The sequence below is a fragment of the Rhinichthys klamathensis genome, unplaced genomic scaffold (genome assembly GCF_029890125.1).
Source record: "Rhinichthys klamathensis goyatoka isolate OS25496 unplaced genomic scaffold, OSU_Roscu_1.1 h1tg000076l_1, whole genome shotgun sequence".
Taxonomy (NCBI): domain Eukaryota; kingdom Metazoa; phylum Chordata; class Actinopteri; order Cypriniformes; family Leuciscidae; genus Rhinichthys; species Rhinichthys klamathensis.
Window position 1 is genome coordinate 1781903 of NW_026606618.1, and position 288358 is coordinate 2070260.

Genomic DNA, 288358 nt, shown 5'->3' on the forward strand with positions numbered 1-288358 from the left:
CTCCGACGTTGGATCCGGAACCTTTTTTATTGGATCCGGCACCTCCTGTGTCACTATGGCAAATTAATAATTACTGTTTGTGTAAGGTTCAATGTTGTTATCTGTCTTGTTAGTCTTTATTCCCCATTGAAGTTCCACAAAAATCTTGTGTTTGCAGTTTCGATGCGTTTTTGAGGTGAATTTTCAGGGTAAAGTGGGTCGCACACCGGACGAGAAGCGCAGCGCCACGTCTTTAAAATTCGAACACATTATTCTCTATGTACACACACCGGCAGCGCCATTCGGCATTGTTAATGTAAAAACTGTCTGACTTCACCCTGTGCTGCATCTGCATGCAATATACATTTAGTTTTACATTCATTTACAGAAATCAGTTGCTTGAATGAAAATTTCTGATGTTATCAGATTTTCAGGTGAGATTCTCAATTCATTCAGTTAACGGACACTCTGAGGTGAAGTGTTCAGAGTCTGCAGACTAGCAACGATTGTACAGTACAATCATAACATAATACAGACATTATCTTAATTCCATAATGTCCTTAAACATAACAATATTACTGGCCATAAACTGAGAAAGTGCGCGTCTGATGTGCGATACCTCGAGTTGTCCTAGACGCAACGCGGCGCTTCTCGTCCGGTGTGCGACCCCCTTGCTGTCTATGGGGGTTCAGAAAGCTCTCGGATTTAATCAGAAGTATCTTCATTTGTGTTCCGAAGATGAACGAAGGTCTTACGGGTTTGGAAAAACATGAGGGTGAGTAATAATGACAGACTTTTCATTTTTGGGTGAACTATTCCTTTAACGAATGCCAAACCTTACCCAACCACTAAATCTACCCTTAATGATGCTATTAGCTCCACCCAAACACTGGTCTGAGACTGCTGGCCTGGCACTAGCATTAGGGCTGATATGGCTTTCGTAATGACTCTCTTTCAATTAAACAAAGCACAAGAGCAGTGGGCTGAAAAAGTGATTGCTCCCACTTAAAAGAGATTTGCTTGGCATACATCACTGTTTGCGGTCCATAAATGTCATACAGATTAAAATCAAGGTCACGTCTGTACAAAAATAATATTTCCAATGGCTATGATTTATGTGATCTGGGTGTCATGATGGTTGTGTGGGGTTAATTAGCAACAGGGATGAGCCTTCAACTACACTCATCTAGGATGTGTAATTAAGTCTCTCGTTTAAGTGCAAATGACTATTCAATCTCAGTTTTAAACTTCAATCTCATATTCAGTGATGACCGAAATGAAATCTTTTTTTTAAATACTTTTAACCTAGACGCTTTTAAACCTAAGAGGCATATGAATTTACAAAATGAATGTCCAGACATACAGTATTTATAGGGAATTTATTCAGCCTGGGATTTTTTTATGGGGTTTACAATGTTACACGGAGGCATCACAATAGCAGGACTTGAAAAGGACATTCTGAATTATTCATAACTGCGCTCTTGACCCTGTACTTTTCGGTGACCTATTACAAAATTGTGCAGTCATTTATTGCTGCCAAAAATCTCCACACATACATATCAAAACACGATCGGGCAATTACTCCCTCGTCAAGGGCTTCGGGCTGTTTAAAATGCTCTCTGTGCACCGCAAAACCACGACACACTGTGCTGGAGGAAGGGCAATATATATTACAAGAGCCCATTAAAAATGTCCAACTTTTTCCCACCCACCAACAGGGTCCAAAATCTTCAAGTAGGAAGAGGATGATATTCCTGTCCCGAGACTTGAGCGAGGAAGACTTGACATGGTCAGCACCATAAGCAACAAACACCACCTGGATCGACGGCCACACAGACCCTTGGCCCTTTATTTCTGCCAATCCCCATCAGACCTGGAGGAGACATGCTACAATTCAGGGGACGGCATTTCAGTTTTTGCAAAGGCAATATGGGAGAAAGGGATTGTGTTCAAAAATGCGTAAGTACAGCACATCAAGGGACTCAGCAGCCAATGCATGCTGGACGTTGAAATTGTCTCATGACATAGTTGCTTACACACACACTGTTTTGTCAGCAATTTTTAGATGAGCTCGCCTACAAAGCTGTCAACTCCCCTGAGGAGATGAAAAACATCGCTTTCTCTTGAGAGGACAAAACCTTCCTACGTTTTTTTGTAATAAAAGCAATCATGGGCACAGATATCTATTCATCACTTGAATAATAAACAGAGCACTACACTTATGACAAAGATATTCAGCTATGTTAGTCATGGCTTCGACAACAGTGAATGTGAATATTTTGAAATTATGAAAGAACACATTTTATAGTTTCAAAGGGAGCGTGTAGCGTGTAAGCACAAGTTTTATTAAGTAATTACAAAAATAGAATCCACACAAGAGTAAACAGCACCATAAAGAACAAGAAAAACACCTAAATTCAAGAGTTTGCTATACGTAAGCAAAGACACAGAAGTTTGTTTATCCAAACTTGCTGGATGTGACAACACTGTGAAAATAATTTTTTTGTTCTTGACCTTTTAGGGTATTCAGGAGAAATGACACCCCCTTGTGGTCTGGGAAAATACAGTAGCTAATCATGACTACTTTTTTGTTTTGCCAATAATATGCAGGCCGACATTTTCAAATGCTCAAGCACAGAGCCCTCTGCGGCAAATCTTGCCAGAGAACAACACAATTATATGCAACACTACCCACAGTGCTTTCCACATATTTTCAACAACTGTCATATTCACTTCCACACCTGTCCAATAAAATCAATGAAAATGAACAATGAAAATGAAAACAAAAACAAAAATCAAAGACACCTAACGGCTTGACGTGCATGAATGGCTTGTTCTTAAGTCAGCTAATCTGCTATATGCAGCTTCTGTTTTCAGATCCAGGGAGCCGTTTGGTGTAATGGAAAGCACCATGGCAGCTCCTGTCTTAATTAGAGTTGGACTTGACGGCACACTGTTTTCCAGCCCTTTCTCTCCCACACAAACTCTTTTCAATTACACGAAATAAAGTCAGCTGTCTCGTCTGGAGGCACTGATCCAAATCCGGCAGAGGAACAACCTTCACCAGCAGAGACCCAAATGTTCCTGACTCACGCATGAACCATCAGAGACAGTTCTCATATTCATTAAGCCTGTGTAGGTGAAGTTTGGGTTATAAAGCTGGGGAAATTTGGCTGAAAGCCTGACAAGCTTTTACTGGTCAATAATTTAACATGTTGGCTGCCTGGAAAGCATAATATTTTGCTATTCTTCATAAGATCTTAAAGGGGTCATGAACTGAGAAATCAAAATTTCCTTGAGCTTTTGACATATAAGGTCATCATACAGTAAGAATATCAGTTTCAGAGCTGAAAGCTTCTTCTGACTCGTGGAATTGCCTATAGCTGAAATACCGCCTCTGTAGAAGATCAACGCCTACTTCATCATTGCAACTTTGGCTCCGCCCACAGGCGTGGAGAGAAGAGCGATACAGGATCACTGGACTAAAAATAAAATTACTTTCCAAAGGATCCTAATGCTAGGGATGTGGTTATTTATTTTCAACAATGTGAATGTTTCAGTTGAGCATTATTTGTTTGTTCTCTGTACATTTCACTGTGGATTGTTTGGTAAATCAGTCGCAATTTCGGCGCAGGCTTTGAACAAACAGACTTTTACAATTTCGGCGCAGGCTTTGAACAAACAGACTTTTACGATATGGACTCGACAGTAATGCGACAACATGTAAGTAACCGTGTTAATTCTAATGCCTGATCTGAGATCAGTGATTTCTGATATGTACAGTCATGTACTGTCAGCTGTTCTTTGTCTATGTGTCAGTAAATCAAACCAGTGACTAAACGGTCAACTTCACATTGTTTCTCTTAGTAGGATGAAAATAATCTGTTATTTAAACTGTGAATCAATTATAACGCGTCAAAGTTCGAGATCACTGCATTCATGCGCTCAACATGTCTATGATCGGCTTCATGCTCATCACTGAAACCTTTCATGCCAAAATCTAAATATAATGCAATAGATCTAAATATAATGCAATGGAAGCTTGTTTCCGCCACTGAATAAAAAAATAAAATAAAAATAATTGCGACTTTTTATCTCACAATTGCGAGATATGAAGTCAGAATTGTGAGAAATAAAGTCGCAATTGCAAGATATAAAGTCGCAATTCTGATATAAAGTCGCAATTCTGAGAAATAAAGTCGCAATTGCGAGATATAAAGTCGCAATTATGAGAAATAATGTTGCAATTGCGAGAAAAAAAGACATAATTGCGACTTTTTATCTCACAATTCTGACTTTTTTTTCTCACAATTGCATGTTTACATCTCGCAATTCTGACTTTATAACACATAATTGCGAGTTTATATCTTGAAATTCTGACATCTTTTCTCAGAATTGTGAGATATAAACTCGCAATTGCGAGTTATCCGGCCAATTCTAAGGGGGAAAAAGTTAGTCTTTTCCCCCCTTAGAATTGGCCTGATAACTCGCAATTGCGAGTTTATATCTCACAATTCTGACTTTATAACACGCAATTTCGACTTTATATCAATCAATTCTGACTTTATATCACGCAATTCTGACTTTATAACACGCAATTGAGACTTTATATCAATCAATTCTAACTTTATAACACGCAATTGCGACTTTATTTCACGCAATTCTGACTTTATAACACGCAATTGCGACTTTATATCAATCAATTCTGACTTTATAACACGCAATTTCGACTTTATATCAATCAATTCTGACTTTATATCACGCAATTCTGACTTTATAACACGCAATTGAGACTTTATATCAATCAATTCTGACTTTATAACACGCAATTGCGACTTTATTTCACGCAATTCTGACTTTATAACACGCAATTGCGACTTTATATCAATCAATTCTGACTTTATAACACGCAATTGAGACTTTATATCAATCAATTCTGACTTTATAACACGCAATTGCGAGTTTATATCTCACAATTCTGACTTTATAACACGCAATGTCGACTTTATATCACGCAATTCTGACTTTATAACACGCAATTGAGACTTTATATCAATCAATTCTGACTTTATAACACGCAATTGCGACTTTATTTCACGCAATTCTGACTTTATAACACGCAATTGCGACTTTATATCAATCAATTCTGACTTTATATCTCGCAATTCTGACTTTATAACACGCAATTGCGACTTTATTTCACGCAATTTTGACTTTATAACGCGCAATTGCGACTTTATATCAATCAATTCTGACTTTATATCTCGCAATTCTGACTTTATAACCTGCAATTGCGACTTTATATCAATAAATTTTGACTTTATATCTGGCAATTCTGACTTTATAACACGCAATTGCGATTTTATATCACGCAATTCTGACTTTATATCTCGCAATTCTGAGAAATAAAGTCAGAATTGCGAGATGTAAACTCGCAATTGTGAGAAAAAAAGTCAGAATTGTGAGATAAAAAGTCGCAATTACCTTTTTATTTTTCATTCTGTGGCGGAAACAAGCTTCCATATAATGCTGATAAACACTTTTCACGATTAGCTAACCTTGAGAGCTTAATACCGGTAGTTCCTTTAAGATCTGTTAACTGAAAGATGGAGCCCAAAGTGGCATCATTGCAAAAAAATCCCTTTTGGAGCCTTTATTTTTAAAAGTGTAGAATGTGAAAAGAAATGATGAACAAATAAAACATTTAATTCTGGGCCTTCCTGCTAGTCCATTAAACCAAGCCAGAGTCTAAGAGGTCTTTCAGAGTTTGTCGTAAGTCTATTCTGGTTTCGCTTCTTCTGCCTCTTGCACAGTACAATCGCATATTGAAATCACGTTTCATGCTTTGGGTTTCCTCATTTCTCTGGACACGGTTGTCATGGAGGATCCGTAAATTCAGAGCACTAGAAAATAACTGCCGAATCGTTGATGCAGTGCAGTGTTCGGTGGACAGAGCGGGGAGGATCATTTGCGTTTGAAAGCTTATTACCAGCTCTCAGCAGGGTGGATAAAGCGGACACACACCCATCTTCACCCCAGTACTGCCGTCGCCGATATGCAGGCGACGTTTTCAAATGGTTGAGTACACACACTGATTGAAATTGGGGTTGCATTGAGCACACAAAGATAAAAACTGATTTTGCAAAAAGCCAACCAAATCTCACATTTGGCAGCTTCTGAGATTGCAAGACACTGAACTGGGGGGAAAGCCCAATGTCTGGCTTCAGGTGAAAGGATAAAAAGGGAAAAACAGAGCAGATGAAAGGAAGTGCAGATTTGTGGTCCAAATGAACTCAAGTTTTAGATTGTATGTAGACATGAAATGATCATCCATTGCACTTTGTTAATTGTATCCTGCAGCTAAAATCAAAATGAAAGTGCCAAACAATGGCAATTATGATTGCCTATGAAGTTTAAAGGAATAGTTCACCTAGATTAAGTGCATTATATTCTAAGTCTTTTGAAGTCAGGGATTGGACAAAATTCGGAAATTTCAATATACAGAAAAAATGAAAACATCATATCACGTGATCATAAATTAAATGACTTCACAACTCAATTGAGTTCCCATGTTCCCATACACTCAAACTTGCAGCAGATTTGCTATTAATGACACACAAAATTAAATCTTAAAGCTACAGCAGAAGAGCAAGAGTTTCAGCATGTAATATTGTAATATGAATATTGTGAAGATCAGAGGGGGAGACCGGGGATGGTTGTAACATGGGGAGATTCCACCAATTACGGATAAGATAGGAGTCATGTGATCACTTCAGTATTATCCTGCTTCCTCCCCGATCCAGCATGGTAATTGTCAAAGCTGGAAACAGGGACATGCAGAATATATAGAGAAAAAAATTTATCTTGAGTTCAAAAAGTACATATTTTGACCAAGACTATATTTTGTTTAGTATCTGTACTATTGCAGATAAAATTGTATGACTTTTATTAGATTAATTAGTAGTTTCTTAGGCAATATGTGATGCATTTTCCCCATGCTAATTTCAAACCACTATGCTAAAAATACAGCTAGCTAAACATTGGCTGACAGGGGTGGGGTGGGTTGTAACACTTATTTAAAAAGTGTTACAACCATCCCCTTACATACTAAGAATATAACTAAGAACTTTCTTGATTTTAATGTTTTTAAAGAATGAATAGGGCATGGAAAAGAAAGACTGACAGAGGTGTCTCTGCCAGTGTTTTAAATAAAGTGGTTTGCATGAAGCCATTTAACAACTCAAAGCCAAAGAAGGTTTGGGTGAATTGCGCCCTATGCAGTTTCTGGGCCCATCGAGCCTGCACTCCAGGGTTACCAGCATCATTCATCTGTCAGCACTATGACTCTGATTAAGAATATACACACATAGACACACACTCACATGCACATTGACATGTTATTTTTTGTTAGACTTAAATATGTAAATAAATATGTTAATATATTCATATTCTTGGTACCGGTACTTCTTTTGCAGCCATTTAAGGATGGAGATCTGATTAGGTCACACATTCTTGTAATATAGCAGATCTTGCATTACTATCTCATGTCTGCAGAGATGAAAACAGATGCACTTTGATAACATGGACATGGTAGGCTACATTATGCAATGAACTCTGAACACGCTCAAAGAAATCAATAGCACAGGGAAAATCATGAAATAAGGCATAAAAAGGATCTATAATTCATAACGAAAAGATTAATAGCAAGGAGAAAATAATAAAATAAGTTAATAAAAGACATTAATCAAAATAATAAACTCAATAAATTTGAATAGCTACGAATAATTTCGCTTTCTAAATATAGGGCCTAAATATAGGCTATATAGCGACTGAGAAAGACCGAGAAAAAAGAATGAAATTTCTAGATGCCACCAGTTCACCTCATCCAAACTAACTCCATGTTCAAAGGCTTTAGCGTCGAGCACAGACATGTTCTGAGGGAGGACGCGAATAGTGAACCAAATCTGCCTCCCCCCGTGCTGTTTTTTTCTCCTCAGCCTTTGTCAACTGTGGTTTTGTGGGGGTGAATATTCGCATGGGGCTGTCTACGTTTTACTTAATCTGGGACCGACTGGCACACCTCTCTTCAGTCTTCTCCTCACGACGAACGAGCGAAATATCCGTCCGGTGTTTCGCGTTTAGTCACAGAGAGATGTCTGAGGATGCGCATCAATACCTTATTCATCCGTTGTCTCTCCACGGAGCCCGTCTTTGAATGTTTTATCCAGTGCATGAATGGAGCTGCTTGAGGATATACGACCTTTTCATCGGTTTTTAGGGAATAAGGAACCCCTCGACATCTGAATACGTGAATTAAAGCGATAAAAACGTCTATGACGGGCGTCACGGGACGACTACGCAAAGCCATCGCGGCATATGGTGATTTTTTTCTTTTGTTTAAATTTTCGTCATGTTCTCATACAGCTTTATATGAGGCAAGTATATCGAAGTATTTATTTCACGATATTTCGAGCCTAGTTGGAAATCTGAAATGTTCGCGCTGGAATAGGGGATAAGTTGGTCTCCGTTTTATATAGTCGACAGACAGATCGGATCTGCTATTTTTTTTTTATTTCCAACTGAATAGCAAGTTGTGTTGCACTGCGGTAAATCAGAACTCGACGCGCGCGGTCGTCGACGGCTGCCTTTCAAACCTATCATAATAAGCATGCATATGGCATTGTGAGGTATTGCAATTACTCTCTACAGGTGCCTGAACTGGTGCCAGTTTCTGATTTTGTAACCTGCCTGCATTCTAGATGCTGGTTTGCTGATTTCCCCAAGGGAAAAACAAAATACCTCCGGCTTGTGTAAAAGCCTGTAGGAAGCAGTTTAGTTGTAGGAGTTTGGCTGCATTAAAACATGAAGTACTTGATCAAAGTGTCATATTGCAATACACGACTGCTTAAGGCTTGCATTGTGAAGCACAGTGAAGAATGTAATATAATATATTTTGAAGGCACATTTGTCTTTGACTGCTTGAAATTAAGGCTTTCAAGGAGCCTCTGAAGTTTAGATTTCCCATCTATATTTAAAGTACGGTAGTTTTTTGCTTTTGAATATTGACTTATGAATCATCATTTCTGAAGTTAAATGTTCATAGATAAAATTTCTTTGTTATTTCAGACCTGGTTAGATGTTTAAATTAAATGTTATACATCTTTATGCCTTACTTTCTGATTTTGAACTCACCGAGATATCTTTTTTTTCCCCCAGCTGCACCTTTGTCGATAGGATCAAATCGGACTGCATCATCTAAATGAAGTTACCCAGCCATGCAATGTTCCTGGAAGGCTGTGATTCTGCTTGCATTGGTGTCCATAGCGATCCAATACACAGCAATCAGGACTTTCACAGCTAAGCCTTTTCATTTGTGCCCTGTTCCTAACCCTCTGAACTGTGGTTTGGGACAGGATGTGGAGTCCTTCGATCGGATGTGTGATGAGTACCCGTATTTTAATTACAATTCCTCCAGGAAGACTCACATCCTCATCTTGGCAACCACCCGTAGCGGCTCCTCTTTCGTTGGACAGTTGTTCAACCAGCACTCAGATGTGTTCTATCTTTTTGAGCCACTCTATCATGTCCAAACGACCTTAATCCCTCACCTTTCTCCCAGCAGATATGCTGTTGAGCGCAGAGTGATGCTGGGAGCCAGTCGTGACCTTCTTAGAAGCTTGTACAACTGCGACTTGTATTTCTTAGAGAGTTACATCAAACCGCAGCCGGCAAACCATACCACGGATAAACTCTTTCGCCGAGGAGCCAGCAAAGCCCTCTGCTCTATGCCGGTCTGTGATGCCTTCAGCCCTAACGATGGCAATATAGAAGAGGGGGATTGTGTTCGAAAGTGTGCCTCCCTTAACTTGACCCTAGCAACCGAATCATGTCGGGAAAGACGCCACGTGGCCATTAAAACAGTGCGTATTCCAGAGGTCAATGATCTTAAGGCACTGATTGAGGACCCTCGGCTTAATCTGAAAGTTATCCAGCTGGTGAGGGACCCGCGTGGAATATTATCTTCGAGGATTGAAACCTTTCGGGACACATACCGCCTATGGCGGATTTGGAGAGCCACCGGCCGTAAACCCTACAACCTGGATTTGACTCAGCTAACAACAGTGTGTGACGACTTTCTAAACTCAGTGTCCACGGGCTTAAGCCGGCCGCCGTGGCTTCGAGGACGGTACATGCTAGTGAGATACGAGGACCTAGCCAGGAATCCGCTCCAAAAAACCAAGGAGGTTTACGAATTCCTTGGTCTTTCTTTGGAAAAAAGCGTGGTGGACTGGATACATAACAACACAAGAGGCAATAACGATGTGTCAGCAAAGCATAAGTACGGCACGTTGAGGGATTCGGCGGCCAACGCAGAGAGCTGGAGGTTGAAATTGTCTCATGACATAGTTGATTACACACAAACTGTTTGTCAGCACATTTTAGATGAGCTCGGCTACAAAGCTGTCAACTCCCCCGAGGAGCTGAAAAACATGTCGCTCTCTCTCATCGAGGACAAAACCTTCATACCTTTTTTGTAACAAAGGTAAACGTGCACGCACAACTATTTTTCTACATTTATATTCTTGCCTTAATGTGATTGACATTTGCACTATGAACTTTTTTTTTACTTCGGAGACTCCCTCGCAGTCACCCTATGATGTTCTGAACAGCACAAGAACCAAAACACTTTAGCTGTAAAGAGATCTGAACTTCACCTTGATCGCATTGAGATAGCAATGTTCATTATTTATATATTAGAGCAGAGCACCACACTACTGATAAAGAAATTCTGTATGCTGGCCATTGCTTTGACAACAGTGAATGTGAATATTTTGTATGTCATAGAACCCAGACTATTCACAAGAAAAACATTCTTTAATGTGGGACTGAAATGCTGTCATGTATGATAACAGCCGTGCAATAAAATTGTGAATGTCACAGTCAGGCTATTTCTCAGGTGTGTCTCAGTGTAAAGTCTTGTCTGCCACAGAGTTTTGGGGGTTTATTTTGGTTTGCTTTATGCATTGGTGCTGCATCCAGGTAAAAAGAAAAGAATCTAAAGTAAAATAATGCACTTCAGTCTGCTTGCTTTAGGTGGTCATCATGATTTACAAACACATTGTAAAAATCAATTATTGCTGTTGCATCACAATGATATAAGGTTTTTGTTATATTTTGCTAAATGCCATGATGCTACTTCAGAAAAATCCAACGCAATCCATGTTTTTAGAGTGGACAGTTTGGTAGTTTAATGTAATTTAGAGATTTTCATATGAAATGCATGAAATGATTCATTCTTTAGTGGCTGTCCTCATCATCATACCACTAATTTTCATTGATTCAGTGCATATATAGATTTGTATTTAGTGTCCATGAAAAAAAAAAAATGTTTGGCTCATTGTATGTGAAAGAGACTTTTTCTATTTTGGAAATCTTAATAAATGTAGAAAAGCATAAATAAGACGTAATCACTGGCGAAACCACTTTTTTGTTGTTGCACAGCTTAAAGGACAGTTGTGTACACGACTCTTGCTTGGTTATCACAATGGCCTTAATTTGTTTTAATCCTTCGTGGATTTTACATAATCTGGATGCACGTTCAGGTTATTAAACCAGATATATTAATCTCATGATTGTCTCGATTGCTAACCCTTGTTCAGTTTTAAATGGGGAATATTAATGGTCAATCTTCGATTTTAGATTTGTGTCAGCAGCATTAGAGAGCGTGAAGAGTGTGCGATGACGAATTCTCTTTCATTCCACGAGATTGTCATCAGATATACGTGCTTCACAGTCATGTACCATAGAAATGAATGTCATACAAGCTACCATTGTTTAGTCTTTCCTTGTTTGATCTTTCAAGACATCCAGAAGAAATGGCCCCCCCTTGTGGTCTGAAAAAATAGCTAATCATGTCTAATTGGGCTGCGTTGTCAAGTCAAGCCACTTTTGTCATTCGAAATTGTGTTTCTCTGCTGCTGTAAGACTGATGAAGACTACAGTAAACACAGGACATTGCAGGACAATACAGCATATACAAGTGCAATACATAACCGTGAGTGAGGTGAGGTGATGTGCATATAAACTCAAATAACAAAGCTTCTGTGTTTAAAGTACTATGTCTATATATTCAAGTAGAGCTACTTCAAGAACTAAGGATTGTGCACTAAAGTTGTAACTTGAGATGGAGGAAACACCAGTTAATCAGCCTTAATGTTTACAAAGCAGTTGAAAAGAATGAACCCTAACAGTATAGGCGATTATCAATTATGCAAGCTTTAAATAATGTCATGGAAATTCTATGCATAAGCTTAGCTATGCTGCACAGTTTAGTTTGGATAATTACTGCAGACTGAGGTAATGGCAGAAATATAGCCATAATAGCTATTCACATTAAGTTGAAGCCACAACCTTGTAGCTATGAGTTCCAATCTGGTTTGTCATTTGCCAGTCCCATTTTCCCCTAATCATTTCCAATCATCCCTGTCAATAAAAATAAAAAAGCCCCATAAAAATAGTTTCAGTGTGGCATTTGTAATTTAGTAAAATGTGAGAATTTAAGGCACTTACACATACACACACTTTCTTGGCAGGTGGCTTATTTTGTGACCTGAGGTTTGTATGTATCACAGTTTTCTATCCACATTAAAGCCATTTGTTTGATGAACTTTTAACTTTTTTTTCCCATCATCCCAAAAGTGCACAAGTAATTGGCTTTCTGAGCCATCTCGCATTATCCTTTGCCAAAAAAGCCCCCAATAATTTGGCAGCACCAGTGGACAGATCAGCTAAAAAATGCCAGCTAGAAACTAAAGTTAAAAAAAGGTGTTAGTGCCACTTACAAGCAGATATTATTGTGTAAATTACCCACTTAAATGCTGAGGAAGCTATTTTTTCTCAACCCATACAGTGAAGAGTGCGAATCTGTGAAAGAATGGGAGAGACAAAAAAAAAGGCCCCAGAGACGTCCAATGGTACGAACTCCAGCCCACAACAGAGGTCTCCTGCCCCCAAATGTCAAGAAGCAGTTTCTGCTGTTCTGAGATTATATACATGAACAGCAGCAGATGCCGAGTTTTGCTTTGTTGAACTTAAAGCGCTGTTCAGATAACAATTTATCATGCTCCTCACTGAAGATCTCAACCTGCTTGAGATCGTCTTAGCTGTCGTTCATTTAAAACACTTATTGTGATTAAGAAAACCATTGAAATCTCTTATTGCGATAAAGAGACTCCAGGATGCAAACATTGTATATAGAATCAAAGTAATTGCTTTTCTATAGCTGTCGTATGCACTGCACCAGAGAGTTATTTGACCTTTAATGGCAGTATTTACTTGCATTATATAGTTTGGAAATATCTATCCGATTCCGAACAGTCCACTATTTAATATAGAGTTTATTATAAATGAATTTAATTAATATATTTTAGATTCGATTCAATTTATTTTAAATTATTTTTTATTAAATAAAGAATATTTATTGTGATGCAAGAAATATGTTATTTTAAAACAGCCTGCTATTTTAATTGTAAGATAGCTTATATAGGCTAATGCTATTATTTATTTCTTGACAGTATTAATTTATTTAACTGTATTCATTTTTTTGTTGTTGTTTATATTCATTTGTTTTGGTTCAATGATGATAAATAAAAGATCATTTAATTGATCAGAAACCAGACCAATATGATTTTACTGAGCGGTAACTTACTGTCTAGCTCGCCAGAGATCAGGTAACGTTAGGTAGCCTAGTAAGCCTACTATGCTACACGTAGGCCTAACCTACTTTTTAGGAACATATGGGTCCACTGCGTCCACTTTACCGGTAATAAGCGGTCTTATAAATGAGACAATAAGAGAGGGGTAGAGTTATTATGGTGCGTTCACGTGCTATGGTAATTATGGTAAATACCAAAAGCCGACATGGAAAATGCACATGAACACCCCCTCATGTGGTATTTTCCACTGGGCAACTCGTAGAATATTTTGATGCACGAGTTGCCGAGATGAGATTACCTTTGACCTTTTCAAAATGGCGGAGAGCAACGCAAGAGTTGTGAATGGTAAAAATATGTACTATTCATGATCTAGAAAATATACAGCATATGTTATTTACGTTTGAGTTTTGATAAATCATTTTCTTGCTGTAGCAGATGACTTAAGCAATCTAAAATAGTTTTAGCTAAATAACAGGTCTGGATCTCCATCTTTTTACCACATTACGACAACAAAAGCACTTGAACGCAACACACTGGTAAATACCAGTTCACAAGTGGAAAATATCATATTTTCCATAGCACGTGAACGCACCATTAGATTCCACTGCTTATCTTCATAATAATTCACAGTTCTGAATTCAAATTACGTCTAGGCTGATTCATTTGTCTGAATAGCCGGAGAGTGGCTACTCTTTCACGCCTTCATCCTCATTTTATATAGCGCTTTTAAGATTGTTTCAAAGCAGCTTTACAGTAAACTATTTAAGGTAACGGAGATTGGTTTGGTTTTATAGCGGTTCTTGAATAATGTTATTTTCCAGCTAAAGTTAGTTTTGATTGATTCACTTCCGTCGAAATGATTATTTGTTAAATAAATTAGGGTCCGCTAAACAGACTTTAAACGCGAACCATGGCGTTCACATGCGCATTAAAAATTGATTCTATTTACGTGCGGTTGAATATATGTGCGCAGGTTTGTGCGCCTTCCCTGAAAATACTTTCAGATGTTATTTTCAAACTTTTATAAGCTATTGATATCATGAGGAAAAAAGGTCTTGGCCTACCTCAGAAACTCTGCGCGCGCTCGTCAGTTTTTAAGTTTTTTTTTTTCTTCTTCTTCTCACGAGTGAGAAATGTATGACTCGTGCTCGTGCACCCATTCAGTTTTCATTCACAAAATTGAAATGATAGGAATTAACTAATTATTTAAGCAAAATGTTTGGCAATTGTGGACAAGTCTCTTTGCCATAGATTTACAACTGTTTGTCATTTGTTTTCGTTGTAATATATGCTCTATTGATTTTTTTCCCCCACATTTTTATTTTTTATTTTAGGTGTGATTTCTAGGACATCTTTTAAAATAACACGTTGGTCAACCGTTTTGTGTTTGCTGGATACAAGTCTAGCTCATTTCTGTGAATCAATTATTTTTTATCCAGCGTGCTTTTTTTGTCTTTTTTTTTAAGTCATAACATAGGCTATTAAATCCATCGTAATTTTTTGCGGTCATGGCTGGTTAGGAAAGTAGTTTGAATCCTGGTCCTGGGGACTTGGGGAGCACTCCACATTTGTATATGTCGTCTTTATTTAAAGGGATAGTTCACCCAAAAATTAAAATTCTGTCATCAATTCCTCTCACACATGCAGTTCAACTTCCAAACCTGTAAGACTTTCGTTCATCTTCAGAACACAAATTAAGATCTATTTGATGAAATCTCAGAGCTTTCTGTCCCTCCATAGACAGCTATGCAACTATCACTTTGACGCTTAAAAAAGTTCATAAAAGAGATCGTAAAACTAATCCATATGAATTGAGCGGTTTATTCCAAATTTCAATCGCTTTATATGATGAAAAGATTGAATTTAGGCTTTTATTCATGTAAACATCTCACACATCAGTTGTGGTAAACGGAAGCATGTTCGCTTGTGTGAGAACCAATGAGGTTCACCCTCGTGTTACGTAGCACGTTTGAGCTTCTACAAGAACCAATGAGGTTAATTCTCGTGTTACGCAGCACGTTTGAGCTTCTACAAGAACCAATGTGGTTTGTTCTCAACACATCAAGCATTTTCGGTTGAGCATTCTGTTTTTGTCCTGTTTAAAGCGACCAAGTCTCTTTAGAAAATTTGGACTAAACCACTCTAAACAATTCATATGGATTAGTTTTACGATCTCTTTATAAACTTTTTGAAGTGTCAAGGTGGTAGTTGCGTATAGCTGTCAATGGAGGGACAGAAAGCTCTCAGATTTCATCAAAAAGATCTTAATTTGTGTTCCAACGATGAACGAAAGTCATACGGGTTTGGAACGACATGAGGGTGAGTAATTAATTAATTAGTTTTTGGGTGAACTATCCCTTTAACACACCTGATTTAGATCATCAGCTGGTTAGCAGAGAAGTTTTTGTTTGTTTTTATTGAACACAAAGATTACAGGGGATACATATATCATAAAGATCACTTAAAAGAACAGGATAAGAAACTTGAAGTGAAGCAAGACAATAGAATACATTTTCAAGCAAGATACAACAAACAGGGATAATCTAGATAAAGTGATTGACAAAAACAAAACAATAAATAGCCTAATTGGCCACTTTGAGCATGGAATTTTTTTACGAACAAGGCAATGGTCGTAAGCTATACATGACGTCAAACTCTGCAATGTCTTTTTTAAAAACACTCAGCATATAATACATCCAAAATGTAAAAAAATATATCAGTCTACTCAACTTTACTGCAATCCTGCAGACTTGTGCACTAACTCGGATGGGTTAAATGCAGAGGACAAATTCAGAGTATGGGTTACCATACTTGGCCTTCTCGTCATGTCACTTTCACTTTTTTAAAGTTTGCGTTCTTTTAATTCAGCTAAGAGGTCATGTCGTGATGTATCAATCTTTTAATTGTCACATGTCACATGTGACACAAATGTGCAGGGCAGAGTTCACCAAACGTACATTTTGGAATGTGGCGAATTCGCATGAGCTTGAATTTCCTGTCTTCTGCATTTGCATGAGTATGAATGGAAGGCAATGGAATGAAGAGTGTAGTGTGTCTGGCCCCTTACGAGTGTCCAGCAGTGGTGTGGGCAGGGGGGCCCAAAGCAATATACAGTACAAGGGGCCCAAAAACCAGACGGCAGTGGCTGTGGGTTAGGACAAAAACGATTGGCTTTCGTCCTTCACAGCAAGTTTTTAAATCGCTTAATTGCGTTTCGCCTGGTTACGACACGGTGTGAGGTTAAAAAGCCACAAAACAACTTTCCCTTTTATGGTGCATTTACTACTTGATACTAAAATCACTAATGTCCTTGGTTAATATTGTGGAACAATGATGTTGTTGAGCCATGCAATTGTTTTTGAAGATAAAACCCCTGACTGGCTCAATAAATTTTTGTGCTGATTCAGTATGCCATGAAAATGTTTATGAGCACCTGGTTCTGCCTATACCGGACACCTGACATCTAATCTAAAGATGCTATTATTGTTTCCTTTCTGATAGAAACAAAACATGTAACCCATTTTATGATGAAAAACCCTATCATCTTATGAATACAAGTGGATGCCGTATAAAAGTTTACCTCTCAGCCTTAATAAAACAGGGATTTTATCATGTGATTTGAATTATGGGGTCATGTAATAATCCAGATCTGGACTGTCAGTGCATATCAGTGCATTCAGTGTTACATAAATGATTAAAGCTAAAATGAATAATAGATCAATGGTATTAAAATATCTCCACCTATTCCAGCAGGGGATTCATTGCAGGATAGTAATTCTTCTCTTTGCTCATTTTCTTTTGATGGTAAATAAGTGAAATGCATCAAATAAAAAACAACAGCAGTAGCAACAACAACAAAAAACAAAGAACTCATGCATTTCTAAAATACAGAATGCTTTATTTGTAGAATACAGCATCAATTTAGCAAAAATAGTTCTATTATAGACAAAATCTACTTGGTCTTAAAAGTCCAGTTTATAGTAACAGCATCTTCAAGACATGGGTACCTAACAAAGTGTGTAGATAGCAAAAACGGAAAGAAACATGAAAAAAAGTGAAATACATACTCACAATTAACAGCATGTTGTACAAAGAACTAGAGCTTCAAGCATGCATTGCAGCAATATAATAATAATATGCCATATGTTGTTTTTACATAAATAAAAAAGGAGACAAACGTTTAAGCAATAGGGGAGAGAAAAAAGACAGAAACATGAACAAATACTCAATTTGCACATTTTCAATTGTGCTAGTTCTATGATGTAAACGGCTGTAAAACGGTCACTGGAAATACATATGTGGTTATTTTGCACTGTTCTGCAACACTAAACACTCCACAGTGAGCTTTTAGAACTCCCAAGACATTTAGGCACATGTACAGCCATTAAAACATCATCTCAAGCAAACCACAAGTGATGCTTCGCAAAGAGAAAACGAAGCGGACTTGCTAAAGAGCCTTTTTAAATGGACTGAAGACAATGTGGTGTAGTTTCTGTTTCCCTGCATCCTTTTTAGATGCGAATCATTTCTTTTCTTAACTCCAGGCACTGGTTTCCTGGAGACAGATTCAATTTCAACGGCTTGAACATCGTCTTACAAAATGGAGTGTTTACACTGGAGACTCGCCATTAATGTAATCTATGTCAATGATGTGCGAACTGCCGTTCAGAGGATCTCTACACTTACCAGGACTGACGTAAATGAGAACGTGATGATAATAAAACAGCTCACTGGTGAAAACAGCAGACTCTGAAATCGGTCTCAAAGAAAAGACACGATTTCTGACACTAAATCGAAGAACATTTGAGAGTATGTCGTCTAAACCCCACATTATTGGATGATCAGGGTCATTTAGTGTCACATTTATTGATTTAATTAAATAATACTTTCACTGACTTCCAAGTTCTCAGATTATTTTGTTCAAAGATGGGCTTGAAACAAGACCAGCATATTCAAGGAATAATTCTGCAATGTGTGCTTGCACTTTTTAAGGGATGTTTTAGAGAGAAATACCTCATTAGGGCTAATTATGTGTACATTACAAAAAAAATTTTTTTACACCAAGTTTTCATTTTATGTAAAACTGCTGGCATATTAGAGTTTCCTTTATGATGGAGCCAGTTTCCTTAAGTTGTTAAAGAATATGTTATGATATTACCATTTGATCCCGAAGCGAGTCTTCCCAGCATTAATAATACCGACCAACATTTCCGCCAATAGTCAAAATACACAAATACACAAACAAATTAGCAAACAAAAGGCATAAGATACCAATTATCTCATGTCCCTTGTAGCTTTCTCATGTTGGTCGAAGTGTGTTTATATAGCGTATTGCAGTTCTTTATGTTAACTCAGGTAGGATTGTATTTGGTGAATGCGAAACAGTAATTTTCCCATGGGCTAAATGAACCAGCCACCTGTTTTCCAACCCCCATGAAAGTGAGAACACACCACCCAGACATCCACAGACACACCGAATCGAACAAAGGCTGGGAGCGAGTCAGCCAGTCTAATCTGACTTGTCTTTTTTCTTTGGTGTAACTTTACCGGCCACTGCAGACCCCACTGCCCCGACCCCTCCCGTTACCACGGAGACACCGCCTTTGACCAATCCCACTCCAGCTGCAGGAACACTCGTCACAGCCGTCTTGGTCAGCTGGAAGCTCTTGCTGCCTACCCAGGCCACCCCCCCAAGGGTGGCACCCACCGCTCCTTTGGTGAAGTTGAACAGCCCGCCGGTCACTCTCCACACCACGCCTGCTTCATTCTTAGGGTGGTCTTTCTCCAAGTCTGAAAAACATTAGATTTAATAAACAGAAGTGTAAACATTCAGGGTCAGATTTACTAAACAGGGCAAACTAGCGTGAGCGCAATCCCATAAAAGATGGGTTCCGTGCGCAATTTAAAAAACACAGATGCAGCCGGATCATTTCTATAATGACCAACGCAATCTACCAAGAGCTGCGCAAATTAGCGTCTGGTTTAAGACACGCTTGTTTTGGGTGGTAAATAATGGCACACATACCATTAAATTGACTAGCCCAAACCTTAGTAAAACACCTTGCGTGATTAATTTCAATACTCTCCTCCCATAAATTTTGCGTCTGAAAGGGAAACTCCCACAAACCCATAATAAGGTCAGCCGCAAAAATGTCCAAATCCTGACAGTTGTTTTTTAACGCCAGGGTTTGCGCTGGCGCAAGCTGTTAATATATCTGGCCCTAAGAGTGTTAAAATGATTTGTCATTTTATGACCAATGCAGCTGACTATTTTGGTGTTTAAAGTTCACCATGAAATCACAATTGACAATTCTTCTCGGATGACGCGTTTTCTGGCGCAAGGACGGGACAACAGCAAACAACAACCATTCAATCAATTCCTGATGGAAAAATTAAGTCCCGCCCTTTATTTTTTCTTGTTCGAGAAGCCGTTTCACTTATACGTCAAAAGACTAGCGCAACTTCTGTTTCATGCTGAATTTAAGGGTCCAATAATTGATTTGCAAAAACAATAAGTGTTCAATTATTAAACAACAACAATAAAACATAATATTCACTTTGTTATACAATTCATTATGGTCACACTTTAGTTTAGGGTCCAATTCTCACTATTATCGAACTGTTAACTACAGCTTAACTAGTAATTACAGCTTATTAATAGTTAGTAAGGTAGTTGTTAGGTTTAGGTATTGGGATTAAGGATGTAGAATATGGTCATGTAGTATAAGGCATTAATATGTGCTTTATAAGTACTAAACAGCCAATATCCTGATATGCATGCTAATACGCAACTAGTTAATGGTGAGAATTGGACTCTAAACTAAACTTTTACCTTAATTAATTTTATTATTATAAATATGGGGAAAAGCTCCAATGACTTGCATTGAACCTTAATTGAACCTTAGGGACCTTAACTTGGGTTTTGCTTTTTTGACTTGGCCCAGGAAGCAACCATCTAGTAACCAATCAGAAACCACTGAGATATGTATGGCTATGTGAAAGACTATTATATATAAATCCAGCTCCATTTTGCCGTTCCCGGTTCTTTCTGTTGTACCTTTTATGAATCATCAAACCTTGGCAAATATAATTATTATCTACATAAAATTTTTCAGTTAAGATCACTTGGTTCCTAAAGCCATGATTTTAAAATCATATGTGTCAGGAGTCAGGACACAAGTATTTATGTAAGTATTGCTTATTTTCCTCTTTGTGATGGTTATGTGAGACTTAAAGCTTCAGGGCAGCATTGTGAAATAACCTCACATCTACAGACCTGAGTAATACACTGAGCAGATGTGGTCTAAAACACACACACACCACCCACACACACACACCACACACCAAATAGCATAATCTTTCCCCATTGTTCCTTTGGCAGAATACAAGAAAAAAAAGAGACTATTTTCCTTCCACTGGACAACTAGCATTTACACACCCCACAATACTCTGTGGACTGTGAACAGAAATTATATCTTTTACATTCAATCAATACTGTCAAGGACCGCATGTCTGGGCTGCCCGATGAGCTCCCCGGTGTATCGATGTGCCACAGACAAAGCCGTGTGAATGACAAGCAGTGCATCTTCAGATGAGTCTCGTGGGACGGCGGAGGGAAAACTTCATGGAGCAGTCAAGGTCGGCCCACATGTAGTTCATATACGTGCGGAGATATGCACGCGCATAAACAACAACAGACACACGCTGAGATAAGCAGAACCAGCCTTGATGTGAAACATTTTTAAGATGCAACTAGAGAGAAGATTTAACTAAAGCCTGCTTTCCTCGCTTAACGGCCTCTTGCAAATATGGAAATTCATTAATATGTATGAAACATGCCTCTTGCTTCTTCTAACACCATGTCTCTACTGTGAGTCCCATGTTCAGTTTAGACAAGCAAACGACTGATGTTTATGACGAATTTTGAGTGTCCCATAACTGATATGCAGAACCAGAATTTTTATCTGATTTATCTCTAATTTTAACAAAATAACCAAATTATAAGACAAGACGGTAGAACCAGTTAAGGAGTTCAACGATAATGGTGGTAAAACGGCGGTCAGTGACAATGTTGGTGGATACGAAACTCGTTCCTCTAATTCCCATTCATTCGCACATGTAATATAGACAAACTCGAGTCATCTGGGCCTGGGGAGATGTAATTACACTTTCCACACAACCAAACCTCAAAGCATTGCGGCACTTTCAGAAATATTCCATTTTCACATGAAGCCTGAATGAGCAAAGTAGTGAGGCATGTTTCAAAAAAGGAATGAGATTATTTCTGAATTTACATTTTCATACATTATTTCCAATGATAGAAGCCAAGGATAGACCAATGATGATGGGTGGTGTTTCTCTGACAGAATCGGCACATCTGTGTTTCATGAAACTCAAGCAAAATTTGTGTGAATCTTTCGGAAAAAAAATTATTGCAAAAATACATTCACATGACAAGCAATTTTCATGTAAATTGTTCATAAATCCATTCTTACGTAAACGGTTATGAATATGATGAAAAGCTATTTTAGAATAAATTGTTTGTAACTCCATTCTTATATAAACCATCACATTCATATGACCAAGCAATTTTCATGTAAATTGTTTGCAAATCCATTCTTACGCAAGCTCAAATTTATATGAATAGCAAAAAAATTGATAAATTCTAAACTAAAATGTGACATTCGATTTCAAATTGTTTGTAAATGCATTCTAATCTCATAATCATATTAGCAAATTTAATTTTCAAGTGCAAATTTTCTTGAACTAACTATAAATGTAAATATGCTTTTGACTATGTGTCTTAATGTGTACTTGGGTAATTTCTTAAACAAATATTCGCCTTTGGACACTGTATGCAAATAACAGTCATAAACTGCAAACAACACATTGTCACGCTATATGCTGTTCAATTCAATTTCTTTAAAAGTCAATCTAACACGACAGGAGAATAGAATATGGTGGCCAAATAATACTGCTATGATCCAAAGTCACCCACGACATGCAAACCTCTGTTATGTATTAAAAATGATATGCTGTATATTAATCCCACCGACAACAAATGAACATCATGAATGATTTCTGTTGAACACAGTGAGGAAAGAACTTGCCTCATTCATAAAACTCGAGCAAAATTATTTTGTATATTGTTTGTAAATTCATTTTTTTCCGTAAATTCTTACATTTAATTTTCATATAAATTGTTTGTAAAGCCATTCCAATGTAAACTTGCATTCATATAACAAGCAATTTTCGTATAAATTGTTCGTAAAGCCATTCTAACATAAAACGTGACAACACGGCAAACAATTTTCATAGAAATTGTTTGTTATTGTATACTAATGTAAACTCATGTTCATACGATGTCGAGGAGTATGTAAAATGAGTATGACGTCATGTAAATTGTTCGTAAATCCATTCTTATGTAAATTGTCACATTCATATAAGCAATTTTAATAACAAGCGATTTTTATGTAAATTGTTCGTAAATATTGTAACGGAAAGTGTTGGATTCATACAAGCAATTATAATGTAAATTCCAAAATTGAAACTTAAATTGTTGCATTCATATGACAATCAATGTGGTATAAATTGCTCTTGTGCACAATGTTGCACAATTTGTGTAACAACCACATACTTAAAAGAAAATGCAAGTACATCATTCATGAATGAGCCCACAGTTTGTGAGCTTCACGCAGGCATCTGAAACAACCTTGTTATTGACAGCCATTTGTCAGTCAGTTGAATTCAGTGCAAGAACTGCAGATAACCAGTCAATAACACAATGCTACCATACCATGTCATGAATTAGAAGTCCCACTGAACTAACAGAATATAAATATGGTTTTGGCTATGTGCCCATGGGTACTTGGGGTAACAAATGTGAAATAAATATTAACCTAGAATTTGGACACTGCATGCAAATAACAGAGTCCTCAATAGCACAGTGTGACAACAACGCATTATTTGCAATATAAGGAAGTTCTGGAAATGTCAATCCAACACAGAATAAAATACATGGCAGCCAAATAATAGTGTGCAACTGATAAATCACTCACAACATGCAAAGAACGTGCAAACAATACATGTCGCAAACCTCCGTTCTGTATCGTTAAACATTATATGCAGCATATTAATCACACAGACAACAACAAACACATGTGCACATCATGAATGATTTCTGTTGAGCACAGGGAGGGAAAGATCTCATCCTAATCTGGCTTAACTGACTACTGACCTAAAAGAATGGGATAATGCAGCTGGTAGGATCTGACTGAAGAGGGGGAGAGAGTGTTTGTGGTGTGTACAGAGCTGTGCAGGAAGGAATAATTGGTAACAATTTACAGTAAGATTCATTAGTTAACATTAGTTACCCAAGTTAACATGAACTAAGAATAAACAATACTTCTTCAGCATTTATTAATCTTAGTTAATATGAATTTCAACATTTACTAACACATTATTAAAATCAAAGGTTGTATTTGTTAACATTATTTTAACATTAATAAAGATTAATAAATACTGCAACAAATGTATTGCTCTTTGTTAGTTCATGTTAGTTAACTAATGAACCTTATTGTAAAGTGTTACCGAATAATTATTTATCCCTGATGTGCAGTTCGAAACTTCGAAAATGAGTAAAGTGCATATAATTCTTTCATATAAACACGTTATTTGAACTGTAAAGTTTTCTGAATAGTGTTTTAAATGAGGGGGGTCACTAAACTAATGAATAAACTTCTAGGTATTACAGGAGGATTACAATGGTTTAAAATCACAAAATTTAAACATTCAACAAAATATTAAATATATTAATAATCTCTAAACTCTAGAAAAGTCTTGCATGTGCAAAGTTAAATATAGTAAAATCTTGTAATTTAGTAAAAAAAAAATAATAATAATAGTACAACAAACCGCATCGGAAAATGCGATCCTTCTAGCTTTTCTTTAGCACGAGAACATGTCTGATCGGGGTCAAAGGAACACAAAACAAAACAAAATTTACAGAACTTCCTTAAGACTGTGTAGTCTACTAGTTGTTGAGGCCACAAACCGACTATTCAATTTAGAAAATATGCAGTTTTGCATGGTTTTACACACTGTAAAACTGGTAATTTACAACATCATGTAACCTTTCATAAACTGAACCCTAATCTTTTTTTCTTCATTATAATCAAACATTCGCTAGAATTTGCTGAGTAAATGCCCTCGAGCTTGATATCAAATACACTGATCTTTCTAATTGCTTACCCTTGTTTGATCAATAGAAAAAAAGGTGTCACCACATACAATTCATCAAAGCATGCTGCTATAACTGCAAAACACGCAACAGCTTTCTTTCTTTGGAAGAATGACCAAGTTATTCTTTATTTGACAGGAACCTTCAAGATCAATCAAATTCTATAGCAAATAGAAAATGTCAATTTGTGTTCAGATGCAGGAAAAGAACAGTGACATTTGAAGGCTTAGATGGAAAGGTTAAGATATTCTGAGGCGTGTTACTCTTTCGAGAGACGGAGGGTGAGCATCAGTAGCTAAAAACCCACTCAACAAGCCCCGTACAAAGGTTACCGTGTTGGTCTCGACAGTTAAATAAACATTCACAAAGAAACTGAATGGCGTATTTCACATGTCCTTCTAAGCGCTGCTAAAGCTTTCAAAAGAACGTAGTCTCATTGTCCCTAACTGACAGAAAACCGAATCTTGTAGATTAGGTTGTAGAATCTTGAATCTTGTAGAGTGGTTGTAGAACTGAAAGAGGAATCATTGACTCATATTGCTCGGATGCCTCTAAGGCAATCTAAACATCAATTGGAGCAAGTAACCTGCAGCAATCATGGATGAATAAAGTTTTAGGTTGTGACAGAATCCAAAAGCCCCAACTAAAGCAAGATAAGTGGTCTCTTTGGTGCCCAGAATGAGCTGAGAAAATGATCTGGGCACACTTGAACATTCTGGTGCCTGAACCCTGGCCTCAACTCTATAATATGTTCCTGTCGAGGACAGCCACAAGTAAGACCTTTAGATAACACCAACAATGCTGCATTCACAAACCGAAGGGAGGAGAAGGGAGATAAAGTCTGAGAAAGAACAGAAGAAACAGATACAAAGCATTTTCCTCCAGGAACCCATTTTATAAAGAAAAGACAAACAAATAAGGCCCTACGAAGGATGACGGGGCCATCGGCGGCATATATAACAAGTCAAACGATCGTGGAGGAAACACTAAGGCCACATCTCCTGGAAAAGATCTCGTCCAATGGTATACAAAAACAAAAGGCAACAAAAGGATCTATTTTCCATGATGCTTCTTAATAATCAATTCATACATACAATTACTACTATTCAATGATTAACAAGTTAATTTGTGAATTAAAACGGAATTTGGAGGGGACTTAAGTCGTAAATATTATATAATTGTACAATTGTACTAGTATCAATAAAGAAAAAAAAGTATTGAAAAGTAGTTTGGCATAGTTTTATTTATTATATTTTACAAAAAAAATAATTCTTAAACAAAACGAACAAACACGTTATCCACCAAATGGAAACAAGTAGAAAAATATTAAACAGAGTTTTTACCTCATTTAATGACGAGACAAAGGTTCAGGTAGTAAGATGCCATAACTCCCCAAAAATGTATGATATTTATGAATTAATTTCAATTTCATTTGTTAAAAAAAATATACCTTGAAAAAGGTGTAAAAAAAAATGTTGTTACATTTTACTTGACGAAATTACATTTTAGAGTAGTAAATTGAAACTTGAAATTTGAAACTTTGAAACATTTAAACTTAAAGCTGCTGTAGGTAACTTTTGTAAAAAAAAAATATTTTTTACATATTTGTTAAAACTGTCATTATGTCCTGACAGTAGAATATGAGACAGATAATCTGTGAAAAAAATCAATCCTCCCAGTGGTCCTATTGCCATTTGCAGAAATACTCCACTCCCGGTCAGAAACAACCAATCAGAGCCAGGAGGAATGTCTTAACAGTGTCAATCACGCTCGTGTACACGCTGATCACACCCTTCTCTTGCACAGCGCGAGCCGTCGATCAAACTCAAGATTGCCGGCGTGCTGCAGCTGTGCTAATGGCGGAGAAACAACCTAAACTGCCAATTTCTCGAGTGGCACCTGCTCATAAAACAAAGACGGGTAAAAGGAAAAAGGCCGATGACGATAAACAAGTGTCAAAACTCTAGCCGCATAACATGTAGATAAAATGTCACGCACTGGCTTGTCATGTTGCTGAAATAATGTACTAGCAAACCTTATCTAGCATTACATATCGCTAGAATAATTACTTGCATACTGTAACGTTAGGTACCGTTATATTATCTTACTAGGTATTTATAACGTATAGAAAGAGTGCAACGTTATAAAGTTACATTACATGTATTGCAAAATACATAATGATTTGAGGACCAAGTTTGTAGTCAAAGTATGGGCAGGCCTTAGTCAATGTAAAGCATATTGTTGATGTTTCGTCCCTACCAGTGAATGTGCTATAACTGTTTATCCGCCGTCATCAGTGGCCCTGCTTGCCGCTGTGGGGGAGGAGCTGTGGAGGGAGGGCTGTAGCGCAGCAGAGAGCAAGGGGGTGGGACCTGTTAGTTGTGCTTGTTCAATGTTTTCTCAAAACTCCCTACTGCAGCTTTAAGAGAGTAGAACAGGGAGTACTAAACAGTGAAAAGCGAAAAACAAAAATACAAACAAATTAATTCATTTTGTGCAGTTTGGTGTAACAGAGATTATGCAGAGGGACGCACACATCCCAGAAGAGGAGACATATTACTATAGTATTGAGCTTACTGTATGTACCAAACTGCCATCTCTATAAAAACCAGTGATATAGTCCTCTTGATTTAGACCTGCCTGACCTAAGCTGAATTGGATAGCCAAGAATCCATTCCCAACCAATCAAAGCCGAACATGTTCCTGAACGAGAGGTGGGCTGCCAGCCTCCGGCGTAAATCTGTCGCCTCTGTAAATTTATGAGTCTATATCAATACCCACATCATCTCTCTGTAGTGCAGAGAAATAATGGTGAAAATATTGTTCTCCTCACTTGGCACTGAGATTTACAGTGTGCGCGAGCGAGCGAGCGAGAGAGAGAGAGAGAGAGAGAGAGAGAGAGAGAGAGAGAGAGAGAGAGAGAGAGAGAGAGAGAGAGAGAGAGAGAGAGAGAGAGAGAGAGAGAGAGAGAGAGAGAGAGAGAGAGAGAGAGAGAGAGAGAGAGAGAGAGAGAGAGAGAGAGAGAGAGAGAGAGAGAGAGAGAGAGAGAGAGAGAGAGAGAGAGAGAGAGAGAGAGAGAGAGAGAGAGAGAGAGAGATAAGAAAAGGAGTAGTGAGAGTAGGGAGGGGGTAATCGGACCTTCCCCAGTGATAAAAACCCCCAGCGGGATTCAGCTCTCCGCCGCTCCACTCTCACCAACAAGAACCATGTCAACTCCGTCCCTGCTGAGGTCTCTATTTTTAATCCCTGTGCCCGAGTTGCCTGAGGCATAACACAATGAAGGGTCAAGTTAAAATGAGGTTTCGAGAAAACGGCCTGGAAGGGAATGTACTGAATTATCGTTGGACCTTGCTGGACATGGTGTTAGTACAAGAGACGCTAGGGGAAAAAAAGGCTAAACAAGGAAAAACTTAAAGATAGATCATACAAACATGGACACACCTGTACGTTAGGCATTTGGACACACAAATACGCATTTCAAATGAATAAAAAGCCGGTAGCCAGTTTTGCAGACCATACACTTGCGAGGACATCAACACTGCCATGATTAGAAGCTCCATTCGATGACGAGCATTGGCAATTATGGGACTGACAAGTCTCTGCTGAAATGGAGTCTGAATGTGGCCTTTTCCCCCGCTGGCCTGATACAGCTGCATTAAATAAATAAATAACTACTAGTGAACCACTTATGGAAAAGGTCAATGTTTCCACTGGGTGCGCAATGCTTGCTAGCGTCTGACTTATCGGGAGAGACACGTATGACACTTGAACCTTTGTGCTTACTCATCCCAGTCCTCCCAATGTAGGTTTGTTGACTTCAATAGACCTTTTCCCGCCAATCCCGCGGCGCCAGGATCTGATAATGTGTGCAAATGAGTCACTCGTGCCATTCGCCTTCAATATTTATATCGATGACAGGGCCCATTGTGTGATTTTAAATGCCAGCGAAGTTGCTTCACAAGCTTTCAAATGGAAGCCCATGGCCGCCGCCTTGAAAATCCTAACAAAGCTTTTAAAAGATGCACAAGCATGCCCTTTTCGAAAAAACAAAAGCTGAGTAATGAAAACATGTCTTAGTTTGAACATGAAAACACGTTCTACGATATTTACCGCCTCACTATTAGCTTATATCTTGAGTCTGATTCTGTGCTGTCAAAGATAGCACACACTAGAGCTGCACAATTAATCTCCATTCTATTTACAGCGCAGTAAGCTAATTGCCTGTACAGAATATGATGGCATTATAATATAACAATGCAACATGTAACGATAAAGTTGGCAGTGGCTTCATAAATTAATTAAAAACATAAAAAAACAAAGTAGCCTACACCTGATGCACATATCTTTGTTCTTCATTTTCTAGAACAAGAGTTTAAGGACCTTGCTGTATTTTTGTGTAATTAATTGAGAGAAAGTACTCCGCCATCTTACTCCGACGAAAGTGACTTGAACGCACCTGCCGTCGTAAACACAACTTCCCACCTCATACATACGAACTTCCCAGGAGGACTTGAACGCACCATATGTCTATTAAACAAGTACGATCACAGCGAACATTCAGATTTGCGCTGCCACTGAGCCAGACAGAGCAGTTGATGTATAGATATGACAAAGAGTCTTTTCAAACACACAGTATCATTATTTCTGTGTTAAAATCAAAGAAGTACTGGGATAAAATTTTGGATATAAAAACTGACGTCTACGTATAGCGATCAAAATACAGTAAATGTCATTTTGAAAGTAACTTAACGCTTCAAATAAAGATTGCATCAATTAGTTACACCAGTAGGTGGCATGACTTTTAGAAATGTATTTGTCATTGATTCATTTAATATTTTTAAAATAACAACTAAATTTGTCAGAACCTCTAGTAAATAATTTTTTTTTTTTGCTGTCTATTCAAAATCGTGGGAGAATAGTAACCTCTATTTGAAACCAAATAACAAATACAAAAATGTATCCAGAATCGTGCAGCTACAGCATACAATAACTTCAATTGTGTGATTTCAAATGCTAAACATAGTTGCTTCACAAGCTTATTGAAAATCTAAACCAAGCTATTAAAAATTTCATAAGCATAAAAACATGCCTTGTCCTGAAGCTCAATTGTCCATTATTAGCTTATAACTTGCTACTTATATCCATTATTTTCTAGCCTAGCTTATGGTAACATCATCAACCTATATCTCATGTCATTTTCATTACTCCATTAGCCTAGCTAACTAGTATCTTCATTACTTATTAACATAGGTCATGCTAGCATCATCAACCTATATCTCACATCATGTTACCATATATCCTAACCTAATATTTATTAGCCTAGCTCATGCTATGTTCTATACCCTATAGCTCACACCATCTTCATTAGAATCTTAATCTATAGCTTACGATTAACTTATTTACCTGTGGTTGTATCTCAATCAGCTCTTTAGTTCAGTAGTCAGGGCACTGATCAGGGAGTCGGCCATTTTAAGCAAAATCCTTCCAGTGCACTGAGACATTGGGTGCTTCTCAATACTCAAATTGATGCTTACTCGCTTCTCCGTCCCCCAGCCTGTGACCTGGAAACCAATCAAAGTTAGCCATCATGAAGGACATCCAAATTCTCTATTTGCACCGCGAGGAGACGAGAAACGAGGACGCTTCCAGAGAAGCCATGAGCGAGGATGCACAGGTGTGTCCTATGCGGAAGTCTTTCTTGTCAAAAACCCCCTTCACCTCTGTCACAATCATTTTAATTTATGCTTTATCCTTTTAGTTTAAATAAACCATACATCTCACATATTTCAACAGGGCATCTTGCTTTTATAATTATTTATTATGAATTTCTTAAATAACCAAACTTCAGCAATATAAAGGTAGATCCCTTGAGCGCAGCTGATGATGCTTTTAAGTGATGCTCGATTAAGCAAATATTTTCTTTCCTTACATCCTTCCCTGGCATCTTACCGGGGTGGAGCTGAGACGTGAGGAAAGGAGGCGACAAAAGGAAGCGAGGGTGCACACATTTAGAAATGAGAAGCACCTATAGACTCCCTAAGAAGTCCCACAATGCATTGTGAAAAACAAGGAGCAATGATGCTCACTATGTTCCCACAACGGAAGCTCTGAAGTGCGAAACAAATCATGCAACTGCGCGAGCCAACTGACTACACATAATGACATAAAGGTGGTTTTAAAAAAGAATACAAACCATTATTAAATTTTATGTCAGCATAAACATACATCACTAGACAGGTAATGAACAAATTCAAGTTATATTTTTAATTTATTTACAGCTGAAATGTTGCACCCTATGTAACAAGCAAAGTATTATATAACATTAAACATATATTATAATAAAGATATCAGTTCTGCATAAATACCAATACAGTAATGTTGTACAATGAGGGCGTTGTCATGTCGCAGCGAATCGAGTCGAGTCCTCAGATTCCCAATGTGTAGTGAGCCAGGATCCCAAATTGGTGTCACGATGAGGAAGCTAGGGAGCTGATTGAGATTTCATTATATAAACATATATAGCCTACTACATCATATTCATTAGCTTATAAGCCTAGCTCACAATATATTCTATAACCTAAACCTATGACAATATCTTCAGTAGCTTATCGCAATATCTTCAATAGCTTATTACCCTTATTAGCTTATTAGCCTTCCTTATATCTTATAGCCTATTAGCATTTACTGTAACTGACATCTTTAAACTTAATTAGCCTAGCTCATTCCATGTTCTATAACTTATCGCTCACAATAACTTCAATGGCTAATTTGCCTTTTTTATATCTTCATTAGCCTATTAGCATATATCCCACAACATCTTCATAAATATTAACCTATAGCTCACGCCTTCTCTATAAGCCCACAGCTCACACAACCTTCATTGACATATAAGCACAGAGCTAACAATTGTAACGGGATATAATTCTGTTTTGTAGAATATGAAAAGTTCTGTGAAATGTCTAATTGGCCGCTGCGGATTTGGTAAAAACAAAAACAAATTCCATCTCTGTGAATGCGAGTCATCGACTCAGCTAGGAGAGGCTGTTTTGTAAACATGTTCCATCAAAGTCAATCACGACTACGACTTTTGGGACTTCCTAATGGTGCAAGAGATCCAAGTGTTTCTATAGGGAGTATGGAGGAATGCGCTTTTACAGCAACCATGAAAACTGAACCTAGAAAGACATCAAATCAGTTGTAACGGAGACTAAATAACTTGCATCAATGAGACAAGCGAGAATGTATTAGCAAATAAACACACCAAAAAGGACAAGCGAATGCAAGGACTGTCTTCAAGGATAAGTTGCTAATTCACAAATCTAATGAAGCTAAAGAAAGCAAATGTTATTCTTTCCCCAACACACTGCAAGTCATTCAGCTCTAAATTACTTTCAATTTAAAACATTTAAATGTGCCATAATCAATAAGATGTCTGAGAACATACTGTACTTCAAATCTAGAGTAACACATGGGCTGCTATTAGAAATGTGAGTAGCAGAAAAAAACATTATATATATATATATATATATATATATATATATATATATATATATATAGATACGAAGCAGATAGCATTATATAAGAATTTAAATCAGAGCGAGAATATATATATATATATACACATACATAAACTAGCAAAATACTATAAATAATAAAATAATGCATTAATAAATGTAAATAAATAACTACATTACAAATAATCAGACAAATCTTCAATGTTAGCATAACCTAGCATAACGTGTTGCTATTTCAATGCAAAAACAGGAGGTTATGGGTTAATATTAATATTATGGGTGTATTCACACCAGGAAAGTCCGATAGTTCACTTGCTTTGGTCTGGGCCAAATATATATATATTTTTTTTTGGTACGGTTCGCTTTCACACTGCTCTTTTTGCAAGTGAACCAAAATTTGAAAACAAAACCACACGTGTGCTAAGGTCGTCCATTCATTGGACAAGGATTCTCAAGTAGGGAAATCAGGAAGTGCAAAAAAGGCTCAGCATGGAGATATTTCGTACTGCAATATTTGTTATTTTACTAATTTTGTGTTATTCTGTACAAACGCAATATGAAGAAACTGCGCAGAAGACGGATAAGGTATAACGTTTTCATTCATAGAGAGGGGCTATGTTCACACATTCAAATAATGAGATTCTTATTGTATATACTGCTAACAAGTGCTGTCAATGTTAACGCTTGCGATCAAGTTTGTCCAGTTTAACGCAGCATCATCCTTGTATTGTAACTATCGTTACATTATATGAACTGCAAAAGCTTTTTTTGCATCTATGCGCGATTAGACTAAAGAGAACGTGCTGTATGTGAGTGTCCTGATGCACACACTCATTCATTCATTCCATTCCAATGATGCACACACGGCGCGCAACAGTATCATGTGGCCAGACAGCGCGCCGGAATGGAATTCTCTTGAACAACAATAACACAAACCATTATGCCAAAATCTCCGACTACGGAAGCCTGTTAACTCAAAGGCGCAGTGCTTTCCTGCAATTGGGTCGGTTCATGTTCACACCGTAAACGAACCGTACCAGAGTTCGTTTGGAACCGTACCGAGACCACCTCTTCAGCTGGGTCTCGGTTCGGTTGTTTGGTCCGCACCCGAGTTCGATTGCTGTATTCACACCTGCCCAAAAGGTCCGCACCAAGGGGGGAAACGAACTAGAGTTCGATTCAATCGAACCAAACAAGGCAGGTGTGAATACACCCTAACTTTTAATTTTTGTTCCTCACACAAAACTATTGTATGCGTTCAAACAACTTGTATGAATTATTTTAGGATACTTTATGTGTGTTTTTTTTTTTTTTATCGCTTTTGAATTTTGACAGTATAATTTACCATTGTTGTAAAGAGCAGCTCTGACATTCTACCAAATACCTCCTTTTGTATTCCAGGGAAGAAAGAAACAATTTGAGCTTGGAACGACATGAGGGTGAGTAATGATGACAATCTCTTTAAATATCATCAATCCATTTTCTAAAACAGCGTTGAAAACAATCCATCTTACAGTACAACAACCTTCACTTCAGATTCCCCCCGAGAGGTTTCAATTCACAGCCTACAACACCAGATCGAAATGAAGCAGATTCTTACTCCTTCAAAGACAAAACCATTCGAACAAAAAGCCACCATGAAGGCTGAAAGTGTGATTCTATGATTCTCAAACCAAGGCCCACATTTTTGTCTTCGATTTGTGACACTGATCTCGAAGCAGATGTCCCTTTATCATAAGAAATTAGAGTCAGATGATTGCAAAAACAGTACTGATCTAGATTCAGCACTCCAACACTAATAATTCAAACAGTCTCTATTTTCCCCAGATGGATTTCTCTGCTATACAGTGTGTGATTGACAGACGGATGACACACGCTTGCACTTCAGTAGCTACAGATGGAGGGGAAAAAAACTTGCCTGTTCCCGCTGAGCTTACTGAAGGAGAACCTGGCTTGCGGTTCCTGCCCTGTCCTGCTTTTCATGTCAGACTCAGTGCTTGGGGATTTAGAAAGACACGTCAATCCGCAGAAAAAGTCTCAGGGTGTGCCAAAAAAAGCAATGTACATTGGACCCTACTATCCTTAGATGAAACGGCAAGTGTAACTGGAATTTGCGGTGCAGACTCTGAAATATATATCAAAGAGTGAAGCTTTTAAAAGTGGAGATCTCATATCACACACATCAAAGAATTTAGGCTACATAATGTTTGGACCCGCAACACTGTGTCACCATTCAATGCAGAGCGCTTCATTCAAGGCATCCCACCCTAAGCATGTCTCTTGAATTATACATCAAGCAGATGGTGTGCAGAATCGTCAAGGTAAAATCTTAAATAATTCAATGCAGGCAAACCCCCAGATCACCCCCGCCGCATTTTTGTTTACTGTTGGTTTTGCCAAGCAGGGATTTGCAATGATAGCAGCAGTGTGCAGCAACACGCCAACGAGAGATTCTGCTGACCAGGGACGAGACGTGCACAACATAACTTTATTATACTTTCATATTTGAGGGGACAGATGTTCCGGCGCATTTTTTATTCTCTGGCTTATGCCAGGAGTCTCAATATCAAAAGCAGCTTAGAATGAAGTGCCAACATGATTGCATGGAAATAAAGGAATTGCATTGACACAGATCTAACTCGTCCTTTGCTGAATGTACATTTCAATCTATAAACTAAAACAAATGATAAAATATAAGGGGTGTAACGATACACGTATTCGTATTGAACCGTTCGGTACGAGGCTTTCGGTATGCATTTTTGAACCGAACGGTTCGTTGGACCATTTTTCCTGCCCACCAAAATTTCGTTATTTCAAATATAGGCGCGTCGCGCGTGGCAAGCACGCTCATAATGTAAGAGACGCTGGCGTGACCACAACATTGCCCAACATCAAATGGAAAATGTAATGTAAGCGGAACGAAACTGAGCCACTCGTTATTGTGTTTGACGGACCGTTTATCAGTTTGGACCAATGCAGCGCGAGCCGATCTTAATCATCATTCAGCACTGTTACTACGAACACAGCGAAATCCAGTTAAGAAAATTTTTGAATTCGCCACTGAAGTAATAACATCGCTGCGAGATCTAGTGAGAAAATCACATTTCTCTGTTATTAACGGATCAAACAGCGCTGACGTGGAAACCAGGAAGAAACATTGTGCCATGAATGAACTATCCAGTGTCCACAGATCAGCAGCATTCACCATGGATTTACTGTAGTAACACTACTGACTGTAACCATGGAAGTTTGGCAGGAATAGTAGGCTATAATGCTTTCAAGTAACATTACATCGGTTTTATTTTGACATTATGAATACAATTGCAGCCCTAAAATGTTAATCTGAACTAAAATAAACCTTTGTTTATAACTACTACAATATTATATTTTGTCCAAGGAGCTGTTTTGTTTTATATGCTCCTAAGAAAAGTCAAGTATAGCTCCATCATTGCTCAAAGTAAAAAAATATCATACTTTATGATGTTAGTTTTAATAAAAATATAATTAAAAAAATTAAATCAAGGAAATTTCTCTGGCATTTCTTTCTTTTTTCTGTATCGAAAATTTACTGATATAAAAATATATAATTATAAAAATTAATAAATGTTTATCATGTTTATATATGCATAAGTGTCATTTATTAGTTTACATTTATTAATATTTTATTTTTTACACAAGTGTTTATACATATAGCACAAGTATATAATTACAAGTACAAGTATATAACTATAATAAATTGACACTAGTAAAAAATTTAAAATAATACATGAAAAAAAATATTTATAAGTTGAGATTATATATATATATATATATATATATATATATATATATATATATATATATATATATATATATATATACACACACTCACCGGCCACTTTATTAGGTACCCCATGCTAGTAACGGGTTGGACCCCCTTTTGCCTTCAGAACTGCCTCAATTCTTCGTGGCATTGATTCAACAAGGTGCTGGAAGCATTCCTCAGGGAGTTTGGTCCATATTGACATGATGGCATCACACAGTTGCCGCAGATTTGTCGGCTGCACATCCATGATGCGAATCTCCCGTTCCACCACATCCCAAAGATGCTCTATTGGGTTGAGATCTGGTGACTGTGGAGGCCATTTTAGTACAGTGAACTCATTGTCATGTTCAAGAAACCAATTTGAAATGATTAGAGCTTTGTGACATGGTGGAAGTAGCCATCAGAGGATGGGTACATGGTGGCCATAAAGGGATGGACATGGTCAGAAACAATGCTCAGGTAGGCCGTGGCATTTAAACGATGCCCAATTGGCACTAAGGGGCCTAAAGTGTGCCAGGAAAACATCCCCCACACCATTACACCACCACCACCAGCCTGCACAGTGGTAACAAGGCATGATGGTTCCATGTTCTCATTCTGTTTACGCCAAATTCTGACTCTAACATCTGAATGTCTCAACAGAAATCGAGACTCATCAGACCAGGCAACATTTTTCCAGTCTTCAACTGTTCAATTTTGATGAGCTCTTGCAAATTGTAGCCTCTTTTTCCTATTTGTAGTGGAGATGAGTGGTACCCGGTGGAGTCTTCTGCTGTTGTAGCCCATCCGCCTCAAGGTTGTGCGTGTTGTGGCTTCACAAATGCTTTGCTGCATACCTCGGTTGTAACGAGAGGTTATTTCAGTCACTGTTGCCCTTCTATCAGCTCGAACCAGTCTGGCCATTCTCCTCTGACCTCTGGCATCAACAAGGCATTTCCGCCCACAGAACTGCCGCTCACTGGATGTTTTTTCTTTTTCGGACCATTCTCTGTAAACCCTAGCGATGGTTGTGTGTGAAAATCCCAGTAGATTAGCAGTTTCTGAAATACTCAGACCAGCCCTTCTGGCACCAACAATCATGCCACGTTCAAAGTCACTCAAATCACCTTTCTTCCCCATACTGATGCTCGGTTTGAACTGCAGGAGATTGCCTTGACCATGTCTACATGCCTAAATGCACTGAATTGCCGCCATGTGATTGGCTGCTTAGAAATTAAGTGTTAACGAGCAGTTGGACAGGTGTACCTAATAAAGTGGCCGGTGAGTGTAATATATATATATATATAAACAAACAAATAATTCATGGCAAGAACAGAATAGTTGGACCTGGTGGACAATTAAATTGACCAAAAAAATAAAAAATGGAGATACTGGGACCAGGATATCATAGAGACTTGTGGATAGGCTCTTTTGGCTTAGGATAGAAACTAACAACCTAGCAATTGACACTGAACTGTACGAAACACATATTAATGACCGTGTACTTGTCAGAAAATGGGCGCTGAATTGAACCATGAGCTTTGTGGTGTCCCAATTTACCACAAGCAACACAGGGCTTGAGGATAGGTGTCAGAGAGAGACTGAGAGAGACAGACTAGAGAAAATGAGTAAAAACCACAAAGACAGAGAGGTAGTTAGTGAAGAAAAGAACAGAGAAAGTGAGAAAGAGAAATAGAGAGAGGGAAGGAGAGAGAGAGAGAGAGAGAGAGAGAGAGAGAGAGAGAGAGAGAGAGAGAGAGAGAGAGAGAGAGAGAGAGAGAGAGAGAGAGAGAGAGAGAGAGAGAGAGAGAGAGAGAGAGAGAGAGAGAGAGAGAGAGAGAGAGAGAGAGAGAGAGAGAGAGAGAGAGGAAGAGGAAGCTGTAATGAAGTGTCATAATTTACCAGTCATACTACAGATGGCAAGTCGGCTCCTTGCTGCTTTTCATTGTTCTATGCCAAAGAGTTGGTGGAGAGCAACTGTCAGTCCTTTGAAAACAGCCGTGGAGAGAGAGAGATGCATTCACTCAACCTGTCATTTCACCCACCATTATGTTCCCTTTAAAAAAAATTGTTTCTGCTCGTCATCGCAGAGGAAATAATTGGATGTAAAAAGCATGGTCACATTCGGGTCAGAGACACCCTTTGCCTTTCTTAAATTAAATTCAAACTGTTTGAATGTGATAAATTTCTGCCTTTCCCTTTCTCATTCCTTCTCTATTGCTAGATATTAAAACATTTTTATGATTATTATGATTTTCATAAAAGGTCTGTTTCCTTACAGCCACAATTTCAAAGGACAATTTCTCAACATATCACTACTGAGATATATATATATATATATATATATATATATATATATATATATATATATATATACACTCACCGGCCACTTTATTAGGTACACCTGTCCAACTGCTCGTTAACACTTAATTTCTAAGCAGCCAATCACATGGCGGCAACTCAGTGCATTTAGGCATGTAGACATGGTCAAGACAATCTCCTGCAGTTCAAACCGAGCATCAGTATGGGGAAGAAAGTTGATTTGAGTGACTTTGAACGTGGCATGATTGTTGGTGCCAGAAGGGCTGGTCTGAGTATTTCAGAAACTGCTAATCTACTGGGATTTTCACGCACAACCATCTCTAGGGTTTACAGAGAATGGTCCGAAAAAGAAAAAACATCCAGTGAGCGGCAGTTCTGTGGGCGGAAATGCCTTGTTGATGCCAGAGGTCAGAGGAGAATGGCCAGACTGGTTCGAGCTGATAGAAGGGCAACAGTGACTGAAATAACCACTCGTTACAACCGAGGTATGCAGCAAAGCATTTGTGAAGCCACAACACGCACAACCTTGAGGCGGATGGGCTACAACAGCAGAAGACTCCACCGGGTACCACTCATCTCCACTACAAATAGGAAAAAGAGGCTACAATTTGCAAGAGCTCACCAAAATTGAACAGTTGAAGACTGGAAAAATGTTGCCTGGTCTGATGAGTCTCGATTTCTGTTGAGACATTCAGATGTTAGAGTCAGAATTTGGCGTAAACAGAATGAGAACATGGAACCATCATGCCTTGTTACCACTGTGCAGGCTGGTGGTGGTGGTGTAATGGTGTGGGGGATGTTTTCCTGGCACACTTTAGGCCCCTTAGTGCCAATTGGGCATCGTTTAAATGCCACGGCCTACCTGAGCATTGTTTCTGACCATGTCCATCCCTTTATGGCCACCATGTACCCATCCTCTGATGGCTACTTCCACCATGTCACAAAGCTCTAATCATTTCAAATTGGTTTCTTGAACATGACAATGAGTTCACTGTACTAAAATGGCCTCCACAGTCACCAGATCTCAACCCAATAGAGCATCTTTGGGATGTGGTGGAACGGGAGATTCGCATCATGGATGTGCAGCCGACAAATCTGCGGCAACTGTGTGATGCCATCATGTCAATATGGACCAAACTCCCTGAGGAATGCTTCCAGCACCTTGTTGAATCTATGCCACGAAGAATTGAGGCAGTTCTGAAGGCAAAAGGGGGTCCAAACCGTTACTAGCATGGGGTACCTAATAAAGTGGCCGGTGAGTGTATACACACATACACATACACATATACATATACATAAACATATATATATACAAACTACTGGTCAACGTTTGTTTTTGCAGGTTAGTTGCTATAAATGGGCTGATTGGACTGTGTAAATGTTTACATAGTACTAGACTGAACTTCTATTTCAAAATAGGAAACAAAATCCTGTTTTCTCAGATTGCACTGTAAAAAAAAGCAGTGATAAATCTTTTAAGGCTATGGAGCAAAAAGTTCAGAGGAAAGCTCCAGGTTGGGCTGTGAGAGATTTGACTGTGTCTGAAATCGCCCCCTATAACCTTATTCATGATTCTCTACATTAAAGTTCACTTGAAGGAGTGAATAAAATGAGAGAGCAAATTTGGACACTGAGTGTGCCGAGTGTGCTTGCGGTTTAATAATCATTTGAAATTTAGCAAACTGGCTGCTCCAGTATATGATGAAAATATTTATCTTGAAATGTGTCATGGAAACTACATATAAACCTTAATTAAACAATTTAACATTCAGTTAAAAAGGTATTTCTACCTGTATGATATTACGCTGTAGCCGTCATATCAACAGCGGGCGTCATCTTCTGGAGAGACGAGGGAATTAATTCGCCATGTGACTCTCACAGTGCATTATGGGTATTCTCTAGCCGTTGAGTGTACATCGGTTGTACACTCGTTATTGCGGTGCATTATGGGATTGAATGAGTATACTCGATAACGTCCACTAGGGTTTTGGACACCACTACAAATGGCCATCCACTCAAATAATGCCGTATTTAAGGGTATGGGGGCGATTTCGGGCACAGCCAATGAAATGGACTGTAAAGCTGATGCGCATCAGTCCTGATAGCTTTCGAGTTTGGCTCTTGAGTGTGCGAGATGGCCCAGCATGAGGGTGCATTTAATGAGCAGACAGCTTCCCTTTTCCTTTGGTTTGTGACAAAGCATTCAAGTGACAAATGTCTCCCTGTGATCAGACAAGCATGGAGAGCCGACATTTACAGATGCTGTCCACAGCCACTGTCCAAAAGTAAATTGACAATATCTATTTGCTTGTGTTGTTACCTCGTTGGTATGAATTTCTGGTTTGTTATACTGGACAGGTTCCATTCATCTCTGGCCATTAAGCTCAGAGGCTGAGGGGCAGGAGCTTAGAGCGCATGGCAAGGAGGGAAAAAAAGCGAAATAAAAACAACTAATAAGGCCACATATCTTTAAAAGTGTGTGTAATTTTTGGGTAAACTATCCATTTGATACACAAAAACAACTAAGTAAGCCATTAATAGGAAGTGTAATTATGATATTATGGTTAAAACTAAAACAAACTAAATTAAAACATTTTCATTCACCAAAATAAAAACATAACTGAGGAACATTTTTTTTATAACTAAAATACATATTTTCTTAAATCTTAAAATAAAACAAAATAAAAATGGCCATAATTTTTTTTTTTTTTTCGGATACATGGTATTGTTATAAAACATAATTATTAATATTTTAAATCATTTACTATAAATTATTATAAAACTTTTACAACCCACCTGTATTTAACAAAAAATTCACTAAATAACACTTGAGAAACTGTTGTTAAACATTTTAAAAGTTAAATTAACAATAAACTAAATGCAGTCCAACTAACAAAAAAAGAAATCGACAAGACAAACTGAAAGTAAAATGGAAATTAAAAACTACATTTAAAAAACAAATTATAATAAATGCCCATTCACTCAAGGACCTTAACCATGACGATAAAAACATATTGTTAACACTTTACAATAAGGTTTCATTTATCAACATTGGTTAATTACATTAGTTAACAAACAATACATCTAGCATTTATTAATATTAGTTAATGTTAATATCAACATTTACTACATTATTAGAATCAAAAGTTGTATTTGTTAACATTAGTTAATGCACAAACAATGAACAAACACTGAACAGTTATATTTTTATTAACTAATGTTAACAAATATTAATAAATAGGCCTATACTGTAACAAATGTATTGCTCATTGACCACGAATGAGACCTTATTGTAGTGATCCCGACATATTTAAAAATTATTCTAAATTTAAAACAATTGCAAAAAACTTGAACGATAACGGCACAGAGGAACGATATCATTGGAATTACTTTTTTTCCACCTCATAAACAATAAAAACATACCAATCAGAATCCATTCTGCTTCAAAGAGCTAATAAAGCATTTAAAGCGGCAGACGTCAAAACTGCAGCATGTGCTTATAATAAACAGAACGCTATACTTATCTTTATAGTTATAGCTCATGGTGTGAACACCAAGTTCACAGGTTTATTTCCCTGAAATCTGACTGTGATGCTATCAAAACTTGGTAACGTTGCCTCAACCAATGGCGTGAGTTTGGGGGGGGGGGGTGTTGGCCAACCAGGAAGAAAACCTTACTGAAATGTCATTACATTGAATTTCCATTTGGTGATGCTATTGGCACCACCCACTCTACCAGCCAGGTGCTCTTACATAAATGGGCAATAGAATAAAAGTTATTCAATAGAATCTGTTTTAACAATAACTAGACACAGTATAAAATCTACACCCAATTACCAAGAATTCAATTTATCTTCAAAGCTAGGCTGTAATTCTTTTGTGCCACACCATCTGATAATTCTTAAGTAATCCATCTACACCACACTATTTTTAATTAAACACATTACTTAAAATGAAAAACAAGTCGTAAGAGTGAACACGAAACCACAAGCTTCTTTCTGCACTCGAACCGATCCATCATCCCGTTCAGGGCTCTTTGATCAGCGCATATGTTGATCTGTGTTTTCGGCTACGGGGACCTAATGAAAACGGCGAGGCAGAACCGCAGGTGGACGATGCACCGGGAGCCACGTGCGGCTGATGGTCCATCCATCATCCTTTTACACAACATCAGATTGAGCCCCTCATGCGCACTGGATCTGTCAGGATGATGGAACAGCAGCGCGGCTCCAAACAAACAGGACAGAAGTGCACAAACTCAATAAAACATCATTTTTAGCTATTATTAACTTGATTCTGTCTTGTCGACGTAAAGGCTCGATTGATTTAATTCCGGCTGCTCTCGTAGGTAAATGCACACCTTGAGCTGTAATTGCACAGGATGGTTTGAAAGATTGCTGGTGTGTGGTTGTGAGTTTACAGCTGATTTGAGGAGGTTAGCATTAAGGCTACGTGTGGCTACAAAATACAGGTTGTCGCTTCTGGAGTGCTAAATACTGGTATGTTCATAGACAGTTTGGTGACAACTGTGTTCTATATCCAAAGTGAGGAATCAAAACCAAATTTTGACAGCAAGATTGGTTGATTTGTGCTGTACAAATAGAACTTCAGTCAACTGGTTGTCAGTCACATCTGTGAAATATAAGCACAGACTTCGCACATTATGCTTTTCTCCTAATCCCAAACAGAAGGTCTACACAAGCACGGTGACTAATACAAAAAATGCTATTCAAACTCACATTTCTCGCCACAGACAACAACAAAATGTGCAGCTAAATTAATATATGTACTTTTGTTCTTTGTTTTAAATGGCCTTCTTATTTGCCCGATCTGTTAAACTTGAATAAGACATTCAGATGTTTGCGATCCACAGATAATAATACTCTGTCCCATGCATTCAAGATCAAGACTGAAGTTGAGAGGTGACTGTCTTCGTAGATCTGCATCCTCTGTATATGAGTTTAAATCGAAGTTAAAGTCATATCTTTTTAACCTAGCATTCAAGTCATCATAAATGATGTACTTATTTTAATTATTGTATATATATGATTAATCTCAACAAGGTAATGCAAATTATTATAATTGTGAGAGAAAACAAAACAAGACTGAATTGGACCAAACTGTAATGCCTCTGAGGATGAAGTACAAATTAAATCCTTAAAGAAGCAATTCACGGTGTTTAGGGACATCCACTACAGTTACTGGTTGCTATGGTTACAGGTATTACAAGACAATTTGAGATTCACAATAAATCACTCATAAACAGTTATCAATCCTCAACAGTGATTTTGTGAACCTAACCAATCATATGCTAAAAACTGGCTATGAAAGTCGAGGTAGTACTGTAATTACTTTGTCAAAAATGTCATTTAGCTGATATTTTACGCATTTGGGTAAACGACAGAACCAATGACATACATAAACATCACTTAGACAGGGTATTGATGTCTAAATGAATGCCTCAGTAAGTATGTGCTTCAGATACACAGTAGTAACAGAAACTCAAATTAGCTGACAGACTGAATTTCTGGCATATTGCGTTTCTCAGGTTTACGTCAGTTCCAGCCTGTTCACTCAGAAAATAAAGTGCAATCACACTGATAGGGCTTGACAATCTAACCTTGATTGAATTTCGCCGCCGCTTGCTCGCACTAAAACACACAAAGGACATAATTGTGAAACAACTATACGTTCGCCACTCGTAATTGGCTCAAAACTACCACCCTGCCTTTCATTCTGTCCTCACATGTGACATTTACAGACGAGGTAACAGCACAAGCTTGAGAAGAAAAATCAGGTGCAAATGTTGCATCAACAGAAGAAACGGTCTGTAAACTGTACACTCTCTGCAGCAGCGCGAGCGAACGCCTCAGGGAGGAGAGCTCCATTTTGCCTGTATTTTTCCACATGAATATTAGCATGTGGGCTAGCCTGTCTGGTTCCGCTCCAAATCCTCTGTGAATCCAATTTGTGAATCGAAGACACTCCATGCTAAGCTTTCCCATGCCTATCTGTTAGCTGAGGAGGCTAGCTGCTACCTGCAACAGCTGTTTGAGCTAACCAACGCCGGCTAACTCACAAAGCCAGTAATAGAGGAATGGATATTTCAATTCTCCTGCGGTTAATGGCATTTCTGCTGTATTATCTGGATTTCTTCACCTGTTTCACATACGGATTATGCACTCCGAATGGACAGCGGATCACATACCCGAGGCACATTCTCCTGCAAATGCAACACTACTATTACTCCCATGAAGTTGCGTTCTCTGTGAGGCTTCCAGATGAGATCCAGCGTGAACATCAGTACGATAAAGACAACACACACAGGAGGAAGGTAACAAAGCGAGGAAAGAAGGGTGGAATTAGAGCTAGACTTAAAAGGGGAAAAAATAAATATTGCGCACTTCCCTCGATTATATTAGCCAATGTGCGTTCTTTGCGCAATAAAACTGACGAACTGCAAGCCAATGTCAATTATATGTATGAATATCGGACTGCATCTATTCTTGCACTTACTGAGACATGGCTTAATGCGAATGATGCAAATGATAAACTGCATATTGATGGCTTTGGAACTCCTATACGTCTTGATCGAGATCCCATGCTTACAGGCAAACAATTGGGAGGCGGTGTCTGCTTGTATGTCAACAAAAGCTGGTGCACGACAACTGTTGTTAGAGAAGAATTGTGCAATACTGACATTGAATTGCTGGCTGTTTCCCTACGTCCCTTTTATTTACCGAGGGAATTTCCACAACTTTTTTTAATTTTAGTTTACATTCATCCCAGAGCTAATGAGTCTTTAGCTATTGAATGTATTAGGAAGACAATAGATAAACTTGAACTTATCTCCCCAGACGCCCCTAAATTTATTTTAGGTGATTTTAATCACTGCTCAATGGACAGATCTCTTAAAGGTTTTTATAAATATATCAATCGTCCCACCCGCTCAGGAAAGACACTGGATAAATGCTATGGATCAGTGTCAGATGGATATAAAGCTGTCCCCTTGCCCCCTCTTGGTTCTGCTGATCACCTTGCCATTCTATTAGCCTCAGCATACCTTCCAGTTGTAAAGAGGTCAGAGAAAATAATAAAGGACGTTAAGCAGTGGACTGCCGACAGCATTGAGGAGCTGCAAGGATGCTTTGAGACCACCGACTGGTCCATACTGACATCTTCTTCTAGTGACTTGAATGAGCAAGTGGACTCAGTATCTTCTTATATCTCTTTCTGTGTGGATAGTATTATACCGACTAAGAGGGTGACAATTTTTCCTAACAACAAACCCTGGGTGACTAAGGACCTAAAGGAGATTTTGAATAAAAAAAAGAGGGTCTTCTTTACCGGCTCGGAGCTAGAAAAGAAAGATGTCAATAGAGAGGTCAAACGTGCCATAAAAAATGCAAAACTGAGATACAAAAATAAGGTGGAGAGCACATTTGCCCAGGGCAACCTCCGTACTGCATGGCAGGGCATTAAAAGTATGGCAGCAGTTAACGTCAGTCCTTGCAGTCACAAGTCCATTCAGGTTGCAGGCTGTAACCCAACCTCACTATCTAATGACCTGAACATATTTTTCACCAGATTTGAGAAAGATAACAGCTCTGATCTCAAAAGGCTCATTTCTTCGCTCGATCCTGATGACTGTGGTATCACTATTGGAACTGGAGAAGTGATCGGCGCCTTTAAGAGGACTAAAGTAAATAAGGCGCCAGGCCCAGATAATATCTGTGGGCGGACCCTTAGGCACTGTGCTAAGCAATTGGGGGGTGTATTCCAATACCTGTTCCAGTGTTCTATTAACAACAGCACAGTCCCCCAGCTGTGGAAGCACTCCACGGTGATTCCAATACCCAAGAAGAGTACCACCAAAGTCTTGAATGACCTCAGGCCGGTGGCCTTGACCTCTCTGGTAATGAAGGCCATGGAGAGACTCATAAAGGATTACATCACCAAGGTGTCTGATCCATTGATGGATCCTCTTCAATTTGCATATAGTGTGGGCAGGGGGGTCGACGATGCAAAAATTTTCATCCTAGACAATATCCATAAACATCTGGAAACTCCAAACTCCACAGCCAGGATTTTGTTTGCTGACTTTTCGTCTGCATTCAACACCATGCAGCCACACATCCTGGCAGAGAAGCTTATTAACCGCTTTCGCCTTAGTCATCAACTTATATTGTGGATTATAGACTTTCTGACCAACAGGACACAGAGGGTTCTGGTCAATGACACCTACTCAGAAGTTCGGATTACGTCAACAGGTTCGCCACAAGGGTGTGTCCTTTCTTCCCTCCTCTTCATCCTCTACACAGATGACTGCAGGTCTACTCAAGCTAACTGTCATATTGTAAAATTTGCAGATGACACAGTCGTCCTGTCTCTGCTCTCGGGTTCCCTCCATGGTCATAGTCCAGCTCTGCAGGAGTTTGTGAAGTGGTGTGAAGAGTCCTGTTTAGAGATGAACTTGGATAAAACCAAAGAGATGATAGTGACCTTTTCACCAAAGCAAAGACAGCTGACTGAGGCAGTCAATACTTTCATCCAGGGAAAGCAGGTAGAGCTTGTGGGGGAGTATAAATACCTTGGGACTATTTTCGACAATCAGCTGAAGTTTTCATCTAATACAGAGGAAATTCTGAAGAAATGCCATCAGCGGCAATACCTGCTCAGGAAATTGAAATCATTTGATGTAAACAAGGACATTTTAACCATATTTTATTACTCATTTATTGAAAGTGTGATAACATTTTCCTTTACTTGTTGGTTCTACTCCATTAGTCTTCATAATAGAAACTGTTTACATCGAATTGTTAAAGTGTGTTCCAGAATTATTGGACACCCCCTGAGAGCTCTGCCCATCTTATGTGACCAGCGAACCTTGAAGACTGCCTGTAGGATCATCCGTGATCCATCCCATGCTATGCATTCTACGTTTGAGTGGCTGCCCTCAAGGCGCAGACTTCGCTGTCAAGTGTGTAGGACCCAGAGGAGGAAGGTGACCTTTGTCCCCAGGGCTGTCCTGCTATTAAACTCCAAGTCACCATCCGCCCCCCAAATCTTTGAACTGCGCTAAACATGCCATAGACTGAACAGTCATATCCACTTTTACTCTTATTTTTTATTTATTTATTTATTTTTAGTAATGATGTGATGTGTGGAGTTGAAGATATGCTATTCCTTGTGTCATTTGAATTGCCCCTTGGGGATGAATAAAGTGATTTGAATTGAATTGAATTGAAATCCTCTGTGACTATGTCTGACCTCAGACGACCATACGCCCTGGAGGGACTCGTTCTGTATGTCTACAACATCAGGGACACTTCGGGAAATAAAACGTACTGGCTTGATACGACATATACCTGGTTCTGGCAGGTTTTGCTATGATATCATGATGACTAGCGTGCAAGAAATGAGTTTTGACGCTTCCCACTGCCGGACTCTTTTCACAAAGTACTTTTGGGCCGAACCACGTTAACAAAGAAGTGAAAAAAACAGCACATTGCTTTATCTGCTTCCATAAAACATGAATATATCGCAATGTTTCGAGCAAACAAGATCTTCATCAGGCAAACAATTATCAAGGGATTTTACATTCACAAAGTAAACACTCACACTTGATAAAAGACATGGACAATCAACAAAATAAACAATTATCCAATAAGCAATAAGAAGAAAAACAATTGAACCACATTATCAACATGAGTATCAATGCAAGTACTAGTGGCTGTTTACCACAGCTTCACCATTTATGTTTTATTCACACTGGACTTGCCACCAAAACTTTACACACAAACAGAAAAGCACCTGCAAAAGATGTGAAGAATGTGAGCTGCTCTCCCAAGACAATTCATTCAGATATGGAAAATGAATAATAAGTGTGACCAGGAGTCATACGTCATGAGTATCGGTTCACTTTTGCGATTATACCAACAATTTAATCTGCTCGGATGGGTATCCGCTTGTAATGCCTAAAAACACATCATGCATATGAACATAATGCGTGCAAAAAAACATTTGTTTAGGGTATCGGCTAAAAGTATGCTAAGCTAATATGCTGAGCAGTTAGCTTGCAAAAAAATAAACACACACATTAAAAAAAAGAGGGGTTAGGTGATTTTTTTTCTTCCAATTTACCAACACCTGACTCTTAAACCAGTTCTTTTTAGTGAATCAAAAACATCCAGTGGAAGCAGTATATTCTCAATCACAAAAAATTTACTCTAGAGAGCCAGTTCTTTTAATTAATCATTCAAAAAGACTTCGGACTTGTAGTTTGAACCTGCTCACTGAATTAATTCACTGAATCTGTCAGAGAAATTACTTAATCAACAAAGTTATAATTACCAATCTGATTATCGATTAATCATGTCTACCCGCTGTGCACGGAAAACATCACTTTACAGTTTTACAAGTTATCCAAAACTTGAGAACGATTTATATTATGTCCATATATATTATGCCCCCGATTAACCGATTAAAAAAGCACAATTTTATCAAATGTGGCTTTTTTTAATCCGATTAATCGAGGACATAATCGATAGATTGATTATCAAAATAGCATATACAAATATAGGCTAATAATCATTTTTTACAAACTTATATTGAAGCGGTACTTTGATGTCATAAACCGATCGGTCAGCGCATCACCCCTTCAAGTCAAACACACCTATTCTTAATTTCTTAGTAGTCATTAAAGGTTCTTGCGAATGGAATCACTTTGTGGTCCTAGACAGACTGGATTGAGTGAATGGACTGAATTGTTCATGACACAGGGGTTCACATGAGCAAAGTGGGTGCAGTCCGCATTCACACCAACCAAACTCTGCCGGCAAACGGATTCCAGTCAGAACGCGGTATTCTGGGCTTTGAAACCCTAAGCAGATCTTTGTGAAGTCACTGAGATACTGAACTAGGATCATTCTGCTTGTACTTCAATCCCTTCTGCTATTTACTCAGTTTTATTAAGCCTGGTTCAAACAATTCCCCTCCTTCTGAACAGGCTCAATGCACTTCAGTACTCGAGCTCAAAACTCATTTCTTATAAAACGCCAGTTATCGTGATGGCCAATTCCACTAAAATAGACAGTTTGATTCACCCAAAATAGCTCTGTATACGTCAAAATCAACACACTAAATCAGAACAAACAGCTCAATATGCACAGCCCATATCTGAGAGAATTCTTGAATCCATGCAAGTTCTCAGCAACAAAGATGGAGAAAATCGCAGCGATATTATAAACTATTTCAGGATCCGCACCGAGGCAGCAGCCAAAAAGCCAGAGGGCAGGCATTTGCTGTTACACAATCACCTGTGATGCACTGGTGGGCAGCAGGCACCGAGGATCCCAAAGCAATTTATAGCAACATAATGCTGCCATTTAAACTAAAGAGATTGTTTCTGGCAAAGCAGCAGCATCAGAGCCTTCACCTCGAATAGACTTTTTATAAAGAGACAAGACAAGAGAGCTTTGTTTCTTTGTGCCGTCCCTGGACGTAAGGATCAAATAGCAGAGAGAACAAAGGGAGGACATTGATCACGGTGTGGGCACAAAAGCCCAATTTAACTTAAACATGTTCAGTCACTGAAAGATCTTTAGCTCTTAATGAAAGGCATTAATATAGTGTATGTGGCTGTTGTTAACTACAGATGCAGCTCCGTGTGTATCAGAGGGCACCTGCAGGGCTTTCTGGAAGCGGTTTGGAAAGATGAATGAATTCGGGAATTAAGTTTACTTAAACCTTTGTACAATTTGACACTCCAAACAGCATTTTTTCACTGCTGAAATCTTCCTGCGTTATGTTGATCAGTGTGGCCCTCTGCAGATCACTATACTTTACTACAACATTACAAAGGTAACAGATGGCTGGATTTGCTTTGAAAAAATGAACCAGATTTCCCTGAGGATTAAAAAGTGATCAGTTGACTTAACTTAAAAAAAGTTAGGAAACCCTTCGCCTTAAAATTATTAAGTACAAAAACTGAATGCGTAATTGAACAAATTTAGTCATGTGGAATTGTCAAGTTCCATTCTTACGTTAATACTTAATCATTTTAAGGTTTCCTCTTCTTATTTTTTTAAGTTAAGCCAACTGATCACTTTTTACAGTGTATGTGTTTTTAATCTAAATTCTCTATTCTAAAATATCTCTATTTTACTACGTTTTCCAAAAACAAATATACATTACCGTTCAAAACCTTGGGTCAGTAAATCTTTTTTGTAATTAATACATTTATTCAGCAAGAATGCATTAAATTGATCAAGTGACAGTATAGGACTTTTTTCTTTTGTTACAAAAGATTTATATTTCAAATGTTTGTTTTTCTCAACAAAAATATTAAAGGGACAATGTGTAGGAATTTCTCCCATCTAGCGGTGAAATTGTATTTTGCATTTAAACGAATTGTGCTCTCCAGCGCCTAGCTTTTTCAAATGCGTGTTGTATCTACGGTAGCCGTTATGTACCAAAAAGCTATGGCAGGATGTCTTCTAATAGCACTTCGTCGAGTGTTCCTTCGGGTGAACAGGTTTGTTATTTCAAACAAACTGCAACTTGACACAACGAACAAACGAAACCCGTGCCATGTATATAAAGATAATAAATTCTTCGTCTACAAGGATAAGTCAGATAATTGGCAGAGGTATTTGTACACCATTGAGGACATATTTATGAATAAAAATATTGATTTTAGATAATAAAATACCTACAAAAGTACACTGTCCCTTTAAGTGGCACAAATACAAAGTTCTTTCATGAAACCTCTAGTTGACGCAGGCTGATCGATCGATCCTTAACTCAATCAGTTTGCAATCACATCTTTCTCTATAGGAAAATTCCTATATTCTGATTGGTTCCTGCTGTATCAGTAGCCAATGAGCTCGCTGCTCAACCTTTAAAAACACTTGGTCAGCATTTGCTGTAGCAGTTTGCAGCACGCTTCAGAAACCCTCCGCCTTCCCCAGCTCCACCTGTATAGATCTTCCATGGGTAATTAATGTATGCTATATTGTACAGCAGCAGCATGTCAGACTTGCTCACAGCAGTGTGTCGTGTGTGTATTTGCAATAGCAAGTCCCGTACTTTCTCTGCAGCAGCAATACTCAACAGTAACAGCAATAACATCTAAATAATTTATTCCGCCAATACCAAACAAACATATTAACATTGTTGTATCCATTACAATGCCAAACACTCCACGAGTTGTGACGACAGAACTGTTTTAACATTGATAATAAGAAGACATTTTTCTTGAGCAGCAAATCAGCATATTAGAATGATTTCTGATGGTCATGTGACACTGTAGACTGGAGTAATGATGCTGAAAATTCAGCTTTGATTCACAGGAATTAATTTAATTTTTAAATATATTAAAATAGAAAACAGTTATTTTACATTGTAAAAATATTTTACAATATTGCTGTTTACTGGATTTTTATCAAATAAATGCAGCATTGGTGGGCATAAGAAATTTCTTTCAAAAACACTGTATACCATTAATAAACTTTTGAACGGTATTGTATATTAATTTTTTGTTGTTGTTCTTTGTTGTAAATACATTTGATTTCCTTTAGAAATTGTAAAATAAAGAATGCATTTTTAAATATTTTCACTTTTGAAATGCCATTTGTTACACCACAAAGCAAGCAAGAAAATGAACCAGCGAAGTCAAAAAAAGTGACTCAAATTATTTAAAAAAAAGGAAGACGACCAACAATATACATACCAATATACAATTTCCATGATGTATACAATATACATATTGGAAATACATTTTCCATTAGACATTAATGTGAAGTGACCTAAATAAATACATTTTTTGTTTTTGATTATTTTGATACATGATTATTTTTCCTTGCCATATCAGCATTAAATGCTAAATAAATAATATACAATTCTTTTTTTTTTTTACTAAAACCTTGTTTGTTGGTTAAAAAAAGTTTATGGACATGTTTCACACATAGAAATTAATTTAATTACATATTGGTTCCTATTTAAGAACAAAATGTTAAGAAATAATCAGGCTGAACTTACCCTCAGGTGGTTCTTCACGCAGGTAAGGTGGAAGTTCTTCATTATTAGGGTCAGCAGGTGCTTCCTCGATCACCTCAGTCTCTGCACTCGGGCCCTTGAATTAACAAGATTATACCGTTAATGCTGTTATACAGAAATACAAACAAACAATGTAAACAACAACAGAATCCTTCATGTTATGCAGTACATTTTCATGTTTCCATCAAGTATATAAATCAAGATACAATGCAATTTCCACAATTATAATTCCATGTGAACTTTGTTACATTGAGGCAAGTTGCTAAATAAGGAAAAAATTACATCACTTAGCAGTAACGTTAAGTCAATTCATCATTTCAGTAGGAAAACAGCAGTACAATCATAAGTAAGTTGATTTGATGATATCTATGATGCTTTGTAGTATTATTTTGTTTATTTCTGAAAGTCTGCTATACACATTTAAATAAATACTTCCTTAAATTATAAAGTATATTTATATCTGAAAAAGTATAGAGTGCAAAGGTACTGCATGATATGAATGACCCAATTATAACAACAATTATCATTATCATCTTCGTCGTCATCATCATCATCATCTCTTCCCTGACAACCCTTTTACACCCTCTTACACAGCTAAAATCATAAACTTTATGGTTGCAAAATTAAATAAGTGATACTGCATAGCTTATACAGTGGTTTTTGCATTATCATGCTGATGAAATATTATACCCTATTTAGGCATCGACTCATTGTCAGCTGCCCCGTTTATCTATTATCAGAGCAAGATAACACAACATTTATCCGACTAAATCACATTTAGTGACAGAGTAACAAAATAGCCCGCATGCAAATACTTCTGATTTAAAAAAATTCAACAGTTTGTGCTCGTGCAGAATCAGGTAAGAACAGGTTTGGCTTTAATACTGTAACGCAAAACAAACAAAATCCTCCACTCACCTTCATAACTGAGGCTATTAATACAGGTTTAGAAAGGACGTCTCTGCACTTCAATATTGATGGAGACGCACAAGACTATAAAATGGGAATAGCGCTTAATACGAAATAAATACAGCGTTTGCAATGTTTTTCAATGCAAGCGGAAGTGACGTTGGGGATGTTTACGGAATTTGGGGATGCTGTTGAGCTGTCGGTCGATAGGGGGCAGCAGCAGCGCGTTGATTATACTTAATGACTGAAGAGCTGCGGTTGGTTACTGTGCTATTTTGACTGAATATACCACAGTAAATGTTTGATTAGGGACTAAAACAACATTTTTATGCCTGATTTTACTTTCATAGGTAAGTGTACGATATAGCCTATGTGTGCCATATTTTACCTTTTTGGGGCCTTTTTCTGTTTGGATGATTACAAAATTGCAAAAACAGAGCAGATACAATTTAACTTAATTTACATGTGAAAAACTTTAATCGTTTTTAAGGCTTCCTTTTTGTGGTTTTGTCAAATTTATCCAGGCCACAACCACCATACAGTATATGCTATAGTTAGCATAGTATAGCACATTTGTTCAGACCCAAATTAGTTTTTGTTTTGTTTTTCCCATGACGCATATTAGCTACACTGCTTTATTTATGTTACCCTACATAAAAATGTTAAGAACGTGTGGGATTGTGGGGATTCAAAGCGTAGGATTACGCTGCCAGTAATGACAGGTGAGAAACCTTCCACTCTCAGTCATGACAAACATCTCTTGCATGCTGCTCAATAATATATCACCTCATCAAAAAGAAGACGAGAGGTGAAACGGGGGTCGATTTGAGTTTTATTGACCGGAAGTGAAATTGATGTGATTCTCCATCTAGGCCAAAGTTCACCGGGCAAGGTATTAATCGTTGCTATTAAAACAGTGTTCATAAATATTGTGGAAAGAGGGCATAAATGGACTTGACATGTTTAGCAAATACTAAATTATAATGTTACTCTTACCATATGGCGTATGATAATATAATACCAGTCTTTCAAAAAGAAAACCTTGTTTGCTTATTTCTTAATGCTGATTTAAACAAATAAATAATCAATATAATTTCAAGAGCAACAAATACTCCAAATATGTATTTATTTATTTATTTAAATTCATTCTGACACATAATTTTTCTTTTCAAGTATGCATGTTCTTTGTAAGCCATGCATTAAAGTAGCTAAATCCTAATAATTCATTTATGATGTCAACAGTAAAGTCCTTTTCCAGTTTTAATGCCATTTTTTTGCAAGGCAATGTAAAAAACACAAACGTCTTCCCTCTCGTCTGAACGCAGCTATGAACTGAGAAACTCAGCTTAACCTGTTAAAGGCTGTATTTATATAATATACCGCTGTAATTAAAAGGTCCTGTTAGGACAGTGGCTTCAGAAAGTGTAAAAGTAAGAATGGTTTGGCCCTTTAAACCCCCCAGTGAAACCATATGTTTTACAGAAAGGCAATCTAGAAGAGTGAGGTGATAGGTCAGGGTTTAACTTTAGTCACGCAAGGCATTTTGTGATACTGGCGTAATTGAGTATAATGGCCCTCCTATTTAATCAGCCATGACTTTGTGAAAAATCAATTATTTAAGAGAATTTATTAATCATTTAGAAAGACTCAGACGAGAGGATGTAAAAACAAATTATGTAATGCAACAAGAATTATATATACATATATATATATATATTAGTTTAAGGCATTTAGAACTGACTCGATATTAGATTTCTGTTATATTAGCTAGTGAACTTTCACCCTGTGGATTCTGCACGTCAGATCAAAGCGCAAATGAGATTTAGTCCTTCCAAAAATACCAGTACGTTTATAGTAAGACAACACGTTTCTAGTTGTAAGTGGATTATGTCAGTTTAGCTGTGAGGAGAATGCAGCGCGGCACTTTCGCTTCGGTTATTGTGGCTATTTTCAGATGATCAACATTTTGGACAAAGACTGGACTTCAGTATGGGTCAAATTCAAAGTGATAAAGATAAAGAAGTGGAGCTATCAGATATCCAGCCTCTTTATACCAGATTCATGAGAGAGTGCCCAAGTGGAGCCCTGCATCTTCATGAATTCCGCAAGATCTTCGGAGTTCAGAGCACATCGGAAGATGAGGCTTTGTACATGGAAACGCTCTTCAAATCTTTCGACACAAACAGGGTAAGCGAAAGAGTTTAAAAGGTCAAGTATTTTTAACATTATTTAAAACTTTTAAAATGCAAGTGCACATTTACTTAAAAATTGAATAGTGATTGCAAAGCAGCAATTTATATGCATAAGCTGTGATTATGTGCATATGTGATCAGCTCATCAGCCGAGAATTTGTGTCCATTTGCAGGATGATGTTATAGACTTTATGGAATTTGTAGCAGCTGTCCACCTGGTTCTGAGAGGAAACCTAGAGGACAGATTGAAATGGTCTTTTAAAGTCTATGATAGAGATGACAGTGGAAAGTTGGACAAACAAGAGGTCAAACGTATTATAAGGGTGAGAGTGGTCTTGATTCTCACCATTGTCATCTTAGTATTTCCTTGCCTAAAATGCGTCTCGCTTTTTCCTTCTAGATCATTTGTCAACTTAAGAAAAACAACATCAACATGACACCTAGTGAAATTTGTGACAGGATATTCGATCTTTTGGATGAAAACAAAGATGGTAAGTGGATTTTTTCCTTCCTCAAATAAATATTTAAAGATCCCCTGTGGTTAAAATCAAGTTTTTAAATGTTGGTTATATGTCTATGGTGTTTTAAAATGCTTTAAGAAATAGTTCACCCAAAAATAAAAATTGTGTCATTACTTACTCACCCTCAAGTTGTTCCAAACCTGTATGAGTTTCTTTCTTCTGTTGATGTGCCCCATTGACTTCCATATTAGGGAAAAAAATACTATGGAAGTCAATGGGGTCCATCAACTGTTTGGTTACCAACATTCTTCAAAATATCTTCTTTTAAGTTCAACAGAAGAAAGAAATTCGTACAGATTTGGAACAACATGAGAGTGAAGCTGGTGTGAGTGATTGGAGGCGGGACTAATTTGCATATTCATGTGTCCATGTAAAGTGTAGAGTTCCATTCAAGCTATTTTAAGTAACAAAGAAATTATTTACTCAGGAAAAAACTAAGTAATTTTGATTATCAAAGATGATTTGACTGCAGGGGGACTTTTAAGACTAAAAATGTACTATCTTGTGGTAGACAGATGAACATGTTGCCAAAAGTATGTAAACATTCAAACAGCACACCTAAAAACTTGTTCAGCATTCTATTTCAAGCCATTAATTTACGCAAAGAAAATATTTTCCTTATATATGAAAGATCAATATATTACATTATTTAATGTATATTGAAAATGAACAGAATAATATATTGTCTTAATATATTACAATAATAATACACAAGGTATTGCCACTTTTAATATATTGAAAAATATGTGACAATATGTTTGCTTATAAATCATATTATATGTAATTTTATATTCAATAATACACTTACATGTCATAAAATATGGTACTGTGTGTACATAAGTATATTTGAACATATATATATATATATATATATATATATATATATATTCACATTTAAATGGGAACATGTATGTGCAAATATATGTACACAATTATGAGAAAAATATATATTGATATATATATATATATATGTGTGTATATATATATATATATATATATATATATACATATAATATCTAATTCGCCCACCATGTTGCCATGATTTTAACAAGACATCCAATTGTCCAAATATTCAAAAAAATGTATATTTGTTTTCAGTAAATACATATTTTCATATATCAAATGTGTAACTGTGCAAACAATAAAGTGAGATAAAATATCTTTATATGAACCCATATGTTAACTCATAAAAGTGAAATCAATTGAATGTTTTAATCAAATGTATAGCTGTTTATAGCAGATGTAGTGCAGTTTTTGTCTTAATTGGATATTTTTTAGATTTATATACATATTATATATGTATTATATGGATATATATGAATCCATACATGGTCAATGCAAATATTGCAGTATATTGAAAAGCACTAGTTTCCCAAGTGGAAATGTATTATGCAATACATATCACATAATTTGTATTTTGTAAGGGTAGGCATTCACTTTTCTGGGAAGGCTTTCCACTAGATGTTGTAACATGTCTGTTGCGATTTGCTTCCATTCAAGAACATCAGTGAAGTCAGGGACTAATGTTGGGTGTTGGGGTCTGGCTCACAGTCAGCATTCCAGTTAATCTCAAAGGTGTTTATTGGGATTCAGGTCTGGGCTTTGCGAAGGCCTGTCAAGGTCTTCCAAACTTCCAAACTGACCAAACTCAGTAAATAATTTCCCTACGGGCATTGCTTCAAGCAAAAGTGCATTGTGATGCTAGAATAGAAAGGACCTTCCCCAAACTGACGGCATAATGTTGTCATTGTATATCACTGTATACATTAAGATTTTTTATTAAAGTTTCAATCAGATTGTTGCTTATCAAACCAATAACCTTCAACCTTGTTATCTTCAACTATGAGTACTTTTATGTCCTGGGGGTCGTTTTTACTTACTTTGTCCTTTTTGTTAAATGAAGATTTTACAATGGTCTGGGAAATGTAATTATGAAATCATTATATATAGGATATGCATATAGAAAAAATTGCTGTATACTTCAAGTAACACATTGAATTAAAAGTGAAATTGTAAATAGTAATGGTACAAAAAGTTGTTTCTTGTAAAACATTTATTTACGACTTTGAAAAATCATTTTTTACACACTATATATATCATTTCATATATCATATATACATATCATATATGTGTCGTTTCCACAGAATACAGAATACACACAATAGGCCTACATCATTTGAGTTGTGATGGAAATTATATTTGTTGCTTGAGGAAAATGTCTGAAATCTATTTGGACACTGATGCAACTTGACAAATTAAACTCATGAGTGTGTGAAAATTATGTTTACTTTCTAAAGATCCACAGGAGCACATGGATGAATAAACAACCTTATATAATAATCCCGTGTGTGGCAGCCTAAATATGTGTAGGCTTAGACTGTTGCTAAAATAAGCCTGTCAGTGGAGGGAGCGGATGATGAAAGAATGAATTAAAAACAGTCTTCCTCTTCATCCACAGGTCACATATCCCTATCAGAGTTCATGGAAGGGGCACAAAAAGATGCCTGGATTATGGACCTCCTAAAACTGGACACTAATGCACGGGGTTGGTTCAGGGAAAAATGGGGGAAAGATTCATGAGTTTTCATCCACAATCTAAGGTCAAGGCCCACGGGCCAAAACCTGCTTGCCCTTTTACAATCTTTCAAATGTTGAGGTCTGCAAATGAGAGAGACCTGGTATAGAGGTCAGAAAATATTTGCCTTCTGTCACGAGCGAATACGTGCCTCATCATACATTGATCACATTGATGTTCAAACAGTCTGCATGTGTAAAAGCGGGTTCTGTCACATTCTCTTCTGAGTGTGGTGATGATGCTGGTATTCTTATGAAGGATGGATATAATTACCCAAAAATTAGTTTAAGGAGCATGAATCGTGTGTTCATAGATGGAACTATAATAACTAGGTTCCATAGTCAATTTAAACCAATTAATTTTTTATGTAAAAAAAACATATATACATTATTGGCACCACTGGTAAATATGATCAAAGATGGCTGTAAAAATAAATCTGCATTGTTTTACCCATTATAAGCACCCATTATAAGATTTCTAGCAGAGGCCGTCAAGTTTAGATTTTTTATCTGTTGGTATTTGCTAGGATCCATGATGCCATGTATCTGAACAAGATGTCCTGGACCTCCAGCAAAAAAATAGACCCACAGCATTAAAGATCCAGCAGTATATTTAACCATGGGCACGGGGTACTTTTTATCCCTGTGTAACCAAAACCCATCTGGTGGGTTTGCTGCCAAAAAAGCTCTTTTTTTAGTTTCATCTGACCAGTCCCTTTTGAAGTTCCAGTCATTTCTGACAACTGAATATGCTGGAGTTTGTTTTTGGATGAGCGAGGAGAATTTTTCTTGAAACCCTCCCAAACAATATGTGGTGATGTAGGGGTTGTTAGATTTTTTTTTCTGGGACTTTCTGATCCCAAGACTCAAGTAATCTCTGCAATTCTCCATCTGTGATCCTTGGAGAGTCTTTGGCCACTCAAACTCTCCTCCTCACCATGCATTAAGACAATATAGACACACGTCCTCTTCCTGGCAGATTCGTAACATCTTTAATTGATTGGACCTTAATTATTGCCCTGATGGTGGAAATGGGAATTTTCACTGCTTTAGCTATTTTCTTACAGCCACTTTCTATTTTGTGAAGCTCAACAATCTTTTGCTGCACACCAGAACTTTATTCTTTGGTTTTACTCGGGATGGATGATTAAGGGAATTTGGCTTTTGTGTTTCCTCATTTTTATACTCCTGTGTATGGAAGCTTGTTTCCGCCACAGAATGAAAAATAAAAAAGGTAATTGCGACTTTTTATCTCGCAATTCTGACTCAGAATTGCGAGATATAAACTCAGAATTGCATGATATAAAATCGCAATTGCATGTTATAAAGTCAGAATTGCGAGATATAAAGTCAGAATTTATTGATATAAAGTCGCAATTGCAGGTTATAAAGTCAGAATTGCGTGATATAAAGTCGCAATTGCGTGTTGTAAAGTCAGAATTGCGTGAAATAAAGTCGCAATTGCGTGTTATAAAGTCAGAATTGCGTGATATAAAGTCGAAATTGCGTGTTGTAAAGTCAGAATTGTGAGATATAAACTATTCTGAGGGAAAAAAAGTTAGTCTTTTTTCCCCCTTAGAATTGGCCTGATAACTCGCAATTGGGAATATACTTCAGAGATATTTTACTCTAAAAATTCTAGGGATGCCAATAATTGTGGCCAACATATTTTGGAGAAATTTTTTTTTTTCATAATGTGACCCCCCCCCCCCCCCACACACACACACACACACACTTTCAATTATTTTACTTCAATGAAAGATTAGATTTTTGCTTTTTTTTTTTTATGAAAGATGAAAAGAATAAACAATGCAGATTTATTTTTACAGCCATCTTTGATCATTTGCAGGGTTGCCAATAATTTTGACCACAACTGTACAGTGTATAAAGATTTTGCAGATGAGTGTTACCTGATTGTTTGATACTTTGAACAATGAGTGCTTTTACATGCTGGATCTTACACCGATTACAGCGTGTAAGGTCATGTAATGCCTTAAAGTCTTATAGTCTTCTTTAAACGGTTACATGTAATAAACTGCTTATTCAATGTGCAAAAGTCTTGTGCGTATTCTGAGGAGCTTGCAATATTGACCATTTTGGGCTGGACTATCTGTTTGAGTAAAAGATGGAACAAAATGCTTGAATGCCTAAAGCTTATTATTCATGACTGTTGAAGTTGTGGAAGAATCTACAGTATGTGCACCAATACGAGCTGCATTCAAACGAATTCTGTAGGAAACCCAGCATGGAGCCAGAAGCGCATTTATCATTCATGCCTGCATGAGTTCACATGTGCCGAGTTTACAGGACATTTGACACACAGGGCATGCATGTGCATGCATCTTTTATACACATAAATAAACCTGGTTTTTCTATGATTTATCGACCTGAATTGGAAGACAGATTAACGCCAGCATGGTGCCTCCCAGTATGCGATGTGTTCACACATGGTGCTTAGCAATGAACTATTCTTAACAGTGACATAATTCAAACCATGTCATTTTTTTTTTTACTCTTAAGCCTAAATGGAGCTCATCCTCTGACTGAACCACAATTAACCCTTATAAATCATCTATGTGTGAGAGAGATTTAATATTTATTGCTAAAAATAATTACAACAGTTTTGTATAGAATTTCAGACCCTATTTTGTATTCAGGGAAAGTGTCATTTCAAATTGTTCAAATAGTTTTCTATTAATCATCAATATAATAAACCCATTATATGAATTATGCTGCACGTTACGTTAAGTTACTCATTTACAAGTTCAGATGTGATTTGTTGCCGCTTCTAATAGAAATCAAGTCACTGAATTGTTGAACTTTTGACTTGTGAATGATTTTGCAGTTCTGCATATCACTACAAAATGCATCTCATTTTCTGTAACTGGGGTTCGGTATTCCTGAAGGATTTTAATCTAATTTAATTTCTGTTCAATCGAAGAGCTTAAAACAGATCTGTTTTAGCATATCTTTTTAACAGCCTTCTGAAGCAGTTCCTGGCAGTCTATTCAAAATTCATGTGGCTTCCTGGCCCACCATAACAAGCACATTAAAATTCTCTCTGACATATACTGTAGTTCTCCCAGTCACAAGAAAGATGCTAAATGCTTTGCAAAGATATGGTCAAAGTATTACAGACAATGTTAATTCAACAAAACAATTGTAGATCACAATTGTAATCTATCAAGATCTATCTATCTTTCTATCTATCTATACACTCACCGGCCACTTTATTAGGTACACCTGTCCAACTGCTCGTTAACACTTAATTTCTAAGCAGCCAATCACATGGCGGCAACTCAGTGCATTTAGGCGTGTAGACATGGTCAAGACAATCTCCTGCAGTTCAAACCGAGCATCAGTATGGGGAAGAAAGGTGATTTGAGTGACTTTGAACGTGGCATGATTGTTGGTGCCAGAAGGGCTGGTCTGAGTATTTCAGAAACTGCTAATCTACTGGGATTTTCACGCACAACCATCTCTAGGGTTTACAGAGAATGGTCCGAAAAAGAAAAAACATCCAGTGAGCGGCAGTTCTGTGGGCGGAAATGCCTTGTTGATGCCAGAGGTCAGAGGAGAATGGCCAGACTGGTTCGAGCTGATAGAAGGGCAACAGTGACTGAAATAACCACTCGTTACAACCGAGGTATGCAGCAAAGCATTTGTGAAGCCACAACACGCACAACCTTGAGGCGGATGGGCTACAACAGCAGAAGACTCCACCGGGTACCACTCATCTCCACTACAAATAGGAAAAAGAGGCTACAATTTGCAAGAGCTCACCAAAATTGAACAGTTGAAGACTGGAAAAATGTTGCCTGGTCTGATGAGTCTCGATTTCTGTTGAGACATTCAGATGTTAGAGTCAGAATTTGGCGTAAACAGAATGAGAACATGGAACCATCATGCCTTGTTACCACTGTGCAGGCTGGTGGTGGTGGTGTAATGGTGTGGGGGATGTTTTCCTGGCACACTTTAGGCCCCTTAGTGCCAATTGGGCATCGTTTAAATGCCACGGCCTACCTGAGCATTGTTTCTGACCATGTCCATCCCTTTATGGCCACCATGTACCCATCCTCTGATGGCTACTTCCACCATGTCACAAAGCTCTAATCATTTCAAATTGGTTTCTTGAACATGACAATGAGTTCACTGTACTAAAATGGCCTCCACAGTCACCAGATCTCAACCCAATAGAGCATCTTTGGGATGTGGTGGAACGGGAGATTCGCATCATGGATGTGCAGCCGACAAATCTGCGGCAACTGTGTGATGCCATCATGTCAATATGGACCAAACTCCCTGAGGAATGCTTCCAGCACCTTGTTGAATCTATGCCACGAAGAATTGAGGCAGTTCTGAAGGCAAAAGGGGGTCCAACCCGTTACTAGCATGGGGTACCTCATGGGGTAGACTCATCAGACCAGGCAATGACTTCCAATCTTCTATTTTCCAATTTTGGTGAGCCTATGTGATGTGAATTGTATCCTCGGTTTCCTGTTCTTATCTGACAGGAGTGACACCGGTGTGTCTTCTGCTGCTGTAGCTCTTCTGCTTCAAGGTTCGACGTATTGTGCGTTCAGAGATGCTCTTTTGCAAACTTTGGTTGTAAGTAACGAGTGGTTATTTGAGTTACTGTTGCCTTTCTATCAGCTCAAACCAGTCTAGCCATTCTCCTCTGGCATCAACAAGGCATTTTCGCCCACAGAGCTGCCGTTCACTGGATATTTTCTCTTTTTCAGACCATTCTCTGTAAACCCTAGAGATGGTTGTGCATGAAAAGACCAGTCCTTCTTCCACCATGCAACGTTCAAATCACTTAAAGAGACCAAGACTGGTTGCCCACTGAAGCAGGGTTGAGCCTGGTCAGTACCAGGATGGAAGACTTCCTGGGAAAATCATGTTGCTGCTGGAAGAGGTGTTAGTGAGGCCAGCAGGGGGAGCTCACCATAATGCCCCAGTGTAGTGATGGGGACACTGGACTGTAACAGCACCTTCATCGATTAGGGTTAGTATGTTAATGTTACAAACTGTGCTCCATTTTGTGTGATCAAAAGTCAGCGATTTTTAAAAGAAATGTATTTTTCCCCCAAATTTACTCCATAGTCTTACTGCATGTTAAAAGTGCATAACTAAGCACAATAAAATATTCTTCAAAGATATCATTGTGCAACTCATTCTGAACTCCACTGCACCATTGAGAACGGATGCATCTATGTTTAGTGAGGAGGAATTTCAGCTATGAGACAAAGGCAGTGGCAGCAGAGGACTGGTCACATGATCCAACAGCGACAGAAGCTCTTGAATGTGGAACCATAAAATGATGTTTATTCACTAGAGAAACCCTGGCTCTTGTGTGAGTAAACACAGGTGTGTGGCTTTACTTTGGGGTCAAATCCCAGTTAGACATGACAAAACCTTTTGTGGGAACCGTGTGTGTGTGTGTATGTGTGAAGTACTGTATGTGTAAAGTCTGTGTTGCTAGGAAGGCTGAATCTCTAATCCGATGAAACGGCCATGTGACGGCTCTAAAGTAAAGTGTTAGTCATTTGGGAACACTGCAGTTTATTTTTTATTGTTGAATATTGCATGCAATCCTGCAGTGAGAGTCTTTATTTAACTTGCTGTTGGCATATTTGTACATTTGTTTGGGTACAAACACATGTACCAACATTCTTGCTGTCTACTGTTGTCCCTTTAGGGCCATTTGGACTTAGAGAAACAGCATACAGTCAAAGTTTATTTATACAGTGACTATGTTTAGAATAGCAATGCTCTCAATATTTTTGCTGTATAATAGAACATTTCTGCTGTATAATAGAATGCACATGTATTGTGGACAATATGCAAATATATATAATATATAAAATAGAATATCTGAATAACATTTGCCAATATGAGCAGTATGCAACCATTTATTCTCTATCGTGACTCATGATTTTTGTCTATTATTTATTTATTTATTTATTTAGTTTTATTGATTAATTTATTCAGTCATTCATTATATAGCTTGACTCATAATTTGTTCTAAACTTACATATGTTCAGAATGATATTCTGTTTTTTAATTCCAAAATAACTGGACACCATTTATTAGATTAAACATGATAAACGTGAAAAAATCTATAATTTTTTTTATTGAATAATACCAATTATTGGTTCAATAATTTATTGGTGTATAATGTGTACTTTCGCATTCTGGTTTTAAAAATAGCAGGCGGTACACAGTATACACTGCTCTATAATCATAAGCTCCAGTCAGTATGTAAATGTATATTTCAGGTTAAAAGTTGAGCTTTATTGACAGCATCTGCAAGTGTGTAAAACAAATTATTTGACAGTGTACTTACAATGGAAGTCTATGAGGCAACCATTGTATGTTTTTGCTTTTTCACTGGCATACCATTGATGATATAAATACGCAACTGTTTAACCTTGAATATTCCTTTTAAAATAATAGTATAGGAGAAAATAGTATCAGTGATAACAACCGGAGCAAATATGTGTGTGGTTCAGGTATAACCTATTATGGTGCCAAAATTTGGCAATATCTGAAATTTTTTGGTCTCCATGAGGAAAGCAGCTTATAAGTGTGTGTGCGTGCTTGCGTGTGTGTGTGTGTGAGTGGCTGTTTTACCATCTACAGTCAATGCTGGTGGGTCTGTCAGTGTGTCACTATCAGAATGTAAGGGCAGGTGGCAGACTGTCGCTACTGTGCGTTACTGGGTGGCCTCCAACTGACACGTGGCCAAACTTCAGGCCTCTGGAGAGTCAAACGAGAGAGACTGTGGATTATCTCAGTGTGAGCTAAAGAATGCAAATGGCCGGCTGCCCTTGAAAATGTAAACTTTGGCTAACATTTGACCTTAAGACGCAGTACAAGTGATCCAATGATTGTGTTATTGTTATGACCTCAAGGAAAAGCCATTTTGGCATAAGAAAAATATTTAGTGGTATAGGCCCATTTACTAGGTTCAGGCCCTGTCAGACCCATATATATATATATATATATATATATATATATATATATATGCAAATTTGGGATCAAATGTTAGTTTGTAGTTGTTACCAATATACATGTGCATTGACATACATATTATATATATTGGTATGTAATATTTTATATATTATGCATTATATATAATGTAAACATATTAAACATAAATTAAAGCACAATGTATAATTTTCTAAAAATATTAACCCAGTGTTATTTTCGTTTTTTTATAGGCCTATAGTATCATATATTTATTCATAATTTAATTTAGCTTTTATTTTTATATTTTCATATATATATATATATATATATATATATATATATATATATATATATATAAATAATTACTATTATAAAACATTTTTAAACATTGAAAGTTTTTGTAATTTTAGCATTTCAACTTTATTTCAGTTATTTGGCAAGGCAACATTTCTCATTTTTGAGTTTTTTTTCTAATATTCATAATTTATTTGATAAATATTTCAATTATTGAAAGCATTTTTAAAATTGTAGTTTTAGTTATCACAGGGTTACGCTATAAAATCTTCTAAATATATTATATTTAGCTGATTTTATGTAATATATTGTTAGTCATTAAAATAAGTTCATAATTAAAAGTAATTTTTTACCACAGTGAATTAAAGTTTAGATAGTTGTTGTATGATTTGAATTGTCGAGAAGGTCAAGATGGTGGGACAGGCCATAATCACTATTTGATGTGTTTAAAACTAGTTATTTTTATGCTAGGTTAATTGAATATTAATAGACAATAGTTGATCAAACATGTCTAAGACATAAAAATGTGTATTTAAAAAAAAAAAGTAAACATACCATGTGCTATTGTCAATAGCACAATACCGTTTTCTTGACACTATGCAATCAAGTCGCTTTTGTGTCCATGTAATTGTTAGACCTCCCACACAAACAACAGCCTTACAAACATCAAAGTGTGGCAAGTTGACAGTTTCCTAGAGGCCATGACTTTCTTTTAGGAAGAGACGCTGATAATCATTCCTCATTTGGTAGGCTTTGGTTCCCGGTGTAACGTCCACACCCATATGGGGCGACAATCCGCATTTCCTTTGAAGGCCAGCGAGAAGTTCCTCACAACTGACAGATAACAGACAACGGACAAATGGCCATTCATCCATTATGACCAATGCACGGCGTCTTATTTATAACGGCCGCTGGGATGCCATTCTCTCCCAGTGAACTGGCCACCTCTCTTTCCAACAATAGTCCACGCTGTCCTCAAGAGCCATAAATTATCTTCTAATATTAAATGCAACTGTCTGTCGACAGTATCCATTGTGAGACCCGATCCAATACCCCATCTTCACATGGGACGGCCCATCTTTGAGTGATGTAGGTTTGTAATGTGTCCTAAAAAGGCTTGAGGTTCTGAAGCCCTGGTGACACGGCTCCTATATAAATATGGGAGCAGGTGAACTGGACGCTCACTCTCTTATGTTCTACCGCTCTTGAGGGAGCAAGTTTTCCAGGCCTCTTGTGCAAGCTCTCCTGGGTGAGTGTACTTCAATGGATTTTTATGTTAAATGGTTTGTTGGACTACAGCAGATAGTGTAGCGAAGCTTGGTTTTTGGATAGTTCACCCAAAACTGAACATTCTAATCATCCACCGCACTCGCATTCATGTCGTTCCAAACCTGCATGACTTTGTGGAGCACAAAAGAATATATTTCGAAGAACTGTTTTTGTCCAAACTCTAGTGTTAAAAAGTTTGGGGTCAGAAAGCTTTTTTTTTTTAAGAAATGAATACTTTATAATAATAGAAATTAATACTTTTAAACTAATATTTAGCAAGGATGCATTATATTGGTCAACAGTGACAGTAAAAACATTTTTAATGTTACATAAGATTTCTATTTCAAATACATGCTGTTCTTTTGCTGTTCATCAAAAGAATTTGAAAAAAACACTGTTATCACTGTTTCCATGAAACTATTAATGTTTTCAACATTGATAATAATAAATGTTTCTTGAGCATCAAATCAGCATATTATAATTATTTTTGAAGGATCACGTGACTGGAGTAATGATGCTGAAAATTCAGCTTTGCATCACAGGAATAAATTACATCTTAAAATATATATTAAAATAAAAAACAGTTATTTTAAATTGTAATAAAATTTCACAATATTACTGTTTTTACTGTATTTTTGATCTAATAAATGCAGCTTTGGTGACCATAAGAGACTTCTTTCTAAAACGTTTAAAAAATCTTGCCAACCCCAAACTTTTGAACAGTGTATATTGAAAGTCAGTGGCTTTCACTGAATGGCCCAAAAAGTACTTCAAATATCTTCTTTTGTGTTCTCCAGAAAAAATAAAGTCATACAGTATAATAATTAATCACTAATGAATTATTTGGTACATACACAGTAGAGCAGTGAACATTTGCATCTTTGTAACAACAGAAGCAGCACGATAAAAATATTACATGCATATAAACTAAAGCTTTTTATGTTCAACTCAAGATATCAAATAATAATAAAATTTGTATTATTTATAGCACATTGCGAGTCAGCCGAAGGGAGGGTAGGACTGAATAACACAAGTTGTCAGAAATGTCTTTTTAAGCACAGAAGATTAATAATTTACGTTTAGCTTCGAGTGCTACATAAATTCAACAAGCAAAGACAAGCGTTTAATAGGCAAGAGAAAATCCTTCTTCTTTTTAACGGGCGTCATGTGTTTGCTCCCTGTGCCATTGGTGTTCAAACACCAGCTGTCTAAGCAAACATGTGTGACGAGGAAGAGACCACCGCTCTGGTGTGCGACAATGGCTCAGGTCTGGTGAAGGCCGGCTTTGCCGGTGACGACGCCCCCAGGGCCGTGTTTCCCTCCATTGTGGGCCGACCCCGCCATCAGGTGAGACCACCACGTTCACTGACGCCATCTGGGGCTTAGCCTTACTTTGATCCACTCAGTAAAGCACCTCTTAAGTCACAGTACTTACACTTTAACCCTTGACCTGTAAAGACGACACTCTGCTAGCATCAGTCTTTATTTCTCATGTTTATAATCAAACATGCACTCTAGAAAAGGAATGCAAGTACTTATTTGAATCAAACGTATTGACAATTTTTAAGTTGGGGCGAAAAGGTCACCCTGAATGTGTAGATTGTGACGGATTGTTTTATGGTCTCTTCCTTTAGGGTGTCATGGTCGGTATGGGTCAGAAAGACAGCTATGTAGGAGACGAGGCCCAGAGCAAGAGAGGCATCCTCACCCTTAAATACCCCATTGAGCATGGCATCATCACCAACTGGGACGACATGGAGAAGGTAGACCTTAGAATTATTCACAATTCCAGAAAAAGCTGTTGCTTATAAGGTCTTAATGAAAGTCCTGCGAGGCATTTTACAGATACGCTGTAAAAAAATATTTTTATGATTTATCAAAACTTTTTTTTTTTTGTCAAATCAACTTAGATAATTTATGTGGTTCAGATAACATAATATTTTGAGTTTCTGTTGATTAAACCAATCTCTCTCCTTCATTGTATTAACTCAATTTTTTCATTTCAATGAACTGAAACTTTTTAACTTACTTTTTAAAGTTTAGAATAAGTTTTAAGTTTTACAGTGTACAAATAGAATGTTTAGATTTTTTTTCAATAATGAGTTTTCTAAAACCTTTAGATGCATTTATTTTTCTGTTCTATAAACGAATAAATCTATTGTCCCAACTGGGTATACATCTTTGTCATAATATTCATTAAGACTCTAAAAAACTTTCTATTTGTTTACCTGTTCACTGAGAGCAGCCAGGGAGGATGACAAATAAAACAACAGCAATAACAGTAGCATAGACAAACGTATTGTATAAAATGTTTTTTTTTTTAATTGGCACAAATGGAATACCATAATTTTTGGATGACAAAACAAGATGAAACAAAAAAGAACATGCCTATCAGCAAATAGTCTACACTTTCCAGACCAAAACATGTTCAGAAAACGTAACCAGTTTAAGTTACAGCGACGTGATTGAATTGAGTTGGTTGGCCATAACTATTTTACATAGATTCTTCCTCAGTTGTGTTGTCACAACACAAGGATTTTGCATAGATTAAAAATAAACCTTTAATGTTAATAAAAACTAGCTTGTTGTGTGGAACTGGAACCACTGAATTTAGTGATTTTAAAGTATCATTTTTTGTGTGTGTGTATGTGTGTACAGACTTATCTTAATAAGTATGCAATAACTGTAGACATGGACAAATGTATGGTACAAAGCAGTCGATTGCTTTTTGGCACAAATAGAACCTCATAGATTTTGCCCACGAAAATCTGCCGAACAACAGTAAAAAAGACTGCATCTTAAAACCTTATAAACTGAAAATGTATTGTGTTTCTCCATAATGAAAAATACAATACTATACTGTCTTAGATCTGGCACCACACTTTCTACAATGAGCTCCGTGTGGCCCCTGAGGAACACCCCGTCCTCTTGACTGAGGCTCCTCTGAATCCCAAGGCCAACAGGGAGAAGATGACCCAGGCAAGCCCTTATAAAGACGTTAAAATCATGCCATTAATAGTATTATGTCCATAATACTTGGTAATAATTGGTTTCTATCTGTATTTCAGATCATGTTTGAGACGTTCAACGTTCCTGCTATGTACGTGGCCATCCAGGCTGTGCTCTCCCTGTACGCCTCTGGCCGTACCACAGGTTAGCATTGCATACATTGACTATAAGTTGTTTTTAAACTGCATCTGTTTGGTTTTTCATGCTTTTTTTGATTTGTTTCAGGTATTGTGCTGGACGCTGGTGATGGTGTGACCCACAATGTGCCCGTGTATGAGGGTTACGCTCTTCCACATGCCATCATGAGACTGGATTTGGCCGGCAGAGACCTGACTGACTACCTGATGAAAATCCTGACTGAGAGAGGCTATTCGTTCGTCACCACTGGTAATCTAACACTTTCTGCAGTTTTCACTTAAATTATAATTGATAAACGGTTAAATTAGAATTTATTCATGTAACAGATAATAAACCGTATCTCAAATGTAAAATTTTGCTTATATATGTAGGCTATCGTTAAGACTTCTTAATGTACCGTTTACGCTGTAGTGATATCTTCATTAGCTAAACAGCACCACCTTATGGTCAACACTAGTAACTGCGAAAAGCGAACTGTAGCTACCAGCTGCTGTACTGCTTTGACACTTTAGTTTAAATGAATTTTAATACCTTTCTAACTCGCTGTTACAGCCGAGAGGGAGATTGTTCGTGACATTAAGGAGAAGTTGTGCTACGTGGCTCTTGATTTTGAGAATGAGATGGCCACCGCCGCCTCCTCATCATCTCTGGAGAAGTCCTACGAGTTGCCCGACGGTCAGGTCATCACCATTGGTAACGAGAGGTTCCGCTGTCCAGAAACCCTCTTCCAGCCATCTTTCATTGGTCAGTTTCTTATTAGTCCGTTTGAATAATTGCTTCCTTTTTTGTACTTCTTGGTTCTGGATGTTTTCTTTCCCTAGTAAAAAATAGCGTACAATCGGAATGAAACTTTAGTCTATATAGGATTGAATTTATTTAAACAAAAATGTTTTAGGTTTGTTCCTAATATCTCTAACAGTCAAATAAAAGATTTTTTTTTTAATAAATAAAGAGTAACAATTTCACTTTTCCCAGTAGGAAATAGTAATTATTATTATTATTATTATTATTATTATTATTTTAGATGATTCTTACTTTATTAAATTAGGATTATATCTAAATGATAAAAATATATTATAACATTTTAAAATAAAAATAGTTTAACAAAGACTAACATTTAAACGGTTTCCATTAGAAAATAATAATTATTTTATTTTATTTTTAGGTGATTCTAACACTGTAAAAAAAATATATGATCAATAGCCTAAGTTGACAACATATGGTTTTACATTGCTTTAACTCATCAAAATAAGTTAATCAATTTAAAAACATATATATATATATATTCAACACATTTTTTAAAGTCAGTTTAATGTAATTTAAGTTGAAATGACTTAAACATCCAAGTTGATTGTATTACAAATTTAATGCAGCAACTTGTTTACAGTTTATTTGATTTATTTAGGTTTAGATTAAATAAAATATTAATAATAAATAAAAATATAACTATTTTAAAATAAAAATGGTTTAATAAAGACTAGCATTTTCAGCAGTTTCCAGTAGGAAATAATAATTTTTTAATAAAATTTTCTTTTATTTTTAGAGGATTCTTATTTGGTTTATAGGATTTGATCTAAATTATAATGTTCATATAGTAATCCAATGGTTACTTTCCCATCAGGACGACTTAATTTTTTCCTAAGAAAGGAAAAAATGGTCAGCCAAAAACTATTTAATCGGCATAATCATGTAGCGCTTGAGAAAACAAGACAGAAAAAATAAAAATGCATGGGCTCTAAGGGCTTCCATAGAATCATGTTCACATTCCTTTAGGATTTTAGACTAGGTTTCTCCTTAATGATAGACAAGCTTTGAATATCCCTACATTATGCCTTGTTTTTTAATCAATTATTCATGCAAGTTTCTAGCCATCCTGAAACGGAGCCTACAATGAACCACTAAGCCCACTCCAAATATATTCTCCCTTTTGAGCCATTGCCAAGCCTAGATTCCCATTGATGAAAAATTCATATTATTAATAATTCTCAATCATTTGCACATGCAGCACATCAGTCTATGTGCAGAAACACAATTAAACCCACCTTTCACAGACACAGCAAAGCGGTCAAGATTCCCACAGGGAAAAATTCAAACAGCTGCATTTTGAAGCGATATCTCTTACATTACAGTGCACTTTTAGGAGAGGTGACACAGTGACGGATCACCTTTTGTCAGGAACTAATTAGGAGCGTTTCAGTATATGGCCAGAGGCTGACGGGCTATTTATGGTGTACAGGGTTCTTAGTCTTGACATTGTACATCAATCACTGTTTCCTTATCCAATAGAGCCGATAAGGACAGTGGCTCACCAGCAGTTCTTCTCTTAATGAAATCAACGCTATTATGTAATCTGCACTTGAATTAGCATGCTACTCCATATGGAATGTATTTAAATGTAAGTATGTTTCATGTATAATCCATTCCCATTCATCATCTAAATGGCGTTGTCTGTAGGTATGGAGTCTGCTGGTATCCATGAGACCACTTACAACGGCATTATGAAGTGCGACATTGACATTCGTAAGGATCTGTACGCCAACAATGTACTGTCCGGTGGTACCACCATGTACCCTGGTATCGGTGACAGGATGCAGAAAGAGATCACAGCTTTGGCTCCCAGCACCATGAAGATCAAGGTACAGTTCAGGACTAGTTCATTTTGGCCTTCAAGAACGATAACTATAACTATATTAGCGTCCAGAGCAGCGGACAATATCGTTCTGTTTATTCTAATCGCGCGCTTTGTTAAATAATAAATAAATAATGATTTCACTACATCAATAATGAATATGATCAAATTCATATTTTAGTAATTATAATTATTATCACTAATATTTATTCATATTTATTATTAGTTGTTTTTGGAATTTATTCATTTTCATGACAGATATAGATTATTTTTGTTTAAGTGTCCAATAACATGCTGAACCAATGTTTAATTATTGTTCAATTTCTAGATACAAAAGTAAATAATAATCATTAGACTACAATAAAACAAAACAAAATGTTTATTATGGATATTACATTTATATATATATTAGGGATGCACGATATATCAGCCACAATATCGTTATCTGCCCGATAAGAAAATTTGTCCGATATATTAAAGCCGATAAATAATGGATCATTTCCGCCATGATGGTTTTGAATTGCTTGAAATATGACTGGAATCACTTCAAAAAAGGAAAATACAGTTAAGTACAACATGTGCAGCGCAAGTCTGTTATAAAAGCTACATAAAGTTATAATGAGAACATTACAATTGTGTGCTTGTGACATGGATTTTAGTGGTGAGACTTTTGTTTTTGAAATCAGGCTCTCAAAAATCAAAGAAAGATTTGGATTTTTTATTGGCCAATATATCGGTTATCGGCTTTCAAAAGAATTATTGGTTATTGGTATTGGACAAAATTTTCATATCGGTGCATCCTTAATACATATGTATACAAGAAAATAACATCAATACAGGCAGACAATAACGTACAGAAATTCTGTCAGAATTTCAGGTTTAATTCGATGTTTTACTTGCCGTTTTTTTATAATTAATTTTCAGATTTTTTTTTTTCCAATATGCAATGTGCACTATGGTTGAATAATAATAATATTGTGATTGATAATATTATAACATTATCATTAATAATAACTCATTATTATTGCAATTATGGATAATTGATATTTTAATAATAATAATGTAAACAATAATTATTATTATTAAAATATAAAATATGTTTTGTAATTTATAATAATCATTTGTGCTGTGCCAAGTTGAAAGTTGGTTAGGAGAACTGTGTGAAGAGTTTTGAAAAAATGACCTAAGTATTGAGAAATGTGTTTCAAGCTGTATTTTGATTATTATTATTTATAATGGCAATTAAATGTTCCTTTGTCCACTACAGATGATTGCCCCTCCTGAGCGTAAGTACTCTGTCTGGATCGGTGGCTCCATCCTGGCTTCCCTCTCCACCTTCCAGCAGATGTGGATCAGCAAAGACGAGTACGAGGAGGCCGGACCCTCCATTGTCCACAGGAAGTGCTTCTAAATCCCTCCTTTTCTCATTCTCCTCTGTCCTGGACTCTCCTTGTAGTCTTTGCACCATGTCACGTCTTGTGTTTGTACTGCAGACGTTTGTTTCAAGTCCCCCTGTACAACAATTCAAGTCTACAGCCACAATAAATTGTTCAATAAATACATTTACATATTTTCAATAAATTCCTCTTTGTATATAAAGCACTTTCTTACACTAAAACTGACAGTACGCTCTCCAGCTTTCAGGTTTGAGATCGTTCTTCACCGAGGCCACCGGATGGCAGACTTGCTGCTGTGATATTACCAATGAAACACCCTTGAGAGCAGTGTACTAACTTGCCTAAGAATTTATGCAAAATAACTTGCATCAAACCACATTATAATGTCATTTGATCGCCAGTAGGTGTATGAACCATAACTCTTGCTTAATCTACCTATAATGCAGACTTGAGGGTTTTTGCAGTGATCATCAATAGCCCTAAATATATGATGATGATGATGATAAGAAAACAGGTCAGTTTAATGTAGGCCAGAGGCACAGCTGATACTCTCCGGCTGAGCAACAGAACACTGCGTCTCACAGCTGAAACCCAACAATCTAGGGCAAAAAGATGTGAGGTAAAGAATACTATTGCAGTTGCTTCTATTATTGACTCAGTATGAATACAGTTTGTTTTAGAACTTTGCATAAATAACCTTGAAATCCCTTATGAAGCATCCTGTTACATATTATTCGCACATTTGTAATCTGCTTTTGAGAAAAGAAAAAGATTCAAACACTGTACGTACTACGTAGGCCTACTTAAAGGCATAGTTCAGCTAAAAACAATTGACTCACTCTCATGTCATTCAAACCTGCTTTACTTTCCTTTTTCTGTGGACAACTAAAATAATATTTATTTTAAATAATATTTGAATAATATTCATAAAATAAGAAAATGGTGTCCAAAACAACACTTGGACCAACAACATTCTTTAAAATATCTTCTTTTGTGTTCTGCAGAAGAAAAGTTCATACAGGTCTGCAATCAGTAAATGTCTTCACTCCCCAGCTTCCAATTATATCACAGAGACCCAGTTTTGAGGGTTCTGGACGATGTGGGTTGTAAAGGGTGTACAGTAGGAGAGAGTTAAGAAGCCAGACTTATTACAGCAGACGCTGCCCCACTTCTGACTGACGGAGAAATCAAAGACAAATGAAGGTGGAGACATCTAGGAGGTTACAGTGATTAATGCATCTAGACAACAAGAGAAAGAGAGAGAAAATAGAGAGATGGGGAGAAGGGAGGGGACGGAAGAGAAAAAGAGAGTAGGCTCAGATCCATTATGAAATCTATTCATGCTTATTAAAATCTTATTTTGCTTCTCCTTTATTTCGCACACAATGCAGCACGTTCATCGTTAGTGCATACATTGCAATCTTCTCGAATTTGGCTCAGTTCGGATGTGGTGCTCAATAACCCACTGTATAACAGCAGCCATACAAACATTCTCAATCAACTTATTGATTATCTATCTATCTATCTATCTATCTATCTATCTATCTATCTATCTATCTATCTATCTATCTATCTATCTATCTATCTATCTATCTGTCTGTCTGTCTGTCTGTCTGTCTGTCTGTCTGTCTGTCTGTCTGTCTGTCTGTCTGTCTGTCTGTCTGTCTATCTATCTATCTATCTATCTATCTATCTATCTATCTATCTATCTATCTATCTATCTATCTATCTATCTGTCTGTCTGTCTGTCTGTCTGTCTGACTATATATCTGTCTATCTGACTGTCTGTCTGTCTGTCTAAGTTCATTAGACTCAGCTGTCTAGAGGGAATATGCAAAATTACTTAAGGTCTATTTTAAGTACAATCCTGAAACATTTACACGAACCAACATGAAATAGTAATTTTAAAACAAACTTATAATTTATTTATTTAAAAAAAAGTCAACTCGTAAATGCTAATAAAAACAATAAAAAATCAATCGTGTTGGCCCTAGATGCAGGTGTGTTAGTTGGGGGACTGTGGCTCCGCCTGCATTATTGAACCCCTCAGAAGAGCCCCTGATCCAGCGCAAATATTCCCTGCCTCCCCTGCGCGCGCGCGCGCGCGCGCGCGTGTGTGTGTGTGTGTGTGTGTGTGTGTGTGTGTGTGTGTGTGCTGCGCGTTCGGGTCGATGCTGCGCATTTAACACTGTCCACACATGCGGAATACACAGTCCTCTTCCCCTGAAGAAGTGCTAAAGGGGTCACTCCCTTCTCTGTTTGGACTACTCGACAAACCCGAGCGATTCTACGGAGAATTATATCCTTTTGGACAAAGGATAAAGAGCCAAAGAAAGGAAAAAGTGCGCCGGATGCTGTAAGTAGGCTACGCACCTTTGTTTTCTCTCCAGTACGCGTCCGTTTTTGTCCCTATAGTTTCCTCATTACAAAATACAGTTTTCCTTATAGGTTTTTTTACTTTAAAGGCAAAAAAGGGAACTCCGAAGTTTGTATAGCTGTACAGAGCCCACACTTAACGAGCTGTGATGCTGGAGACGTGAGGCTGCTGACGGACAAGGTCTTGGCAACTTCTCCTGTTTCTCAGTACTGATCGGAAACGCTTCTATATGCTTTTATAATCAATGCTTGGGATGTATAGAATCTGAAAGGATGTTTAGACATAAAAATAAACTTGGATTTTCTTTTTCTTTTCTGTGAGGTCGATAATTTTAACGTTGGCTTAATGATGTCTGTTCACATGGGAAGCACAAACGATGCCCAAAGTTAAAGAGACATCATACAAGAAGAAAGGAAATACCACCTCATCACAATTTGATATGTGTGAGGTGCACAGTATCCAGTAGAATTAGTTGAGAAATACTCATTTGATTCCATCTTATCATTTTGTAAAAAAATAAAAAATAATTTAAAAAACTTTTTAAGCTTCAGGCTGAGATGCAGATTAGTGGTCAACCAATACGGGTTTCTAAAGGGTTAAACCGATATCTAGAGAGCAGAGTGGCTGATGTATGTGACAAGTAGGGATAATTAACATATTGAGGAGGTTTATTTTGTGACAAAGTCCATCTGACTAGTACTCCTTGCTAGATTAACATTTAAATACTGGGATATTAAATATTGATTTTCTTTTCTTTTATCATATTACTTAAGGAACACATGCAGCTAGGATACTCACTTATGGAGTGTTGCCATGGGCAACGGTTATTATTCAGAAATATATGACCACTGAACGACCAAGAATCAATTATTCAGGGGAACCAATAAAGTTATAGTAATTTAGATGTACACATATACACGGAAATCAATTTTCCCTACAAAAAAAGTTTTTCCACAAATTATCCACTATCCTTTAACAGTATTATTGGTAGATGTTGATAGTCAAAATGGCCAAATATAGTGGCTGATTTATCAGTTTATCAAATATAGTCTTTAACATAGACAAGCACATTTTAAGAAAGGGTATACGAAGTGATATCAAAATGGTCAAATAGTGGCCAATTTATTGGTCTATCCAATCTATCAGTCTATAACTAATAAAAACGAATATTTTTTAAAGAAGACAAGTGATACAAAATGGAAAATGGGTGACTGTTTATTTATCTATAAGCTAGAAACATCATGTTTATTAAAGAAAACAAAACTCCCCCTAAAATGATGTTTGTAAAACTCAAAGCTAAAGTGACTCCAGCATCCCTTGGGAACTTAAAATCCTCTAGGAGTTTTGACAATAATTTATGTGCCTCTTAAAAGAGTTTTTAGGTCAGCATTATTCAGACACGCCACATTATGCGCAGATTCAGGTTTTCTCCCATCCACTGCTTGGGTAGCGATGGTCTCATGGGCTTTCCAACCTGCGACTCCATAGCAACAGAACAGACCGATTTCACTAGTGACACTTCTCAGGGCCGCCGTAGCCACAACCCATTGTATCTTCCTTGATAAGTATCAGGAGACTTTTAAAAGACATCTTGCCCGAACCCAACCACTGCAGCGTCCAGTGGCTTTATCAGTACGTTCAGCGATTGTTCCGGTTTCAAAATGTTTTCTGCTTTGTGTCCTGATGTTTTGATATGAAACTGTATCTCATGATGACAATTTCTCTTCGATTATCTTCAGAAACTGTGTAGCAAAGGCTAAGTTTAGGAGATGTCAAGAGACAGGAAATCCACCTCAGCTTTCAACATGACGTTCACTGACTGCTCCGTTCAGCAAATTCTGCCTTTGCTGCTGTCATACTGTACTTCAGCAACATGTCAAGATGTGATTTTCCTCCCAGAGTCCTAATAAATATACATCAGAGCGCTCTTTTCATTTCAGAAGCATTTAGGGGGGCTTTTGACCAACGTGCGACATTCAAAACACAAAGCGGTTGATTGCTGTTGTGATTGTGCATAAAAGATCTCAGTCAAATTGCCTCCAGACAACTGTAATTAGGAGACAAACAACATTTATTGTAAGGCATCTTGAGCGTGCCGGTCAAGGATTTTTGCTTGTATAGCAAATAGAAGCTGCAGCTGTGAGGCTGTGGTGATCTATCCATTACGGGGATGGGGTTGGAAGCTCTCTGTTATCCTGTGTCCCACAGAGATAAGAAGCGGAGAGGAGGATTTTAGCAGACTGGATTTGCTGCCACACACTGTCCACTTCAGGCTTCTAAGCGATTTATGTAGGCCCAGTAGGTGATTCCAGGACTCAGTTTGTCTGATTCATAGTAGCTGCAGTGTTGGTGAGTAACTAAAAGTAGTAGCTTGGTTTTCAAATACAAGCTACCTTTTCCAAGTAGCCTATTGTGGAGGGAAATAGCAAATGCACTTAAACAGTTCTTTCTCACTAGCCTACCAGCTCACACTGTAAATGTGAAATTCATTTTAGAGAATCTATTCAAATAATCATATAAAGCGTTTGAAAGTTCAATTTATTCTAGTGAATCAGTTCAGCGCACCTCGTGTAGAGTTTGAAAGTTTGATTCATTCTACTGTTCCTCTCTTTCATGTAGCCTAGCGTTTGAAATCCAATTCAATCTATGAAATCGTTCCTCCTTACGGCACTTTTTCTCATTTTGAAAGTCAAATTTAAAGTACTAATTGGATAATTCGGTCCTCGTGTTGGGTTGAATAGTCTGATTCATTCTAGTGAATCGGTTCAGCGGTTCATTGGCTTTTTGTCAGAGTGTGAGAAACTGCAGAACCATAAACTGATAAAGTTAAAATTTTTCATCAGTTTACCAACTAAAATGCATAACTTAGATGCAGATATTGTAAATATATTTACTTTTATTGTATACGCGGTAGCCATACATTAAAATGCCCCTCATACCAAACTGACCAATCAGAATCGATATTAATTAAAATGACGCAGCATCGTTTGCCTCTGACCAAAATGCGGCCGAAAAAGTATCAACGCTAAAAGAAAGTTACCTCTTTCCGCATAAATATCAAATCAGAACCATTCAAGCCAAACAGATTTTAGTAGCCTAGTGCATCAAACATTAGGTGCAGACCCAGATAGCAATGAGTCGGCGGACCACCGTCGGTTCTCCGGCGGCAGTAGAAGCGTCAGAATGGCGACTTCGCAAACACGTTGGACGGCGCACCGCCGGCGGCAGCCGCTTTTTAAAAGCGGCAGCCGCCTTCCTACCGCCTTCGTTAAGCGGCCGGCCCGCGGGCCAACCGCCGTTCCGCCGCCTTTATATTAAAGGCCGTCCTTCCGCGGCCCGCCGGAGGCAAACGCTATTTTCAAGCGCTCTGCCGCCGCTTATTCTGGCTATATATTTTTATTTATTTATTTATAGCATGCAGTTTATCAAGAATAATGATTGCTCAAACCAGACAAATTTACAATTGGGATTTTTATTCTACATTTCAAAGTACAGTAACTGTCATTTAAACAAGATGTTTCAGATCACTGAAACATAACAGAAAAATAAATAAATCAATATACTAACATGCAGGTTTCCAATTCAATTTTGGTTAAACAGCCTTACAAGCAAATTACAACACTTACAATAAGTGTTCATATAAAAAGGACAGCTCTAGGGTAAATAATTATCAGTAAACATTATGACAAGTAAAGAGGATATTTGATACCAAATAATGTGCAAGATACCAAATAAATAAAAGTATAACTACATTTACAAACCATTTCTAACAATATGATAAGTGGTAGTAATTTATAGTAAAGCTCTGGAGTAGAATAGGCCATTATAACGGCAATGCTGACCTGTGGCACAAGGATTTACAAGCTTTATTTGAAAAAGAAAAAAAGAAAGTAATTTCCACAGTGAGTGAGTGTAGTCTTGACACTTCTGACTTCTTTAGGGGTCTTGATTCTACTGACTGCAAGATAAAGAAAGGATTCCAGTTGTCAGTGATTCTGGGGTGTCAGTAGTCAGTATAGTTTTAAGTGGTCGGCTGTGGGTCCCTCTCAGCTGTGCGGCGCCTTTTTCTGCCTTCACGGTCAGATGCTCCTTTCAGGTAACGCGTAACGTTAACCTGGACCGCCTCATCAGTGCATCCTGGGTTGCCGGGTCCTTCCGGATGGCTAATATAGAAAATACAGATCTGTCATTTAATTTGAATTGCATGAGGACAATAGGACATACACATCTACTTAAATCTAAAAAATATATACAACTTACTTTGAACAATGGTCTTCAGGAACATGTCTCTAAAACATGCTTTATCCCCTACACCAAGCTGAAAATCCAAAAAAATGTTACAAATTACATTTCTCTGAAGCTTCTCATAAATAAATAAAAAATGTGAAAGGCTAAGGATTCAGACTGTAATATATGCAGTATACAATGTTAAATTTTACTTTATATCTAGGTCTACTACATGTACAGGTAGCCCCAGTGGGAATTAAACCGACAACCACAGGTGCTGTTTGCAAGTTGTACCTAATTGCTCAGTGCAAGCAAACGTCTTCAACATTGTTTGTTGAACTTGCTTCACCTGCTCTTGAAGTAAGATTTTACAATTCGTATTTTTATATGTAATATTGTAGTGTTTATTATAAATGATTTATCTGTGCACTTCATTATTCTTTTAAAATTCATGTAGCCTTATAATCTTTAATCAAATACGTTACCCTTCCCTCCCCCCTCGAAACGACTTCTCTTCTCTTCCGGTCATGCGCTATTGCCGCAAGGGCGTGGCAACTCCCCTCAAACCGTGCTATGAGCAGAGATGGAGAAGAGGAGCGCTAGAGTAAAACCCTGCCCTCCGTTCAATATACTTTTTCACTTTTAAATACGTCACAACACTGGAGAAAAGTCGTTTGTAACTTCCGGTTCATGCCGACTTCAAATAGAAGCAATAGTTTCCAAGACAAAAAAACTTCACAAATAACATCACTTACTTGTACTCAAACTCTTGGCTCTGTGAAGTGGAGTCTGGATTACTGGGGAGAAACCTGGTTGCGAGAAAGAGGAAACAGAAATTTGAAAATCTAACAAATGGTATAGTTTAGTGGCAGGATCACAAATCCAGCATCACAGCAATAGATTTTACATACCAGTTCAGCATTTTCCTGGTTTTCTGGAATCGATGCATCTTTCTAGAGTTTTTTTTCTTGAGACTTACAAGATTCTAGAGTAGGGAATAATGAATGAAAGAGTCAGTTATCCACAATAAACAGAAAATAAATTACACAGATGAAATACAGGAAAATCAAATACACAAGTCAGACCCATTTACCTGCTCCCTTCATGAACTTAAAATGATGTTTCTCCCAGGTGCTGTGTGGAGGTGTGCAGAGGATGGCTAAATTGTTGCCTTCGTCTTTTTGCTGAGGTTAAATGGGGGCCAATGGCACATGCTCTCGCTGAGCCACTCTTGCGGAACCACTGCAAATGGCAGATCCTCCTCGTTGATAAACTGAACAATGTGAACCATCTAAAATAGAAGAACATTTTGCATAAAGTATACTTTTTGATTAATTTCCAGGCAAAATCAATAACATTAAAATGCTCACCCCTTCAAAAAACGAGTCATTTTCACAAGTGGATCAACAGAAAACCATGTTCAGAAAAACACAATCATATACATATACACATATATACATACACATATATATATATATATATATATATATATATATATATATACACACACACACATAGTTATTTTTGTAAGAAAACACCAAAAGTTAAACTTTCTAGCTGTAAAGCTTTCTTTCTAGATGTAAAGCTTTGGCGATCTACTGTAGCTAGATACATTTCAACATGTCGAACATGCTTGAATTCAGTGAGTAAAAAAGGCGAAGCAGCATGTGTTAGCTAACACTGTAAGTTAAACTAGACTAGCAGCATGGTTGTCGAATCAAACAAAACATCATTATGTTTAGTTAGAAAACAACACAAGTTATACTGATCAGTCTTTCTTGTCGTAAAGATGTTGCTAACGTTACCATTCCCACGTGGGCGGGAGAATTGTCCTTCAGGATTTGGTTACGTAAGTTAGTTAATTATTCGACTGACCAATACTATCTTAAACCACATACTGTAGTACTCACACTTGCATAAACATACGTAAATATAGTTAAAAGAAGAAAAGAAAAAACTAACGCCAGGAAGAAACTAAGTAACGTTAGCCTAACTAACATTAGCTATGTCAGAAACATGACGCAAACTTTGTAAACAGGCTAACTTACTAGCTTGACTAGTAAGGCAAGAACATATTTGAAAAAGATGAACTAAAAATGTAAAAAATGAACATAATATTGCGTTACACAAAAAGGAAAAATGTACTTACTTTAAAGATCGTAGTCAATGACTAGATAGGATATCCTCTCCAAATACTGAAATCGTGTGACGAGTGGCCACTGTTGTGTTGGTAAATCTGCTTACGTTTTTTAGGTACTGCCCCTCTTGGCCGGTGGAGGTACTTCTCTGTTTGTGCTTTAATACTTTCTTAAACATTTGTACAGATTGCAAAACTCGCAATTGCAAATTAATCCCTTATACCTGTAAAAGGTCAAATAAATAAAAAAATCGAACTTGTAAAAAAATGAAAGACATAAACGAAATTTCCTGGGGTGACAGAGAGACAAAATATTTCTAAATATTTCACTTTATCTTTCAGGTCAAAACAGGGATTTTCATGTTTATTATAAATATTACCATGGTTGCAAATTAATAAAAAAAATCTAAAGCATACCCAAGCTTTTGGCCAAGTTGCAGATGTCTTTCACTGTTCACTGATTTCAGGCATTGGTTAAAAGTCTAACTTCATCCATTTATTCTGCTAAATTGTTCATACCATGAATGAAATATTTATTTTTAAACCTAATCAGAATCAGAAAGATATTTATTGCCAAGTAAGTTTTACAAAAGGAATTCTTTTTGGACTATTTGTGCATCTCAATTGTGCATAAATCAAAGAAATGAATTGTCACCTTAAGTGAATAAAATAATTCTATATATTTTACATAGGCCTATCACTGAATCGCTTCAGAGTTTCAACGTAATTTAAATGTATTTTCCTAAACCTTATCATGGAATCAGACTGAGTCAAATCTGTTATAAACCCTAATGACTTTGGTACCTAAAAATTTGATATCATTCACATAATAATTATAATCGCTTTAAATGTGAAAGTTAAAATGCTGTCAGTTCCACTCATGCCAATGACATGGCTGGTCGATTTCAAAGCGGCTTGCCGCCAGCCGGCCGCGGTTCATTTAGACGGCGGCAACCGCCAGAGAGAATGAAGTCGGCGGCCCGGCGGCTGTTCGCCGGCGGCATCTCGCAAGAAATGGGAGTGACGTATTCGGCGGCAAACGTTTCTTCTCCGCCAGCGGGGCGCACCTATAGCCGACAGTTTGGGGCCGGCGGCAAAAAGAAGCCGTGCCGATATTTTTTGCTATCTGGGGAGTAGTCTCGCGTAGCCAGACCTTCAGACTGACGTTCCGTGGGGGTGACGTCTGAGGCTGAGACTAGGTGCAGAGAAACTTTCACTGTTTGCCAAAATAATGATGAAATACAAATGAATGAAGGTCCAGGATCTGATTGAAGAGCATGTTGTGCGCATGGGTGAGTAACGTTAGATGTTAGATGGAATAGGGCTCTACATGCATACATAAGTTAAATGTTTATATTGTTACAGTATTTATTTTATGAGTTGTTTTCCCCCGTTGATTTACTACACTGATAAAAGTGTTGTGTTGGTGATCGAAGGGATTATAGGCTATAAAACGAGACAGTAGTGTTTAACAGTTTTTATATCAAAGTATTTCTTTTGTAGCCTACGGTAGCATCGGAAAGTTCGATTAATTCAGTTCGTAAAGACGGTTCATGAAAAGCGATGCACAGATTCGATAAGGGTGTTTGTCATATTGTCACCTTAAGTTATTCTAAAACCCTCGTTTTTGTGCTAGCAAAAATGTCTCTGATTACATTTTATTTAGGCATTTTTTATAGGGGTCATGAACTGGCTTTTTAAATTGTTTTATATTGTTGTCTGAGGTCAACTTATGACGTTCGCTTGGTTTTTACATTCAAAAACATCAAAATGAATAAGTAATAGGCTATTTTCTACCCTAGTTTTGAGCCTAGCTCAAAAACGCTCGGTTTTTATGGGCGTCTCGCATTGAAGACTTGGAAGTAAACGCCCACTGCTGTGAGTGGATATCAGTTCTGTTTCATTCTTACTGACCGCCAGAGGCAGTGTAAACACTATGGATTATCGCAGCGCCAGCTAGATAGGTCGAGAGAATATACCAACAAAGTCACGTGGCGTGACGTATGCTGAGCCCTGGAGGGTAAAGCTACAGTAGCTCAGCACTCTACCTCTTTCGCTTTCTCGCCTAGTTGAGATAGGTTGTATTGGTTGAGTGACGCGCTGTCAAGTGCAGCTTACAAGAGCAGCGAGATTCGTCCTCACAAGCTGTGACAGCGCGTGTCTACGCTCTTTCAAGGATTTGGATTTTTTCAAGGATTTGGATTTAAATTAACGGCACTTGGTGAGTTTTGTTTTTTCATATTGCTTCGTCGGTAACACTCTGTGCCTCTCGGTGCAATCCGGTGGCTTGTGTTTGCCGCGCTATGAGTTAACGGTCTCCCGTTGACATAAGTTATCTAACGTTACTTAGAGTGTTTTTTCCTCGTATCCATGTAACACTTTTTGTCCCTCGGTTCAATCCGCCGGCCATTTTAGACACTTCTTATCTTTTTTCATAAAAATTTTGTTGGTATTACCTGTCGGTTCACCCGAGGTAATCGTTTTATTTTATTTTTATTATTTTTTCATCCCGCTTAACTTAACCTTACGGTACTATCCGAGGGTGTTATTAGCGAGTAACTATGGCTCACAGCTCGATAGCCACTGGTTTTCCACTGACTTGTAAGCTGTGCCCTAATAATCTTCTCCCTGACGACGGTCATGACATCTGCCCGTCCTGTTTGGGTGTTCAACATCTGCGAGAGGCTCTCACGGACCCGTGCATGCACTGCAGCCTTTTGCCTATGTCGGAACGACGGCTCCGTCTTGCCGAGTTAGACCCTAATTCTACAGTGAAACTAGGGCAGTTAGATGTAGCCCCTTCGCGCACTCGGAAGCGCAGGGCGTCGGCGGCAGCTGGTGCTCCCCTCCCAGCTAAGAAGGCCAAATCGCGAGATGATGAACATTCACATGTTGAGAAAGGTTCACTTTCTATGACGGTGTCGGTGCTTTCTTCAGAGATGGCAGAGCTGAAACGCCTGCTTCACTCACTTCAGCCGGTCACATCTGCTACACCTGTGAGGATGACACAGGAGGATGAGAATGTTCAAAGCCAGGGAGCTGGGGAAGAGTCTCTTGATTCCCCTTGTTTTTCTCATCGTTCAGAGTTTGATGTGCTTTCTACAAGTGCTTCAGATTCCTTTTTTCACGATCATGGGGATCCTATGGATGTTGCTACACAACCATCACCTCAGGCTGTTTTCACTGGTTACCCAGCAGCAGAGGGCTCTAGTGGGGGGTCAGTTCAGTCGTCTGGACAAGCCCAGTCCTCCTCCGATGACACTTTGGCTGTGCTTCGAATGGCAGCTGCTCGTCTAGGACTTGATGAGTCACCTGTCCAATCTGCACAAACTAATGTGTTTTTCAGACAGACCACAGCTGCAACTTCTTTTGCCATGCCACCATGTAAGGATTTTGTGGCTGAATTCTCAAATGCTCTCACTGGTTCTGGTCCACCTAAGCGGCGCTCAAAGATTGCTCGAACGCTAGCATCTATGGCTGAAGCAGATTCTATCGGGGTGGGTCGTGCTCCGGAAATAGAGCAGCCTGTGGCAGCTTTGGTGGTCTCTCCTGATGAGGCTCTACGAGGGAATGTGCGATGCCCCAGTGCTCAATGCGGTCGTACGGATTCCTTGCTAAAAAAGGCATACGAGTCTGTTGCCTACATTACTCGAGCAGAAAACACGATCTGCCAGTTACTTCTTGCTGCCACCAGTACGCTGGAACCTGCAAATGCAGATCCCTCTATTTCACAATTTCTGCAAACTGCTCTGTTGGCGACAGGCCATGTGACCCGCGAGCTGGGTAGTCTTACAGCCACGCTTCTGGCAGCCCGCCGCCAAGTGTGGCTTGCCCAAGCACGACTGCCGGAGGACTGTAAGAAAACCTTGAGAGATCTTCCTTTTGTTCCCGGGCATATCTTTGGTCCAAATGTTCCGGAACTGTTGGAAAAGCGGGTAAAGCTGTCTGAAGCCACTCGTCAGCTGACACAGGTGCAGCGCAACCCTACCTTTAGGATGCCAGCGGTTCAGACCCGACATCACTATGCCGCATCGGAGCAGCGTTTCCGCCGGCACGCTACACCTCAGTCACAGCCCCCTCAAAGACCTCGTGTTCCTGAAGATGCGAGAGTTTTTCGCCCACCTCATCGACAGTTTCCGGGAGGGCCCCGTCAGCGTCCCCCCGCGACCACTAAAAATCGCACACGTAAAGCCTGAGACAGTCAGGCCGGCGGTCGATCATTTTTCTGTAGAGCAACTGGAGTACTGGAGATCCAACACAGCAGACCCCTGGGTGTTGGCGACTCTGAGCAGGGGATATACTCTACAGTTTCGGCGCCGGCCTCCCAGATTTTCAAGAATTGTTCCTACGATTGTCAGAGACGCGGTTCGCGCAGTGGCTCTCTCTCTGGAAATCTGTTCACTGTTAGAGAAGGGAGCCATAGAAAAGGTCCATCCCCTCGTTCAGAGAGACGGGTTCTATTCAACTTATTTTCTTGTTCCAAAGAAGGACGGTGGTTTCCGCCCAATTCTCGATTTAAGGCTTCTGAATTTGTTCCTGAAGGTCCTTCCCTTCCGAATGCTGCGCACAGCCGATGTTCTCCGGTCTGTGACAGCAGACGATTGGTTTGTAAGTGTCGATCTGAAAGATGCATACTTTCACGTCCCAATTGCTGTACATCACAGAAAGTTTCTACGTTTCAGTTTCCTGAATCAAGCATACCAGTTCAAAGTGCTACCCTTCGGCCTTTCCCTTGCTCCTCGCGTCTTCACAAGGTGTGTGAGCGCAGCTCTGTCTCCTCTTTGGATGAGAGGTATCCGTATTCTTCCTTATTTGGACGACTGGCTTCTCTGTGCCCCCACAGAGCAGCAGGCCGTACAAGACTCCAGACTGCTCTTGAGACATGTGCAGAAGCTGGGGTTTTCTGTGAACAAGAAAAAGAGCCGTTTGATTCCATCACAGACCACTACGTTCATAGGAATGACCCTGAATTCCTGCCTAATGTCTGCCTCCCTATCTCAGGAACGTGTGACAAACATTCTACAACTTTTGGCTCGCTTTCGTCCGGGTGTGTCTTTGCAGTACGAGGTGGTCCTACGACTGATAGGGATGTTAACAGCGGCTACAGTTGTGATCCCCCTGGGTTTACTCCATCTCAGACCACTCCAGTTATGGAACAACAGTTTGCGGCTAGATCCCACCAGACATCGTCATCAACTGGTTATAATTTCTCACCGTTGCATATGTGCGTTGAGGCGGTGGAGACAGTTAGAGTTTCTGAAGGCAGGAGTGCCCCTGGGTGTTGTTCCCTCTCGTCGGGAGTTGGTCACGACAGACGCTTCCCTCACAGGATGGGGGGCAACGTGGAATCGGAGGGGTATTTCCGGGCGCTGGACTCCGATCCAGGCCGCGGAACATATCAACCTGCTAGAACTCAGGGCAGTGTTCTTGGCTCTAAAGTACTTCATGCCGGTTCTGGCAGGCCGCCATGTTCTTGTTCGGTCAGACAATACCTCAACAGTGTTCCATCTGAACCACCAGGGCGGCACGAGATCCCGCAGGTCTCTATGGTTGACTCACGAGATCCTGACATGGTGTCAGCCACGACTCGCTTCACTGAGGGCAGCTCATATTCCAGGAGTGTGCAACCAGACAGCAGATGCTCTTTCCAGGGATCAAGTACATCCAGGAGAATGGAGGCTTCATCCAGATGTAGTGCAGGAGATCTGGCTACGATTTGGAAGAGCAGAGGTGGATCTTTTTGCTTCAGAGATGACCACCCACTGTCGCTTATGGTTCGCAAGGACAGAAGTGTCGAGCCCCCTGGGCCAGGATGCGCTGTCTCACGAATGGCCGAACTGCCTGCTTTATGCGTTTCCACCTACCCCTCTGTTATGGGAGACGTTGCACAGGATCTCCCTGTGCAAGCACAGAGTGTTACTCGTGGCACCACGATGGCCAGCCAGACCGTGGTTTCCTTTGTTGCTGAGACTTCTGACAGGCAATCCATGGAAGCTTCCCCCCAGGAAGGACCTCCTCTCCCAGTTGGAGGCCAGTGTCTGGCACCCGGACCCGGCTCGTCTGCAGCTTTGGGTCTGGCCATTGGGTTAAATCCTTCCCTGGAGCATTGTGACCCTGCTGTTATTCACACAATCTCTAATGCTAGGGCTTCTTCCACACGACAGATTTATGCTTCCCGTTGGAAGCTTTTTTCTGCATGGTGTAAGGAACGGGGGCTCGATCCTGCAACATGCGACATTCCGCGTGTCTTAAGTTTTCTTCAACGTTTACTGGAGGAAGGAAAAGCAGCTTCCACGTTGAAAGTGTACGTTGCTGCAATTTCTGCATATCATGTTCCAGTTGGTGGCTCTTCTCTTGGCTCTCACCGTCTTGTCTGCAGTTTTCTGAAGGGCGCACGCCGTCTGAACCCTGCTCGGAATCCTCATTTTCCTGTGTGGGATTTGTCACTCGTACTTGCATTCCTGTGCTCACCCCAGTTTGAGCCCTTGCAAAATGTTGACATTAAATGGTTGTCCTTGAAGACTTCTTTTTTGTTAGCTATTGCTACTGCGAAACGAGTCAGTGAGTTGCACGCGTTGTCTGTTAGTGAACTGTGCTTGCGTTGGTTACCGGATGGCTCCGGGGTGGTTCTACGACCCAATCCTTCTTTTCTTCCGAAGGTCCTTCTTCCTCAGTTCATAAATCAGCATATTGAACTGGCCTCCTTTCAGACTTCTTCAGGGTCCGATTCAAGTGCCCAACTCTTGTGTCCTGTTCGGGCCTTGAAGTGTTATGTGAACTCTACTGTTCAATTTAGACGGTCAGACCAGTTATTTGTCTGCCATGGTGGTGTGAAGAAAGGTGCTCCAGTGTCGAAACAGAGGTTGTCGAACTGGATAGTGGAGACCATTACGCTGGCTTACAAGGCGGCAGGGAGACCACTGCCCTGGAGACTAACTTGCCATTCCACTAGGGCCATTTCATCTTCATGGGCTGTTTTTAGAGGAGTTTCCCTGGTGGATATCTGCACTGCTGCTACCTGGGCTTCTCCATGCACGTTTGCCCGGTTTTATAAGGTCAACGTTGCTGCTCATCATGCCGTTAGTTCTGCGGTTCTTCTGGAACAGCCTTAATTTCATCAGGTGGGTGGCATTCCTCATGACTATGTTGGTATGTGTCATCCATAGTGTTTACACTGCCTCTGGCGGTCAGTAAGAATGAAACAGAACGCTAGTTACGCATGTAACTGTGGTTCTGTGAATTCTGGATGACCGCCAGAGTTCTCTGTCACTCGGAATGCGCGAGAAAGGCGTACCGAGGTAGAGTGCTGAGCTACTGTAGCTTTACCCTCCAGGGCTCAGCATACGTCACGCCACGTGACTTTGTTGGTATATTCTCTCGACCTATCTAGCTGGCGCTGCGATAATCCATAGTGTTTACACTGCCTCTGGCGGTCATCCAGAATTCACAGAACCACAGTTACATGCGTAACTAGCGTTTTGCATATTATAATGAGTTTCGTGTAATGCGCGAATCGGTGGGCGGGGCTAAACCGGCCGCGTTGAAGTAGGCGTTGATCTTCTTCTGCGGGGGTGGTGTTTTATCCTCTTTGTCGTCATAGTTCCCCACTTTGAACAACGAGTCGTTTGCTGAGCCTGGTGTCAATATAAGCTTTTATTGGACTAACAAGGACGTTTTCAGTTCTGAAACTTACAGGATATTCTTATAATTTGATGACCTCTTAGATGTCAAAACCTCAAGGAAAATTTGATTTCTCAGTTCATCACCCCTTTAAATATTGTTTTTAGTTTAATCCCAGTCAAACAGAGAGCAATACTAAATAACAGTTCAGATAATGTGAAATTAAGGAAAAACAACAATAATAATAATACAGAAAATAATACAAAGTATTATAAAATGTTGCTCTCCTAAAGGTACAATCTGTCATTTTTTCTTCGCCAGAGGTCGCATTTTCAAAACCATAACAAAGGCGAAGCTTGATGACACTATGAAGGAGAGTGGAACTATGGGAGATGTCGTTTTCACCATCCAGAGATGTATGGAATTCACGAATCATATAAATTATACATCAGCAAATAAATTAGTTTTTGTATAACCTGTCCGTTTGATCACACTATTTTATGTCCTCATAATGAATTAGCTGCAAGGATCGTGATTCGTGAAATGTAATGCTATATTAGCCTGTTACTAATATGTGACTATTTGTCAAATGATTTGGTGGGTTGGCTCTTGGCTGCGCAGTTAAAAAAAAAAAAAACTAAAAGTACATTTGAACAAACCCACCGTATTTTTTAAGTAATGGCTAAATATTTGTGTTCAACACTGTAATTTCACTTCCATAGACTTAGTCACCAGACTTGATAAAAAGCGTTACTGAAGTACAAACCAAGTGCAATATGTGTACAATAAATAATATATTTTTGCTTACCTGTCTATCAAAACACATGCGAGAGCGGAATCTCTGTCGACAGATCAAGTCCAAGTTTGTCACAAAGCTCTCTCCATCCTGAAAACGCCATGCCGATATTGATCCTTGTTTTATTTCTCCGTTTGTCCCAAAGCCTGCTTGCCTCAGTTGATCTATGTTTACGTTTTTTTCTTTCTGGATTTTTCTGTACTTGTTTTCTATACATAGATCCCTCATTAGCAGCTTACATAAAGCGGCCCATTGAAACGGGCACTAATGAGGTGTCTAAGTATTATTTCTATGGTTTTTACAAGCGGAAACCGAGGATAGCACGGATATTACTTCATTGAAATGCGACAATGACAAGGGACAAGCCATTACATAAAACTGGGATTTCTCAGGATTTACAAATTTTGGGATAATGTAAGTACACAACTGCATGAAATGTATCACACTGTGCAAGTGGTTTTTGAATATTTTATTACAAAAATCTTACATATTGTACCTTTAAGTAACTTTAGTGCTATTTTTTTTCTTTTGTTTTTCTGCTCTGCTGCTTGGAGAGTAGGCTAGTTCCCCAACACTGGGCATCCATTTATCAAATTAATCCACATAAGGGCATTTCATTAAGCTCTGATGGCTTCATCACTATATTACATGCTCTTCAGTTAAGGACTGTGGTGTAATTGATGACAATTCGTGGAGAGAAGGAATCATTAAATGGAGCCTCTAAATTGATTCAATTTTCCCTAGAGAGTGAGCGGTTGAATGGATTGATGAATAAAAAGATGAAAACCTATTTGAGAAACAATATACTGCCATTGTTTGTAGTCTACTGATAGTCGGTCCTCCGGGGGCAATAATTGTCCTGCGTATTGACGTGCGGATTCCTCGATGAGCTCAGATTGAACGCAGGCAGCCCATGGGAGGGGTTAGATGACATGTTGTGATAGAACTGGGCCTTGCTTCTCATTTATTTTTCATCAGCTTCACCTCGCTTGTTTATAACACTGATGTTCAGACTGTGATTTGTTCTGTCTTGCACCAGCGTATACGCGAGCCCTAGTCTTGCCCTATTTTACAGCTGTGCGGTGTTGCTGTTAAGTCACCAGGGGTAAGGCAAGCGGACACAGATCCAGGCCAGCCCGTCCCCCTTCCGCTCTCCTTCTCTATTCGCCTCTGTATGCCACTTTCCACTCCCTGTCTATCCCCCCGTCTCACTCTATTGCTCCTTTGAGTCCCACAGCTCTGTTTCTTTCCGCTCTTGTCTGTGGTTTACTCGTTGGCCCAGATGAAACCCATACTTTAGTTACCCTTCTCCTTTCAGGCAGTTCACAGAAGCTTCACTTCTATTGCTCAGTCAAATGTGGCATCTAACGGTTATGGACATGAATGATTGCACACCGTGTGGTTTGTTGACGAGAGCTGTCCTATTTCTTTTCTAAGAGATTGGACTTAGGACCGTCGCCTGGCGGATGATAAAATGGCTGAGAAATCTCTTTGAAGGAGGGAATCAGCCGTATTTGCAGACCAGATTGTCAAACTCTGTAAAAAGGGGCTGTAAAGGAGCTATTTTTAATATCATAACCCTGTTGTTTAGCTGTTGTAACGTAATGTATTTAGCTTAATTCAGTGCTGTTAAATAGTGTTTTGGACTTATTTACAATAACATTCAATAGTTTGGGTTGATAAGATTTGTTTATATTTTTGAAAGAAGTCAAATAAATGCAGTGTGAAATATTTCTATTTTAATATTTTTTTAAAATATCATTAATTCCTGTGATGCAAAGCTGAATTTTCAGCATCATTATTCCAGTCTTCAGTGTCACATGGTCCTTCAGAAATCATTCTAATATGCTGATTTGCTGCTCAATAGACATTTCTTATTATTATCAATGTTAAAAAGTCAGTTGTGCTGCTTCATATATTTGTAAATAGAAAAAAACAGCATTTATTTGAAGTAGCGATTTATCCCTTTTGATAAATGTAATGCTTCCTCTGAAAAAAGTATGAATTTCTTAAAAAAAAAAAAAAAAAATTCCACTGACCCCAAACTTTTGAATGGTATATTATGTTAGCACTTTTTTTTAGGTTAGCATATTTTTCAGTGTACAAATTTGAGCACAGGCTCTTTTGATCACCTAGCAGGCTAGCAATCATCTAGAACACCCTAGCAACGCCCTATAAACTATCTAGAACACCATAGCAACACCCTGGCAACCATCCTCCTTGCATTATGGTGGTGAGGTTTGCATGAGCAAACACAACATTTTTGTTATTGCTCTTTTTGTTTTATGAGGATGGGATTGGAGTTTTAGAGTTGCTATATTGCAAAAAATATAAACCCAAGAGCTTTTGATGCAACATCCACAGCACTTTTTGATGAAAAATAAATTGGTTGTGAAATATTAATGTTTGTGCATTGGTTTAATGAAGGGTGCAGTATTAGATGCTTCTCAAATACAGTATATGTTTATGGGAAGGTTGAGCTCTCGGAGAGCTGTCAGTTCCTGCTACTGTCCGTGTTTCTGAAACAGCAAGTTTGACTGCCCTCAGGCAGGCTTTTGGAATAGAGAAACCCTGTGTAAAATGATACAGTGACTACCCAGAAGTGAACCAACCTTCATAAGAGATCCTCGACAAATCTCAGGAAGAAAAATATTACTTCTGTTGTTTTTCAGGATATTAGGGTGAGCTTAATTCCCTCCAGAATCCTTCTTATGCTCCTTGATACGCGTAAGATATTAAGTTACGTTTTAAGCCTCCTAACGCATTATGACAGTTTAGACCAAACCAGCCATTTAAGAAAAAAAAGCTTAATGCATCACTTCGATTAACTATAACAATGCAAATGTGTTTAGTAGTCGTCGTGGCAACAGTGGCAGACATTCAGAGTGAATATTTTGGCAGCACTTTTAATAAATAATTGGCGTAATGAAAAAGCACCGGTGTGTGTTTTTGAAGTTAACAGGGAAAATAAACTTGAACTTATTAAATACAGTAAATTATGCTTCTAGGTCAGTACTGTATGTGGTTGTTTTTTTCTGCTTCCTGAGAATTGCTGCCATATTAGCATCTTGTATAATCAAGTGTAATAAATAAACACCCAAAATAGTCAGAAACCGCAAGTGACTCTGAACTAATAATGAATTCTGGAAATTAAATGTATGATTTTGTAATCTAATGTATAATTCTAATGCATCTGAGTATGTATATCAAGTCCAAAATATGAAATCTACTGTATAATGTATGAATTATGATTGCACAAGCTGCATTCGAAGCCATCATAAACTGCCAATAAATGCACACCTGTGACCACATATTCTTTATTAATGCACCAAGTCGCTACGTTTTATTTTCCAGCATATTAGTTAATATTTTATTTGATGTAATTTCATATTATGATCATATTCATAGATTATTTTCCAATATAATTTTTTTATGTTTTGTTTTGTTGTTTTTATCGCTGCCTTTTTATAAAATCAATAGGCCACTCAAGGTGATTTTTGCAGTGATTTGAAGTGGATTTGGGGAATTCGAATATGATAATTCATATGCATCAGCTTAAAGTGCGTGCTCATCTTTACATTATAAATTGTATCTAGTTAATCTGCATGTAACCTCTGCAAGGTTTTTTTCACTTTCATATTTTATTTGAAATAATTGTATCACTTATCATATTCATATTATGTTATGTTTTGTACAATTAGGCTATTTTCCAGTGTTTTTATTTTTGTTTTGTTTTGATCGCTGCCATTTAAAAAAAAAAAAAAAAAAAAGGCTAGTCAAGGTGATTTTTGCAGTAATTTGGGAATTAAAATGATATTAATTCAATATATATTGCTGATTGTATCTTCATGTAACCTCTGCAAGGTTATGTTACGCTTAGTGTTGCTTTGAACTTCTCACAAGCAAATAATATCTTATTAATTCAGCAAGATGAAAGCATGTACTGTGTAATTTATTTAAATGCCCACAACTGGATAATATTCACTTCACAGGAAACCAATATATCATCCAGCGCACAATAACACGACTGTGAAAGGACTTCAGTGGTGTCTGTTTATCTGCCAACACTGAAGTTGTGTTAAATCTGCTGGCAGCTTCTTAGCACTAAAGTGTATGTGGTGGTGGGTGCAATTTCCTCTCCACACTGTAAGGTTTTAATTGGTGATACCCTTCAAGCGATAGTCGACAAATGCTTCCTGCCTCTTGAATCCCGTCTTGGTGGCGGGCGACTGTAAAGGTCGAGCGAGAAAACCAACACTGACAGCCCTGATGAATGACAGGGCCTTCTGACTGACTCGAGAGAGACACAACAACGCCTGGTTTTCACCAGCGCATTTAGCGTATGAAACCGTGGGCTTTCACTAACAAGCATGGTTACACTCAATAATGGACATTACTTCCACACACTACATAAGCAGATAGTGTAACAACATCTCATAAAAGCATATTCTTACACCGAAGCCCCCTTAATCGTCGGTATCGTGGTGTTTTATTCAATGGCAGTTATTTGACTCGGTAGTTTAGCATTATCAAGATGCGCTAGCACAGAAAGGTCAATTTTATTATTCTCGAACCTTTCACAGGGTAAAATGGACAGGGAATGTGATGAGCGCTTCTAATTAATCTTCAGCTGTCTCGCTTCGTCTCGTTTGCACATACCGTGATGATTTAGGCTTTAATTTAGTGCCGTTTAGTCAGATATTTCACCTGACCTCTTTGCTTTAGTTACTGTCTGAGTCTCTTCTCTTTCTGCGTCTCTGTCATTGTCTGATATTGCTCGCCGTCCCCCCCCCCCCCCCCCCCTCCCCCAAACACCCAGACATTTTGTTTGCCATTCAAAAGTCTTGTGATTTCAAACGTGATTTCAAAGCTCCATCTGTCCCTTTTGGAAACCTTTAATCCGATGTAATGAATAAATGCCAATAAAATATACAATAAGCGTCCAAATGTCTGTGAGCCCCATGATGTGGGATTTAAAATGTAGCCACAAATAAACAATGTTTTAAGTTTTAAATATTTGTATTTTATTTAATTAAAAAAAAAAATTATTATGCTTTGGAATGTAGTGAAGTAAAAGTAAAACTACAGTTTGGTTTGTTAATTTATCAAAAGTTTGTGATAAACAAGGCCATTTTCATTTTCAGGTGAGTGTCAGTTCGATTATCCCTGCAAGGTAGTGCAGACCCAAAAGAAGAATATTAAAATGACGTGATATACAGTCTGACATTTCAGTGTACTTGCTGTGCTCCTAAAGTCATCCACGGAAGAAATATAAACACGCTCAGTCTTGGCAGATAGGGACTGTTCAGCAACATTTGGTGAACCCAGTGAATTCACAAAAGGCCACAGAGAGATAAACCAGTGGAGCTAAATGACCAGATAGCAATATAAAAATATTATGTATGGGAATAATAAGCACTCAAGTCAACAGGATATCAAAATTGCCCCTCTTTTGTCACGGCACGAAAGAACAGTCGTGGATTCAATCGCGAGTAAATACAGGTGTTTATTAAACACAAGGTAGTGGCAAACAATGCAGTGGACGACAGACAGGCGACAGAACACAGGCTCGGTAACACAGGACTCCGTGGGCAGACGGCAAGGCAGGAAACAGCAGAATCCTCTCAGAAAAGGGCAGATACCACAGATCAGGAACAGTCTCTGGAAGCGGCTGCTGCTTCCCAGAACGAGGCGGAAAACACCGGATCAGGAACAGACTGGATACGGCTGACGCTCCTCAGAACAGGGCAGAGTCCAAACAACAGGAGAACAGACACTGGGCAAGGAGAAAGGACGGTGAGTAATCCGTGAACCTCAACAACCATCTGACAGAGACCAGACAACATGACAAACAATATAAAGGACATTCTCATTCAAAACAGCTGGCGCTGATCAGCTCATCAGCGGAGATAACGAGCCGTGCTGATGAGCCGCGCCCATTCACACAACGCGCACACACCTAGCGAGGGCGAGTCAATGAATCCATGAACCGTGACAGTACCCCCCCTCCTAGGAATGCCGCCTGGCATTCCCAGACACCCTTACCTGTCGATTGTAATCATCGATAAGGGAGTGGTCCAGGATGTCCCTGGCAGGAACCCAACTTCTCTCCTCCGGACCGTAACCCTCCCAGTCCACCAAATACTGGAATCCGCGTCCCCTCCGTCTTGAATCCAGTATACGATTAACCGAATACGTTGGTTCCCCATCTACGAGTCGCGGCGGGGGGGGGAACCGGGGCAGGCGGATTAATGTGTGACTGAAACACAGGTTTAATTTTAGATACATGGAAAACGGGATGAATCCTTCTGTACGCTGGAGGAAGGTTGAGGCGGACTGCCACCGGACTAATGATCTTGGTGACAGTAAATGGGCCAATAAATTTGGGAGCAAGTTTATTAGAAACGGAGCGGAGCAGAATGTTCCTGGTTGAAAGCCACACTTTTTGACCAACGACGTATACGGGAGGTTTAGACCGGTGCCGATCGGCCTTAGCCTTGGTGCGTGCACCCACCTGGAGCAGAGTCTCACGGGCTCTGATCCACGTGCGTTGACACCTCTGGATAAAGGCGTGGGCGGAGGGAACCGCGACTTCGGATTCCAGACTGGGAAAAATTGGTGGCTGGTAACCTACACTACACTCAAACGGAAATAGGCCGGTTGACGACACCGGTAACGTATTGTGCGCGTACTCCACCATAGAGAGTTGCTGACTCCAGGAAGAAGGATTCTTGGAGACCAAACATCGTAACGCCCTTTCCAAATCTTGGTTGGCTCTCTCGGTTTGGCCATTGCTCTGGGGATGAAACCCTGAGGACAGACTGACAGTCGCTCCCAGCAATCTACAAAATTCACGCCAAAATTTGGACACAAACTGGGGTCCCCTGTCGGAGACCACGTCCACCGGGAGGCCATGTAAGCGGAAGACGTGGTCTACGACTGTCAACGCCGTCTCCTTGGCTGAAGGTAATTTGGGCAAGGGGATGAAATGAGCCGCCTTAGAGAACCGGTCCACCACGGTTAAAACGACCGTGTTACCTTGGGAGGGTGGGAGGGCGGTAATAAAATCTAGCGCTATGTGGGATCAGGGTCTCGAAGGGACAGGCAGCGGTTGAAGTAACCCATCTGGAGGTCGATTGGAAGTCTTACCAATGGCACAAATCGAGCAAGCCAAAACAAAACTGTGGATGTCACGAGCCATAAGTGGCCACCAGAATCGTTGCTTGACTAAATAACTAGTACGATTAACTCCTGGATGACAAGCCACGTTGGAACAATGCCCCCACTGGATAACGTCGGATCGTAATCCCTCCGGCACAAACAAGCGATTCGGTGGGCAACCGGGCGGAGGCGTTACCCCTTCTAAGGCCGACTTGACCTTCGACTCGACCTCCCATGTGAGTGTGGAGACAAATAGGGTCTCGGGTAAAATGCACTCGGGAGTAGACGGGCGTTCGGAACGGTCAAAAATACGAGATAAAGAGTCGGGTTTGATGTTCTTGGAACCCGGGCGATACGAGAGAACAAAATCAAAACGACCGAAAAAAAGTGCCCACCGAGCCTGCCTGGAGTTCAATCTTTTGGCAGTTCTGATATATTCCAAGTTCTTGTGATCGGTCCAGACGATAAAAGGTACCCCCGACCCCTCTAGCCAGTGACGCCATTCTTCCAACGCTAACTTGACTGCCAACAACTCTCTGTTACCGATGTCGTAGTTACGTTCGGCAGGCGATAAGCGGCGGGAAAAAAACGCGCAGGGATGCATCTTGTCGTCTGTGGGAGAACGCTGGGACAGCACTGCTCCTACCCCCTACCTCTGACGCATCGACCTCCACCACGAACTGACGTGATGAATCAGGGGCTATAAGGATGGGGGCTGAAACGAAGCGGCCCTTAAGTTTAGCAAACACAGCCTCCGCTGTGTCTGACCACCTGAACACCGTTCTGGGGGAGGTCAAGGCAGTCAGAGGCGCGGCTAGTTGGCTGAAGTTGCGAATAAAACGCCGGTAGAAGTTGGCGAACCCCAGAAACCTCTGTAGGGCCTTACGGGAATCTGGACTTGGCCACTCCACCACAGCCTTAACCTTCTCAGGATCCATTCGTATTCCCTCAGACGAGATGATGTACCCTAGAAAAGGAACAGACTGTGCATGAAACGCGCATTTCTCCGCCTTGACAAAAAGCCCATTCTCTAGCAACCTCTGAAGCACTCGTCTGACGTGTTGAACGTGCTCCTGGAGAGACGAAGAAAAAATCAATATGTCATCCAGGTAAACATATATGAACTGATCTACCATGTCTCTCAACACATCATTGACGAGTGCCTGGAAGACCGCTGGGGAGTTGGAAAGCCCAAATATAGCACAGTCGTAAGGACGATGCGGAGGAAGAGAAGCAGCCCGGGACTTACTGAACACTTCCTTCAGGTCTAGATACTCCGGTGGCACGTTAGACAGGTTCACTGGCTCCTCCTGCAACACAGAACGAGAAACAGACGGAACAGCAGACAAAAGACATGAGGCATAACATTTCTCACTCCAACTGGACACAGAGTTCTGTCCCCACTCTATCCGGGGTCCGTGTGTCACCAGCCACGGATGACCCAGGACAAGGGGAGCGTGAGGTGACCGAGTGAGATAGAGTGAAATCCTCTCAGTGTGGTTACCCGAAGTGATGAGTGTGACGAGCCCAGTAATGTGAGTGATGCCCGGGAGTTCCTGTCCATTTAGTGCGTGGATGGTGATAGGGTGGTCCAAGGCAGTGATGGGGAGGTGAAGCTTGTGGGCCAACGACGAGTCCATCAGGTTTCCCTCCGCTCCTGAATCCACCAGCGCCTGGCCGTTGAAGGAATGATCTGCCCACTGGAGTCTCACCGGGAGGAGGGTGGCGTTCGAGGGTCTGGTCAAGGAAAGTCCGCCCGACAGTAGCCTCCGTCCTACCGCCGGGCTTGGCCTTTTAAAGGACAGGTGGAAACGAAGTGGCCGGCCTCCCCGCAGTAAAGACACAGACCCCTCGAGCGGCGGTGTTCTCTCTCCTCCCGGGAGAGTCGAGCTCGACCTACCTGCATGGGCTCCGGATCGTTCGAGGAACTGACCGTGTTCGTTACTCTGAAACCGGGAAACTCCGCGACCTCCACCCTCGGAGTCTGGAACTGTCGATTCCCTCTCTGTTGTAGGCGTGCATCGACTCGGATTGCCAGTTCAATCAGTCCATCAAGAGTCTTGGGTAATTCCAGTGTGTAAATTTCCTTCTGAACACGGTCAGCCAGCCCATGCAGGAAAAGGTCCCACTGCGCCTCCTCGTTCCATTTGCACTCGGCGGCCAATGTCCGAAACTGGATGGAATAGTCGGAAACAGAGCTGTTATTCTGACGGAGATCGACAAGATGGCGGGCCGCCTCCCGTCCGGCAACCGCGCGGTCGAACACGCGCCTCATCTCTTGCTCGAGTGCTTGGAACGAGGAGCAGCAAGCGTGTCTATTCTGCCACACCGCTGTTCCCCACTGAGCCGCGCGTCCAGACAGCAGCGTCATAACGAGTGCCACCTTACTCTCCTCAGAGGAAAACGTCACAGGCTGGAGAGAGAAAAAAATAGAGCATTTTGTTAAAAACGCTCTGCACAGGTCTGGTTCCCCAGAATACCTCTCCGGAGTGGGAATGCGCGGCTCTGGTCGGTTGAAGTTCGGAGACTCCGGGGGAACAGGCGGGGGCGGGGCTGGCGCAGCGGGACCTCTCAGACGTTGTATTTGAGAGGTGAGCTCCGACACCTGTGTTACCAGAGCCTGTATCGCCCGACCCGAGGATCCGATCTGTTCATCTTGTCGATCCATGCGGGCGTGGTTCTCGGCGACCATCTTCCCGACCTCGGCTGCACTCGCTGAATCCATGTAGGTGGTCAGATGGTTCTGTCACGGCACGAAAGAACAGTCGTGGATTCAATCGCGAGTAAATACAGGTGTTTATTAAACACAAGGTAGTGGCAAACAATGCAGTGGACGACAGACAGGCGACAGAACACAGGCTCGGTAACACAGGACTCCGTGGGCAGACGGCAAGGCAGGAAACAGCAGAATCCTCTCAGAAAAGGGCAGATACCACAGATCAGGAACAGTCTCTGGAAGCGGCTGCTGCTTCCCAGAACGAGGCGGAAAACACCGGATCAGGAACAGACTGGATACGGCTGACGCTCCTCAGAACAGGGCAGAGTCCAAACAACAGGAGAACAGACACTGGGCAAGGAGAAAGGACGGTGAGTAATCCGTAAACCTCAACAACCATCTGACAGAGACCAGACAACATGACAAACAATATATAGGACATTCTCATTCAAAACAGCTGGCGCTGATCAGCTCATCAGCGGAGATAACGAGCCGTGCTGATGAGCCGCGCCCATTCACACAACACGCACACACCTAGCGAGGGCGAGTCAATGAATCCATGAACCGTGACATCTTTACTTTATTAATATGTTCCTGGTCTTTGTGCTTATTGTGATTCATCGGTGCACATTATTTTAATTCAAAATAAAACAAGATTGTCTTGGCAATCTTTTGTCAAGTTATAATAACTTACTTCGCCTCTGAAATGACTTCGCCTAGACTGGACAATAGGCTGATCCATCAAATGACCCTCTTCAGGAACCATTTGAACCACTTAGAGTTGGTTTGTGATGTTGTATTATAGGTTATTCATCATATTTTTATTTTAGTTTATTTTTCACTTTATATTATTATCCAGAATTGTATTTTTCAGTATATTATTTTTGGCTAATATTTTAATTTATTTTCTAAATTATATTCCAGTTAATTCCATTTTATTTTATTTTCCATTTTATTTTATTTATTTAAAAAAAAAAATCCAGTTATTATCCAGTATTTTATTTTCCAGTTTTTCCAATATGTTATTTTATTTTCCAAATTATATTCCAGTTAATTCCAGTATTGTATTTTCCAGTAATTAAAAAAATAATGTTTTCACTGCCTTTTTATTAAGACAAATAGTTTTTTTTTTTTTGGTGCATTTTGGGAATTAGAATTATATTCATATGCTGCAGTTTAAGTGCATGTTGATCTTTACATTAGAGGGCTGCATTGGGATTGAGTCCCGCCGGGTCCCGCGGGACCCAACGCAAATCTCGCGGGAGCGGGCGGTTTGAACTTTTGGTGCGTTCACGTGCTATGGAAAATATGATATTTTCCACTTGTGAACTGGTGTGTTGTGTTCAAGTGCTTTTGTTGTCATAATGTGGTAAAAAGATGGAGATCCAGACCTGTTATTTAGCTAAAACTATTTTAGATTGCTTAAGTCATCTGCTACAGCAAGAAAATGATTTATCAAAACTCAACCGTAAATAATATGCTGTATATTTTCTAGATCATGAATAGGACATATTTTTACCATTCACAAATCTTGCGTTGCTCTCCGCCATTTTGAAAAGGTCAAAGGTAATCTCATCTCGGCAACTCGTGCATCAAAATATTCTACGAGTTGCCCAGTGGAAAATACCACATGAGGGGGTGTTCATGTGCATTTTCCATGTCGGCTTTTGGTATTTACCATAATTACCATAGCACGTGAACGCACCATTTGCTGCGGGCGGGAATGGGCGGACAAAAAACCTCTGCGGGATTGGGAGGTAGCCTAACGACATGATGGAGATGTCAATGATGTGGAAAAGAACCTTAAACGAGGTATTTACAGCACAAAACCTGAGCAAGGCAAGTCTGACATTTACTATTCATCTTCCTGATCAGTGCGTCAGAATACATGCAGGCCAGGGAAACGAAACCAACAACCCCATGAATCTCTTTAACAATAGCAATACAAATACGCGTTTTTTTCCTGCGGGACGGGAGAAGACACAAAGTCAGTGCATCTCTATTATTGTGCGGGAATAAATTATCCGAGTTTTGCGGGTGCGGGCGGGAGTGGACATACATATTGCGGGAGCGGGCGGGAGTGTAATGTTCACATAACTTACGTTGCGGGAGCGGGCGGTAATGGTAAAAAATTCGGCGGGCGCGGGCGGGAGCGGGATGAAGAAAACAGTCCCGCGCAGGACTCTACTTTACATTACAGATCATTGTAGATTTGATCTGCATGCAATCTTTACAAGGTAATTTTAAACTAGAATATTGCTATGAAATACTTACAAGCAAATCATTTTCATTTTCCAGCATTGGGTATTTATTTATTCATTGGTTAATATTTTTGTGTAATTTAATTTAGTTAGTTTACTTAAGTTTTTTTTAAAAACTTTATTTAAAATTGAAAGAAAAAGTATGGATTATGCACGCTATTGAATTTATTGTAAAATTGTCTCTCTCTCTCCACAGTGTTGATCATGCCGCGGAGCCCCATGTCTAGCGAGGAGGAAATGGCTCAGAGTTTCTCGGACTCGGTCAGTTCGGAATCAGACAGTTCCCGAGATGAGCCTCCCAGGCTGGATCGACCTACCAGTGGCCGACTGGACAACAGCCTGCGAGACACAACGCTCATCTGTGTGGTCATCCCTGACCTGCAGCAGTCTGTGCGTTCACACACTCATACAAACACTCGTGTTTCACCTCAGGCTGTTGGGCCATGTGGACCTTTCAAAATTATATTATAACAGTAAACTGCTTCCTTCTTACAGTTTCAGTCTTCTCTTTAGAGCTGTTTGGGTTTTAGTGGACTAAAAAATGAAAACGGATGCAACTGGGAGAGGCAACAAGTTTTTGACCTATTTTACACTCGTAAAGTAGAAAATTACATTTTCATGCATTAAATGAAGAAAGTTCAGAAAGGCAATATCATGTATAGACGAGCCTTTTCCAAATGTGAAAGTAATAGTTTTATATATTTGAAAATTTGACACACAAGCAAGCACAACAAATAGGTTAATATGCAAAATATAGTTTAAAATATTAACTTTAAGTGAACTTTAAGTCCCAAAATGACACTTTAAAAAAAATCCATAAACGTCACTACAACGATAGTTTAAAATCTACTCAATACGATTATGATAAATGTATGATGGGTTGGCATACTTCATGCATTGCAGCCCAATTTATTGTAATATTGCAACCAAACCAGGCTAAAAATGTAGAATTTGATTTATTGTAAATGAAAATCACTAATAGAAACCATTTTTACTGCTCATGCTCCAAACAGGTTTTAAAAAAAATATCTGTGCCTGTCATTACTGAAAATTTTATTTTAGGAAGTATTGAATTGTGCTGGCACATTGGTGATAAGGTTATGGTTAGCATATTGTGTTATTTCCAGTGTGATATTTATTGAGCGTTACAATTATCCCGGTTTCCATATTCTGCATTTACATGTCAACAATATCATCTCAGTCACAGTAACTGAATAAGAAGTAGGATAGAGTTCATTATTTCCTAACACAAAAAAGGGAAAAAAAGCAATTTTTCTGATGAGTATTCTTTCAAAGTATCCCAAGAAACGTCTCGGTTACTTATGGTAACCCTCGTTCCCTGAGGGAGGGAACGGAGACGTAGGTCAGACTGACCAATAGGAATCTCGCTAGAGAGCCAATCTACTTCGAGTGAAACTAAAACAAGCCAATGCACATTGGCATGCAATCATTTGCATCAGCTGCGCGTCCTCGTCAGCGCGGGTATTTAACAGCAGCTGTTATGATTGCACACTAGTTTTTTGCTGAGGAGCCAAACCTGAAAAAGCTGGCCCCCCGGCGGGCGGCAGCAGATGTGGCGACGGGACCTACGTCTCCGTTCCCTCCCTCAGGGAACGAGGGTTACCATATGTAACCGAGACGTTCCCTATCGGTCAGTCACTACAACGTAGGTCAGACTGACCAATAGGAATCCCTACCAAAGCGCCACAGCTGCTGCACCCCATCCAGCGCCCCATGCAAGCCTCTACACCTTCTTGCCTAGAAGGACGATAGGAGGAGGCTACACACAGAGTGTATCTGTCACTGTTGTTCCGTAATAACCCATACAGTGAGATTATTTGATAACACTGGGAAAGCGTGCCCTTCAGTTAGGAAGGAGGACGCTGCGGAAGCCACTTACTTCAAGGAGTTATGTGGGGAAGACATACGGACTAGCCCGAAGGCTGTACTACATATGAGATAGTGGGTGACTTAGCCCAAGGGAAAGACACGGGCTTCCGTTAGGAGCAGCCGTGGAATTATACACATATGGGATCCCCGTAGGGTCACACATATGGAACCCAGCCCAGATCCGGTTCTCAAGGATTCAGTGGATAAAGGCCTGGCACCTGGACGCTCCGCCATGTCCGGGCCGAGGGGTTTTTGGAGGACTCAACAGGTTTTTCACTCTGGAGCAATAAGGGTGCACAGTAGGGTGCAGCAAGCCGACAGAGCCGGGCCTCTCGGTGCATCTACCTGTTTAGGGTGAGAACACGGGAGGAGACCGGCTCTACACGTAGGCTATAATATCTAGCGAACGTGTTAGGTGTCGCCCAGCCCGCAGCTCTACAGATATCTGTTAGCGAGGAGCCACGTGTCAGCGCCCAGGAGGATGCAATGCCTCTCGTGGAGTGTGCATGCAACCTGAGCGGGCAGGGCACGCCTTGAGCTTGGTAAGCCAAGGCGATGGCATCCACTATCCGGTGGGCCATCCTCTGCTTGGAGACAGCCTTTCCCCTCTGCTGGCCTCCGTAACAGACAAAGAGCTGGTCTGAGGTCCTGATGCTTTGAGTTCTGTCCACGTACATACGCAGAGCGCGAACGGGACAGAGCAAAGCCAGGGCTGGGTCTGCCTCCTCCAAAGGCAGCGCTTGCAGGTTCACTACCTGGTCTTTGAAGGGAGTGGTAGGAACCTTGGGCACATAGCCAGGCCGGGGTCTTAGTACCACATGGTTGTCACCCGGCCCGAACTCTAGGCACGATTCGTCGACCGAAAATGCGTGCAGGTCTCCTACCCTCTTGACAGAGGCCAGTGCAACCAGCAGCAAAGTCTTCATGGAAAGAAGCTTTAAGTCTACTGACTGCAGAGGCTCAAAGGGAACATCCTGAAGTGCTCGAAGCACCAGGGAAAGATCCCAAGAGGGTATGGAGGGGAATCGAGGAGGATTTAATCGTCTCGCCCCCCTAAGAAACCTGACGACCAGGTCATGCTTCCCCACTGTTTTGCCATCTATGTGGTCGTGATAAGCTGAAATAGCGGCAGCATGTACTTTGAGGGTGGAGGGAGACAGCCTTCGCTCCAACCCTTGCTGCAAGAAGGAAAGCACAGACCCTATCGAACATCTCCGGGGGTCTTCTCGGCGAGAAGAACACCACTCGATGAACAGGTTCCACTTCAGGGCATAAACACGTCTCGTGGACGGCGCCCGTGCTGAAGTGATGGTGTTAAGTACCTCAGGGGGTAAGTCACCTAGAACCTCCGCGTCCCGTCCAGGGACCAGACATGGAGTTTCCAGAGGTCTGGACGCGGGTGCCATAGGGTGCCCCGTCTCTGAGTCAGAAGATCCTTCCTCAGAGGAATGGGCCAGGGAGGGACTGTCCCAAGGAGCATGAGTTCTGGGAACCAAGTCCGGGTGGGCCAATAGGGAGCCACCAGAAGGACCTGCTCCTCGTCCTCCCTGACTTTGCACAGTGTCTGTGCAAGTAGGCTCACTGGGGGAAACGCATATTTGCGGAGGCCCCGGGGCCAGCTGTGTGCCAGTGCGTCCGTGCCGAGTGTTCCCTCGGTCAGGGAGTAAAACAGCTGGCAGTGGGAGGTCTCTGAAGAGGCAAACAGGTCTACCTGAGCCTCTCCGAACTCTCTCCAGATCAGCTGAACCACCTGAGGGTGGAGTCGCCATTCTCCCGGAAGCACAGCTCGGGATAGCTCGTCGGCCACACGGTTGAGCACGCCAGGGACATACATGGCTCGAAGCGACCTCAGACGCTTCTGACTCCAGAGGAGGAGATGGCGGGCGAGTTGCGACATGCAACGGGAGCGTAGACCACCTTGTCGGTTGATGTACGCAACGGTCGCTGTATTGTCCGTACGGACCAGTACGTCCCTGCCCTGTAGCGACCTTTTCAAGCGGCTCAGAGCAAGATGTACTGCTAGCAACTCGAGGCAATTGATGTGCCAATGCAGTTGGGGAGCCGTCCACACCCCTGACACTGCATGCCCGTTGTACGTGGCACCCCAGCCGGTGGCGGAGGCATCTGTGAAAACCACAGCATGCCTGGAGACCTGTTCCAAGGGGACTCCTGCCCGAAGGAACGAGAGGTCTGACCACGGGCTGAAGGTCTGGTGGCAGGCCGGTGTGATTGCCACCCGGTGAGTGCCATGATGCCACGCCCATCTCGGGACTCGGCCGTGAAGCCAGTGCTGAAGCGGTCTCATATGAAGCAAGCAGAGCGGAGTTACCGCTGCTGCCGCCGCCATATGCCCCAGGAGCCTCTGAAAAAATTTCAGTGGGACCGCTGTCCTGCCTTTGAACGTGTTCAAGCAGTTCAGCACCGACTGAGCGCGCTGCTCTGTGAGGCGCGCTGTCTGTGCGACCGAATCCAACTCCATACCGAGAAAAGAGATCCTCTGCACAGGGGCGAGTTTGCTCTTTTCCCAGTTGACCTGAAGGCCCAACTGGCTGAGGTGCGTGAGCACGAGGTCCCTGTGTTCGCATAACTGATCTCGAGAGTGTGCTAGTATAAGCCAGTCGTCGAGATAGTTGAGGAGGCGAACGCCCTGTTTTCTCATGGGAACAAGGGCCCCCTCCGTGACTTTCGTGAAGACACGGGGAGACAGGGACAGCCCGAAGGGCAGGATCTTGTACTGATATGCTCGACCCTCGAACGCAAAGCGCAGAAACGGCCTGTGTCGAGGAAGAATCGAGACATGAAAGTACTCGTCCTTCAGGTCGATCGCTGCAAACCAATCTTGGGGACGGATGCATCCGAAAATGCGTCTCTGCGTGAGCATTTTGAACGGTAGCTTGTGGAGGCTCCGATTCAAAACTCGCAGATCCAAGATTGGTCGTAACCCACCACCTTTCTTGGGTACAATGAAGTAGGGACTGTAATGCCCTGACCTCATATCGGCTGGAGGGACCGGCTCTATCGCGTCCTTCGCCAGCAGGACTGCGATCTCCGCACGCAAGACATGGGCATCGGCTGCTCTCACTGTAGTGGAGTGGATGGCCCGAAACTTGGGGGGGCGCCGGGCGAACTGAATCGCATAGCCGAGCCTGATGGTCCGAATGAGCCAGCGAGACGGACCGGGGAGCGCTAACCAGGCTCTCAGAGACCGTGCAAGCGGGACCAAAGGGACCGTAGGCGTACCCGGAGTGGGGCAGCGAGGTGGAACACAGGGATGCGGCTCGGGAGGCTCTCTCGGGGAGGCGGCCCGTAGCAGGGTCTGTGTGTGCTGTGCAGCACTTACCTGGTTCCACGGGGCAGGAGGTGCAGGAGGCGGCTCGGTGGCGTTCTCGAACTGCGCACTGCTGCTCACTGGCGACAGAGGAGGCGGATGAGAGTGGTGAGGATTCTGTCCCCCCACTGCTCTCCGGGTCCTCTTCGGACCCAGAGATGGTAGAAACTGCTCTTTTATTGAAAATTTGGGTACCGCTGGTTTTAAGGCCAGCGGCGGAACACAAACAAAACGAAACACAGGATTTTACACCAGGCCCTCTTCCGGGGGAGGGAGCGATGCGGTCATCGTCTCCTGGAGAGCAGTCCCTTCCATCTCCGGATCGCCCGTCCTGGGGCCGCTTACCTCTGGCTTTGCCACCCTTCTTGGCGGGGGCCTGGACGGGCGGGGCGGCCTGCCTGCGACTGGCTCCACGGCGCCATTTAGGTGGAGGCTGCTGCTGCAGCGCGGGAGCAGGGGCAGAGGCAGGAGGACGCCCCCGGCGACGAGCAGACTGAGGAGCCGCAGGCGGTGGGTTGGAGGCAGCAGCTGACCGCCGCGGCAGGATATGCTTGATGGCCTCAGTCTGCTTTTGTACAGCCGAGAACTGCTGGGCGAAGTTCTCGACCGCGTCGCCGAAGAGGCCGGTCTGGGACACGGGGGAGTTGAGGAACCGGAGCTTCTCAGCCTCACTCATGTCTGCCAGACACAGCCAGAGATGGCGCTCCTGGACCACCAAGGTGGACATCGCATGACCCACTGACCGCGCGGTGACCTTCGTCGCACGAAGCGCGAGGTCCGTTGCGGCACGAAGTTCCTGGAGAACTTGTGGATCATGACCACCCTCTTGCAGGTCCTTCAGTGCCTTGGCCGGATGGACCTGCAGCAACGCCATGGCGTGCATGGCAGAGGCAGCTTCCCCGCCCGGGAAGGAAGACACGGTTCTCCGCGCCGAGTGGAGTTAGGGCACAGTTGCATAGCAACGGCCCGTTCCACTGGCGGGATGCGCGTGTATCCCTTAGCTGCCCCGCCATCAAGGGTGGTGAGGGAGGAGGAGCCAACCGGAACGGTTTCTGGCAGTAAAAGGTGCCGTCCACGTTCCCGTAAGCTCCTCATGCACTTCCGGGAAGAAAGGCACTGAGGTGGGTTGCTGAGAACCAGCGCGCGCCACCCCGAGATACCAATCATCCAACCTCGAGGGTTCGGGACACGGTGGAGGATTCCACACGAGCCCGACCCCGTTGGCGGCCCGGGAGAGCATGGCCATCATCTCCGGGTCCGTCTCAGGCACCGCTGGCACCCCCGAAGGAGGCAGCGGTGCCGAGTCGTCGTCCGCAGAGAGGTCTGACCCACCCTCCGATGCAGCGATCGACATCTGGTCACTGGGAGCCCCAAAGGAGACAACCGGTACACACCTCGAGGATGGTCCAGCTCTCTCCAATGGAGGCTCAACTGGCTGCGGAGCATGAGAGGGGTGAGGGCTCCTAGGGGGTTGGTTCCCCGAAGGAGACGCGCTCACCGTGTTCCTCAGGTCACCCGCGCCACCGCCCGAAGCAACCCTCTGAGGAGGATTGGATCGAGGCAGAGGCACGGGGACTCCGCCCCTTTGCAGGAACAAGAGTCTCGACCGTAGCTCCGCGATGGTCATCTTCCCACAATGGGTACATGACTCATCCACAAACGCTGCCTCAGCGTGTTCAATGCCCAGACACACAAGGCAGCGTTTGTGACCATCCTGTGAGCCCAGGTAACGACCGCATCCAGAAACACACAAATAGAAAGTCATCTTTTTCTTTTTAAAAGACGCTCTCTATTTGTGTAAGCTCTTTTAGGGACTGCTCTCACTGGTGCTGAAACACGCAGGGGAACAGTCACTGCGAACACAGACAGGAATGTGCACCTGTCTGTGCGCGATCTCTCTCTCTCTCTCTCGCTGTCTTACCAGCTGTGAAAACAGCTTTTGAGCGCTCGTACGGCGCACCTTACCAGCTGTTACAACAGCTTTTTGGTTTTGCTCAACACACCACAGACAGGAGAGAGAAAAAGAAGACTGCTCGCGCTGCCGTGCTGTAACTCCCGCACCGGGAAGGAGAGGTCCAAAGAAGAGGCTCGTAGTCACACTCTGTAGAATTAAACATGAAGCGTTTGGCTCCGAAGCAAAAAGCTAGTGTGCAATCATAACAGCTGCTGTTAAATACCCGCGCTGACGAGGACGCGCAGCTGATGCAAATGATTGCATGCCAATGTGCATTGGCTTGTTTTAGTTTCACTCGAAGTAGATTGGCTCTCTAGCGAGATTCCTATTGGTCAGTCTGACCTACGTTGTAGTGACTGACCGATAGGGAACAAGAAGTTTAGGTGGGACATATTAACGTCATTTTTTGGTGCGAAAGGACATTCTAGAGAGCATTTGATTGGACAAAGTGTGTAGTCTGTGTAGTGCAGGATGAGTCATCAATTTTTATGGTGTTTTACCTGAATGAAAATACTAAATTTAAATGCATTTATCTGAATTTTGTCAATATTTAGGAGTTCATTAGCATAACTAATGATATCAAAACATACATGGACAGGACACAAAACTAAATCTGATTTGATGTGCCTTTAAAGGTAGCCTACAGTTAAGGTGCTGTCACATTTATGATTGTTTAGCGAATTTTCGTGGATGGACAAATCTAATTGATTCTATACACTGAAAACACTAATAAGTTGATTGAACTCAATTGATTTGAGTAAACTCGTTCCCTCAATTTTATTGAGTAATGGGGTCTCCCAAAACGTGCATATTTAAGTGTACTTGACTTGGTGCTTATGTAGACTTGACTTAAATTGTTTAGGTCACCAAACTTGACGATTATTTACTTAAACAATAAAGTTAACTTAACTTAGTGTTGATTTCAAGTGTACTTGTATATTTAAGTACACAGCAAAATCCCCAGTGTTAAATTAACACTGCTCAGTGTTTATATCAGTCCACACTCAAGAGTGTTATAAGTAACACTGAAGCAGTGTTAAAGGTAATGAGATAATTAAGTGAATAATTGAGTGATGATTGAGCATTATTGAAGTTACCTGATGTTAACAAGCAGAATCACTGAAGGAGAAAACCATAATTTTTAAGTCACCGTTATGGTGATAAGTGTTTGTTTTAGTTGGGCTCTTGACCCTTTGATCATTAACTTTATATTTTGTTTGACTGCTGTAACTCAGTTATAACAGCCAGATGAACAAATAGAAAAGGTGATCTGATGGTGGTGATTGTGTTTTAACATAATCATTACTTTACAATCTTTTGACCTGAATCCTAAACTAAACTCATTTAAAGCCCAATTTCTGAGTTAGATTTATGTTATTAATTATAGCAACACTGTCCTTGTACAGCATTACATTTTCAACGATTACATCATAATGCAAACAATTTCTTTGAAGTTGTTCTTATACATATTCAGTGTTTCCCCTACAATGTATTTTGCAGCGGCGCAGCGCCGCCACTGGATTTTCAGCGCCGCTGCAAAATCTTCACATGATTAGTAATATCACGACATTCACTTAGACACCTAAAAACACTGAGACATGGCGACCGCCGGTGCTGCTAATGCGGTGGCTCTGATTCCACTTGTTGACAAGAAAGGAGGAAAGAGTCACATATGGAAATATTTTCGATTAGGCTAATGTCACGTTGCCATAAGGGTCCGTTCACATAGCGCGTTTTTCTGCGCGTGCAAATTCGTTATTTCAAATGTAGGCGCGCGGGAAGCGCGCTCGTTTTTCCAGGCCGCCTCTGTTCATGGTTGCATAGCAACGACAGACGCCACGGGAGAACAAGCGCCTTTGGAAAGGAGAAAGCGGCGCTCTCCATGAGGACGAGGAAGTATCAGCAAAGAATTCAATTGATTTCTAGCCCTTGCATTAGCTTTACTACTAGATTTATTATGGAGATGAGAAATAAAAAGCCGCACTGTACAGCTGTTCGGCCGAGCTTTCGATGTTATGGAAAGGCCGAAGCTGATCGGTTGGTTTTTGTCACATGGCCTGTTGAGATGAGATGTTACGATGTTTTCATCTCGCATCTACAATTGAAACAACGAATTTGCGCGCAAAAAACGCGATATGTGAACGGCCCCTAAAGTGGACTCAGGTGCGGTTGTATCGGGGTAGTTTTATGAGTAGGAGTACATGAGCACAGTATCGGACCGACACCCGAGTAACGTTACTGTTTATGTCATTATTAGTTCGTCAGAAAAGCAGTTCTAGGCTTATTCTTGGCTGGATAACTCTTAGCAGGTTTAAAAAGCCTTTTAAAATTAAATAAGAACAGTTTTGGATTAAATAAAAGTACAGTCAAGTCAAATAAAACACGTTTTGTCTCCTGTATTGTTTGGTAACACTACAATAAGACACAATTCATTAACATTACTTAATGCATTATCTAACAAACACATTGAGTGAACAATATATTTATACAACATGAATTAATGTTTGTGAATATTATTTAATACAAACACTTGATTGTTCATGTTTGTTCACTTAATTCATTGTGCATTAAATAATGTTAACATAAAACTTTTGATTTAAAAAATGTTAGAAAAATTCCAGTGCTCACAGATTGGGTGTGGCCTTTGCCATTAAGATAAAATTTTCAATAAATTCTAAATAATCTTTTCCTGGGTTGTGCCATTTCATTTTCCCCCTATCAAGAAAATTAACACAAAACAAAAGCGTGAAAAATCCTGTCTAAAATTATAAAATGAAGGTTTCTGTTTGTGACCAGTTCAAGGTACGTGCTGCAATAATCATGCCTTGAATCTGTTGATGGTATATCATATTTGTATGTCTCAAAATGTCAATTTCTATCCACAAAACTTGCCAGAAGTCATGGTTTAAGGGGTTATTTAAAAAAACAATTCTTCCAGAGGTACATCGCGCGCGACCTGGTAACATCCTCCGGCACGTGACAGCACTGCTGCTGAAAAAATTTCTAGGGGAAACACTGCATATTACTGTATATTATTTTTAGACACACAGACATCAAGATTTAGCGTATGAATCTCAGCAATGGTGATAAACAGATCACCTCTGAACAAAAGCTCATTATTTATTCATGCAGCAATGCATGATGGGAGCCATGAATGAGTTTTGATTGGTGGCACCCAGAATGCACTGCAACATGCTTTATGTCACCATTGTTGAGATTCAGAGGCTGATTCTTGATCTCTATGTGTCTAAAATAATTTGATCTACTTATTTTTTATGATAACAACCTTAAAAGAGAATATTTGGATTAAAATTTAAATGTTACAAATATTATATAAAATATAAACAGCGCAGGTGAACATGATTCAGCTTTATATGACTTCAAAGATTAAATTCCAATAATTATGAAATAATGATTATGTTAAACACAATCACCACCATCAGATGACCTTTTCTATTTGTTCATCTGGTTACAACTGAGTTACAGCCATCAAACAAAATATAAAGTTAATAAGTTAAGGGTCAAGAGCCCGACTAAAGCAAACACTGATCTCCACAACGGTGACTTAAAAATTATGGTTTTCTCCTTCAGTGATTCTGCTTGTTATCATCAGGTGTCTTCAATAATGCTCAATCATCACTCAATTAATCACTTAATTATCTCATTAACTTTAACACTGCTTCATTGTTACAGTCTACATAAGCACCAAGTTAAGTACACTTAAATATGCACGTTTTGGGAGACCCCATTACTCAATTAAATTGAGGGAACGAGTTTACTCAAATCAACTGAGTTCAATCAACTTATTAGGGTTTTCAGCCTTGCGATCTGGATTTTTGCATGAGGGCGGAAAAAATGTCCACGCTGATTTCACAAAGGGTCAAAAATTGGTAAACGCAGAAAGCGGTTTGGTTTGAAAGTGACTTCTTTGTGAGCTGTTTCATACACTGCAACACTAGACAAATGGGATTTTTTTTGCCCACAATGTTTTGCCAAAATTTTACTAATGTGACTGCACCTTTACAGTTATTACCGTTTAATTATTAATGCTTTCACCGCCATTGACTAAAATTTCCAGCTTTCCGTGTTTTCACTGTTATACGGTAGGGGGGGGGCTATTACGCATCTTCTGAAAGAGTACTGAATCTCCTGATCAAAACACAGGCGAAGAAGAAGTAGAAACAACAAGCGATTTCATATTATGTAAGCATATACGATCACCAACATTAAACGGCATATAAATCAAAACTGCCTAATGTTACTGAATGAAATGTCGACCCAGGACGAGTTATAGGACTGTGAAAGCATTAGGGGTGTTGATGAACTCGATCTACTCCCATCTGTTATGATCATCTTTTTCTCCGTTTTTTGCTTTTTTTATGAAACTTACCCACATTCAAGGAATGCATGAAGCTAGAATAAAACGGGTTTTTGTTTAAAACCAGAATGTCTGTTCTTTCTTTTGATATATTGCATGTTCAGATATTCATACAACAAAATACTTGGGGTGCCATGAATGTTTGTGAAAATGATCAAAAACACTGGTGTTGGCTGGCAACTTTTTTAAAAGACACTGGCGGGGAAAGAGTTAAGGTCGAAGAAAGGGTTGAAAATGTTCATGAAAAATGAAAATACGATCTTAGGGACATACAAAATGCATTTTGTGTTATACTACTACATACGTATTTTTATTTATAAAATGTCATTCTGTCAGTCAACCAATACCAAATAATGTCAAAAAGCACAGTTTGTGTTTTCCTCTGTTGTTTTCTCCCTCAGCACACAAATGTTTTCCCCTTGTTAATCTGTACACCTGCTATAGGCTGATAGAGCGTCTCTCTGTCTCTCTCTTTCCCTCTCTCTCTGTGGCTTTGCCAGAAATCCATGAAGTTCAGTCCTGATGCCACAGTATGGGTTGCTAAGCAGCAGATCCTGTGTACACTCACACAGAGTCTGAGGGATGTGCTCAACTACGGGCTCTTCCAGCCGGCCGTGGACGGGAGGGAAAGTGGTTTCCTGGAGGAAGAACGACCCCTCAGAGACTATCCGCTACCCTCCACTAAAGGCGTTCCGACCCTTGAGGTAACACGTCAACTTAACGTGATGTAACTGTGGCACAATACATGCAAGAATTTCGGAAAGGGACATGGGACATCACTATCTGCAAAGTACTTCCACAAACATCCACAGGAATTATGCTTAACTAGAAGTTAATCTGCCTTGAACAGTAGTCCTGTCCCTAAAAGGAAGATTTAGGCAACTTTAAAGCTCAAATAGCACACATCTTTGTACAAAACAATCCAAAATATGAGCTCAACATTTTGGCTATTATTGTTTTATTTATTTGAAAACACTTTACAATAAGGTTTCATTTGTTAACATTACATTAGTTAACATTAACTAATAATGACCAATACCTCTACAGCATTTATTAAATCAAAAGTTGTATTTGTTAGTATTAGTTAATACACTGTGAATCAACACGGACAAACAATGAACATCTGTATTTTTATTAACTAACATTAACAAAGATTAATAAATGTTGTAAAAATATATTGCTCACTGTTAGTTCATGTTAGTTAATACAATAAATAATGTTAACAAAACCTTATTGTGAAGTGTTACCCTTTTTTTCTAATTAAGGAACAAATCAAAATGGTTTTCTGTGGTAATCAACATGAACAACAATTAATAAGTAATCAAAATACTTTTATTGTGAGTATAATTGACCTTGTATATTTAATATTTATGTCAAGGAGGATCATCTTTTATATTTTTATTATTTTTATTAAAGGAACATCAGAATTGCTTTCTGTGATAATCAACATGAACAATAATTAAAATCAGTAATTAAAAAGATTTTGTGAATACAAATGACCATGTATTATTTATGTTTTATTTTTATTTATTTAATTTTCAATTAAAAGAGCATCAGATTTGTTTTCTTTGCTAATCAACATGAACAATCATTATGATTATCAAAATATTTTGTTATATTCGCCTTTGGCTAAGCCACACCCTAAAATGTAGATTGACCAATCACAGCGCAGCCAAGAACGAGCTCCCACAGAGGTCCGACACTTTTTCACAGCGCTCCATTGACTTTAACACAGGCATCTCATATTTTTGGTCTCGGCAGGCTATTACCGTCGTAGTTTTATCAAAAAATATGATTAAGCGTTGTGCCTGGGGCATTTGTAACACAGATACGCGTTTCCCAGAGAGGTTGGAGGGGGGTGTCCGTTTTTTTTCCTTCCCAAAACCGAAGTCAAATCCTGACAAGTGTCGTCTTTGGATTAAACTGTGTGGACGTCCTCACAGTCAGCTACGTTAAACCCCTCAACAAGCTCACTTGTGTGCTCTAAAGTAAATGTTGCTTTTAACCTTAATGTGAAGTTATACTAATTAGACAGTGTTATGCTGTTAGGTTATGATTTCGGTTCTCTAACGTTAACGTTACCCTAATTAATGAAGAATGGTGCTAGCAAGCAAGCTTAGCGATAAGTTATCACGTAACGTTAACGTAAGTCAGGATTGTATGTTTTGAGTAGCGGCTGGATGTTAGCTAACTTTGTTATTCAAGATACAAACACCTAACGTTAATGTTACAGACACGCTGTGGTAGTTTTGAAGGTGACTAACGTTACCGCCACCGTGTTGCCACAGTCCAACATTATTGTTTAAATTTCTTTAAAAAATGACCAAATTTGAAAGGTGAGACTTTGTTTAATATGTTTAATATGAAAAGTAACCTGGTCTGTCAGCCTGTTGTCAGTCTCCTCTCTGCTCCGCGATGTATTTTTCACTGCTTGAGAACATGGTGTGTGCGTGAGAGCGGCGTAGTAGCTTGACGGACATAGCGACAGTAACTAAGGGGGGCGGGGCTTAGCCAAAGGTGAATTGTGAGCTTAATATACTTGCTACATGTACATAGACTTAAATTACAAAAAGTGTTTTTTTTTTTTTTTACAATTGAAGGAACAAATTGAAAAAGTTTTCTGTTGTAATAAACATGAAGAACAATTAATATAAGTAATCATGTATTTTATTGTGAGTATAAAACATCCATTCATATTATTCATGACAAGGATGATCACAATGACAAAATGGTTTTGACATTGATGATAACTGCTCTAAATTGCTACCAACGCAGCGTTATAAGGCCGGAGTCCTCCTCAAGATGTGCTTTCTGTACAGGAGCATTCTCAGCTCTCTCTGTGAAAAGGCTGATGTCAGGCTGGTGTAACAGGAACCTTTGTAGTGCTCCTGTACGTTTCGTTCAAGCCCCAGGGCCTGATATAATCATACCACTATCAAGCCAACAACCAACCAAAAAAAAAAAGCTGCGAATGGAGTATAATGAAACGTATTTCTATTTTATCATTTGTTTGAGCTAAAGATTATATACATTATTTATTTAAAAACATTATCAAGATTGTTTATATGCTAAATCTGTTTTCTATTGTACTTTCTAGTTAATGCTATATTATTTGGAGATTATTATAAGTGTATTTTTTTTGTCAAAATGTTTATTATATTGATGGTATTCATTTCTAAATTAAACCAATACAGCATATAAACTGTATTTTTATCTGATTCAATTTTGCAGTTCCGCTACAAGAGCAGAGTGTACCAGCAGCCAAACGTCAATGAAAAGCAAATCGAAAAACTTCACACACAGGTGAGAAATAAATATTTTGCTGTGACATATGTAGATTAGCCTACTATGCGTATTTGTCTATTTTTGACATGCAGGTGGTGATTAACTTGTTAAGTTATGATAATTTAGTCTTTTACATACATACATTATTTCCTTAATTGCAAGTAGAACAGTGTCGTGGGATGCGACTGTTAAAACGGGAAAGAAACATTTGAAATCTTGCTTTTTATATTCAGTCACTAGGATTGAATATCTAACATACAACATCCATTTTACATTCTGCTGCTAAATAATGCAGCAGGCCGGAGCATTTGCATACATTTGGACTTAGCAGGACTGTTGGGTCGAGATGTTCACTGATGTTGACGTTTTAGTGTTTTGGACAGTTTTTGCTCTGTGGTCATGAGCGTTTTTGCAATCACCGGTGGAGGTTATTCCACGATCCTCGACCCAAAAGCAGCCCTGAAGCTCTGAACCATGCTTTAATTGCTGACTTCTTCCAGAACTGTGTGTCCTGTGCTGTGCTCGGTGTCTTTACAACCCATTTATCTCTCGTCCCCACACTGCTTCCCTCAGCATTTAAAACTCTCCCTCTCATTGCTCTGAGCTTTCAAGCTCCCTTAATAAGTTATTATATTATAGCTCCGTAAGCCGCCAGGGTTTGCAAAGGATGACGTAGGAACAGCTTTGTGTACGTCCTTGTTTCTGAGGAACAGATATTCATCCCACTTCGATGAATTATAAATGCAACAGTTGCAAATGCTTTGTGGGGGTTTTCTGTTAAAATCTGACTTCATTATGAAAAGTTAAAAGGTGAAGATGTTACATTAAAGGTGAAGATGTTACATTAAAGGTGCAGTATGCAATATTGACAGAGTGGTTGAAGTCCAAATTCAAAATATTGGAGGGAGTTGTTTCCCCAGCTCTCCTCAGACTTCGCAGGTTCAAGCTCTCGCAGGTTGCCAGATTGAGGACACATTAGCGCAATTGACAATGGAAGTAGACAAGCCTCATGCTGTAAGTTTATCAGTTTATTAAAGTGTTTTAATATGCCTCTAGAGATATTTAGATAGATGCTGAGGTTTTTTAGGTCGGGTAGAATCTGCAATCGCTGACCCAGTTTGTTTGCTGGCTTCCTGAGCTGCAATGTGCTGTGTTTTCCAGCAACTGGCAACCCGGGGTGTTGAAATACTATAGGGTAAATTGGGCGATCACACAGACTGAAACAAAAAAAGACATTCCGACACGGAACGCACATTTCAGAGTAGAATATCTGTCTGTAGCATTGTTTTTCAGAGAAATTATGTGAACTAGAAGTATGTGAACTAGTATAACATATTATGGTATTTTTATGCTTTAGTACAATTACATACAGCACCTTTAAAGAGCTATTATCTACCTTATCTGACCCATGAAAATGTATTTTATTGGCTTAATCCATGGAAAACTGTAATAACTGAAGAATCCTGACTCTTCTCATTCAACTCAATAGCAGTTGTTCGGCTGGAGCATGAATTCTGCCATCTTTGCTTATAGCTCTCATAACGCATTCAAGTCATGTTGAAAAGATTGTATATATGAGAAAGCATGGCAGACGCTATGGATGCAGCATCTGTAGTTGACAGTAAATTTGTTGAAATGTATGAAATTGTCTTTTTTCCACTAACAATAAAAGCACCATGTTGCAACTGGAAGTACAAAATTTGATAGCATTGTACAATTATGAAAATAATTGGATAATATAACCTTCAGTTTACAACACCTTCATAAATTAAATAAAAGCATAAATAGCAAAAAACACACCTGATGCTCATTCTTTATTCAGCATTTTGTAGAGCTATAGTAATGTCCCTTTAAGGCAAGTCATTTGAAACGCCTTTCGGGCAGCTATTTCAGTCACGCAATTACAGATCCTATCTCTTTGAATGGGAAAACATCAAATTATCCAAAGATGCTCACCAATTTTATCAGAAAAAATGGCTACTTTTGTATGATTATCAATACAGAATGCATTTTTCCACCATAAAAAAGGTGGAAACACTAGATAGTAGATGCTATGCTAACTATGCTAACCATTCAGTCCTTTGTGTAATCAAACATTTTCTGGTTGAATTATTCTTGAATGAATAATATTTTTGAATGAATAACCAGTTTTAGATGATTTTTGTTGGCTAACACTGACAAAACACTTTTTGCAGCGTAAGAGGGCGAATGTTGTTCCACTTTGTAGTTTAAAAGTTGTTAGCTGGCATCAAAGTGTGAATTATTGAAAGCTAGTGTTGGTAGAACGGGATCCAGAAGTTAAATAATGCAAAATAATATTTTGTGCGGGTATGGCAATTACTTTCTCTTCTTGGAGGCCTTTGCGTGCGCGCTTGGTTGTGTGTTAGAGTTGACGCATGTTGATCTGTGTTTGTAGCATGCCGTAGCTTGCTCGTATCTCTTAGCCAAATCAGCTGTGCTCCCTCTCTCTCTCTCTCTCTCTGTCTCTCTCTCTCCCCTCTTTCTCTCTCTCTCTCTATCTCTCTCTGATGTCTCTGTACTGGGAGCTGCTCTCCTATCTATTTTTATCCAGCCTTGTATCGTTCGTGGCATGTGTGTCCCAGAGATCTCAACATGAGAGAGGAAGTGAGCAGAGACCTTTCACACTCTCGTCAACTGTTCATTTCCCTCACTTGTTCCTGTTCCTTAACTTCCTCCTCAGTCAATGTTTCTTGTTTCCCCTCACCTGCTCACTCGTTCTCTCTCACACCTTCTGTAAGGTCAACCTGAGGAAATTCATGGAATACATCCAACATCATCAGATGGACAAAGTTGCCAAGCTGTTGGAGAGAGGGTTGGACCCCAACTATCATGACCCGGACACTGGTGGTAGGGGATGCCATATCAGATAACCTCCCTAACTGCCCATAAAGGGCTATTCAGGCCCTATTTAGTTGTTCTCAAACTACTGTTTTTGATTGATTACATTTCTTCTTAATCAACACAGTTTGGTCAGACCATTACATTATATTTCAGCAGTTTATAATGAACATATTTACGCATTGATTTAATCCAATGCTTATGTCCTATTTTGCATGGCATGTATTGTTAGGAATACACCAATACCGTTAGCGATAATTATTATTTTTTGTTTTGTCCGATAACGGACATGATGGCTGATATTACTATCTATCTATCTATCTATCTATCTATCTATCTATCTATCTATCTATCTATCTATCTATCTATCTATCTATCTATCTATCTATCTATCTATCTATCTATCTATCTATCTATCTATCTATCTATCTATCTATCTATCTATCTATCTATCTATCTATCTATCTATCTATCTATCTACCTACCTACCTACCTACCTACCTACCTACCTACCTACCTACCTACATTTATATGTCCAAAAATACAGTAAAAAAAACCCTGTAATGTGGAATATTATTACATTTTAAAAAACTGTTTTCTATTTTTAATATATTTTAAAATGTCATTTATTCCTGTGATGACAAAGCTGAATTTTCAGCATCATTAATATTTTTGTGGAAACAAGATACATTTTCAAGGCTCTTTCAAGAATATAAAAGGCTGCCGCATGAACCGAATTTATTTGAAATAGAATTCTTTTGTTACTGATTTTAATCTATTTAATATCCTTGCTGATTAAAAGTATTAATTCATTAATAAAGTAATAATAAAAGTATTAAAATCTTACTGACCCTAAACTTTTACATGGTAACTTTATATTTACATTGTATAAAGTCACATTTACAGTCTCACAATGTGATTATATCGTAAAATTGTTACTTTGTTTCTGTGACGGCAAGTATCCAGTATATAGTCCAGTATATTGTACATGTCTAATTATTGTTTTGATGAAATATCTAAGTCCCTTGATTAATATCTTGCTTATATTAAAAAAGATTTACATAACACATATTAATAAACTTGTTTTTTTTGTGCTTCTGGTCCACAGAGACACCACTAACCCTTGCTGCCCACCTGGACAATATGGTGGAGATTATCGTTACATTGAAAAACGGCGGGGCTCATTTAGATTTCCGCTCTCGGGATGGGATGACTGCCCTGCACAAAGCAGCCAGGGCAAAGAACCAGATAGCTCTCAAGGTAATAAATGACCTCATCCTGAACGGCGGCACGAGTTTGGCTGTGTTAGAGTGATCCTCTTCTTTGATTGTCATTTTGTTTTTTTGTTTTTTTAAAGAGTGACTGCTGCTGATCTAAAACAGAGCAGTACAGTGATGTCTTATGGTGTCAGTGACTCTGCTGAGTTTACACAGGGTACATTTATTACCTTGACAGTATACCTTCATGCAAAGCACACTCTGTATTGTTGTTGTTGTTTTTTAAAGGAATCAGTAAGTTTTTTTTCCCTCTCCATTATTTCATTGTTACTTTCTTCTCTTGACTACCATTGGAAATAATACTGCTGATGTAGTCTACTGTTTTGTGCCTTGAATATTGTAAAACAATTTCCTCTCTGCCGTTGCACTTATTGCAGTATATTGTACAGTATATTGCTTGCTGGCCGTTTATTTAAAAAGGCTTCATGCAGAATCTTAGTTTATGTCACTTCAATGTGTTACAGACATAGATTTCCTATTTTCATTACTGGAGAGGCTGGGTTTCATAATGTTAGTAGGGGAAAAAAGTGCTTGTTGTCATTTAGTTAGGAACTAGGAATGTACTTTTAGTCATGAAGTTATACAACTGCTTGGTTGTATAAAATGTAATAAAAACCTAGCACTGTCATACCAATTGAAAAAATCAAGCGCATTTGTTAACATATATATATATTGTTTTACATACATATTTATATTACGTTTTGCAGAGTATTTAAAGGGATAGTTCACCCAAAAATTAAAATGAAATTTTCTTTGTTCCAAACCTGTATGAATTTCTTTCTTCTTGAGAACACAAAAGAAGATATTTTGAAGAATGTTGGTAACCAGAGAGTTGACGGTAGCTATTGACTTCCATAGTAGGAAAAAAAATACTAAAGAAGTCAATGGCTTCCGTCAACTGTCTGGTTACCAACATTCTTCAAAATATCTTCTTTTGTGTTTTTAATGATTTTTGGGTGAAATATCCCTTTAAATGTGTAGGTTTTACAAGTTCAGATGTTATATTTGGCTACTAAGATGTTGTCTGTTTAATGATTGCTTATAATAGTTCAAGGCGCTTCTTCTGATATACATAATTGTTCAAAAGTTTGGGGTCAGTTTTTATTTATTTATTTAAAGAAATTATATTTTATTCAGCAAGTATGCATTAAATAGATCAAAAGTGACAGTAAAGACATTTATAATATTGCTATTTTACCCTTTCTATTCATCAAAGAATCTTGAAAAAATGTAGCATGGTCAACTGTTTTCAACATTAATAATAATAATAATAATAATAAAAATTATAATGTCAAATGTCAAAAATATAATTTAACATCACTGACTTTACTTTACTTACTACTTTCGCCTACTACCCCTCCTGGGGCATAGGCCGCCAACAAGGGATCTCCAGGCATCTCTGTCCTGGGCCATTTTTTCCAGCTGACTCCAGGTCTTTCCCATGCTCTTTGTGTCTGCCTCCAAGTCTCGGCGCCAGGTATTTCTCGGTCGACCTCTGTTTCGCTTTCCTTGCGGATTCCATTTTAAGGCTTGTCTGGTGGTGTTTGTCGCTGGCTTACGTAAGGTGTGTCCAATCCATCCCCAACGTCGCTTCTTGATTTCCTCTTCTGCAGGTAGCTGGTTTGTTTTTTGCCAGAGTTCGCTATTGCTGATGGTCTCTGGCCAGTGGATGCGGAGTATCTTTCGCAGGCAGCTATTGATGAACACCTGTACTTTCTTGGTGATGGTTACCATGGTCCTCCATGTTTCTGCTCCATAGAGGAGAACTGCCTTGACATTTGAATTAAAAAGTTTTATTTTGGTCTTGACGGACAGTTCCTTGGAGCTCCAGATGTTCCGGAGTTGTATGAATGCTGCGCGCGCCTTTCCGATACGAGCCTTAACATCCACGTCAGTGCCCCCCTGTTTGTTGATGACACTGCCTAGGTAGATAAAGGCCTCGACCTCTTCCAGGGCTTCTCCATCAAGTGTAACTGGGGTGTTGCTGTTCGGATTTATCTTGAGGATAACATCCCTGAATTAACCCTTAAATACATTAAGTTACAACAACAATGCTAAAGGGTTCGATTCCATAGAAATAGCTCTTTAACAATTGCACAAATTGTGCTTTTAATTTGCCTCGTCACACGTGAACATTAAAAAAGAAATTGAAAAAATTCTCAGCGCACAGCTGTAGCTATCTTGAGCTGTGACGTAAAAGGAAGCAGGCAAGAAAAAATAGTTCATTTCATGCTTTAAGACCCTTCCAAAAACCTAATCATAATACTGTATTTAATGTATTTTCCTCTCTAACTGGAACCTAATCCTATGTCTCTTTCCTCTGTAGACTATGCTGGATTTGGGAGCGTCTCCAGACTATAAGGACCGTCAGGGTTTGACTCCACTCTACCATACAGTGACCGTAGGTGGAGACCCGAGCTGCTGCGAGGTCCTGCTCCGTGCCCATGCCAGCGTCGCATGCCATGATGAGAACGGCTGGCACGAGATCCACCAGGTGGCGCTGTCTTTCACATTATGAGTAGTTTAGCTGGTGACATTCAATAAAAAAGGGTTCTTAAAGCTTTCTCTTGGCTAAAAATGTTGAGTGGGGTAATGTATGCACCGTGGAGTAAAGCAGTGGAAGTTATACTAGAGCTGCAGTTTTATATGACAGCAGCTTTGTTCAATTAATCGACAGGTGATGAGATCAAACTAGTTTAACGTGAGCAAATCATCAAGTCTGTCTGTTGTGACGGCGTACTGACATCTAGTGTTGTGACAGGTGGACTGCAGGATGCCAGTCATATTATTGCTGCGGCGTTTTTGATCGCACTCTACTGGGAAAATGGAAAAGCAGCATGTAGGGTTTACTTTCAGACTCTTTGAAAGATATGAGATGACAGCGTACTGAAGGCTTAATGATGTTTTTATGTTTCAAAAGACTTCTGGATCTGTCGTAGGCTACTGTTTGAATTTTTAAGGCTCACAAATGCTTTTGTTCCAGCAGAAACTGTTACAAGATTCTTATTTTTTCTCACAAAAAGGATAAAACTAGTTCTCATTTGTTCATCAGGCTTGTCGATACGGTCACGTCCAGCACCTGGAGCACCTCTTGTTCTACGGAGCGGACATGAGTGTGGAAAATGCATCTGGGAATACAGCTCTCCATATTTGCGCCCTGTACAAACAGGTATGCACTCAACACAGTACCTTTAATGATTTGAAGTCAGCTCCATTTAACCAGTCAATAGACAGAGGTTATTGGCGTCATGCAACAGAATACACTGTCAATAGGAGTATATAAAAACCAAAAAAATCAATAACGATTCGGGGGAGAAATCAATAGCACCCCAGGACTAGAGAGATGAGATTGAGCGCAGCAGGGAAACTTTCTAGGAGAATCTTTGGGACTGAACTGTAAAAAATAAAGGTTGCAGGATGGGTTTTACAGATGTTATAGGAGAACCTTTTCTAAGTTCTGCGTTTCTTTAGAAAACCATGCAAGTTAATGGATGATACCTATAACAAATAACTGTAAAACCAATTAAATAATAGGCTAATAATAATATTAATTTATATATACAATATATAAGTATATATTAAATGTATATTATTTACATATTTTAAAAAATGTTTTTTAAAATTTGTATTAAATGTGATGTTATATTTTTTGTATATATTTATTATAAAAATAAATATATTTTTAAACCTGGAAACAAATGCAATTTTAAGATTCTGCACTTTTTCAAGGTCACTAATTAAAAAAAATATTTAAAAAAATGTGGCATTGACCAAAGAAAACATACCAAGTTCAGAAATTCATGTTATCTTTTTAATTAAAATTGTACTGAAGTATTATGCTGATGATAATTGGCAAATAATTTGGAAATTAATTTATCAAAAAAAAATGCATCTATATATATATATATATTTATAATAATAAAAATATATGTATTGTATTGTTTTTACTTTAACATTTTTATATAAATATTATATTTTTAAAATATTTGCTGTATATATCTTATCTTTTTTCTCATTCTTCTTATGGGAAGGTTCAGGGTGGAAATGATGCCATGTTCATTTGTATAAATGCCAATGACCGATTGCCACTAATTACACTGTCCAGGATTCACCATTGTCTCCCATTCTATCCATGATAAACCCCAAACTGAACTGGAATGCTCATGACTATTAGCACCAGTATTCAGTGTTTATGAATGGACAACGGCCCATTACGTTCACGACACTAAGCAGCCAGGCATATAATCACCTTATGTTTCCTCTGTGGGAGATCTAGTCTGCTCCGTCAGCTCGGGGTCACAGCATGGGCGCCATTGTCTGCTGGAACTGCTAGCGCTAGCGGTATTCACTGTCGCTCTGTGTATAACATCATATTCATGCTGTGTCATAGGTCATATTGATCCCACATCCACTGTGTCACTTTGGTTCACACCAAAGATGATAACTATAATGACAAGGATAAGTATATAGTATATAAGTATATTGCAGAGGCCACTGCACAACTAATAATAACAGCACAGAGAAACAATATCATTGAAACTAGAAAAAGTTCGTCGAGACAAACTTTAAGTTGGCTTGTGAAAGTTTGGACCGCAAAGTTTGAAGAAGTTTAAATTAGTTTGAAGTTTAAATTAGTTCAAAGTAGTTTATAGTTTAACTTAGTTTAAAGTTTAAAGTAGTTTAAATTAATTTAAAGTTTAAATTAGTTTGAATTTTAAAGTAGTTTGAAGTTTAAATTAGTTTGAAAGTTAAAGTAGTTTAAAGTTTAAATAAGTTTGAATTTTAAAGTAGTTTGAAGTTTAAATTAGTTTAAAGTAGTTTAAAGTTTTAAATAGTTTAAAGTTCAAAGTAGTTTAAAGGTTAAAGTATAGTTTCAAGTAATTAAATGTTGCTAGGGTGTTTCTAGTGGGTTGCTAAGGTGTTGTGGGTGGTTGCTAGGTGGTTTCTAAGGTATTTTGAGTGGTTGCTAGGGTGTTCTGGGTGGTTGCTAGGGTGTTCTAGGGTATTTTAGGTGGTTGCTATGGTGTTGCTAGGGTGTTTTAAGGTATTTTGGGTGGTTGCTAGGGTGTTGTTAGGGTGTTCTAAGGTATTTTGGGTGGTTGCTATGGTGTTGCTAGGGTGTTCTGAGGTATTTCGGGTGGTTGCTAGGGTGTTGCTAGGGTGTTCTAAGGTATTTTTGGTGGTTGCTAGGGTGTTGCTAGGGTGTTCTAAGGTATTTTGGGTGGTTGCTATGGTGTTGCTAGGGTGTTCTAAGTTATTTTGGGTGGTTGCTAGGGTGTTCTAAGGTATTTTGGGTGGTTGCTAGGGTGTTGCTAGGGTGTTATAAGGCATTTTGGGTGGTTGCTAGGGTGTTCTAAGGCATTTTGGGTGGTTGCTAGGGTGTTGCTAGGGTGTTCTAAGGTATTTTTGGTGGTTGCTAGGGTGTTGCTAGGGTGTTCTAAGGTATTTTGGGTGGTTGCTATGGTGTTGCTAGGGTGTTCTAAGTTATTTTGGGTGGTTGCTAGGGTGTTCTAAGGCATTTTGGGTGGTTGCTAGGGTGTTGCTAGGGTGTTCTAAGGTATTTTGGGTGGTTGCTAGGGTGTTGCTAGGGTGTTCTAAGGTATTTTTGGTGGTTGCTAGGGTGTTCTGGGTGGTTGCTAGGGTGTTCTAAGGTATTTTGGGTGGTTGCTAGGGTGTTCTGGGTGGTTGCTATGGTGTTGCTATGGTGTTCTAAGGTATTTTGGGTGGTTGCTAGGGTGTTGCTAGGATGTTCTGATGTATTTCGGGTGGTTGCTAGGGTGTTGCTAGGGTGTTCTAAGGTATTTTGGGTGGTTGCTATGGTGTTGCTAGGGTGTTCTAAGGTATTTTGGGTGGTTGCTAGGGTGTTGCTAGGGTGTCATAAGGCATTTTGGGTGGTTGCTAGGGTGTTCTAAGGTATTTTGGGTGGTTGCTAGGGTGTTCTGGGTGGTTGCTAGGGTGTTTCTAAGTTATATTATGTGGTTGCTAGGGTGTTTTAAGGTATTGTGGGTGGTTGCTATGGTGTTGCTAGGGTGTTCTAAGGTATTTCAGTTGGTTTCTAGGGTGTTCTGGGTGGTTGCTATGCAGTTGCTAGAGTGTTCTGGGTGTTTGCTATGGTGAACTATTTATGAGTTTAAAAGTTCATAAGTGTATGAATTCATGAGAGTTCATACGTGTATGAATTAATGCATTTATAAGTTCATGAGTTTATAAGTGTATGAATTTATGAGTTTAGAGTTTATAAGTTTAAATGAGTAAGAGTTCAGAGTTTATTAATTTATGAGTTTGAGTTCATAAGTGTATGAATTCATGAGTTTATAAGTGTATGAGTTTATAAGTGTACGAGTTTATGAGTTTAAAGTTTAAATTAGTTTGAAGTTTAAAGTTTAAATAAGTTTGAAGTTTAAAGTTTAAATAAGTTTGAAGTTTAAATTAGTTTGAAGTTTAAAGTTTAATTTAGTTTGAAGTTTAATTTAGTTTAAAGTAGATAGATAGATGGATAAGTGTCATAGATAGATGAGTTTATTAGTTTGAATGAGTCTCATTGGCTCATATAGTGTATAGAATGGCAGTTTGATTCAGTCTAGGGTTTCAAGGGATTTACATTTGAATTTTTGACAGTTGGGGAGTTTGAAAATCTGAAGATTCCGCAATGTAAAGTCAATGGGAGTTTTTTCCGACTTTGATCGTCATTTTTAGGAAAACCGTAAGTCCGATCAGTTAGAAAAGATATAGCATACCGAGTCAGAACAGTTTGAGTGTCCGTGCCGAGTTTGGAGTATGTGGAGTTAAAGCTCTAGGAGGAGTAGCAGTTGTAAATTTTGAGTAAGAAGAATAATAATAATAACTAGAATGTACATTTCCAGAAGAAAATGTGAAGTGGTGCTTGCAGTGGCAAAACTCGCCGCTCGGTTGCTAGGGTGTTGTACATGATTGCATACGAGACAACAACCATGTCTGTACGATGTTCTGATGCGGAGATATGGCTTATTCATGTGTTTGTATGGTTACTAGGGTACAATATATGGTTGCTATGGTGTGCTTATACAGTTTATGGGATGATATTTAAAGACTGGTTGACAGTCTGAGTCAAAAAAGCCAAGCTCCATGTCTCTACAATTTTCTGGAGCTGAAATATGGCTTGTAAATGTTGTTTTATGGTTGCTAGGGTGCCCTAAGTGGTTGCTAGGGCGTGGCCATGAAGTTGTTATGTCACTACTTATTGGCTTCTTGATAGGCCGAGTCAAAAGAGCCCAACCCCAAGTTTCTATGACCTTCTGCTCAAAAGAAATGATCTTACAAATTTTGTGCCAATGTTAAGTCTATGGGACTTTTTTCGGCAAATTTTTCGCCCGCCGGACGAACATCGTACAACCGATCGCTTAGAAAAGACATAGCACACCTCTCCTCAATGAACCGGTCGATTTGACACCTCATTCATGGGTCTACGACAAAAGGTCTGGGAGGAGTAGCGTGCCGAAGTTTTGTCTGGGTGAATAGTAATCACAACACTAGAATGTACATTTCCAGAAGAAAATGTGAAGTGGTGCTTGCAGTGGCAAAACTCGCCGCTCGGTTGCTAGGGTGCGGTTAGCTAGTTTTTACCAAGATGCTAGCATGATTAGCATGTTGCTAGTATCATGCTAGCATGATTAGCATGTTGTTAGCATTATGCTAGCATTATTAGCATGTTGCTAGCATGATTAGCATGTTGCTAGCATGATGCTAGCATGATTAGCATGTTGCTAGCATGTTGCTAGCATGATGCTAGCATGATTAGCATGTTGCTAGCATGTTGCTAGCATGATGCTAGCATGATTAGCATGTTGCTAGCATCATGCTAGCATGATTAGCATGTTGTTAGCATCATGCTAGCATCATGCTAGCATGATTAGCATGTTGTTAGCATCATGCTACCAACATGCTAGCATGATTAGCATGTTGCTAGCATGATGCTAGCATGATTAGCATGTTGCTAGCATGATGCTAGCAAAAATAAGCATGTTGCAAACATGTTTTAGCTAGATGCTAGCATGATTAGCATATTGCTAGCATCATGCTAGCATGTTTAGCATGTTGCTAGCATGTTGCTAGCATGGTTGCTAAGGTGTTACTAGGTGGTTGCTAGGGTATTATGGGTGGTTGCTAGGCGGTTGCTAGGGTGTTCTGGGTGGTTGCTATGGTGTTGCTATGCGGTTGCTAGGGTATTCTGGGTGGTTGCTAGGCGGTTGCTAGGGTGTTCTGGGTGGTTGCTAGGGTGTTGCTAGGGGGTTGCTAGGGTGTTCTGGTTGGTTGCTAGGCGGTTGCTAGGGTGTTCTGGGTGGTTGCTAGGGTGTTGCTAGGCGGTTCTGGGTGGTTGCTAGGGTGTTGCTAGGCGGTTGCTAGGGTGTTCTGAGTGGTTGCTAGGGTGTTGCTAGGCGGTTGCTAGGGTATTCTGGGTGGTTGCTAGGGTGTTGCTAGGCAGTTGCTAGGGTGTTCTGGGTGGTTGCTAGGGTGTTGCTAGGCGGTTGCTAGGGTGTTCTGAGTGGTTGCTATGGTGTTGCTAGGGTATTCTGGGTGGTTGCTAGGGTGTTGTTAGGTGGTTGCTAGGGTATTCTTGGTGGTTGCTATGGTGTTGCTAGGCGGTTGCTAGGGTGTTTTGGGTGGTTGCCAGGGTGTTTTAGGTGGTTGCTATGGTATTCTGGATGGTTGCTATGGTGTTACTAGGTGGTTGGTAGTGTTCACATTTGGTTACTATAGAGTTTTTATAATGTTCATGGCATGATTTAGCACTTAGCTAATCAATATTAGCATGTAGCTATTCACAGCTAGCATGTTTAGCATGTTGAAAGTCCTGTGTGCTAGCATGAGTCAAAAGACCCAACCCCCATCTCTATACGATGTTCTGATGCAGAGATGTAGGTCTTGCAAATTGGTTGCTAGGGTACTCTGTTTGGTTGCTAGGGAGTGGCTTGGCAGCTGCCAATGATGAAACTCCTAAGGCTGCTTGTCAGTATGAATGATATAAACCAACCCCCATCTCTATACGATGTTCTGATGCAGAGATGTAGGTCTTGCAAAATGGTTGCTAGGGTACTCTGTTTGGTTGCTAGGGAGTGGCTTGGCAGCTGCCAATGATGAAACTCCAAAGGCTGCTTGTCAGTATGAATGATATAAACCACCCCCCATCTCTATACGATGTTCTGATATAGAGATGTAGGTCTTGCAAAATGGTTGCTAGGGTACTCTGTTTGGTTGCTAGGGAGTGGCTTGGCAGCTGCCAATCATGAAACTCCAAAGGCTGCTTGTCAGTATGAATGATATAAACCAACTCCCATGCCTCTGTGACATTCAGAATGGACGATATTCCTCTTTGGATTTTTGTTGCTAAGGTGCTCGACAATGGTTGCTAGGGCGTGGCCAGTAAGTGTTGAGGTGATTCAGGATTGGCTGTTTGCTGCCCCGAGTCAAACGAGCCCACCCTCATGTTTCTATGACAATTCAGTCCAGAGATATCCCTTCGATCTCTTTCAATGGAAGTCTATGGGAGTTGTTGCTAAGGAGCTCTTAATGGTTGCTAGGGCGTGGCTTGATAGCTTCACAATGATCCTGAGAGACTGATTGGTTGTCTGAGTAAAATGAGCCCGCCCTCTTGTCTCTATGACACTGTGATCCAGAGTTATGTTCAATACAAAAGCGGTTTCTATGGTGTAGGACGGCCCATTTCATGGGCCGTCCTACACCATAGTAAGTCAATGGGGCAACTTTGGGCCCCTCCTGCCCCTCAGGGGTGCAACTTTTACCCCATTGTGTGGTATGTTCTTACAGAGCCTGTCAGCCTCTTCAAATGTGGCAAATTTCACGTTTCTGCGACATCCTCGTTCCGAGCTACGACTCGTCAAAGTTTTTCGCAATGTTAAGTCTATGGGATTTTTTTGGGCCGTTTTTCGCCCCTGGGGCGACCATCGTACCCCCGATCTCTTAGAAAAGTCATAGCACACCATTCCCGAACAGGCCGCACGTTTTGACACCTCATTCATGGGTCTGTGACAAAAACTGCGGGAGGAGTAGCGCGTCAAAAAGTGGCCAGAAGAATAATAATAATAAAAAGAAGAATAATAAGTATGTGAGATAACAATAGTGTTGCTTCGCCATAGGCAAGCACCACTAACTAGACAAAGTTCGTCGAGACAAACTTTAAGTTGGCTTGTGAAAAGTTTGGACCGCAAAGTTTGAAGAAGTTTAAAGTAGTTTGAAGTTTAAATTAGTTTAAAGTAGTTTATAGTTTAACTTAGTTTAAAGTTTAAAGTAGTTTATAGTTTAAAGTTTAACTTAGTTTAAAGTTTAAAGTAGTTTAAATTAGTTTAAAGTTTAAATTAGTTTGAATTTTAAAGTAGTTTGAAGTTTAAATTAGTTTGAAAGTTAAAATAGTTTAAAGTTTAAATAAGTTGGAATTTTAAAGTATTTTGAAGTTTAAATTTGTTTAAATTAGTTTAAAGTAGTTTAAAGTTTTAAATAGTTTAAATAGTTTAAAGTAGTTTAAAGTTTTAAATAGTTTAAAGTAGTTTAAAGTAGTTTAAATAGTTTAAAGTTCAAAGTAGTTTAAAGGTTTAAAGGTTAAAGTATAGTTTCAAGTAATTAAATGTTGCTAGGGTGTTTCTAGTGGGTTGCTAAGGTGTTGTGGGTGGTTGCTAGGTGGTTGCTAAGGTATTTTGAGTGGTTGCTAGGGTGTTCTGGGTGGTTGCTAGGGTGTTGTTAGGGTGTTCTATGGTATTTTAGGTGGTTGCTATGGTGTTGCTAGGGTGTTCTACGGTATTTTGGGTGGTTGCTAGGGTGTTCATAGGTATTTTGGGTGGTTTCTAGGGTGTTGCTAGGGTGTTCTAAGGCATTTTGGGTGGTTGCTAGGGTGTTCTGGGTGGTTGCTAGGGTGTTTTGAGGTATTTTGGGTGGTTTCTAGGGTGTTGCTAGGGTGTTCTAAGGTATTTTGGGTGGTTGCTAGGCTGTTCTAGGTTATTTTAGGTGGTTGCTAGGCTGTTCTAGGTTATTTTAGGTGGTTGCTAGGGTGTTGCTATGGTGTTTTAAGGTATTTTGGGTGGTTGCTAGGGTGTTCTATGTGGTTGCTAGGGTGTTCTAGGGTATTTAACGTGGTTGCTATGGTGTTGCTATGGTGTTTTAAGGTATTTTGGGTGGTTGCTAGGGTGTTGTCAGGGTGTTCTAAGGTATTTTGGGTGGTTGCTAGGGTGTTCTATGTGGTTGCTAGGGTGTTCTAGGGTATTTAACGTGGTTGCTATGGTGTTGCTATGGTGTTTTAAGGTATTTTGGGTGGTTGCTAGGGTGTTGCTAGGGTGTTTTAAGGTATTTTGGGTGGTTTCTAGGGTGTTGCTAGGGTGTTCTAAGGCATTTTGGGTGGTTGATAGGGTGTTCTGGGTGGTTGCTAGGGCGTTCTAAGGTATTTTGGGTGGTTTCTAGGGTGTTGCTAGGGTGTTCTAAGGTATTTTGGGTGGTTGCTAGGGTATTCTAGGTGGTTGCTAGGCTGTTCTAGGTTATTTTAGGTGGTTGCTAGGGTGTTGCTAGGGTGTTTTAAGGTATTTTGGGTGGTTGCTAGGGTGTTTTATGTGGTTGCTAGTGTGTTCTAGGGTATTTAACGTGGTTGCTATGGTGTTGCTATGGTGTTTTAAGGTATTTTGGGTGGTTGCTAGGGTGTTGTTAGGGTGTTCTAAGGTATTTTGGGTGGTTGCTAGGGTGTTGCTAGGGTGTTATAAGGCATTTTGGGTGGTTTCTAGGGTGTTCTAAGGTATTTTGGGTGGTTGCTAGGGTGTTGCTAGGTATTTTGGGTGGTTGCTAGGGTGTTCTGGGTGGTTGCTAGGGTGTTCTAAGGTATATTTTGTGGTTGGTTGCTATGGTGTTGCTAGGGTGTTCTAAGGTATTTCAGTTGGTTTCTAGGGTGTTCTGGGTGGTTGCTATGCAGTTGCTAGGGTGTTCTGGGTGTTTGCTATGGTGAACTATTTATGACTTTAAAAGTTCATAAGTGTATGAATTCATGAGAGTTCATACGTGTATGAATTAATGCATTTATAAGTTCATTGAGTTTATAAGTGTATGAATTTATGAGTTTAGAGTTTATAAGTTTAAATGAGTAAGAGTTCAGAGTTTATTAATTTATGAGTTTGAGTTCATAAGTGTATGGATTCATGAGTTTATAAGTGTATGAGTTTATAAGTGTACGAGTTTATGAGTTTAAAGTTTAAATTAGTTTAAAGTTTAAAGTTTAAATAAGTTTGAAGTTTAAAGTTTAAATAAGTTTGAAGTTTAAATTAGTTTGAAGTTTAAAGTTTAATTTAGTTTGAAGTTTAATTTAGTTTAAAGTAGATAGATAGATAGATGGATAAGTGTCAGAGATAGATGAGTTTATGAGTTTGAATGAGTCTCATTGGCTCATATAGTATATAGAATGGCAGTTTGATTCAGTCTAGGGTTTCAAGGGATTTACATTTGAATTTTTGACAGTTGGGGAGTTTGAAAATCTGAAAATTCCGCAATGTAAAGTCAATGGGAGTTTTTTCCGAGTTTAATCGTAGTTTTTAGGAAAACCATAAGTCCGATCAGTTAGAAAAGATATAGCAACGCGAGTCAGAACAGTTTGAGTGTCTGTGCCGAGTTTGGAGTATGTGGAGTAAAAGCTCTAGGAGGAGTAGCAGTTGTAAATTTTGAGTAAGAAGAATAATAATAATAATAATATGTTTAAATAGGATTTCAGTAAGTTGGCTCTCCAAGCCAACTTAATAATAACTAGAATGTACATTTCCAGAAGAAAATGTGAAGTGGTGCTTGCAGTGGCAAAACTCGCCGCTCGGTTGCTAGGTTGTTGTACATGATTGCATACGAGCCAACAACCATGTCTGTACGATGTTGTGGAGCTGAGATATGGCTTATACATGTGTTTGTATGGTTACTAGGGTACCCTATATGGTTGCTATGGTGTGCTTATACAGTTTATAAGATGATATTTAAAGACTAGTTGACAGTCTGAGTCACAAAATGCAAACTCCATGTTTCTACTATTTTCTGGAGCTGAAATATGGCTTGGAAATGTAGTTTTATGGTTGCTAGGGTGCCCTAAGTGGTTGCTAGGGCATGGCTATGAAGTTATTATGTCATAACTTATTGGCTTCTCTATGGGCTGAGTCAAAAGAGCCCAACCCCAAGTCTCTATGACCTTCTGGTCAAAAGATATGATCTCACAAATTTTGTGCCAATGTTAAGTCTATGGGACTTTTTTTGTCCAATTTATCGCCCGCCGGACGATCATCGTACAACCGATCGCTTAGAAAAGACATAGCACACCTCTCCTCAATGAGCCGGTCGATTTGATACCTCATTCATGGGTCTACGAGAAAACGTGCGGGAGGAGTAGCGTGCCGAAGTTTTGTCTAGGTGAATAGTAATCACAATACTAGAATGTACATTTCCAGAAGAAAATGTGAAGTGGTGCTTGCAGTGGCAAAACTCGCCGCTCGGTTGCTAGGGTGTGTATAGCTAGTTTTTAGTAAGATGCTAACAAAATAAGCATAATGATAGCATGATTAGCATGTTGCTAGCATCATGCTACCGTGTCTTTAGCATGATGCTAACATGATTAGCAGGTTGCTAGCATGTTTGTAGCTAGATGCTAGCATGATTAGCATGTTGCTAGCATCATGCTAGCATGATTAGCATTTTGCTAGCATCATGCTAGCATGATTAGCATGTTGCTAGCATTATGCTAGCATGATTAGCATGTTGCTAGCATCATGCTAGCATGATTAGAATGTTGCTAGCATTATGCTAGCATGATTAGCATGTTGCTAGCATCATGCTAGCATGATTAATATGTTTCTAGCATCATGCTAGCATGATTAGCATGTTGCTAGCATCATGCTAGCATGATTGGCATGTTGCTAGCATAATGCTAGCATGATTAGCATGTTTCTAGCATCATGCTAGCATGATTAGCATGTTTCTAACATCATGCTAGCATGATTAGCATGTTGCTAGCATCATGCTAGCATGATTAGCATGTTGCTAGCATCATGCTAGCATGATTAGCATGTTGCTAGCATCATGCTAGCATGATTAGCATGTTTGCTAGCATGTTTGTAGTTAGATGCTAGCATGATTAGCATGTTGCTAGCATCATTTTAGCATGATTAGCATGTTGCTAGCATCATGCTAGCATGATTAGCATGTTGCTAGCATCATGCTAGCATGATTAGCATGTTGCTAGCATCATGCTAGCATGATTAGCATGTTTCTAGCATCATGCTAGCATGATTAGCATGTTTCTAGCATCATGCTAGCATGATTAGCATGTTGCTAGCATCATGCTAGCATGATTAGCATGTTTCTAGCATCATGCTAGCATGATTAGCATGTTTCTAGCATCATGCTAGCATGATTAGCATGTTGCTAGCATCATGCTAGCATGATTAGCATGTTGCTAGCATCATGCTAGCATGATAAGCATGTTTGCTAGCATGTTTGTAGCTAGATGCTAGCATGATTAGCATGTTGCTAGCATCATGCTAGCATGATTAGCATGTTGCTAGCATCATGCTAGCATGATTAGCATGTTTCTAACATCATGCTAGCATGATTAGCATGTTGCTAGCATCATGCTAGCATGATTAGCATGTTGCTAGCATCATGCTAGCATGATTAGCATGTTGCTAGCATCATGCTAGCATGATTAGCATGTTTGCTGGCATGTTTGTAGTTAGATGCTAGCATGATTAGCATGTTGCTAGCATCATGTTAGCATGATTAGCATGTTGCTAGCATCATGCTAGCATGATTAGCATGTTGCTAGCATCATGCTAGCATGATTAGCATGTTGCTAGCATCATGCTAGCATGATTAGCATGTTGCTAGCATCATGCTAGCATGATTAGCATGTTGCTAGCATCATTTAGCACTTAACTAATCGATATTAGCATGTAGCTATTCACAGCTAGCATGTTTAGCATGTTGAAAGTCCTGTGTGTTAACATGAGTCAAAAGACCCAACCCCCATCGCGATACAATGTTCTGATGCTGAGATATAGCTGTTACAAAATGGTTGCTAGGGTACTCTGTTTGGTTGCTAGGGAGTGGCTTGGCAGCTGCCAATCATGAAACTCCAAAGGCTGCTTGTCAGTATGAATGATATAAACCAACCCCCATCGCGATACAATGTTCTGATGCTGAGATATAGCTGTTACAAAATGGTTGCTAGGGTACTATGTTTGGTTGCTAGGGAGTGGCTTGGCAGCTGCCAATCATGAAACTCCAAAGGCTGCTTGTCAGTATGAATGATATAAACCAACTCCCATGCCTCTGTGACATTCAGAATGGAAGATATCCCTCTTTGGATTTTGGTTGCTAAGGTGCTCGACAATGGTTGCTAGGGCGCGGCTAGGAAGTGTTGAGGTGATTCATGATTGGCTGTTTGCTACCCCGAGTCAAACGAGACCACCCTCGTGTTTCTATGACACTTCTATCCTGAGATATCCCTTCCATCTCTTTCAATGGAAGTCTATGGAACTTGTTGCTAAGGTGCTCTAAATGGTTGCTAGGGCGTGGCTTGATAGCTTGACAATGATACTGAGAGACTGATTGGTTGTCTGAATAAAATGAGCCCGCCCCCTTGTCTCTATGACACTGTGATCCAGAGCTATGTTCAATATAAAAGCGGTTTCTATGGTGTAGGACGGCCCATTTCATGGGCCGTCCTACACCATAGTAAGTCAATGGGGCAACTTTGGGCAGCTCCTGCGCCCCAGGGGTGCAACTTTTACCCCATTGTGTGGTATATTCTTACAGAGCCTGTCAGCCTCTTCAAATGTGGTAAATTACACGTTTCTGCGACATCCTCGTTCCGAGCTACGACTCGTCAAAGTTTGACGCAATGTTAAGTCTATGGGATTTTTCGGCCGGTTTTTCGCCCCTGGGGCGAACATCGTACCCCCGATCCCTTATAAAAGTCATAGCACACCATTCCCGAACAGGCCGCACGTTTTGACGCCTCATTCGTGGGTCTGTGACAAAAACTGCGGGAGGAGTAGCGCGTCAAAAAGTGGCCAGAAGAATAATAAGAAGAACTAGAATGTACATTTCCAGAAGAAAATGTGAAGTGGTGCTTGCAGTGGCAAAACTCGCCGCTCGGTTGCTAGCGTGTGGTACATGATTGCATACGAGACAAAAAATATGTCTGTACGATGTTCTGGTGCTGAGATATGTCTTATTCATGTGTTCAGGTGGTTACTAGGGTACTCTATATGGTTGCTATGGTGTGATTATACAGTTTATGAGATGATATTTAAAGACTAGTTGACAGTCTAAGTCAAAAAAGCCAAACTGCATGTTTCTACTATTTTCAGGAGCTGAAATATGGCTTGTAAATGTAGTTTAATGGTTGCTAGGGTGCCCTAAGTGGTTGCTAGGGCATGGCCATGTAGTTGTTATGTCTCTACTTATTAGCTGCTTGATAGGCCGTGTCAAAAGAGCCCAACCCCAAGTCTCTATGACCTTCTGGTGAAAAGATATGATATAACAAATTTTGTGCCAATGTTAAGTCTATGGGACTTTTTTCAGCCGATTTATCGCCCGCCGGACGAACATCGTACAACCGATCGTTTAGAAAAGACATAGCACACCTCTCCTCAATGAACCGGTTGATTTGACACCTCACTCATGGGTCTACGACAAAACGTGCGGGAGGAGTAGCGTGCCGAAGTTTTGTCTGGGTGAATAGTAATCACAACACTAGAATGTACATTTCCAGAAGAAAATGTGAAGTGGTGCTTGCAGTGGCAAAACTCGCCGCTCGGTTGCTAGCGTGTGGTACATGATTGCATACGAGACAAAAAATATGTCTGTACGATGTTCTGGTGCTGAGATATGTCTTATTCATGTGTTCAGGTGGTTACTAGGGTACTCTATATGGTTGCTATGGTGTGATTATACAGTTTATGAGATGATATTTAAAGACTAGTTGACAGTCTAAGTCAAAAAAGCCAAACTGCATGTTTCTACTATTTTCAGGAGCTGAAATATGGCTTGTAAATGTAGTTTAATGGTTGCTAGGGTGCCCTAAGTGGTTGCTAGGGCATGGCCATGTAGTTGTTATGTCTCTACTTATTAGCTGCTTGATAGGCCGTGTCAAAAGAGCCCAACCCCAAGTCTCTATGACCTTCTGGTGAAAAGATATGATATAACAAATTTTGTGCCAATGTTAAGTCTATGGGACTTTTTTCAGCCGATTTATCGCCCGCCGGACGAACATCGTACAACCGATCGTTTAGAAAAGACATAGCACACCTCTCCTCAATGAACCGGTTGATTTGACACCTCACTCATGGGTCTACGACAAAACGTGCGGGAGGAGTAGCGTGCCGAAGTTTTGTCTGGGTGAATAGTAATCACAACACTAGAATGTACATTTCCAGAAGAAAATGTGAAGTGGTGCTTGCAGTGGCAAAACTCGCCGCTCGGTTGCTAGCGTGCGGTTAGCTAGTTTTTACCAAGATGCTAGCATGATTAGCATGTTGCTAGCATGATGCTAGCATGATTAGCATGTTGCTAGCATGATGCTAGCAAAAATAAGCATGTTGCAAACATGTTTTAGCTAGATGCTAGCATGATTAGCATATTGCTAGCATCATGCTAGCATGTTTAGCATGTTGCTAGCATGTTGCTAGCATGGTTGCTAAGGTGTTACTAGGTGGTTGCTAGGGTATTATGGGTGGTTGCTAGGGCGTTGCTAGGCGGTTGCTAGGGTGTTCTGGGTGGTTGCTATGGTGTTGCTATGCGGTTGCTAGGGTATTCTGGGTGGTTGCTAGGTGGTTGCTAGGGTGTTCTGGGTGGTTGCTAGGGTGTTGCTAGGGGGTTGCTAGGGTGTTCTGGTTGGTTGCTAGGGTGTTGCTAGGCGGTTGCTAGGGTGTTCTGGGTGGTCGCTAGGGTGTTGGTAGGCGGTTGCTAGGCGGTTCTGGGTGGTTGCTATGTTGTTGCTATGCGGTTGCTAGGGTATTCTGGGTGGTTGCTAAGGTGTTTTGGGTGGTTGCTAGGCGGTTGCTAGGGTGTTCTGGGTGGTTGCTAGGGTGTTCTGAGTGGTTGCTAGGGTGTTGCTAGGTGGTTGCTAGGGTATTCTGGGTGGTTGCTAGGGTGTTGCTAGGTGGTTGCTAGGGTATTCTGGGTGGTTGCCAGGGTGTTGCTAGGCGGTTGCTAGGGTGTTCTGGGTGGTTGCTAGGGTGTTGCTAGGCGGTTGCTAGGGTATTCTGGGTGGTTGCTATGGTGTTGCTAGGCGGTTGCTAGGGTGTTTTGGGTGGTTGCTAGGGTGTTTTAGGTGGTTGCTATGGTATTCTGGATGGTTGCTATGGTGTTACTAGGTGGTTGGTAGTGTTCACATTTGGTTACTATAGAGTTTTTATAATGTTCATGGCATGATTTAGCACTTAGCTAATCAATATTAGCATGTAGCTATTCACAGCTAGCATGTTTAGCATGTTGAAAGTCCTGTGTGCCAGCATGAGTCAAAAGACCCAACCCCCATCTCTATACGATGTTCTGATGCAGAGATATTGGTCTTGCAAAATGGTTGCTAGGGTACTCTGTTTGGTTGCTAGGGAGTGGCTTGGCAGCTGCCAATCATGAAGCTCCAAAGTCAATGTGAATGTATAAACCAACCCCCATCTCTATACGATGTTTTGATGCAGAGATATAGGTCTTGCAAAATGGTTGCTAGGGTACTCTGTTTGGTTGCTAGGGAGTGGCTTGGCAGCTGCCTATCATGAAACTCCAAAGGCTGCTTGTCAGTATGAATGATATAAACCAACTCCCATGCCTCTGTGACATTCAGAATGGAAGATATCCCTTTTTGGATTTTGGTTGCTAAGGTGCTCGACAATGGTTGCTAGGGCGTGGCCAGTAAGTGTTGAGGTGATTCAGGATTGGCTGTTTGCTGGCCCGAGTCAAACGAGCCCACCCTCATGTTTCTATGACACTTATATCCTGAGATATCCCTTTGATCTCTTTCAATGGAAGTCTATGGAACTTGTTGCTAAGGAGCTCTAAATGGTTGCTAGGGCGTGGCTTGATAGCTTCACAATGATCCTGAGAGACTGATTGGTTGTCTGAGTAAAATGAGCCCGCCCTCTTGTCTCTATGACACTGTGATCCAGAGTTATGTTCAATACAAAAGCGGTTTCTATGGTGTAGGACGGCCCATTTCATGGGCCGTCCTACACCATAGTAAGTCAATGGGGCAACTTTGGGCCCCTCCTGCCCCTCAGGGGTGCAACTTTTACCCCATTGTGTGGTATGTTCTTACAGAGCCTGTCAGCCTCTTCAAATGTGGCAAATTTCACGTTTCTGCGACATCCTCGTTCCGAGCTACGACTCGTCAAAGTTTTTCGCAATGTTAAGTCTATGGGATTTTTTTGGGCCGTTTTTCGCCCCTGGGGCGACCATCGTACCCCCGATCTCTTAGAAAAGTCATAGCACACCATTCCCGAACAGGCCGCACGTTTTGACACCTCATTCATGGGTCTGTGACAAAAACTGCGGGAGGAGTAGCGCGTCAAAAAGTGGCCAGAAGAATAATAATAATAAGAAGAATAATAAGTATGTGAGATAACAATAGTGTTGCTTCGCCATAGGCAAGCACCACTAACTAGAATGTACATTTCCAGAAGAAAATGTGAAGTGGTGCTTGCAGTGGCAAAACTCGCCGCTCGGTTGCTAGCGTGCGGTTAGCTAGTTTTTACCAAGATGCTAGCATGATTAGCATGTTGCTAGCATGATGCTAGCATGATTAGCATGTTGCTAGCATGATGCTAGCAAAAATAAGCATGTTGCAAACATGTTTTAGCTAGATGCTAGCATGATTAGCATATTGCTAGCATCATGCTAGCATGTTTAGCATGTTGCTAGCATGTTGCTAGCATGGTTGCTAAGGTGTTACTAGGTGGTTGCTAGGGTATTATGGGTGGTTGCTAGGGCGTTGCTAGGCGGTTGCTAGGGTGTTCTGGGTGGTTGCTATGGTGTTGCTATGCGGTTGCTAGGGTATTCTGGGTGGTTGCTAGGTGGTTGCTAGGGTGTTCTGGGTGGTTGCTAGGGTGTTGCTAGGGGGTTGCTAGGGTGTTCTGGTTGGTTGCTAGGGTGTTGCTAGGCGGTTGCTAGGGTGTTCTGGGTGGTCGCTAGGGTGTTGGTAGGCGGTTGCTAGGCGGTTCTGGGTGGTTGCTATGTTGTTGCTATGCGGTTGCTAGGGTATTCTGGGTGGTTGCTAAGGTGTTTTGGGTGGTTGCTAGGCGGTTGCTAGGGTGTTCTGGGTGGTTGCTAGGGTGTTCTGAGTGGTTGCTAGGGTGTTGCTAGGTGGTTGCTAGGGTATTCTGGGTGGTTGCTAGGGTGTTGCTAGGTGGTTGCTAGGGTATTCTGGGTGGTTGCCAGGGTGTTGCTAGGCGGTTGCTAGGGTGTTCTGGGTGGTTGCTAGGGTGTTGCTAGGCGGTTGCTAGGGTATTCTGGGTGGTTGCTATGGTGTTGCTAGGCGGTTGCTAGGGTGTTTTGGGTGGTTGCTAGGGTGTTTTAGGTGGTTGCTATGGTATTCTGGATGGTTGCTATGGTGTTACTAGGTGGTTGGTAGTGTTCACATTTGGTTACTATAGAGTTTTTATAATGTTCATGGCATGATTTAGCACTTAGCTAATCAATATTAGCATGTAGCTATTCACAGCTAGCATGTTTAGCATGTTGAAAGTCCTGTGTGCCAGCATGAGTCAAAAGACCCAACCCCCATCTCTATACGATGTTCTGATGCAGAGATATTGGTCTTGCAAAATGGTTGCTAGGGTACTCTGTTTGGTTGCTAGGGAGTGGCTTGGCAGCTGCCAATCATGAAGCTCCAAAGTCAATGTGAATGTATAAACCAACCCCCATCTCTATACGATGTTTTGATGCAGAGATATAGGTCTTGCAAAATGGTTGCTAGGGTACTCTGTTTGGTTGCTAGGGAGTGGCTTGGCAGCTGCCTATCATGAAACTCCAAAGGCTGCTTGTCAGTATGAATGATATAAACCAACTCCCATGCCTCTGTGACATTCAGAATGGAAGATATCCCTTTTTGGATTTTGGTTGCTAAGGTGCTCGACAATGGTTGCTAGGGCGTGGCCAGTAAGTGTTGAGGTGATTCAGGATTGGCTGTTTGCTGGCCCGAGTCAAACGAGCCCACCCTCATGTTTCTATGACACTTATATCCTGAGATATCCCTTTGATCTCTTTCAATGGAAGTCTATGGAACTTGTTGCTAAGGAGCTCTAAATGGTTGCTAGGGCGTGGCTTGATAGCTTCACAATGATCCTGAGAGACTGATTGGTTGTCTGAGTAAAATGAGCCCGCCCTCTTGTCTCTATGACACTGTGATCCAGAGTTATGTTCAATACAAAAGCGGTTTCTATGGTGTAGGACGGCCCATTTCATGGGCCGTCCTACACCATAGTAAGTCAATGGGGCAACTTTGGGCCCCTCCTGCCCCTCAGGGGTGCAACTTTTACCCCATTGTGTGGTATGTTCTTACAGAGCCTGTCAGCCTCTTCAAATGTGGCAAATTTCACGTTTCTGCGACATCCTCGTTCCGAGCTACGACTCGTCAAAGTTTTTCGCAATGTTAAGTCTATGGGATTTTTTTGGGCCGTTTTTCGCCCCTGGGGCGACCATCGTACCCCCGATCTCTTAGAAAAGTCATAGCACACCATTCCCGAACAGGCCGCACGTTTTGACACCTCATTCATGGGTCTGTGACAAAAACTGCGGGAGGAGTAGCGCGTCAAAAAGTGGCCAGAAGAATAATAATAATAAGAAGAATAACTAGAATGTACATTTCCAGAAGAAAATGTGAAGTGGTGCTTGCAGTGGCAAAACTCGCCGCTCGGTTGCTAGCGTGCGGTTAGCTATTTTTTACCAAGATGGTAGCATGATTAGCATGTTGCTAGCATCATGCTAGAATGATTAACATGTTGTTAGCATTATGCTAGCGTGATTAGCATGTTGCTAGCATGATTAGCATGTTGCTAGCATGATGTTAGCATGATTAGCATTTTGCTAGCATGTTGATAGCATGATGCTAGCATGATAAGCATGTTGCTAGCATGATGCTAGCATGATTAGCATGTTGCTAGCATGATGCTAGCATGATTAGCATGTTGTAAGCATGATTAGCATGTTGCTAGCATCATGCTAGCATGATTAGCATGTTGTTAGCATCATGCTAGCATCATGCTAGCATGATTAGCATGTTGTTAGCATCATGCTACCAACATGCTAGCATGATTAGCATGTTGTTAGCATGATGCTAGCAAAAATAAGCATGTTGCAAACATGTTTTAGGTAGATGCTAGCATGATTAGCATATTGCTAGCATCATGCTAGCATGATTAGCATGTTGCTAGCATGATGCTAGCATGGTTGCTAAGGTTTTACTAGGGGGTTGCTAGGGTATTATGGGTGGTTGCTAGGGCGTTGCTAGGCGGTTGCTAGGGTGTTCTGGGTGGTTGCTAGGGTGTTGGTAGGCGGTTGCTAGGGTGTTCTGAGTGGTTGCTAGGGTGTTGCTAGGTGGTTGCTATGGTATTCTGAGTGGTTGCTATGGTATTCTGAGTGGTTGCTAGGGTGTTGCTAGGTGGTTGCTATGGTATTCTGGGTGGTTGCTAGGGTGTTGCTAAGCGGTTGCTAGGGTGTTCTGGGTGGTTGCTAGGGTGCTGCTAGGCGGTTGCTAGGGTGTTCTGAGTGGTTGCTAGGGTGTTGCTAGGTGGTTGATAGGGTATTCTGGGTGGTTGCTAGGGTGTTGCTAGGCGGTTGCTAGGGTGTTCTGGGTGGTTGCTAGGGTGTTGCTAGGCGGTTGCTAGGGTGTTCTGAGTGGTTGCTAGGGTGTTGGTAGGCGGTTGTTAGGGTGTTCTGGGTGGTTGCTAAGGTGTTTTGGGTGGTTGCTAGGCGGTTGCTAGGGTGTTCTGGGTGGTTGCTAGGGTGTTGCTAGGGGGTTGCTAGGGTGTTTTGGGTGGTTGCTAGGGTGTTGCTAGGCGGTTGCTAGGGTGTTCTGAGTGGTTGCTAGGGTGTTGCTAGGGTGTTCTGGGTGGTTGCTAGGGTGTTGCTAGGCGGTTGCTAGGGTGTTCTGAGTGGTTGCTAGGTGGTTGCTAGGGTATTCTGGGTGGTTGCTAGGGTGTTGCTAGGCGGTTGCTAGGGTATTCTGGGTAGTTGCTATGGTGTTGCTAGGCAGTTGCTAGGGTGTTTTAGGTGGTTGCTATGGTATTCTGGATGGTTGCTATGGTGTTACTAGGTGGTTGGTAGTGTTTACATTTGGTTACTATAGAGTTTTTATAATGTTCATGGCATGATTTAGCACTTAGCTAATCAATATTAGCATGTAGCTATTCACAGCTAGCATGTTTAGCATGTAGCAAGTCCTGTTTGCTAGCATGAGTCAAAAGAGCCAACCCCCATCTCTATACGATGTTCTGATGCAGAGATATTGGTCTTGCAAAACGGTTGCTAGGGTACTCTGTTTGGTTGCTAGGGAGTGGCTTGGCAGCTGCCAATCATGAAGCTCCAAAGTCAATGTGAATGTATAAACCAACCCCCATCTCTATACGATGTTCTGATGCAGAGATATAGGTCTTGCAAAATGGTTGCTAGGGTACTCTGTTTGGTTGCTAGGGAGTGGCTTGGCAGCTGCCAATCATGAAACTCCAAAGGCTGCTTGTCAGTATGAATGATATAAACCAACTCCCATGCCTCTGTGACATTCAGAATGGACGATATTCCTTTTTGGATTTTGGTTGCTAAGGTGCTCGACAATGGTTGCTAGGGCGTGGCTAGCAAGTGTTGAGGTGATTCATGATTGGCTGTTTGCTGGCCCGAGTCAAACGAGACCACCCTCATGTTTCTATGACAATTCAGTCCAGAGATATCCCTTCGATCTCTTTCAATGGAAGTCTATGGGAGTTGTTGCTAAGGTGCTCTAAATGGTTGCTAGGGCGTGGCTTGATAGCTTCACAATGATCCTGAGAGACTGATTGGTTGTCTGAGTAAAATGAGTCCGCCCCCTTGTCTCTATGACACTGTGACCCACAGCTATGTTCAATACAAAATCCCTATGTAATTTACCATAGTAGGAGAAACGCATGCATTTCATGGGCCGTCCTACACCATAGTAAGTCAATGGGGCAACTTTGGGCAGCTCCTGCCCCACAGGGGTGCAACTTTTACCCCATTGTGTGGTATGTTCTTACAGAGTCTGTCAGCCTCTTCAAATGTGGCAAATTTCACGTTTCTGCGACATCCTCGTTCCGAGCTACGACTCGTCAAAGTTTTTCGCAATGTTAAGTCTATGGGATTTTTTTGGGCCGTTTTTCGCCCCTGGGGCGACCATCGTACCCCCGATCTCTTAGAAAAGTCATAGCACACCATTCCCGAACAGGCCGCACGTTTTGACACCTCATTCATGGGTCTGTGACAAAAACTGCGGGAGGAGTAGCGCGTCAAAAAGTGGCCAGAAGAATAAGAATAAGAAGAATAAGAATAACTAGAATGTACATTTCCAGAAGAAAATGTGAAGTGGTGCTTGCAGTGGCAAAATTCGTCGCTCGGTTGCTAGAGTGTGGTACATGATTGCATACGAGACAACAAACACGTCTGTACGATGTTCTGGTGCTGAGATATGGCTTATTTATGTGTTTGTATGGTTACTAGGGTACCCTATATGGTTGCTATGGTGTGCTCATACAGTTTATTAGATGATATTAGAAGACTAGTTGACAGTCTGAGTCAAAAAAGCCGAACTCCACGTCTCTACGATTTTCTGGAGCTAAAATATAGCTTGGAAATGTAGTTTTATGGTTGCTAGGGTGGCATAAGTGGTTGCTAGGGCGTGGCCATGAAGTTGTTATGTCCCTACTTATTGGCTGCTTCATAAGCCGAGTCAAAAGAGCCCAAGCCCAAGTCTCTATGACCTTCTAGTCAAAAGATATGATCTCACAAATTTTGTGCCAATGTTAAGTCTATGGGACTTTTTTACCCAATGATTTGCCCCTGGGGCAAACACCGTACCCCTGATCGCTAAGAAAAATCATACCACACCTCTCCTCAATAATCCGCACAATTTGACGCCTCAATCAGGGGTGTGTGATGTCGGCGTGTATTTTTTAACAGATAATTACTGTGGAGTTTTTATTTGGAGTTTTTATAGAGTTTTATAGAGTTTTTATAGAGTTATTTAGTATGGCACGAGGCCTGCGGCCTCGTGCCTATCACCAACGGTTGCTAGGGTGCTGTAACTGGTTGCTATGGTGTGGCTTTGAAGATTTAGGGCCATTACTTATTGGCTGCTTGATAAAATAAATCCTCTGAGGGAGAGAGAGAGGGCCTGACAGCAGGGCTGTCAGGCCCTTTTCTTGGGTGTGTGTGAAAAAGTGACAGTTGGATTCAAATTTCCGAACATTCCGCAATGTTAAGTCAATGGGACTTTTTCGGCCGCTTTTTCGTCCGCTGTGCGAACATCGTACACCCGATCTCTTAGAAAAGTCATAGCACACCATTCCCGAACAGGCCGCACGTTTTGACACCTCATTCATGGGTCTGTGACAAAAACTGCGGGAGGAGTAGCGCGTCAAACTTTTGTCCGGAATAATAATAAGAATAAGAATAATAAGTATGCACAATAACACTAGTGTTGCTTTGCCATAGGCAAGCACCACTAACTAGAATGTACATTTCCAGAAGAAAATGTGAAGTGGTGCTTGCAGTGGCAAAACTCGCCGCTCGGTTGCTAGCGTGCGGTTAGCTAGTTATTACCAAGATGCTAGCATGATTAGCATGTTGCTAACATCATGCTAGCATGATTAGCATGTTGTTAACATTCTGTTAGCATTATTAGCATGTTGCTAGCATGATGCTAGCATGATTAGCATTTTGCTAGCATGTTGCTAGCATGATGCTAGCATGATTAGCATGTTGCTAGCATCATGCTAGCATGATTAGCATGTTGCTAGCATCATGCTAGCATGATTAGCATGTTGCTAGCATCATGCTAGCATGATTAGCATGTTTGCTAGCATGTTTGTAGCTAGATGCTAGCATGATTAGCATGTTGCTAGCATCATGCTAGCATGATTAGCATGTTGCTAGCATCATGCTAGCATGATTAGCATGTTTCTAGCATCATGCTAGCATGAATATCATGTTTTTAGCATCATGCTAGCATGATTAGCATGTTTCTAGCATCATGCTAGCATGATTAGCATGTTGCTTGCATCATGCTAGCATGATTAGCATGTTGCTAGCATCATGCTAGCATGATTAGTATGTTGCTAGCATCATGCTAGCATGATTAGCATGTTGCTAGCATCATGCTAGCATGATTAGCATGTTTGCTAGCATGATTAGCATGTTGCTAGCATCATGCTAGCATGATTAGCATGTTTGCTAGCATGTTTGTAGCTAGATGCTAGCATGATTAGCATGTTGCTAGCATCATGCTAGCATGATTAGCATATTGCTAGCATCATGCTAGCATGATTAGCATGTTGCTAGCATCATGCTAGCATGATTAGCATGTTTGCTAACATGTTTGTAGCTAGATGCTAGCATGATTAGCATGTTGCTAGCATCATGCTAGCATGATTAGCATGTTGCTAGCATCATGCTAGCATGATTAGCATGTTTGCTAGCATGTTTGTAGCTAGATGCTAGCATGATTAGCATGTTGCTAGCATCATGCTAGCATGATTAGCATGTTGCTAGCATCATGCTAGCATGATTAGCATGTTGCTAGCATCATGCTAGCATGATTAGCATGTTTGCTAACATGTTTGTAGCTAGATGCTAGCATGATTAGCATGTTGCTAGCATTATGCTAGCATGATTAGCATGTTGCTAGCATCATGCTAGCATGATTAGCATGTTTCTAGCATCATGCTAGCATGATTAGCATGTTTCTAGCATCATGCTAGCATGATTAGCATGTTGCTAGCATCATGCTAGCATGATTAGCATGTTGCTAGCATCATGCTAGCATGATTAGCATGTTTGCTAGCATGTTTGTAGCCAGATACTAGCAAGATTAGCATGTTGCTAGCATCATTTAGCACTTAACTAATCGATATTAGCATGTAGCTATTCACAGCTAGCATGTTTAGCATGTTGAAAGTCCTGTGTGTTAACATGAGTCAAAAGACCCAACCCCCATCGCGATACAATGTTCTGATGCTGAGATATAGCTGTTACAAAATGGTTGCTAGGGTACTCTGTTTGGTTGCTAGGGAGTGGCTTGGCAGCTGCCAATCATGAAACTCCAAAGGCTGCTTGTCAGTATGAATGATATAAACCAACCCCCATCGCGATACAATGTTCTGATGCTGAGATATAGCTGTTACAAAATGGTTGCTAGGGTACTATGTTTGGTTGCTAGGGAGTGGCTTGGCAGCTGCCAATCATGAAACTCCAAAGGCTGCTTGTCAGTATGAATGATATAAACCAACTCCCATGCCTCTGTGACATTCAGAATGGAAGATATCCCTCTTTGGATTTTGGTTGCTAAGGTGCTCGACAATGGTTGCTAGGGCGTGGCTAGGAAGTGTTGAGGTCATTCATGATTGGCTGTTTGCTACCCCGAGTCAAACGAGACCACCCTCGTGTTTCTATGACACTTCTATCCGGAGATATCCCTTCCATCTCTTTCAATGGAAGTCTATGGAACTTGTTGCTAAGGTGCTCTAAATGGTTGCTAGGGCGTGGCTTAAAAGCTTAACAATGATCCTGAGAGACTGATTGGTCGTCTGAGTAAAATGAGCCCGCCCCTTTGTCTCTACGACACTGGGATCCAGAGTTATGTTCAATATAAAAGCGGTTTCTATGGTGTAGGACGGCCCATTTCATGGGCCGTCCTACACCATAGTAAGTCAATGGGGCAACTTTGGGCCCCTCCTGCCCCCCAGGGGTGCAACTTTTACCCCATTGTGTGGTATATTCTTACAGAGCCTGTCAGCCTCTTCAAATGTGGTAAATTACAGGTTTCTGCGACATCCTCGTTCCGACCTACGACTCGTCAAAGTTTGACGCAATGTTAAGTCTATGGGATTTTTCGGCCGGTTTTTCGCCCCTGGGGCGAACATCGTACCCCCGATCGCTTATAAAAGTCATAGCACACCATTCCCGAACAGGCCGCACGTTTTGACACCTCATTCATGGGTCTGTGACAAAAACTGCGGGAGGAGTAGCGCGTCAAAAAGTGGCCAGAAGAATAAGAATAAGAATAAGAATAAGAATAAGAATAAGAAGAATAAGAATAATAAGTATGTGAGATAACAATAGTGTTGCTTCGCCATAGGCAAGCACCACTAATAAGTATGTGAGATAACAATAGTGTTGCTTCGCCATAGGCAAGCACCACTAACTAGAATGTACATTTCCAGAAGAAAATGTGAAGTGGTGCTTGCAGTGGCAAAACTCGCCGCTCGGTTGCTAGGGTGTTCTTGGAGTTTGCTATGATGATGCAAGGCAGTTGCTAGGGTGTTCTGGGTGGTTGCTATGGTGTTGCTATGCGGTTGCTAGGGTATTCTGGGTGGTTGCTAAGGTGTTTTGGGTGGTTGCTAGGCGGTTTCTAGGGTGTTCTGGGTGGTTGCTAGGGTGTTGCTAGTTTGTTGCTAGGTGGTTGCTAGGGTGTTTTGGGTGGTTGCTAGGGTGTTGCTAGGCGGTTGCTAGGGTGTTCTGGGTGGTTGCTAGGGTGTTGCTAGGCGGTTGCTAGGGTGTTCTGGGTGGTTGCTAGGGTGTTGCTAGGTGGTTGCTAGGGTGTTCTGAGTGGTTGCTAGGGTGTTGCTAGGTGGTTGCTAGGGTGTTCTGGGTGGTTGCTAGGGTGTTGCTAGGTGGTTGCTAGGGTGTTCTGGGTGGTTGCTAGGGTGTTGCTAGGTGGTTGCTAGGGTGTTCTGAGTGGTTGCTAGGGTGTTGCTAGGTGGTTGCTAGGGTGTTCTGAGTGGTTGCTAGGGTGTTGCTAGGCCGTTGCTATGGTGTTCGAGGGTGGTTGCTAGGGCGTTGCTAGGCAGTTGCTAGGGTATCCTGGGCGGTTGCTAGGCGGTTGCTAGGGTGTTCTGGGTGGTTGCTAGGCAGTTGCTAGGGTGTTTTGGGTGGTTGCTAGGCGGTTGCTAGGGCGTTGCTAGGCGGTTGCTAGGGTAATCTGGGTTGTTGCTAGGGCGTTGCTAGGCGGTTGCTAGGGTATCCTGGGTGGTTGCTAGGCGGTTGCTAGGGTGTTCTGGGTGGTTGCTAGGGCGTTGCTAGGCAGTTGCTAGGGTGTTCTGGGTGGTTGCTAGGGTGTTGCTAGAGTAATTTGGGTGGTTGCTATGGTGTTACTAGGTGGTTGGTAGTTGTCAAAGATGGTTACTGTTGAGTTTGTAGCATTTTATTGGCATGATTTAGCACTTAGCTAATCAATATTAGCATGTAGCTATTCACTGCTAGCATGTGTAGCATGTAGCAAGTCCTGTTTGCTAGCATGAGTCAAAAGACCCAACCCCCATCTCTATACGATGTTCTGATGCAGAGATGTAGGTCTTGCAAAATGGTTGCTAGGGTACTCTGTTTGGTTGCTAGGGAGTGGCTTGGCAGCTGCCAATCATGAAGCTCCAAAGTCAATGTGAATGTATAAACCAACCCCCATCTCTATACGATGTTCTGATGCAGAGATATTGGTTTTGCAAAATGGTTGCTAGGGTACTCTGTTTGGTTGCTAGGGAGTGGCTTGGCAGCTGCCAATCATGAAACTCCAAAGGCTGCTTGTCACTATGAAAGATATAAACCAACTCCCATGCCTCTGTGACATTCAGAATGGACGATATTCCTCTTTGGATTTTGGTTGCTAAGGTGCTCGACAATGGTTGCTAGGGCGTGGCTAGCAAGTGTTGAGGTGATTCATGATTGGCTGTTTGCTGGCCCGAGTCAAACGAGACCACCCTCATGTTTCTATGACAATTCAGTCCAGAGATATCCCTTCGATCTCTTTCAATGGAAGTCTATGGGAGTTGTTGCTAAGGTGCTCTAAATGGTTGCTAGGGCGTGGCTTGATAGCTTCACAATGATCCTGAGAGACTGATTGGTTGTCTGAGTAAAATGAGCCCGCCCCCTTGTCTCTATGACACTGTGATCCAGAGTTATGTTCAATATAAAAGCGGTTTCTATGGTGTAGGACGGCCCATTTCATGGGCCGTCCTACACCATAGTAAGTCAATGGGGAAACTTTGGGCAGCTCCTGCACCCCAGGGGTGCAACTTTTACCCCATTGTGTGGTATGTTCTTACAGAGTCTGTCAGCCTCTTCAAATGTGGCAAATTTCACGTTTCTGCGACATCCTCGTTCCGAGCTACGACTCGTCAAAGTTTTTCGCAATGTTAAGTCTATGGGATTTTTTTGGGCCGTTTTTCGCCCCTGGGGCGACCATCGTACCCCCGATCTCTTAGAAAAGTCATAGCACACCATTCCCGAACAGGCCGCACGTTTTGACACCTCATTCATGGGTCTGTGACAAAAACTGCGGGAGGAGTAGCGCGTCAAAAAGTGGCCGGAAGAATAATAAGAAGAAGAATAATAAGTATGTGAGATAACAATAGTGTTGCTTCGCCATAGGCAAGCACCACTAATAAGTATGTGAGATAACAATAGTGTTGCTTCGCCATAGGCAAGCACCACTAATAAGAATAAGAATAATAAGTATGGACAATAACACTAGTGTTGCTTTGCCATAGGCAAGCACCACTAATAATAAGTTTAAATACAACATCAGTAAGTTGGCTCTCACAAGCCAACTTAATAACTTTCACAACGATTTTTTTTTTCAAGCTGATGAATGATAAAAACATTGACAGCCAATCAGAATTCATCCTGCTTAAAAAAGCTTGAGCATTTAAAGGGGCGGGCAACAAAACTGCGGTGCACGCTTATAATAAAAAGAACATTATTGTGGGTTGGTGTGGATGCTAATATAGTTATCTTTATAGTTTGTTATGATTGATCTTGGTGTGAATGGGCCTTTATATACAAGATCTGTAAAGGAAGATGTAAACATAGAATTCAATATGTTGTACGGTCTTGAAGTCTAATTTTACACAACCTATGTACTTTAACATTACGAACAACGGAATCGAACGAAATGTACGTCTCTCTCACAGCCTCGTTTTCAGTTGCCATCAAAATAAATATGCTGTTAAATACAGTTGAAACAAATCGCACCACCCCAGGTCTTATGACTAAAAAATATAGTTTATTTTAAGGTGAGAAAATGTCCCTGCCGATGGCAAGTGTCATTTATTGATTTGTGGAGGCTCTTGAGTTCACTGGTGGCCACATATGATGTATCATGTATTTCTGTGTTCATCCTGAGCCGACCAATGAGGTCGTTATTTAAAGCAATCGGCCGCAACGAGGCGAAACCTTTGGCGAAAGATGCTTCATTTGTCTCGGTCGTCAGGTTCTTGAGCCTCGATTGTTTGCGATTAAACCCTATTGCGCCGATCCGTCACCATGTCAACGAGGAACCTGTAACCGGTGCCAAATGCAGGCCAGGGATATTTTCATGTGCAGGGAATAGAAGCAGCATCCTCACATGTGATTATGTCTCATACATAAGGGCTGGCAGCAGCTGTGAAACTAGTATTAGAAGGAAGGTAGGAGGAGAAGGCAATGGAGGTGTGTGTATGTGTGCGATTGTGTGTGTGTCGGTTTAGTGGTGAGGCATTCCGTGGGTGGGCTGTTGAATCCAGCTGGATATAGTGGGCTGGAGAGCTACAGAGCCCTGGATCTCTCTCGCTCGCTCTCTCTCTCTCTCTCTCTCTCTCTCTCTCTCTCTCTCTCTCTCTCTATGTCTTTCTGCTTTTGGTTCTCACATACACATTCACACATGCACTTAGGCATTGCTGCAGAGACCCCCTCTCCTTTCTCTTTGGGTGTAGACTTTGCTGTAGCATCACACTTGAATTGGACTTCCCAAAGCTGAGGGAAAAGTCTGTCACTTTTGGATCTGGGTGAGATGGGATATACCTCTTGAGGTGTCTAATTTTGCTCTTAGAAGGTCAAGAAACACAGATAGTAGAGCATCTGTTAGAGTTGGATCATATTGAATTAATTTCTCTATCATCTGCTTTTCTTCTGAAGGAAAAGTGTGCCAGGGTTCTTCTGGTTCGTGGAGCCAGCAAAGACGTCAAGAACTACAGAGGACAAACGCCCTTTCAGGTATGAGAACGTGTTGACTTGGCTACTTTTTAATAAGTGAATGAAACTATTTTTTCACATAAACTTGCGCATGGAAGTTTGCTATATTTTGTTGGTTTAGTGTTGGAAAAAATTATGAACTTGGGTCTATTTGTTGTTCTGTCGGGCAGAGTTCTTAATTAATTAGACAGAATGCCACATGAAAGCGCAGGCATTATGTAAGACAGCACTCAGAGAACAATGAGTGAGCGTGAGGGTAATTAATCATTTTATTATGTTTGTTTGGTATCTTCAAACAATTAGGAGTTACATTTTGGAGAGGGGAAATAAATGTCAAATCAGATTTGTATAGTTTTCTTAAATGTTTTAGCTGAAATAAGCCAGTGGAGTTTTTATTTTCCTGGTAAAAATCTCTTGTTCTTGTGTTTGTTTACCTAAGGAGTTTCTTTCTCAAATGTCAGATTGTGACATTCAATAGCTTGTCTGACAGCAATGGACATGATCCAAGTCTGTGGCCATGGGCTGATGACAGTGTTCCGTTTACTGTTCAGTAGCCTTCAATAATGGCTGTGACTCCAATGCCTCTAGTCATTAGTTATTTATTGTATTTGAAACTGAAGCCATTTTTGCACCAATAATTATTATTAGAAATATAGTTAAAACTGAAGTAATTCTATTCTTAAAAATCTTCGTTAAACTGCGGCAGTAGTCAGCGCGTATTCTTAGAAATATTTAATTTTGCGGCAGTAGTGTGTATTATTAGAAAATATAGGTTTGAATTAATATTTGTGGCAGTAGTTATTAGTACTTATTATTAGAAATATAGTTCAAACTGAAGTAATTTTTGTGCCAATAGTTATTAGTACTTATTATTAGAAATATAGTTAAAATTGAAGTAATTTTTGCGCCAACAGTCATTAGTGCATATTGTCACAGACTTTGTCATGGTTTGACCAGAAAATTAAACACCCTGTCTGATGTTCTCACAGAAACTTATTAACTCAAATGTTTTCATACAAATAACGTTAGAATAAAATCTACAGGGTGATTAAAGCTGCAGTCCGTAGCTTTTTTTGGGTTAAAAATTATCCAAAATACATATTTGAGAAAATACATAACCAGCCAGTGTTCAACGCTATCTGCTTGCCTTAGCTCGATTCAATACGGTAAGCTTGTAAGAATGTTTTTAATTCCAGTGGTACTGGTGGATTTCCGCATGTTTCGAGATTCGAGCATGTCTTTGCGTCATTACGTCACATCTGTACACATAAAGGAGGAGTCTCGGCTAGTAGGCTATGAGTGTGAGGATGCTGGAGGTGGAGATTTATAGCCTTTTCTCACTGCACTTGATATAATTAAACTTATCAATTTGATGGCGGATCCAGAAAGGTTCAAACGACAATCACCAGTGACAACTAGAGATTCACCCGCTGTAAAATGCAAAAGACTTCGTTCGGACTTCGGATTGACTAAGAGACTGCAACCGGCCCATGCGAAAACAAGGATACATATCGGAAGGACATTACATGTAGTCACGCAATGCTGACGTTGTTAACATTAACAAGTTGAGAACAAAGTACAATTTGCACGGTTTTGCGTGATGAGTGATTTTTAGATTTAATCAGCGTGATTTACTGCAATGTCAGAACCAGAACAAAAGTGGATGTTACTTACTTGTTCAGATGACATTTTCCGTTGAAAATTATTATGTTAGTCATACTTCCAAAAAGAATAATCTGTGATTCTGAATGCCAGTATCGACACTAGCGCGGTGATTGACAGCTGCACACTCTCCTAAATGTGTTCATCCGCGCTGTGCGGTGTCAAACTACAACTCACGTGATAATTCCGCGAATAACTGCAATTGCAGATTTCTAACAGAGATGGCGACAAAGAGGAAAAATGCGGTCTGCAGCTTTAAGAAAAGTGTATATATACCGGTATTTTAACATCTACAGTCAGTACCTACAAATTTAACATATTTTTTTAATCTTCATTATGAGTCGGTTAGAGTTGCTGCATGAGAAAAAAAGAAAGACTTTTTTTTTACTGCCTTGTGTTATTATCTACAAATCATCGCAGTTGTCAGGCAGAACTTCAATCATGACCAATCAGATTAAACGGAGACGGAATTAATAATTTAAATATTTTTTGACTCTGAAGAAGACGCATGTGCGTCGAAACGTTGGTCATTTTGCACTAATAAATTTATTAAAACGTTCTGTGCTCCGGTCCTACTCCTTGGTCCTATAGACCTTGGGTCCTTTTCTCTGAATAATTTAAATATTTAAAACTTAAAATTTTAATTTGAAAGATTTTGCTGACAAATAAGTTCCAACATTCAATTTCCAGTTTCAACATACCTGTTTGAGTTATGATACTCAGATCATTGGTTGAGACACTGTTGACGTGTGAGGCTGGTTGGAATCCTTAATCAAACAGCAATGTTTTGATTGCACCTCAGAGACACGGTTTACACTTTTCAGGGGAATAAAACTACAAATGATGTGTTTATTTAGAGCTCGAATAAAAGTGTTTCAAGACTGATACAGGAAAAAGCTTATGATCTTTAATTTATATGATTGATTTTACATTGCGATATAATATAATAGTAATATTTTAAGATCCAATCTTTTAAGTACCCACCTCTAATAGCATTTTTTGATTATTTTGAGTTCAGTTGCTATTAAAACGACATAATCCTAACCCATAATCGCCACCCCTCATATCACTATCATAATGAATTATTAAAGCTTCAAAGCGAATGCTGATAGCAAAATACCATGTACAGTAAACCCTTTTAATAGCAAACACGCCAACATCAATACTGTACTAGACCACCCACATAATGAAAGCTTAACCCTTTGAAATGCAACCTCCTTGACACAAATAACCGTATCCTTTTTGCTCTTCGCTGCATCTTTCATTGCGTTTTTATTCATAGTTTGATTTCATAGTGCACAGACCTGTTCACCCAGCAAAAGCCTTTTACAATGTGGCATTCAGCATTTGTGCCAACTTTTTAGATTGTGGTTAAAGTTTAAACACCTTCAATGCAATATCCAGAGTGGAAAAATACTTGGTTTGTACAGTACTCAAATATATGTTGTTGTTTGTGCCTCAAGGAAAACTGTGGCTTTTATTAGCAAGATGGCACATATCGCAACAGTAATCCAATGGCAAACCTCCAAAAACATTAAAATAGAGCTGAGATCATTAGTTTTGCAGTTGGCTCTACAGTCAAACGCATTAAGTCAAACATTAGCAACACTTGCTGCTACATTTAGTGTTCATGGCTGGCCTCATTGTGCTAGTTGCTCGGTTGACAACCTCTAAAGCTTTGAACTGACCCTGCTCACTCCAAACCTGACGTAGGAGTGAAGTGTTTATGTAATGTACATATCAGAGCTCTCCTGATGCGTTGTTTAATGCGCTGTATTATTCATCTCATGCTGCTAAAATCATATTTCACGCCTCGGCGATCGCTCGATTACAACTCATTTAAGCAGCTCATGAAACTTCAGGCTCTCCTCTGGAAGGCTCCGATCCGCCTGGTTAAACAGAACTTCTCCCCGGCAAAATCAAAAAGTGTTCAGAGCAAATTGTATTACCGCCACATCTTTTACTCTGAGAACAATGATACTGGGTCAACTGCAAACCGAAAAGTTCCAGCTCTGACTTAATAATGTGTATTTGTACGACAGTACTGTTTGTGTGGAATAGTATTGAACAGTTGAACAAATTTCGGTAACGCTTCCTTTTACAGTACAGTACTTACGTGTACTTACAGTAGAAAGTATTGGCTAATATAAGGTAAGTACATGGGTTAGGGGTAGGTTCAGGGTTAGTACCTAGTTATTACCCAGTAATTATAATTACTATAATAAGTACATAGTAAGTACATGGGTAACAGGACTGTAAAAGGAAGCGTTACCCAAATTTCTTCAAATATTTGTTTCGATTCTAGGCCTTTACCGTGTTGATTAACTTACCTTGCTGTTGTGTTCTTCTTCTTAACTCATCTAGCATTAGCTCTATGCTGCAACCAAGCACCGTATTTCATTCGAAAAGGAATGCAGGTCTTCTCAAGCTCATTACGTAAATCTTAGCAACTAATTTAGTGTAATGTGAATGAAGTCTGTGTTTTATCACTCTTAGGAATCTAGTACTCCAAAACCCACAAGCGTAATGCGTGTTCCTCTGCCTTGGTGCACCATTTCAAACCTAGTTTTGTTCTCACGACCAGACTTGGTGACCAGACTGATGAGTAAATTATAGATCTTATAATAGACCGCGTAACTAGCTTTTTAAAGGGTGGTAAAATTAAAGCCATTAAATAGAAATGAACATCTGCTGAATGGGAAGTCGTGCTATTGAACAGGGTTTTTTTTTGTTTCATTGCTGTGAAGGCCCTTTTGAGGTTACATTAAGCTTAGCAGGGAATAGTTCACTAAGGCTACGTTCAGACTGCGGGTAAATGTGGCTGAACAGTCATATCGGAGTTCATGCGACTTTTACGTCACTCTAGATCGACATTCATCACAATTCTCCACTCATGGGAGTCACTTCAAAGATTTTACATACCTGAAGTTATCAAGACAGTTGGGAAAGGTAGTCAGTGAAGGACAGTGATGTGTCAGAGCTCACAAGTACTACTCTATATACAAGGAAAACATCATAAATGTTTAAAAACTTTGTCTTTGTTTTTTCATTCACCAAGGACTCATTCAACTGATAAAATGATATAATCTGCATCTAGGTGTTATGTGACTGTGGTCTTATTTTTAATTCAGTTGGTCTGACTGTAAGTTTGCAGACTCTTTTATGCAGCCTCAGCCAAAAAATGGAAAATGGATAGAAGAATTGTGATAAAGCCTGTGAATGAATGAATCTAATATGTTATATATGTGTTTTTTTCAAAGGTGGCAATAATTGCTGGAAATTTTGAGCTTGCAGAGTCCATAAAGAATCACAAAGACGCTGATATTGGTAAGTTGGATACTGCACCTTCCTTGATGTTTATGAAAACCACCTTGTAACCTGTTTTTTTTTTCATGAATACCAGAAACTTTTCTTACCTAGATACACATGCATTGTAAAAAGGGACAAATATTAAACGAAATTCTATCCATGTACTGTAAATCTGATTTCAGACTAACCAGTCCCATTGGCAATAAGCAACAAAATATGATGACAATGTGTGTACACTGAATTCCAGTCGGAATTTTTGAATACTGAATTGTGATACACTGTTGGACATTTTGCGCCTGTTCCACCTGGTCACTTCATGTGTTTTTACTGATCGGATAGCTATCTGATTTGTTAAAACGTTTCCATTTACACTTGGCCACATAAATGTTTCTCCGCAAAACGAATATAAATTCGATATTCAATTCCAGCGCTATATGCAGATTTAACGGAATTGACGTCAGTGAAAGCAACAGATATGAGCTGCATTTTATTTATCATACCGCGATAAGAGAGAGCACCATCAGCACCGGTAAGATCATTTAGTCCTGCTATTTTTAATATAGATGATTGTGTGTTGAGCGTCTGCGACTTACTTTGTTTTATTTGCGTCAGTTTGCGCATTGGCTTGATGAAGAGATACTCAGCTACTCATCTGCGGCCATGCGTGTTGCAGTAGCACTGTCATATCTTGCTATAACATGTTATAACACACTCTCACACTTTATTTTTAGCATTTTTGGGAGGAGTAAAATTATCATATGTGGTTTCAAAAACCAGATGCATTTACACTTGTCCAGTTTCGTCTGGAATGCGTCTCAAACCACCTCTTGAAGTTGAGTGATCGAATTTAAATCCATTTTGAAAGCATTTCGGAGGGCATTTACACCTGGTCTTTTTACGATGGGATGGCTATCCGATCAGAGAAAACGCACAAACTGACCAGGTGTAAACAGGCCCTTTGAATGCTTAAAGGGTTAGTTTACCCAAAAATGGACATGGATTAACATGGACAATTCACACAGAGTCACTTGGATTACTTTAATGATGTCTTCTAGGGCTTGAAAATGTTGCGTAGGGTGTCAATAAAGGGACAGAAAGCTCTCCGATTTCATTAAAAAGATCTTTATTTGTGTTCTGAAGATGAACAAATGACTTACGGGCTTGGAACGACATGAGGATCAGTAATTAATAACAGAATATTCATTTTTTTGGTGAACTAACCGTTTAAAATTCTATCAGTGTAAGCCAAATGCTAATAGTAGTTTATAGAACAAATATAGACTTTTAGACAACTGAAATGGCTTGATTTTATGCGATTGCGCAATGCATGCACGGTTGCACTCAGAAAAGCTAAAGCTGAGCATTTCCTTATACAAACATCTTTCAATCTAAACAATTCATCAAAATTTTGGAAAAGTGTTAAATCATTTACTGAAAATAATAAAGGTATAGAACTTCCATAATGTATTAATAAGGGCTCTCATACAATCATTGATAAAGTAAAAATGCTTAATTGTTTCAATGAACACTTCATAGCTTCTGTTTTTTATGTTTGATTAAATTAATGGTGCTCATGTGAACCCTTTGATTGGTCAGTCAGAGAGCTTTGTGTCTAGTCAATCATTCAACTTTTCACCAATTGCAATCTCTGAGGTGTGCAAAGCCCTTAAATCTAGATGTTTCAAAATCGGCAGGTCTTGATAATTTGGAACCTTACTTTTTAAAGCTAGCAGCTGATTTTTTTGCCCCACCTCTGACTCATATTTTTAACCTTTCTCTTGTCTTAAATGAAATTCCACTTACACTCACCTAAAGGATTATTAGGAACACCTGTTCAATTTCTCATTAATGCAATTATCTAATCAACCAATCACATGGCAGTTGCTTCAATGCATTTAGGGGTGTGGTCCTGGTCAAGACAATCTCCTGAACTCCAAACTGAATGGCAGAATGGGAAAGAAAGGTGATTTAAGCAATTTTGAGCGTGGCATGGTTGTTGGTGCCAGACGGGCCGGTCTGAGTATTTCACAATCTGCTCAGTTACTGGGATTTTCACGCACAACCATTTCTAGGGTTTACAAAGAATGGTGTGAAAAGGGAAAAACATCCATTTGGCGGCAGTCCTGTGAGCGAAAATGCCTTGTTGATGCTAGAGGTCAGAGGAGAATGGGCCGACTGATTCAAGCTGATAGAAGAGCAACTTTGACTGAAATAACCACTCGTTACAACCGAGGTATGCAGCAAAGCATTTGTGAAGTCACAACACGCACAACCTTGAGGCGGATGGGCTACAACAGCAGAAGACCCCACCGGGTACCACTCATCTCCACTACAAATAGGAAAAAGAGGCTACAATTTGCAAGAGCTCACCAAAATTGGACAGTTGAAGACTGGAAAAATGTTGCCTGGTCTGATGAGTCTCGATTTCTGTTGAGATATTCAGATGGTAGAGTCAGAATTTGGCGTAAACAGAATGAGAACATGGAACCATCATGCCTTGTTACCACTGTGCAGGCTGGTGGTGGTGGTGGTGTAATGGTGTGGGGGATGTTTTCTTGGCACACTTTAGGCCCCTTAGTGCCAATTGGGCATCGTTTAAATGCCACGGCCTACCTGAGCATTGTTTCTGACCATGTCCATCCCTTTATGGCCACCATGTACCCATCCTCTGATGGCTACTTCCAGCAGGATAATGCACCATGTCACAAAGCTCGAATCATTTCAAATTGGTTTCTTGAACATGACAATGAGTTCACTGTACTAAAATGGCCCCCACAGTCACCAGATCTCAACCCAATAGAGCGTCTTTGGGATGTGGTGGAACGGGAGCTTCGTGCCCTGGATGTGCATCCCACAAATCTCCATCAACTGCAAGATGCTATCCTGTCAATATGGGCCAACATTTCTAAAGAATGCTTTCAGCACCTTGTTGAATCAATGCCATGTAGAATTAAGGCAGTTTTGAAGGCGAAAGGGGGTCAAACACCGTATTAGTAGTATGGTGTTCCTAATAATCCTTTAGGTGAGAGTATATGGAAATCAGCTTTTGTTCTTCCCCTGTTTAAAGGCAGAGATCTCACACACCCAAATAATTACTGGCCCATTTCCCAGCTGTCAGTCTTGGCCAAAGTCCTCGAAACATTGTCAACAATCAATTGAAGGACTTTTTGTCTGTTAATAATACCCTGTCTGATTTACAATCTGGTTTTAAAAAACAACAAAGCACAACTACGGCAGCCTTAATTGAATCTGTTTGATAACAAGAGAAACTGTGCAGCCTTATTCATCGATCTATCAAAACCATTTGATACTGTTGATCATACCTTACTGACACAACGACTTGTCAGTATTGGATTATCTAAACATACTATTGGTTGGTTTAAAAACTATCTCTCAAACAGAACTCAATGTGTACAGTCAGAAGGTTTTATCTCTGGTTCACTCAATGTAACTAAAGGTGTGCCACAGGGTCAGTCCTAGGACCACTCCTATTTACTCTATATATAAATAATATTGATCAAAATGTTCATAATGTACATTTTCATTATTACGCTGATGATACAGATTTATATAGTTCAGCATCCACACCCAATCTGGCTCTCTCTCAGTTACAGCTTGCATTTAATATTGTTCAGCGTAATTTATTTGAATTAAAACTAGTTTTAAATGCTGCTAAAACAAAATTCATGTTGTTTTCTAAATCAAAATAAATCCCTCATAATCTTCTGCCTATTACTACGTCCCAAGGTTCGGAGATTGAGTTTGTGTGTCACTATAGGTATCTTGGGATTTTAATTGATGACGCTCTCTCCTTTGGCCCTCATGTTCAGCAACTGGTGAAAAGATTAAAAGTGAAATTGGGTTTTTACTTTATAATCAAATCCTGTCTTTCCTTTGAGGCAAAAAAGAGGCTTGTTGCAGCCACTTTTATGTCTGTACTGGACTATGGTGATGTTATCCATGCATCTTCACAGTGTTTACATGCTTTAGACACTGTTTATCATGGTGCACTGTTTAGCTAAAGCCTACTGTCCCAGGAATTATTCTTACTGTCTGTTCCAGTGGTACATACTGAATTGGGGAAACAGGCATTTAAATTTGCTGCTCCCTCTGCCTGGAATAATTTGCAAAGTACGTTGAATCTTAGGGAGATGGTTTCAATGGACATTTTCAAAGTAGTTTTAAATAATTTGGAGAAAGAAACATCGGGCTGTAGATGTTTTAACTAGTTATTTATTGATATTGAAATTTGATTTGATTTGCTTGTGTGTGTATGTATTGATGGATGTTATCTGTTAAACAGACTCAAACGAGCTGTGTCTGTCAGTCTTGGCCAGGACGCTCTTGTAAAAGAGATTCTTAATCTCAATGTGCTTCTTTTCCTGGTAAAATAAAGGTCATAATAAAATAATAAAAATGATCTTCAAAACAAAGCTTGATTTAAGTCAATCATGTGTGGTTCATGCTGGATTAATTGCGGAGGAATTATGTTTGATGAATATTAATACAGTGCTGCCTTGTTCTGTAGATGTTTTGATTGGCTGTGATTGTGTTGTGTAATGCAGCAGTTTAGCTTTAAATTTGGATGGCTAAATTACACATCGCTGTTAGGCCACAGGAACACCTATAAAGTCTTGATTGTACTGAAAATGAGCATGACCAAATTATTTAATTCATTTAAAATGCTATTCCTCAGCAAAATGCACAAGCGAGTATCACATTTATTAAGGTGCATGATATGAACCAGTTGTCTGTCAGGCAGGCAGCTGATGCTGCAGGTGCAAAAGTTGTACTATGTGCTAAAGGCTAACATAAGCTAAAATGGGCTTCCTCTATTGTTGCTACTGAGACAGCAGACGTCATCTCCAGCGGCTCCTGTAATTATGCAGTGTTATAATGCTGGGCCTCAGCAATTTGTGCCTCTAGGGCTCCTGAAGTGGTTTACTTTAACTTATAATTGTGCGTCTGAACCTTTAGTGAAGATACAAGCTTTATTGTTTTTAGGGTCATTCAAAGTTATTTTGCATATGAGCAAATGTAGTTTTAATACAGCAGCTATATATATCTTCCTATATCTTTATATAGTCAAGAAAAATCATGATTATGCATATTCGGCAGAATATTTTGCACATAAACAGATGATAAATTATTTTATTTTCTACCTCACACGGCACTCTCTACTCCCACAGCTCTAACACGTGTAGAAGATGTCAGTGTTAATTTACCAAAAGTAAAATGCATCCGTATATTTTTCTGACACTCTCAGCCACACTCTGAGGAATCCAGTGATTGAATGTGCTCGTTTCAATTAACGGACTGCATAATCATCTGCCTCATTAAAGGCAGGGAAGGCACAACAGATTTAATTAATCATTAGACATCATTAAACGAAAGGATTTAGATAAAATGAAGTCTGCTCTGGGTAAATCAGACTTCACATGCCACGGATATGTCCGTGTATAATGTAGAGTGGAGATAACACGACATAAATAACTCATTTACATGTTAATTATTCATAACAGGCATTTTGCATGTACATTGTCACCGACTTTCACATATAACACGTGATCCAAGTGCATTATGCTTTATAAATGATGATATTAGTGATGTATGTTTTGGCCCTGAAGGTTGTGCGCACAGGCATTGCTGATTGTGGTTCCACCCTATAGATGGCTTCATGCACCAAACCCAAGCATGCATCTAGAGAGAGCGTTACTCAGTGGGGCTGACCTACATAAGCTACAGACCTTACAGGAAGAGGAGACTCATCCATATACACGCACTTGCACACCAGCAGAATTCCTACTATTTCCTGTTCTGAATATAGGCCATTATCAAGTCCTACGTTTTTTTCTGATTGGAATTGTCACGTTCAAGTTTTTTGTCACATTTGTCCTGGTTTTTCAGACCTGCAATGCTAATCTTCGTCTCACCGACGTGTCATAAAGTTGTTAACCTGCTTACTGAATGACATTGAGTGACTTTGATTGCTTTGTCAGTTCATTTTCTGTCTGTATTGATGTAAAATGGAAATGTGGGATAATGATTCTGGGACTACACTCTAAAAAAAATAAAGGTTCTTTATTTGCGTCAATGGTTCCACGAAGAACCTTTAACATTCACAGAACCTTTCCATTGCACAAAAGTTTCTTTAAAGTGGGAAAAGGTTCTTCAGATGTTCTTTACACTAAGGCCCTGTTTAGACCTGGTATTAAGATGCGTTGGAATTTTAGATGATTGGATCACAAGTAGACGAGGCAGACACATACCCGTTTACACCTGGTGTTTTAATCCGTCTCTTTTGTCCACTTTTAAACACTTCTGTCCTGATTTCTTAGAGGGGAGGTTCAATTTCAGTTTTTTTCAGCTCTTTCGATCTAATGGACAAAATAAGCTTGCGCAATTTACATTTGAACACACTTGGAGACAACGGAAAAACATACTGAGAGCAGCAGCTTTAATTTTTGCTCTGATAGCCGCAAGACCACACCGAACGCGGTGAGTGCGTCTTAGAATTCAGGAATGGCGAGAGAATATTGTGCTTGGTGCATTTTTCGTCTTCATACCAAACTTGGGTCTTCTTCAGCCAACAAAGTTTAAATCCCGTCTGGCTAGTGCGCTTCCCACATTGTTTGCGCGTTAGGTCAGTAGGCGGTCTTGAGCGTTTAAACAATGAAAGCAATCCGGTCAAATTCTGGAAGTGGTCGAAAGTGGACAAGCTCAAAATGTTTTAGAGCTGTATTTAGCGTCATCCACTTGTGATCCGATTGACCAAAACACATCTTAATACCAGGTGTAAACAGGGCCTAAGATAAAATTGTTCTTTTGAGAACTGTTCACTTAAAGGTTCACTTAATGGATCTTATGAAATTGCTGGGAAAACCTCCATTTGGAACCTTTATTTTAATAGTGTAGCTATTCGGAGAATAGCACTGACCTGAAGTCTAGATGTAGCATTATGCATCTTCTTTTCTACAGCTGTCAGGTTTTCCTTTTACCTTTGGATAACAGCTCTGACATAAACACAGAGATTCCATCAGCAGAATATGGGAATCAGCAGGCTTCCGGATGTTTCAATATGAGGCGAAAGGAACCTTTGACGGAATGAACTGTCTGGCCAGCTGTGCACTGATATTGTTTTTATAAGGTTTTGATTGAACAATCTTCAATAGTTGCACAGTTTGCCGTTGTGTCTAATGCGTCACTCAGAGAGGAAACAGGAACGGCTTGTTATTTTCATGCGCATAGTGGCAGGGGATCCGGTAATTACGTGTCACATGTTAGACCACAGCAGAGGGCACAGTGCTGGAGCTTTGATCTTCACAAATTCAAACCATTTGGGAAGGCTTTGCATTTCCAAAATCCACCAAAATCCATTGGGTTTTGTTTGTTTATGTGCGCCAGCCACCATGCCTATATGTTTAAAATGAGCACTGTAGTTATGTATGTAAATGTACATCCCATTTAATGCCACCCAATGGTTGCCATGGTTCCCGAATCCGCACAATAATTGGCTTAAGGGATGTGAGTTTGCCTTGTGCGCACTTGTCGCGGTTGAGGAGCCAAGGAGGTCTTGGATCCTGGCTTATTATCGACTTACTTGGTAAAGTATTTGAAATGGCGCAGATTTCAAAGAGCACTCAAATATTGTGTGAATTATGGGAAGATATGCATATGCACACATGCAAACGTACACACACGCAGGCTCATATTGCACTCTGCCAGTCTAAATTAGATATTGGGGCCGCTGGGAAATTTAATACACCATCTTGAGTTTTAATCATGGCTTATAAACAAGACCAAATTCAAAGCATGACAGAGTGATGGATTTCAGTTTACCACCCAAGTTCAAACCTGCGCCAGCTTCGATCGAATAGGTTGAGCTCTTTATTTTGAGGTACACTTTCAAGTGCAATTTAATGACTATTGATTTAATGAGACTGTGGATACCAGCTGTGCTGGCCAGCCCCTCGGAGGCCCGACGGAATTCTTTGTTACGTATAGAGTCCTTAATTGGGTGAAAATGTCTATTCATCTTTAGCTCCGCTCTGGATGTGCAGAGGATTTAGAAATTGCTGACACATATGAAAGGATGTTTTCTTTATCAGGAAAGATTAATCAAAGCAACCGAAGCAAGGGCGATCGGCACTGGGTTTGTTAATGGCGCGAATCAAGAGAAGAAGAACGAGAAGAAGAAAGAGGAGGTCGTCCGCAGAGAGTTAACTCACAGGGTTTGCGTTGGGTTATTTTTAAGTGGAGCTTGTTTTATTTTGAATCATAGCCATATCACAACTGGTCCCTTAAAGCACATTTACAGCTCCCCCTGGGAACCAGTGTCCAACAATTTTGCCATGTTAGTACTTGTGTATGAGTTGAGTTATAAGAAGCTGTCAGTTTTATCATTTTGCTGGCTCATTAGAGCACAGAGATGGGATTTAGATTTCTAATCAAGCACAAATGGTGTTGGATTTACTGTTCCACTCTGTCCATCACTGCTATATACAAGTCATCTAACATTGATAGATATACAGTGGGGTCCAAAAGTCTGAGACCATATTGAACATTTGGGATTTATTTTATTTTTGGGGGTTTTATTTAAATTTGGAATTTTTTAAAAACAAATTAAATTTAAATCTTCTGGTTTCACAGACAAGGGTTAAGCCTAGTCCTAGTCTGAAACGTGTGTTTGAGCTTTTTTTAACTGAAACCAACTATAGCATTATCTTAAAATATATCTGTGCCATTGTTTTGTCTCAAGTTGTCACCAGTAATGTTTTTTTCTAAGGCACGTTTATAAAAGCTATTAAAAGTTGTAATTAAACTAAGGCCTAATCCTGGCTTAATCAACCCTTATCTGTGAAACCAGACCTAAAAGATAATTTTGCATTATTTTTAGGTCAGTAATCAAATTTAGTTTTAAATATTTAATTCATGTTAATTATTTAAAATTGTATTATACTTTTTTATAGTTATTTCTGCTTTTTAATGCAATAATAATAAAAAATGAAAAATTTATCAAATTATGTAAACAATAAGTTAATTAATTTTCCTATGAACACTCGTAGTGCCTCTTGAACACACAGTATGAAATGGCATTTTTGAGTGATATTCTTTGGAAAAGTACCAAATGGCAGTGATTATCAATAGATCCGATATATTGAAGAATCGATCACCGATTATGTAAAAAAGTTTGAATATCTGAAAAAAAGCAAATTAAAGCTGCAGTTCGTAACTTTTTTGGGTTAAAAATTATTTGGGTTAATTAATCATTATGTAAACCGTGTTTTGTGGGGGTTCAAAACAGACGCAGAGACGGCTTTTTTTCTGCTGGTAAGCGATCGTTAGATTTAATCAGCGCGATTTACTGCAATTCTATTTTTCTCTTAGTTGGTCAGAACAAAAGTGGATGTTACTTACTTGTTCAGATGACATTTTCCGGTGAAAATTCTTATGTTGGTCATACTTCCAGAAAGTAGAATCTGTGATTCTGAATGCCAATATCCACACCGGCACGGTCACTGACAGCCGAACATTCTCCTCAAAACACTGGACACACTGGCACAACCCACGTAAAGTTGATAATTCCGCTAATAATTGCAACTGCAGATTTCGAACAGAGATGGCGACAAAGAGGAAGAACTACGAACTGCAGTTTGTTCAGTTTTGAGTTTAAATTTTAGTCGTTATGTTTTTTTATTATTTTTTTTTATTTTAGTACTTCAACTTTTTTCTCATTTTCATAAGTTTTAATCTAATATATTATAATTCAGATTTATTTCAATTAACACTTTTTAAAAAAAGTTTTAGTTATATAATCTAAACAAATTTGTGACATTCACCATGTGAACTCCTTTGTTCAAACAGTCAGATGTTCTTGTTTTGGGATCTCACTGTATGTATTAACTCTATATCCATCTATATGCTGATTACATTATACCCTGACACAGATATTAATATGCAAGAATTCCTTCCTCCTTGTTTCCTCAAATATCTTTTTTCATCTCATTCCAGAAAATGGGAGGAGGGGATAGAAAGAGACAGAGTGAGAGAGGCAATTGTGAATTTCTAGTGTGAAAGGAAGGACAGCCCACATACATGGGTAACGGGAGAATTCACAACCCGACAACTTGCACTGACTAATTTAGACATCCATCCCTTGGTTGCTTAGCAACACTCGGGGGCTTGATTCCCATACAGCTGTTTTGGTTAGCCGACAAGGGTTAAAATCCCTAATCAATAACATCTTCTCAAGTTAATTCAAACATCTTGATTGCGCCATTTGGTGGGCGGTCGCCAGCGATTTCTAAAAACACTTCTGATGGTATCGCGAACCACTGATGGGCTGAACTTGAAGGATTTTGGGCAATTGTGTTTATCTCAGTACTCTGTCTCATAATAGTGGTGTTTTGAATCAAATTATCCCAGCATGGTCCTGTCAACCAGCTGATTCAACAACATACTCCAATCAGTCTTCTGCCTTGTCGACCTAGAGGAATCCAGATGGGGGAGGCTTCAACTGATAGTACAGTCAATGATTTGGTGAGGGGAAAGAGTGATGAGGAGAGAGAGGAAGGGGGGCGGGACAAAACGGAAAGAAACGGAGCCTGAGCGAGAGAGTTAGTGTGCACGTATGTGTGTCAGCGAGAGAGAGAGAGAGAGAGAGAGAGTACCGAGCAATGAAAAGTGCGAGGCTTGTGCGCTCTGCCGATTCCTCTCGCAGTCACAGACGGCATCATGTGGAGCGGGCACTGTCACCACAGTGCTTGCCTTCTCCTTAACCCTCTCCGTTGTGCTTCAGTGACCGAGGAACCCAGGTCCAGGAGAACCTGACCTTCTGTTTCCAAGTTCCTCACGGACATTTCAAGGGAGTTATTGAGCAATAAACTCAGAGGAGATATGAAGTCTTTACTGAATGCCTTCAAGAAAGAAGGTAAGAGGTGATCTTTTGGTCGGAGGGTTTTAGAGCAGGGGTCTCCTGACCTTTGGTGACTTTTGTTCCATGGGATTCACGCTTAAAAGGTGTTCGGACTTTTCTTAGGAGAGGAAAAAGTGTGTTTGAGCTCTATTATATATTATGACGGGTTACAAAAAGGAAGCCAAAGTTGAATCTCGTAAGGCCGTGAGTGAATTAGTCTGAGGTGGAAAGAACATCACTAAGAGAGTCATTTCTGTCTTCGAGGAATTCAATCAACTTCGTGCTGTGAAATTCCATGGATTTTCCTTCCTGAAGAGTTCCTCAACATGTTTGTTATATCTTTCCTACAGTTTTGTTGAGTGGAATTGGTACATTTTATTATTAGAATGCTGCAATTGGAATGTTGCCACTTTGATTTCACTTGTTTGAAGGAAATGACTGTTTCGTCAACGTTCCAAAACCAGCGTGTTCCGGCAGCCAATGTGCTTGTGATGTCACCGGCTTCAGTTGGTGCCAGAAAAAACCCTGTTTGTTGTGCTCTGTGGGGCTGTCCATATAAACCATCTAGTTTATCAATGCTGGTTTCTTTTTATTGGGATTGGGGGGGGGGGGGGGATTTCTTCCTTGCTTGTGGGGGTTGGGTTTGAACATTAGTGCTGTAATGATCCCTCTACAGTAGCCTTTTAAAAAATGAACGGGAGCATATGTACCTCTGAGACCGTTTGTCATGAACATCATCCAATGAAAACCCTTTCAAGACAGCGAAGGTGATCTAATGCTCCAAGTTGCCATTACGTCAGCACATTAAGGAACAGGGGGGACTGTGTGTTTAGCGGCGTAATTCTCCTCTATGCTTCTCCCGGGTTCTTTTTCAGAATATATTTATAGCGTTTGTCTCACCCAGCCAGTGATATCTAGTTCATGCGTGAACGGTGTCTTTCAGTGGCCTAGTGTTTCCGAGAAACAAGCTGCTTTGGATAAACATCCTTCTGGACCACCTTTAACATGGCAACGGATGAATAAATATAGGCATTCATCATGCATACAGTGCAAACAGAGAACTCAAAGGAATATCCTAGACCTGAAAAGGGGGTGTTGTGGAGATAAGGCTTCATCTGGCCCTGAAATTTGTGTATAACACCTTGGAACCACAGAAGTTGGTTGCTGTGGGTGTACTGTATGTCTCTGGAGACATTGTGATCAGCATATTCTTGTTGTTGAAGAAACCAAAAACACGTTGTTTACTCTATTAAAGGAATATTAAGCTGTAACTTTGATGTATTTGACTCATCTCTTAGTTTGCAAAAAAGAGAGACTTTTACAAGGTCAATGGGGTGATGAAGTAAAAGTTATAGCTGAAGTGTGTAGTTTTTGCACCAATAGCAACACCAAACTGAGCTGCAAAAAAGATTGTTTTCAGACCACATACACAGAGTGTTTTTTTTAGTTTTGAGGGGACCTACAAAAAGCTTAGTTATAGTTGTCTCTGCATATTATCCTGGGATATGAGAAATAATACTACTGTTATTTTGTTACTTTTATTCAACAAGGATGTATTACATTTATTACAGTATTGACAGTAAAGATAAAAAATTATGTTCTTTTGACATTTCTATTCATAAATGAATCCAGAAAAATTCTATCACACTTTCCAGAAAAGTATCAAGCAGCACAACTGTTTTTTAACACTGATAATAATAATAATAAGAAATAATTCTTCATCACCAAATCAGCATATTAGAAGCATTTCTGATACCAAACATTTATATATCTGTTTACATGGTGCAAACTTCACCCAGAGGAATACATTAGTAAATGATCAAATCCATTGACCTAGAAAAATAAGCCTACCTCAAAAAGACTATTTTTACATATCAACTAACTAATAACCATTTGAGAATGAAATATTACTGAATATATCAGTATTATTGTCCCTAATTCTTCCAGTTTGTAAATGTGTATTTTGTTTACAGTTTACATTTTTGTTTACAGCATTTATTAACCTTGGGTAGTGTTAATTTATTTATATAAAAAAACATTCTTTCATAATACAGTGAAAAATGTTATTTTATGCAACTTTAAATTTTCAAATATATTAGTATATTAAGAAATGAACACTTATTAATAAATACCAGGAAAGTATTTGTTTATTGTTAGTTCAAGTTAGCTGTTGCAATAATTAAAAGTGAGCGTATTGAACCTTATTGTAAGTCTTAACCAGGAATATTACTTTAACTAGAATTCGACCATATATTTAGTTGTGCGATAATGACTTGATCAAAAAATGATTTGAACACCAGCAAGTTTATTCATTATTCAATAAGTGAGCATCAAACTGGGTGATTGTGAACTTGATGAGCAGACAGCTTTCGGTCTATTAATGGGACTAAGTTCTTTATATGAGCAAGAAAGCAAAGCGCAATCTAGCAGCTTGTACTTGAACACTCGTTACAGTGCTCTAATTCTTGCCACTTACAATGGAATGAAGGACACCTAAAAAAGCTGAACTACTTCGATGTCGGCAGAGTACTTGAAAGTCCACTTCACACTTTAAATAAACAGTCTATTCTATTCTTTTCATTTAATCACTCTCTTTCTTTCTGTCTCTCTCCCAGTGCCGTTCCGGGAGGCACCGGCTGGCACGGGTCGGAGCAGGCCACCGCAGCACCAGGGTAGGAGCACACTTGCCGCCCCACGCGTGCTGCTCCGCTCAAACAGCGACAACAACCTGAACGTCAACAAGCTACCGCTGGAACGCTCTCGCTCGCCCTCTCCTGTCGCCTCCCCCCTGCGCAGCCTCTTGCCCCGCCACCCCCAGCAGATGCAGAACAGCCCCAATGGCACGGTGAAGACCATGGCCCTGGGGGGACGCTCTGCCCGAAGCCGTTCCCCTTCCCTGGGCCGACTGGGGGAGGGAGACACTCGGAGACAGACCCCGCAGCGCCACAGCAGGTCAGTGGCCATCCCAAAAGGAAGCAATAGGGGTTATTTTTTTAGGACAACTGTCAATATGCCCATGTCTGACTGTGTGTCCACTTTTGTGTGTGTCCCTCATGTCCAGGTTAGAGTGTGTCCCTTTCTGTGAGGACAAGGTTGTTTTTAACTATTGCCACCAGAGGCCCTATTTATGGCAAATCGTGTTGTTTTTAAAAGTGAATGCAAATAGGTCAAGTGTTGGGAATTGGTGTATGGGAAGTGGACTGGAGAGATGCCCTCTGTCTGGCTTTTTCGTAAAATGTACTTTTTTTGGAGTCTTTAGGATATTAGATCTGTATGCAGTAAATAAATACAAATGTAATTGCGACTTTTTGTTCCTTTTGAGTTCATACCTCACAATTTAGGCTTTTTCCCCTCACAATTGTGAATTTATATCTCGCAATTCTGTAGTTTACATCTCGCAATCCAGACTTTTTTTGCAAAAAAATAAAATTCTGCCATTGAATACAAAATAAAAAAGGTACAGCATTGTGACTTTTTATCTCACAATTAGGAGGAAAAAAAAGTCAAAACTTTGATATTGTATTTTTTTTACAACTACAATTAGACTTAGAACTTCTTTTACCTTATTACCATATTTTTTAATTCCCTTAAATCCCTTTTAATCCTTTCATTATTTGATTAATTTCAATAAAAAGACCAGTACCCCCTCCCAAAAAAAAACTTTGGTCCCCCAATGTTTAAGATATGGTTAGGTCCTTGCATGAGATGCACAATAGAGGGGTGCAGGTATGACATCAGAACATGGAAGACTAATTCGGCGCTGGTTCCTTTGAGATTTTCCTATGGGGTTTTACAATGGGGTTTTTTGATTTATGTGTAAAATAAAGCCTGTGGTAAACATAACTTGGCGATACTTTGACGTTTTGTTCTACAACATAAATGAAACACCCATAGCGAAAACACAAATTTTGAAGCAGTTATGTTCATTTTTAAATTTGAAACGTTTTTAATAAGTAACTAGATAAGACAGCTTGGGATGTGAGTGTGTGCAGCTTACGTTGTAGAACAAAACGTCAAAGTATCGTCAAATTATATTTACCACAGGCTTTATTTTACACATAAATTGAAAAACCCCATTATAAAACCCAGTAGGAAAATCTCAAAGGAACCAGTGGCGAATTAGACTTCTGGGTTCTGACGTCATACCTGCACCACTCTATTACAGTAGATGTGTATTTTTGTGTCTATCAGAGATGGAAACTCGAGTAGCGAAAAAACGTGCTTGACTTGTTCCAAACTTGTATGACTTTCTTTCTTGTGTGAAACACATAAGATATTCTGAAGAATGATTAAACTGTGTAAAAAAGAAATTGGACCCCACTGACTTTAATTGTATGAACCAAAAAAAGTGACATTTTCCAAAATACCATCTTTTGTGTTATGAATGAAAAAGAAATTCTTACAGGTTTGGAATTAGATTTGAATTTTGGGGTGAAATATTGCTTTACATGTTTTATTACGGGTGTTAGATACAGTCTGCAACACATCATATTCTGGGGATTTAGCTTAGCTTATACAACAAGAAATATAACATTGAGTGAATATTTAAAGGGTTCTGTGTGGGGTTTTTTGACGAACAGTCCTTCCCATGGCAACTTATTGAATAATGAATAAACTATTAATTTTTAAAGTGCATTGTATTTAAGATAAAAGGATATTTCTTCTTATCTTTATATATTATTTTTAACGTTTGAAAAGGGTAATTCTAAGAAATAATACAAATTAAAAAATAATTGAAAATAATTGAATTGCACCAGTGAGTTTTTATAAAAGTAAAGGGATAGTTCACACAAAGCTATTGTATGGCTTCAGTACACTTGGTATGGACTATTTTAAGCTTGGAAGCTTCAGTTCCTATTTAATGTAATTGTAAGAAAAAGAGCAACAGACATTCTTCAAAATTTCTCCTAGTTTGTTTCACAAAAGAAAAAGTCACACAGGTTTGGAACTACATGTGGGAATAAATGTTGCCAATTGCAGCATATAGTACTGTACGTTTACTGTAACCTTGGGACGAAAGACTAGACTTTATCTGGACCATCTGTGTGCAACGGTGAAACCCGTGAGGTTTGCTTATGGCCTTGAAAAGAAACAGTGACAAATATTTGGACATCTGTTTGGAAAATATCCTGATCAGCCAAGGTTTGGTTGCATTTGCAACGTGACATGCACCTGATCCAGGATGGGATTGGACAGGCGCCCGGGCTGTTGTTTTTTTTTTAGCTTTGTGACTTTGGGTGCAGCAGCGCATAATACAAAGGTGCAATATGGAGACTTGGCGAACAATTAGGCCACAGAGAGAGGCGAGAATCTGCTCGGAAAGATAGAGAGCATGTGTGTGTGTGTGTGGCCATGCATATATATATATTCCCTGTGAGTGAATGCTTGCGTGGGTGCTCGTCGTGTAGTGAAAGTTCAGCATGCATGTGTATATGTGTGCGTCTGCTCGCATGCATGTGTGTCGGTGGGTGTGCGAATCTTGTCACTCAACAGGGGTTCTAGCGCGAGAGCAGGCTCGGTACAGTAAGTGGGCCAGGCCAATTACTCACTTCCACTGCAAAAAACTCTAATTAGATGTCATTTTAAACAGGAAGAATTAACTCCTCTGGTATTTGACCCTGTTCTCCTCTCGTTTCTCACGCTGCAGCCTATATAGATCCGTTTGTTGTGCTAGACGTGTTTTACGATGGCATTTACGAATAAAAAAAGGCACAACAACCGAAAACAGAGACTAAACAGCTGGTCTTTCGGATCCAAAACCGGGGACTTGGATTCCAGTGCCAGTGTCAAACCCGTGGCAATATCATTGGCTCTCGTGCCTGCATGTGCAGCTCAAATGGAACGCCATCCCTTAGTTACAGCAGCAGTTGCTATGGCTATGTCCGTATGGTGTGTGTACATGTGTGAGCGTGTCACTTTCAGTCGGTGTCTATGTGTCTTCTATGTGGCTTCTACTCCATGGTGTATTAGATAATGTGGCTGCTCTTCAGAGGCTCAGAATGGAACCGAAGCAGATGTAGTCAGTTGTAGCGTCATATTGCCATTTGTCAACCGCTATAAACAAGGGAAATACGAGACGCTCCGTCTCGTGCCAGTAAATGTCATGTTGTAGATACAACATGCTGCTTGTTCAGAGTTATTTGAAGATGCTGATATGTTTGGAAGACCTACTGTATAAAAAAAAAGTACTGTGGTTTCTACATTTAGGTATTTACAGGGCCCTTCAAGCTCTCTCTCTCTCTCTCTCTCTCTATATATATATATATATATATATATATATATGTGTGTGTGTGTGTGTGTGTGTGTGTGTGTGTGTGTGTATATAGTCAATTTAAATATTTCAATGATTATGTATGCATACACACGTGTGTGTGTGTGTGTATATATATATATATATACAGTATATATATACAGTATATATATGTTAGGGGTGTAACGGTTCTTGGTAAATCAAACCGTACCGTTCTCCACCCATGGTTTGGCACGCACTTGCACTGCAGTTTCATCTTAAATCTGAGGATGCATCTATAATATAGTTTGTTGAAAGCAACAATGCGTAAAACAGACAGACAGAGTTTGGCTAATGTATGTTTCTGTTGATGGATATGCATTCTGGCTTTCCAACAGTGAAGATAAAAAAAATGTGGACAAAACAGTCACTCTTTGTAAACTTTGTTCAGTGCGAGTGCCGAATGCTGTAATATGACCAGTCATTTACGCCTTCATCACCCGGGTGTTGATAGCACGCAAGCGCAGGTGAGACCTGAAAAGCACACTATCTGTGTTTAAACGAAACTCATTTAAGCCTTTCCAATTTAAACATTCAAACGCAAGAAGACGCGAAAGAGAACTCGGGCACGCTGTAAGAAGATTTGTGTGTGCACTCATCCGAAGCACGCACACCGAAAGCCGTGTCTCAGACAGCACACAAATATTGAGTTCTCTTTCAAGTCTTGCACTTGAACGGACAAATTCACAGAAAATATCAACATGGCCGTCTTGGCAAGTATCCTAGCAAACATAGTAGGTTATGTCTTAAGTGAATGTAAACAGTTGAGAAAAACAACGCATGTGGTCAGTATCAGTCTACTACTGGATCCGTGTATTTTGTCTTAAAGGGACAGCAGCCTAATATTCCTGCTGTCTGTGTTTTTAATGTTAATCAAATAACAAAAGACAAGATAATCACTCTCTGCTCTTGATTGAATAGCTTTTGTAACTTAAATAATGATTCATCTTTATTTAATTTATACAGTGAAGATTATATGCAATGTTATTTTAAATTGAATTACTTTTGATTCAATTTCTACACCTGAAAACTACTGTTAGATACCTGAAAAGCACTGTTTATTTTATTTGTATCTTTGCTCCATTGTATTTATTTGTGCTGTTGCTTGTAGTTTGATTATGTGTATATATATAAACAAATAATCAAACAATGATCAAACTTCTAGATAGATAGATAGATAGACAGATAGATAGACAGATAGATAGACAGATAGATAGATATAATTTAGAATTTATTTTATGGATAGAAATGTGGATAGATAATATTTTTTTTGTGATATTTATATAAAATAATATATTATATATATATTTTTTATATATTAAAAGCATTATGTAATTAATTTTATGAATGGATGGATAGCTAGATAGATATTATGTATTAATATATATATGTGTGTGTGTGCGTGTGTATTATGTTAATTGTATTAATTATTAAAATTGTTACTTGCATTAATTATTAAACCGGCTATTACATTAGCTACTGTGTATATGACATAAATTGTTTTGTTTTTTGTAAAAAACAAACATATTTTAGCTAAACATAATGGATTTCACATTAGCAGTTTTTACTCAAGAAGTTTTAAAAATTGGTATTGTAAAATACCTTTTTTGCAAATAATTTATTTTCATTTCTTTGTCAATAAAAATAGAACAACTCATAAAGTCTTGGCGTAAGGTCTCGGACAAGTTGAATAACAGTATTGTTGAATATGCATCCTGTAGCTTGAACCCTATAGCCTGCAACATACTAATCAAATAAACAATACTCACAGCCAGACCCCGGTAAAATTACCAGTGTTTAATGAACTCCTACAGAGTTAAATGAAGCCCGATTTAGCTTAAACAAAGTTGAACTCTATAGCTGTCAATATAAACATGATTTCTCTGGCTATGTGCTAGCCAAGTGTTTGCCGTAGCAGCTATTCTGCCACCGTGGTCATATTTTGATTGCTGCGTCTCAAAATCTTAAAGATGTTGAGACCTTATTTCCTTCGAGCTTGATTAAAAATAGACCTGTGGATGTGAATATACGTGCAGTGCTTGAACCGATTTCTAACACTTACTGGCCTTGTTTCCTTCCTCCCTGTTTTGCATAAATACCTCAGCCCACATTAACTCTTTTTTGCTTTTTTTCTCCAAAAATAAGATGCGAAGCGCAGCTTATGTAATTGTCTTTGGATGAAGCTGGATAAGAAAGCTTCGCTGCTCGCTTGACAGCTAGTTGCATTGGCAGACCGGTTGGCTGCCATAGGCGGTGCTCTAAATGAGTAAGCCAGTCATTTATGGTTTGCTGAAATATGCTTGTTTTTCTTCCAGCTGGTGTAGATTCTGTACGTGAGGCCATTTGAAAGTTGATTATCAGATATCGGCAAGCAATAGAAGCAAATTAGGATTTCTGTTGCAGAGTGTTTTGCACTTATTCATGTAACTACAGTTGGTGGCAAGGAGAGATAGTGATAGTGCTGGTATTTTTGATGCTTAAAAGATAGTTGGGGTCATTTTTGTGATTTTCAGCACTTGAATCTGATTGGCTGAACAGAGTTTGCGGCTGGGAGTTAATTTTGAGGTGCCATGAACCCTATTTAGTTTGCTCTTAAAATGTGGCACAGTGTGTTTTTTGCATAATGTTTCATATGGTTATTTTCTCACAGGTGTTGCAGGTTGTGCTACCACTTTTTGGTACTCTCCATTTATCATTTCATTTTAAAATAATAAACCAGGTGTGTCTGTTTAGGGCTGTTTAGCTTGTGAACACTTCTGGGCTCCAAAAAAAAAAGAAAAACCATATCACATCTGTATCATCTTCGTCAAGCTTTGTTATGTAAGAAGGCTAATCTAGGTGTGTTGACTTTGGGCACTGACATTGAGAGGGTCTCTGTGGAGGCTTAAAAAAGCAGGAGGCACGTAGAGGGCATATGTAGGTGCTATGTCCCAATTTCATCTGCTCCTATAGGCTGAAGCCGCCAGATGCCACGGGGACTTTGAGAGGTTGAGAGGTAGGGCATGTCATATGTGAACATGAAGTTGTTTGTATGACACGACACCATATGATTTTTATACATACAGGATGGAAAGCTATGTTTCATGATACCAGAATTCAGGTTTGTGAATGGACTATATTTATACTTGTGGCCAATTCTAACCCAGATTTGTTCAACACTGTCTTTTACCCTATGTATGTTAAATTATTTTATTTTATTTATAAAAACAATTTGAAATTGATTTGCAGTCGGCCATCCTCTGGCCTCCTTGTGAAGCCAGGCCTGCATTTATAAGTTAAAGTGAAAGCATGGAAAAGAACAATATGTGCATCCAAGATTATGCATGTCATCATCATCAAAAACTGGATGTTCTTGTGCAATTACAATGTTATTTTTAGTTCCATCGCTCTCTCATTAACACCTTCATTAACAACATCGTCGGGACTGTTTTTTTTGTCGAGTCTTTAATGTCAGCACTTTTCTGGAGAACAAGTTTTTTTTTTAGATGGGAGCCGTCTGCTCCTGAGTGGATGGAGTCATCTCAGGACAGGGCTCAGCTGCTTTTAGAGGTAATGTTTCCTGTGAGCCGTCACTGGATAAGTTAAGGATTCAGCTTGGCCCAGGGCAAGAATCAAAATCTCTGCTTGTTGGAAACATGTCTAGGAGAACCTATTTATGATGTCTATCCAGCAGAGGGAGCCCTTATACTTTTTATAGCTGTGTTCTAGCATCCTAGTGCTCCTCGATGCTCACCACAGACATTGCCAGACCCTGTTTAGGGGTCTTCATCCTCCACGTCTTCATCTCTTAAAATCAGCGATGAAACTGTCATGCCCTTAGAAATGTATTATCTCTCTTCATGTATGTTGTAGTAAAGCATCTGAGATTACTTGTTATTGCCTTCATTAACTTTAGAGCTAGATCTCTTTTTTTAAATGTTCATTTCAAGATTTTAAAATAATATTAAATATTTTAATGTTTATATATATATAATCTTTTATTTATATATTATTACCGGTATATATATATTTATGTAGTTTTAAATACATTATTAAATTAAGTATATATATATTATTGATATCATTGTTATTATTATTATAATAAAAATATTAAATAAAATGATATATTATTATATTATTTAACAATATAATAATAACAGTACAAATGTATTAGGATTATTACTATTATTTGTGTGTGTGTGTGTGTGTGTGTGTATATATATATCATTTATAATAATATTCAGATAATGTTGCTTGTATTCCCAGTCCCCGTGCCAACAGGGATGCCTTTTCTGGCATGGACACCCCAGGGTCCAAACGCAAGCTGTACAGTGCTGTGCCAGGAAGACATTATGTGGTGGTCAAGACTTACCAACCACAGGCTGAGGGCGAAATAGCTTTGTACAAGAACGACAGGGTGAAAGGTAAATGTCTCTCTAAAATTGCATTTCAGTTTAACTTTACTCAATTAAACCATATGTTATTGATGGTAAATATGCACTTTTTTTAAGAGTATGATTGTGCACCAAATGAAGGGGAAAGCTGGTTTGTAACAGGGAGTGCAGTTTCTCCTGCCATATGGAGAACAAGAATTCACAGATTCTGCCCTTCGGCACCAGGCGATGCATGGCCGGAGCTAGCAACACTTCACAAACAGAAAGAGATGAACTAGAGAGATTTCAGTGGATAAAAGTACCAGCATCTTCACTGGATAAATTCATTATAGGCCTAATATATATTGGCATGTGTATTATTTACACATCGGTAGTGAAGTGGTTATAATGTCAGTCGGAGAATGAGCAAAAATAATCTTGAATAGTAAAAGAGCTGCATGTATTACAGTCATTTTTCCCGGTGTCATATGTAGGACTGCACAATATATGCAGTATGTAAATATTGAGAACAGTGTTTTATATATTTTTTTGCTGACTTTCTCTATAGTTCTCAGTATTGGAGAAGGAGGATTCTGGGAAGGCAGTGCCCGAGGGAATGTAGGCTGGTTCCCAGCAGAATGTGTGGAAGAGATCCCAAGCAAACCCAACGAGGACAGGCCATGTGAGTGTGTACACACAAATACACACCGGCACACACATTCAACCTGTTCTCATTCACTGACATTGCAACTTATAGGAATAGTACACCCAAAACTGACACTTCTGTCATAATTTAAGGGCCGTTTACACAACTGTTTTCAACTAAAAATGGCAAAAAATGCGCAAACATTTGAAAACGGGATTCAAAGTGCAAGTTTTTGAAAATTACATCGTTAACGTCTCCGTGTAAATTACAAAAAAGCTAAATTCGTGAAAACGGTGACGTAATACGCATGTGTATTACTGTTTTTCTTTACAAAGTGACATCGCCAACTACTGGCCTGAATAATACAGCATCTTTAGCCGTTTTGGCGGATCCGTGTGAACGGGGATCATTTTGACAACGTTGTCGTCTGTACACGAAAAATGCAAAGGAAAAACTTTTCTGTTTTTAGTACATTGTTGTTGTATAAACATATTTTATGAAAAATAACTGCCATGTTTACACTGCCCCAACAGACACCGACAAACACTGATTAAACATGTTCAGTCGGGTGAAAACCAACCCCAACTAATGGTTTTTAATAGTTTTAGTTTTATTTAACAATGACAACCCTTTTCCAAACCCATGCGACTTTCTTTCTTTAGTGGAAAACAGAATCACACTGTTCAACAAACAGTTCACACTGCTCTGTTTCATACAATGAAAGTAGTCCATACCGCTTGTGCACTATATTCAAGATCTCCTAAAGCTGTACAATATTTTCGTATACAAAAGGAATGAGAGAACCAATGGTGGCATCAGTGACGTCAAACTTTGCATGAAGTGTTTTCGCACAGCATATTTCAATACCTCAGAGCTGAAATGGAGGTTAATAATCTGTCATTGATTCAATTTTTGGTCTTTTCAGAAATTCTTATGGCTTCGATTTGGCTTCACATAAATCAAATGGACTACTTTATGATACTTTTACTGTCTTTTTCTCATTTTTGGAGCTTGACAGTCCCTGGTCACCATTTACTTTCATTGTATGACAAGAAGCAGAATGAACATTCTGCTAAACTACTACTTTTGTGTTCTACTGAAGAAAGAAATTCATATGCATTTAGAACAACATGAAGGTGAGTAAATGATGATAGAATCTTCATTTTGGGTGAACTATCACAAATAAAGTGTAAGCTTCAGATTACATGATTGTTTCACATATTATACAGTGAGGGGAAAACAACTTTTCCCCTTCCTCTTATTGTCTTTTTTCACTCTATTCTTCTCCAGTGCTCTGATAACCCACAGAATATGTGAGAAGCCTTGCGGCGATAGCAGGCTGTTAATTCAGTTAGTGTTCATTTGCAACTAGGCCACAAAGCGCACGCGTGTCCACCTCTCAGATCAAATGCTCGAGTTCATCCGTCAACCATAGCTGTGAATGAGCACCTGAGAAATTGTGCATAATGTCCAAATTGGACAGAGCGCAGAAATGCTATTAACAGCAATCAAAGCACTACTCTAGTCCAAATGTTTGATAAATTTAGATGATTTTTTTTTAGTTGTGAGTACAATCATTGGCTGTTGTGTAGCTGTGGTGTGCGCACTCAACATTCACTGTGCAAATTGGCAGAAGGGGCCAGGGGCAACATTCTGTTGAGAGTTGTTATTTTGGGCCAAATGAATGCCTTCCACATCAGTGCAGCTTCTGTGCGTTTTTCAGCCCTGTATGTGTGTGTGGTGCAAGTGTCATAGAGGCGTTTAGATGTTTTCTTCATTGAAACCCATCCGAACCTTTACAGTGCACGCATAATTATTATGCAAGTCTGATCATATTTTTTTTTCCTAGCGTATTTTACCAATTCCAAACCACATCAGTCTTAAAGTCCCCCTGTAGTCAATCATTTTATCACTTAACTCATCTTTGATCAGCAAAATTACAGATTTTAAGTTTTTTCCTTAAAGGGGTCATATAATGCCATTTTTGTACAAGCTAATATGATTCTTTAGGGTCTAAATTAAAAGTTTGTAATATACTTTAATTAAAAATTCTCATTAGTATTGTAAGAAAACACTTATTTTACCTGGTCAAAAACAGCTCTGTTTTCAGCACGCCGTTTCAGTGCATATGACTTTAAATGATCATGAGCTGCGCTCACTCCGCCCCTCTGTTCTGTGCGTACACGTTTGTAACACAATACCATAACGTGTTGTTCATTATAAACGTGGGATTATGAATTATATGGAGAACGTCGTACATAGAAAACATGCAGTAATGTACCCTGAGTGTAAACCTTAGACTCATTCATCGTGAAGCGATTTGCAAAGATATAAATAATATTAATATAAAGTTTAATAAAACGTTACACTCACTTCAGTTGTTCTAGAGGTTCAGCAGGAACATGAATATCTGCTACCGATTCTTTATTCAGGAGCAGCTGCTTAGCAAAACCAGCTTTATACTGATCCTCGTTTATAAAGCAGTCTGGTGAGAAATGATTCGCGCAAACGTTGCTCGTGTGGAATATTCCCTTCGAAAACAAACTCAACCACTGCGTCTTCAGCGGTTCGGATTTAGGAACATTAAAATGACTGCTGTGTTCGTTATTACACCCAAGAACAGAACACCACAATCGCTTAGACGCCATTCTGCTCATAGACAGTGCTCCAGCATATCAACAATGACCGCGCCGGTCCGCGTGGACTATGATTGACAGCTCTCACGAGCGAGGGCGGGTCTGTGTTGAAACGCGCCTATCAATCAACAATCGCAGGAGGGGCGTCCGACCGTGTGACGTCACACGGTCGAACGGCTCGATTTGAGGCAGGGGAAAACATATAAGGAGATTAAAACAAAACCACTGGATGGATTTTTATCATTATATGATGGTTGTGTACAGGCACTGCCAACACACATTTCAGTACAATCAACTTGAAAAAGTGCATGTACCATTATATGACCCCTTTAAAAAAAAAAATCTTCATGCCTTAAAATAGCTTGAATGTAACTCTACACCTTTGCCTCATTTAGTATACGTGGTTATATGAATATGCAAATTTGCCCCGCCTCCACTCACTCACACCAGCTCAGAGATGCACTCGTTGACGATCACACGTTGACCTGATTGGTTACAAGGTAGTTTGTGACGTCAGAAACACCAGCGATTTCAAACCGAAATTGAGACTGTCTTTGGTTCACTGCAGTTTTAAGGAGAAAATACTCAGCAATGGTGTTGACTTATGAATTTGCACATGGTTTGTCTTAAAGCATATTAAAAAAAAAACCACAGACATATAAACAACATTAAAAACTTGATTTTCACCACAGGGTAACTACTATTAATTTGGTATATAATCATTTATAAGTGATATATAATACTATACTATGTATAATATAATACTGCAATTCTATAGAAATTGCTAAATTGAGGCATGACCATTGGACAAGAAATGCTCAGGTTGAGAAGAAAAGATATTAACTGCAAAAGTTTTCAATTATTAAGGTGAAGAGTTCTGTGTTAAACCAAGAATTAAAGCACAGTGTCACAAAGTCTCCAGTGCCACCATTTTCCAGAACTGTCTGCAACCTAGAGTCTCCAGAAGTACAAGGTGTCTGGTTCTCAGAGACTTTGCTAAGGAACAAACACATCTTGAAACATGACCCCCTCTTAATAAGAATCACATTGATGTGGTTTGGAATTGGTAAAATGTGCTAGAAATATGATCGGAATAAATATTGACTTGCATAATAATTATGCATGCACTGTATAACAGTAGTAGAAGGCTTTGCATTGCATCGCACTTGACATAATTACACACAACGTAATTATCCGAATCCTGTTGTTAATCTACAGTCACGCTTTAGTCTAAAATCTCAATGATAATTCTCTGCTGTGGTCCAGATTGTTGGCTATGACCATGTACAGTAAGACAGCCATTGGCAGCTACATGAAACAAATGGAGAGCTGTTCACGACAGCATGTGGTGAGCAGAATGGAGGTGTGGTGAACGACAGCTGTCATTGGCCAAGAGGCTTTGGCCCATGTGACTCGGGGAGAGAGTCTGGCTGACTCAGCTCTCAGACTGTAAGATCTAAGTTCACCCGTCATATGATGGAACATGACATTTGCCTTGAGGTTGTCCTTCTGCATCTGTATGGCTAACTGTTTTTGGTGAACTGAATTGTAAAAAAATGTTTTCAGACAGGTTTCCTTGCTGCTGTTGTTTGGATAAACAAGTAGTCCCACCCTAAACTCATTCTATTGGTTGAGCCAGTGTTGCTATGCTTAGTTGGTCGGAATTCTCAAATAAACATAGCAATGTTTTGAAAGCGCCTCAATGTTTATACTTTTTAGGGGAATCTTGGCCTAGTTGTCTCTGGGTATGAGAAAGTATTTTAACATCGTAAAATGACACAAATAACCATTTAAACATGAAACGTATGTTTTAATAATTCTTGCATAGTTGATGAGTAAATTGGTTCAATGACAATGAGAACGTCTAGTTTTAAAGTCTTTGCAAAAACATTTTTTTTGCTTTTTACCATTTTCAAGAAAGCTTTTTAATCGAATGCCACGAATAATGTCATGTGGTGTAACCATCAAGTAAAATTCCATATGATGAGTATTTAATAATTATGTAATTAATAAAAGGTTAAAGTTTTAGGTTCAAGTTTAGAGTTTTATTTTCCAAGGTAAAATGCAATTCATTAGTAATTCATTCTTAAATATTATTGTGATTTTTGTGTTTTTGTGAGGTTGTAACATGACATTGTAGAACCTAAACTAACCTTCCCAACTTATATTATATCTTACTAAACTTATTGACCTTTACAGACAGTCATAAGGGTCTGCAGAGATCCTCGCTATGATATCATTTACTGTTTTTTTTTTTTTTTGCCCCTTGTTTCTGCATATTGGTTGCATCACATGACTTTGTTGGTCATACATTAAAACATGCTCATCATTAAAAGAAAACATTTTCATCTTAGAGGAGGTGTGTTGTATGTGTGAATTGCAATTTATATATATATTTGAATAAAATAAGAGATGAAAAAATGCATGTCACACCATTGACCCAAATACGTTTTTCTGTGGCGAAACTGGGTCTTTTGCCTGTATCATTTTATTCCTCATGCTGTGGCCAATAATTGAGTTGTTGCAACACATTTGATCAATTCGCACACATTTTAGCAGTAATCTGAAGTGAAAAGGCTTGCTATCTTTAGTATAAGTGTCATCTGAGGCGTTTTAAAGCTCATCCATTGCTAGTGTTGCAAAAGGAGCAGGATGGCAGTGTGAAAAGGTGAGAAATGCTCCGTTGTGATGGGAGGCGTTTGGTAGCCTTGAAATCCATGGCTACTCCAATGCATGCTATGAGTGAAGAGCTCCCAAAGAGTTGCAAGGACAGCTGATTTCTTACATCGATTTACGGAATAGTCATTCGGTTCCCATGGCGATGCTCTCTGCTTTATTTTATTCACATCTTTTAAAGAATGTCGCCCAAAACGCTCTTATTTGTAGGCAAAATCCAACATTTAGCTAAAATGCATCACATACCCATCCATACGCTGCTGGATAGCCTTGAAAGTTGACGATCTAGTGCAGTGTTCAAAATCGGATATGGTTAAATCCAGCATCGGCTGGTTAGCAACCGCACAAGTAGGCTATTCTGCTGAAGTCTCTTGAACCTTTCCGAGCAACACTCATGCACATTCCTGATTGATATATTTCCATGGAAACATGCTCTACACTGTACAAACCCTGTTGCTAAGGAGTGGGCCTTGGTAAGATTTTTTTTTTTTTCTCTTTTTGTGGCATCTTTTTTTTTCCCTCTCTCATACACTCTCTCTCCCTCTCACGGCACTGAGAACAGAGCTTACATACCATCTTTTCTAATGCCACGGTTCTCTTCTCCATGTGTGTGGTGCTGATGGTCAGCTCTCACCCGAGCACTCGAGGAGACGCGAGAGTTTTTGGAGATGGGAAGTTAGGCATCAGGGCCTGTGGGATCGAGAAAAGTGGTATTCCCCCGTCAGGCAAGGAGAATTGAGTGTTTCTCGGATTGACTCGGGGGTTGAACTAAAGGGGACCAATGGACGAAACTAGCAGATCCAGGAAGAAGGTTCATTTTGGAGGTATGTTGATTCGAGGATGTGGCAAACTCAGGGGGTTTGTGATGAATTACGGATTTGTGCGACTAATAATTGTATGTTTTGCTCTGCGCTGATGTTTGCATTGTGGACAGTTGTGTAGGACTGATAAGAAAATTTCAGTCGCAGTTGTTCGTGGTTTTTGCAGCACAAATGAGTTTGTTCGGAAACACTTTTGTTTTTAGTCTTTTCAGTTGCGTTTTAAGGTAATTGTGCATGCCGATGACTTGTAGTAACTCTTTGTGTGCGTTTCAGAGGCACTGAACAGTTATTGTTGCAAACAAATTGTAGTAAAATGACTATCCAAAAGGTAATTGTATGATCTAATTCAGTTGTCAAACATGTTTTAGCTTTGTCAAAGACAACAAATCTGGTAAACTAGTTTAATTCATCGGAGACAGAGTGAGAAACTGTGGTCAAGTTGTAGTTTTAAAACTTCAGGGTGACTGGCAGAATATTATAGTTATTACTTTTTTCCAGTGGTGTGCTCTGACGCTGCTGTGAAAGTTTTGCATCCTTCAGGTCTTACTTTCTTACTAGCTTTATGAATTTGATCAAGTAAGCCACACAGCAAGTTACCCATGGTGATTTGAAATCCGGTGTTGTAGCAACTGTCATCGCTGCTCGCCCTCACGTCAAATAGACTTTTTTTTCCTCATTCTGTCCACAGAGGAACAACACTCATGTCAAGTACGTGTGGCTCTGTGTGCTGTGTACATGCCAGAACTCTTTTTGTTGGAAAGACTACAGCTGCTAAAGGAGAAACTGACAGGGTGTTCCATTAAGATGTGAGAAAGAGAACGAAAAAGAGATGGCACTTAACACGGTGGCCATTTTATTCATCCTATTAATTATAACGTCAGTGTCTCTTTGGTATTAAATTCCTCAGCTCAGTTACAGTATATGCATGTAAAATCAGGTATTGCTCAACTGCATAATGCAAAACCTGACAAAACACATCTATAAATGGTAATGTCAAGGCTCAGAGTGTGATGATTCACTTGCACACTCAAACGATTCAGTTTTGGTTTATTAATTTCACGGGATGCATCATAGCACGTCCAGTCTGACCTCAATATTATTTGATTCGTTTTTATATAAATGGCAAAAATGAAAGCAAAAAATAAGTTGCAGAGTGCCAAAAGATTCATATTTTAAAGCCGTATTTTAATGCTGTGATTGTTTTTTCTTTGGTAATGAACATATGAATTTTAACCTCTCTAGATGGACCCATTTTGATCAAATGTTTTGATTAACCAAAATATTCATAAAACCGCATTTTTATATATTTGAAACCACTGACATATGGGGAGGACATCTTACATTAGCAGTCACAGGATAGAGCGGATGTCTCTGAAGAATTGCGCTGAATCTAAACCTCCTTTTGTTTGAACATCAAAACGTTTCAGCTCAACAAAGAATTGAGCGTCTGTAACTTTAACAGCTAACCAGTGAGTAGGTTGGAAGGGGAAAGTGTTGAATCCCACGCAGCCTCCTGACTACTGATATCATCGTGTATCAACAGAACCGCAGAGGACAATACAAATGGTGCATTTTTCTGAAGCTGCAGCCTGCAGAACAAACTCCTTAAGAATCTCATTAATGGATGAATATGTGTATACGGTTGCTCAGGATCTTTATTATCATCAGTTGTGCCCCCTTTAATCTCTATACTTCCTCCCTAGATACAATCTTTATAAGTGCACTTTTGGGGCCGTGCTTAACATGAAGGTGATTTGATTGAATTTGGATATTAATCGACTCTTTGTGTTTGATCCATTTGTACGAGTCCTCTGCGGACGGTTGTTTTAATGTCGTACAAACATGATGCCATAATGCCGTGTAGACATTTAATCTCTGCGACATAAAAAAAATTATCTTCATTAGCTTTGTTGGCTCTTTTCCTGGTTCCTTTCATAAAACGCAGTCAATATTTGGCCTTCCTGAGCTCTCTCGGAGGACTAGTCTAGTTTGGCTCCATTATGGGCCAAATGGTCCCTGTCTTCCAAAGGGCTTTTTATTGGTTGCAATTAAATGTGTAATGTGGTATAGTTAGTTTAGTGCAGATTTTGAATTCACTGTTATAATTTGTGGATTCATTGTGAGCTCATGGCGTGTTATCAAGAAATTAGATTGTTTTTTTTTTTTGCGTCATGCTGGTATTGATTTTCAGTGACAATCTGTATGCCAAGGTGAAACGGTAAGCACCTTTTGTCATTTATTTCATTATTTTCTAGAGCACAGTTGGTGTCGTCGCGTTGGCTAAACGACTAAATGTTTAAAAAATGGCACCTGGGTCTGTGTGACATATGGCACACAGTAAGGCCAATTTGTGACTAGACAGCTTTTTCAGTGCAATTATGTAACCGAACCTTTACATTGAACATTCTCACTTTATCACATCTGCTGTACTTCTCAAAAATGCTGGTGCTTATTTTTATTCGTTTTGCACATTTTATATTCGGTGTGAAAGTAGTGATAATGATGTTGTGAAGTGTTCAAAGTTTGGTGGGTTAGTGCTTGAACACAGTCACACTAGAATTTTGGTGGAAACTTTTTGTTTATGTGTGAAAATAAGAAGAAAAAAATGAATTTTATGGCTCTTTCTCAGTGGTACAGATTCTGACCACTATGCAACATTGAAATATTACATAATTGGAGTTATCTAAAGTAAATGTCTGTGAATATGTCTTCACAGATGCCCGGGCGGACCGATCAGAGAGAAGGAAGCTCTTCCGACACTACACTGTGGGATCTTATGACAGTTTTGATGCATCAAGGTATGATCAAACATTTTTCTAATCCATCTGACCATTGTTTAAAGTGTGTCGGGTTCAATATATGACGGTAGTTTTAAATGAGTTCTCGATTGCATACATATTTACAGTTCAGACAAGGATAGTGATCGATTTTTTTTTTTACTCTAACCAATTTTCTGCATATAGAATATTGCAGTGTCAATATTAGTATGTTTTGCCTCGACAAGGTCAGCTAAGCTGGTGACCGGGGCCTTGAGAGGCAAGAAACTGGCTGGAATAAACATTCCAATGTTGTCGTCGTCATCAGGCCCACACGGAATTTGCACTGGCGGAATTCTATAGGAATGTCACTCACAATGTTACAGATTGTGCTAAACAGATGTTTGTTAACTAAAGGGATAGTTCACCCAAAAATGAAAATGATCCCATAATTTACTCACACTCAAGCCATCCTAGGAGTATATGACTTTCTTCTTTCAGCCGAACACAATCAGAGTTATATTTATTAATATCCTGGCTCTTCCCAGCTTTGTAATGGCATTGAATAGTGCCCGAGTTTTTGAAGCTCCAAAAAGTGCATCGCTCCATAATAAAAGTAATCCATACGACTCCAGTGGGTTAATGAAGGCCTTCTGAAGTGAAGCGATGGGTTTTTATAAGAAAAATATCAATATTTAAAACTTTATAAACTATAATCACTGGTTTTCGCCAACAGCCGTACGCGCGTTCACATGAAAGTTACGTGATCAATTCTCACCTAATCTTACGCTACGCCTGCGTCATACGTCGGTTCAGAGTTCACACTTTCGCCGGAACTCGACTCTCTCATGAATGCACGTACAGCCGTTGCCGGAAGCCAATGATTATAGTTTAGTAAAGTTTTTAATATGGATATTTTTCTTATAAAAAACAATCGCGTTGCTCCAGAAGGCATTTATTAACCCACTGGAGTCGTTTGGATTACTTTTCCGATGGAGGGATGCACTTTTTTGGGCTTCAAAAACTATATTCAATGTCATTACAAAGCAGGGAAGAGCCAGGATGGCTTCTTTCTTCTGAAAGAAGAAAGTCATATACACCTAGGATGGCTTGAGGGTGAGTAAATTATGAGATAATTAAAATTTTGGGGTGAACTATTCCTTTAAGCAGATTGATACTTACCATGTTTAACACATTTTGCAGATTTTCCACCAGAATCACAGAAAATGTGAGGAAAAATAATATGTAGGTTCTATCTGGGCCTGGTGATGGCCTAATTTTAATAGTTTGATGCTTGATTTACCTAAGCCTTTAAAAATTGGCCAGTCTGTTTTCAAAATCCCCCCCAAAAAAATATATATATGTTATTGATTAATGATCTTTTTTTTAGATTAATAATCCAGAAAATTATCTGTTTTGGAGTAAATAAAATGCAAAGATTTTTAAAAAAATTAAATATATATTTTCCAAAACAGATCATTTTCTGGATTATTAATCTACAAAGTATGATCAAAGAATAAAAAAAAAACATCATTAATCAATTATTCGTGGCCAGAGATAGCCTATATAATTAATAATTGTTCTTGTCAGAGTATCAAAGGGCAACACAAGTCATTGCGCATCCATTACGCAAAAAACATAATTTCCCAAAACTTCGCCACCTTACTTTCATTTAACACAAAGCGCCGCACAAGCACATTGTTATTCACAGGGGGAAAATGGTTTGAAGAGTGTGAAAACTCTTTAAATGGCCGGTTATGTAAGCAACGCCTGAGCTTGGGGTCATCACTGCCCGATGCAGACACTCTGATGGCATTTAAAAAAAATCTGCCTTTTGACATTATGATGTCATAATATGTGGCTGTAAATCTGCACATTTGAAATAAACTGTCTGTCTTTGACAATGCGATTTTAGCTACAAATCATTGGTTTACTGTGGAGTCTATAAGGCAATAAAATAATTTCAAATCATATTTTTATTTTAAACTAAAACGATATTTTAAGCAATTGAACTCTAATAACCCTGCTATTATTATTTCTTACATTTTTTTTTATTTTGCTGTACTATGAACTTTACACATTTGGCACAGGGTGTTAAAAGACAAAAAAAAGAGACAGATCCTCTCGCATCCGGCTACCATACTCCTACCCAGCTGACACACCCCTCGCTCGGAGCTGGTTGTCATGGAGACAGAGAATCCATGGCAATGCAGTGCAGGCTACTTCCTGCTGCAGGGAGCTTGAGTGACAGGCTTACAGAAGGACGTAGGTGCTTTTAGGTGAACTTGACACAGATACACGTATGATACCTGTTAAATGTGTCAGTCTTTTCCAGACACACTGATTTTATTCTCCAGATATTATACATTTGCAATGGATTCTGGTGTAAACTTTTCAGCAGGAGAAGACTGAATGGATTTAAGATTTAAATAGCTAATCCACATTGGCGTATAAATATTGGTCCGTGATGGACAGCAGTCTGAATGTGTTGTGTAGGAGTCAACAAAAGGTGTTTGGAATGAAATCACCTCACAGGTACAAATACAATTATGAGCAACTAATATTTCCAAGCTATTCTAACAGGCCAGGATATTAATGACCTTGTTGCTCTGTGACATCGCCACAGTGTCCCCTTCAAAGCAGATTATGTTTCCATGACAACCATGCATCATTCCTCAGGAGTCAGCACTCTACCTTTTGAGCTCGGAGCGCTTTCAATATTTCAGTGAGACTTTATCTTATAGTTTTAAGACTGTGAGGCAAGTCGGTCAATCTTGCGATCAAAGCTTAAGCCCATTTTGTTAATAAGCCAGCTAAAGTTTTTTTATGGGATTATAAACACTTCAAGACCTTTTTGGGTGCATTAATCAAACTAGAGCTGCTGACCTTTAGTGATTATTTTAGGGTCCAATTCATTCTAAGGACACAGTCAAGATACAAGGTTCAGTCAAATGAAATGGCGCAGACCACGATCCCATACCTGATATGAATAAAGTTCATGTGCCAGATGGAAATGAGACTCCAGCTCTTTGTGAGAGATGTCTGTGACGTTGCAGTTTGAGCGATTCTGTACCTATTCAGGCTTGATTTCCATCTAAAAGATGGCAAGCCCTCTTGTCCTTCAGGGAGAAGAGAGAACATTTGCTTTTCATTGCTGTCATTTTCAAACTGCTTATCTATCTCTATATATCTCTGGTGCCTTCTAACACCTTCAGTAATTGATCTGCTGGTGCAAGGCAGGAGGAAACACTTAGTGTCACACAGGTGTTGTGCTGTCATTCAGGACAACCACCACCATAGTATGCCTACTACAAATCTCTCCAATAACAGACAAATACATCAATTTTCAGTAAAAAAATTGAATTAATAAGTCATATTGCATTCGAAAGATTTTTGAAAGGATTTCTTTGAGCAGACTGTTAGATTCTGCGGCTTTGTGTTAAAGGAATAGGTCATCTAAATACATGAATCAGAATGAATGAATGTTTAATTTTTATACATGTCGTTAGGACCAAATTTTAGATTGCATTTATACATCTCTAAAAAGTCTATGAAAAGTCATTAAAAAGTCTGTGTAAACACTTTTGGTTACACTTTATTTTAAGATGACGTAGTTACATTGTACTCACTCAAATAAGTATTGAGTAATATTAATTAACAAGGCCTATGTATTTACGAGAGTGTTATGGTTAGGTTTTGGTTTAGTTTCTTGTAATTATGCATAATGTACTACGTCACCTTAAAATAAAGTGTTACCACACTTTTTGAAACAATTGCATTTTTAATGACTGATTATTTTTTAAATCTGTGATGTTGAAATCTGGCATTATCTTCATTTGGTGACAGACTGCTGAGGGCATTAAATGCGATTAGATTCTGATTTCTAAAAATGTATTATTCAAAAAGTGCTATTAGATTCTGATTTCTATATATTTATTATTCAAAAAGTACTAAAATAATTATTAATGTAAGCGTTTTAAACACCAGAAATCAGGATCGTTAAATTCTTCACAATTCCAATCTACAATGGACATACAATTATTTTTAGTTGCGCGTTCAGTTAAGGCCAGTGCTCGCGCACACATGCATACATTCTTCGTCACTCTTTCGCGTGCTCTCTCTTTCTCTGTGTCACTGTAAACCGTCTCTCTATCGCTTTCCCCCTCTCTCTCCCTCTCTCTCTCTCTCTCTCTCTCTCTCTCTCTCTCTCTCTCTCTCTCTCTCTCTCTCTCTCTCTCTCTCTCTCTCTCTCTCTCATACCCATTTCTCCAAGATTACCGCTCATGTTTTCCTCTGGTGATTTTCATCCTTCATCTGGCGGTTATGTCTCGCGCTTACGACACACTATCTCGCCGGCGACCGGGCCCTTCCTTTCTTAACCGGTGTCACAGCTCCTTTTTCGACAGATAAAGCCGGCGGTGATCTTTTTTCAACGGTTACAACTCTCGTCACATCGCTCTCTTCGTCGCAAAAATGATTAATTCCGCTCAGCCGACGCCTGTCAGGATGAAGCATCACTCCGCTCGCGCGGCGGTTGCGATGATGAGGATGATAGGCTGTAATAACGGTCGTTATGCGCGGAATTTTCTCCACAGCGACTGCGTTATCAACGAAAAGACGGTCGTGCTGCAGAAGAAGGATAACGAGGGATTCGGGTTCGTTTTGAGAGGGGCGAAAGGTAGGAAAAAAGACGGACCCCTCGTCGTCTCCGCCGCCTCATCATAACTGTGTATCACTTCATGCTTTATACCCTCGAGAATCAAACGGTGTTGGTCCTTCATTTCACACTATTTCTTATCCCTCGCTCGTGTTGTCTTTTTTGTACCCCCTCACTTAACGTCATTTCTGTTGATTTCAAAGCGCGTCATCGCGCGCGCACTTGATTTGATGTGTCTGCTTGGCTTGAGCTGCATGAATTGCATCCATGTCAAGAACTTATGAATTAATGCATCTCTTGGTGTCAGCGTGTCCATCACTTGACTGCGATGAATTTAAGTGGGCTTGTCAAATCTGTGAAGTGTAAACACAGACCCCCCACCCACTCCTTGCTCCATGTGCTTGGCTTGTGTTGGACTGCATTAGGACTCTCCTGGCACTTTGTCTCCAGGGCTTCCTGACACTCCAGCTGTTTCTTACTGTGGTGAAATTATTTAATTCACTTGCAAATCCTTCATAAAAATGTATGTAACTCTGACAAACCTTTATCTATCTGGTGCATTAACTACTTGTGCAAGAATTAATTTACACTAAAAGTGCCCCCCACCCACACCTACAATGCTTTTAGTTTCTACACATCTAGTGCACTACAGATCCCTTGAAGTTGCGAGTGGTGCACTGTGGCTTTTTTCTGCATCAGCTCATGCGATGCCCCTCGTTCTGTCAGGCTCCAGACCAGTGCTTCTCCCCACACTGTCAGCGGTGACATCCATGCATGCATTTTCTCTGGTTATATAAACGTCCCAACTCCTGCATTCATTTTTGATTTGGTTGGATGGATGCATTGCAGCTTGCATCATGTATCATCAGACCAGATGCTCTTGTTTAGCCACACTCATTATCCATTGGGCTACTAGACACTCATTTTCATAGGAATTTAACTTTTCACATCATTCTATGTAAAAATGTTGTTTTCAGCAGGTTTTTGAGTAATATCAAGCTTAATCATTGACTATTAATAAATCATTATATGTATGTGTGTGTAAATATATATATATATATATATATATATATATATATATATATATATATATATATATATATATATATATGAGACATCTAAAATAAATAAATTAAATCCTGGTCCTAACTTTATATATTTATTAGATGTTTTATCTTTATTTAAATGTATTGTAGTCCAATATTAGGTTTAATCTGGGTCCAGTAAACTAGCACAATGTCTTTCGATCTTCACGATGTCTTTCCTTTGGTTCTGTCTCATCTGGCTTGGCCTGGACTTTTAGCGGATACCCCCATTGAGGAGTTTACTCCAACCCCGGCGTTCCCTGCTTTGCAGTATCTGGAGTCAGTGGATGAGGGAGGGGTGGCATGGAAAGCTGGCCTGAGGACTGGTGACTTCCTCATTGAGGTAAGAAAACGATTGGGTTTCCATAAGCTTACAGTTGGTGTTTTTTTTTTGGAATGATGCGAAAGCCATTGCTTGCTGAAGGGACGGAAAGGTCCCTGATCAGCTGGAAAGAGTGATGTCCAACCCATGCAGCGGACTTCATCTTGAGCTTGCTGCTGAATCATTCACACGTTAGTGCAAACAGGAGAATGTTTATGCACAGTCTGAGCTTGTGAATATGAGGAAAGGTCATGGTTACATCTTTAATGAGACAGAGGAGCTTAGAGACGCAGGAGATGAGCACTCCTGGAAAAAGCTGTGAACGCATAGAGGTCTGTCCTGTGCAGAAACTCAGTTTCCTGATATCTCCTGAGCTCTTTGGTCTGGGTTGCATTTAAAAGGCTAACCTTTGCATAGGCAATCTTGCTTATCTTTTTTTAATTCTCATTTTAATGAATGAGGGTGTAACCTTGACACTCTGAATTCATTCGAAAGTTTAAAATGTCAGGCTGGTAATCACCCATCATTACTCTTTTTAGAAGTTGGGCTTTGAATTTGATAGTTGTCTGAGAGTGATCTTGCATTTATTGGATGTTGTAAATTTTTAATGCCTCTGAGGTACTCTGGATTTGTAACCTGCCAAGTCAAAAAAGCAGCTAAGACAGCTAAGAAGTATCATGATAAGGGCTCAAATTGACTATTTCAGGTCTTAACCACCCTGTGGTTATTATTACTAGATTACATTTTGTTTTGGTTAGTGAAGTGATATCTTATCGGTATGGCTCTATAAACTACAAATTGTCGTTGGTGGTCATAAGCAAGCTCTATACCAATCAGGTTGGGTTTGTTCTCAGAACATGTTCTTGTGATCAGAAATACCTTGATGAAATGCAATAAAATGTCTAGAGGTGTATGCAATTCTTCGAGAAAAAAATAAAATATTTTTTATGCTTGACAAGGCAGAATACAATAAAAAACAGTAATATTGTGAAATATTATTACCGGTAGTTTAAATAATTTTTCTATTTTAATATATTTAAATGTATTCCTGTGATGGCAAAGATGCATTTTCAGCAGCCGTTAAGGCCTATTCACACCAAGGACGGTGGCTATAACAATAAAGATATATTTCTAAAAATAAAAGAATAACAGAATAGCGTGAAAGGAATATAAAAGAACTGGAGAGTACAGTGCACAATTATAATGATAACGGCACAGAGAAACAATATCGTAGGAATTAGGGGTGGGTGATCTATGGGTAGACACGATTAACCGGTAGAAATTTCTCAACAGGTAGAGACTATTGTCTCTATCGCGGTTACGCTCACGTGACATTCCAGAGACAATTTATATAGAGACATGCCACTTCCTCAATCCTCAATACAACTATATAGGGAAAACCCGTAACGCCAAAGATGGCGGTTGTATGCACATGCCCCGCCCCTCCCGCTATCGAAAGCCAATCGTCTGCTTTTAACAGTCAAGCCGGGAAACATGTAAGCCTATCGTCTGGTTCCACTGACGCATGCGCACAGTTGAGGTTTGCGACAGCGGAGACGAGAACCCTTGCTCATGCGTAGTAAACGTATAACCTGTGGGGGAAAGGGCCTTTTAAACCTTATTTTGGGGCAAAGTCATCAAACTTTTTCAGCGATTGATGACTTTTATCATATTTTACTGCTGTTTCTATACAAGCAGTTTTTATGTCCTGGTGACCAGTGAAAGTGCAGTTCTGACTCTCTGCCCATTCATTTAGATAGGAGCCTGGTCTTGTTAGTCCGAAATAGCTGCCCGGAGGCGTTGCCAAGATGGCGGCCGAGTGGCAGGACTTGCCTAAAAGGACTTTGCATACCCATGCCATGCCGTCACGTAAGCTTATTATTTGCACTGTCTGAGAGACTGTTTCTGAGCAACGTGAGAGACGCGCGACATGAAGCTTACAGTGCGTGAGTTTTGAGCATTAATTCTGAGTTGTTTTTGCCACCTAATTGGGCTTGAACGGTCAAATACACACTCATGTGTGTCAAAATGCCTGCCTTTGTGAGTATCCTTGTAAACACAGTTGTTTTTAAGTGAACGTAAACAGTTGAGAAAAAAGTGCATGTGTATCAGTAGGCTATATTAGATCAGTTCATTCGGTCTTAAAGTGACAGCAGCCTAATAAACCTGCTGCTGTCTGTGTCATTTAATTTTAATCAGTCAATTTCATTGCTCTTGACCGAATCGGATTTTTAACTTTAATAAATATAAATGTAGATTTAATTTACACATTGAAGACTATGCAGTTTTTTTATACATTCGATTACTCAATACAATTTATGTAGTAGGCTCTTTCTATTTAGGCCTATCTAGTGCTTGAAGTTTTTCAGGTAGGCCCATTTAATTTGTGTCTATTGTTTTTGTGATTTTTTTTTATTTAATTTGTTTCAATGGTATCAGAGATGTTGATATAAAAACTTTATTTAAAGCAAAAATAACTATTTCTTGATATATATCGTTATTGGGACATAGCATTACTTATATGGTGATATAAAATTTTGGTCATATCGCCTACCCCTAGCTGGAATCACTTTCAGAATGATTTTTGTCTTGCTTATGTTTGATAAAAACATTGACAGCCAATCAGAATCCATCCTGCTTTAAAGAGCTCAAGAATTTAAAGCAGCAGACGACAGAACTGCATCTCACGCTTAGAATAAACAGAATGATGTAGTCATGTTTATAGTTATCTTTTTTGGCATGAACAGGCCAATATTCCAGTCTTCAGTGTCACATGATCCTTCATAAATCATTCTAATTTAATGAGTTGCTGTTCAAGAAACATTTATTTTATTGTCAATGTTGAAAGCAGTTGTGCTGCTAAATATGTTTTGTGGAAACCATGATACTTTGTTCTTTGATTAATAGAACAACATTATTTGTAACATTATAAATGTATTTACTGTCAGCTTTGATCTATTTATTTTAATGCATCCTTGCTGAATAAAAGTGTATATGGATGACTAGTCGACCATCCAGTCCATCCCATTATAAATATGTAACGATGATAGAAGTTTATCTGCAAAACACCTGTCTTGCCTCCTCCGTTCTGGCTGAACTGACACTTCAGCAAAGACTGACCACGAGACATGAAAAGCATTGGGAATATCGTCCTCTTTTCTACATCAGCAAAATAAGTTCATTTGCATGCAAAATTCAAGAGAACACTCACTTTGTGTTTAAGCACAGAGAGCAGATCCAAGATCTCAGCACCGCATGAAAGGCCTGAGAACGGAAGAATATGATTGGCTCTCATGAGCGGCAAAGATTTCATGAATTATTAGCTCCTTACGGTAATCTAAGTCTTAAAGTATCTAAGCCAGAATGTTTCTATGATAGAGCAATGGGAGCTGCATTTTAATGATGTCATTTTGCAGGAAGTTTAACGTGCTATGATTTTAAGTTTAATTAGTTCACTATGTTAAACTAATGACAGTTTCCGTATCACAAAATTCTGCATCCAATAGGTAGTTGACGTATTGCAGTGACACGCTATAAACATATAGTAGTCTTATAAATTTTAACCTAAATTCTTGATTTAAAAAGTTTAACTCAACTACTATGTTGTGTATAAGATATACAACATAAGTGTATATAAATGCAATATTGCATTCTAACCACTTTTAGAGGTGACGTTCAGATCAAAATCCTCTGACACAATGTATTTGTGTGTGTGTAAAAATACGCAACGGTTAGAATAACATTTCGAGAGCAAGTGTTTGTTTATATACATTCATTCATCGTATCACCCCCCCCCCCCCCCCACCCCCCACCCCCACGAGTACAGCGGAAACAATAAACACATTTTAATCGACCAGTCGATGATATTGACCGTCAGTCCCTCAGGAGCCAAGCAGGTTGAGATGCTGCCGTTTTGCTCTCTCACACTTTGGTGTACGGATGTGTCAGGGCCCAGGGATAATCAAGCCTTATAGAGTAAGCAAGGCAAAGCTCTTCCAAAGAAATCGACCTCGTTTAACTTCACGATTATGACGAAAGCTTTCAGTCAATCAAATATATTTAAAAACATATATGTTTTACCTTCTGTTAACTGCACAGGTTTATTAGCAAATACTCCTACATTTCCCGAAGCTTCTGAGAGTCAATGAATTAATCTTATTTCCTAAAAGAAACTCTGTAAGAAACTGAAGCTTATGAAGAGCGCTAGTGATCGACCAGGAAGCTACAAAATAGAATGATGGATTTACTGAAAATACATCTACACCCACTTGCCCTTGGTGTGTGGGCACGAGTATCTCTCTCTCTTTACTCTCATCTGATCGCATTTGTGCACCTTACCCCTCTTCTTTTTTTCTGTATATAAGATCTAATACTGTATCCCAGGGCATGAGTTATCAATTCCATAAAATAATCAATGTTTACTGACCCATAATGCATTTGCAGGGCTCACCAACTTCTATAAAAAAAAGGAGTGCAAGCTGCTGGAATATCATGGATGTGGCGTGTAATGGCATGTTTTTAATAATTATATCAGCTCAAACGGGCTATTTCATGGATGTAGGATGTTTGTTGATACGATTTGCACATGCATTGCATTTACATAACGCCTAATCTGACACAAAATGCGTCTCCTGCTTTAAAACTTTAAACAAGCAGCAGCACTGAAGTATTTCTGGTCCTTGTGAATATTTCGCACTGTCATGCTGACGGGGTAGAAAAAAAAGTATTGAATGTCATGAAAATATGTAATTGTGGTTATGTAGCTCAAAAAATTGCTAGCGTTGATTGTGATGGTCGGTTGATGTGTTTGTTGATGGTTGGACATCTCTCCTCGGCAGTAATGCTCTCTCTCCAGAATGTTCTCTGTGCACAGAGAGAACCAGCAGGGAGGAAGTCTGTGGACTGTAGGAGATGCCTGCAAGCGTCCTCATGGCCTGATAACCGTACAACCTGTCACCAAAACCTGCTCCTCACCAAGTATAGCGCAGTACATAGTGTTTGCTCTGTGACACTAAATGAAAAAGTTAACTGCCGCAACGTTGCACGATTTCCATTTTTAAGCAACGTTATGTTTCACATCTTGGAATAGATCTTCCTATTTTTAATATTTCCAAAAATAACGGAATCCGGTGATGTTACTGACCTTCCTCATGCGTGTATGTGATGGTCCTGGTCTCATGTTGTAACACAGAGCAACGGTCGCCTAGCAACGACACCAGCATTGTGTCTGAGCACAGTGATGAAAGCCAGGTTTGAGGGTTTTTTTTTTTCATCGTTGGGAGTGCAGCACTGGGCCGCATGTAAACATTTATTTTCCTGTTTGTATTGATACAAAAATGCACCTCCATGATGGATTCCAATACCTGAGTGCTTGGATTTCAGTGGCGAATGACTCTACATGCTATAAATTAGCTCTCATGGTTGTTTAGGCATGCATTTAACTGCAATATGCTATATGACGGTTTCCTCCTGAGAGGCTGGCTTTCGTCATTCCATCTCTTCAAGCCTGTTTTAGGAATATCTAAGCTGTGAGATGATTTTTTGACATGTTGATGCTCACAGGACTGATTTATGAAGACAATGCAACTGTCCCTTAAACAATGTGTCAGTTTCAATTATGGTATGGAATAGTAAAATCATGATACTTTTTTCTTTTGAACTATTTCATCAAAAATAAATCCTTTAGAAAATGTATCACGGTTTCCACACACATCTGTTTTCAAAATAGATAATAAAAGAAATGTTACTTGAGCAGCAAAGCAGCTAGGGATGCACGATGATATCGGGACAACATCGGTATCGGCCGATAAAAGCTTAAAATGACCATCATTGGCATCGGCCGATATGAATATTTCTGCCGATTAGCCTTGCCGATAGGGTGGCGTGTTTCCTATGCGCACGTGATGACCGTGAACGAAGCATGAGCGCCAGCAACTGCGGTTTTTGATCGTGGACGATTAAAATGTCTCCATGATATGCTTTTGAAGAAAAATCATAGTATCGTGCATTCTATCAGTTCAATTCTGGCGCCTTCATCTCAACTAGGGGTGCGCCAAAATATCGATATGGCGATATCTCACGGTATTTATTCCCGCGATCGATGAAAAACGGGAAACACGACCACATGTACAGACACCTCACGCGGCATCACCCGGAGCTCTGTGAGAAAGCCGTGGTTGGTGCTGGCTCGAACCACACACCCCGGCGACACACCCCGGCGTAAACATTTTTATTACTACTGATTGCAGCAATGTTACACTAAAATAGTGTCTGTGACTGTTTTGTTGCAACTGATAAGACACAAGTTGTTTTTGTTATTGTGTTTCATCCCAAAAAATAAATGGAGATTAATTTTCCTAATTAAAAAAAATTTGTATTTCTTAAAACATGATATATTGTGAGTTATTACTGATAATATGTCGATTATCGCAGTATCGCCATATCGTGATATTATCGGTATCGTGAACAATGTATCGCATATCGTATCGTATCGTGAAGTACCCAGCGATTCCCAGCCCTAATCTCAACATACAGTACAACGCGACGTACATTCACATCACATCACATCACATGTAAACGCAGAGGTAGAGTTACACTCACGGGACACTGCAATTCACAAAAGTTCATTATTTGCATGTGCGTCAAAGTCTTGCTAGTTAAACATGTCATTCACGTGCTGATGCGCTGTTCTAACATCCGCTTTTCTGAGCGCGTTACACCCGATGCTCACAGGAACTAAAAGCCTGTCACAGCGGCTGCATACTGGACTAATCTTTCGAGTCTTATTGCGCTGATACTGTCAAATACACACCAGGTTTACATAAACAAATTTGGTTATGTCTAAAGTGAAAGCAAACAGAGAAAATCTGGTTGTCAAATGCGTGTATAGACGCGTCGCGTGCAGCTCTTAAGCTGCGTTCACACTACAAGCGACTTTGTCGCTGCAGGTCGCCAGTGGCTGCGCTGGAGGGCGTTCCCACTACTGGTTGCCTAGTAATGTTTGTGAGTGACATTCACGGATGTTACTCTATGTTAGACAACAAATACGTTTTCTTGCCGCTACAAACAAATATTTTGGAAGGAAAAGTCTAAATATAAATGGAATCAGTACATAAAATGCATAATATTAAAGATGAATGAGAAACAGTGAGTGCTCTTTGCCATAGCGGCTATTTAACTGCAGAAAACGGGCAAATACCGGTCTATCTGGGTTTCCGAAACCATTCAGGCACGGGGTCAGTACGGTGAATACCACTGTATGTACACGGAGATATATCATATATAATAGGACAGTTTCTGAATGCTAAAATGACCTTCTCGTTCAACTTGCCTCGGTCAGACTCAGCACTGAAGAGTGACGCGCTCCACTGACTTCACTCCCATTGGTTGTCGCTCCCGAAGGTCGCTCTGCATTTGCATAAAGTTAAACAGATCTCAACTTTGTCGCGTCGTCAGACACGCCCCATCCAGTCACCAACGGTCGCGACCGCGCGTGTCGCCGGAAGTCGCCCGCTCACCATTGAAAATGAATGGTATCGTGTCGCTTGGTCGCGTTTAGTGTGAACGCAGCTTTAAAGAGACAGTAATAATATGCTGCCGCTTGTCCTTAAAGAGATACTGCACCCAGAAATAAAAATTCTGTCATTATTTACTCACTCTAATGTTGTTCCAAACCTGTATTCATTTCTTTCTTGTGCTTAAATATACTATGGAAGTCACTGGAGTACAGCAACTGTTTGGTTAGCCACACTCTTCCAAATAACTTTTATTTTCAACTGAAGAAAGAAACTTGAGAGAGTAAATGATGACAATTAAAATTTTTGGGAGAACTATCCCTTTAATGTTAATAAAACAACAAAACACAAAGAGGAAATCACTCACTGCTCTTGACTGAGAACTTTAATAGAAGCTTTAATAAGCTTTTTTTGCACTTAAAAAAAATACAAATATATAGGTATCGGCATCGGGCAAAATTAGTTTGAAAATATCGAATATCGGCCAAAATCCAATATCGTGCATCCCTAAAAGCAGCATATTAGAATGATTTCTGAAGGGTCATGTGACACTGAAGTAATACACTGGAATAATGATGCTGAAAATTCAGCTTTGATTCACAGGAATAAATTATATTTTAAAATATATTAAAATAGAAGTTATTTTAAATTGTAATATTTCATTCACAGTATTACTGTATAAAAATATACAGTATTTCAATATTTCATTAATATACAGATCAAGAAACTTCTTTCAAAATCACAAAAATCTTAACAACCAAAAACTTTTGAACGGTATTACTGTGTATGCAAGTAGATGATTACTTTTAGGAAGTTGGCATGTCCTCCCCAGTGGCGTAGCGGAAACCCACCCCCCCTGCGAACCGCAAGTCCGAGGTCCCCCTCTGTGGGTTGGAGGGGGGGATTTAGCGTACTTGTTCATTTACTCATTTATTTAATAATTGACTTGATTTTATCCCGGGAAATGAAGCGTGCAAAATCTAAATCGCTGTCCATCGTTTTACGAGCATTTGTTGATAAAGACCATTTTCGCACAATATTGGAATTATTAGAAGTCAATATTAGAAGTCTCAAACCCCAGTAAATTATTCACTACAGAAAGTGAAAGTAAAAATCTGACGCTGCATTAATGGTGCATTTTCTTAGAGACGATGAGAGCTGAATCTACTTCAACGTGCTGATAACAGTATATAACTGTCTTCATTTATTTTCTTAATATTTCTCTTGTGACCCATGAGTAGTGAAAAAATTAAAAGAGAAATATTTCATGTTAAACAAGTTGTTTTCGATAGGAGTAAGCTAATCTAATCTTTTATTTTCCTCGCAGCACGTCGGTTTTGGGGTGATGCACTATAAAATTATTGCCGGGCACCTTAATTGTAATATTAATTTAATAATAAAAGTAGTAGGCTAGTAATAATTTAACACATTAATTGGAAATGACAAATCCTCTTGATAAGGCCGATAGCTGATAGCTGTGCCCTGTGTGCCCGTCCACTACGCCACTCGTCCTGCTGTGTGGCGTGCTTCATCTTAAACCATTTTAAACAACATATTTCTAACTCTAGTATAATTATTCTAAATGCAGCTGTTCTAATCTCATATTAATTGATATATTACATGCATGGACTATTTGTACTTTTTACATTCATTTGTCGTTTATTAATAGTACAAATAAACTAGCAAATAAGGCTAAGTATGCCTTTATGGTCAAATTTATACATTCATATAAACCTTATATCGTGACATTGTTAAAAAATAAGTTATTGGATCCACCCAAGTACAATTTGTACTATTTGATTCAAGTAATACTGTGGAATGGTGTCCACAAAATATGGTATTTGAATGGTAAAACTTGCATATTTTTGTAAGGCTTGCACTATGGATATTACAATGCGTAAATGCATCAGGCATTCATCTACTTCCGGTGTGGATAATGGGACAAGGATTTAAAAAATAATAATAATAATTGCAGGCAGTCTGTCATAATTGTAGAAATAAGAAAATTGACATTAAACCAAATTGTGACAAATTTTTAATTATTGTCAGAACAAATACTTTCTAGCCCTGAAAATATTTGACAAACTTGTATTCAGAAATGTCATGGTAATACAATCGCAATTTAATACAAGTTGTAAAGTTCCATTTAACTCTCTCTATTTGTGTCAGGACATAGCTGGCATCCAGAAATGCTGTTTACAGCATTTTTATACTCGTTTTTATTATTCCGAGTGCTGTTTAGGCAGCCTCTTTATCTTTAATGGAAATTCTATAAACTCTCAGTGAGTCTTTCACACTATCTTGTGTTTAATCTCCTCAATAGAGGACTTGACCACAGAGGTCTTATCATGTAACCTTTCTTTAAGTGCAGGCCAGGCCAACCCGATAGCTGTGCTGCTATCGTAGAGCAATGCAGACAGGAAAATGGATGAGGTTTTAGTGCGTGTGTGTTTGAGTGTGAAGAGTACAGATCCCCTGTACTCTTCGTAATTATCCCCACTCAAGACAAAAGAGCACCCTCCTTTCTGGAAAGTACTAAGAAGAGGGAGATTTCATTTGACGGGATGGAGTTTTATCTGGGCTGGATGATTGCCCTCTGACAATCTTCTGTAAATCTCTAAATCAGGCCAGAGGTGCAGAGATTGCAAGCTCTCTAGTTCGTATTAGAGAGTGTGATGTTGGCGCTGGGTCATGTTTAGTAATGATAGTGGATTTGACGTGCGGATTAAGAGATGGGAGTCGTGTGGATTTGTTGAGTTGTATGATGTTTTATTAAGGATGTGTGATTTCTTTTTTTTTTCTTTTTTTTTTCATCAAATTATCATCAACATTGAACTGGTTTGGCTGGTTTGAGAGCACATAATGTCAGGGCTTATTTTTTTCCAATCCGGACAGTAGGCCTATATTTTTTACATTTATTTATAAAATGTTATGTTTATGCTATACAACAGTATTAAATGGTTATGCACATTTTTTCAACTGAACATATCTAATGCCTGATATTGATTGAAGCATATACAATTTGGAGATAATTATTTTTAATTAAAAATGTATATTATAATAACGTATTTTAAATATATATACATATGTATATATAAAATATAAGATAATATATATAACATGTAATTATCTAGTCATAATATAAGACATTTTTGGAATATATTCCAATTTTAGGATGTTTCTGTATTAAATATATTGGATATCTGAACCTTTTAAAAATATTTTTTACCTGGGCCTAAAATGAACACTCTGCAAGCACCAAATGTGAGTAAAAATCGACGTTGGCGAGAATATGAAACTGTGTCAATCACTAGTTGGCCGGTAACATTTTTATGAATTCTTTATGCAATGTATTGAGAACATGAATGTGAACAAACGTGAAAGAAGCTCAGGATAGTTGATGGGTCAGTGCTGCATCGTCATGAAAGTTTAAAGGAACACTCCGACTTTTTGGGACTTTAGCCTATTCACCTTATCCCCCAGAGTTAGATAAGTCCATACATACCTTTTTCATCTCCGTGCGTGCTATAAGTCTGTTTGACGCACCCACCGCTAGCCTAGCTTAGCACAAAGACTGGATGTAAATGGTTGCAGCTAGCATACTGATCCAAATAAGTGACAAAATAACGGAAACATTTTCCTATTTACATGTTGTGATTTGTATAGTCACAGAGTGTACAAAAAACAAAGTCACATGAGACACAGACATATTTTACCGTATAAATACTGGGAACTATATTCTCTGAAGGCGAAGCACTGCTACTTGGGCGGAGTGATAACCGCAGCACCTGAGACGCGCTCTCTGCTCCTCACCACGGCTCGTCTCAGGTGCTGCGGTTATCACTCCGCCCAAGTAGCAGTGCTTTGCCTTCAGAGAATATAGTTCTCAGTATTTATACGGTTAAAAAATGTCTGTCTCATGTGACTTTGTTTTTTGTACACTCTGTGACTATACAAATCACAACATGTAAATAGGAAAATGTTTGCTTTATTTTGTCACTTATTTGGATTAGTATGCTAGCTGCAACCATTTACATCCAGTCTTTGTGCTAAGCTAGGCTAGCGGTGGGTGCGTCAAACAGACTTATAGCACGCACGGAGATGAAAAAGGTATGTATGGACTTATCTAACTCTGGGGGATAAGGTGAATAGGCTAAAGTCCCAAAAAGTCGGAGTGTTCCTTTAAGCCTTGCCAATTTAAATATTCAACTTGCGCGCTGTGTGGAAAGTTTAGTGCGCACACATCCAAAGCCGCACCCAGAAAGCCGCATCCTCAGACAGCACGCGAGTACTGAAATGAGCTTTGTTTCACGTTTTCTTGAGCTTGAACAGACATTCTAGGAAACACAGTCGGTTATTGCTTGAGTAACGTAAACAGTCGAATGTGTACAGTATCCGTATTGAATTCATGCATTTGGTCTTAAAGTGACAGCAGGCTAATATTTCTGCTTTTGTCTGTGTTTTTAATGTTAATCAAACAAAAAAGGACAGAAAGAAATCACTCACTGCTCTTAACTGAATAGCTTTTGAAACTTTAATAAAGATTAAGCTATGTTTAATTTATAAAGTGAAGACAGGGACAGGAAAGTCCGGGTAAGATAGAAGGTATTGGATTGGGACATGACACATGCCAGGCTTAAACTCGGGTCCCTGTGGGCCAAATTGTGGGCCAAACACCTCCAAATTGCATCCTTTTCAAAACCTGCTTCAAAAACCCTCATAAATAATGTTTTCCAGTCTTCTTGTATAATATATAACATTAGTTTAGATGGTTTTTGCTGGTCTGTAGATGAGTGGTTCCTGTTTTTTTATGGTCTAAATAAAATAGTAAGAGCCTTCCCTTGTCCATGCATCCTCACTGTTCTATTACTACTGGTTAGTGTTTCTGTCTATGTGGAGATACCTGGAGGGGGTCTCCTAGTTCACCGAGTGGCATTATGTAACCACAAGGGTGAACATGGATAGACTGTTACATAATGGCTTAGTGAGCAAGTATATATATGAATGTGTATGTGTGCATGCACGTCTTGTTTGTGTCAGTAAGTGCATGTGTATAAAGAGTGTGTGTGTGTGAGTGCAGTACACATCTTTATTCTTCTGGAAGTGACCAGATGTGACACAAAATCATCCTTCATGAAATATGGAGGTCCCTGTAGATTCTCTGTCACACAGACACACACACTCTCAAGTTGGATGAACAGCACGTGAACACACACACACACACACACAGAATCTCTAAGGTCCTTGAATAGAACAGCAAGCATAAATTCTGTGGTGCATCTGGGGACTGCAGAGAAGCAATGAAATTCATTTGGTTTATGAGTTTTTTTTGTTTTGTTTTTACGTGTGTATTGAGACTGTGACCAGAACGACCCTGAGCAGAACTGATCTGATTAGCCAAATGGAAGGCTTATCGTTTTATGGTTTATTTCCTGTGTGCTGACTCTGTGCAGAGGATAACCGCCTGCTAATTTCATCAGATTTTAATCAAGTGTGGGATACTCACCACATGTCACACACATCCATCAGTCAAGACCTGTGTGTCCGCGACTCCGCGTGTTTTTTTTTTATGTCTGTTATTGCACCGTGAAATCACAAACTGTTATAATCAATGATCATTTTAGAATTGGCATTTTGTGTGTTGAGATGTGTATAAAAAGAGCACCTCCCAAATTCCAGTTTTTGCATCCTAAGCTGTCTTTAACCTGATTTCAGTTTTCGTGACACACAGAGACTCGGATCAGCATGTTTAACACTTAAAGGAATAGTTCACCAGAAAATGAATATTCTATCATTATTTACTCACCCTCGTGACATATGCTGTTATTTTTCTATATATTTATCTTTAGAACTATGACAATATAAACAATTGTAAATGAATGTGTACTATTCCTCTGCTCAAATTATTTATGGCAAGGAGGAGTTCCTTCAGTAATTTGAACATTTCTAGAAAGTGTCTATCCATCTGTTATGAATTAATTGTCCAGTTTATTTATATATATTCAATCTCCCTCCACCTTCTGCGTTAACCTCAAGCAGGCTTGATAATGCACTAAATTGATATTGAACCAAATGGATCTGAAAGTTTACTGGCTACTGACCTTTCTTATCCTTATGCGTTATTATATGTTAAGTTTTTTTGTGGAAATGATGTTACTCTATTTGCATATCCATTTTGATTGGTCAGTTTACACATTCTCCCCTGTCATTGATGTGCAACAGCTTAAAGAGCATATTGCAGGTTAGAGGACCCAACGAGTCAATGTATAGAAAAATAATGTAGGAACTAGATTTTCTTTAAAATATACTTATAAATACGCTGCAGAAGCTTCTGGAGTCGTTTTTGTGAGAAAATGTTACTTCCGCGTCTGAAAATGGGCGTGGCGGGCGTGACGTAACGGGCGAGAGAGCGGTCGATTCAAACAACAGGAAAACAATGGATCGCAATGACATTTCGGACGCTGAGGAAGTACTTACTCGTATGACGGACCACAGCCATACAATTATGAGCCTGCTATGCTGCCAAGAGACCAGGGACAGGCCAGGACTAATGTCAGACAGAACGGTCAGAGACACCATGAGTTGTGGTGTGAGAACCTGTGGAGAACAGGACAGGTGTATTGGTGAGAGACGTGCTTATCGTTCGCTAACGATATACACTGTGCTCACAGTATTGTACAGATTATTACCATCGTATATCAGGCCAGCAGACATTAGTATTTTTAGGGTAGATTTATACTATTAAATGTATAAAAACTATACTTAAGTATATTTCTATTGTACTAAAAACATACCCAAGAACATTTTTAATACGTATTTTTCACCTGGGTTATAACATAAACAGAAAATTAAAGATTTGAATATTTAAACAACCTGAGTAATTTTGTTTTTCAATTACAAGTTGCCTATTTAGGGCATGACTACCTATATCACACTATTTCATGCCATTGGTACAGTATTAGACGATAAATATTTTTGCTTCGGCATCCCATGTTGAACTCCATCATATCGCCGGGATGATAATCCTCCGATCTGAAGTGAACGCTACACACGACCGCGTTTCTCGAAGCCGATGCGGAAGAGAAATCCCGTCTCTTCACCTGCACAAACCGCACCAGGCACGAAAGATATACAACAACACCGTCCCTTTTCTTGTTATGGAAACCTGTGGACTCGATGTCCTGACAGGCCGGAGTTTTTGCAACCTCCACAAACAATAATTTACCATGACGATGATAAATTAAAATACAAAAACTACCGAAAACACACTGACGCACGGCCGCTCTCACTGAATACCAGCCTACTGCACTGAGCCGAGGCTGAGGCTCCCTAGCGTGACGTAAAATGACGCGATTTTGAAAAAAAAGCCGTTTTTACGAGCAGTCCAAGAAACGCTCACTTGATCTACTAAATTTGTGCCCTTATATCGTTTTAAAACATTTTAAATCCTACATTAACTTTTTATATGGTATTTTCATACAAGGTTATATATTAATTTAGGTTTTTTTATAACCTGCAATATGCTCTTTAAGCAGAATTTTTTTTTTTGTAAAATAAAAGTTCAAATAATATATATCATTATACAGTATATGCATCTTTAAAAATATTACATTTTATTGCTTTAGTTGCTTTTTTAAGGTAGTTCAGCCTTCTTTAGCTAATTCCTGCTCAGATGGACAGTCTTCAAAATTTCTACCTCTGCATCAGGGTGAATAAATTCATGTAATTCCTTCATGCTGTCCAAACCAGTATACCTGCAATGATAATTTATAGACTGTCAAAAAAACAACAACTATAAAAGTAATTCATATGATCAGATATGATGCTATAGGTTCCTTTTTAGAGTTTTGCAGCCTGTGGTCACTCCTAACAAAGCTGTAAGAAGTTTCTCCAAATTATTCTTTTGTATCTTAAGGGGAAAAGAGAGCATACATGTTTGGAACGACATGAGGGTGGGTAAATAATGACCCATATTCCATGTCCTTGTATTAAAACCAACACAAAAATCAGATTCCTGTGCTCAGGCTCAGCTTGGTTGGATTTAGCTCTGCTCCGGCATAATGAGATTATCAAGATGAAGTGGCCATGGTGAGATTGTGCTGTTTTGTGAGCTTTATCTACATCTGGTCCCAGCACTTCCTAAATGAGCCCAAATCTCATTACCAGTGTGTGACATGCCGAGAGACTAGAGGTCAGTGAGAATGCTAGGAAATTTGTGCCCATCCTCCTCCTTCAGCACTCACCAAAATCTAGAGCACTGCTCAAATCTGCACAGAGTTGTGAGTACAGCTCATGATTCACAGAGCTTTCTCTCTCTCCTTCTCAATCTCTCTAAATTTACATCATCTGTCATAAGGTCAAGCTCTAAGATGTAAGGCAGTTATTTTGTCTTCTGGTGCCTTTGGAATGCACAGTATGAAAATCACAGTAGGGATGTAGAAAAGATAACTGTGATTAACATTAAAGGCTGTTACTTTTTTTGAACATTCCTGGCTCTCCATGTGGGCCTTTCACTCCTAATCCCACATTGATTACGGCTTGCTTTCTTACTTGTGTACAGCTAATTTTATTTAATTGGAACAATGGCAATCTCTCTCGCATATGCTCACATACGTAGTCCCTTGCTCTCTATTACGCTCGCAGCATTTATGAATCACACAAACACACATGATGGAATAAAAGGAGCAGCAAAGCTCTCTTCGTCATGAAGACGACTTCGGCTCTCTCGGCTGTTTCCTAGGTTACCCAAGCTTATTCACGTAACCTTTTCTTCGGTAAAAGGCATACTCTAAGATCTCTCCCAAACCTGTCTCTCTCATTTTCTCTCTGCTGATCTGTTTCATAGTCACGGTGTTTCTCGTTTTGCTAGAGAAATGCCATAGGAGCAGGGGTGTCTCTCTAATTTGCCTGCAGTGCCTTTTATGAGACGATTTATATCAAAGCATATCAACATCTTTATCGTAGTCATTAGTGCTACTTGCTAAGGCAACTATCACTATTGCTATTTCTCTTACTTTAGGTCATATGACAATCGTGATTGTCAAATCATGTGGCATGTTGAGGTTTGGTGTAATATTACTTTTCTACTCATTCAGATTTTTGCCTGGCAGAATTATATATTGTTTTTTTTAGGGTTTTCTTTGCCTCTTTTGCCTCGGGTCAGTAAGCTACCACCTAGCAACCACCCAGAACACCCTAGCAACCTTTCTGAACACCATGGCAATGCCCTTGCAAGATCCTGGCATGAGTTTTGCACAAGCAGGTGCTACTCAATTGTCTTCATAAAATAAAAAATCTAGTGTTGTTTCCAAACTGTGGTCCATTCTGTGGTCTAAAGTTGAGGTAACTTATGTCAAATAGTTTTTAGAGCCTCTTCAAATAGTTTTGGGAGTGTGTGCTTCACTTTCATGCAGTACAAATGTTAAAAAAATGTTGAATTTAAATTCTTTCTCCCTGAATTTAAGTCCAGTTGGAGATTTGGAGTCATTGGACTTTACACCTCTGTTGAAAAGCGATGATGAAAAAATATCTGGTGATGAATGTTGCCCATATATCAACGATTATCACCATTGGCAAATCGTCTCTGCTGTAGCTAAATGCAATTGAGCTCACCAGTACCGGCTCGGTGGCAGATTGAATGTCCCACTTAAACGTTTAAACCCCAGTTTGATTTACTACCTTTTGATGCCTTTCCAATGACAGCTCCCTCTGGAATTGTGACCATTTAAGTGAAGAAAATGTATAAGGACAAAAGGAAATTTTAAAACATTGTGGATAAAATAATGGCTTTGTATATCTGGTTTAAATAGGGCAATTGGGAGATAAATGATGTTTTGATAGCAAATTTAGTAGGGCTAGTGTACTTTGGTGTTGATGCTTGTTCTGTTTCATTGCCAGGAACCATTACAAACTTGCAAGATTTTATAACCCTTCGGGTGGCTGAATGCTCAAGATCAATTTACTTCACTATGATGTAGTAAACCGAAGTTTATGCCTATTAAATCAAGATTTGGAGGTTTATGGGCTTTTAGTCTGTTTGTTTGAGGCCGTATTTATTGTAGTGCACTCCTAAAATTTGAGTAAATGAAATACGCACCTACACGATTCAGCTTTTGTCTTCTGATAAAAAAATTACCCAAAATTTTATGACAACGCCTTTGTACACATTTTTGTACTTTTGTACAATGTTTTCTAGAATGAGAATGTATCCTTCCCTTAATATCAAGCAAGCAACTAATATTTCACTCTCTTCTGCTCACCAAGGCTACATGTATTTGATTAAAAAAAATACAGTAAAAACAATAATATCATGAAATAAAATTTAAAGTAAAAAAAAAATCTTTTCCTATTTTTATGTATTTAAAAAAATACTCTAGTCTTCAGTGTCACATGATTCTTTAGAAACTAATTTGGTGCTCAAGTAACATTTCCTATTATTATCAATGGTGAAAAAAAGCATTTATTTGAAAGTGATTTTTGGGGGTAATATTATACAGTAAATGTCTTTACGGTCACTTTTGATCAATTTAATGCGTTCTTTCGATATTAAAGTATTCATTTATTTATTAAAAAAAAATCTTACTAACCCCAAACTTTATATATATTATTTAAGTATGTATGCACTAAAGGTACTGTACGCTAGTATCCAATTCTGAACATATATCCAGCCCAGTAAGATGTACATCAACACAATAATTCGTCTGCTGTTTTTTTTTTTTACAGCAAAAAGCAGGAATTGAATTATGCACAACAGTGCCAATTTGTGACAACAGTACATTTGACTTTTTATTCCTTTGTAAACATCTGAACATTAGGGCTGTGACGGTGGCAGTTCTTTACCACCGCAGTGGTAATGGACCAACTACCCGCAGTGGTTGGGGGGGATGTTTTGAAATAAAAAAATAATAATAAACTAGGCTCAAACATCCATTTCGCAACAGACATGCGTGTTTATTTGAGCAATTCCGTCAAAGAAACAACACACTAAAGCCTGTAAAGCATTAAATAAATATCAGTAAATAATGGTAACTTAAATAATATAATAAAGTTAAATATAAAAAAAAAACGTTCGATTTCCACACAAAGACGCGTCATATAAGCCTACCGCTCTGCGCTTTGAGAGGGATGTGGGACATGAGCAGGAAAGCTACTTGTTGTAAAAGGTCTGAAGAGTGAATTTTATCTTCCTCAAGGGCAAGGCATTTAGGCTATGTTTGATTTTGCGCTGCCAGAGAAAGTAACAAAGAAAGACAGAGAAAGAATACTAAAATCACCCGCGCATGTGAAACGCTCTTTACAAATAAACTTGACGTGCCTTACCAAGTCTAATAACAAGCACAAACTGTGTTAAAAAGAATTTGACATGCAAGTAAAAAGGTAGGCTATTTTCTACTTTACCACAGTAAAGAATGTGAATATAATAGGCCTAATTAAAAGCTAACCAAGGAAGAAATGTTTATAATCCCCTTTGAAAATGGGTGAGATGAGTGAAGATTTGGGAAAAGAAACAAGAGATTCCATGTCCAGTGGAATAACTAATTTATTGTTAAATTCGCTGATAATCGGGTGACCAGATCGCAAACCAGAATACAAAGCCGACAAAGCTTAAATTTATGGGCTCACGCACAACTCTCTCATTCGTCATGAATCCAAATGTTTCCATGGCTGCGATGTAACATTTAATTGCTAACCTATTATTTATATTGTGCTTCACTCGTGTCATAATATTAATGTAAAACAGCTTTCACATACAAAAAAATGTGTTTTGGCGGACCACCACTGGTGCTACTCAGCCACCGCGGTGGTGCGGTTTAACAAGTTTTTAGTTGTCTCAGCCCTACTTAACATGCCTAAAAGGCATTTTCATTGTAAAGGAAATAATTTGTAAACCACTGCTGATGCTTAATTGTTCCTCTTTTTATAGGTGAACCAGGACAATGTTGTCAAAGTGGGCCACAAACAAGTGGTCAACATGATTCGTCACGGCGGCAACCACTTAATCATCAAAGTGGTGACGGTCAGTCGAAATCTAGACCCTGATGACACGGCTCGAAAGAAAGGTAAACGTCTTGATTTGTTCAGGGTTTCCCGACTGACTGGATCATGAAGGAACATGTTTAGTCATACGTATGAAAATTAAGCTGACAAAACTCCTTTCATGTGATTCTAACCATTGCTTTTCCATAATGCTAATGTTAGTTTTACTAATCACTGATTTTAATAACACTATTAATTTGTGTTTTTAAGTTCTTCTTTTGCATTCATTATTTAAAATGTGAATCGGCAAACCTTGAATGCATGAGTTGTTTTTGTATACAATGCCTCCCCATGGGAATGCTACAGCCCATGGCTAAAGCGTCTACTGTACCTGCTCTATTTTTTTTTTTTTTTTTGGTTTGTTGCTATAGCACCACCACCACCACGGAGGGCTCCCTCCACAGCCTTGTCCATGCGTTCAAAATCTATGACCTCAGAGCTAGAAGACCTAGGTAAGCCCAGTCTAGCCAAGCAGAAGCATCTCATTTAATGTCTAGTTTCTCTTAATACTTTTTAAACAAGATAAGGGACCATTCACACAGGTTACGTTGCATTGTGTTGTGTTTTTGGTGTCTCATGAGATGAGAGCTGCATTTTTAAGACGACATGTCAAGTTAAAAGGTTCAGGTCCATTTTGTTCTGTTACGTCTAGCTGTTTTTAAGCAAAAAAATTTCTTGTGAATGCATTTTAACCTGTGACACTTTTTGTTGTTCTACAGCTACCGTTCATTATGAAATGAACTTTGATGTTGTTTTGTTTTCCTGCATGCTGACCTAAAAGTGGATAAAGGTATTATACGATTATTTAAAAAAATATTGTTTACAAATTGTATGTACAAATTGTACTGCTGTGCTTCCCTGGCATGCATGTGACTTTGTTATATGTATTTTTTTGAGACAGAGATTTTTGATTATGTGGACATTGTGTCCATACACAGTTTTTGTGTAGTCCCTACTAAAGAAAACAAAAGTACTACCTTCACATTCACTGTAAAAGCATTACGCATTTCACCTGAGCGGATCGTTGTTGGATTGTGAAGGATTTATTCTGGTGACCACAGCTAAATCTAGGGTTTGATGGGTCATGCTGTCTTAATTATTAGTAATTAAACAATGGCACAAATGGTAAGCAGTATTACATGCGTATTAAATCCTTATTTATATTGTGTAATCAGGAATTAATTGTCTTTTTCGTCACTTTGTTATATTGGATACTAATCTACTTGTCTTGTGTAGTGTTGAAAAGTTAACTGCATGGATTTGTTGTTGCTTTCCGTCTAAAATGGCATTACATTATGCACAGGTCAATGCCATGTGGAGGAATACTGTGTATTCCAAACGTTGGTTCTCCTCGTCATGTTTTCTGGAAATTATCTCTGAATTTTAATACTTGAATAAAGCTGAATTGTTCTTTTATGTTAAAGCCACTTTGAGGAAAAAGAAGGGTGAGTTTTCCCTAAGCACTCTTTAAATATTTGTCACCTCAGCTTAGCAACAGTAATTATTTTTCTAACACAATTTAGCTTTTTTGATATCATTCAGTGAAAAAAATGTGCAAATAATTTGTATTCTCTCTCCAATAATCAAAATTTACCAGTTGAATGGAAGACTGCTTACTGTGAAAACAGACCAAATGTGTTTACACTGCAAAATGCTCCATAAGCCTTTAGCTTCACTTATTGACCCCCTAGATCTTCAAAAGTGCAATGTAAGAATATATTATTCAACAGCCTGACTTCTATTATAAAAAGGATGCGCTTGAGAAAACAAGAGCCACGAATTTCCCATGCCAAAACTGGCTTCAGATACATGTCCTTGTTCCTACTGATATAATGGATCCTGCCTACATTTCGCTCCTCAAAGAGAAGATAAACATTTTAAGATAATTTCTTCCTTTAAAGAACTACATTTTAACTATTATCATACGAGGGATTGCTCCAGCTTTAAATCTCTCTAAAACAAGACGTTGCCATGGAAATAATGCTGCATATGTTTAATATAGAAACATTCCACCTGCAAAATGTAATGCCATATTTTCATTGTAAAGCTATCACCACTGTTATCAATGATCAGGAATATGATGACCTGTGACTGATGCACAGATATGATACAACATCTTTAGGCTGCTGAATGGACTCCTTTGTCTTCTTGAAGACGATATTTTCTGAACCGTTGTAAGCATTAGTTTTATGTTTACATAATATGACTGGCTGCATAGTAGACCTGCTGTGTCCTTAAAACAGCCTTGTACGTATTGAGTTCATCAAAGAGGGTCATTTTAAATCCATATTTAGATATTATCAAGATATATAGATATTACCTTGTTTATAAAAAAACAAAACAAATGCATACTCTTTCTGCAGTCTGATATGCTTTCTGTTATGAATATTAACTAGACAGATTCTTCTGAATGGGCAGTTTTTGTAGTATTCTTTTTTAAATAAGCTTCGCCTCAGGGTTATGATGGGATTTTAAATTTAAAACCTGAGTGTATATATCCATATAATGTCGAATGAAGAGGTGTAACTGGCCCCCTTTAGTCCTGGCATTAACAAGCATTTCCAGATATGTATGGTCAGCACTTGACCACATAAATAGCACCCAAGTGTAAAACGTATTGTAACTGAACCACTGAAACCTCGTTCTGAGGTGGTCAGGCACAAATTCTGACCACATTCGATAAAGTTGTAAATGATAATGCGCATTTCATTATCTGCTTAAAAATGCAGATGATGAAATTATAATGATAATGCAGCACTACAATAATTATCTGACACAAATTATACTGCAGTCATGCGCTTGGGTCACCTGGCTTAATTAACAAATCTGTCAGCATCTCTCCTGATTTTTAATCTTGGGTGCTTTAAAGTTTATTTTCTCCTTATTAGCATATTTTACTGTGGGAATGTTTCGAATTTAGGGAAACACTATACCTTAATTTTGTCTGTCAACATAACAGAAATCGTTTTAAGTTGTCATCACTGATTTTAAAGTTTGATAAATGATGCAAGGAAGTGTGTTTGTAAAGAATAATTAAATCCAATTAAACAATATCCAGATACGAAACATTTTAATGCCAGGTGTACAGGGGTTTTTGTGTGTGTGTGTGTGTGTGTGTGTGTAACTTACCAGATTCAGTCTTTCACTTTTATGCTAGGAAATCAGACTCTGAATTTCCCTTTCCTCCATTTCTGTGTAGATGATCAGCTTTCAGATAATGAGGGTCTGAAGAAGAGGATTGTATTTCAAGTCACACTAAGTAATCATCCCATGCATGGGAGCTGTCAAAAAAAAAAAAATGCTAGCATGTTGCGCAGTGGCCGTTGAAAGAAGTGCTAAGATTTCTCTAACGGAACCAGGAAGCGCTTGCACGGCTTTGACCTTGACCATTGTCGTTGTATCTATTTCTGTCGCCTTTTTTGCTCTGTTTCGGATCCTTGCTTGGTTTCGGATCCTTGTTTTTGAGGATCATGTTAAAGGAAATTAGCAATATTTGATACTGAGTTTATTTTAAATGTAGCTTCCTGCTTTCTAATTTAAGATGCTGTTGTCTTACAGATAAAGTGGATGAGGTCGTACCCCCCCAGAAACCAATGTGGGACAACTCAAACACAGATTTGAGGGTGGCGGCGGTCAAACCACGCCCAACTAGCAAGTGTTTTGCTGTCAGCCCTGAAATGAATGTAAGCGTGCCTTGTCTAATGTCCCCTAGAGTTCTGGACTCCCATGGCATTGTTAAGAATTGTATTGTAGCCTAACTGAAATAACCACTTTTCACAAGTCTGGTAAGACTGTTGCCCATGCATGCCCTAAATTAGAGTGTAGTTATGTACAGGCTTTTGAGTATGCTTCACTGCTTGACATTTTTATTTCATCGTTTTAGTCTCTTTTAATGAAATAATTTCAACATATTATGTGAAGCCTAGTTTGAAAAGATGCTCTGCAAAAGTGCTGCATTCTGCGTGTCCTTATTATCATGTCAGCCTTATTCTGTCTTTTGTAGTCTCTCTGCAATAGTCAGGATGCAGCAGTAGACTCACCACAACAGCCAGGGAGTCCTAGAGGCCCCTTCCTGGGTATACCAAGGGGAACCATACGGCGGCAAACATCTATAGGTGTGTGGTTGTTCAATTTTGTTTTGTTGCTGAAGTAAATCTTTATCCCGTCCTTTATTTTGACAAATTGCACAAAAAAATATTTCAGCTCTTTGTAAAATGATACAAATATTTGGTTTACACTCAGTGGTCAGCCCACTCTTGCTATGTGTTTTTTCACTAATGTGACATATTTTCAAGAAGTTGCTTTGTTGTTTCATATTTATTGTTTCCGGATGGTGATTGCACCCCCAGGCTTGTTGATTTTTCCTCTTTTATTCCTTTACAGGAGTAACCGAAGAAGAGAAGCAGTTCCTTACTCCTCCAATGTTGAAATTTACAAGAAGCCTTTCAATGCCTGACACATCAGAGGATATTCCACCACCACCAGCCATCTCCCCTCCATCTCCACCTCATAATAATGCTCCCGTCCCAGCTGGTCGAGGATACGGCACCATCAGACCAGGCTTTACTTCACAGAGTCCTAATGCAAACAGCACAGCCCCAGACAGAGGTGAAGGTGCTGGGTGGAGAGATCAGGGCATGTTTTACAGAGACAGTCCTGAGCAGTATGAATCCGAGGGGTACAATCATAGCCCAACAGCCCAACAGAGTCTTCATATGCGCCGTGCCCTAATCCCTGAGAACCCTTACTCGGATGTGGGCAAGATGGGTCATGCTGGACTGTTTGTGCCCAACAAGCCTGCAAGAAGGAAGGGAATGCTTGTCAAACAATCCAATGTAGAAGACAGTCCTGAGAAAACCTGCTCCATTCCAATTCCTACAATAATAATCAAAGAGCCCTCCACCAGCAGCAGTGGTAAGAGCAGTCAAGGGAGTAGCATGGAAATTGAAACGACCACACCGGATCACCCAGGGCAACTGCGTCCTGAAGATGGCTTAAATGCAGGCAGTCCCTTTGCAGCTGCCATTGCCGGTGCAGTCAGAGACAGGGAGAAGAGGCTTGATGCTCATCGCAACTCCCCATCTTTTAAGTCCACAGATGCGGGTGATGAGGATGTGGCACCTAGACCGGCTCCACGTCTCAGACACTCCAAATCTATAGATGAGGGCATGTTTAGCAGCGATGAGCGGCTGCGTAGGCTTATGGCACCTCCCTCATCACTACTTAGCATCCCTAGAGGTGGAGGCAATGTGACAGACTTCAACAGCCCTGAGCCCACCATGGTAAGGGAACTGTTGAGCACTCGTACAGGACACAGCCCGATCAGTCTACCTGCTCATAAGACCTACAGCTCAGGAAGTGGGAATTACGTTCACCCGGTAACAGGCAAACCACTTGACCCCAATTCACCATTAGCTTTAGCGTTAGCAGCCAGAGACCGAGCCATGAGGGAGCAATCACAGCCTCTTCCGCTAAAGAGTGACCTATCCAAACTTGATCTTAATAAACCGCTTTTCATCGACACTAAACTTAGACCAAATGTGGAGGTTGGCTTCTCAAGTACCGCTACCATGGGCCGTCCCCGCGGGGGTCTGCGGAGGCAGATGACAGAGTCCAAATATGAGACAGAATCCAAGTATCAGCTCGATCTGGGCAAGCCTGAGAAGAGGCCTGAGGAGAAGAAGAACATGCTGATTGACATTGTGGACACTTCTCAGCAAAAGTCAGCTGGTCTGCTGATGGTACACACCACAGATGGGGCAAAATCGGAGGATAACAGCTTGTCAGAGGGCGACAGGAACGAGGCAGTGAGTCCCGACAACACCCCTGGGGAGCTTCGCGACCCCAACCAGCCAGCTCCCACCAACCCCCCAGCTCCCAAGGCGCTATCAGCTGCTCCACATGGCAAGACCATCATAACTGTTAGCTCAGTGGATGAGCCTGTCAAGTTGCCCTTCGGCATCCCTCCACCTCCCTTGGCCTCTGTCGACATTGATGAAGAGTTTGTGTTTGCTGAACCCCTCCCACCCCCTCTCGAGTTTGCCAACAGTTTTGACATTCCTGAAGACCAGGCGGGGACTATAGCTGAACTGCTCAAACAGAAAGCAAATGGTACAAAAGGGCCTTCTCTTGCTCCCTACTATCCCCCATTAGGTGGTGGAATTTCTGAAATCAAAAGACCAACGGTCCTTACAAACTGCACACCTCCTAGCTTCCCTCCTGGGCCACTAGAGCCTTACGAACAAATCACTGACTCGGGCATCGAGGTTGACAGCCGGAGCAGCGGTGACCCCCAACTGGAGACCACCAGCACCATCTCTACTGTGTCCAGCATCTCCACCTTGTCTTCTGAAGGAGGTGAGACCCTGGACACGTGCACCGTCTATGCAGATGGACAAGCCTTTCTGGTGGACAGGTCTCAGATCCTGTCCAAACCAAAACCTAAACCTGCCATCAAGAGCAATGCACTTTACAAGGATGCTTTGCCAGAGGAGAACGTGAGCTCTTTCAGAATGCCCTCCTCTGTCCCACCTCCGCCCCCTGGATCTATTCCACCAGAACCCTTGAAAACCCCAACACAACGAACCTCAAAGTTGTGGGGTGACCCTCCGGAGATGAAAGGCCCCCATGGTCCTGAAGCCAATTCAGTTCTGCAGCATGTTAACAAGGACAAAGCACCAAAGTCAGGGGAAGCATTAGACTCTCCAATGGGATCCAGGACTCACTTCGGAACAAGGTATGCCCTCTTTCCTTCCTGTATCATAGGCTTACATTTAGGCTCTCAGATTAGTGTGTGTGCTCTGCTGGAGAACGAAAGAGTTGCCTAGCAACCCAATAATGAGAACAGCCTTGAGGACGAGATCAGCAACGTCAGTGTGATGATGAACACAGACCGTACCACAGAGGAAGGAGGTATGTGTGTGTTGTTACAGCATGGACCATTTGTTACTTAGTTGTCCCATCACCCAAACTGCTCCCATAACATATCTCTAGATTCTCTTATGCAATTTCTTAAAGGCTTTTATATTTCATTTAAAAAAAAAAACCTTTAGGGTTATAAGGAGTTCCGACTTTCAGAAAACCTACTGAGCTGCCTTCCTGTCTGCTGCCAACATAGGCTGCTTTTAGCTGCATCGTAACTAAAATGGAACCTCATAAGTGTCATTTGGAATTTCGACTCCCTACTGATTTCAGTACAGGTGATGCGAGAAGAGCGGCACAATCACTGATCTATATAGAATGACTGGATAGCTCATGACGTCATAAACAGTGAAGCCACCGCGCCGCCATATTGTGATTCCCTAGTGAGCTCACGCGTTCTATTGAATCAATAGGAAATTGTATGATTTGACTGAGAAAACATTGCATAACGAGACACCGTCTTTAAATCTAAAGTCTCCCTGAACAGTCTTACAACGCAAACATCCTAAGCATTTAAATGGGTATTTGTTTAAAGTCGGAAATTATTCCTGCTTACTAAAAATTAAGTATATGTGAATTGTGAACTTAAAATTTAGCTCTTTCTGATTGTGTTTTACAGATAGATCAGTAGTCTGTTCAAGTATTTGATTAGTTAGCAAGAACATGTCCAGGAAATGCATAATACAAATTGTATAGGTTAATGTACACCTGTTTCACCTCTTATTTACCCCTTATTTACACTGCACACGTCTGCGGCGCGTTTACAGCTGCGACACGGCTACCGGAGCTGATCGCGCCCACAAATCGGCAAATCACGTGGAAATTATCCCGGTGTGAGTTGACACCGCGTGAAGGTAGGAATAAAACATTGTCGGAGCCATAATGCGCCGCAGATGTGTGCAGTGTAAATAAGGGGTTTACACATAGGCCTACTCCGTTTGTAGTGCATATTTTTTACCATACCCATGTCAACAGGTTGGAGCTTTCACTGCACGCGGATGCCCGACCTGTGCGGTGCGTGCAGAGATCGTTTGTGCTGCAGCCTGCAGGCGCTGAATTAAAGTGACAGCGCATGGTTCGTGGTCAAACTGAACACGGATTGACATGAAAATATTAAATGTATGCATTTAATTAAATTTATAAGAAGTAATGCATTGAATAATACGTTTATTGGGTTTAAACTTGAATACGTCTGTGAAAGAATGCATAGTGGGCTATAAAAAAAATTGAAACAACACGGAAATAGCGACAATTGTGCATATAAATTACTATATATGGGATTAAAGTACATCCTGTGAGCAGTTTTTCAAGACCCTTTTGTGATCTTCGTTTTACACTTGTTGATGCGCAGCGGGTCATCTTAAAAGTGCCGTCGGAGCTACCGATCTCTGTATAACGGCCGTTGGAGCCCTCTGCTGGTAGGGAATCGTAAGATGGCCGCTCGAACACTTCCGGTGGCTTCACTGCCTGGTGGCAGTTTAGAACGTCATGAGCTATCCAGTCATTATATAGATCAGTGGGCACAATACATTAATAAGCATATGTATAATTTGCACTCCCAAGTTTTGGATACAATTTTAACATTAAACAATTTGATCATTTCCTTTTAGTATTTAGTATTGCATGAAGAGTTTTTTTTAACAATATGTATCTGGTGTCTTTCGCCATTTTCAGTTTTTTTTTTTTTTACTGATGATTCCTACAGAGAAAGCTCATTCAATTTGGAACCTTATGTGTCATTTATTTTGTGAAACATCAGCAATTGTCTTGATTTGCATTTGCAAAGGTTGAGTACACCAATGGCTGCCACATTGCACAGGCAGTGGTTTGCCATCGACATCGACAGTTTCAAGTCTCATTCATAATTGAATGATGTTGTTATTTTCAGACCAGAGAACTGACCCTAAAATGCACTTGTAGCCCAGGCAGAGCGCTATGTTTAGCACACAGAGCAAAGATGGGTTTTTTTCTTCACTATGAATAGAAATAGATTTTCTAGTGCGGTAGATTAGCATGTTTGTCTGTATCATTGATTTGAGGTTAATCTTAAGCTATGGGCTGGACTTGTAACTTGTGTACTGTACAGTATATTGTTCATAGTTAAAGTACTCTTTACATGAGTCAGTCTTTGGTTTTATTTGCTGTGCTACATCAGATGCAAATGTAAAAGTTTTACTTCAACAAATGTAGGCCAACGCACCTTGGGTATTAGAAGAAACCTGGGGCAAGGACATTGCATTGCTAAAGAGCATTTAATTCACTGCCTCCTTAAAGCTAAACCACCTACAGTACATACATACTGTCAATATACATTGGTGTTTAAATAAAGTCCCCCCCCCCCCCCCCCAAAAAAAAAAAATCAATACTTTTTGCATAAAAAAATATGCTGTTTTCTATTTTTGCATTATTTTAATGATAATTAAAGCAGATTTTCCTCAAAACAATTGTCATTTATGTAACAGTAAATGCTGTCGGGACACTTTTTTTATTAAAATCAGCAAAAATAAAATTCATTTCAAACAAATTCTACCATGATGTTCCAATATTTTACTGTTTTTTTTGTGTGTTTTTTTATTTAAATATAATAGGCTTAATTTTTTTAGGAGTGAGACATTGTTTGTGTGAATCACTTAAAAAAAGATATACAGATCTGTCTAGTGTCTCATCCTTAAAGGCATCTTTCCAGAGGAAGTTTTTGATTTAGATCCACTTGAGTCTGTAAGGTTTTGGAAAAATAGGACACCACAAATGTAAATAAAAAAATGTGTGGTTGTATCAGATTTTATAGAATAAAGTAATTATGTTTTTTTTGTTAAGTTTTTTCACCCAGGCTTTATTACTTAGAAGTTTCACTCATATTATCACTCATATTTATATAATGCAGTTTGTTGAGGAGAGGTCTGGTATAGTTTTCTATGTCATTTGACTGCCGGACAATAAAACAGACAAAACATGCCATAACATACAGAATTTTAACTTGGACCAGTAAGCACCCAGAACACCATAGCAACATGTAAAACACCGGTCTTAAGAACTGCCAACCACTTTCAACACCTTAGCATCTTTTGCAGGAATAAAGTTTTACATTCTCCCTCAAGTGTAATATGTTTTCCATCTCAATACATATTCCTTTATTTTCTTTCACTTTTATCCTTCTGTCTTTGCAGAAATCAGGATGGTGTATCCCTCATCTCAGGTACACAGCAGAACACCACCGTTACCTTCACTGCCCAGCCTGGCCCCAACGTGCCTGCCCCGTCACCGTGCCGACAGGCCGACAGCCTGCCTTCCCACCACCACACCCCGAGCCCTATCATGTCCCCGCCAGACTCTGGCCTCAGCTGTGCCTCTTCCCTCCCGACCTCGGTCACTTCCCCCACCATGACGGATGTCTTTGGCCTGCCCACACCACCCCTCAGCCTAGGCACGGGGCGTAGCCGCTCCCCTTCCCCGCTCACCCTCATCCAGGCAGCGTCGAACAAGCCCTTCGCCACCAAACCCGTCCTCATGTGGAGCAAGCAGGACGTGGCTGACTGGCTTGAGAGCCTGAACCTGGGCGAGCACAGGGATGCCTTTATGGACAACGATATCGAGGGCAGCCACCTGCCCAACCTGCAAAAGGAGGATCTGATCGATTTGGGCGTGACCCGTGTGGGTCACAGAATGAACATCGAGCGGGCGCTGAAAGTCCTCTTGGACAGATGAGACTGGGCGAGACGTCCTCATCAGGACTCCACGCATCTTGTTCATAAGCTTCATTTTCCCTCTACCCTTATTTCAGTTCACTAATTTGAACACTTTGTTGTCCTATCATGCTTTTTGGTGGATTTTAGGAACTGACACATCCTGAAGAAACTCAAGCATTCAAAATATCCACGTAAGCACAAACGGTTCCCTGTGTTTCCGTTCCAAGAGCTCCGGCACCATAGAGGACATTGAAGCCAACACACTGTATGGAAACTACAAACATGAGCTGGCTATACTTGGGCTTTTAAGGACTTTGGCCTCCTTTGAATGCACTGAAACCAGCAGAGCTGGGGATCCATTTTCTATATTTGCTAAGACAATTCTACAGAGAATATTTCTTCAGGAAAAAAGGGAACCTTTGTCTATGTATCAGCTGCCTATGAAATAAATATCTTGCTTTTTTCCCCTCCTAAACCTCTTACCAAGAGGTACATGAATCTCTGAAATGTGATCGGCGGGCATTTAGATGTCCCTCAGTTCATTTGCGGACAGTCCTAGAAGGGCCGTGGTCACTTGAAAACAGAGTTCAAATCTCCCTACGTGCGAATAAACGCAACCGTAGCAAGCAGCAGGTCTCTCCACCATCTTGAATCTTCGAGTCTTGTAATATGCTAACATTGGATGTTTGTCTGAATGATCAACAATTCTCTTTGGTCTTTCTGAATTGTGGTTTACTATTAGGTGTCTTCCATGCAGTAAGGAAGTCTGCGGCATTCCCTCCAACATTTTATTTGCACCTTCAGTCGACTCTAGGGTGCGCTGTTTCTAGTCAGTATTAATTTCCAGCAAGTTTTATTTGAAATAATGGATCTTCACAGGAACACACAAGATCTGTACACTGAAATACCTAGATTAAGTTTCATGGATGAATGGAAATGAACCAAAGTAAAGTAGAATTTGACAATTAATTTGTCAAATTTGACAGCTTTGAGTTGAACACTGACACAATCATTCTGAAAGGGCCAGTATGTATGTCTTTCACTTTAAGTGGTGAATTTTCCAGTTATTTATTTATTTATTTTTGAGTGTAATGAGAATCATTTGATTGTTGGGTGGTAAAAAGGAACGTCTACAAAACTACAGGAAACCTCCTTAATCTATACATATCAATGTCGTCAATTGTAACTGATACAGGACTTCATATCGATAAATTGTTATATTTATTTAAGTTTTTATTGAAATTTGATTTGGACTTTTTTTTTTTTTTTGCAGCTAAACCTACAACCATCTACAACAAATATTAAGTGGTTTCACAAGGTGTAAATTCTCATTGTCCTGTTTAACCAAAACTTGTCCTTTTCATTTTATGTCCTGCAATCCGTTTGCTTTGCTCAACAACTGGGAGAAGTTATGATTTGTTTATTATGTTATTTATTTAAACATGTAACTGCAATGTGTGCCTATCTGTGTTACAATTTGACACACCACAACATCTCTAGATTATCTAAGATTTAGTTGTGATTTTCCCATTGTTAGAGTCTCGTTTCTCAGAGATGCCTCCATTTTATCGGACTTAAAACGCCATAAAACCCCACAGGTATGGAATCAGAATGGAGATAATGTTCATATTTGAGATTAAAACATCACACAGACACGAAGGGACAGCCAGCATTATTACACATTTCACCTTCAAAGCACTGTGGGTAACGTCAGAACTGAGGGAAAGGCGATTTTGAGAGTGGCTGTGAATGAAATAAATTTATGATGAACGTTAAAGTATGCAGTGAAGAGATTCAGAAATAAATTATATATATGTTTGCTTATCTCTCGACCTTAGAGGAGTTAGAGTAATCATCTCTATATATCTTATTTTAGGAAACAGCACAGTATTTTAAAGATTTATAGAAATATTTATGAAATTTTTATGACATTTAACTCTGATATGTGGTGTGCCAAAAATATATGTGGTATCAGTTAAGAAGCAATACACAAATTTAAAGAACACTGTTTGGTCTTTCTTTGCCAGTATTCCACAGTACAGTATATACTATTATGAAATGAAATTTACATATACATAGGTCTCAGTGAATTAGAAGATATGAAAAATAACGAGATAATGGCTGTCACCTGCTTCTTTTAGACAATGTAATTAAAGAAAGAAGTAAAAATGTAGATTTGTGTGGTGTGTATACTTGACGAAAAACAAAACGAGCACATATTTCAGGCCACTTACAATGCGGTCACATTTACCATTGATCCGCGAAATTTCGCGTGATGTCGAAAAAGTTCGTGTTCAAGTTCGTCGCGCGAATTCGCCGTGCTTACCAACAGCAAGCTTGTGTATTGGGCAGTGCTTCATAGTTCATACATGGCTACTGATGGACTTTTTTGCCCGCGGAATTTTGCTGAAATATCGCCATGTGACCGCACAATCACACTTTACGATATCAGAAAACAGATACTTTATATTTATTGCAAAAATGACAGCACTGAATCGTTGTCTACGCAGAATCCAATTTTAAAAACGTATTTTATATGAAGACGCAGGAGTTCCTGCCTATTTACAGCGGGACTGTTCGGTTTCTTCATATTTGTCTCACACACTTGTGAGTAATGCATTCACTTGATCTATGTTGCTGTAATTTTGTGCTAAACTAGAATTCATGGTTAAAATCAAAGAGATTTTTTTTTTTTGTGACTGCACTTTCCTCGAAATCCCTCGACACATGTATTGAACCAACCAAAATTTACGGGACGAATAAATATGATTGCACAATCTGTTGTCAATCTGTCTCACGTAGCCATGTGTTTTGTTTACATAGTTTGTCTCGGGGAGGCTTTATATAAATTTGTTACATCCATTTCAGGGCTTGTTTTGCTTGAAATAAAATCTTCCCATTATCAGCATGCTGTTCTATGCTTTGTCATGACCATACACGCTGTCTTTTTGTGTTTCAATCATGTATTAATGAACAGAATAGCCTCTTTATATATTTCTCACACAAACCCTGCCCTCTGGTGTTCATAGTGTTTTTTCCCCCCACATTGTGCTAGTTATGGAATGAAACGACAATGTTTTAATGTGTTTATTATTAATAGAATTCTCCATCATAACAGGTTTCATGCAAAGAAACAAATATCAGCTGCAAAAATATATTTTCCCAAAAACGTGATCCAAAAAGGCAGTATTTTATCAGTTTAGTTAATGGTGAGCACATCGCTTTGAATTTCGTGGCTGAGCTGAGTCTGCAGATCACTCAGTTTCTTCTTAAGGACAGCAAAAGCCGACATGACGATGGTCTCTGGCCGAAGTGAACCGCAGGACTCCACGTTGTAATAGAACCTTAATGGGAAAAAAATTCTTTGTATTGACATGCTTTTTTTTATTAACTATTTCACAATGTTTTTCAATTTGCAAGCACATGATGCATATACAATGTCAATTAAATTACAGATATGATTTTGAATAAAAGCAAATTGTATATGATGAGGATTTTTTTTTTATGTGTTGCCTTTAATATTTATATAGAATTAATAAAAATATCAAATCACAATATTGCTTGGAGGCAACAAGCACATTTAAGCAATTCCTCATAATATAAAACAGAATACTGCAGTTATTTAGTCTTTTTGTGCATTATTAACTTGTCTACATTTTAACACACTTTCAAAATATGTGCAACAGAGGGACAATAATTCCATTGCATATATCCTTATGTAAGTATGTATGAGTTTAAACTCCCTTACCTTTCTGGCTTGCCATTAGGATCATATGGAGCTTGAACTCCATCCTCTTCAATTTCTGAATATTCACTTTTAGGCCTGACAATCAAGGAAAGGTACAGAATTATACATCACATTTTTTGACAGTAACTTTTTTGCTCACCATCCATCCATGACAGCATTTTCACCGGCCACAAATTTGACATCAATACAATGGTGGAAAACTGCCATATATATTTTTTTAATATTATCATAATTTGGCAGCAGGTATATTAGGCTGCTGTCACTTTAAGACCTGACACACGGGTCTATTATACTGTTACACATGCGTTTTCTTTCTCAACCGTTTACGTTCACTTTGAACATAACTGACTGTTTGCATGAATGATTGCCAAGACCGGCATTTTGACATTATATAGTGTGTGTATATATATATATATATACACATACACACACACACACACAGATATTCATGTAATTAATTATTTATTTATTAAAAAAATAAAAACTGGTAAGAAACATTTGTGACTGGTAGATTTTCCCAGTTTGTTCATTTATGTACCAATGTGTCATCAGGTACATAATAAATAAATAAATAAATAAATAAATAAATCACGTTATCTGCGTTCGCTCGAACTGATCTGCTGAGGGACGGTAATAGGCAGTGGCTTCTGCTTGTTCTTAAAGGCTGAATAATTCTAAATGAACTCCGTTTTGACTGAAAAATACAGCAGAGAATATAATTTACATGTAGTGGGTCAATTCTACGTGGTATGTAAGACTCACTCTCTCTCTTTGCATGTGTGAGAGAAACAGAGAGTGCTCTCAGCTAAGCGACGGCGAGTTGGGCGCCTTCACACTACAGTTTACGGTGCGTCAGATATGGATAAACTGCAATAGTGTGCTTTAAAGACGAAGAGTGAAACTCTCGTAAGTGCTCAATATATCTGTGCTAAACTCATACTTGGCCTCTAACTCAAACAATGGAAAGTGAAATCTAACTAATTATTAGCCAATGGCTAACGCTAGACATTATTTAGTCGACTAGCATGAAGATTTACTCGCAATTTTAGAGGCTTGCATAAGAACCGTACCATTCCTGTGGAAGTGGGTACACCGTGTGTCTCAGCGCATTGTCTGGGTCATACTCAAACGCCACCCCTGCGGTGGGATTCCACTTGGCGTGTTCCTTGCCAAACCCCTTTTTAGCGTACGCTCTGAGACGCAGCTCCTGACCCTTCCGCAGCTTCACCAACAAGATGTCTGTGGAAAAAACTCAAATGATGAATGCAAATACATCAGAGTGATTATACAGAAAATTATACAGAGGAACTGGACCCACCATCCTGCTCTACGTAGTCATTGGGATCGTTGTCTCGACTTCTGGATGTTACCTGAAGAACAAGATCCATCAGAAAACGCCGTGTCTGTATTTGAGTTTGTGAGGAGAATATATACATACAGGGATGACCCGGGGGTTATTGGACAGGAGATCTCGTGAGGTCACGTGTCGCGTCTGATCTTCTGTACATCTTACGTCAAGCGTGAGCTCAACCGAACACTCTGGACAGAAATCATCACATGTGCAGTCCTAATGGGAAACCAAAGAAAGCTAAATGTTACGTTCCACTTCTCTTCAATTAATGAGATGATTCATATTAATGCATTTAAGAGTTTAATACTTACTCGTGAGTACTGCATCTTGTCAACAATGTCATCACTTGTGAGGGGAATTAACCCTATAAAAGACGAGCATGATAACTTTGAGAGGCCGCACTTTGCATTATAAGAAGAATGAAATGAAAGATTTGGAAAGATTTTATACAAACGCACCCACTCTGTGTGCAATAAACTCATCATGGAGTACAGAGGAGTTGGCATCGATCTGAACCCAATCGATAGCTGGCAAACAAGCACATTACATCAGATTAACAGATCTAAAAGACAAAGTGCATAATTGAATCATGTAAACACATTATTACATGAACTTATCTGTATAAAAACTATCTAGGCTAGAAATAAAAACATCTAGAAGACTGAGATGGTTTGATCCTTACCGATGGTTGGAACTTCTGACATGAACACGCGACGAATAGAGTTCGCCACCCTGAATAAAAAACAAAATACAGAAATATTAAAAAACATTTAATAGTAATAGGTACTTCCTATGAACGGGGTACAAATAGAGCCTGAAACTACCCTTTTCTTCCTTTTTCAATGAATGAGTGAAAATTTGTGAAAAAGGTCAATGAAAGGTGCACAAAATGTTGATCATTGGCCTCAGCAGGTCAAACACAGTTTAAACCTTGTTTTTAGTGATTTTGCAATTTTCTAGCATTATAATACTTAATTTTAAAAAAGTTTAAAATAAATAAAATTATCTTTATGGTTTTAATTTGCTAAATATAATATGAATATATGTTATATTCAATATTTTATCTTTATGGTTTTAGTTTGTCATATATATATATATATATGAATATTTTAACACTTATTTTATTATTTCTAAAAATATATTCAATAATAATGATACAAATATTAATCATATTGAAATGCAAATAAAAAGAGTGTGTATTTGTGTATAAAATCTCGGGATTTGTGCGGCTTTAATGCTTTAAAATCATGTGCTAATATGGTGGTACCGTGGTAAAGTGATGATATCAATAATATCATGTATTTAAAAATATCATATTTTTGTTAGTAATAACACATTAAACATATATTTCAATGTCATTAATATAACACACTTGCTTTAAAACGCTAAATGATCACTTCACTCACGCGAGATCCGTGTTCTCGATCACAAACTTCACATTCTCGTCCGTCAGCTCCGTGATCTTCACTGTGGGCTGGTTGGCATACGGCATAGTGAAATTTAGCTCAAGATTAAGACGATAATAAATAAACGAACTATATGTGCGGTCTGTCTTTCATTCACTCCAGCATCGAGCGCTTCTTCACCACAATAACAAACGACAGCAGCTCATTGGTCACTTGCCGCCCTCGTTCCGTTAGCATCCGGATCACTGTAGTACCACTTCCGGTTAGACATACTAAAGGTCCTCAGAAACCGTCATGCGTCAACCTAGAATAAAAGTCTGTATGTCTTTTTGTGGACTTGGAACAATACATTACTAAAACACTGTTAAACCCAGCAACTAATTAAGTCATTGTGATATCTTAAAATAGCATATTCACTACAGTTATGGTTACTACTGTAAAATTATATGTATTAATATGGAAGTTTTTACAACATTTTTGTAAGAGTTGGTCGAATCTGCAACATCAAAAATAACAGACAGACACTGTTCTGTAAATAGGTTACCCTTTATTTTTTTTCACCAATGAGTCAGACACAAACGTTATGAACATAGGACTCTCAAATAGAATTTACACTCATATTCTTTCTTTTTTCTTTTTACAAATGCAGAGAGTGTGGCAGCAGACTACAATGCCTGAAAGGAAAACTGGCTCCTCATTGGGCTCGGGTTACGATACAAACATAACAGAGGTATTAGGTATGGCACAGCTGACCCATTTAAAAGTGCTACGGGTGTGATTATCAACCCTGTATCGTAGCACAAACACTTTCTTTGTGATCATGTTATCATGTTTAGTTGGTTAAGAGCGGGTGAGTGAGCTGTCAGACATTTGCGCTGCTCGGCTGAGGGGTCGAGTGGAAGACAAGACAAAACAAAGGCAGGAACATCAGAAGAAACTCATCGTCTCTGATTCATCCCTGTTAGGTTCTTCAGCTGTAAGAAAAGAAAGCTTACTATTAAAAAATGAAATAAAATTAATACATAGAATATTATGGCTTCAGTGATTTTGTAATGTTCAAGCATTAAACATGTAATAACATCAACATATTTTGTAATATTTAAATAAATATTTACCAAATTAAAATTCAAACCATTTTCAACTAAAAACTGAAAACTTTTAATGCATTTTGGCCTTTCATTTACACGACAACAGCGTTTCGGGGGCCTGAAAAAGCAAACTTTTTTAAACGGATTTCAAAGTGTACGTTTTTGAAAACTATAACATTATTGTCTGTGTAAACTACACAAATGCGAATTTGTGAAAACGGTGACGTTATGCATGTGTGTATTACATGTTCAGTCTATAGGCATGTAGTGATTCTTTACAAGGTGACATCGCCAACTACTGGCCTGGCAGCAGAATACAGCGTTTTTAGTCATTCTCGCAGATCCGTGTGAACGGTGATAGTTTTAACTTTTTGAAAAAAAGTTGCCAGCCACCACCAGCATTTTTGATCATTTTCACAAAATTTTCATGCCCCCCAGAATGTTTTGTTGTATGAATATCTGAACATGCGATATATCAAAAGAAAGAACCGAGACCCTGATCTTTTTTTTTTTTTAAAGGTGGTAGGGGAAAAAATGGTAGGGAAAGAGTTAATGCTAAGGATAATCTTTCCTTTTTAGTACATCATTGTCATGTAAAAGTACCCTTAAGCATGTTTTTTTTTTATCACTATAATACCAACAACTTGAAATAGCAGACTTGGTATTAGGGCTAATATATTTCTATCTGGAAATTGTATTTTAGCATGGTTACCGTAATTGCGGCTCCCATGAGTCCCTGAACCACGGCTTCTCCTGTGGCTTGCACCTAAACCAAACAAAGATTAACCAGTATATTAGTAATAATATTTGCTGATCACATTTTGGGAGTGAAATAGCACAAAAATTGTCTGTCTTTCATCAGTTAACCTGTTTAGCCGTGTTCGCCATGTTAACTACATCCTTTATGCGATTGTCGAGGAAGGCCCATGTCTCTTCAAGGTCAGGAGACGAGTCCTGCACCATCACCAGCTCTGTGGTGTTATAGATCCCCGTCAGTGCCGCCCGCCGCGTGTACCAGTTCATCTAAGACGGAGAAGAAATACAGGTGGATGAGCAGACCAAAGAAAGGAGGACGGTAGCGAGTGAGATCAGAGAAGCGACTCACGTCTGTCGAGCGATCGCCTGCGTAGTACCAGATGTCATCCACCATCGTGGACAGGTGCTTCAGGCTGTCGGGGATGTTGTGTGGCAGTAGTAGGATGCTCATGGCCTGCAAAGGCAGAGGACACATAAACAACATAGTGTTTCTTTCTTACTTCCATAACTTTTTATAAATGATTGCCTATTAAAGATTGAGCATTTGAAGTTTAGGTTTTGAGAGGAGTCTGCATGAGGCAGCGCATACCTGAGGCCATGTGTCAATATAAGGAATCAACATCCGCAGTCTCATCTCTACTGCGTCTCTCAGAAACTCTGCAGTTTCCTTTGATCTAACACATACAAAAATACATGTAGGTTTTATTTACGACACCTAAACAATTGAATTCACAATTGATTCAATTTATAATTATTTATCCACACTATAATATAATATATTAAAATAAGCATTCAAGCTTGTTTAGTTCCTGTAATTTCAACAAAACAACTGAAACCAGTGATATTATCATTTACCCAAAATAATCATAAATAAATAAATTCACTATAATATAATACATGTGGGGGACAAATTTACATAAATAACTCCACAATAATATATTGTAATATAATATTATGTAACATTTTTTTTAACATAAAAACTTGTAACTGATCTTATTATTTACCCAAAATAATCATATATAAACCACTGATATGATCATTTACCCAAAATAATCATAAATAAACCACTGATATTATCATTTACTCAAAATAATTATAAATAAATCCACAATAATATAATATGTAGCTATGATATGTACAAATGTACATAAAACCTTAAATCCACAACAATATAATATAATATTGAATGTTACATAACAAAATGAAAAGAAATCTATATAAAAATTCTAAATAAACACATCTATTAAAAGAATTCAGCACAAGGAGATTTAAGTCACTTTAGACTAGAGTCATTGGAAAGTCGTAACGAGCTGCACGATGAAATCCACATAAATGTAATCCATAAAAATTTCCATTTAAAAAATCTATATAAAATGCAGTTTTTAGGGGTGGCTTCTTAACCCCTGTTATTCACACCTTAACAATGACACAAATCTTGTTTCTCGAGTATACTAGCATATTAAATAATGAATTATATTAAACTCACTCCGCCTGGCCAAGCTGGACCAGGTTATGTTGCTCTGCCAATGTCTCGGCAAGTTGAGCGTTACACTGTGCAACGAAATGCAGGACCAAGTCTCCTGCCCCATTGTTGAACATCCCAGTGGAAGCTGATGACAGGCCAAGAGTCTGAATCACAAAGCATATAATTACCGTTATATTGTCTAATAATATTTACAATACTTGATGTTTTCTTTAGCTTTAAGAAACAAACCTCTGCTCCAGCTGCGATGGCCTCCACAGTCCAGCCGTGCTCCGGAACGAACTCCAGAGCCGAGGTCAGGATGCGAACCTGGAGCTGCTCTTCCGTCTCATAGTCTTCGCCGTGTTCGCCACTCTGATCTTGATAACTGAGAAGCCAAATGGACTAGGTTAGATTAAACGACAGCAGGGTTGATCAATGTATGACGAATTTAACTCAAGTCTTATATTCCATCAGGTCTGGAGGATTGGGGCTCTAACCTGGTGTTTGGCTGGCCATCTTCTGAAGGTTCTGAAGAAGATGAGCTCTCTCCAGCTGTGGGAACCTCATGGAAGGATGGAGGTGGTACAGATGTGCCACTTTTAGAGTCATCGGCCAGTCGTAACAGGGTGGCACAATGGAATCCACGTCTCACATTTCTGCACTGGGGACTGACTGTGCCTTGAACTGCAACTGTAATAGTGCATAACATCAAATAAATTACCATGCAACAAAACACTCCATAATTAGACCATAACACATTATAGTAATAAAAGCATTGTAATCCAACATTTTAAAAAATCTGTACCGCTGAGCCTTCAGTTTCTTTACTTAAATAATGGATCAGATTCATAAAAGTTAAACAATCTTAAACAAGAGTTAATATGTTAGCATTGTATTCCCTGCTTTGCAAACCATTTACTTTTGAAAAACATTTGTAAAAGCTTATCTCTGTGTAATGCAATTGCACACGTTTCAGTTGATGTTCACCGTTATTTCAAATTTGCCATCACGCTGAATTACACAACCTTCAATGTTATGGATTGTAATGTGCAACATTTTGTTTGCACACGCAATCCTGCCCTTCATGGTCACCTTCTCTAGTCGCCCAGCTGACTTACATTTGCCTTACTTGGAAGCAGGCAGAACTATTTACAAGATACACCCTCGGCATGTCATGTGTAACTACTGTCAACTTTTTAAACAACGATTGTGGACTAAACCGCTAACGTTAATGCCCGAAGCCCTGCCACTGTCCCCCGCTTACCGCTGCCGAGACCCCGCAGGGCCCTTCCAGCTCTCAGTCCTCTAACCAGCGCCGCCATATCCAACCACAGCGGACTGCGCATGCATGCTATATGATTACAAATGCATAGACTGTAAAACATTTCTGTAAAAATATGTCGCCATTAACAGTTGCTAAAATAATTCTTCCTCTAGGGGGCTCTTGGTGGCCCAAATAGGACAATTCGTCGTTGTTCCGCATTCAAACCTTAATACAATTATGTCGCACAGTCGGTACTTGCATACTGAAGCACATCAAATAAAAAATCTATTAATTAAAATGTAATACAATCTGACACACACACAAAAATATTTATCCCGCCCTAAGTAGTCTTTGTAAATGTTATACACACCACAGACGACGATGATTGGCCAACTGTAGTCAGCGCGGAGAAAAGCAACATGTATCACGTAACAAAGCCGTCAACTGGGCGATAATTAAAATACCTCAATAATGACACTACGAAATTTTAATATCCATTAAATTGATAATACACAGTAAAGAGTTGAGACATGAAAACCGTTTTTACTATCCATTGTTCTAATCAATGAGAGAACGTTTATGGGGCAAGACGTGGATTGCCGATCTACTGGTTTGGTTTATTCTAACAACAGATGTCATCATCCAAGCGCGACGCTTACATAACAACTTGCGACGTCCATCGTGACCGGTGTTTTAAAAACATTTTTTGACGCGATAAACAGGTGGGACAGCTGGTTATTATTGTTCTGAAAACTTGTCTTTGTAAACATTCTGTTGTGTGGATGGGTTTTCTGATATTTGGCTAAACTGAATGGTACGTTAAAGCTGTTTTGTTACATTGGCAAGGTGATCTTACTGTCTCAGTCAGATGCACAATGGTGTCTGTTTACGTTGTGTTGTAACCTATTGTTGTAACTAACTGCATCGTCATCATGATGCAGCCGATCTTACTGTAAATGGTAATTTGTAATGGTTAGTGTGTCTAGGACAGTATCGGGCAAAGAGATACAACTTAATACATGCATCTGATTATGAGCTAGTCTGCTAAAGGAACACTAGTACATTATATATATGTATATATATATATATATATATATATATATATATATATATATATATATATATATATATATATATATATATATATATATATATATATATATATACACAGTACCTGTCAAAAGTAATATTGGAAAAAAAATTATTACAATTTAAAATAATGGTTTTCTATTTTAATATACTTTAAAATATAATTTATTTCTGTGATGAAAAGCTGAATTTTCATCAGCCATTACTCCAGTGTCACATGATCCTTCAGAAATCATTCTAATATGCTGATTTATTATCAAGGTTGGAAATAGTTTTTCTATTGTGCTGCTTAAAAGATTGTAAAAAAAATATTGTTTTCAACATTGATAATAAATCAGCATATTAGAATGATTTCTGGAGGATCACGTGGCACTGAAGACTGGAGTAATGATGCTGAAAAATCAGCTTTGCATGACAAAAATAAATTATATTTTAAAGTATATTAAAATACAAAACCATTATTTTAAATTGTAATAATATTTCCCAATATTACTGTTTTTTTCTGTATTTTCGATCAAATAAATGCAGCCTTGATGAGCATAAGAGACCTCTTTCAAAAGCATTAAAATAGAAATGTTTAAATATGTATTACCGGTAACAGGTGATGGCAGACCTTGGACTGAAGGAGGGGAACAGGGTGCTGCTGATATGGACTCAGCCATCATCTCCCTCTGCACTCAAGGAGTTAGCTGAAACTATTGGCTCTATTGTTGGTAACCAGAGTCTGGTGTCTTTGGAGAACATGGAGAGACTACAACTTTGTAAGTACACAGACTGAGACTTGCAAGTAATAAACTCTTATTCCTGAGTTAAAGAATTAAAGGAATCATTCTCCCAAAAATGTTAACATACCTCATATCTGTCTGTTTTAGCTTCTAATGCAGCTTCAAGTTATGACTGGGTTCTCTCAGGCCTTCTGGCTGATAGCTCACCAATCCACAGTTCTGAAATGCTGGCTGAGATCGCCAGAGTGATGAAACCTGGAGGGAAACTTGTGCTAGAAGAGCCAGTAACAGGTATCGAATTGAGAACGCCACAGTCTGTACAACATCCTCAAGTGGATTGAATCAGTGCTGATGGTTCGCCTTGTAACGTTTCTTCTCAGGTTCTGAAGACAGTAGTGTGAGGACCGCTGGGAAACTGATGTCAGCTCTTAAACTGTGTGGATTAATGTCTGTCACAGAGGTCAGCATTCAGTGATTTTATTAAGTTGATTCAGTGTAGGACTGAGATAGTATATAACATATAAATATATAAATGTATTGACTTTTTTTCAGTTTTTTTATTATTTATAGTAATTAATAATTTCAAACCTTTTTGAAATTATTATCATGGCCTACTGAAACAGACCTTTTGTAAAATACAATGAGCAAATAAAAAAGTGCATTAAATTCAAATGGTCCTAAAGTCTGCATGTCAGCTAAACTAAAGTGTGTTTCATTTTCACAGGTGAAGATGGAGCCGCTGAGCCCAGAAGCAGCCGCAGCTCTGAGAGAGCGCTCAGGGTTCCAGGGAAACACGCTTTCAAGGGTGCGAATGTCAGCATCTAAACCTAACTTTGAGGTCGGATCCTCGACGCAACTGAAACTTTCCTTTGGCAAGAAAACAACTACGACAGGTCTGTGGTTTTTAAGCACTTCCTCATTAAATGCAACACAAGGTCATAATTGACCCTATGGACGTATTCTGGTCTTATTGTGCATGATTCCTCACACCGTTATTCAAAGATAGATTGTTTTTGCAGTGGAAAATTTAACTCTTTCCCTGCCAGTGTTTATTTTAAAAAGTTGCCATCCACCGCCAGCTTTTTTGATCATTTCCACAAAAATCTCCACTTTGAGAATTCTGTCAATGGTGGGGAAGCGTTGTGTTATACAGTTATAATAACGGAAAATTCAGTCAAAAGCCTCATGTTTTGCTTTATACAAGGTTTTGAATGATGTTTCATGTTGATGTATCAATCAATTAAAAAGGGGCAAATCAATTCACTTGATTTCTGCAGAGAAACCCGCTCTTGATCCAAACACTGCACAAAAGTGGACTCTATCTGCCAATGATATTGATGACGATGATGTGGTATGTAATGATCTATTCAGTCTTGTGCCTTTTGTGAAGTACCCATACCCAGCACGTTGTTTTGCTCCTTCACTTCTCTAGGATTTGGTGGATTCAGATGCACTTTTAGATGCTGATGATCTGAAGAAGCCTGACCCGTCCTCCCTCAAGGCTTCCTGTGGAGATGACTCCAAAAAGAAGAAAAAAGCCTGCAAAAACTGGTGATTATCTCAAATTAAACAACATGTAAAGGTGTAAACATTGAATCCATCTACTAACAGGACCGTTCTTGGTCTGTAGCACTTGTGGTCTTGCTGATGAATTGGAACAGGAGAGTAAAGCCGCTCAGAAAGCCAGCCAGCCCAAATCAGCCTGTGGAAGTGTATGTATTTCTATCATTAAATCATTTCTTTGTACTTGGAAGTTTTGTAGAAATTATGACTTATTTTTCCTCTCTAGTGTTATCTGGGCGATGCCTTCCGATGTGCCAGCTGTCCATATATAGGCATGCCTGCCTTCAAACCTGGAGAGAAGGTTCTGCTGGCCAACACTGATATAGCCGATGCATAGACACTAGATAATTGAGACATTATTACATTCCGTTATGATTCTGCAACATCAAGGCCCAGATTACATTTCCATCTGTGTAATCAACAGGGACACCGTTCACAGAGTGTCATTTCTGTCAATTGAATGGTTCGGTTGTAAACATCTCTTACCATCAGATTTGTAGTATTTAAATATGTCAAATAGTATTCACAGAGATCACTGTGTTGAAAATATGAATCTCTGGATGATATCGCATCTTCATGTATAAGCAAAGAAAGTCTGTTTTGAGTAAAATTTGTTTTATTTGAAAATCCAAAGCAGTTTGCCTTCTGTATAGTGTAATGTGATTATTTTAAGCTAAACTGATATGCTTAATAAAATTTGTTAAAATAATACATGGCCTTTTGCCTTATATATTCAGATACACTGATAAGCCAGAGCATTATGTCCAGTCACAGTTGGAACGAATTTTGTTGATCATCTCCTAACAAGGCCACATATTAGGTCTAGGTAGATTAGATGGTAAGCAAACAATCAGTTCTTGTAATCAACGTGTTGGATGCAGGAGAAATGGGCAGGAATAAAGATCTGAGTGACTTTGACAAGGGCCACATTTTTATGGCAAGGCGACTGGGTCGGAGTATCTCTGAAATGCCAAGGCTTGTGGGTTGCTCCCGGTCAGTAGTGGTGAGTATTTACCAACAGAGGTCTGAGGAGGGACACACCACAAACCGGCGACAGGGTGTCGGGCGCCCAAGGCTCATCAATGCACAAGGGCAATCGAAGGCTATCCCGTCTGATCCAAGCCAACTTAAGGTCTACTGTGGCACACAGTCACACTAATTATTAATGATGGTTACAGGCGGAATGTGTCAACACACAGTGCATCACACTCTGCTGCGTAGCCAGCGACCAATCAGTGTCTATGATGACCCCTGTCCACCATCAAAAGTGCCTACGCGAGCGTCGGAACTAGACCTCGGAGCAGTGGAAGAAGGTCACCTGGTCCACTGCGGCTCCGCCTCGCCCTCGCAGCCTACAGAACTTGCAGGATCTTTTGCTAAGGTCTTGGTACCAGATACCACAGGACACCTTCGGGAGTCTTATATAATACATTCCTTGGCAGGTCATTGTGGTTTTGGCAGCACGTGGATGACGAACAGCATATTAGGCAGGTGGTCATGTTTTGGCTCATCAGTGCATATTCAACCTATTTCATATTCTCATCACTACTTTAAACAGCATTGAAGACTAAAAATGTACTGTTTAATATCATTTTTAGTACTATTTTTCTTTATTCATTTTCATAATGTATTTTGTGAAGTCATAGTGTGTTTGTACATGTGTGCTGATGAGAGATATGGGATGAGTTATATATTTTGCGTGCAATGCAACGTTCACCGAGCAAAGATGTTCCACTAATGATGATACATTACAGTTGGGATGTTCTTTACAAGGAAAGGAATGTTTCAACTGATGAAAATGCACCACTAAAGTATACACCGTGGGATAGTTTCTTAATGTGGAAAGTGGATTGCACCATGTGTAAGAATGAGGTATACATTCCATTTTAAACATAAGCAACATGTTTTGCTTGCGTATATAAGCTCAATCCTTACTTTACTGACTCAGAGAAACAAAGGCATGATGGGGTGAGAGGAAGGAGAAACAGAGGTATGACGGGGTGAGGGATGAGAAAAACAGAAACCATTTACAGCTGGCATGATGGGATGAGGGGATAGAGAAATGGGGAACAGAAATCTGGAATGAAGATCACCTCACCTGTAGCCTTATTCTGATATGCCTGTTTCTCTCATATTGTCTGATACATGTATATAAATAATAAATCTCTTGGCAAAACTAACTGGTGTAGCTTCCGTGATTCAACAATAATGGGGAAAAGCATGATTTTCAAATCTACAAGCATCATGGGAATTGTGTAGTGCCATACAGTTTGAACTGTTACCATATAGTATGCAATCAGAATGAATCTGCAAACGACACAAAGTAATATCTCTGATCTGATGTATTAAAAAGCATTAATACACATCAGATTGTCTAGATAAGTTACGAAATCATCACTACTGTGAATCTAGAAGTTCACAGTCATTAAAACTCTTTGGATAAGCAATGTCTTGGAAATAAACGTTAACAACTGATGACATAGTTCATTTGAGTCTTGAATATTGTCATTGGTCAAGGTTCGGTGACAGAGAAGTCCATTTTAATGTCACCAGTATGAGGTTCAAAGGTTAAATTGTAGGAAAGATCTTCGCTTCCATTCCCAGAAGTTACCCTCACAGATCTGAAGAAGAACACTCCTTGTTTCCGGTGTGGGTTCCATACACAAGCTCCCTGTTAAATGAGGGGAAAAAAAAACATTCAGGTGAATAGATCAGGAGAGTGACACCTGATTATTACAGTCTTATTTGAATTTCTATTTCAACTTTATTGAGGAATATTTATGAAGACTGCCATTTCATCTGAATGCAGATATTGTTTGTACAATAAACAAGATAACATTTAGCAAATACCTCTTCACTGACTGGCTTGGTTAGGCCCATGCTTACGGTGATGTCCTCAGTCAGCTGATACTCCATCCAGAGAACGACACCATGACAGCGTCCTCTCCTGAAACATCAGTATCAGTCAAGAGCACTGCTGTTATAGCTAGCACCACATATACAATATCTATTAGGGGTGTATTTTTATAATTATATATATTTGTATATATATATATATATATATATATTATTTACATTACTCAAAAGTTGGAGTCAGTAGGATAAAAAAAAGAACGAATACTTCCGATTCTGTAAGGATGCATCGAATTAATCAGAAATGACAGTAAAGACATTTATAATGGTAGAAAATAATGAAGAAGGGAAGAATAAATGCCGGTATTTAAAAATATTTGAATCAAAGAATCCTAAAGAAATGTTTCGCAGTTTTACTCTTTTTTTCAACATTCATAATAATAAGAAATGCTTGACCAAATCAGCATATTAGAATGATTTCTGAAGGATCATGTGGAGTATTGACTCCTGAAAATTCAGCTTTGCCATCACAGAATTAAATTACATTTTAATATATTCATATACATTAACCCTCTGGGGTTGTTCGGCCCAAATGGACCCGAATCATTCAAATAAAAAAATGTTAAAAATCACAGCTTCTTCGGAATGGTCCGAAATTTGGTGACTTTGTTGGTATTTGGTATATGAACACCCAAAAAAATTGGGGACAGGATGTGAACAGTCTAAGTGGTTGTAAAAAAAATAGTCACACTCAGGACCTTCGGGTCCAAATGGACCCCCATAGGAAATGAATGGGAAATTGGCAAAAATGTGAAAAAAACGAGTTTTTTGGTGCGTACAATCTACAAATCAGCCACAATCCATAAAAAAAGCACACAACAGTGAAGGGGTGAATCTATAAAACATCAAGAGTGCAAAACAGACACATTCTCTCACACACACACACACACACACACACACACACACACACACACACACACACACACACACACACACACACACACACACACACACACACACACACACACACACACTCATAAATTCAGATTACATAAATCTGTTTTGAATTTTTAAAAATCACAGCTTAATCGGAATGTTACGACCTTTATGGTATTAGGTATGTGAACACACAAAAAAATTGGGGACAGGATCTGAATAGTCTAAGTGGTTGTAAAAAAAATAGTCAAACTCAGGACCTTCGAGTTCAAATGGACCCCCATAGGAAATGAATGTGAAATTGTCGAAAATATGAAAACAGATTATTCAACATGAAAACACAGACTATTCAAATAGAATAGTCTATTTGAATAGTCTAAGTGGTTGTAAAAAAAAAAGAAATACTCACACTTAGGACCTTCGGGTCCAAATGACCCCCATTGGAAATGTATTATATATTTATAATAATCTGGATTATAAAGTAAAACTGGCACTTCAAATTACCATTTAAACCAACCAAAAAAAACAAAAAACAAGACAAAAATAGTCTTTGAGAATCTGTTATTATATTTTAAAAATCAACAACCTGAAAAAAAATTGGTATATATTTGCAAAAATCACTAGAATCCCCAAGCCTTTCTACAGAGAGCTGTAAATCCACTAGTGGTAAAAATGTGCTATTGTGTGATAAAAATGCTCAGTGTGTCCACCAGATGGCATCTATATTTTTTCAAAAATTGCTTTCATGAGGCCTAGGCTTCACTCTAAAATGTAATACAGCTTTGATAAAAAAAAAAAAAAAAAAAAAAAAAAAATCTATTATGTTAAATGGGAAAAAATGGGTCATAATTATTGCATAAATATTAATTATAAATCATGAAATATCTCAAAACACCAAAAAAGAAAAAAATTTTTTTATAAAAAACAAGTAAAAAAAAAAAATTATGATTTTTTTTTAAAATATGAATCCTGCCCTTTGGGTCCATTTGGACCCGAACACCCCAAGTGTGACTGTTAAACGAACAACCCCAGAGGGTTAAAATAGAAAACATTTTTTTAATTGTAATAATATTTCATAATATTACTATTTTTACTGTATTTTTTGATCAAATAAATGCAGCCTTGATGAGCAGAAGAGACTTCTTTCCAAAAATCTTATTAACCCCAACTTTTGAACGGTAATCAATATTAATATATATTATTTTATACAGTAATATAAACATTAATTGTATTAACATATAATATAACATTACATAAACAGCGAGATTCATTTGAATTTTAGCATTTAAAATTCATGCTAAAACACAATTGATTACATTTATGTCTGTTATAAATAAATGAATATTTATAATAATTTAATATCATAATTCTGTTAGAAATATACATATTTTTATTATCTTATATAATAATTATATTATGTATAATGCAATATAATAATAGTTATAATTTGTTCGTTTTACCCTGTGAATGGCACAGTTCCTTCACTGTTGATTGGTTGCTCAGGAACACATTGTGTGAAGTCAAACGTCATGACTGGACGTGGTTTTGTTAGAGCACGACAAGGGTATTCCCAGAGTGGGTGTGGCTCTGCCTCCCAGGATTCACGGAAATCCAAAGATCGCTGTGGGTGGAGTTAATCCCAAAAGCATGTTAATCAACTTTAAAACATTAAAATTTCATGTTAATTGTTAAATTCAAGACTGAGTTCAGACCAAAAACCTGTAACTAGTACTTACCTGAATCATCTCATCCATAGGACTGACGTCAAAGCCCTCGCAAGTACCGCAGGGAACTCGGATTCGCCACAGATCCTGATTCAAAATAAAACAATGTATAATGTCATTTAGTCTGCAAATGTATAATACATATATCCGACATGTATCCAAAAGAAATAATTGACCTGAAATTCAACAGCGGTTATGTAAAGTGTGGCAGCACGAGGCAGGATGGCAGCGTTGGGCAGAAGCAGCTGGGCAACCGCGGTGCGACAATACCAGAAGAACAGAGAGTGCCACGGTAGAAGACTGGTGCTGAAGTAGGGCTCTCCCATCAATACGGAAATCTGAAGGGAGATTTCAAGCTGCATTTATTTGATCAAAAAATTTATATATTTTAAAATATAATTAATTCCCTTGATGCAAAGCTGAATTTTCAGCGTCATTACTCCAGTCTTCAGTGTCACATGATCCTTCAGAAATCATTCAAATATGTTGATTTGCTACTCAAGAAACATTTCTTACTATAATCAATGCTAAAATTGTGCTGCTTAATATTGTTGTGGAAAGTTGATACATTTGTTTGAATTCACAATCTTTAGAAACATTATAAATGCCTTTACTGTCACAATTGAATGTATCCTTGCTAAAATATGTGATAAAGTCAGATTCTGCAGAGCCTTCAAATCAACAAATCAAGTCAACAAATGCATGTAAAGTACATATATTAGTACTTAGTTGGTACCTGATTTCCTTCTAAATCAGCTAATGAGAGGTGCTCAGGTCGTATTCCCAGCAGCTGTACACCATGCTTCAGTGAGTTAGTATGTAGCACCTGTGAGCAGGAGATCAAATGTTTCAGTACCAATCCATTCTGAACTCATGTAGGTAATTATTTTTTTAGCTTCAAAATCTCACCTGTTCAATCACTTGCTTTGCCATTCCAGAGTTTTCCAAACTGAACACCTGAAAAGACAGAAAGAAAGATTCATATACAGTATGTTCTGTTTCAAAACTTTGTAAGCTGCCTACCTAGACAGTATTTTAAGGCGTCATAGGTATGCTTTCAATGTTAAATTTTAAGGTAGCACTATTTATCCTTCACAGAAAACACAATCCCAGAATACAGAGATTATTTCTGTAGTTAGCTTAGCAACATGCTAACATCAAACTCTGTAGTGCAATAATTTACTTAAAATGTATAATTTACTTGTTTTATATAGTTCATTTTCACTTAAAACAGATACCAAATATTGCATTGTTAGCTTAGCAACAAGCTAACATCAAACTCAATTCAATTGAAAATCGTGTAGTTGCTTATTTACTTAAAATTTATAACGTACTCAATAAAAATAGTTCCGTTTTACTCAGAAATTATTGAGCTAATATTGCATCATTATCTTAGCAACATGCTAACAACCAACTCTACTGAAATCAACTAAGTCGTGTAGTGCATAGAGATGCTTTTAGTTTACTTAATTTATAATTTACTCACTAAAAATAGTCCATTTTCATTTAAAACAGATTATTTAGCCAATATTGAATTGTTAGCTTACTATCATGCTATCATCAAACACTGTTGGTCAATTGCAAGGCCTCAATTGAATTATGAGTTTCCATGATGCTGCCTCAGAAGGCAGCTGTCTGTGTAGGGAGAAGGCAGATCACCAGGTTTTGAAGCAGACCTAAATTTGTGAATCTTAAGACTCAAGCAAAAACCTGGGATACTCACCTTTTTAGATCCAAGCAGATGAGCGAAAATAGGTAACAGGCTCCCATCACTGACAGATAAACACACACTGTCTGGTTTCAGAATCTGCAAGCATACAAGCAAACACACTAAATTATGAGCCATCGCCAGAAAGCAGCACTTCAAGCTCACGTGGAAATCAACAGTGAATGTAAAAGTAGAACTTACACTGCGTAATGCGTTCACATAACTCTCGGTCCTCTGTTCGTCGTTTAGTTCCCCGAAGCGAGGCCTCGTCCAGACCAGGTGGGCCTGACAGCTGCAGGATGGCCGAAACTGCGCCTCTTTGACAACATTTTGTTCACTAAAAGACAGACTGTCAAAAATATAATACTGTCTTCCTCATAGACAGTTCCGTTTAAAACCGAGGGCATGTTATATGTCTAAAACACTGATTGAAAGTATCTTTACCTGTTCGTTAGGTTGTACCACAGACTATAGTCATCATGGGAGACGATTAAGCTCAGCTCTTCTCCTTCTGAAACATTCTTCTCTGCAGGGAGGAAGTAGACACTCTGCATCCAGTGATCCCTCCACTGTACATCACATGATGCAAGATATTATCAAATATATTTATACCAAGTCAAAGTAATACAGTGTTGGTATTAGAGGGGCCTCTTCCAAAGACATTCCACCCCAAATTTTTATATTATTGTAAATGAATACTGTAATTTTTTTAGCATTGTGACATTCAAAAACTAATGTCAAGTAAGATGATTCTTGATATTCGCTCATTAATATAAGCAGCCAGTTTAAGCTAAGCACCAGTTTAAGCATTAAGCTAAGCACCAGTACTTACAGGGTAAGTTTGAGGTTCTGAATAGGTCCAACTAGGGGCCATAGTGCACACAATGTTGCCATCAGGGTCCATGTCGATGTCCCACCAGGATAAGACTACCTGTGCTCTCCCGCTGGTCTGGGCCTTGAACTGTGCCGTGTAGGACTGAGCAGCACTGCTAACCGGCTTGCTGAAATCAACACTAGAGTGGAAAAAGACACCAGTTAATTATGCAAAAAATGGCCCATTTTAATTTAGAGAGCTGAACTACCATCCAAACGTATACCTGAACATGGTGCAGATGGGCCCGAGGGGAGTGAAAGACTCTGGAGACACCTGGCTAAGCTGGATGTCACAGACAGAGGGCGCTCCTGTACACTCCACTACAGCAGAAGAGGGCAGCAGTTTGTTCCCATCCACCTCTATGGGTTGGATCTGTGACCATTTCCACAGCATATCCGACTCCACCAGCTGGGAATAGACCGTGGCACGGTGTGGCACAGCTTCACAACCTGCCTATGCCAGTGAGAGCAGCAGCATTAGCATTAAACACTTAAAAGACACAGCAAAATGCATAACTGCAATTTACAACTGTATTTATTTACCTTGACAAGGTGTGTGTGTGCATGTTCATAGCTGGGCAACGCGCCTTCTCCGATCAGCTCTGTATCAAACAGCTCCGTGACAAGGATGTTTGCTCGTTCTTGCATGTCTTCGTCTGCAGATACAAGGCATTCAAGGTGATACAAATGAGGTTGTCCATTACAATATTTACAATATGACACTCAAGTCGCTTATTTATGCATGTATGTATGTATGTATGTAAATTCATTTATAAAATATATATTTTTTTAAATAATATTTTAATATTTCATCATTTAAAAATATTATACAAAAATATATATATACACACACACACACACATATACATTTATATAACACATATATAAAATATAACAAATGTAATGCAATATTACAATCATATAAATATATAATAAAAAAATATTATTTAAAAGTATTATTTATGGAAAGTATTTAATATACAAAATTACGGAGCCCCGCACGTGACATGGGGGAAAAAGTATGTATTTCGTATACATATATATTTTGTCCGCATATTTTGTATGGAGCCCAGCACATTACATGTATTAATAAATATTGTGGTGGAAAATTTAAACTGAATATTAAGAAAACCATGTTTTAATATTTGACCTTGTTTAACCTGCTAAATCTCTAAAAACCATGTTCTAGGACGTTCTGTATTCTACATGAATGTGTGTGTGTCGAACTCCTGACTGTGTGTTGAACTCCTGACTGTGTGTCGAACTCCTGACTGTGTGTATAAATAACAAATATGGGAAATGAGACTAGACAGATGACTAAGTTAGAACTTGTGATCAATGAAGTAATCGTTAAAACAAATTCTTACCCAGTAACAGAAGGAATAACCAATCAAATGAATGTCATTATGCCATACCTCCCTATTGTATAAAAACTGTTGTTTCCGTGTTTTCGGTGGGATTCTCAATGGAATTTGTCTGAGATCCACCGGCCTTGGTTTTACTTGGGAGATTCTCTGAGTATTGCTCGAGACTCCTGGCCGTAATTAAAAGCATCTAAAGGACATTTACTGAAGTCTGTCTGTCATTAAAGCTGCGCAGCAAAGGGGTTTTAGAGTAGTTCAGAAAACTCGAAGCTAGAGACGTCGTAAGGGTCGTATAGAGCTTGAGTAAGAGTAGTTCAGAAAACTCGAAGCTAGGAACGTCGTAAAGGACGTAGGGAGCTTGAGTAAGCTAGAGACGTCGTAAGGAGCGTATAGAGCTTGAGTAAGCTAAAGACGTCGTAAGGGACGTAGAGAGCTTGAGCATTTTAGGAAAGCGGATAGTCAGATTATAGGTTAGCATTAGGGAAGAAAAAATCCATCACAATTTGGCGAGCCAATCCAGGAGTCCTCGGAATCTCCCTCTGTCAGGATGGACGGGGACGAGGAACCATGTTGTCTTCACTCTGCCAGACTGCAGAACCCTGTTCGACAGAGGGACCCATTCCAGACGGACTAAAAGGACTTAAAATTATTAAGGTAGGACACACAGACTTCAGTTTTTGTTTTCCTTTTTAATGTGTAAAATAAAGCATTTTTGTGCGTTTTTTTAAGATAAGATTTTGGAACGTGTTCTGAAATTAAAATGTTCCAGATCTGTTGAAAAAAAAGAGAAGAGAAGAGAAAAAACTGGCTGAGCCCAGGTTTAAACGGTGTATCCCATTATGACGAAAGACGAAAGTCAACTAAATTTACCACAACAATATAATTTCTATTTAACAAGATATATAGAATTGAGATTAAGTGGCCAGATAGAAAAATATTTAAAGGAAATTGGTGATCACATAAAAAAAAAAAGAAGAAGTTTTTACCTTGTCTATTAACCCTCTGGGGACCAGAGTGTTTTTGGGGCCCTTTGGATGTTTTGACATGCTCTGACATTTGTGCTTTTTTCAGTTGCTTATAAACATATTAATGGCACAGGTGAAATTAAACTCTATTTAGCACAAACAGGTCTACCATAATGTGTGAGCAACATGTATGTACATGTTTGTATTTTTGAGAGAATATTGTTTATGCGTGGTTATTGAAAAAACTAAAAAATAAAGTTTTTGAAATAAGGACACAAAAAACATACTAAATATGAGTCCACAAGACTTTTGACTAATGTACGTTGTTGCCTAGAGTTTTTGCTTCAAAATGATCTGAAAATCATCCTTCCTAATCATTCACATAAAACAATAGATTGTTTTAAATTGTGAAAAACATTTTTTTGTTTGCCAAGGCAATATGCGGATGGGCGGAACGGCCCAACCCCTATCATGAATAATTAAGTGGTTCTCAGACAGTGACCCTGCATAATAATGAGCCTTTCATTCAGGGGTGTCACACAAGAAAGAATGTAAGGACAATATATATATATATATATATATATATATATATATATATATATATATATATATATATATATATATATATATATATATATTGTCATTGCATTCTTTCTTGTATATATATATATAGCCTACATGTATATATATATATATATATATTTTGTCATTGCATTCTTTCTTGTATATATATATAACCTACATGTGTATATATATATATATATATATATATATATACACACACACACACACACACAAACACACACATATATATATATATATATACAAACAATCAAAATATAAATGAAAGCCAAAAGCACATTTTTAGTCATACCTGGAAACAAATCCTGGTCAAATGCTATATGGGCCATTCTACAGAATTGGTTCAAAGTTACAGTTGGAAACATCTTGAAAAGAAAATAGTCTTTTCCCATAAATGTCTTATAAAGTATTATTTTTTAAAGTAGACCAATACAATAAAAATAAACCAGTCGCATTTCAAAGTCGCTCGCGAAATGACCGCCAGGTGGCGCAAAGGGACATTTATCAAAACGTAAGTGGGGCTAATGTCAATTAACAACAGTAAGGATGAAATTCTACAAGTTATGGTAATTTACAAATAAGCCTACAACAAACATTTATTTTTAAACAAATATTTTTAAATATGCAACATGCACGTTTAAACAACAAACAATACAATCTGAACCAGCGCTCCTGTATTGAGACATGCAGCGCGTTTCAGTTACGATCCTGGTTCCAGTGGCCTTAATACATTCACGGCTTTTTAAAATGTCACAAAGCGTTTTGAGATGGTTTTGAATGAAATATTGAAGTTTATAATTAGGGTATTTTGGCACACCACGCCGAGTGGCTATGCATTATTCTAAAATCTGGCTTTATTCTGGCATGTTGAATTAGAGTTTGACAAACGCGGCGGCGCGTTCATTTGGATTTATTTTTCTCATAACAGCTAAAAGAACTTACTGCGTAATTGTTGGTCATACAGATAAGATATCATCTTTTAAAACTGTAAAAGGTCTACTTTTATTCATGTAGGCTAAAGTAGGCCTACACTCACACAGGCTAACGACAAAACGTTTTCTCGCTCATGTGAGAAACAAACGTTTGGGCATTTCTCAGTGAGGAAATTAATAGCCGAGCGGTAGAACTTACGGTTCATCATCAAGATGACACGGGTTCAAATCCCGATCAAACATGGTCTACTGCAAATTTTATATTTATTAATGCAGAGAGATTTGTCTAGCTCTAAAACTCTGTTACGCCATACAGTTTTTTGGTTATATTTATAAAATAAAATTACCATGCATTTCCATTTTACACTAGGAACAATAGTATCGAACACAACGACGTTGCATCTGTACCAATCGTACGAGGCTACCAATCGTAATTTCAAAAGCAGTTCTGTAAAAAAAGTAATTTTACATATATAGCCTATATATATATTTTTTTTTTTATTAGGCCTATTATTATCATTATTATTTTGATTCCCTACAACCTAGAGTTTTTAAAAACATGGTTTTAAGTAAAGTGTGATTTGCCAGGGGGGACGGGGATTTCCTTCTGGTCTAAACATCCCTGCTTCTGCTGAATTATTTGAATCCCCACACCCCTCCCTCCACAGTAATCAATGCTATAGGCTACTTCACCAATAGACCATATCAAATATAAAATAGAGATATGCAACAAGCACGTTTAAACAACGACAAACAATAAAATCAAAACCAGCGTTTCAGTTGTTCATTAGTTCAAGTGGCCTTAATGCATGCACGGCTTTTCAAAATTTTACAAAGCGTGTTGAGATTATTTTGAATGAAATATTGAAGTTTATAATTAAGTGTTTTGGCAGACCACGCCGAGTGGCCCTATGCATTTTTCTAAAGTCGGGTTTTATTCGAACTTTTGCTAACGACAAAAACAGTTTATCTGTCGTCTCTGTCTCCGGGAACTGCGCGTCACAAAAATGAACCGAAGCCACTTCAGCTCAGTCACTATAAGAAATCGGCTCTGTCTAAAGCCTTTAAATGTCTAAATATTCTGGCTAATAAATGTTATCTGATTATGTAATCCATATGAAAACGAGAGGTACAGAGGATGTACTCAAACATGTAGCCTGTAAGCGCTTCCCAATGAGAAAATGACAAGGGTGAAAATCTCGCTCTAATTAAATGTAGCAGGCTAAATCGCCCTGAATTAAAATGTAAAAACAGATCAAATAATGTATTTGTCGAAATGTTGCGATATTGTTTCATTTAAGTTCATAATTATTCAATACATGTTATTTAATTTAGCAGCATTACCACAAAGCACCGTGGTTCGATATTTATTTGAATAAAAAAATAAAAAATAAAAAACTTAATTCACAAATTGCATGCCTGGTTGAAAGGATCCAAAGATCCATGTAGACTTTAATATTGAGTTGAACATTTTGTTCATGAAAACAAATTAACATGCGTTTTTTTCAGATTATATTTAGTTTTGCTTGGAAAAAGCTGGCCCAAACCAGTTTTATTTCATCAATTACTGAAATAATGAAATATTTAGTAATACACTTTTATGATAGAAATATCACTAGGCTACATGTAACTAAATCATTTAATTCCTTCATTATCAACACTGTCTAGAATAGCGATTTAAGTGTGAATTGCGACTTCTCTTTGTGTTAAATCAGCCTCAGACTCCGATAGCCGGTGGGGGGTTGGAGGGACAGTTCAGTGCTGTATCGAGCGCGCAGGACAATAGGCATAGGTGTTAATGTTCCTCTTTCATATGGAGAGCGAGGGAGACTAAATAAACTTGTTAAAAAGAGATTCAGCGCGAGAGAGGCAAAGAAAAACGCATGTTTTAATTTAATTATGTTGCTTTGGACAATTTTCGTTTTGTAGGCCTACTGTTTTAATTGTTTAATATAGCTGTCATTTCTTTGGCAATACAAATTTAAAATGTCGCAAGAATAAGATTAGCCTAGTGTTTCTTATTTTGCATCGCAAAAGAAATAAACTCTAAACCCGATGCAACCCTGTTTTAAATTAAAAAAACTGTCCCGACACTTTATTTAAACCTTGAAATGTTCGAACTTGGTTTCAAACTTAAGTAATTTTAGTGTTCTTTTACATTACACAATAATTTAGCAGACTAAAGACGAGCTTCTTCATTTTCATTTTCTGATGCAATCGGCTGACAATCTTCCTTCATCAGTTTTTGTCGTTTGTGCAGCGGCTGCGGTTCTACAGGAATGTAGCAAATTTATGTTGTAATAATAATTAAACAAAACTCTTGACTTTAAATAAGTAAACAGTTATAAACAGTTAGCTATTTAAGCATCAAGAAGGTTAAATATAAACGCTGTTGGCCAACATCAGTTAACAACATGTATGCTACATTGAGATTCGATCTCGAGTCGATTGAAGCTCCTCGAAGCTCGTGTTGTTGCGTTAACCACTGAGCTATCGTCTGTACGTCTGTAAATGTTTTTATTGCAATGTTTTACTTTTTCATTATTTATTCAATTTCATTTCAGTAGCCTAATTTCAGTATTGTGATTATGAATTATTTTAACTATACGTTTCACTTGTTGAATTCATCTGCTACCAGCTTTCAATCGCTCTGAATCAGTGCGGTGCGGCAGCAGATTACGCATTAGAGAGAATAAACAAACACTTTTCAGAGTCTATGATTGTAGCGCCTCTTGGCGGTAAAAGGCAGAAAATACACCCCAAATTTTACCGCCGCGGTGGAACGGCTGATGTGGGCATTGTCATGGCTTGCCTCAACATTTGCGTTTGAATAGCGCGCGTCCTCCGTGGGCGTGTCAGATTAACGCGTAATGAAGTGTAATGAGCTGGGGAAAAAAAATCTGACAGCACTCTCTTTTCGTACAGATTACATAAACTGAGAATATTTGTTTTTTATATAAATTACATCATTGAAAAGAAGAGAATTCAAGCTTCATAAAGAAAAATCTCTCGTGCCTGTATGACAAGTATTTGCAGAGTTAGAGTTAATTTTTCGGACGTGTTTCAGAATGGACTGCACTGACAGAGAGAAGGCAAAACTCGCATCATGTTTATTTTTCTTTATTTGACAAAAAGCACAAAACTTTGTTTTTATTGTGAGTATACAGAAAAATAATAGACAATTAACAAGATCGATTGATGTATAACACTTATATGTACGATCAAAATCAACAGAGTATTTTAAGTCTATTTTTCTGCTATGTGAAAAAAAAACGGCAAAACGCGCGGGCGCGTTTCTGGTCCCCAGAGGGTTAAGGGCAATGAGCAATGATTATGGTTAAATTCAACCAAATTGGTATTTGTTGAGTATTCTATTTGTTGTGTCAATAAAACTTCCTGCAAAGAGAGCAACTTTGTCATGCTGGAAATCAGATCCGGGAGGGAAAAATGCCCCGAGATGCTGTAGTGCTGCAATTTGCTTTTTGTTTGAAGTTTTGTTTGAATAAAGGTTTAATTCTGAGAGAATATAAAGATACAGTTGAAAGAGTTGAGACAAGATACATGGATCAATATTGTTAACATTTATGAATTTTTACATTTTGAAAAAAATTACAGAAATTGTTAAAGTTATAAATCATAATAATAGGAATATGCACCCGTGAAACATTCTGAGATAATTAGGAAATTTTGAATCATAAAGAAACTTTTGTGAGTTAAACTTTGATTTATTTATGTTGATGAGATATATAAGACTGAGCAATTAGGTGCTCTTAAAGTAATAAATAAATAATAAGATATTAAGAACACGTGTTTAAATATTATACTTTCTATCTGAAGGTGTTTAGAATTTGTATCCCGTTATCCCTGGGAGACAGTGTGAAAGAACTTGAAAAAAAATTGATCCATTGCAGAGATTCTAAGAGCAAATGGTTTATGTTTAACTAAGTGAATTTTTGTGTATTGAGCATTATATGAGAATGAGATTGGGTGACCAATTTAAATATAAATTGTGATTTGAACAAGCACATAACAGGCATCATATAGTCATTTTATTTTGGTTTCTTGAAGAAAAAGAAAGAAGAAAAGACAAAAGAAATTCTCTTTACAATATACACTGTATTCTGAAGAGTAGTTTTCTTGCTTTTTTCCTGCGTCTTTGCAACGAAGAAACGCTTGCTTTTTCCCGCAATGAAGTACGCTTTTTGATAAAATGAGGAACTGCTGTCTTGATAACCAGATGAGATTTTTAGTTATTAAACTATAAGTTTAATTTGAGTTTTGCGGTTCTCTTGAGTGTTCAAGAATTTCAGACACCAGCCTTGAACAGTTGGATGACTGTGGAGAGAGAAAGAGGAAGTGGTGCCCTCAGCTCCCCAGCTCCTGAAAGAGGAAGTGGACCCTTCTGAGGGGTCAACTCAAGACAGTTCACTTGAGGTGACAATTCACTTGACTTTTCCTAAAGACAATTTTGCCATGCATTATGAAATGTTGTGCCAGGGTGAATCAAAAGCCAGACCGAGAGTGCCATCGCAGCCTGATGATCAAACGTATCAGCCCAACAAGTCAACTGAACGACAATCCACACAGAAAAGAAAGACCTCCATCCCCTCACTTGTGGGCCAGTTGCTGAATTTTCAATGATCACTACAGAGAACGTTTCAAATTTAGTTAATTATCATATTAACTTGATTATTGTTTTTGATTATCCACTGGTTTCAGCAATTCTTCATATTTCTTCAACTAACACTTTGAATCTGCTTCCAATAGGACCAGTCCAGCAGCCCTAATACAGGAAGTTCAATAGCAGAAGTGAGAGACTGACTCACCAATCAGTTAAAATACTGGATTTGGATAGTGAGGCTTATTACTTAAACCAATAGTGGTAAAAGCATGAATTTGTTGAGAATATATTATTGACTATATATATATATATAACTAAATATAGGGCATAAAGTGTCCCAAAGAGACATTATGGCTAGAAAAGTAAACATATTGGTCACTCCATTTCATTTAAAAGGTAATTTTCTGGATTCAATAAGAACAATGTTTCTAATTATAAACTTTTGAAATCACATGCTGTCATCACCAGGGTACGAGATATAAATGTTTATTTTATTTTTGTCCATGGATCCAAAATTGTGTGAAGATTTCCAAATCTTCTTTTAAATAGCTTAGGAGCAACAACAAAAAGTTTTTGAAAAATTGAAATTGTGCAATTAATGACAAATTGCATTTGAGGGATTGAAGCTGAATCTCTCAACTGCAACCGTAGGTCTATACAATTATTTTGAAGTGTTTAATCTATTTGATTTTGAGGTTTACGTTCACTGTGTTTAAACTAAAACACATTGTGACTGCATCGGACAATTGACAATTAATATCCTAACGTTTAGACACTGTCGCAAGGGGAATGCCACAGTGTTTCTACGTTCAGTAGTTTCTGTCGTAAAAGTTGTTACCGTTCGGATTTGGTGGTATTCCACTCCTAATAAAATATATGTTCCTCATTCAGTTCATAAACTGCTATGGCAGACAAAAAAGGTATGATTCTCTGGCCAGAGAGGGGTGGGTGTGTGTGTGTGTGTGTGTGTGTGAAAGTGTGTGAATGTGAATGAATGGAAATTTTAATAGATAAGATTAATTATGGTGCTAACCATAAAACTCTGATTTTATATTTCTATCTTATGGTAAACTTTATCATACTTCCCATTTTCATGTCTGATGGTGACTAACTTTCCATTCTAGATCCAACAATAGAACAAAATAAATCTTACTTCCTTTTATTTAGGATGTAGCCTTCAGACGAGCTTTCGATATGATCTAACCATCTAAGAAACTTTTGACTCGATGTAACCTTGGTCAATGGAACTTTGAAAATGGACTAAAAACGTCCTGTTCTTTGACTGTATTTAGAAATGATTGACTGAAATATTAACCCCTTACAATGTTTTTTTGAAGATACAGGATTTTTTGCTGATGTCACTAACAGAGTAAATTATGACCAATAAAATAATAGCCATGGATGATTTTGGCTAATTATCCTGAGATGGGTTATTGTTGTGGCAGAAAGAAACAGTGCCACACCTGCGCAGCGTATAACTTTGGGAAGGCAGAGAGCAAGCATGCTTGCCCTGTCCACCCCACATTTAACCTTCTTCCTTTTACAGGATGTCATGATGGATCCGGTCGAACAGAACTTATTCTGTTCCAAATGTATAAAATATTGTCTTGTTACTGTTTATCATGAAATTTCACAGGTCTGATCAGAAAGGACGACCGGCCAGACAAGCAGATTATGTTAATACATGTTGTCACTAACAAAAATAGTTAAGGTCTCCCTTAACAGGTCAAAGCAGCCAGGAAATGGCTCACTCCACAAGCAAGGTCCTATCTGGGGTGGGGTGACACCTCTGTGCAAGCATCTCATCTTAAACTACACCAACCAGCCCTGAGCAACTCCACACCCAAACGCCGACGACAACCCGAGATTGCTGGGTCCGTATGAGATCATTCTAACAACGAATACAGCAATCAAAGTTTCCGAGCGTGACGCTTGGGTTCACGTGTCACACTGCAAGCCCCACCAACCGCCATCCAGAGGAAAGTAGGGGAAGAAAAACAAAAGGACGTGCTGGAAACGTGCCTCCTCTACCTGCGTGGGAAAAGACCTTGTTATTGCTCGCAAAGAGCAATCAAGGTGAACATGGAACGTTTCAGACGTCTGTGGGGCCAACGCGACGACCAGCACACCTGGGAGCAAATGTGGTCTAACTGAGTGTTCAAGTGCAGCATGTGTGTTTTTATATTCATAAGTGATGTTTTTGATCATATTGCTGTTTCTGTTTGAATTTCCTCCAGGATGTGACCAGGGTAGAAAGAGAAGGGAAGTTTGCCTGTTCATCATGACTATTCATCCGACACAGAAAGAAATCACTATGAGTTAAATTTGTTCATTCCAGCTTATGATGAGGATGGGAGTTCCATCTCAAAATACTGGACGATATGACAGAGGTGCGGGATGATCTGTGGCAGGATGAACAGGCAAAGAACAAACCAACAGGATGGGGGGTTAGATTGGATCACTGATGCCTTCCGCAATGCTTTTGCTTAGGAAGCAATAATGTGATGTTCTTCCAGAAGCAATAATGTGATGTTTATTGATGTTTTATTTGGTTCAATCAAACTGTAGGACTGAGAATTGATATAGGGCTGAGATTTGAACAATTACTGATTAATTTGAAAATATTTTAGGTACATATAAATTAAGAAGGAGAAAATCTTTTAATTTTGTAGATTATAGGGACTCTAACTAGGTGCATTACTGAAGAAAAAATAATAAATAATCTAGGGATTACTTTTGAAGAAACTTGAGGGTTTTACAATTATAATGAAGACATTACAATCATGGATGCTAAAAAATATTAATAGCAATAGTTGTTCTCTAGTAAGAGAGAATAGGTGATAAGTTACTTTGCCGGATTAGGTCTGAATAGATAATTAGGTAAACTTCTATAGTGATGAACTAATGACTACATTATATATATATTAGATGTTTCCAATTGCTAAAATAGCTAAAGAAAACCTTTCAAAAGGGGATTGATTTTGGGAAACATATTTAATTTATGGATTAATTATTAGTTGAAGAAGTTACCAGTGTGATTACTGAAATGTTCCTTTCATGTATTGTCTAATGTCTGTATTTAATATCTGAGAGGTGACTGCGGGTCTAGCTAGCTAGGAATACAGCAACAGTGCTTGCTTATTTAGCCCGGCTTTCCAGAAATTAAATATTGTTTTGTTATTGTAACGTATTAAAACAAATTATGTAGAGGACAGAGTTAAAAATATAGACCAAGAACAATATGACCAAAAAACATGTTCAATTTAAACTTAAAAATTAGTCTAATCAGTTTAGACGATTCAGAGAAATAGAGTATTTGCTAATATAGAAAAAAATTCTGAAAAGCTTTCTAAATTCACAATGAAGCTAAAGATTTAATGATCTGGATCAATGGATCCATTATGAGCTATTCCGCATTGCCAAAACTTAGAGGTGGTATAAGTTATGTCCATCTGTTAATTATCGGCCTGTTAAGGCCTAATAGATCAATATGATTTGAAAGATAGCTAAAAATTATGAAACTTGACTCAAGGTCTAAAGTTAAAAGGCAATGTACTATGGTATGTTTAGTTTTTTACTAGAGATAGAATATTGGCAAGGAGATGCATAGATGAGAAGATGGTATGTGTATGTGGTAACATTGGAAATTGGTTGTAATTTCATTACAGCTTAGGATTCTGATTGAAGGAATATTTTAAAGGTATTATAAAGTAAAAGATGTTGATGAAAATGATTAGAGATAACGGGTGGTATTAAAGTCACTGACTTAAAATAGGATGATTCGGTGGAGCAGGTAAGTCATGCAGGTATAGAAAATTGATTAGAATAATTAAATTTAATATTGGCCATGTTTGATTATGGCCAGAGAGGGGAATGTGGTGGAAAATTTAAACTGAATATTAAGAAAACCATGTTTTAATATTTGACCTTGTTTAACCTGCTAAATCTCTAAAAACCATGTTCTAGGACGTTCTGTATTCTACATGAATGTGTGTGTGTCGAACTCCTGACTGTGTGTTGAACTCCTGACTGTGTGTCGAACTCCTGACTGTGTGTATAAATAACAAATATGGGAAATGAGACTAGACAGATGACTAAGTTAGAACTTGTGATCAATGAAGTAATCGTTAAAACAAATTCTTACCCAGTAACAGAAGGAATAACCAATCAAATGAATGTCATTATGCCATACCTCCCTATTGTATAAAAACTGTTGTTTCCGTGTTTTCGGTGGGATTCTCAATGGAATTTGTCTGAGATCCACCGGCCTTGGTTTTACTTGGGAGATTCTCTGAGTATTGCTCGAGACTCCTGGCCGTAATTAAAAGCATCTAAAGGACATTTACTGAAGTCTGTCTGTCATTAAAGCTGCGCAGCAAAGGGGTTTTAGAGTAGTTCAGAAAACTCGAAGCTAGAGACGTCGTAAGGGTCGTATAGAGCTTGAGTAAGAGTAGTTCAGAAAACTCGAAGCTAGGAACGTCGTAAAGGACGTAGGGAGCTTGAGTAAGCTAGAGACGTCGTAAGGAGCGTATAGAGCTTGAGTAAGCTAAAGACGTCGTAAGGGACGTAGAGAGCTTGAGCATTTTAGGAAAGCGGATAGTCAGATTATAGGTTAGCATTAGGGAAGAAAAAATCCATCACAATATACAATATACAGTATGATAGGTATATAATTTTAACATTTTCATAAATATTTATCATAGAAAAAAACATTTATTAATGATTATTTATTAATACATTTAAATATTTAATAATCCTTAAGTACCTATAGGTGCTGCACAGTGATACATATATATTATAATATACATTTTATCCTATATTTGAATACTGCTTGAATGCTGTTGCAACCAATCAACATTCATGACTGTAATTATCAGTTTTATAATCACTACTATAGAACACTAATGCACAGTACTTGTTGGATCCACCTGGATAATAAATATAATGATTGTTATCTAACCTGGTCCAACCGTAACTTCTGTGGAGTGTTTGTTGATGATCTTGATTTTGTCGGAGAAGCCGTTCCTCTCCGTGATGGAAGTGGCAGCCTGTGCCATGGGCTTAAACACCTGTGTGGTATTCACATTTTTGTCTTCAGCCAAATTCCATCTTATTAATCGACATTCAATACATCAGCATTAGTAAGTACCTCTATGGCATAGCAGTAGTCGGCTCCAGCCGTCACAGCCATCATGGATAGCAGACCTGTCCCGGTGCCGATGTCCAGGACCACCACCCGTTCACCGCGGGCCTTCACTCTGCTCACCGCTGCCTGAATGCCTCGGTAGTATTTCTCATTCTTAGGAACACAAGGCAGAATGCTTCAAATTTAGTAAGTTTCTCAATGTTTAAAACCAGATCATTATCAGTCAATATGCTTTTGGAATATGTCAAAGCTAATCTTGATTGTTCACCCAAAAAACGAAAATTCTCTCATGTCATTCTGATTTTCTTTTTAACATGGAACATGAATTCAATGCAAAACGCCCTTCATTATTGGAGCTACATTTTTTTAGAACCATCATTTTGATTTACAGTATTTCTTTATGTAATTGTATTGTGTATGTATGTGTCCAGCAACAAAACTCACTCTGTCTTTATCATGGAGCATATCTGCATAGCAGGACCTAGATAGGAGACACACAAACCATTATTAAGCGATGTCCAAATAATTTACCCCCAGTCCCATGACAGGATAGCACATGACTACAATTCGATTAAGTGTAATTGATATTCTGGCACAGCACAGTTACCGACACGTCCACGTGTTAGAACAACAATAGCAACAAGTCAATGTCTAGAATTTTCACGTCATTATGTAAAGTTTAATTTTTGGAGAAGTATCATAGATTACTTCTACATAAAGACGCAAATATCAGTTGTTGTGTAAGTATGGTTATGTTACATGAGATGGATTAAGTTACACACCTCGCAATCTCCTGATGGTAATCATACTCCTCGCTTTCCTCAACCCAGTCCAGCGCTCCGGTTGTTGGATTTGCACGACCGCAAAAGGTCTTCATTGTCATTTCAGTCTTAAATAAACACACTAAAGTATGAATGTTTTTGTACCATAAATGTCTAGATCGTTCACAAATAGATTAATACAACATGATCTCTCCGGGCGCGGCCATGTTTTTTCAAGAAGTCACGCCCCTAAGATCACGTGACCACATAAAGCTTCTTCCCTTCAGCCGTTGCCAAAATTAATGCTTTTAGGCAGGGGCGTCGCACCCGTGGGGGATGTGGGTGTTTTAACACCCACACTTTTCCCGGTGAGAGGGTTCAACACCCGCTCTTTTTCTGCAGTTTTTCCGCAGTTTTGCACAAACGCCTCACTACAGTCGATCCTCCGTTTCTCTGGCCGCTCTGTGTGTGCGCTCGCTGCGGCTCGTCCTCCTCTCCCCCTCCCTCTCAAACATGACACCGGCTCTGAGTGTGACCGGCTGATGATTGGCTGTTCTGCCTTAAGTCCCGCCTCTCTTGGTGTGATTTTTCAGTCACTCGTGCTGAGGAGGCGGGAACTTATGGTTATGGTTATTTACATCTCCCTTTTCCAGGTACTTTGAATGAGTGTTTATGCTTGCGAGGTTTTTAAATAAGCTTGATATGTGTTTGGGATTGGGAAGATGTTATGTTTATGTTTTGTTGACATGTCGAGTGTTTTTGGTATTATATTTCGTTTTTTAGACTAAACAGCACAAAACTTTATTTAAGTAGGCATTCTGTTTGTGCTGCGTGATTTAAAGAAAAGTGCGCACTTTGCTCACGCGATCATTCAGCATGGTGATCTGGTGTTTTCTCCAAAATAAAACTCAAGGGTTTATTTCTTGCAAGTGAAGAAATTAGGACAAAAGTATTGTAATTTTCCTATTCTATAGCATAATATAAAATTTACTTTGAAATATTCATTTTCATTTCTACAGTAGCATACATTTAGGCTATATGGATTTTCCATCATAGGAATAATTATATAAATCATTATTATATTATTATAATAAATGTTTGGCATTCTAAAACACCAGTGATAATGTAATGTAGACTGAGACTCTATATCATAACTAAAAATAAGTTTGAACCCTCTTTAGGTATAGTCAATGCTTTTTCTTTGTTCAATGTGCACAGTTCATGGGTCGAAGCCAGTTGAAGCTCTTAATTTTGAGCTCTCAGAGTGCACCAGATTGATGCATTTAACCTTAAAATGTACAAAATCCAATGAGAAAGAACGATCATTTATGAACTTTACCCCAGCATAATGTTAATGCCAAATTTAAATGTCCTTGGACAAACTACATTTGTCCTGCCTAAGGAGGGGCCAACATTACATTGTGCCCTCTGAATTCTTAATCAGGGCCCTGATCACATCCATCCCCCGCACTTTTAAAAAGCTTGCTACGCCCCTGCTTTTAGGTTTGTCATTTTGAGACATATTAGTCAAAGTTGCGATTTTAAATCAAGGTAAGTGATTGGCTGTCCTTGTCTTTGAAATGTTGGGCCCAGAAAGCACTTTAAAAGCTTGTCTTGTTGTTGAACATTATTTATCTCTCAATCAGTTTTGTAGTGTGATTCCCTTCTCAGTCATAGGTGGCCTAGGTTTGTAAAAATTGCAAAAACACAGCAAAGCTTTTTTTTTGTTGTAGATTGTAACGCAAATGTTTGTGCATGGAATTTAGTGTTGCAATTTTTTTCTTGTATCGTTAATAATAGCCTGATAAATTGACAAATAATTTTTCAAGCTGATGGTGTTGTTGAGCAATAGATTCAGTGCAAACAAAGAGGTTAATATCTCTAAACATATTAATCGAAAATAATCCCTTGATACATGATTTTATTATTATAATAATTATTATTTCTCTTTTTTGTAGCCTGTTTAGCCCTATGTCTCAAATCACTATCCAAATGAAAACGTATCCACGGCTCCAATAATACCTACAAATACTAATGGCTGAAATAATGTCATAACCAAATAATGTGTCATGGTACAGTGTTATCAGATTGTTAATGGTACACTATATTCATCATGTACCATTGTATTTACATTGTTGGTTGTTAGCGTAATAACCTTGAAACAATTTTATATAAATGTTGTTTTAAAATTCATTACTTTATTGACAGTCGACCACAATATACATAGTGAACCACAATATACAAGTTTTAAAGCAATTGATTTAATATCTTTGGGAAGGCTATGTTTGGTAATGTTAACATTTTTATAAATTTACATTAAAAAAATGATCACCCCCAAATAATTAAAAATGCAATGAGCCAGATTGCGCAGTGCTTTCTCTTGTATCTACCTACCATACATGTTTAATTTTGTTTTTAAATGTTTTATACATTTTGTTTTTGCTCTTTTTTGTAAGTAAGCATTCGGTGAGATCATACATGTAAATATTTGTGGGCACATTATGATTTACTAATATAACAGTGCATTGTTCAGACAAGACAAAGCAGAAAACGAATAGACGAGTCTTATTGAATATTGATGAATTAAAAATGAATTTCCCATTCACTAGGCTGGATAGGTAGTTTATCTGAGTGCTGCTCAAGTACACTTTGCAGTAGGCAGACAAAAATGCATGCTGGAAGAGGGCACAAGGATTTCTGTGAATATAGGGCGGTATCCTGGTGGTAAAGGTGGGGTGCTCTGCTCCAGAAAATCTAGTATTGACTTCCGCACATCTTTGGGCACATCCCCTCTTACATCCAACAGGGCAGAGACATGCTCCTCACTGAAAAGACACACTTTGTAAGTTTATATAATCTCTTGGCATTGATTAATCTCTGTATTAGAATTGATTTTAGAATATTAAGATCTATTGGGTATGCTTGGTTTGAAATCTCACTTAATATCAGGGTACTTGGCTACCAGTCCAGAAATCTCCAGTATTAGCATGACTGGGTCTTTCACATTGATTATGTCAGCCAGTGCAAGTATCAAAGCTGTGGGATTCACCTCACCTATTGTCCCATCAATCTCCTTTAAATGTAAAAACAGCATTACAGCAGTGAAATAGTCAAAGTCATTTAATTTCCACAGACATAACACATTCTTGTATTGTTCCTAGAGGTCTGCTACCTGACCAGAGCCTGATGAGATCCAATGAATTGTCGAGTTCAGGTCAGTTTCTCATGAATAACTTAGGTTTGTGTCAGATTCGGGTTTGCAATTAATTCATATTGGGTTATGTTTTAAATAATGTGACTTTTTGTAAGCATTTATGTTTCATCTTTGAGTCAAAGCTGAATCTGCAACATGACATCTTGCTAGGAGAAGAAATATAAACAGAAGATATTTTCACACTTTAAAATAGTTATCCCTGGACCAATCTAAACCCCAGGTAAACAGAATCCTGTATTCATAAACTGAAATTTCACACTGTAGGCCTACATTCCTAAACCCTGGGTTAACGTTCTTATTTGCCTATTTGTGGTGTCAGGTTGGACAAATATCGCATGTAACCGGTTTACATAAATGCCCTATCATTGCATGTTCTCATATTATATTCTCATCTGAAAATAAACTAATTTAGGTCAGGTTCGGCCAAATTTGCCAATACTTGTTGGCTTGGGCCAGATCAGGTCATACAGTCCCGATTACGAGGTTGAGTTTAAAACCATTGCAGACTTCTAAATGCTCGTAAAGCACAAAAATACCCAAATAAATGAATGTAAATGGGCTTTCACCATGCTTTGAAGGTGGTCCCTCAGCTGCTGAGCATCCTGTGACATTCGCTGGGCCAATTGATTTCGCTCATCATTACTTTTGCAGACTAGTCTCTTCTGCATCAGTGCTCGGACATACTCAACAACAGTTAGCCATTGACATTCCTCCTTCAGCCTCTGTAGATGATGAATGACCACAAAATGTTAATTGGTAAAAATATACACTAATTTTATTGTGTGGTCTGGTCTATGTAATTTCTGATGCCTGGTGTAAACACTAACCTGGCGACAAGGTTGCCGCACTCTGTTGTAGAGTTCACAGTGACGTTCTAGAACCCCACACATATTTGAGGTTACATCTCCCTGGTCCAGCCAGGCACGAGACAGGAGCTCTTGTAGATGAGGTTGCAGCTCAAACAAGAGATGGTCCATGACTAAGCGACATGCCTTTCTCACAGCACGGTCCAGGGCAGCCAGAGGTCCAAGTGGAATGCGAGAATACCGGTTTGAAGGGAAGGAGCACAACTGCTGCTGCAGACTTTCTGTGGAGGTTCTAGATGTACACATTCAAATAAAATATTTAAATATACTGTTTATAAGCACCTCTAAAACACACAAAACTATTTGAAACACACACATTTTCAAACAAACATCACACAAATACAGACATACTGTAAAAAGATACTTGTACATCATCTCACTTGAGGATGATGCAGTTGCTGATGCAGGCCAGCAGATAATGGAGGTAGAACTTGTTACTGTTTATGGTTTGATCCCTACGATGCTCCTTCCCAAATTCTATGATTGCATCTCGAAATCTGTTAGAATATAGTGAGAAGAAAGTACAAAAATATGAATTATCAATTAGAATTATGATACCAGTATTGCTGAATATACACACCGGCTGAGGAGATTCTCCATCTCATAAAGACCCATTTGGATTGTCTGGTCCCGCAGAGCTTCACTTATCATCAAGGCCACCCGTGCATTTTCTTCTAGCATCTAATAACCCAGACATCAGAGCAGTTCATATCAGTGCTGATATCAGATTAAATCTTTCTCATTAGCTAAGTTTCCATCCACCTATTTTATGCACATTTTGAGATATTGCAAAAGAACGCTGGGTTGAAACGCCAAGATGCGCATACATTTAGCGCACAAGTTAAATTCACAACTTTGGATGGCAACATTGCTTCTGTAGATCTAGCCATTGCTGAAGTACCTGAGCGATGATGGTTGGAAGGCTGGTGTGATAGCAGCCCTCATGGTCAATATCTGGTTCCTGATCTCTCTGCCAGTCTGTCAGCTCTACCTCTAGAGCCTTGTGCATCCACTCTGAGACACTTTTCTGCAAACAATCACAGTCAAACTTCTCAAGAGCATGTGGCCTTTTAATCCAGACAAGACAAGGTCAATGATAAAAGTTTAGAGACTAAAACCCCACCCTGGCTCTTACCCGAACTTTTTGGACATATTTGTTCTGCAGCTGCTCAAGACCTTCCTGAGATATGAGAGGTCCCATGTCCTCAATGTCTAGCTCAGCTACAAGGGCTGGCTCACCCATCATCTCTGAGCTTAAAGAACACATTCTAATGTGTACGGCTTTTCGGTTACTAATGGACCAAATTCACATATAATCGAAAGCTTTACCTACCTGTTGTATATGTGCAGAACCCAGTTAAGAACAGCAAAGATTTCCCCACCCTCTAGCTCCCATCCACTAACCAGTCCAAGATGGGTCTGCAAGAACTGGTGGCAGGAGCGCAGGTAAGCTCTTGTTAAATGATAGTGAGTTGGAACACACTGTTCCAGAAAATGCCGCACTGTTGAAAGATCTCCCATGATGCAGTGCTGTAGTGCAGACAAGTGACTTGCAAGCCCTGGTCCTTGAGTGTGCAAGTAGGACACGCTACGGAAACGTGCTGACACTGCCTCCTCTATCACCTAACCAAATAGTTTGAACAGGTGCATATTAAGTAAATGTAAATCACAAGCCTTTTTTACACTTTAAATTTAGTCGTGCCATCATACAAACAACTTTTTCCTTTACTTCTACCAATAGGAAACTTAGTGCTTATCATCAAACCTTGAAGAAGCGGTCCCTCCAACAACGTGGTCTCCCAGGGGGCATGGGTGTGTTGTGTCCCAATGTTGACCTCCGCTCCTCCAGAAAGATCTGATCTAGTGCTTCTTCACGCTCCACTATCCGTACAGCTGACACAAAAGGTGTGGGGTTCTGATGAGAAAGCGTCAACCCACTCCCCACTACTGCCCAGAGCTCCTTGGCAAGGGCATCTACCAGGCATCCAACACCTGAGAAATAATTCCGCACCAACTCCTCATCCTCAGATGTTAATCCTGTTCCAGATGATCCCCTGGGTCCCTGGAGCTGCAGCAGTACCTCATCCTGCCAGCGCTCTAGTTCCATTAGCCGAGCATGAGCTTCCAATAGTCTCCGAGACTCCACTAGCCTCTCTGTCTCTAGCACCATACTCCGCACTGACATGAAAGAGGAGACAACAAATCTTGTATTACTTTGGCATTAACAAACCTCAGTACTTAAGTGGGTGATAGAGCTGTGTTATTATTTAGATAGCTATAAACTTGTCAACTTTAATAGTGACTTTCTTGCTCTGCAAGATTCTTGCTCTGCCTTAACAGTAGTGGACCTAAAAACTGGAGACCAAGACATTTTACACTATACCCACTATAGTGTCTGCAATTCAGTCTGTCCTTCAGTGACTCATAAAAGCAAATTTGCTTGGCTAGAATTGCTTGCTTTCACATACTTTATGTATTTGAGAATATTTGGGTTTTAGGCAAGTTGTCCAATCCTACTCCTGGAGGCCCACTGTCTTGAAGAGGTAATCAAGACCTTCAGGATTACTGGAAACTTCCAGGCACTTATGTTGTAGAATCTCCAAGACCAGGATTGGACACCCTTGCTCTGACATTCAATACTTAACCAAAATATCCATAGAGGGCATGCAAAAATAATAAGGACATGCAGTTCACTGAAAAGGGCAGGGAATCACTAACCTTTATAGAGGCGTGGAAGGTTGCTAACTGCAGCAAAGAGCTGGCGGTGATTGACAGAAACCTCCCGAAGTGTCTCCAGTGTAGTTACTTCTTCAGAATTTTTCCTGGACTCCAAGTTGACCTTGTGCATGTCATGAGACACTTCTCTGAGCTCAGCTCGTGCTTCTCGCAATTGACCGAGACCCCAGTCAACACCTTCCAGGTAGGACTGTACAACTGACTTAAAAATGCAAATGAGCAGATTACTTTTCTTGCAGACATCTTTAGATCATTTAGATTTAGATCGGGTTTTTAGAATCTTTCTAATTGAAAGTATCACTACTTACCTTTAACCTTGAATGAATCGACGCAGTTCGTTGACTCTCTCTTTTCCTGTATTGTCCAAGTCTCTCCAGATGCTCTGGACGACAAAAGACACCTGAGGCCCATTTCAGCGCAGCGCCCCGAGCCAAACACTCGGCTCTCTCCAGCTCTGGCCACACCTCAACTGGGACAAGGGCATCTTTCAGTCAAAATGGGGAAAAAAATATTTAGCCCATGTGATGAACCGAAATAACTATGCCCACAGCAGAGAAAATCCAATGTGAATTGTACAGTTGTTCAGCTTCAATGTTATGAAGTTATTGCTGATTGTGTAAGAGAATGCATACTTTTTTTTTGAAAGCCTTGTTTGACTTGCACAATGAAAGACTTTAACAGTCTCTATATGTTCATGAGACAGATTATTTAAACCAGCATAAGGCTACATCTAAAAGAGACTTTTGAGCAAACTTTGAAACTTCAGCAGATGAATTGATCTCTTCTCCTAAGAATGACTCAGCGGTGTTCTGATCGTTTTAAAGGCTGAAGTTTCAAAATTTCCATTTTGTAAGCCTCAATCCCATGGGTGCTCAAGAGCTGAAACACCCACGGGAAAGTATGTAAGAATACTATTACTAAAACACTTTCAGTTCAGAAACTGCATGTTTTTCCCCTCTCCATGATAAATGACAGAATCATGCAAAACAGAGGTTCATAATTCAGTGACCAGTTGTAAGTGCTTGCCAGCTTACAGCTGTGGTCTATGTACAACTGACCATACACTTTTTCTCCGGCCTTTAGGCAGGTGACGTATCTTTTATTCATTACAGTTTGATTTAAAGTTTGATTTGGAGCCAAAAGGCATTTGAAAATGAGAAATAAAGATACATTTGTAAGACTTTTTAATCCTTTATTAGAAAATGAACAACCCATAAAGCACTAAAAATTATGCAATCTATTCAGCCATGATTTAATTACTTCATTAAGCTGTGTTGCGGTGCAGTCATTCACATTACCATGGTTACTCTGACTACTCTAATTGGTGTCCCTTTCTTCAGGATTGTGGATAATGTATTACTTCACCAGGAATTTGGCCAAAACCACAATGATTCATGACTTGTACAAGAATCATATACAATCACTTAAGACCTTAGAGGTTGTTGTAGGTATGTACTGAATGTTTTATACATTACTACTAAAACTAAATGTATTTATGGAGAACAAATCTTTGCTATTGTGTTTTATTTGGATATAAACTCTGTGTTCAGGTTTATTCCCTTTTTGACAGCATTTTTGCATGGCACAATGTTAGATTTCGTATATGTTAAGTACATTGTGCATTATGAATGGGTCTTGTTATTAATTTACTGTGGTGCTGAAATGCATCCATGTGACCAAATTCAAGTCCTTCCACCCATGGTTTTTATATATATATATATATATATATAAGGACAAAAAGTCAAGCAGGCTATTATGGCTGGACGTTACGGGGGTAGGTGGAACCCTACATAATTCCCCTGGCAGAAACATATGCTGCTTATTTTTAATTTTATGACTTGCCTTTCTTTTTCTTTTATATATAGATATACACTCTAGATCTCTCTACTAGTGCAACATTATGACTTAATAAACAAATGCTTGCATAATGCATATCACCATTGCAAACAAACAGAAAGGATGTGTACCTTCATGATTGTCTCGGCCATTCGTGTCTCCGTCTGACATTTAGGCTTGTTGTTCCAGCGTCCACCGTTCTGCCACTAAGAGACTGCCCTGCCCAGAGGGCCTGCTCAGTGTCGCCAGATAGAGCAATCAGCAGAGACGCAGAGAGTAACGAGGGGGAAGAAGAGAGAGGGTACATACCCACTTCACCGCCAGCCTTGCTCTCTCACACTCCCAGACACATCCTCTGCTCAGAGGCCGGCAGGAAGGGAAGGGAGGAAGGGAGAGAGCGCAAGAGGGACAGAGGGAAAGCGGGCACTCCGCCCTCTAAATGATCCAGATGGTGAGTGTGGGGGTGGCCTTCATGTGCAACAGTGCCTCTCTGTGTCTGAGGTAGTTATAATCCAATATGTTTCAGAGGAAGTGCTTGGGATAATCGAACAAAGGTTGTATGTGGTTTGACATTATCATTTGCGATCATTTGTATTGTTCCTTAAAGTTCTTACCAGTGTCTTGTGATCGCTCACAGCTGCTGGTTGTAGAGCAAACATGAGAGGAATCTAAGTTCAGAGGCCCCTTAATGAATTTGTTTATTTTGTTAAGTGTCATGGCCTGTGACTTACCCGCTGACTGTGTTTACATCTCTTTCTGGATCCCCAGACCAGGCTCTACCAAACACAAACCAACACAAATATCACTAACTTAAGTATTAGTAAACACAGCTGTTGATGAAGATGTGTTGAAATGGATTTTGATGTAAGTTTATTCAAAAATAGACTACAATTACTCAGCCCTCTGGAATGCTTTATTTTAACTGGTTAATTGTGGCTCTCTGCACTCAAAATTGCAAATTGACCGTAGTCCAAGGTAAACTGTTTCCTACACAACTATACTTTAAAAGAATTGTTCACTTAAAAATGAAAATTCTGTCATCATCTACTCTGTTTCAAACCTGTATGAATTTATTTCTTCTGGTGAAAACCATTGACTTCCATAGTATTTTTTTCAATGGGGTATTTTAGTCAATGGCTACTTCAACTGTTTGGTTACCAACCTTTTTCAAAATATCTTCCTTTGTGTTCAGCAGAAGAAAGAAATTCATACAGGTTGGAAACAACTTGAGGTAAATGCCAGAATTTTCATTTTTAAGTGACCTATTCCTTTAATGTCTAGCTTTTCACTCCTTAGTCTCTTTCTCTTTTAACCCCATTTTAATGTCCATTTCTATTCATTTATTTGGTTTGCTGCCATATAATAAGCAGGATGTCACATTAGCTGGTCATTACTGCTAAATAAACCCTTCCAGTGATATACAAGCCTTGATCACCCTGCTTCTGTTTATTTCGCTATAATGACTGACTGACTATATATACAGTACTTTTTGCATCTAGCCGATTCATATTGTTCTGTGCTTTTTGATAGTTTGCAAGCCTTCTAATGCAAGATTAGAAGGCTACGTCTTTTATCGTTCTTCCTTAGCAGCAGTATGTGCTAAAAATAGCTGTGACTAGACTTTGTTGTCTTTGCAGAGCACCAAGAGGACCGAGACAGACTAACAGAGCTTTTCCGCTGAGGCTAATAGTTCCCTTTGGCCTGAAATGAGGGGTGACGTAGCTTCTCGTAGAAGGTTGGAGATGCATCCCTTATAACTACAGAGCAAATATACTGTATAGGCTATACAGAAGGGTCACCTCTTGCAGTTTATCTACTTTGCCACCCCCTTTATTTACCAATGTATTATCAGCTAAGGGCTATGCAGCTGTGCGTTTTGTGGTCACCCTCCCCTATCACCACCTTAAAATAAAAACACCCTACCGATCGCAGGGAATAGGAAGTCTATTTCAGAAGTAGTCATCCAAACACAAGGAGGACTTCCTGTCTGACATTCCTGACCTGGGCTGACTTCCTGCTTCTCCTCGGCTCTCCCAGACATGGACAGACAAATGTCTTCATTTCAGTCTTAATTTTTTTAATTAGCGTAAGGTTGAGTTGTTCGATCTAATCAATAAGGCAAGTTTGAGAGTCTTGCAGCTGCATGAAAACAAGGGATTTTATTTGTAAATTGTGGCCTAAGGGCATTTGAAAAAATGTCTACAAGAACAATTAACAATGTTCGACGCACATCCACTGCTTTGGAGCAAATGACTTACATTCCAACATAGCAAAATATGTGATGTGGTCAGTGTTGGGGTGGTGGTCAGTGGCCATGGTTAGGATTTTGTCTAAGCATGAGGTTAGTTTTTGGGAAGCAAATTTTGGGGAGCATTTGAGAATATTCATGTAATGACACTTTGGCTTAAAGCTGCATTCCGTAACTTTTTTGGGTTAAAAATGATTCAAAATAAATTTTTGAGCAAGTACATATGTCTCGGCTAGTAGGCTATATTGCGTGTGAAGATGTTGGAGGTGGAGATTTATAGCCTTTTCTCACAGCACTTGATATAATTAAACATCAATTTGATGGCGGATCCAGAAAGGTTCAAACGACAATCACCAGTAACAACTGGAGATTCACCCGTTGTAAAATGCAAAAGACTTAGTTCGGACTTCGGAGTGGCTACAGAAAAAAAGAGACCGCAACCCATGTGAAAACAAGGATAATATCTGAAGGTCATTAAATGTAGTCACGCATTGCTGATGTTGAACATTAACAATTTCAGAAAAAAGTATAATTTGCACGGTTTGACGTGATATGATAAGAGATTGTTAGATTTAATCAGCGTGATTTCCTGCAATGCTTTTTTCCCCCTTAAAGGGATAGTTCACTTTGAAATAGGAATGTCCCGATCAGGTTTTTTTTGCCCTCGAGTCTGAGTCCGAGTCATTGCGCAGACTGAAGCGCCCGCTCCCTTAGATCACTTGGACGTGGCTGTGGTTACAAGAGGTAAAAACGAAATAAATACTGTTCGTTTTCTCACACAAACCGCTCGTTTCGTGTCTTAGGCCATCAATGTGTACTTACATTTACGAGTCATTAAATCATGTTTAATTTGGACTTCTCTGTGCATGCTCTTTGAGAAAGTGACCATAGACCTGCATTATATGACTGACAGACAAGAACGGTTTGACCTTAAATTATCAAAATTGAAACTACTGCGGAAACAAAGACACCTACATCTTGGATGCCCTTGAGGTAAGCTAAAACATACCAAAAATTAATTTCAAAGTGAACTATCCCTTCAGAAGAACAAAAGTGGATGTTACTTAATTGTTCAGATGACATTTTCCGGTAAAAATTCTTATGTTGGTCATACTTCCAAAAAGTAGAATCTGTGATTCTGAATGCCAGTATCCACACCGGCGTGGAGACTGACAGCCGCACACTCTCCTCAAAACATTGGATTCATCCGCGCTGTGCCGTGCCGAGGCACAACTCACGTAAAGTTGATAATTCCGCGAATAACTGCAATTGCAGATTTCGAACAGAGATGGCGACAAAGAGGAAAAACTACGGACTGCAGCTTTAAGATTTGGCAAACAAAGGAAAGTCTCAATCTATCCAGTAGACTTTGGATTAAGCATGAACAACAAATGGATTCTTCAAAATATATCACAAACTAAGTTAATATTCCTATTTAGAATGCTTAATTAAGTTTTAATGTTTAGTGAAACATTTTAGACAATGAATGTAGAGTGCAAATAAAAGGAGGAAGAGATAAATCTTTATATTGAAGAAAAAAGCCGACAAAACTTCTACAATATGAATACGAGATTTTGTTTCTTTTTCTTTTTGTTTTGTGAATTGTGTCCTCCAAACAAAAATTCCAGTGTTATCATATTTTTTGCTCTGTCTGTTGAGTAAAGAAGGAAATACTATAAGCATACCTTCATGCAAGGGTCAATATAATAATAATAATAATGTATGAGGAAGAAACGTTTTTTTCCCCCCTAAATGTCAGTTGTCACGTGTTTTTAATGTTATACAAGTTTTAATCAATTTATTAATTATGATGTTTGTTTGCTAAATCCATGATTTTCATCATTTACTTTTTAATCAGGCAGGTTACAATGTGACAACTTACCCCATATTTGTGGCCCATTATTCAGTAGCGTTTATGTAGGCTACTTTAAGGAACGAGTTTATAAAAAAATTAAAAAGTGCAACAATTAGTCCTAGACTACCTAATTTTAGAAAGAAATCCAGAAAGCCAATAAAAACTAAAAATGTAATATTTGTCATGGGATAATTCTTAAAATTCAGTTTGAACAGTTCAAGATGGTCTTTAATGTTTAACATGACATAATAAGCTTGTCTGAATTATTCACTGCTGTGGTTGACACCCAAAGCTATGATGGATTCTATGAACAAACCTCTGCTTTCAAAGTCCAGGCTTTGATTGGCCCATTTAAAGTTGGGGAACACATTTGACTGCCAACAGCAAGCGTTGCCATATTTTAATGTCATTCAAGGGTGTTAGAATGAGCAGGAGATTAGATGGGGGCCCCTAATTATTTTGGCTTTAGTTCTGGATTAACCCTCTGTTCTGTCGACTTCAATTCACACTCGCCGTTTGATGAAATGTGAACTGACATAAATTCCGCGGCTCACTTTCAATCCGATTATGCAGTTAAATCACCGCAGTTCGAACCCAAGCAAGAGACTCTGGCGGGTCCCTATTCTCCGGGTCCTCCGAAGCCCTGACAGCTCCTCCCCGAAACACAGGGACCCACGCTACCTCCTCACAGGACCCACGCTACACTCTTAACCCCACATGAATAGAGCCTATTCAGCGAGGTAACGCTCAAGCACAACCTAAATATTGTTTTTATGAGCCGCAAATAGGTGGCACCTCCAAAATAAAGCTCGTTTCTTGAATTCCCATCGTTCTTGGTCTTTTTGAGGGAGGAATAGCGCCATGTCACAATGACCGGGCTTGTGTTGTTGGCCACATTTGGAACAAGAGGAACACAAGAAGCCGACATACCGTTGAAAACGTTTAAATGCATAGCGTTAATTCGCCTAAGGTCGCGGAACACAATCAATTTTAAAACGGTGCAATAGAGCTAAAATTACATGGTGTTTAGCTATTTTCTCAAGGGAACAGCTTTGTTTTGGCAGCGCGAGAGAGACAATTTCTTTACAAAGCAGACTCTATAGCGCCTTCACGCAGTTTAAATCTTAATATTTATGTGGGTAAAATGAGAATGTCCGAGATGATAAAAGGTAGAACGGTTTTAAATCATATATGCCAACAAGTTTGTAGTGATGTAATCTTCAGGTTTGTTTCAGTAGCCTATTTTTAAAGAAGACGCATTTCCCTCCCCCACAAAAAAAAAGAACTTTAATCAGGATTACAACATGAACAAAATATTTATTTGTTTTATTTATTTGAATGAAAAAAGATATTATCACTGGACTTGTTTGAAGAGGACACACACACACACACACACGCATATATATATATATATATATATATATATATATATATATATATATATATATATATATGGCAATTTATTGAACTCTCTGAAGTATTTAAACTCATTTGAACATTAAAATAAACAATCAAAACCATTTTAAATGATAGTTTTAGCTTTAACCAAATTTTTCTAAATAAACGTTAATTTAAAACATAGGCTACATTTGTGCAATTTATTGAACTCTTTTAAAGTTGTTTGAACATTAAGAATAAACAATTAGAAACCATTAAAAAAAAGTTTTTGTTTTTCAAATAAACCTTAAAATATAAAACAATCCCCATCAAGTCTTAAAACGGGACAACACTTCATGTTATTTTGGGCTGATTTGAAAACTTTCGCATGATACAAACACAATTGTATTTTGTTAGGCCACCAGCAGAGGGCGATGTCAGCGAGGATCCTGCAGAGAAAGTGTTTTGAATTGATAATTCTAAAGCCATCTAAGACTATTTAAGTATGGTTTCCCATGAATTTGCAATGTATTTCCACACTAATTACGATCACACGGTTCTGAATAATAAATACTTTATTATCTCTCACAGCTGATATAGTTGCTGTCTTTGACAGTCCTACTGACATGTAAATGATTTATTATGGATATGGACTATAATAAATCATGGACTATGAAATATATATAGGCTATATATATAATGTGTGTGTGTGTGTGTGTGTGTGTGTGCGCGTGCGTGCGCGCATATGCTTGTTTTTCTATCCCGGTGGGGACTTCAACCTGAATGCACACAGACTAATGGGACTCCTGGTCCCCATTAGGAAACAAGATTTTAAATCATACTAAGTAAAAGTAAAGAAAAAGTAAAAATGCAGAAAGTTTTCTGTGATGGGTAGGTTTAGGGGTTGGGTTAGTGTAAGGGGAGAGAATATACAGTTTGTACAGTATAAAAACCATTACGTCTATGGAGAGTCCCCACAAAGATAGTAGGCTAAACCAGGCAAGTGTGTGTGTATGGAGAAGTGTTCATGTGAAATATGTATGGAAAAGTGATAATGTGACTAGTATTATCTATAATAGTTCTAATTCATACTTAAAATATACTTATACTTTAGTATAGTATTCCTTTGTTAAAAAAAAAATATATATATATATATTATCTGCAACAGAAAAGGTCTTTGTTGACTGGCATTTTTACAGACTAATTTAAATAAGGCTAAAAGGTCTAGTAAATTTGATCAATCTGTTGCTTTATTTAACAGTCATAAACTTAACTGAGATATTAAAAATAATTTTAAATTCTTAATTCCCTGAAAAATAGGCTTAATTCATTCTAGTTTTTAGTTAATGGCCTGGTTACAATACTAAATTTAATTGAAAAAGTATTAGGCCTATGTTTTGTAGTACTACAATTAAGATATTCCAGTTTTGTTTTGTTACTTTGTTTAACCCTTTGGTGAAAACTGTTTTCTAAAAAGGGTTTATTTTTCTTTCACCAAATACTTGTGTACAATTGTAACTATTATTGTTGGATTAAGAGTGGGCACTCTTGAAGAAAGATTTGCTGGTCAGTGATTTGCTCAGTAATTTGCCTGAACTTTCCAACCCATGACAAGCAAATGTTGGACTATTGTTCTGTCCAGGCGAAGGAAGTTGCAGTGAGCAAAGTGATTTTACTTGAGTTCCTGCAGTACATGTGGGTTTATTGTCTTACATTGATTGGCTCACATGGTCCTGACAACTGTTGATCCAGACAGGGAAATCTGACTGTAGTTGAGGAGGTTTAGAGAAATAAAAAATGGTGTATTACCAATGTATATGAAGCATTAGTTTGGTTTCAGTTCTAGATACAATTTAGTTAAGAGTTCCTTTGCAAACCCAGTTGCTTTCAGTTAAAAACTCTAGTGAGTTTCACTTTGTTGCACATAAACATGTAGCAAGTTTCAGCATTCCGCTTTGTGGAATGTTTCGCTGAATCTCACATAATGTTCTCGAGTCGTTCTCTTCATATTTAACGCTTTTGTCCTCTTCCAACAAGTCCAGTGATTTTCCCAGGAGTAAGAAAGAGAGCATTGAAATCTCCAAATTGGTATGGACCTCACCAACTCACCAAAGCCTCTTTGGCAAATCTCTGTTTGATTTGACACTCTTGTTTGCCATTGCAAAATCTTTCTTTTGTAGTGTCTGGATAAGCTTAATGACTTCTTTAACTTGCAAGCGCCTTCCAAAGCAAGGAAATATAAGAAGGATATACTTTCACAGAAGAACTGCTCTAATCGAGGTATTGCATCTGGAGGAAAAAGCTTCAAATCTATGCAAATGAATTCATCTTAGTGAATATTTCCAGGCATGTTATCATGTTACTGTTCAGAGGCCAGAGAAATGGAAAGAAAAGTTGGAAACTGAGAGCGACTTTGTTCGAGTATCGAGGACACAGTGTGGACCCACCACAGCACAATTCAGGGCAAACATGGCCACAAACGCCTGTATTAAGGGATCAATCAGGGTTTGAATGGACCAGCATTAACTGGTTTACTAACACCTGTAATAACTATCAAACAAGTGGTAATCTCATAAGCCCCCACAGCATTTACATATTCCTCATTAGCTTGTTCAAACCTGAAGGATGCACTTTCTCTCTGTTGGCGGTCTCAACTCCTGCACTCTGACTGCTTGGGTGGCTCGGTGGCTAAGTGACCGGTCTGAATGTGATATGTATATGTATGTAAGGGATTATCTGTATTAGCATCAGCGTTTACCGATGCGGCCATATTCTTAACATGGCTCTGGATAATTGGAATGGGAGGAGAAGATGCCTGATCCATTAGTTCATTCTGTTTGCTTAGTGGATGGGTCGCCCGTTCTTTAATTTCACCACTGGGGAACGTTTTTGTGGAGAGGGTGCGTACGTGTGCGCGAGGACTTCTTGATGCTTACTAAACCTAAGCAGATTCCACGACAAAGCAAATGCCTTGAAGTCTAAGCATGGCTCGCACATAGTATCGGGAGTTAGACCAAATACTGTGGATTTTTCAAGTGACTCTTGAGGGAGTGACCCAATCAGACCACACAATCTGTGCTCTACAAGAGAGAGATCTTTGAAATGTATAAACACCTTGAAAAGCCCCATTCTTGCGCCGATAATGCTGTGCTTTCGAAGCTCGCCATCAAATGTGCCGAAAACTACTTCAAAGAAAATTGAAATGTAACAAATTCTGTCAGGGTGGAAAAGGATTATTGTAAGGCTCTAAATGGAGCTCATTTTGCCTGCATTGTGTTTTTTCTTTTTTTTTGGTTTGGTTTGGTTGGTTGGTTTTCTTCAACAGCTGACTGAACATCTGTACTGGAATTCCGATTGCATCACTTTCATCTATACAGACTGGTTCATTTTAAATATAATTTTGAAAAATATTTTAAATAATATAATATCATTTCATATATTATAGGCTATATAATGTTTATTACCAGAAGCAGAAGAATGGAAGAAAAAAGAAAACCACACTGTAAAAAAAGTTGCTGACTTAAATTTAGTACAATCAACTTGGATGTTTAAGTCATTTCAACTTAAATTATATTAAACAGACTATATAAATTATACAAGATTCAAAAAAAAAATTTAAAGTTGAAAATTGCTTAACTTGTTTTGATGAGTTAAAGCAATGTAAAAAATATATGTTGTCATAACTTATTGATCATATAATTTTTTACAGTGATGTAAAAATATGACAAAATATGTATTAAATATTTTTAGTAACATATTTTATTTAAATATTATAAATGTGTTTATACATATGTATTGTATTCATTTTGTATTTATTCATATTTAAATGTTTATATAATATTTAGTGCATTGTATAAATATTACATTATATTAATATTATATAATATTTCATATATTATATGTTCACCCTTGAAACAGAAGAATGGCAGAAAAAATAAAACAAAAAATATATGACAAAATAATATGCATTAAATATTTATAAATATGATGTTAAGTAACTTATAAATACATCTTTAATATTTCAGATTTTCAAAGAAAATATATATGTAAAGATTTGTATTATATTAATTTTGTATTTATTCATATTTAAATGTTTATATTATAATATCATATATTATTAAGTGCATTGTATAAATATAACATGTTAATATATTTATATAATATCATGTATTTATCATATATATATATATATTGTTTTGGTATTTATATTAAAATATGTATTTATTGAAATAATAGCTAGTATTTATTTTATAAGTTGTGTTTAACATCATTTAATATAACATAATATTAATTCTATATACAAAAAATACATATTAAATATTTGAATGGCTAATTGTTCTAATAAAAGTGTTTTATACATAATAAATGTACAATTGTTGGTGCGTTTCTTTAAAGCATAGTAATGTCACATTTTTTCCCCATAATATTTCTCCAAATGACACCAAGTTAAATAGCTCGCACAACTAAATAACTAGTCTTCCTAACTAATCCGAACTGCTCTCTGTGTTTTCTAGTCTAAATATCTGCATTGTTTTGATCACTTCATCTCAAGATCCCCCTGGATTTTGGCCCACTTAACCCGTCAGGATCGTACAGGGATGGAAGCCTCCGGCTTCTGGTCGTGACAGGGGGCAGCTCAACCAGTGAAGAATGGTCCAGGCAGCTGGTGTGACTAAGCCATGCCTTGTAAGGACGGGGCGGAGTGGCGTAGACTGAAGGCAGGGAGGGAGGTGAGGCAGATGGGGAGGGGGGACCATCAGGCTCTCCGCAGAAAACACTGTCTTTTACATCGCACCAACTGTTCACATTTTCAACGCCGACCCCCTTTTTTTATTCTTCCTGCCAGAGCTTTGTTAACAAAACAGTTTACTAAGTGCTGGTAAGACATGTGGTTAATAAAGTGCAGAGGGTGCCGTCAAAGACCTATGCCGTCCATATGGACCACGCCAAGCATCCGTATTGTCCTCCAGTCATTCCACTACTTAACAGGACCTAACTGCATTAGATCACTAGAAAATAACAGCACATGCTCAACCTGATGCTTCTGTTGCTAGAATGCCATAATACCCCCAAAAGCCAAAACTTTAAGTAGTCGTTTTACTTAGGCAGAAGACATTTTTGTACTTTCAAAAATTTTAAAGGCATTTTTCGGCATCACAAGCATCTACATTTCCAACTTAATCTTAGCTAATATTTGCTGAGTGTCAAAATGGCTGAACATGATGTATAGGTTCAAGGTATAGTTCACCCAACATTTAAAATTCTCTCCCTAGAGTAAATGATGAGAGATATGTCGCTTCAAACCTGTATGACTTTCTTTCCTCTGCAGAAAACAAAAGAAGATAATCTGAAGAATGGTAAAGTCCAAATAACCTTGGACCCCATTGCATTTCATTATGCAGACAAAAAAAACGGCATTTGTTATGATACTTCCTTCTGTGGAGCACAAAAAAAGTCATACATTTTTAACAACATGAAGGTGAGTAAACGATGACAGCTGAATCTGCACACTCTGTTGGCCAGCAAAGTGTTCTGCTCTACTTCTGATGATATGGCTAGTGATATAATGTGACTTTAACTAGATCATCTTTTCCTTATTCACACAGTAAGATACCCTGGGGAGCTGACAATGGATCCTTTGAGAGAGGAAGGGAGGTCTGCACTGGCCAAAGGTTAAACAGGGCTTTTGGCTGGTGATAAATCACTATTAAATGAGGCCTGCATTGCGGCGCATTGTCGTTGCTCACTTTCAAACCCATTACCTTCTGGTTGTAAAGCTGACACAGCTAATGAACTGACTGCTTTGAACTGGGGCCACAATATTGACTGGTTGCTTGGGGCAGATGTCTCAAGTCAAGCGACTAGTAAATGTACATTTGATTAAGAAAGACTCTTCGGGTCTTTGGGGGTGGAGATATTCTGAGGGGGTGAGGCTGCGTGGATAGCAGGGGGCTAGTCTACACTAAATGAAAACACTTGAGGAAGTTCATATTAAAACAATTGGGCTGACTGAATCAGGCTGATGAAAGAGTGTAAGGCATGCTGTTTGATTTTGCCAAAAGACAAAAGACTGCTAATGATTAGCCGAGACGTGGTCAACTCACTTCCTAGGATACTGATGCTTTTCTGGTGCTGATGCTGGTTTTGACTGGGTTGATTGACATTTGTGAAAAGTGAAAGAATTTTGTTTTTAAGTATATGTTGTGACATATACATGTATAAAGCTTAATTTAGTCCAAAATACTTAAATCTATTGTTTTATAATTAAAAAAGACGTTTTTTTTTTTTGTAAATTGTTTTAGCTTGAGATGCTTTTGTCTTAAAAAATAAATGTAATGCAATGACATAGCGACTTTTTCTATGTGATTTAAAATACTTATATGTCCAAAGGTAGCATAAAGTGGCAATAAAAGTAATTAATATATTGCTAATTTTCACCATTCACAATAAAGTCATTTTCCACCTCTATAGCAGATTTCAGCTTATAGTGATCTTTAACAGCTGAACCCAGTTGGAGGAAAGGCCCTAAAAGAAGCATGACTAACCGTTATCTTGTGTTGCCGGTGAAGGATGGAAAGCTGAAGCAGTGTTGAGATGTGCTGATTAGCATATAATTGGTCCTTTTGTATTAAACACAAGGAATTAGCCTCCTGTTCAGCAGCCTGGTTTCCCATTCATTTCAAGAGAGAGCGAACACACGGCCTGCTGGGAACGGCATCTGACAGAAATGGAAAATCACCAAAAATTAAAAAAACATCTATCTATCAAAAACATCCATCTATCCATCTATCTATCTATCTATCTATCTATCTATCTATCTATCTATCTATCTATCTATCTATCTATCTATCTATCTATCTATCTATCTATCTATCTATCTATCTATCTATCATCTCTTTATCTAAATACAACTATCATAAATATTATCTAAATCCATCCATCAATCTAATCTAAATCTATCATCTCTATTATCTAAAACAATCTATCTATATTATCTAAAATCTATGTCTATATAATCCAAATCTATCAATCTAATCTAAATCTATCTATCTATCTATCTATCTATCTATCTATCTATCTATCTATCTATCTATCTATCTATCTATCTATCTATCTATCTATCTATCTATCTATCTATCTATCTATCTATCTATCTATCCATCCATCATCTCTTTATCTAAATACAACTATCTATAAATATTATCTAAATCCATCCATCAAATAATCTAATCTAAATCTATCTATCATCTATTATCTAAAACAATCTATCTATATTATCTAAAATCTGTCTATATAATCCAAATCTATCAATCTAATCTAAATCTATCTATCTATCTATCTATCTATCTATCTATCTATCTATCTATCTATCTATCTATCTATCTATCTATCTATCTATCTATCTATCTATCTATCTATCTATCTATCTATCTATCTATCTATCTATCTATCTATCTATCATTGCACTTTTCTGATTTTATGATCTTCCATAATCAATTTCCTGATGTTTTCTTCATTTATTTTTTTTCCCAGCAAATTATCTGTCATCTCTTGATGACTCTCCGATCACTAAAGCTAAACATGTAATCTGGTTATTTCACACTCGTCCGTTATCCACACAGTTACACCATTAGTCATCATATTGACCCAGACATTTTCATGGTGCACCCGTTGTAAATTTGTTGTTACATGGTGTGTCTGCCACGGTCCCCGCAGCATATTTGTTTGGGTCGCTCGCATGTGTGTGTGTTTGTGTGAGAGTGTGTACAATGCTTATGCAGGGGAGTGTGTGTAGGGCCTGCCAAGCTGCCCCCCCCCCCTATCTCTGATAAATGGACTGTGGTCAGTCTGGGGGTAGTGGGGGGTTCACGAGGCCCCACGGGGCCAACACTGCTCTCGGATGCAAGGATGAGGTGGACCCACGCCAATTATGGTCTTTTGTGTGTGCTAACTTTGTGATTGACATCGGCTCTACCCTCTCCCCATGGACCCCATTTACACATACTGGCCAGTAACTGACCTGCACAGGGGAGGCAGTGCATTTACCGAACTCTCAACTGGCTTGGCCTTCGGTCGCTTGCTGAGTTTTTAAGCAGAGATTAACTTATGACTTCAGGTGAGACGTTTGTTATTTTCTTATAATTACAGCCACTTTGTTGGATTAGCGAAACAAGCTTAAAAATGACACATTTGCGAAGCAAGATCAAGTGTGTAGGGTAAACGTTTTTGCTACTTTATATGTGTAAAGATCGGGCATCAGTTAAGGCATCATCTGTAAATCCCACATTCCTGCTCATGAAGACACAAGCGTCAGCAGCGAAATGATCTCATTGTGACTTTCTCTTTAATTTTCAATCAATTTATAAGGGTTTGCCTTTTCCTGCCTCTATCAATGAGCTCTCTTTCTCTGTCTTTTATTTTCTCCCTAAAGACAGCTGAATGAGCATGCAAGAAGATGTGAGCATAATGACCCCGGCAATGGTGACAAAGCCTAATTGGTCACGGAGGCCAGTGGCTAATGAGCTGAAAAAATGAGCCCATGGGTGTGTAATAACTGTATTTTCCTCCATTTCTTCTCCTTTCGTCACAGTCCTGTGTGGCATTTTTAACCAACTAAAATGGCACCAGATGCAACAGGGCTCAGACATTTTGACTTGAATTGGGAAACCATATGTTCAGATAAGTCATGGTTTCCCTTTTCCCACAGGCAGGGGCCAGTGCATCTGTGAGGAAAAGCACTGGTGGCCAGGAAGCCTTGCTTTACGACTTTACACAAGAGCTTACGGTCTTGGACAGCATTACTTAGGCATAAGAGGGTTTTTGCTTAAAAAAAAAAAAACAAAGGGAGAGAAACGAGGATGTAATGGTGAATGATTGAGATGTGATTCTTTTCGCCTTACTCAAAAGGAAAAGGCCTTAAAATTGACAGTGATTTAAGTTTGAAATAAAATAAGTTTACTTAGTTCATCCGAATATGAAAATGATGTCATCATTTTCTGATAGCTTTTTAAAACCAAACTTAGTTAAAGAAGAACCGCTAAGCTGCTCTTTTCTATACAAAGCACAATTGAATCTTTACATCACACAAAGCTATCATATGGCTTCAGAAGACTTTGAATATAGCACACAAGATTTTTATGATGTTTTTTTCTCTTTTTTGGAGCTTGACAGCCCCAGTCCCCTTCCACTTTTATTATATGAATATCTCTTTTTGTGTTTCACAGATGAAAGTGTGAGTAAATGATGACAGAATTCATGTTTGAGTGAATTATCCTTTACAAAAAAAAAAATCTATTTAAAAAATTGTGAATTTTTAAAAACACTAATTTGTTAAATGCATGATTTTTTTTTTTTTTTTACATAAAATTCTAAAATATATAAATATTTTAAATTAGTGAGCATATTTCTGCTTGTTTGGTTTATGTGCTGTGGAAAACCCTTTGGCACTGAAACCTTAAACACCAGCTCTTGCTGCTCACTTCAGATTCTCCGTGACTTCAGTCAAGTGAAGTTACTACCTCAGTTTTTTTTTATATACTGCACTTCTTGCCCTTATGAACCTGTTGAGAGCCTCTGAAAGGGACCTGAGTGCTACTGGTCCCTGAAAATAGTGCTGACTGTCGGGCCGAAAGGGGGAGAGTCTGCTTTTATTCAGTGCCTAAGATAACAGCATACAGAATGATAGACTTCTCTGAATTGTTTGTTCCTCTCGCTTATTGTTCTTCCCTCCATTCATTGAGTCTCTTAGCCGCACTTGAGGGGGGCCGTCACAGGTAGGAAGGCAACTGAGCTTATTCCCAGCACATGCTTGATTGCCTCCTTATAGACTCTCACTCTCAAGGCTCTGAAAGGCCTTGGCGGCCTGGTGAATAAACTACTGCTCGCTTCCATAAACTTTTTCTCCTCCCGAATTTTCCGAGGATGTGAGCAGAGGAGCTCAGAGCCAGGCCCGGGGGAAGCGTTTGAAAGGGAGTCTGTTTGAGAATCAAAGCCCACTGGGTCCACCCTCCCTGCAC

The 288358-nt window shown here is 39.0% G+C and overlaps 10 protein-coding genes and 1 long non-coding RNA gene across 21 annotated transcripts in view; 5 read left to right on the plus strand and 6 right to left on the minus strand.

Annotated features, from left to right (window-relative positions):
* Positions 1–2087, minus strand: part of LOC130085229 (uncharacterized) — a 22315-nt gene extending 20228 nt beyond the window's left edge. Inside the window, exon 1 of the long non-coding RNA XR_008807123.1 lies at positions 1692–2087. This is a non-coding gene — a long non-coding RNA (uncharacterized LOC130085229). The remainder of the gene's footprint in view (positions 1–1691) is intronic.
* A 5790-nt stretch (positions 2088–7877) lies between these two features.
* Positions 7878–10917, plus strand: chst1 (carbohydrate (keratan sulfate Gal-6) sulfotransferase 1). Its single transcript, XM_056250872.1, has 2 exons — positions 7878–8358; positions 9196–10917. The coding sequence occupies exon 2, from the start codon at positions 9255–9257 to the stop codon at positions 10515–10517; it is 1263 nt and encodes a 420-aa protein (XP_056106847.1). The 5' UTR covers positions 7878–8358; positions 9196–9254; the 3' UTR covers positions 10518–10917.
* A 7827-nt stretch (positions 10918–18744) lies between these two features.
* On the minus strand, positions 18745–53700 carry zgc:101566 (Transmembrane protein 263-B-like). Its single transcript, XM_056250873.1, has 3 exons — positions 53530–53700; positions 52594–52687; positions 18745–19484 (listed from the first exon to the last, which is right to left on the minus strand). Exons 1-3 carry the CDS (start codon positions 53533–53535, stop codon positions 19204–19206), a joined length of 381 nt encoding a protein of 126 aa, XP_056106848.1. The 5' UTR covers positions 53536–53700; the 3' UTR covers positions 18745–19203.
* A 1601-nt stretch (positions 53701–55301) lies between these two features.
* Positions 55302–59098, plus strand: guca1g (guanylate cyclase activator 1g). Its single transcript, XM_056250769.1, has 4 exons — positions 55302–55707; positions 55886–56035; positions 56113–56203; positions 58692–59098. Exons 1-4 carry the CDS (start codon positions 55510–55512, stop codon positions 58811–58813), a joined length of 561 nt encoding a protein of 186 aa, XP_056106744.1. The 5' UTR covers positions 55302–55509; the 3' UTR covers positions 58814–59098.
* An 8117-nt stretch (positions 59099–67215) lies between these two features.
* On the plus strand, positions 67216–74687 carry acte1 (actin, epsilon 1). Its single transcript, XM_056250874.1, has 9 exons — positions 67216–67325; positions 68550–68692; positions 68980–69108; positions 70214–70324; positions 70414–70498; positions 70580–70741; positions 71045–71236; positions 72947–73128; positions 74389–74687. Exons 2-9 carry the CDS (start codon positions 68564–68566, stop codon positions 74530–74532), a joined length of 1134 nt encoding a protein of 377 aa, XP_056106849.1. The 5' UTR covers positions 67216–67325; positions 68550–68563; the 3' UTR covers positions 74533–74687.
* Positions 74688–76697: 2010 nt separating this feature from the next.
* shank2b (SH3 and multiple ankyrin repeat domains 2b) lies at positions 76698–229388 on the plus strand. 6 transcript variants are annotated; one of them, XM_056250875.1, is made up of 24 exons: positions 76698–76874; positions 104010–104203; positions 115864–116067; positions 118595–118666; positions 121408–121516; positions 122616–122767; positions 125111–125278; positions 125837–125953; positions 154951–155028; positions 159930–159996; positions 173509–173845; positions 181428–181585; positions 182103–182216; positions 191030–191111; positions 195665–195747; positions 197030–197154; positions 216571–216706; positions 217055–217144; positions 218108–218128; positions 219883–219942; positions 220242–220366; positions 220687–220798; positions 221067–223419; positions 226772–229388. In XM_056250875.1, the coding sequence occupies exons 2-24, from the start codon at positions 104018–104020 to the stop codon at positions 227307–227309; spliced, it is 5487 nt and encodes a 1828-aa protein (XP_056106850.1). In that variant the 5' UTR covers positions 76698–76874; positions 104010–104017; the 3' UTR covers positions 227310–229388. The 6 variants fall into 6 exon arrangements, with proteins under 6 accessions (XP_056106850.1, XP_056106851.1, XP_056106852.1 ...); XM_056250876.1 differs by lacking the exon at positions 219883–219942 and adding an exon at positions 217465–217473 and having other exon boundaries at positions 217055–217135; XM_056250877.1 differs by lacking the exon at positions 219883–219942.
* A 974-nt stretch (positions 229389–230362) lies between these two features.
* polr2c (RNA polymerase II subunit C) lies at positions 230363–234044 on the minus strand. Its single transcript, XM_056250770.1, has 9 exons — positions 233796–234044; positions 233072–233121; positions 232848–232916; positions 232701–232753; positions 232477–232605; positions 232357–232408; positions 232109–232277; positions 231039–231113; positions 230363–230634 (listed from the first exon to the last, which is right to left on the minus strand). Exons 1-9 carry the CDS (start codon positions 233879–233881, stop codon positions 230490–230492), a joined length of 828 nt encoding a protein of 275 aa, XP_056106745.1. The 5' UTR covers positions 233882–234044; the 3' UTR covers positions 230363–230489.
* Positions 234045–234324: 280 nt separating this feature from the next.
* Positions 234325–238465, minus strand: coq9 (coenzyme Q9 homolog (S. cerevisiae)). The gene is made up of 9 exons (XM_056250881.1): positions 238369–238465; positions 237602–237794; positions 237354–237489; positions 237126–237268; positions 236229–236313; positions 235989–236093; positions 235751–235906; positions 235596–235649; positions 234325–234769 (listed from the first exon to the last, which is right to left on the minus strand). The coding sequence occupies exons 1-9, from the start codon at positions 238448–238450 to the stop codon at positions 234734–234736; spliced, it is 990 nt and encodes a 329-aa protein (XP_056106856.1). The 5' UTR covers positions 238451–238465; the 3' UTR covers positions 234325–234733.
* A 562-nt stretch (positions 238466–239027) lies between these two features.
* Positions 239028–242454, plus strand: ciapin1 (cytokine induced apoptosis inhibitor 1). Its single transcript, XM_056250771.1, has 9 exons — positions 239028–239090; positions 240059–240218; positions 240330–240473; positions 240563–240642; positions 240907–241075; positions 241460–241533; positions 241615–241733; positions 241813–241894; positions 241972–242454. Exons 2-9 carry the CDS (start codon positions 240062–240064, stop codon positions 242080–242082), a joined length of 936 nt encoding a protein of 311 aa, XP_056106746.1. The 5' UTR covers positions 239028–239090; positions 240059–240061; the 3' UTR covers positions 242083–242454.
* A 1615-nt stretch (positions 242455–244069) lies between these two features.
* On the minus strand, positions 244070–264458 carry prmt7 (protein arginine methyltransferase 7). Its single transcript, XM_056250882.1, has 17 exons — positions 264232–264458; positions 263894–263930; positions 263453–263602; positions 263264–263372; positions 250383–250495; positions 250064–250293; positions 249799–249979; positions 249411–249535; positions 249168–249303; positions 248982–249065; positions 248168–248215; positions 247995–248084; positions 247435–247596; positions 247271–247345; positions 246995–247155; positions 244596–244692; positions 244070–244416 (listed from the first exon to the last, which is right to left on the minus strand). The coding sequence occupies exons 1-17, from the start codon at positions 264330–264332 to the stop codon at positions 244258–244260; spliced, it is 2058 nt and encodes a 685-aa protein (XP_056106857.1). The 5' UTR covers positions 264333–264458; the 3' UTR covers positions 244070–244257.
* A 1928-nt stretch (positions 264459–266386) lies between these two features.
* exoc3l1 (exocyst complex component 3-like 1) lies at positions 266387–273357 on the minus strand. 6 transcript variants are annotated; one of them, XM_056250887.1, is made up of 14 exons: positions 273172–273356; positions 272994–273094; positions 271335–271495; positions 271009–271228; positions 270056–270468; positions 269624–269913; positions 269426–269543; positions 269192–269317; positions 268871–268971; positions 268671–268787; positions 268252–268522; positions 267991–268146; positions 267150–267283; positions 266387–267035 (listed from the first exon to the last, which is right to left on the minus strand). In XM_056250887.1, the coding sequence occupies exons 2-14, from the start codon at positions 273031–273033 to the stop codon at positions 266849–266851; spliced, it is 2334 nt and encodes a 777-aa protein (XP_056106862.1). In that variant the 5' UTR covers positions 273034–273094; positions 273172–273356; the 3' UTR covers positions 266387–266848. The 6 variants fall into 6 exon arrangements, with proteins under 6 accessions (XP_056106862.1, XP_056106861.1, XP_056106859.1 ...); XM_056250886.1 differs by having other exon boundaries at positions 272994–273097; XM_056250884.1 differs by having other exon boundaries at positions 271335–271510; positions 273172–273355.
* Positions 273358–288358: the final 15001 nt, after the last annotated feature.

What these genes read in the sequence shown, in the direction of transcription:
- exoc3l1 (XM_056250884.1), bottom strand. Translation starts at nt 273,033, where the DNA reads ATGTCAGACGGAGACACGAATGGCCGAGACAATCATGAAG. An exon ending in CCTTCCACGCCTCTATAAAG is followed by an intron (nt 270,469 to 271,008) that starts GTTAGTGATTCC and finishes CTTTCATGTCAG; the next exon opens with TGCGGAGTATGGTGCTAGAG. An exon ending in TTCCAACCATCATCGCTCAG is followed by an intron (nt 268,972 to 269,191) that starts GTACTTCAGCAA and finishes CTGGGTTATTAG; the next exon opens with ATGCTAGAAGAAAATGCACG.
- ciapin1 (XM_056250771.1), top strand. Translation starts at nt 240,062, where the DNA reads ATGGCAGACCTTGGACTGAAGGAGGGGAACAGGGTGCTGCTGATATGG. An exon ending in CAAGAAAACAACTACGACAG is followed by an intron (nt 241,076 to 241,459) that starts GTCTGTGGTTTT and finishes TGATTTCTGCAG; the next exon opens with AGAAACCCGCTCTTGATCCA. An exon ending in ATATTGATGACGATGATGTG is followed by an intron (nt 241,534 to 241,614) that starts GTATGTAATGAT and finishes TCACTTCTCTAG; the next exon opens with GATTTGGTGGATTCAGATGC.
- prmt7 (XM_056250882.1), bottom strand. Translation starts at nt 264,332, where the DNA reads ATGACAATGAAGACCTTTTGCGGTCGTGCAAATCCAACAACCGGAGCG. An exon ending in ACTACTGCTATGCCATAGAG is followed by an intron (nt 263,373 to 263,452) that starts GTACTTACTAAT and finishes AATACCACACAG; the next exon opens with GTGTTTAAGCCCATGGCACA. An exon ending in CCAAGCCAGTCAGTGAAGAG is followed by an intron (nt 244,417 to 244,595) that starts GTATTTGCTAAA and finishes CTCATTTAACAG; the next exon opens with GGAGCTTGTGTATGGAACCC.
- chst1 (XM_056250872.1), top strand. Translation starts at nt 9,255, where the DNA reads ATGCAATGTTCCTGGAAGGCTGTGATTCTGCTTGCATTGGTGTCCATA.
- zgc:101566 (XM_056250873.1), bottom strand. An exon ending in GCGTGAAGAACCACCTGAGG is followed by an intron (nt 19,485 to 52,593) that starts GTAAGTTCAGCC and finishes AATGTTTTTCAG; the next exon opens with ACTTGGAGAAAGACCACCCT.
- guca1g (XM_056250769.1), top strand. Translation starts at nt 55,510, where the DNA reads ATGGGTCAAATTCAAAGTGATAAAGATAAAGAAGTGGAGCTATCAGAT. An exon ending in AATCTTTCGACACAAACAGG is followed by an intron (nt 55,708 to 55,885) that starts GTAAGCGAAAGA and finishes GTCCATTTGCAG; the next exon opens with GATGATGTTATAGACTTTAT. An exon ending in AGGTCAAACGTATTATAAGG is followed by an intron (nt 56,036 to 56,112) that starts GTGAGAGTGGTC and finishes TTTTCCTTCTAG; the next exon opens with ATCATTTGTCAACTTAAGAA.
- acte1 (XM_056250874.1), top strand. Translation starts at nt 68,564, where the DNA reads ATGTGTGACGAGGAAGAGACCACCGCTCTGGTGTGCGACAATGGCTCA. An exon ending in ACAGGGAGAAGATGACCCAG is followed by an intron (nt 70,325 to 70,413) that starts GCAAGCCCTTAT and finishes TCTGTATTTCAG; the next exon opens with ATCATGTTTGAGACGTTCAA. An exon ending in CGCCTCTGGCCGTACCACAG is followed by an intron (nt 70,499 to 70,579) that starts GTTAGCATTGCA and finishes GATTTGTTTCAG; the next exon opens with GTATTGTGCTGGACGCTGGT.
- polr2c (XM_056250770.1), bottom strand. Translation starts at nt 233,881, where the DNA reads ATGCCGTATGCCAACCAGCCCACAGTGAAGATCACGGAGCTGACGGAC. An exon ending in ACAAGATGCAGTACTCACGA is followed by an intron (nt 232,606 to 232,700) that starts GTAAGTATTAAA and finishes GTTTCCCATTAG; the next exon opens with GACTGCACATGTGATGATTT. An exon ending in TGACTACGTAGAGCAGGATG is followed by an intron (nt 232,278 to 232,356) that starts GTGGGTCCAGTT and finishes TTTTTTCCACAG; the next exon opens with ACATCTTGTTGGTGAAGCTG.
- shank2b (XM_056250875.1), top strand. Translation starts at nt 104,018, where the DNA reads ATGCCGCGGAGCCCCATGTCTAGCGAGGAGGAAATGGCTCAGAGTTTC. An exon ending in AGAACCAGATAGCTCTCAAG is followed by an intron (nt 122,768 to 125,110) that starts GTAATAAATGAC and finishes TTTCCTCTGTAG; the next exon opens with ACTATGCTGGATTTGGGAGC. An exon ending in CTGTCAGCCCTGAAATGAAT is followed by an intron (nt 220,367 to 220,686) that starts GTAAGCGTGCCT and finishes TGTCTTTTGTAG; the next exon opens with TCTCTCTGCAATAGTCAGGA.
- coq9 (XM_056250881.1), bottom strand. Translation starts at nt 238,450, where the DNA reads ATGCGCAGTCCGCTGTGGTTGGATATGGCGGCGCTGGTTAGAGGACTG. An exon ending in CCTGCGGGGTCTCGGCAGCG is followed by an intron (nt 237,795 to 238,368) that starts GTAAGCGGGGGA and finishes GCACTATTACAG; the next exon opens with TTGCAGTTCAAGGCACAGTC. An exon ending in CAGGCGATCGCTCGACAGAC is followed by an intron (nt 235,907 to 235,988) that starts GTGAGTCGCTTC and finishes TCTCCGTCTTAG; the next exon opens with ATGAACTGGTACACGCGGCG.